The sequence below is a fragment of the Oncorhynchus keta genome, chromosome 35, assembly GCF_023373465.1.
Source record: "Oncorhynchus keta strain PuntledgeMale-10-30-2019 chromosome 35, Oket_V2, whole genome shotgun sequence".
Lineage (NCBI taxonomy): Eukaryota > Metazoa > Chordata > Actinopteri > Salmoniformes > Salmonidae > Oncorhynchus > Oncorhynchus keta.
In genome coordinates, this window is record NC_068455.1 from 53,845,469 (window position 1) to 54,133,826 (window position 288,358).

The following is a 288,358-nucleotide window of genomic DNA, read 5'->3' on the forward strand; positions in this document are numbered from 1 at the left end:
CAGACCTCAGTACCTTTGTACACGTGTCTAATCATTTCAAAAAGACCTCAAAACACACACAAACAAAACCAATAAGAAAAGGGAGAAACCATGAATACGTCATTCACATTTCATATAGTCTGCCCATGCACACTGCTTCAATTAAAGCTTTGCTGAAATAAACAGAATACAGATCTCCACAATCATTGCAGCAATACCTCCACAACTGAGCAGTGGAGAGCTGGAACCCAACACTGACCATAATTATGTATTGCAGTTCGGCGCCAAACATTTTTGAACATTGTTCAACACAACCACACACACACAACGACCATGATGGCCTTCCAGTAAGTCCAACATTATTGTTTAGTTTTGAGTTTCTGTTGTCATCCACAGGGCTCTGATGAAAACCCACGAGAAACAGAAAACGTGCGTGTGTGTGTGTGTGTGTGGTGTTTTTGTGTGCGTGTTTGTGTTTCTGTGTGTGCGTTACTGTGTGTTCCAAGATCCTTTTCTCTCTCTCTTTCTCTCTGGGCAATGAGATGGAGTAACGTTAGCTAGCTGTTAGCTCACCCCAGACCACACTGTCTGTCACTTGGCCTGTGAGACTGCCTGCTGGGATGTGCTTTTTCCAGACATTGCTAAATACTTACGTTATCTGTTTCCACAGAGTTGAGGCCTGGTAACCCAAGAATGTGGCCCAGTGCTACAGTACATTGTTTTTGAGGGCAAGAAGGGGCTGGAGAACAGGAATTCAGCTGTAGACCATGGTTAATTGATAGTGTGTGTGTTGGTGTACGCACAAGTGCGTACGTGCACTGTGTTCTGTGACACATAGACATGTCACCACAATTGTCCTCACAATAACGGAAACATGGATACATGTGTCCCTTTTTAATCCTGAAGATCTCACACAGTGACAACAAAGTGTCCACAGACAGTAGAGCTGTAAAAGTCATCCCAATTTGATTTAAACACTTCACACTCAAAACAAGCAACACGGTTCAAAGCTTGCTCTGGCTTTCCTTATTGACTTTTGGAACTATTTACAGTTGTTTGTTTCTACTACATTCCCTTGTATCCACCAATTTAGCGACCTCAGTTAATTTCCATGCATGACAAATTCCCCATTAGAAACTAAGTAGCATACCATATTCCATTCCATTCCATTCCTCCCCCTCATAAACCTAAAATCACTCCTGCTGTTACTGAATCCCTCCAGCTTGTCTGTCTGTCAACCCTGGTTCCAGTTGCAATTAGAGGGGAAACATTTACCGGTGCACAATTACCAACGACTTGAAACTGCTAACAACAACTCAAATTGAATTGTCACCGCCGCGTTCGGAAAATAAATCAATGAGTGTGGCTTGATTTGTGTGATGGATTGATCGCTTGGTGATCAAACTGTTGCAGAGAGACTGTGTGTGGCTGTTGTAGGTTGTGGTGGGGTCGTGACCTCTATTCAGAAGGCTGTACGTTGAAGGGTGCTACATAGTCCACTGAATGGGACAGAGACCATATAAAGAAGACAGGACACACTAGGAGGATGATATAGGCCAGTACATGATGCATAGGCTTATTCTACAACTGTCAGATGTAGGTGGCCTAAAAGTGAGAAACGTTTGAATTGCTAGGGACCTCATGATATGATATCACGATACTTAGGTGCCGATAAGATACGCATTCTGATTCAAACGATTCAATACTGTGATTTTACTGTGATTCCATTGTCCAAACATATTGGTGCTGGTACAGCCAACTAGGGCAAAGATAATATACAGATATTGTCAAAACGATACAAAAATAATACCCCAACATGTTACTGTATCGATTCTTTCCCCCATCACTATGTCTAACCTACAAAGCCTAGGACGCGGTATTATGTGTCTTTCTGTTTGGTGTGCCCCGGGGGGGGAGTGATGCGTCCCCACAAGAATGTGGTTCTCTTCCTCTCGCAGCACTCTCTCCGATTTCCCCACGGGTCGCCTTATTTCACTCACACGGTCAAGGAGAAGCCGTTGGAGGAATCTGGAAAACACCAGCAGGGAATGAGAAGAATTTCTGCTTTTCATTTTTTCCTTTCTTTTCTTTTTTCATCCTTTCTCTTTTGGAAGGGGCTGCAATCACTGGGCTCTCAAGTTCTTTTTTTTCTGAAAGGTGACCAACAATAACAACATCTCATAAACAATGGGGTTTGTTGATTGGGGTTGACAGGGAGGGTGAGTGTTATTGGCCTTGGCAGTGGGGTTTTGTTGGCAGCAGGCACAGCTGAAAATTGTAGACATACTGTAGGCTACATTTTAGTGTGGACTGGACTGCCTATAACTTAGAAATGTATGGAGGTAATCAAATCCCATACGTTTTCTAGACTCCCTTCCTTTCTCTCTCATTTCATTTCTAAAATATTCTGCAGGGAGTTTCATCCCTCCTGGATTCGAATTGGAAAGTTACGGTCAGTGAAACGTCACAAGTTCGCATAGGCCATGATGCTTTTGTGCATGAGATCTGAAATATTTCCCACCGATCTCATTCTCACACAACTTTCAGTCATGAAGCAACATTGGCCCATTCTACAAAATGGGCCTTCTACTCTGGCATGGTGGAGTGTGTGGGAGTTTGATGTGGGCCGAGGTTTGAGATCTGCAGGTGTTCAAGTGTGGGCGCATTCCTGTTGCCGTAGTTACAGTGCTTTCTTCGCACTGCACTTTTGTCTAGTTTGTGCTTGGCCCAAGTTTCACTTCATCATTCGTTTTTTTTGTTAGTTCTTAAGCCAGTGCCTCTGTCCCTAAGACATAGTGCAGGTGACGTGACCATGTATCAATACAAATGTATTGAAAATTATAAACTGGGTGATTTGAGCACTGAATGCTGATTGGCTGACAGCCATGGTATATCAGACCATATATGACAAAAAAATGTATTTTCACTGCTCTAATGGTAGCCAGTTTATAAAAGCAATAAGGTACCTCAGAGGATTGTGGTATATTGCCAATATACCACGGCTAAGGGCTGTATCCAGGAACTTCGTGTTACGTCATGCATAAGAACATCTGTGGTATATAAGTCATATACCACACCTCCTCATACCTTATTGCTTCAATATGCCCCGAAGAATAAAACACATATTGGTTTTCTTTGAAAGCAATACACCTAGGTAGATTATAGGCCTACAGAGCACATAAGACAACCTATGTCACTGTCTGAGCAAAGAGGGACACCTTGTGGACATTATTTGTATCACATTCAATGCACTCCAAGACAAGTGGACCATTGGTCCATCCCACCCAGTCACACAGGCACACATGTAGCATTCACTCACACAAACACACCGCAACTGGGATTCAGCATCTTCAATGGGCAGTCTTCATCAGCATCAGTGTCTTCTTTTCCCATAGCTATTTATCTGTTATTTTACCAGGTAAGATGACTGAGAACACATTCTCATTTGCAGCAACAACCTGGGGAATAGTTACATGGGAGAGGAGGGGGATGAATGAGCCAATTGTTAACTGGGGATTATTAGGTGACCGTGATGGTTTGAGAGCCTGATTGGGAATTTAGCCAGGACACCGGGGTTAACACCCCTACTCTTACGATAAGTGCCATGGGATCTTTAATGACCTCAGAGAGTCAGGACATCTGTTTAACATCCCATCCGAAAGACGACACCCTACACAGGGCAGTGTCCCCAATCACTGGGATTTTTTTTCAGACCAGAGGAAAGAGTGCCTACTGGCCCTCCAACACCACTTCCAGCAGCATCTGGTCTCCCATCCAAGAACTGACCAGGACCAACCCTGCTTAGTTTCAGAAGCAAGCCAGCAGTGGTGTGCAGGGTGGTATGCTGCTGGCATAAGCATACCTGCTGGTATATGAGTAATTATATAGCAAACCAACCTGCAACAGGACAGTAGACCCTATTCAACCATGTGTGGAGCCAGTGGGTAAGAAGTGTGGTCAAGTCCAACACTTAAAAACGCTCCAGTGTATTAGTCCTAATAGGGTTAGCTGGGACAGAAGCCTGCACACCGAGGGGTCTCCAGGAACAGGGTTGGTGACCAACATGCCGTGACAAGTCAGGAAAGTCTGATACCTACTAATCCTAGTATAGGCAGGCTTAATATACTTAATAGCACAGATAGTCTCTTGTTATTGTTGTGTTGGCCATTAGACCACATAAATGCAGTGTTGATCTGGGCCTGGACTCAGAGGCCAGGGTCTTGGTCCATTGGAAATCCATCTGAAACACAAATAAACCTGCAGCCCATAGAAACTTGTTGTGTAGATCTGGAAGTATTGGATAGGTGTAAGCAATATGCTGCTAGCTCTATCTTGACCTCTAATAGACTAGGTGGGATTAAGGAAATGCTGTGTTGTGGTCTGTTGTTTTTTAAAATTGGTATGTGTACACACTGTTAGTTTTTTTTGCTAGACAAGCTTACTGGAGCTCTGATTTTGACTCTTCAAGACACTGTTATCTCTGAAATAACAGTTACAGGTAGCTAGGTATAAGTGCAGGTAAATGTAACATAAAATCACTTTGCCCTGTTAAACACCCTAAATATGCATCACCCATCTAGCTAGCTCGCGTTAGCTAAACAATCACCAGCTGATTGTTTTGTGAATAGAACTCGTATGCATCGCATACAGATTCGTTTTTTCTATGTATGTATGTATGTATGTATGTATGTATGTATGTATGTATGTATGTATGTATGTATGTGTCCGTCCGTCCGTCTGTACCTACCCATTCCTGATGATCCATTGATCTTACCCAGGAACTAGAAAACTGGAACATTTCTGATTTTCTTAGTTCCGACTAGCATGTGAACTCAGCAGATGTCTTGATGGCTGTGTCGCAAGCTACATGCAAAAAAAACTTAAACAAATCGTTAGGATCAATAAGTGTAGAGCATACACCCATGTCCATATTTGGTATTGCGTTGGCAGCCATATTGGATTTTATATCCGGTTATGTCCCTGAATGGCATTTCTGTAGGGATTTTGGATAATAGCCAAAAATAAGATTTGTGGTAAACACAGGCTTAGGATATCTTGTATGTTTTGTTCTATGAGATACACTTCATCAGCTAACATCACCTTTTGTGAATTTTGAAAAATGTATGTAATAACAAAAAACGCATAAATCACATAAAGGCTTCATAATTCATAAAGATCATGTTAACTGACTGCTATTATCTCATAGAACAACATTTATAAGATCTCCCAAGCCTGTGTTAACCTCATACTTTGTATTCAGGGTTTATTCCAAAAGCCTATTCTTTCCCCATTCATTTTTCCCAAATGAATGGCTGAATGAGCCAGTGTTAAACTATTTCTGGGTTTTAGGACTACAAGCTGGCCAGCTCTATAGTCCCCCATGTCATAATACCCATAAAGCTTAGTGGTCAAACACACCATACATTTTGCACATAGTGAATTTTACAAACACTTCAAATTAAGAATGTGTTTAGTTTGGTGTAAGCTTACCTTTGCTTGACATTTTGTAATTCTCTCTTGGAGAAGGTGAGTTATATCAATATATTCGCCACAATTTACTCTCAAAATTCGAAAAACAGAGAAGACCTCAGCAAGACTACAGATTCCTGCAGGCTGCTCCTGCACGTCATCACTAGCAGATTGATCAGAGACCTGTGCCCAATCCATGATCAATCAATCAGATGTATTTATAAAGCCCGTCTTACATAAGCTGATGTCTCAAAGTGCTGTACAGAAACCCAGCCAAAAACACCAAACAGCAAGCAAGGCAGGTGAAGAAACACAGTGACTAGGAAAAACACCCTAGAAAGGCAAGAACCTAGGAAGAAGCCGAGAGAGGAACCAGACTATGAGGGGTGGCCAGTGCTCTTCTGGCTGTGCCGGGTGGAGATTATAACAGAACATGGCCAAGATGTTCATAGATGAACAGCAGGGTCAAATAATAATAATCACAGTGGTTGTTGAGGGTGCAACAGGTCAGAACCTCAGGAGTAAATGGCAGCTGGCTTTTCATAGCCGATCACTCAGAGTAACTCTACCACTCCTGCTGTCTCTAGAGAGTTGAAAACAGCAGGTCTGGGACAGGTAGCACGCCCGGTGAACAGATCAGGGTTCCCTAGCCGCAGGCAGAACAGTTGAAACTGGAGCAGCAGCACGGTCAGGTGGACTGGGGACAGCAAGGAGTCGTCAGGCCAGGTAGTCCTGAGGCATGGTCCTAGGGTTCAGGTCCTCTGAGAGAGAGAAAAAAAGAAAGAAAGTTAGATAGAGCATACTTAAATTCACACAAGACACCAAATAAGACAGGAGAAATACTCCAGACATAACAGACTGACCCTAGCCCCCCGACACATAATCTACTGCAGCATAAATACTGGCGGCTGAGACAGGAAGGGACGGGAGACACAGTGGCCCTGTCCGACATTACCCCCGGACAGGGCCAAACAGGCAGGATATAACCCCACCCACTTTGCCAAAGCACAGCCCCCACACCACTAGAGGTATATCTTCAACCGCCAACTTACCATCCTGAGACAAGGCCCGAGTATAGCCCACAAAGATCTCCACCACGGCACAACCCAAGGGGAGGCACAAACCCGGACAGGAATATCACGTCAGTGACTCAACCCACTCAAGTGATGCTGTATGGAAATAAATTGATTAGTGTTTAACTTCATCTGTCTTAACTAGCCACTGACTACACTTTAACGAGCTAGTTAACAGAGCAGTAGATCAATAATTATTTTGTATTACTTAGCGTAGATAATTGTTTGTACAGTATGCCGATTTTGTTGTCTCTTTCAGACCTTATGGCATTTTTGAAGGATCAGCATAAGAGCATTACAAGTTGAGAAGGCCACTACAGGTCTGGCGATGTGGAGAAGTGCATATATAGCGAGGGGCAACTTAGCAGTTTGGTCAGGGCCCCCCCAAAAAAGTTTATCCTGTGTTGGTGAGTGTAGCTATTAAGTTAAGTTTGAGCATCTTAACAATACAATGTGTTCTATACAGCTGTCAACATTCTACAAGGAAATAACCACTTAATCAATTATATAATCTAATGAGTGATAACTCAGTTCTAGAATTGAAAAATAAATATATTGACATTCGGAATTGACTTTGTTTAGACATCCAGCCAGTATTGTAGTCACATGACCAAAGACAAATCTTCAAAGGCACACAGTATTTATTTATTCGTAGTGGTACATGCATTCACACAATATTTATTTATAGGATCCTTCCCACTATATGATTGATATGTTAAGTGATAAAATCCCAAGTTATCAATGAAAAATGTATGGAAAAACTGCACTTGTCTTCATGTGAAAATGTGTTTATTAAACATTTCACAGCTGTTATGTCATCAATAAAATCAAACTTTATTTATACAGCACATTTCTTACAACTAATGCATTTCAAGGTGTTCAAAGTCATGCATTGAAAGGTATGTGTCACTTAACATCCTCCCTGTTGGCAGGTCTCTATAGGTGTCCAGGAGATTCTCTCTACATGCAAATACCTCTGCGGAGCTCATAAGTGTAGCCATGCAGCCTATTTTGGCGGTTCAAAATATCGGCCGCAAGGATGTGGAATGTGAGTGGAGGAAGCCAGCCGTGCCAAAGGCACAGTCAACTTAGTGTATTTATACTTCTGACCCACTGGAATTGTGATACAGTGAATTTGCAAGTGAAATAATCTTTCTGTAAACAATTGTTGGAAAAATGACTTGTGTCATGCACAAAGTAGATGTCCTAACTGATTTGCCAAAACTATAGTTTGTTAACAAGTCATTTGTGGAGCGGTTGAAAAACAAGTTTTAATGACTCCAACCTAAGTGTACATAAACTTCCGACTTCAACTGTATTTTTGCTTCCCTCCAGGCCTGAGGGCACACACTTTCTTGTAGGCTGAGATTGAAGATATGGCAAATAGGATTGGCAATATTGTCCGATATTATCCTAAATAATTTTCCATCCAAGTTGTCAGACTCGATGGCTTCTCATTGTTGACTGACATCAATAATTTATTCACTTCTTCCACACTCACTTTACGGAATTCAAAATTACAATACTGGTTTTTCATAATTTGATCAGTTACACTTGGTTGTGTAGTGTCCGCATTTTATGCTGGCATGTCATGCCTAAATTTGCTAATCCTGCCAATGAACAAAATCATTAAAGTAGTTGGCAATATCAGTCGGTTTTGAAATGAAAAATGGAGCCGAGTTTGCTTTTTTGCCCAAAATGTCATTTAAGGTGATCCAAAGCTTTTTAATAAAAAGGTTTATGTCATTTATCTTTGCTTCATAGTGTAGTTCCATCTTCTTCTTTTTATTCAGTTTAATCACATGATTTCTCAATTTGCAGTATGTTTGCCATTTGGTTGTGCAGCCAGACTTATTTGCCATTCCTTTTGCCTCATCCCTTTCAACCAAACAATTTTTCAATTTCTCATCAATCCACAGGGATTGAACTGTTTTACAGTCATTTTCATTGTAAATAAGAGTTTGTTCTTAACTGACTTGCCTAGTTAAATAAAGGTTAAATCAAAATAAATAAATACAAATGAAGGGAGGAGGTCAGAGACGTGACAGTGTGGTGCCAGGACAACAACCTCTCCCTCAACGTGATCAAGACAAAGGAGATGATTGTGGACTACAGGAAAAGGAGGACCGAGCATGCCCCCATTCTCATCGACAGGGTTGTAGTGGAGCAGGTTGAGAGCTTCAAGTTCCTTGGTGTCCACACACCTTTCTATATAACCTCCCACATGTGACAGTGCCTGTCAAATCAAAAACCAAGTCATGAGGTTGAAGAAATTGTCCATAGAGCTCAGAGACAGGATTGCGTCAAGTCACAGATCTGGGGAAGGGTATCAAAACATTTCTGCAGCATTGAAGGTCCCCAAGACCACAGTGACCTCCATTCTTAGATGTAAGACGTTTGGAACCACCAACAACTAGCCGCCAAACTGAGCAATCAGGGGAGAAGGACCATGGTCAGGGAGGTGACCAAGAACCCGATGGTCACTCTGACAGAGCTCTAGAGTTCCTCTGTGGAGATGGGAGAACGTTCCAGAAGGACAACCATCTCTGCAGCACTCCACCAATCAGTGGCCATATGGACATATGGAATCCACTCTTCAGTAACAGGCACATGACAGCCCACTTGGAGTTTGCCAAAAGGCACCTAAAAACTCTCAGACCATGAGAAACAAGATTCTCTGGTCTGATGAAACCAATATTGAAATCTTTGGCCTGAATGCCAAGCATGGCAATTAGTACTGTTCAAGGCCATGTTTAAAAACACATGCAACCTTCCCTCCCTACTTTTTAGTTATCACAGATTTAAGAGTTTTTTAAATTGTATTTTTTATTTCACCTTTATTTAACCAGGTAGGCCAGTTGAGAACAAGTTCTCATTTACAACTGCGACCTGGCCAAGATAAAGCAAAGCAGAGCGACAAACCTGGACAAGATAAAGCAAAGCAGTGTGACAAAAACACAGAGTTACACATAAACAGACGTACAATCAATAACACAAAAGAAAATAAAAATAGAAAAATATATGTACAGTGTGTGCAAATGTAGGGAGGTCGGCAATAAATAGACCCTAGAGGCGAAAATAATTACAATTTAGCATTAGTCCCGTAGTGATAGATGTGCAGATGATGATGTGCAAGTAGAGATACTGGGGAACAAAAGGGTAAGTAATAATATGGGGATGAGGTAGTTGGGTGTGCTATTTACAGATTGGCTGTGTACGGTGATCGGTAAGCTGCTCTGACAGCTGATGCTTAAAGTTAGAGAGGGAGATGTAAGACTCCAGCTTCAGAGATTTTTGCAATTTGTTCCAGTCATTGACAGCAGAGAACTGGAAGGAAAGGCGGCCAAAGTAAGTGTTGGCTTTGGGGATGACCAGTGCAATATACCTGCTGGAATGCGTGCTATGGGTGGGTGTTGCTATAGTGACCAGTGAGCTGAGCTAAGGCAGGGCTTTACTTAGCAAAGACTTATAGATGACCTGGAGCCAGTGGGTTTGGCGACGAATATGTAGTGAGGGCCAGCAAGCAAGAGCATACAGGTCGCAGTGGTGGGTAGTATATGGGGCTTTGGTGATAAAACGGATGGCACTGTGATAGACTACATCCAGTTTGCTGAGTAGAGTAGAGAGTAGCCGAAGTCAAGGATCGGTAGGATAGTCAGTTTTATGAGGGTATGTTTGGTCAGAACCGTCCAGAGTTCTAGTTGGGCGGGAGGGTGCGGGCAGCAATCGGTTGAAGAGCATGCACTTAGTTTTTCTATCATTTAAAAGCATTTGGAGGCTATGGAAAGAGTGTTGTATGGCGTTGAAGCTCGTTTGGAGGTTTGTTAGCACAGTGTCCAAAGAAGGGCCAGATGTATACAGAATTGTGTCGTCTGCGTAGAGGTGGATCAGAGAATCACCAGCAGCAAGAGCGACATCATTGATATATACAGAGAAAAGAGTCGGCCCGAGAATTGAACCCTGTGACACCTCCATAGACTGCCAGAGGTCCGGACAACAGGCCCTCTGATTTGACACACTGATCTCTATCTGAGAAGTAGTTGGTGAACCAGGCGAGGCAGTCATTTGAGAAGCCAAGGCTATTGAGTCTGCCGATAAGAATGCGGTGATTGACAGAGTCTAAAGCCTTGGCCAAGTCGATGAAGACGGCTGCACAATACTGTCCTTTATCGATTTATTAAGAGACTGCCCCTTTTTTCAGTTTTTGACTAAAATGACTTACGCAAGGATATGCATATTCTTGATACCATTTGAAAGGAAACACTTTGAGGTTTGTGGAAATATTAAACGAATGTAGGAGAATATTATACACATGGTAAAAACATGCGTTTTGTTGTATTTTGTACCATCTTTTAAATGCAAGCGAAAGGCTGTAATGTATTATGCCGGCCCAGGTGCAATGTAGATTTTGGCCGCTAGATGGCAGCAGTGTATGTGCACAGTTTTAGGCTGATAGGAGTCTGGTCTGGTCACAACATTTTAAACAGAAATGCTATGGTTCATTGCAGGCTTATATGCCCTGTGGTTATATGGATGTATACAATATACTGATTTTGTGGGTATTTTGTTAGCAATGAGTCTTGTGGATGCATTACACATTCAAGTTCATGCAGCTGTGTGAGGATGATGGGGCTGCTCAGTGGTGCTGTGCAGTTGGACTCCTCTGATCATTCATTAGTGAAGTCACAGCCACGTTGCTTGGTTGTATTGCCCTGTGCAGCAGAACCAATTGTAGCCATATTTTTTACACCTTATGTCATTGGTCATTGTATTAAGCCTAAACCTGCTGTCTACTATTTAATTTCATTTCCTCCTTTTCAGAACCACACAAACTCTTCGTTAACACAATTGTCAAGCCACACCCTGTGCTGTGCCATTACTGTTCAGCGTCATTAAACAACCTAAACTGGAATCCTGCCGCTCTGTCATCTGTGCTCTTGCAAGCACCTGGGAGAGAACACATAGTGCTAAGAAAAACCTAACCCCGAAGAACATACAGTCCACCATGTCTTCGACTACATCCAGGTAGGTACATTTACATTTACATTTAAGTCATTTAGCAGACGCTCTTATCCAGAGCGACTTACAAATTGGTGCATACACCTTATGACAACCAGTGGAACAGCCACTTGCATCTAAATCTTGTTGGGGGGAGAAGGGGGGGGAGAAGGATTACTTACCCTTACTTACCCTATCCTAGGTATTCCTTGAAGAGGTGGGGTTTCAGGTGTCTCCGGAAGGTGGTGATTGACTCCGCTGTCCTGGCGTCGTGAGGGAGTTTGTTCCACCATTGGGGGCCAGAGCAGCGAACAGTTTTGACTGGGCTGAGCGGGAACTGTACTTCCTCAGTGGTAGGGAGGCGAGCAGGCCAGAGGTGGATGAACGCAGTGCCCTTGTTTGGGTGTAGGGCCTGATCAGAGCCTGGAGGTACTGAGGTGCCGTTCCCCTCACAGCTCCGTAGGCGAGCACCATGGTCTTGTAGCGGATGCGAGCTTCAACTGGAAGCCAGTGGAGAGAGCGGAGGAGCGGGGTGACGTGAGAGAACTTGGGAAGGTTGAACACCAGACGGGCTGCGGCGTTCTGGATGAGTTGTAGGGGTTTAATGGCACAGGCAGGGAGCCCAGCCAACAGCGAGTTGCAGTAATCAAGACGGGAGATGACAAGTGCACTGTTAATGTGTATGGCTCCAGTGGTCATGACCCCACCCCGGAGTTTCTCTCACAACTCTTCTCTCTATCTTTTCCAGGGACCATCCCTTACCTCACTTTTCAACCACACCGACATAAACAATTAGACATGTAATCCTTTCTTTTCTGTCTGCTATTAACATTATTGCATGTCTAATCAAACATTTAAATGAAATCATTCAATAACTGTATTTTTACATACCTGATAATCTTTTAACCCGTGTGTTTGCTTGTTTACGTCTGTCTCCTACCGTTTTCCCTTTTCTCTGCTCCTGTTCTCCAGGACCTCGGGGTTCTGCCCAACACCCAGACATGGATCCACCTGATGTCCATTACCAACCACCTTCCAAATTTTCATTACATCAGTTACTGTTGTTGTCATGTTGTCATTATCTGCTAAGAAAGAGCAAGAAAACTATCATACTGGGCACATAATGTGAGACGCACAGACTAACTAACAACACTAGCACTGCAAACACTCAGAACAAAAAGGGCAGCAGCGCCTGGACTTTGCAGTTTCCCTCTTCGAGTCCACCTTCCAAGACTGACCGCCTCATGAAAACAAGTGACAGGCAGAACCTTCCATCCACACAATACCCACCTCCTCTCTATTCTACACACCAGAATTCAATATTTCAGTCTGATTGCCATGTGAGTGCACAAAAAAATCGGAAAGTAAATTGACACACGTGTACTAAAAAAATATAAACGTTTATGTATTTAAATCTAAAATACTGCCAGATAAGTTTTCACAGCTGTTTCATTAGGTGTTCATTATTGTAAATTGTAATGTATCCCTTGATGCTATTTGTTAGTTCAACATTGTTGTATTATAAGTCATACAATAGATATATATTTAACCACAAGGGTGTACTAATGAGCTATGAGTTTTTAAAAATCATAATAGAGGACTAATATTATTTCAGTGTCGATAAGGGAAATCCTGTTTAAAATGAAAACATACCAGCCAGACAACCCGGTGTATGAATCAAATGTATTTGCATATGAATAGAGTGGAAATTGGCTGACTTTGTGATCTGTTAGGTAAGTAACAATGTGGGGGAGGAGGCATTGAAATTGTAGTATATTTTTTGTTACCCTGATGCCTGTTTATTCATTAAACGCAAGAAGATGGTAAACAACATTAATCGCAATGGTAAGCCTATGCAAATGAACTCAAATGAGCTGCCAACTAGTTTAGTTTACATACTGTATAGATAGCTAGCTAAGTTAATTACATTTGACCAGCTACCTAACTTCATATCAGCTAGCTTATCTTGATATATTTAACACTGTAAAATACATGTGTAGGTAGCTAGCTAACAGCCATGGAGGAGGGTGAAAGGATAGCAGGCCCAGCTGTCAAAGTGAGAGAGTAGGCTATTCTGGCTAGAGCAGGTTCTTTGTGTAGTTCCAGTCCTTAGAAGTGAGAACAGAGAACATCCTATTCAGTGCTGTCTAATTTGAGTTTAATGAAGTCTGTTTCTTGTGAGGTTTTCTGTCCTCAGATACAGAGAGCTGTGAAAGCCTGTCTACAGATGAAGAGGTCCCAATGAAGAGCAGTGGTTCTCAGTCCTGGTCCTCAAAGGGGTGCACATTTTTGTATTTGCCTTTAGCATCTGATTCAAATGATCAAGTCATCATCAAGCTTCAAGCGGTATTTATGTATTCATTTGTGACGCTATCCTTGATATGATCCTCCTGTTGTCACATGCCACACATGCACATGTATCAATCTACCCAATGTTATCATGATTTGTTATAAGGTCGCTGCTCTGGCCCCCCAATGGTGGAACAAACTCCCTCACGACGCCAGGACAGCGGAGTCAATCACCACCTTCCGGAGACACCTGAAACCCCACCTCTTTAAGGAATACCTAGGATAGGATAAAGTAATCCTTCTCACCCCCCTTAAAAGATTTAGATGCACTATTGTAAAGTGGCTGTTCCACTGGATGTCATAAGGTGAATGCACCAATTTGTAAGTCGCTCTGGATAAGAGCGTCTGCTAAATGACTTAAATGTAAATGTAAAATAAGGGATATGATACTTTAGTAATTCACAATGATCTGGTAATGTAAAAGTCTAATGAAATGATCTTCTATTGTTTGTCCTCACGTGTTTGTTTTTCAGCATAAAGTACTCTGTAGCCACTTAGTGTGGACACCAGGTGAGACTACACACACACACACACAGATTCCTGTTGAACACAGTCTCTTTAACTACCTTGTTTTATCTCCTTCACTTCATCCCTCTCACCCTTCTCCCTATATCCTCTAGGTTGTATCAGCTGTGTTGGTAAACCCCTCCCGTATCTGAACTGGCAGATACAGAGGGCACAGCATGATCATAGGTGAGAGGTCACTTGGTCGGTTCAACAGGAAGTATTACTAAAGAGATGCTAAGTAGTCCCAGAGTTAAGGATCCAAGGTCAGTTTTGCATTTCACCTCCTGATGATTGATGGCTGACCGTATTAGAATTTTAAAAAACTAATCTTAATCATGCTCTCTCTCTCTATCCATCTGTCTCTCGTCTGCAGGTATGATTTGATGTGAGAGAGGAAGCCAGTCCCGTCATCGCCTCCGCACCCGCTCTTAAGATAACCTTTGGGCCAAATGGGAGCCCAAGTCTGTTTAGGAGACACCGCTCGAGACACGATGTAATTGTGATGAACTGAGAGAATATTAGGGAAGCACTGTAATTCATTAATCATATGTTGTCTTCTCTGCTCCTCTTACCTCTTTCCCTTTCTGTCTTCTACACCTCTCTCCCCACGTCCTCTTTCTTCCTCTTAAAAAAAAAAATAATGCACTCCATATGTGCATTGAAGTACAGATTGAACTTGTATTTCTAATAAGATATTACATGTATAATATTTATAATGCATGTATTATGTATTTATGACATCTGGATCATGAACTTCTTTCAATAAAGCGTTCCACGTTCTCCACTGGTTGAAATGAAGTATCTCATTGAAATACTATACCTACTGTATCCTGTGTCCTCAGATGAATGCAGATGAAGGGAGTTAGATATGCATAGGAAGTGTAATGTACTGTTTTTTTGTCTGTGTATATGAATTACAAATCAGCCTTTACTTAAATAATGTTTCTTGTCTATTGCATAGTTACAATGTGTCATCATTGATGTCCCAGGGGGAGGAGTGGTAAACACTGTATAATTGTAATACATACACACAGACACAGCATCATTCAAAGAATGGAGTTTGATACACCTGCTATTGGATATGACTGAAAAATAAATTCTCACAGATTCATACCTGAACCACACCTTTATTTGCCAAGGAAGAGTACATGATCAGTGTATATATTCAATGTACATGCTTCAATGTGTGTTGGGGGGGGTCTCATGTGTGGTAATAACTACATGTATATAGGACTTGCATCCTTGGCACAATAAAGTTATTATATTCTACTATCCATAGGCTTCATTAATGCCATTCAGACTTGAAGTCGATAACAACAACTATGATAGCTAAGGTTCATAGATACAGTTGAAGTCGGAAGTTTACATACACTTAGCTAGGAGTCATTAAAACTCATTTTTCAACCACTCCACAAATTTCCTGATAAACTATAGTTTTGGAAAGTCGGTTAGGACATCTACTTTGTGAATGACACAAGTCATTTTTCCAACAATTGTTTACAGACCGATTATTTCACTGTATCACAATTCCAGTGGGTCAGAAGTTTACATACACTAAGTTGACTGTGCCTTTAAACAGCTTGGAAATTTTCAGAAAATGATGTCATGGCTTTAGAAGCTTCTGATACGCTAATTGACATCATTTGAGTCAATTGGGGGTGTACAAGTGGATGTATTTCAAGGCCTACTAAAGAAATCAGCCAAGTCCTCAGGAAAATAATTGTAGACCTCCACAAGACTGGTTCATACTTCGGAGCAATTTCCAAATGCCTGAGGTTACCACATTCATCTGTACAAACAATAGTACGCAAGTATAAACACCATGGGACCACGCAGCCATCATGCCGCTCAGGAAGGAGAGATGAACTCCCAGAGATGAACTTACTTTGGTGCGAAAAGTGCAAATCAATCCCAGAATCCCAGTTTCAAACTTTGCATTGGGGTAGTGGAAGCTGTTGGCAAGGTGATTTGAGCTATCCGATTGGCCAGCAGCAGTAGGCACACTTGATTTAGCTCTCCGGTTTGCCCCTTCAGTTGAAATGGTTTTGCCAAACCCAGCGCACTCGGCAGCTGAATCAAGTGCACCTTCTGGCAACGGCGCAAGAGCAAGGCGAATAAATATATTTTTTTTGCGCAAGGCTTTATTGTTAACTTTGCTACACAAATGTTTGGCGAAAGACTAGGAATGCCTTGAAGATCGACCAGACGATCGCAGTCGACTGGTTGGTGACCACGGTTTTACAGTAACAAGGATTTATAGAAGAAATGCCATAGCATCAGTCATTACATACTGGAATCAAATACAAATTCATTCTAAATATACATACAGAAAATATATTGACACAGAACATTTGATAGAAAAATGTACTAAAAAAAAATGAGCAACAACGAAAAATCTGACGTAATGAACAGAGCAGGTCCTTATCCGCTGCCTTGGTTTGGCATAGCCAAGTAGTCAAGTGATTCATACACCTGGACTTGACACTGAGAGATTGAGGGTGGGAGAGAGAAAGAGAGGGAGAATCAGCAATGCACATAGAATACCATAGACTTCAGAAACTCTCATCTCTATAATGGGAGATCACCATACCTATGGCCTGAAGAACTTCACCAAATCAAGACAGGAATATTTACCTGTGAGTACGGTGGACTCTTAGAAAAAAGGGTTTCAAAAGGGTTCTTTGGCTGTATCCATAGGGTTTTACATGGAACTCAAAAAGGGTTCCCCTATGGGGACAGCCAAAGGAACCTTTTAGATCCTACATAGCAACTATTTTCTAAGAGTGTGTGGGTGTATCATAGCAGTAGGTGGTGTGGTGTATACTGAGTATGAGATTCGCCCATTGGGTGAAAACCTCTGGAGGAGATGAAGCTCTGGTCGGCTGTCTCTCCGAGCTCCTCCATCTTCTGCTCCTCCATCTTCAGCTCCTCATCCTCATGGTGGGGGTCCGTGTGGATCACCCTGGCTGGTCCCTCTGAGGCACCACCAAAAAAAACAGGATGTGAACTCACCGTCTTCCATGATAACAGGGTGAAACACCCCAGAATATACTGTATCTCTGATCTGTTGCGAAATGGGCTCAAAACGAATGTGGTTAACAAAACTACTGACTGTTGCAAGTTAACTTTTAAATCGCTTCTAAGAGAAGAGGTTGCCCAATGGGTGCTCTCTGGAAATTAAAATGTACTCTACGTCCTCAGATGGAAGTTCTATTCTATGAAAGTACACATTTTTAAAGGTTATTTGACAAGCTACCAATTCTTTCACAATCACATGAGTGTACTATGTCTTATGTATGTAAAGATGTAAAATAAGTATAATATTGGAATGGGTGTCTGACCTTGGTGTCTTTTCCGCACCCTGTTCAGGCAGATGAGGGCGGTGAGGAACAGTAGAGGAAGAAGAGGAACAATGGTAGACAGCGGCGGAGGCAGCTCTGACGATGACACTTTTATATCTGTGCAGAGAGACATTGTTAAAAAAAAAACATTGCAATATGTTAAGTCCCCTATACGGGCGGTTCTGGGCCGGTTCCACTTACATTTTGTTGTATAAAGCGCTCTGTGAACGTTGCAGAGTCCCGTGCCTTATAGCCAGAAAGCACCATCTGTCTGCTCTCCGCTTCCACTCTCTGTGTCAGGTTTCAAACCCCAAATTTCCATAGCCTATCCAGAAAATGAATCGATTTGCTCTTCCTTCGAACGACGGAGTATGTGGACACCCCTTCAAATTAGTGAATTCACCTATTTCTACCACACCCGTTACTAACAGGTGCATAAAATTGAGCACGCAGCCATGCAGTCTCCATATACAAACATTTGCAGTAGAATGGACTTACTGAAGAGCTCAGTGACTTTCAACAAGGCACCGTCACAGCACGCCACCTTTCCAACAAGTAATTTCATCAAATATCTGCCTTGCTTGAGCTGCCCCAATCAAAGTGTTGTTATTGTGAAGTGGAAGTGTCTAGGAGCAACAACGTCTCAGCCGCGAAATGGTAGGCCACACAAGCTCACAGAACGGGACTGCCGAGTGCTGAACGTGGGTGAAGCGTAAAAATTGCCTGTCCTCAGTTGCAACACTCACTACCAGTTCCAAACTGCCTCTGGAAGCAACATCAGCACAATAACTATTCGTCGGGAGCTTCACGAAATGGCTTTCCATGGCTGAGCAGCCGCACACAAACCTAAGATCACCATGCGCAATGCCAAGCATCAACTGGAGTGGTGTAAAGCTCCCCGCCATTGGACTCTGGAGCTGCATCTGTGACAACTCCACCAATCCTATTTATGATATAATTTACAAATATTATACATTTTTATCGAAAAATAATGTTTTATCAATTGGTATATTTGAGTTTAACGACAATATTTGTTGTATTATTTGTTCTGTCTTTTCTGGTGGATTAAACTGAAATTGTAACCAACTTTCTATGGGTCGTTTTAAAAATAGCAATATTTTGGAGAGGATTTCATTTTTTAAATAACCGAAAGTGAGAGGTTTTAATCTGAATAAAGGGAAAAGGGTCATTCTCGAACATGGGGTGAGACATTCTTACTAATTTGCTAGAGAACCATTTCGGATTTAAGTGTAACATTTGTTTGACTGACGCCTTTAGTCTAATGCGTTCATATTTAATTTCTGCCCTCTGAATTCATTATATAAATAGGCTCTTGTCTGGCTTGCCATTCCAAATAGATTGGAAGATTTTTTACTCAAATCATTTATAAAACAGGTCGCTAGGTGTAGGCAAGACTGTAAGCAAATGGGTAAACTGGGCTATGACTAAATAGACAGGTATTTTCCTTTCCGTGGTAGCAAAAATATTATATCTTTTCAGATGATTTTTAAAATGTATATTGGGATATGTATACAGAGTATGTCCAATAAATAGAAATGCAGTTAGTGGACAACCTTGTTTTATTCCTCTTGACAGTTTAAAACTGTGAGAAGTAGCCATTATTTACTATTTTACACCTAGGGTTACTATACATAACTTTAACCCATTGTATAAGAGATTCTCAAATTTAAATATTCTAGGCATTTCTATATAAGCTCCAGTCAAACTTTATCAAAAGCCTCTTCAAAGTCAGCTATGAATACCAGGCCTGGTTTACCAGATTCGTCTTGGTGTTATATTGTTTCCAGTGCTTGTCTTATATTATCTCTAATCAATCGTTCATGTAAAAAACCTGTCTGATTAGGATGAACAATATCTTTTTAATTCTATGCACAATGCATTTTGCTAGAATTTTTGCATCGCAACACTGATTTTTAAATGGACTGGATTGTCATTGTAAATAAGAATTTGTTCTTAACTGACGTGCCTAGTTCTATAAAAGGTTAAATAAAATAGATGTATATTTACCACTTGGATCCCGTTTCAGTAATAATGAAGTCAGGCCTTCTTGGTGAGTGTCTGATAATCTACCATTTATATAGGAGTGGTTAAAACATGCTAATAACGGTCCTCTGAGTATATCAACAAAAGTTTGGTATACCATCCAGCCCTGGAGTTTTCCCAGACTTAAAGGCTTTAATTGCATCAATAAGCTCCTCCTCTGTAATGTGGCCTTCACATGAGTCTTCCTGCTCTACCTTCTTAACAACAAGAAATGTCCTACAGGCCCTAGTTTTGTTGCACCTGGACTACTGTTCAGTCGTGTGTTCAGGTGCCACAAAGACGGAGTTAGGAAAATGTCAATTGGCTCCGAACAGGGCAGCACGGCAGGCCCTTAAGAGTACACAGGGAGCTAACAGTAATGATATGTAAGTCAATCTCTCATGGCTAAAAGTGAAGGAGAGATTGACTTTGTCATGTTGTTTTTGTAAGAAGTGTTGACAAGCTGAATGCACGAGCTGCCGTTTAAACTACTAGCACACAGCTCGGACACCCATGCAAGACATGCCATCACAGGTCTCTTCACAATCCCCAAGTCCAGAACAGACAATGGGAGGTGCACAGTTAATACATAGAGGCATTACTACATGGAACTCTATTCCACATCAGGTAATTGATGCAAGCAGTAGAAAGAGACCTTCATGGAACAGACACACAAAAGGTACAGACACACGCATAAACGCTAGCACACACACGTACATTGGCAGCAGCTAATCGGGATCCCTAATAAATACAAATACAAACTGTGGGAAGCATTGGAGTCAATATGGGTCAGCATCCCTGTGGAATTCCTTCAACACCTTGTACAGTCCATGCCCCAATGAATTGAGGCTGTTCTGACGGGGGTGCAACTCAATATTAGGAAAGTGTTCTTAATGTTGTTTTACACTCAGTGTATATCACATTGCAAATAGTATCCCCATACATACTGCTGTTTAGGAGTTTGACTGTAGGGGGGGGTTCTTATATCTATTCAGCTTACACTGCCTGTGGGGAGAAGCTGAAACACTGAGTGAAGTACATGGGAGGGGTCTGACATTTTCTTGGCCTGTCTCATGATTGTTTGTTCAAAGACATTCTGCAGTGACAGGTGCTACCTCCGGGTAAACACTTGGTTACCTGTTCAGGAGTCTATTATGGCTTGGGGGTAAAGACTGACTGAAGCGTTTTTGTTTTTGTAAGTCGCTCTGGATAAGAGCGTCTGCTAAATGACTTAAATGTAAATGTAAATGTCCTTGACTTGGCATTCCGGTACCACTTGCCATGTGGTAGCAGAGAGAATAGTCTATGACTGGGGTGGCTGGGGTCTTTGACAATTTTCAGGGCCTTCCTCTGACACCGCCTAGTGTAGAGTTCCTGGATGGCAGGCAGCTTTGCCCCAGTGATATACTGGGCCTTACGCATTACCCTCTGAAGTGTCTTGCGGTCGGAGGCCGAGCAATTTGCCGTACCAGACAGTGATGCCACCGGTCATGCAGCTGTAGAACCTTTTGAGGATCTCAGGACCCATGCCAAATCTAGTTTCCTGGGGGGGGATAGGCTTTGTCGTGCCCTCTTCATGACTGTCTTGGTGTGTTTGGACCATTCTAGTTTGTTGTTGATGTGGACACCAAGGAATTTGAAGATATCCACTCTATGCTAATATACCAGATGCATAGTCTACATAGTTGAACAGTATTTAGTTGTATTTGATTGTTACTCTAAATATAAAAATCGAGAATCTGAAGAAGACTTGTTTGTCCTGTCTACATGCCATTATCATAAATAATGGCCGTGTTCGAGAGGATCAAAACTGCAATGTATCATGGGTAAATTGTGACTGATTGACTGATCTACAAATAATGATAAGTAAAAAATGATCATGAGGGTGATTTGTACATCAGTCATTTTCAGGCTATAGAACACAGCCAGCGACTATTAAAGGGTCAATACCAAATCGACCCCTAGCTCTTTATGCATTTGTGGAGATCTGAGAGTATACTCTTTGAAAGTGATGCAGCATTTTCCAGGAAAAATCCTTGCCGTTTTTGGAACTTTTTGATGAGCCTTCAATGGGCAAAAACATAGCACAATCATCTTCAGCTCAACAACCTCATAAAAGGCCATTGGCAGAAGTAAATATTATGTTATACACAGTACTGGTACTGTATAGCTTAATGTCTGCTTTTCCCCCAAATTTGATGATATAATCTTCAAGCCCATTTCACATCGTATTGTATGTGTAGCAATTGTATAGTGAACAATCTAACTAACCTATCACTGGGAAAGATGGATCTATTTCAATATTCCATATCGTACCCATTGATCATTATACTTATTGGCAAACAGGTGACACATTTCTAGACCAGTGTTTCCCAAACCTATCTCGAGAACCCCCAGCCAGTCCACTTCTTCAATGTAGTCCAGAACTAGCACAGCTAATACAAAAGGTCACCTAATCATCAACCTTATTTGAATCCGCAGTGCTACTTCTGAATACATCAAATAAGTGGGATGGCTGGTTACTCAAGGAGAGGTTTGGGGAACACTAGACAGTTGTGCAAAGAATTCACACACAGACCATGCAAGTGCTTCCCTGTTATGGTCACACTGCCCTCTTGTGTTCACACTGTGCTAGGCATGCACAATGTAAAATTGAATTGGCACATACCACATGTCCTAAATTATGTTAGTATAATGCAAAGTAATTGTAATTGAGAATCAAATTCTCTTCGCAAATAATGCCTCACTAGATTCATGATTGAGAGGGCGAGATAAGCAAACTCCTCCCATTCATTTAAGGGGTTACCTGGTGGAAAATGGGGGAGAGTCATGCTTTTCCAATTTCAGTCCAGGGGAAGCTTTAGTATTTTTTTTAAATCTAGTCCAGGGGAGGAGCAAAGTCATATTTCTAAGATAGTTGCTGGCATGGTCTAAATACAACTTGCATTAGACATTGCAATGGGTATTCCAACCCTGAGCCCCAGCCTGCTCTGCTCTTGCTGATCAAAAACCTTTGTGTGTGCTGCCTAACCAATGGCTGTGCAGGCCTATGATGGCAGTTCAGGTAAGGCCTAGTCCAAAAAATGCACTATCTTGTGGAATGACTAGCATGTAGCCTATGTTCAGTTTGAGACGAAGAGCATGACGATGAGAAAGAGGACCAGAGGTCAACTTTGATAGTGTGCTACTACTATGATTGATTTTATGAAAAACAATTTGTTTCTTGCCCATGATGTATTTATCAAAGTTATTGACAGGGTTGGGGAGTAGTGGATTACATGTAATCCATTACATGTAAAGGATTACAAAAAACGGTAACTGTAATCCTTTAGGTTACCAGCAAAAATACTGTAATCAGACTACAGCTACTTTTGAAAAGCGAGATGATTACTTCTAAATTAAGAAAGGATGTTTGCGATAAAAAAATATGACCCTTCTTTGTTTTCACAATGACATTCAAATCAACATTTAAAAAAGGTGCAACAATTTTTTTTTAAGTATTCACCCCCTTTGTTAAGGCAAGCCTAATTTAAGTCAGAGACCACTATGATGACACATCAAATGTATTTGATGGGATTGCGGGAAAAGAGCAGGAATAGGCTTTTGTAGGCTACTGTCCAAGCTGTCTTCCATTGGTGCGAATACTGTTGGCATCCAAAGATTATCCGTATTGAATAAACGCTTGGAGGTAAGGACGACAGCAGTGGTGTAGTCTACAGCGATACGAATATCACATTAAGATCTACGTAGCGCATTGATGTGAATCCCACTGCTGCTCTCTCATTTAGCTATTTGCGCCTTGTAAATTGTGGTTGTTGTGGATGGCTGTTCACAAATCTAAATGTGTAATTGTACCTAACAATGGTTGTATTCAATACATTTAAGCTGCCTATCGATCAATGTTTTTGAAACCAGTGGACAGCCAATGAAAAATGCGCTCTTGCAACAGCCGCATAGTGGGGATCCCAGCCTAGGGAATAAAAGTGGGGCTTTTATTGCTCAATCTAATTCATGCTGATATATAAAAAAAATCCATAGGCCTAATGGACACATGCTCAAACTCACATACTTTTTATAGACTTAAAATGGCCAATATGTAGTTGCTGCATCCATTTTTGGATTTATAATTTTTTATTTTTTATTATTATTATTTATTTTTTAGTTGAACTAAACTCATGAGGCATTGCTAAGTTGAAGAATATAATTTATCAATGCCTCATGAGTTTAGTTCAACTGACCCACTCCATCAGAACCCAAAGATAAGCTTGTTTTACTCCAATGTTTGTAAACATTGTAAATGTAAACAAACACTGTATAGCCTCATAACATGGTTATAACAATAATTTTGCATCAACAGCACTGTCTATTAATCTGAGAGTGGTTACATTTCTCCCTCCCTCATCCCTCAGCTTTTTACCAAAACAGAGGCGGGGCGGCCGTTTGGTTATTGTTTCATCTGTGGATTTGCCCTTTAGACAGCTGCATATGATCAAGATACCAAAGTGTCACCAACAGTGACAATAGGCCTATAGTAAATACAGCATATGGCATTAATTTTTCACATGTAAATAGCACTTTTCAGTAGTACTCAAAGCATGCCATTCCAATAGCGCAGAATTTATTTTTCAACTCTAATCAATGAGCCCAATCAGTCCTCCATGACAACAAAATCATAAACAACAGAGTAGGGCTGGCTCATCAATCCTCCGTTTTGGGGTTATGCTCAGGTCAAACAATTTGGCTGATCTATACTTCCATATTTCCAAGTCCTATTCTTGAAGATCAAGGGGTATAACATTTATTGGCATGACTGGAATTCTGATAGACTGTGGTTTTTAATGTAAATATATAACTTATAACTTAATTGTATTAGTATATGTAGTAGAAGGTGATGGGTTAGAAGAAGCCTACAAAACCAACCCATAAAGTAAAATTGAACATCCATGTATGGCCAGCTATGTAAACTTTAACATTGATTTATCCTGCAATAGATGTCGTTCAATTGGTAACATACATTTTTGTCTTCTTCTAATGCCTCTTAAAGGGAAAGTAATTTAAAAGTAACTGAACGTAATCAGATTACGTTACTGAGTTTGGGTAATCCAAATTTGGACAGATAATTAGTAAGTGTAACAGATTACATTTAGAAAGTAACCTACCCAACCCTGGATATTGTGGTGCTGAAACTTGAAGCAGCAGCTGCAGCACAACCAATCGGAAATGGACAGCTCATGGTGCTAAAAGCAGGCAAATTCGAGTAGGCATAATTAATTTAAACCATATTCATTTTGATTAGACTTTACTAACAGCAAGAGGGCTTTGTGTTGGAGCCTATTTCTTATTTTTTAAGAAATAAGAGGTACCTGTTTGACAGAGGAAATTAGTCTATAAGCTGCTATGTCCATAGATTTGTCCGTTAATTCCTCCACCCACCATGCACTCTTTAAATAGCCTACCTCTGTGTCAGTGAAGGGTTGTTACGTTAAAACCAAGTCTCAAATTGATGTATTGAAAAAAGTGACAATCGCACAGGCTTACCCCTTGTTAGCTTGATTCACAATGCTTTATGCTACAAACAAACTGTAAAATACCCAGGAAATATGTTATTCCGATGCATATGGGAATATCATTGTTTAATACCTTTGACATTCAAAGGCTGAGCTACAACCTTCTATAGCCGAGGAGAGAAATCTTGATTTTTCTTGAGAAGTAATCTAATTCTGTCACTACCAATTGATTAAGCTATTCACTTTCTGTTTCGTCGCAAACAAGACACACTGATTTGGCACTGGAGAAATATGATAGACTGAACACATAGAACTATCTCTCTGTCCATTCTTAGCCTGTCATTTTGGTAATGTGTGGGGTATTAAAATAGATTCTGCTAATGTAGAATTGCATGGAATGTTTATAAAAGGCTATTATTTCTCAGATCTGCAGCACTTGGAGCTATCAAAAATACAGCGTTCCCATGTGATGCTTAGTTTGGGCAAACGGTTGACATGTTCTCTATCCACTTTGTTTTAATGATTATTTTGGGTATAGGGGAGGGTCACTTATTTTTTTCATTAAGTCTGATTTTCTCCATGTAACTCTTATTATAAAGAACATTCACTCTCTAACTTCTCTGGGACTGGCCTGGACCTTGAATGACTGTTTTGAAACATGCTGAGACTGTAATCGGATTGTAAGGTTCTTAAGCGTGCTCTCTCTCTTCCCATCTCTCTCTCTCTCTCTCTCTCTCTCTCTCTCTCTCTCTCTCTCTCTCTCTCTCTCTCTCTCTCTCTCTCTCTCTCCCTCTCTCTCTCCATCTCCCTCTCTCTCACTCTCTCTCACTCTCTCTATCCAGCGGGCATTAGGAGCTTATCTCTGGATTAGGGTCCAGAGGGGAGGAGGAGATAGTTTGGGAGTCAGGAGACACAGGTGGTGGGGGGAGGGAGAGATGGGTTGAGGGAGAGTTGAGAGCAGAGGGAGAGGGGGAGAGAGAGCAGAGAAGGGAGGAAGGGAATGGGGGATGGGGGATAGAGGGAGGAAGAGCAGTGAGGGGTAGAGGTAGAGCAGAGAGGAGGAAAGAATAGAGGGGGGAATTACAGGGAGAGGGAGAAGGGAGCCTTTCCACCACATTATACTGTTCTGTCCCCACTGTATGAGTATACATTTAGATTTTCCTCATTATCATCATGAAATGATAAGGTTCACTGTATTACATTCATGGTACGAGGTTCATTTGATCAAATGCATAGTGGGTCAAGGTTCCCAAGCCTCGTCTTCATCCTCGGTCTACATTCGGCAGAGGGAGAAGTCCATTCACGAAATACCTCTCGTGTGGAGCCACACACCCCTCAATTACCTCCTATCATGGGAGCTCTCCTACGGCGTTGTCTGGAACATCCCTTGGCCTGTCTCATAAAATGAAATACAAAGTAAACATTAACGTGTATACACATACACACGCAACCATGCGGGCACTCACTCACGCAAGCATGCACGCAGGCACAAATGGGCACACACACACACGGCCCTCCTCCGTCTGCGTCCCCTTGTCTGCCTCTGAGTATGCTTCAGAAGACGTCACAATGCGTCTGCATAGCGAAACCTCTGCGTACTAGCCAGGCCAATGACGGTTTAAACATTCCAATGGGTGTTATTGAGGAGGCAGGTAGCCAAGTGGTTTGAGCGTTGGACTGTTAACCGAAAGGTTGCAAGAGCTAATCCCCAAGCTGACAAGTTAAAAATCTGTTAGTCTGCCCCTGAACAGCAGTTAACCCACTGTTCCTAGGCTGTCATTGCAATTAAGAATTTGTTCTTAATAAGGATCGGCGTTCCGAGTCATGCAGTGCCTTATGTCAAGATCGCAGATTTTAGAGAAACAACAAATGTCGGTACATGTAAGTGTCTGATATTGGCTTAAATTCTTGTTAATATAACTGCACTGTACAATTTACAGGAGCTATTACTGCGAAAAAATGCTATTGCTATTGCCATGCTATTGTTTGAGGAGAGCTCCTAAGAACAAAACACTTTTTTCATCGCGATAGATTTGATAAATTCACCTCTGAAGGTGAGCTGTGTACTTACATTCTGAAATCTTGCTCTGATTTATCATCCAAAGGGTCCCAGAGATAACATGAAGTGTCGTTTTGTTAGATAAAATCCTTCTTCATACCCTAAAAAGGTGCACGATCGATTTTGCACTTCCACTCATTCAATTTGCAAAGAAAGGAATCTGTGAAAATCTCACCCTAACCGTTGTTTCAACGAGTCGAATCACATTCGTATGTATTCCTCAGAGATCCTAGAAGGTAACAAAACTTCTCTATATCATTAGGGGTGTAGTATATCCCATAGGACACCATATTTGTTCAGAGAGCGACGCCTTCATGGCACGCCAATGACTCAGGCGGTCATCACTTGAACGACTGTATCTTTGTCAAATAAGCACCCATCTGGGTCAAACAAAGCGAGCTAGATAGCCAATGAGCTGGGCTTTACGGGAGTATCCGGAAACCATGTATTTGTTGTAAAATGTAGCTACTAACCTTGTACGACAGCATGCCTTTTCATTTTGGACAAAAATGATAAGGATATTCAGTTATGAAGTTATGAAAACTGGTTGTTTGCAAATGTTGAACTTATAATATGGCTACTAATACTTGGAAAGCTAAATTAAAGTTCAAGTATACTGATTTGACGATATTCTTGCAGAAAAATGTAATATGAATGCAAACGTCTCCTTCACGATTTGCCCAAATGTACTTGGGGTCTTCACACTAAAAGTCTCAAAGTTCACTCATAATTCAAGTTATCCATCTGAGACTTTGCACATACACTGTTGCTGTCATGTGGACACCATCGGAATTACAACCAGAGTGATGGCTAGAACTATGACTTTTCTCTTGCATTTCAAAGATTGTGGGAGAAGAAAAACTTTTTTTTTTTTTTGTATTTTCTTCCACCATATCTATTGTGTTATTTTCTCCTACATTCAATTCACATTTCCACAAACTTCAAAGTGTTTCCTTTCAAATGGTACCAAGAATATACATATCCTTCCTTCAGGGCCTGCCTGAGCTACAGGCAGTTAGATTTGGGTATGTCATTTAGGTGAAAATTGAAAATGAATTAACTGACTTGCCGACTATTGCACTATTGCCGACTAGTATGACTATTGCAGGCCACAAGGGGAAGACAATAAAAAGTAGCATACAGGTGCATACAGGTGCATTAACTAAACAAAAGATATAATCAAATAGGCTAGCCATTTATTAGTGGATGCTCAAAGGCTTTATCTCTTTACCTTGCCTCCCAGGACTGACCAGTTTGTGCATCTCCCTGTCCAAATACAGAATCTGATTCATTCAATGTTTATGCAGTGTCTTTGTGTATAAACTATATATATAAATAAATAAATATATATATATATATATATATAGTGTAGGCATGTGTGCATATGGCCGTAGTTTGTACACAAAGACACTGCATAAATAAATAAATAAATATATATATATCGTGGCCCTGGCCACGAGCATGTTTACATTGTATAGGTCAAAGTCCTCATGCCTCCCTGCAGCATGCCCCAGGCACGTTCACGCAGATGAGCAGGGACCCCGGGCATCTTTATTTTGGTGTTTTTCAGAGTCAGTAGAAAGGCCTCTTTAGTGTCCTAAGTTTTCATAACTGTCACCTTAATTGCCTACCGTCTGTAAGCTGTTAGTGTCTTAACGACTGTTCCACAGGTGGATGTTCATTAATTGTTTATGGTTATAATTGAACAAGCTTGGGAAACAGTGTTTAAACCCTTCACAATGAAGATCTGTGAAGTTATTTGGATTTTTACTAAATATCTTTGAAAGATCCGGGTCTTTTTTTGCTGAGTGTACTTTTGGTCATGAAGTGTATCTGTAGTGGAGTTGTAGTAGTACTACAGTAGCAGCAGTAGTACATTTTTACAGCACTCAGAACCATGCTTTGATTTTTGCTTTATGATAATAGGACAAAAAAAGGTACAGTACCCTGTAAATATCTGTACTGCAATGTGTCTTTGATTGAATTGAGTCTTACTACTGGAGTGGAATGTATGGCAGCGGTGTGGTGGCTATTGCCTGTTACAGTGTCTGTACCCTCTCCCTCTTCACTTCAGACTACACAACTTGTAACAGGCAATAGCCACCACACCCCTGCCATACATTCCATGATATACTGTCTCACACTGTCCTCTATTGTGCGTCACTGACTGTTTCGGATGAGGCTTTGCATCAAGATATCAGCTATATTCTGTGTTTGGACTGATAGTGGCAGACCAATGTTCTTATCGATAATGGCTGATGGCTGTTCTGAAAGTACACACACAAACACATCTCTGGTCAGATAACCACAGAGGAAAACAAACAAAAGAGAAGCCACTTTCATTCATCCCAGCCTTCCAGCTGCTCACCATTATCTATCTTGAACTTTGACCTGCACAATGTAAACATGCTCGTCAACAACACTGGTTTGCATGCGTGAGGTGGGGTGAGACAAAGAGGATCGAAACATTCTGTGTCTTTCTGAACCAAACAGAAGAACAGCACAGTTCAACACCAACAGAGCCTATAGGTCGCTTTCTGACTGAGTAGGGGTGTACACTTTGTCAACCAATTAATCAAAGAATCTATCGCTTTGATCTTCTAGCAGATAGAAAACAACACAGTAGTTGTCACACAGACCAGAAGAGTAGCTATTTTTATTGTTTGTGCATTCATTCCTGTGACTTGTTGACGACAGTCTGTCTGGTGACACAGTGAAGGGACTGTGAGTGATGTAATCCAACTCACTTCCTTGATCTTACTGTTCTGTGATGTGACGTAATCAACAGTGCCACTGTCTGCAACCGCATGAAGAGAAACAACACGTGACATAACAGAACAACTTTGTCCTCCTTTATCACACTAGCCAGTCCTCAAAAGGCCATTTACGGCCAGACTACATTTACAAGTCCAAGATAACACAACCATCATGACATCATTAATACATCTGGGTTCTATTTTTAAAAAGTGTGAGCTGTAACCTAGATGTGAAAAGCCCTCCATTCCAAACCAAGGAATACCATAATCATTGGGGAATGTAAAATACTTTTAGCGTGTGGCGGCGAACAGCTTATCGAAACAGTCTTGCTTCATAATGACGTCGATAGTTGATGGCTGTGACAGGCCAAAGAGGTTGTATATAATGACTGAGTAAGAGGTTTCGTTATTTGGGACATGGCTGCGGTATGCTAGAGTCTCAGGGGTGAGGGGTGCAGGTTCACACAGCTATCCGAGGACATGGCTGTCTTTCCATCAGATGGCCATCCTCGAAAGGACATAAATGTTGTGCAAATGCATATCATTTGTGCTTAGTTTAGGTTTAAATTTCGGTTAAAGGTTAGCGTTAGGGTTAGGATGTTTGAAATCGCATGTGTTTAGAAAGTGCCACATTGCCTGAGGCAAGGGCGATAACAGTACTGTGTGAAAAGGAGAGGGTATACCATGAACAATCGGCTGAAACATTAGAATGTGTGAGCAGCATTGATTATCTATCTGTTCTAGTAACTACAGCAAGTCCCTAAGGTGTCAATGACAAACATGTCAACCTTGTCCTAGCTAATGGCCCGAAGTGCTATCGTTGACTCAATGCACCTGATGACCTCAGTCATCATCATGCAGAAAGACCTCAATGAACTATAAGGCGACAGCCCCCGACTGGCCTAGAATGGATTTACCCAGATCTGGCAAGGAAGCATCCAAATGGCGACTCGTGGGGATGGACGGATCGCTCTGGATCATTCTTATAAGAGGGGCACATGATGAGGGACGATGGATGGAGCGCAGAGGTACCCCGTTCCAGCACACACAGTGGGATTGCCTACTTTTCTACTTGTGTCAGTGAGGACATGTAAAGACAAATAGAGCAATGAATTCCTTTCAAGGCAGGGCCGAATTACCGAACGGGAACGCAAGACATGTGCCCAGGGGCCACGGCCTGATTTTTTGGCCCCCCAGACAGCATACAGTTGAAGTCGGACGTTTACATACACCTTAGCCAAATACAGTTAACCTCAGTTATTCACAATTCCTGACACTTAATCCTAGTAAACATTCCATGTCTTAGGACAGTTAGGAATGTGAAATATCAGAATAATAGTCAAAAAATGATTTAGTTCAGCTTTTATTTCTTTCATCACATTCCTAGTGGGTCAGAAGTTTACATACACTTGATTAGTATTTGGTAGCATTGCCTTTAAATTGTTTAACTTGGGGCAAACTTTTCGGGTAGCCTTCCACAAGTTTTCCACAATAAATTGGTTGAATATTGGCCCATTCCTCCTGACAGAGCTGGTGTAACTGAGTCAGGTTTGTTGGCCTCCTTGCTCTCACAAGCTTTTTCAGTTCTGCCCACAAATGTTCTATAGTTGAGGTCAGGGCTTTGTGATGGCCCCTCCAATACATTGACTTTGTTGTCCTTAAGCCATTTTCCCACAACTTTGGAAGAATGCTTGGGGTCATTGTTCATTTGGAAGACCCATTTGCGACCAAGCTTTAACTTCCTGACTGATGTCTTGAGATGTTGCTTAAATATATCAACATAATTGTCCTTCCTCATGATGCCATCTATTTTGTGAAGTGCACCAGTCCCTACTGCAGCAAAGCACCCTCACAACATGATGCTGCCACCCCCCGCGCTTCATGGTTGGGATGGTGTTCTTTGGCTTGCAAGCCTCCCTATTCTTCCTCCAAACTTAGTGATGGTCATCATGGCCAAACAGTTATATTTTTGTTTCATCAGACTACAGGACATTTCTCCAAAAGTACGATCTTTGTCCCCATGTGCAGTTGCAAACCATAGTCTGGCTTTTTTATGGCAGTTTTTGAGCAGTGGCTACTTCCTTGCTGAGCAGCCTTTCAGGTTATGTCGATATAGGACTCATTTTACTGTGGATATAATGTGATTTATTTGGATTTTCCCATGATGTCAAGCAAAGATGCCCTGAGTTTGAAGGTAGGCCTTGAAATACATCCACAGGTACACCTCCATTTGACTCAAATCATGTCAATCAGAAGCTTCTAAAGCCATGACATTTTTCTGGAATTTTCCAAGCTATTTAAAGGCACAATCAACTTAGTGTCTGTAAACATCTGACCTACTGGAATTGTGATACAGTGAATAATAAGTGAAATAATCAGACTGTAAACAATTGTAGGGAAAAATTACTCGTGTCATGCAAAAAGTAGATGTCCTAACCGACGTGCCAAAACTATAGTTTGTTAAGAAGAAATGTGTGGAATGGTTGAAACGAGTTTTAATGACTCCATGTCATATGTAAAATTCTGACTTAAGCTGTATGATAGCAACATTTGTAAAATTACAGGAAATTAGATTTAAAACTGCAAAATGTTCTTTCAGTGTAATTCGTCTGTGTGTAGCTGGTGAGATGAGTCAGGCGCAGGACAGCAGATATGAGGAATGAAAGCAATTTTTCTCAATAATATAACAATACAAGGCCACAAATACGGACCGCAATACAAAAAACAATTACACACAAACAAACATGGGGGAACAGAGGGTTAAATAATGAACAAGTAATTGGGGAATAGAAACCAGGTGTGTAAGACAAAGACAAAACAAATGGAAAATGAAAAGTGGTTCGGCGATGGCTAGAATGCCGGTGACGTCCGAACAAGGAGAGGGACCGACTTCGGCGGAAGTCGTGACATTCAGCCTCATAGTAAAATGTGAACAAAAGCACAAGATGAGCTATAAAACAGCAAAAATAATTCCCTGCCCATGGCAAAAAGTGTAGAATTGCATGAAATTAGCTTTAGAACTGCAACATTTTCTCTCAGCCACATGGCAAAATGTGTTGAAATGCAGGAAGTTAGCAACAAAAGGAATTTTCCCAAAAGATACAATAATTCCTAAACAAATATATACTAAAATACTACCCCAAATTGCGGTAGTCCGGCCCTGTATCAAACATGTCAGAAGAAGTACAACTACTCTAGCGAGGGGCTTGGGACTGTTGTGAATGCATACACTAAACAGGTGCATGCATGGAGATATCAAGCAAATGTATTTAAATTGGGCCTGGTGAACTGCATTGTACTGAAACAGAGTTTGCACTTAACTGATTTGCGCTCATCAGGAGTCCACTGGATTTATAAATGCAGTGCAGTTGTAACAACTGTTACATTTCATGTTGTATAATTACACAAAATCTGAATAGTTCCCTACCTGATATTTCTGTACATTCCTTTAGTTGTCAACAGTACCCTTTTTAATGCTGCACACTTCCTTCTCTTCCTGTATTCCCCTTCATAAACATCCCCTGCCCCTCTTACTTCTTCCCTGTCTACTGTATGTGGAAGAGGGACGTTACTGTAAAATTGTCCCATGAAAATCATAAATATTCCTATGTGTAAAATCACAGATATTTTGTTTATATGGTTACTTAGTACATTTTGTCAGAATGGTCTCCCACTAATATAGTGTGATATTTATGCATTTCAGTAATTCATGCAGTGGTGGAGAAAGTACACAATTGTCATACTTGAGTAACAGTAAAGATACCTCAATAGAAAATGACTCAAGTAAAAGTGAAAGTCACCCAGTAAAATACTACTTGAGAAAAAGTCTAAAACTCTTTGGGTTTAAATAGACTTAAGTATCAAAAATAAATGTAATAGCTAAAATATAGTCAAAAGTAAAAGTATAAATAATGTACAATTCCTTATATTAAGCAAACCAGACGGCACAGTTTGTTTTTTTTCATTTATGGATAGCCATGGGCACACTCGAACACTCAGACATCATTTATAAACAAAGTATGTGTGTTTAAAGAGTCCTCCAGATCCGAGGCAGTCAGGATGACCAGGGAAAAGTGTGTGAATTGGACCATTTTCCTGTCCTGCTAAGCATTCAAAATGTAACATGTGCTTGAGTGTCAGGGAAAATATCGGGAGTAAAAAGGCAGTTATTTTCTTTAGGAATGTAGTGAAGTTAAAGTAGTCAAGATACCTCAAAACACTACGTAAGTAGTAATTTACAGAATTTTTACTTAAGTACTTTACATCACTGCATTTCTGAACTTTTTATCTGTGGATTTTCTTATACTGTACATGCTAGCTAGCTAGTTACTGTGCACGTTGTCATTGGGCTAGCATTGTTATTCATGTCCCCTTTTGTTGTTAATTTGTACTTATAGATGGGTTGGTGTATAAGGGCAGCGCAACATTTAATTCATGGATGTTGTTCATTTCTTTATCAGAAAAGAAATCATCATCAGACCAACCTTGATCCTCTGGTCATCTGTTCACCAATCAAAACACAACACAGAGGCAATCTACATCTGTCACATACTTGGATTTTCTACCCTCCTGTGTATTTGAGAGTATGTGTTATGTATCCTTTCAAATCAAATCAAATTTGTCACGTACCAAATACAACAGACCTTACCGTGAAATGCTAAACCAACAATTCAGTTAAGCAAATATTTACTAAATAAACAAAAGTAATAATAAGTAACAATAAAATAACACCAAGGAGGCTATATACAGGAGGTACCGGTACAGAGTGAATGTGCGGGGGTACAGGTTAAATCGAGGTAATTGAGGTAATATGTACAGTACATTTAGGTAGGGGTAGCCCCCCTCCCTTCTCAGTCTCCAGTATTTATGCTGCAGTAGTTTATGTGTCGGGGGGCTTGGGTCAGTCTGTTATATCTGGAGTACTTCTCCTGTCTTATCCGGTGTCCTGTGTGAATTTAAGTATGCTCTCTCTAATTCTCTCTTTCTTTCTCTCTCTCGGAGGACCTGAGCCCTAGGACCGTGCCTCAGGACTACCTGGCATGATAACTCCTTGTTGTCCCCAGTCCACCTGGCCGTGCTGTTGCTCCAGTTTCAACTGTTCTGCCTGCTGCTATGGAACCCTGACCTGTTCACCGGACGTGCTACCTGTCCCAGACCTGCTGTTTTCAACTCTCTAGAGACAGCAGGAGCGGTAGAGATACTCTTAATGATCGGCTATGAAAAGCCAACTGACATTTACTCCTGAGGTGCCGACTTGCTGCACCCTCGACAACTACTGTGAATATTATTTTTGAACATGCTGGTCATTTCTGAACATTTGAATATCTTGGCCATGTTCTGTTATAATCTACACCTGGCACAGCCAGGACAGGACTGACCACCCCTCATAGCCTGGTTCCTCTCTAGGTTTCTTCCTCGGTTTTGGCCTTTCTAGGGAGTTTTTCCTAGCCACCATGCTTCTACACCTGCATTGCTTGCTGTTTGGGGTTTTAAGCTGGGTTTCTGTACAGCACTTTGAGATATCAGCTGATGTAAGAAGAGCTATATAAATGAATTTGATTTGATTTGATGATTTGATTTAAAGTGACTATGCATACATAATAAACCGCGAGTAGCAGTAGCGTAAAACAAAATGGGTGGATGTCATTGCAAATAGTCTGTGTAGCCATTTGATTAGTTGGTCAGCAGTCTTATGGCTTGGGGGTAGAAGCTGTTAAGAATCATCTTGGACCTAGGCTTGGCACTCTGGAACCGCTTGCCGTGTGGTAGCAAAGAGAACAGTCCATGACTAGGGTGGCAATTTTTATGGCCTTCCTTTGACAACGCCTGGTATAGAAGTCCTGGATGTCAGGAAGCTTGGCCCAGTGATGTATTGGGCCATACCGCACTAACCTCTGTAGCGCCATAAGGTCGGAGGCTAAGCAGTTGCCATACCAGGCGGTGATGCAACAAGTCAGGATGCGCTCTGGTGCAGCTGTATCATTTTTTGAGAATTAGAGGACCCATCACCAAATTTTTTCAGTCTCCTGAGGGGGAATTGGCATTGTTCTGTCCTCTTCACGAGTGTCTTGGTGTGTTTGGACCAAGATAGTTTGTTGGTGAAGTGGACACCAAGAACTTTGAAGCTCTCAACCTGCTCCACTACAGCGCCGTCGATGAGAATGGGGGCGTGCACGGCCCTACTTTTCCTGTAGTCCACGATCATCTCCTTTGTTTTGATCACGTTGAGGGAGAGGTTGTCAGGTTGTCTCATCACTGTCAGGGATCAGGCCTACCACCTTTGTGTCGTCGGAAAACGTAATGATATCGTCAAGTAATTGAAAATACCTCAGCAAGATGTAACTTGCATACATTTTGTTTTTGCAGAAAATACATGCAATTACTACATTCAAAACAATCTTTTCTGTGTTTGCATTTTTCATAATGCCCTGAGGTAAAGTTTTAAAATACAGGCTGCGTGTCAGGTAAGTGATGTGTTACGCAAGTCCATGTGCAACAATAACATATGAAGTGTATAGGACTAGTTATATACTGTACATCAGGGGTTAGGCTATATCAGTGTTACACTCCATGGTTTATGGACACCTACTCAAAATCAAATCAAATGTATTTGTCACATACACATGTTTAGCAGATAATGTGTTAATGTTAATGTGAGTGTAGCGAAATGCTTGTGCTTCTAGTTCCGACAATGCAGTAATAACCAACGAGTAATCTAACCTAACAATTCCAAAACTACTACCTTATACACACAAGTGTAAAGGGATAAAGAATATGTACATAAAGATATATGAATGAGTGATGGTACAGAACGGCATCGTCAAGATGCAGTAGATGGTATCGAGTACAGTATATACATATGAGATGAGTAATGTAGGGTATGTAAAAAAAGTGGCAAAGTTTAAAGTGGCTAGTGATACATGTATTACATAAAGATGCAGTAGATGATAGAGTACAGTATATGCATATACATATGAGATGATTAATGCATTGTATGTAAACATATTAAGTAGCATTGTTTAAAGTGGCTAGTGATATATTTTACATCAATTTCCATCAATTCCCATTATTAAAGTGGCTGGAGTTGAGTCAGTGTGTTGGCAGCAGCCACTCAATGTTAGTGGTGGCTGTTTAACAGTCTGATGGCCTTGAGATAGAAGCTGTTTTTCAGTCTCTCGGTACCAGCTTTGATGCACCTGTACTGACCTCACCTTCTGGATGATAGCGGGGTGAACAGGCAGTGGCTCGGGTGGTTGTTGTCCTTGATGATCTTTATGGCCTTCCTGTGACATCCGGTGGTGTAGGTGTCCTGGAGGGCAGGTCGTTTTCCCCCTCTGGAGAGCCTTACGGTTGTGGGCGGAGCAGTTGCCATACCAGGCGGTGATACAGCCCGACAGGATGCTCTCGATTGTGCATCTGTAGAAGTTTGTGAGTGCTTTTGGTGACAAGCCAAATTTCTTTCCGGACAGGAGGGAGACTCCGGCAGCTCCGGACAGGAGGGAGTCTCCGGCAGCGCCGGACAGGAGGAAGGCTCTGGCAGTGCAGGACAGGCGGGGGCACCTGTAGAAAGGAGACGGAGAGACAGCCTGATGCGGGGGGGGCTACCACCGGAGGGCTGGTGCATGGAGGTGGCATCGGATAGACCGGACCGTGAAGGCGCACTGGAGCTCTTGAGCACCTAGCCTGCCCAACCTTGCCTGGTTGAATGCTCCCCGTAGCCAGGCCAGTGCGGCGAGGTGGAATAGCCTGCACTGGGCTGTGTTGGCGAACCGGGGACACCATGCGTAAGGCTGGTGCCATGTACACTGGCCCGAGGAGACGCACTGGAGACCAGATGCGCTGAGCCGGCTTCATGGCACCTGGCTCGATGCCCACTCTAACCCAGCCGATACGAGGTGCTGCAATGTACCGCACTGGGCTATGCACGCGCACCAGGGACACCGTGCACTCCACCGCATAACACGGTGCTTGCCCGGTCCCTGTCGCTCTCCGGTAAGCACGGGAAGTTGGCACAGGTCTCCTACCTGACTTCGCCACACTCCCCGTGTGCCTCCCCCCAATCCATTTTTGGGGCTGCCTCTCGGGCTTCCAACCGCGCCGCCGTGCTGCCTCCTCATACCACCACCTCTCGGCTTTCGCTGCCTCCAGCTCAGCCTTGGAGCGGCGATATTCCCCAGCTTGTGCCCAGGGTCCCTTGCTGTCCAAAATCTCCTCCCATGTCCAGGAGTCTTGCGATTCCGGCCGCTGCTGCCCATTCCCATGCTGCTTGGTCCTTTCTTGGTGGGTGGTTCTGTAACGGCTGTCGTTGGAAGAAGGTGAGGACCAAAGCGCAGCGTGGTAAGTGTTCATCTTATTTAATGAAAAAACTGAACACTGAATAACAAACAACAAAGAAACAACCGAAACAGTTCTGTCTGGTGCAGACACACTAAGACTGAAAATAACCACCCACAAAACACAATGGAAAACAGGCTACCTAAATATGGTTCCCAATCAGGGACAACGATTGACAGCTGCCTCTGATTGAGAACCATACCATGCCAAACACAGAAATAGAAAATCATAGACAAACTAACATAGACAACCCACCCAACTCACGCCTTGACCATACTAAAACAAAAGACAAAACAAAGGATCTAAGGTCAGAACGTGACAGCCTACATAGAATTATATTTATTGTTAACAAAGGCAGAGAGAAATGTCAACATGTTAACAGCAAAAGATGACAGAGAGCAAGGAACAGGGGGGATAAGTAATACAAGAGTTGAAAATGGTCACGCACACACACACACACACACACACACACACACACACACACACACACACACACACACACACACACACACACACACACACACACACACACACACACACACACACACACACACACACACACACACACACACACACACACACACACACACACACACACACACACACACACAGGTAAACAACCAGAACCACTACACCCACAGCAGTCAGGACAGCAGCACAACATATGGATGTGTTGGGAGGCAGGATCTTTTCTCCAGAGACCCTTCAAGGGGACGCTGGAATTGGTCGACTGTAGACATCAGGACGAGAAGCTCGGGTCTACCATTGGTCACTTAAGAGCGGCAGTCGCTTTGAGTACTGTGGAATAATTAGTGTCACTTAAGTGTGTCACACAAACAAGTGCATGGATACAAGCTACCTGCAGCTTGCCTGCCGGTGCCAACGCTTACTGTAAGTAGGCTAAGACATATGATGTCATATATAAACACAGCTATGGTGACATAATGGCAACTATGGCGCTTTATTGAGGGTGACACATTTGATTAATGGCCTTCACAGAACATTCATTAAAATCCCCTACATAATAAAGTGAGTGTTGTAGAAATCAGAGTCATTGCCACAGACATTACAATATATTAGGAACAATACCATGACCGTCCAGTGTGGTAATAAATCGAATCAGATTTGATTTGTCACATACACATGGTTAGCAGATGTTAATGCGAGCATAGCGAAATGCTTGTGCTTCTAGTTCCGACCATGCAGTAATATCTAACAAGTAATCGAACCTAACAATTTCACAACAACTACATTATACACACACAAGTGTAAAGGAATTAATAAGAATATGTACATAAAAATATATGAATGAGCGATGGCCGAATGGCATAGGCAAGATGCAGTAGATGGTATAGAGCACAGTAGAAACATATGAGATGAGTAATGTTGGGTATGTAAACATTATATAAAGTGGCATTGTTTAAAGTGGCTAGAGATGAGTCAGTATGTTGGCAGCAGCCACTCACTGTTAGTGATGGCTGTTTAACAGTCTGATGGCCTTGAGATAGAAGCTGTTATTCAGTCTCTCGGTCCCCGCTTTGATGCACCTGTACTGACATCGCCTTCTGGATGATAGTGGGATGAACAGGAAGTGGCTCGGGTGATTGTTGTCCTTGATGATCTTTTTGTCCTTCCTGTAACATCGGGTGGTGTAGGTGTCCTGGAGGGCAGGTAGTTTGCCCCCGGTGATGCGTTGTGCAGACCTCACCACCCTCCGGAGAGCCTTAATCTTGTGGGCGGAGCAGTTGCAATAGCAGGCGGTGATACAGCCCGACAGGATGCTCTCGATTGTGCATCTGTAAAGGTTTGTGAGTGTTTTTGGTGAAAAGCCAAATTTCTTCAGCCTCCTGAGGTTGAAGAGGCGCTGCTGCGCCTTCTTCACCACACTGTCTGTGTGGGTGGACCATTTCAGTTTGTCCGTGATGTATAAGCCAAGGATCTTAAAACTTTCCACCTTCTCCACTACTGTCCCGTCGATGTGGATAGGGGGCTGCTCCCTCTGCTGTTTCCTGAAGTCCACTATCATCTCCTTTGTTTTGTTGACGTTGAGTGTGAGGTTATTTTCCTGACACCACACTCCGAGGGCCCTCACCTCCTCCCTGTAGGCCGTCTCATCGTTGTTGGTAATCAAGCCTACCACTGTAGTGTCGTCTGCAAACTTGACGATTGAGTTGGAGGCGTGCATGGCCACGCAGTCGTGGGTGAACAGGGAGTACAGGAGAGGGCTCAGAACGCACCCTTGTGGGGCCCCAGTGTTGAGGATCAGCGGGGTGGAAATGTTGTTACCTACCCTCACCACCTGGTGGCGACCCGTCAGGAAGTCCAAGTCCAGGCGAGGTCGAGACCCAGGGTCTCGAGCTTAATGACGAGTTTGGAGGGCACTATGGTGTTAAATGCTGAGCTGTAGTCGATGAACAGCATTCTTACATAGGTATTCCTCTTGTCCAGATGGGTTAGGGCAGTGTGCAGTGTGCTTGCAATTTTGTCGTCTGTGGACCTGTTGGGGCCGTAAGCAAATTGGAGTGGGTCTAGGGTGTCAGGTAGGGTGAAGGTGAACTTGTCTCTCAAAGCACTTCATGATGACGGAAGTGAGTGCTACGGGGCAATAGTCATTTAGCACAGATACCTTAGCTTTCTTGGGAACAGGAACAATGGTGGACCTCTTGAAGCATGTGGGAACCCGCAGACTGGGATAAGGATTGATTGAATGTGTCTGTAAACACACCACCAGCATGCTGGAACCGGCTGGGGATGCCATCTGGGCCGGCAGCCTTGCGAGGGTTAACACGTTTAAATGTTTTACTCACGTTGGCTGCAGTGAAGGAGAGCACGCAGATTTTGGTAGTGGGCCGTGTCAGTGGCACTGTATTTCCTCAAAGCGAGCAAAGAAGTTGTTTAGTTTGTCTGGGAGCAAGACATCGTGGTCCGCGATGGGGTTGGTTTTCCTTTTGTAGTCCGTGATTGACTGTAGACCCTGCCACATACCTCTCGTGTCTGAGCCGTTGAATTGCGACTCTACTTTGTTTCTATACTGACGCTTAGCTTGTTTGATTGCCTTGCGGAGGGCATATATTCGGTCATGTTTCTGGTCACCTTGCCTTGATTAAAAGCAGTATTTCGCGCTTTCAGTTTTGTGCGAATGCTGCCATCAATCCCCAGTTTCTGGTTGGGGAATGTTTTAATAGACGCTGTGGGTACAACATCACCGATGCACTTGCTAATAAACTTGCTCACTGAATCAGCGTATTCATCATTGTTATTGTCTGACGCTATGAGGAACAATTCCCAATCCACATGATCGAAGCAATCTTGAAGCGGGGAATCCGATTTCGTCGGACCAGCGTTGAACAGACCTGAGCACGGGCGCTTCCTGTTTTAGTTTCTGTCTATAGGCTGGGAGCAACAAAATTGAGTCATGGTCAGATTTTCCGAAAGGCGGGGGAGGGCTTTATATGCGTCGTGGAAGTTAGAATAACAATGATCTGGGACACGCATTCGATATGCTGATAAAATTTAGGGAGCCTTGTTTTCAGATTAGCCTTGTTAAAATCCCCAGCTACAATAAATGCAGCCTCAGGATATGTGGTTTCCAATTTACAGTCAAATGAAGTTATTTCAGGGCTGTTGATGTGTCTGCTTGGGGGTGGGGGGATATACACAGCTGTGATTATAATCAAAGAGAATTATCTTGGTAGATAATGCGGTCGGCATTTGATTTTAAGGAATTCTAGGTCAGGTGAACAAAAGGACTTGAGTTCCTGTATGTTGTTATGATCACACCACGTCTCGTTAATCATAAGGCATACACCCCCGCCCTTCTTCTTACCAGAGAGATGTTTGTTTCTGTCAGTGCGATGCGTGAAGAAACCAGGTGGCTGTACCAAGTCTGATGACGTATCCCGAGTGAGCCATGTTTCCGTGAAACAAAGAACGTTACAATCTCTGATGTCTCTCTGGAAGGCAACCCATGCTCAGATTTCGTCTACCTTGTTGTCAAGAGACTGGACATTGCCGAGTAGTATGCTCGGTAGCGGTGGGCGATGTGCCCATCTACAGAGCCTGACCAGAAGACCGCTACTTCTGTCCCTTCTGCGGCGCCGTTGTTTTGGGTCGCCGGCTGGGATCTGAGCCATTGTCCTGGGTGGTGGACCAAACAGGGGATCCGCTTCGGGAAAGTTGTTTTCCTGGTCGTAATGTTGGTGAGTTGATTTTGCTCTTATATCCAATAGTTCCTCCCGACTGTATGTAATAAAACCTAATATTTACTGGGGTAACAATGTAAGAAATAACACATAAAAAACTAAATACTGCCTAGTTTCCTAGGAACGCGAAGCGAGGCAGCCATCTCTGTGGCGCCGGAAGTTAAGATGTTTTTCTATCCTAATTGAATTAACTAACTAACAAATAATGCTAAGGAATGACCTTCCAAGAACAGGTTGTTTACACGTCAAGCAGTTCAGCTGACGATAAAGTTTGCGTGGGGAATGACACGTTTTTATGAAATGAAAGAGCGAGAGAGAGAGAAAGAAAGCAAGCGAACAAGCTAGCGAGAGAGAGGAACAAGAACATGCAGTGATGTGAGGGTGTGGAAGTGAAACATTGAGTGAGATGTCATGGCTCTGAGACACATTAGCTGTTGCCAATTTGGCACTATGCCAAAAGAGATAATATTGGGCCTCCAGAGCAGGATGATAAGTAAGGGATAAACACCTTCCTTCTGTACATTAGTCCCTTTGTGGGTTGCAATAGACACGACCCAGTTGTTTGTTTGATATTTATGGACGCAACCCTGTCGTTCTTCTTTTATGTTCCAATGCCATGCTCAGTGGCAAAGTTCTTATTCCTTGCTTGCTGCTGGCTAGCCAACTAAACTCAGCAAAAAAAGAAACGTCCTCTCACTGACAACTGTGTTAATTTTCAGCAAACTTAACATGTGTAAATATTTGTATAAACATAACAAGATTCAAGAACTGAGACATAAGCTGAACAAGTTCCACAGACATGTGACTAACAGAAATGGAATAATGTGTCCCAGAACAAAGGGGGGTCAAAATCAAAAGTAACAGTCAGTATCTGGTGTGGCCACCAGCTGCATTAAGTATTGCAGCGCATCTCCTCCTCATGAACTGCACCAGAGATGTTACCCCACTCTTCCACCAAGGCACCTGCAAGATCCCAGACATGTCTGGGGGGAACGGCCCTAGCCCTCACCCTCCGATCCAACAGGTTCCAGACGCTCTCAAGGGGATTGAGATCCGGGTTCTTCGCTGGCCATGGCAGAACACTGACATTCCTGTCTTTCAGGAAATCACGCACAGAACGAGTAGTATGGCTGGTGGCATTGTCATGCTGGAGGGTCATATCAGGATGAGCAGGAAGGGTACCACATGAGGGAGGAGGATGTCTTCCCTGTAACGCACAGCGTTGAGATTGCCTGCAATGACAACAAGCTCAGTCCGATGATGCTGTGACACACCGCTCCAGACCATGACGGACCCTCCACCTCCAAATCGATCCCGCTTCAGAGTACAGGTCTCGGTGTAATGCTCATTCCTGCGACGATAAACGCGAATCTGACCATCACCCAGGTGTTGTTACACGTGGCCTGCCACTGCGAGGACGATCAGCTGTCCGTCCTGTCTCCCTGTAGTGCTGTTTTAGGCGTCTCACAGATACGGACATTGCAATTTATTGCCACATCTGCAGTCCTCATGCCTCCTTGCAGTATGCCTAAGACACTTTCACGCAGATGAGTAGGGACCCTGGGCATCTTTCTTTTGATGTTTTTCAGAGTCATTAGAAAGGCCTCTTTAGTGTCTTACATTTTCATAACTGTGACCTGCCGTCTGTAAGATTGTCTACCGTCTGTAAGCTGTTAGTGTCTTATCGACCGTTCCACAGGTGCATGTTCATTAATTTGCTCATCCATGCAGAAAAGCCACAACTTCCTTGTCGATTACCCTCAGTGACCCCTGGTAGAGTCAATATCTACTGGGTTGTGTTGCTGGAGCCACACCATCCTAGTAAGGGTGGTAGTAATTCAGTATTTCATTGGCGTTGAATGGGTTTCCTCTTGATGTGTTTCAGACCCTGAGTCTGACAATGACAACAACACCCTCACACATTTACATTTTACATTTTAAGTCATTTAGCAGACGCTCTTATCCAGAGCGACTTACAAATTGGTGCATTCACCTTATGACATCCAGTAGAACAGTCACTTTACAATAGTGCATCTAAATCTTAAAGGGGGGGTGAGAAGGATTACTTATCCTATCCTAGGTATTCCTTAAAGAGGTGGGGTTTCATGTGTCTCCGGAAGGTGGTGATTGACTCCGCTGTCCTGGCGTCGTGAGGGAGTTTGTTCCACCATTGGGGGGCCAGAGCAGCGAACAGTTTTGACTGGGCTGAGCGGGAACTGTACTTCCTCAGTGGTAGGGAGGCGAGCAGGCCAGAGGTGGATGAACGGAGTGCCCTTGTTTGGGTGTAGGGCCTGATCAGAGCCTGGAGGTACTGAGGTGCCGTTCCCCTCACAGCTCCGTAGGCAAGCACCATGGTCTTGTAGCGGATGCGAGTTTCAACTGGAAGCCAGTGGAGAGAGCGGAGGAGCGGGGTGACGTGAGAGAACTTGGGAAGGTTGAACACCAGACGGGCTGCGGCGTTCTGGATGAGTTGTAGGGGTTTAATGGCACAGGCAGGGAGCCCAGCCAACAGCGAGTTGCAGTAATCCAGACGGGAGATGACAAGTGCCTGGATTAGGACCTGCGCCGCTTCCTGTGTGAGGCAGGGTCGTACTCTGCAGATGTTGTAGAGCATGAACCTACAGGAACGGGCCACCGCCTTGATGTTAGTTGAGAACGACAGGGTGTTGTCCAGGATCACGCCAAGGTTCTTAGCGCTCTGGGAGGAGGACACAATGGAGTTGTCAACCGTGATGGCGAGATCATGGAACGGGCAGTCCTTCCCCGGGAGGAAGAGTAGCTCCGTCTTGCCGAGGTTCAGCTTGAGGTGGTGATCCGTCATCCACACTGATATGTCTGCCAGACATGCAGAGATGCGATTCGCCACCTGGTCATCAGAAGGGGGAAAGGAGAAGATTAATTGTGTGTCGTCTGCATAGCAATGATAGGAGAGACCATGTGAGGTTATGACAGAGCCAAGTGACTTGGTGTATAGCGAGAATAGGAGAGGGCCTAGAACAGAGCCCTGGGGGACACCAGTGGTGAGAGCGCGTGGTGAGGAGACAGATTCTCGCCACGCCACCTGGTAGGAGCGACCTGTCAGGTAGGACGCAATCCAAGCGTGGGCCGCGCCGGAGATGCCCAACTCGGAGAGGGTGGAGAGGAGGATCTGATGGTTCACAGTATCGAAGGCAGCCGATAGGTCTAGAAGGATGAGAGCAGAGGAGAGAGAGTTAGCTGTAGCAGTGCGGAGCGCCTCCGTGATACAGAGAAGAGCAGTCTCAGTTGAATGACTAGTCTTGAAACCTGACTGATTTGGATCAAGAAGATCATTCAGAGAGAGATAGCGGGAGAGCTGGCCAAGGACGGCACGTTCAAGAGTTTTGGAGAGAAAAGAAAGAAGGGATACTGGTCTGTAGTTGTTGACATCGGAGGGATCGAGTGTAGGTTTTTTCAGAAGGGGTGCAACTCTCGCTCTCTTGAAGACGGAAGGGACGTAGCCAGCGGTCAGGGATGAGTTGATGAGCGAGGTGAGGTAAGGGAGAAGGTCTCCGGAAATGGTCTGGAGAAGAGAGGAGGGGATAGGGTCAAGCGGGCAGGTTGTTGCGCGGCCGGCCGTCACAAGACGTGAGATTTCATCTGGAGAGAGAGGGGAGAAAGAGGTCAGAGCACAGGGTAGGGCAGTGTGAGCAGAACCAGCGGTGCCGTTTGACTTAGCAAACGAGGATCGGATGTCGTCGACCTTCTTTTCAAAATGGTTGACGAAGTCATCTGCAGAGAGGGAGGAGGGGGGAGGTAGGATTCCGGAGGGTTAGAGGCAGATGGGTTAGGGTTAGAGGCAGATGCTTGGAATTTAGAGTGGTAGAAAGTGGCTTTAGCAGCAGAGACAGAGGAGGAAAATGTAGAGAGGAGGGAGTGAAAGGATGCCAGGTCCGCAGGGAGGCGAGTTTTCCTCCATTTCCGCTCGGCTGCCCGGAGCCCTGTTCTGTGAGCTCGCAATGAGTCGTCGAGCCACGGGGCGGGAGGGGAGGACCGAGCCGGCCTGGAGGATAGGGGACATAGAGAGTCAAAGGATGCAGAAAGGGAGGAGAGGAGGGTTGAGGAGGCAGAATCAGGAGATAGGTTGGAGAAGGTTTGAGCAGAGGGAAGAGATGATAGGATGGAAGAGGAGAGAGTAGCGGGGGAGAGAGAGCGAAGGTTGGGACGGCGCGATACCATCCGAGTAGGGGCAGTGTGGGAGGTGTTGGATGAGAGCGAGAGGGAAAAGGATACAAGGTAGTGGTCGGAGACTTGGAGGAGTTGCAATGAGGTTAGTGGAAGAACAGCATCTAGTAAAGATGAGGTCGAGCGTATTGCCTGCCTTGTGAGTAGGGGGGGAAGGTGAGAGGGTGAGGTCAAAAGAGGAGAGGAGTGGAAAGAAGGAGGCAGAGAGGAATGAGTCAAAGGTAGACGTTGGGAGGTTAAAGTCGCCCAGCACTGTGAGAGGTGAGCCGTCCTCAGGAAAGGAGCTTATCAAGGTATCAAGCTCATTGATGAACTCTCCGAGGGAACCTGGAGGGCGATAAATGATAAGGATGTTAAGCTTGAAAGGGCTGGTAACTGTGACAGCATGGAATTCAAAGGAGGCGATAGACAGATGGGTAAGGGGAGAAAGAGAGAATGACCACTTGGGAGAGATGAGGATCCCGGTGCCACCACCCCACTGACCAGAAGCTCTCGGGGTGTGCGAGAACACGTGGGCGGACGAAGAGAGAGCAGTAGGAGTAGCAGTGTTGTCTGTGGTGATCCATGTTTCCGTCAGTGCCAAGAAGTCGAGGGACTGGAGGGAGGCATAGGCTGAGATGAACTCTGCCTTGTTGGCCGCAGATCGGCAGTTCCAGAGGCTACCGGAGACCTGGAACTCCACGTGGGTCGTGCGCGCTGGGACCACCAGATTAGGGTGGCCGCGGCCACGCGGTGTGGAGCGTTTGTATGGTCTGTGCAGAGAGGAGAGAACAGGGATAGACAGACACATAGTTGACAGGCTACAGAAGAGGCTACGCTAATGCAAAGGAGATTGGAATGACAAGTGGACTACACGTCTCGAATGTTCAGAAAGTTAAGCTTACGTAGCAAGAATCTTATTGACTAAAATGATTAAAATGATACAGTACTGCTGAAGTAGGCTAGCTGGCAGTGGCTGCGTTGTTGACACTACACTAATCAAGTCGTTCCGTTGAGTGTAATAGTTTCTGCAGTGCTGCTATTCGGGGGCTAGTTGGCTAGCTAGCAGTGTTGTTTACGTTACGTTGCGTTAAAAGAACGACAATAGCTGGCTAGCTAACCTAGAAAATCGCTCTAGACTACACAATTATCTTTGATACAAAGACGGCTATGTAGCTAGCTGTGTAGCTAGCTACGATCAAACAAATCAAACCGTTGTACTGTAATGAAATGAAATGAAAATGTGATACTACCTGTGAATGCGACCGGGTTGTTGAGTCCTATTCGGTAGACGTTGGCTAGCTGTCGGCTAGCTGTTGGCTAGCTGTCGGCCAGCTGTTGGCTAGCTGTTGGCTAGCTGTTGGCTAGCTAGCAGAGTCTCCTACGTTAAGGACGACAAATAGCTGGCTAGCTAACCTCGGTAAATTAAGATAATCACTCTAAGACTACACACTCTAAACTACACAATTATCTTGGATACGAAGACAGCAAAGACAGCTATGTAGCTAGCTAACACTACACTAATCAAGTCGTTCAGTTGAGTGTAATAGTTACTACAGTGCTGCTAATCGGTGGGCGTTTGCTAGCTGGCTAGCTGGCTAGCTGGCTAGCTGCTGGGCAAATAGCAGTGAAGACTACGTTAGGACGACGAAATACGATAATTATGCAATTATCTTTGATACAAAGACGGCTATGTAGCTAGCTAAGAAGAAATTGCTAAGATTAGACAAATCAACCGTTGTACTATAATGAAATGTAATGAAATGTAATGAAAAAGTTATACTACCTGCGGAGCGAAGTGCCGATGCGACCGCTCGCTCCAACCCGGAAGTAAGACTTAAGACCCTTGGTATCTCTAAGATAATGAAGCAGATGAAGTGTGCCACAGAATGGATGCAACACCCCAAGCATGAAACAATGATCAGCAAAGAGAGGGGAGGTGTGTGTTCGGGGAAGGTGTTACATATCTTACACCTGCCAGCTGCCTAATCCTCCATTTCCTTAGGCATTAATCATGCAAACACATGGATTTTTTATCGTGACACAGCATCAGTGAAATTCAAACCAAGAATCTTCTGTTCTCTATCCATGGAATTAGTCAGTCCACTGCACCGTGAGGATGCAGGTGTTTTTATGAATACAAAGTTGTTCATCTTTGTTTATTCAGACACCATTTCACAGGAAACAATCAGTCATTAAGATCACACATTCAACAAGATTGAGTTTTTTTTATTTTGAGAACGGAATGTACAGTATATGCTTTTAAATAACATTATTAGAACGTTCTCTAAATGTTACTAAAGTTTTCTTGTGGTTTTTATGGGAAGTTTTCTTAACCTTCTTGAAACAATTTGAGAACATGACTTTAAATAGAATCATGAGGAAACCTATAGGAAATATTATGCTGAAGTAATGAAATTCCAACAGAGTAATGTTGAGAAATCCCGCTATGCCCTCAGACAACCCATCCAACAGGCAAAGCGTCAATACAGGACTAAGAATGAATCCCACTACACCGGCTCTGATGCTCATCGAATGTGGCAGGGCTTGAAAACTATTACAGACTACAAAGGGAAACCCATCTGCAAGCTGCCAAGGGACACGAGCCTACCAGATGAGCTAAATACCTGTTATGCTCGCTTCGAGGCAAGCAACACTGAAGCATGCATAAGAGCACCAGCTGTTCCAGACGACTGTGTGATCACGCTCTCCATAGCCGATGTGAACAAGACCTTTAAACAAGTCAACATTCCCAAGACGGATTAACAGGACTTGTGCTCAGAGCATGGCCGGCCCAACTAGCAAGTGTCTTCACTGACATTTTCAACCTCTCCCTGACCGAGTATGTAATACCTACATGTTTCAAGCAGACCACCATAGTCCCTGTGCCCAAGAAAGCGAAGGTAAGGAAAGGCTGGTCATGGCTCACATCAACAACATCATCCTAGAAACCCTAGACCCACTCCAATTCGCATACCGCCCAACAGATCCGCAATATCAATCGCACTCCACACTGCCCTTTCCCATTTGGACAAAAAGAACACCTATGTGAGAATGCTGTTCATTGACTACAGCTCAGCATTCAACACCATAGTGCCTTCAAATATCATCACTAAGCTAAGGACCCTGGGACTAAACACCTCCCTCTGCAACGGGATCCTGGACTTCCTGACAGGCCACCCCCAGGTGGTAAGGGTATGCAACAACACATCTGCCACGCTGATCCTCAACACTGAGGCCCCTTGGGTGCGTGCTTAGTCCCCTCCTGTACTCCCTGTTCACCCATGATTGCATGGCCAAGCACGACTCCAACACCATCATTAAGTTTGCTGATGACACAACAGTGTCACCAACAACGATGAGACAGCTTATAGGGAGAAGGTCAGAGACCTGGCAGCGTGGTTTCAGGACAACAACCTCTCCCTCAATGTGAGCAAGACAAAGGAGCTGATCGTGGACTATAGGAAAAGGAGGGCCAAACAGGCCCCCATTAATATCGAAGGGGCTGAAGTGGAGCGGGTTGAGAGTTTCAAGTTCCTTGGTGTCCACATCACTAACAAACGATCCATGGTCCAAACACACCAAGACAGTCGTGAAGAGGGCACAACAACATTGTTTCACCTTCAGTAGACTGTAAAGATTTGGCATTGGTCCCCAAATAATCAAAAAGTTATATAGCTGCACAATCGAGAGCATCCTGATCGGTTGCATCACCACCTGGTATGGCAACTGCTCGGCATCCGACCATAAGGCGCTAAAGAGGGTAGTGCATATGGCCCAGTACATCACTGGGGCCATTCTTCCTGCCATCCAGGACTTATATACTAGGCGTATCAGAAGAAGGCCCAAAGAATTTTCAAAGACTCTAATCACCCAAGTCATAGACTGTTCTCTCTGCTACCGTTCCTTAACAGCCTCTACCCCCAAGTCATAAGACTGCTGAACAATTAATGAAATGGCCACCCGGACTATTTACATTGACCCCCCACACACACACTTTGTTTTTACACTGCTGCTACTCGCTGTTTATTATCTATGCATAGTTACTTTACCCCTACCTACATATACAAATATTACCTCATCTAACCTGTACCCCCTCACATTGACTCAGTACCGGTACCCCCTGCATATTGTATATTATTGTTATTTCATTGTGTTACTTTTACATTTTTTAAAAATGACTTTAGTTTATTTAGTTAAATATTTTCTTAACTTTTGGTTGTCCGCATTTCATGGTAAGGTACACCTGTTGTATTCGGAGTGTAACCGATGTGAAATGGCTAGCTAGTTAGCGGTGTGCTCGCTAATAGCATTTCAATTGGTGACTTCACTCACACTGAGACCTTGAAGTAGTTGTTCCCCTTGCTCTGCAAGGGCCGTGGCTTTTGTGGAGCGATGGGTAACGATGCTTTGAGGGTTGCTGTTGTCAATGTGTGCAGAGAGTCCCTGGTTCGAGCCCAGGTAGGGGAAGCTATACTGTTACAGGAGTATGTGACAAATACAAATAGATTTGATTTGTTTCAGAGTACTTCTATTCTGTTTTAAACACTTTCTGTGTATCATAACACTTACATTGGGGTTTCCATTCAAACATCATCCAAACACCAGATCTCCGCTTTTGGTGCACTACTTTTCATGGTTTCACTACACAATCATGGTGTTTTGAGTCTTTATATATGTACAGTGAAGCCATGATTGGCTGAGATAATTGATGGGCTGGACATGCCTAGAGATGAGTTTGGATTGGTCTGCCATGTACTGTAGTACGCTTCTGTCTTTAACATGAGCTGCTCAGTATGTGTAGATAATCCATTTCACGGTAAGGTCTACTACACCTGTTTGTATTCGGCGCATGTGACAATAAAATTTGATTGTTTCTTAAGACAAATTTGAGAACATAAATGTAAATGGAACCATGAGGAAACCTGTACATTATGCTGAAGTACTGAAATTCCCACAGATGAATGTTGTTTCTTAACATTCTCTAAACTATTTGAGATTGTTGGAGAACATTCCTAGAACATTGCCAAAATGTAATTGAAATGTAACCCTGTTCTAACTTTTCGGAAATGTTCTGTTAAAGTAATAATGTTTTTTGTAAAGTTCCTTAAATGTGATGAGAAGGTTCCGAAGCCTAGCAACTATCCTGCATCATTCCCTGAAAATTGTGGGAAAGTTATACGCAAAATAAATAACCATAGGACAACCCCTCTCTCACAAAGTTCTAAGAAACATTGGGTTCTCAGAACGTTATGTGCTGGCCGGGTAGAGTGAACAGTATACTATGGCTTGGGTGGCTGAAGTCTTTGAAAAATGTATCTTGCCAGTGGTGGAAAAAGTACCCAATTGTCGTATTTGAGTAAAAGTAAAGATACTTTAATAGAAAATGACTCAAGTAAAAGTGAGTCACCCAGTAAAATCTTACTTGAATAAAAGTTCAAAAGTATTTGGTTTTAAATATATCAAAAGCGTATCAAACGTAAATGTTACTGCTAAAATATATGTAAGCATCAAAAGTAAATGATTAAATCATTTCAAATTCCTTATATTAAGCAAACCAGATGGCACCGCTTCTTGTTTTTAATTTTTATTTACGGATAGCTAGGGGCGTGCTCCAACACAATTTTAAGGAGTCCGCCAGATCAGAGGCAGTAGGGATGACCAGGGATGTTCTCTTGATAAGTGTGTGAGTTAGACCATTTTCCTGTCCTGCCAAGCATTCAAAATGTAATGAGTACTTTTGGGTGTCAGGGAAAATGTTTGAAGTAAAAAGTACATAATTTTCTTTAAGAATGTAGTGAAGTAAAAGTAGTCAAAAATATAAATTGTAAAGTAAAGTACAGATATCCCCAAAAACTACTTATGTAAAAATACTTGAAACTCCTACTTCAGTACTTTACATCCATGGCTCTTCCTCTGAAACCGCCTGATATAGAGGTCCTGGATGACAGGGAGCTCGGCCCCAGTGATGTATGGGGAAGTCCGCACCACCCTCTGTAGTGCTTTGAGGTGGGGGAGAAGAGGCTCTGCCGTGCCCTCTTCAGGACAATGAATTTAGGCCATGTTTTATTATATAATTTAACAAAAAACAAAAAAAAAAACAATGAGAATGAGATTCGCAACACAATTACTTTTGATTTGTTAAAAAAATAAGAAAGTATAAGCACAACTAGGCCTAGTTTTAACTTCAAGGCAATTAAGTTGCACCTCTAAATTAGTGTTCAGGATGCCAAGTTTTACAAATACCACCAAAAGCAGTGGATTAATTTGTCACTTTGGATATTGGCTTATTTCCAGTGGTGGAAAAAGTACTCAATTGTCATACTTGTGTAAAAGTAAAGATACCTTAATAGAAAATGACTCAAGTAAAAGTGAAAGTCACCCAGTAAAATACTACTTGGGTAAAAATCTAAAAGTATTGATTTTAAATATAAGAAGTTTCAAAAGTAAAAGTATAAACCATTTAAAAATTATCATAGTAAGCAAAACAGACTGCACTATTTTTTTTTTTTTTTTGTCGGATAGCCAGGGAGCACACTCCAACACACAACAAAGCATTTGTGTCTAGTGAGTCCGCCACATCATGACCGGGGATGTTCTCTTGATACATGCGTGAATTGGACCATTTTCCTGTCAAAATGTAACGAGTACTTTTGGGTGTCAGGGAGAATGTATGGAGTAAATAGTACATGATTTGCTTTAGGATTGTAGTGAAGTAAAAGTAAAAGTTGTAAAAAATATAAATAGTAAAGTACAGATATCCCCCAAAACTACTTAAATAGTACATCAAAATGTTTTTACTTAAGCACTTTACACCACAGCTTATAAACTCACATTTTGAGAGACGTACTATTTGCCATTCTGATGCAATCGTGAGTGGATGAATAAATCCTACTGGTTGTAGGATGGTAGAGGTTCGCCTTGTTGCCTGGAGACTGATGGGGCGGAAGCTTTCGGTATGAAACTGTCCCTATATGCACGACATGTTGGATCAAAAGGAGCCATTGCTCAGAGGGGGAGGGCTTTCGCGTCAGAGCCGTAATGTCGTCAGATTCATGTAATGTCGAAATATCGGCATTGAAAACAGCGCTGTCGCGGTTGCGGTTTGGCGTCCATGATAAGTGATGCTACTGCAGAGGATTCCGGAGCGCGAGCTCGGAACGCAGCGGGAGAGAAGTAACCACTCCCCCTCTTCTGCTCTTTACTTCAAGTAACGGCAGGTAAGGAAACAATATCTTAATAATAATGTTTACTAAAAAGCGCAATATATTTCAAGTTTACGTTACATGGTGAGAATTCGTGGCGCATGTATTTTTTTTTTTAAACGTCTCAGGTCCGGGTTAGGTCAGTCAGCCGCTCCTCCTCTGTCGTTTCACAACAGTTTTTTTTTTTTGTCGGAATGTTGTACTGTTACTTTGCAGTGTTTTGATGGGACTAATCAGTTCCAATGTTGGCCCCTTCCCCACTCCAAATTCCAGAAATGGTATGGATTACTAATGTTGTCATATCGTTTAACTTTAGGGAAGTGACTTGAGTACAATGGCGTTAAATGGGAAACCGCGTTCTGTAATTCCACCATCATAGCAGCAGTCAACGGTCATCTGCCCACACGCCTACTGTTAGCGAGAACTGCGTCAAGTTTACAGTGACAATGTCATTCAAATACAATTCTAAATACTACCGTTACTCCAATCAGTTCCCTAAGCAGTAGATCAATCATCTATAGGCGTTTATTACTGGATGTGGAAAGCTAACTAGCTACCTTCGCTAACGTTACTGTAGCTACGTTAAGTATCCTAGGTTAGTTCCGTTAACTAGCTAGCTAGCGGTCGCCATTTGAGCGAATGGACGGCCACTGGCTGTCAAACATTGGATAAGTTAACATTTGCTCCTTACCAGGAAACGTGTTACCGTAATTTTCTGCTAGCTACAAACTTTGTGGTTATCTAATGCTAGGGGAATTTTGAACGTTTGCTATAGCCCTGGCTAGTCGAATGTGTATGGTGCGTCTAGCTAGGGTTGGCTAGCTTTGTTAGTGTCTAATGAAATGGCTACCTCGTAAGAAAAGTCCTATATCGCTAGCTAGTTTTATGATTATCAGCTGACTTACTATCCCCCATTGGTTAATGTGAACATTGGCTAGCTAGCTATCATGTAGAAGAATCCATGGCTACCGTTAGTTAGCTAGCCAGGCACCTTTTAGTGTCAAGGAAGTTTGCTGAAGCCAGTCAGCCAGAAACTGTCTCCTGTCATTTGTTCGCTAGCTAGATTGACATCAACAAACCATAGGATAACAGTGACGTAGAATCTATAGTGCATGCCCAACGTTAGATCGGCTGTGCTGTTCAGAGCAAGATGTTTTATTTTTTACATTTTATTATTATGAACAAAAAAACATATACAAACAAGAGTACATAAACCTAACAGACAGGGGTATTACATATCAAGATGCATTTTAAATGTTAAATTGTTTTTACATTTACTGATCATTTCAAAGTAGAATTTTAAATTTGATCTTAAATAATGTGAAGGAGGGTTTGTTCTCCTCCCACTTTGTTTTTAGGAAAATCCTCAACATTTTCACTTGGAGTATTGTTATATTCTCCCAAAAGAAGAATATCACCTTTAGGGGCAGCTCTAAAACGATTTGAAACTCATCAGGAGTGAATGTAACATTGTGTGTTCTCATGAATTCTGGATAATCATACTTGTCCATCATTCAATTTAAAAAAAAAAAAATACATATATTTTTTGTAACCTTTTTAACTAGGCATGGGTTAACTGCCTGTTCAGGGGCAGAATGACAGATTTGTACCTTGTCAGCTCGGGGTTTTGAACTTGCAACATTCTGGTTACTAGTCCAACGCTCTAACCGCTAGGCTACCCTGCCACCCCTTTAACCCAGATAATGCTGTTGTCAAACCAGTTCTGGAGAAACAAAGACTTGTTTTTGTATTTTATGTTTTTATTTTTCCAGAAAGTATATCAATGTGGCGGAAAATTACGTTTTGTACATGAGGTTTCAAGTTAGAAGTACTTGTTTATGAAAGTTAGCAAGCTTAATAGGGATCTTACCCACATCAAAGTTGCATTTGAGTGAGAGTTGTACCACCAATTTGTTGGAATATTAAATTAAAAAAATATTCCAAATGTAAAATGTATTTCTTAAATAGTTTTGTATCCATTTGATCTGAAAAATGATATTAAGAGGTTTTAAAATCCAGAGCATTCAACCCTCTCTCATTTTGGGTACTACATATTACTGCTTTTCTTAAATCATTTGTTTTTTTCCCTCCAAATGAAGTTAAATAATGTAGTTTCAACCATTTTAGTTACTGACAGAGGAACATCCAAGGCAAGGGAGGTATAAACTAATCTGGACTGACCTTCAGATTTTGACAGAAGTACATGTCCAGATTAAGAAATATCTCTTAATAACGAGGAGTTAAATTTCTTTCCAATTGTCTCTACAATAGGAGAGAAATTTCAGTTGGCCCTTTCTATCTGACATTTGCTAACTTTAATACCAAGATATGTGATCAAATCTTTTACAGGGATATTACATACTGAGTTTAAGTCACATCTTTTCAACGCAAATAATTCACGTCCTAATATTCAGAGATAAATCCGGTACATGTGAGAAGGCATTAATACACTCAATAACTTTATGATCTTTAAAAAAAAATTGTCGTCAGTCAATTTTGAACATTTTATCTTGTATCTGAATACCCCTAAAACTATCCTTATTGATATGAAGTGCGATAACTTGTGTGACCAATAAGAAAGGAGAAATTGGGCGTCCTTGTTTAATTCCGCGTCTAATGTCAAATCTCTGAAGTTCCATGGGATAATTTAACAGCGCTGTTACAATTCTTGTAAAGTGTCTTAATTACAATTTGAAAATATTGACTAAAATCAAAGTTTCAAAAAGAAAATGTTAAACTGTATCAAAAGCCTTGTAAGTCTACCAATAAAATAAAGCTATCTTCCATAATGTGCTCATTGTTGTCTATTAAGTCCAATACTAGTCAAAATATTATTACATATACAGTGCTGTGAAAAAGTATTTGCCCCCTTCGTGATTTCATATTTTTAGCAAATTTTTCACACAATGATTCAGATCAAACACATTTTAATATTACACCAAGATAACCCAAGTAAACACAAAATGCAGTTTAAGTGATCATTTTATTTATTAAGGGAAAAAAGCTATCCGAACCTTCATGGCCCTATGTGACAAAGTAATTGCACCCCCTGTTAAATTGTGAATTTACTGTGGTTAATCACATTTTTTGGAAAGCTGAGTTGAATTTCACCAGCCACGCCCAGGCCTGATTACTGCCAGACCTGTTGAATCAAGACATCACTTTTATTTAACCAGGTAAGCTAGTTGAGAACAACTGCGACATGGTCAAGATAAAACAAAGCAGTGCGACACAAACAATCACATTTATTTGTCACATACACATAATTAGCAGATGTTAATGCGAGTGTTGCGAAATGCTTGTGCTTCTAGTTCCGACCATGCAGTAATATCTAACAAGTTATATAACCTAAAATTTTCACAACTACCTTATACACACAAGTGTAAAGGAATGAATAAGAACATGTACATAAAAATATATGAATAAGTGATGCCCGAACGGCATAGGCAAGATGCAGTAGATGGTATAGAGTACAGTATATACAGTGGGAAGAACAAGTATTTGATACACTGCCGATTTTCCTACTTACAAAGCATGTAGAGGTCTGTCATTTTTATCAAAGGTACACTTCAACTGTGAGAGACGGAATCTAAAACAAAATCCAGAAAATCACATTGTATGATTAAGTAATTAAATTAGCATTTTATTTTCATGACATAAGTATTTGATCACCTACCAACCAGTAAGAATTCCGGCTCTTACAGACCTGTTAGTTTTTCTTTAAATTCGAGATAGGGGGCGCTCTATTAATTTTTGGATAAAAAACGTTCCCGTTTTAAACAAGATATTTTGTCACGAAAAGATGCTCGACTATGCATGTAATTGACAGCTTTGGAAAGAAAAAAACTCTGACGTTTCCAAAACTGCAGAGATATTATCTGTGAGTGCCCCAGAACTAATGCTACAGGCGAAACCAAGATGAAATTTCATACAGGAAATAGTCCAGATTTTGAATGCCCTTGTGTTCCAATGTCTCCTTATATGGCTATGAATGCGCCAGGAATGAGCCTGCACTTTGTCGTTTCCCCAAGGTGTCTGCAGCATTGTGACGTATTTGTAGGCATATCATTGGAAGATTGACCATAAGAGACTACATTTACCAGGTGTCTGCCCAGTGTCCTCCATCAAAATTAATGCGTAATCCAGGTCCATACGCGTTCCATTTTCTTCAGAGGAGAAAGTCAACTGCCACGAATGATTTATCATCGATAGATATGTGAAAAACACCTTGAGGATTGATTCTAAACGTTTGCCATGTTTTTGTCGATATTATGGCGTTAATTTGGAAAACAGTTTGCATTGTAATGACTTAATTTGTTTTTTTTCTTACCCAAACTTGATGAACAAAACGGAGCGATTTGTCCTACACAAATAATCTTTTTGGAAAAACTGAACATTTGCTATCTGAGAGTCTCCTCATTAAAAACATCTGAAGTTCTTCAAAGGTAAATTATTTTATTTGAATGCTTTTCTTGTTTTTGTGAAAATGTTGCATGCTGAATGCTAGGCTTAAGAAGCCCCCCTGTTCTCCACTCATTACCTGTATTAACTGCACCTGTTTGAACTCGTTACCTGTATAAAAGACACCTGTCCACACACTCAATCAAACAGACTCCAACCTCTCCACAAAGGCCAAGACCAGAGGGCTGTGTAAGGACATTAGGGATAAAATTGTAGACCTGCGCAAGGCTGGGATGGGCTACAGGACAATAGGCAAGCAGCTTGGTGAGAAGGCAACAACTGTAGGTGTAATTATTAGAAAGTGGAAGAAGTTAAAGATGACGGTCAATCACCCTCGGTCTGGGGCCCCATGCAAGATCTCACCTCGTGGGGCATCAATGATCATGAGGAAGGTGAGGGATCAGCCCAGAACGACACCTGAAGAGAGCTGGGACCACAGTCTCAAAGATAACCATTAGTAACACACTATGCCGTCATGGATTAAAATCCTGCAGCGCACTTAAGGTCCCCCTGCTCAAGCGAGCGCATGTCCAGGCCCGTCTGAAGTTTGCCAATGACCATCTGGATGATCCAGAGGAGGAATGGGAGAAGGTCATGTGGTCTGATGAGACAAAAATAGAGCTTTTTGGTCTAAACTCCACTCGCTGTGTTTGGAGGAAGAAGGATGAGTACAACCCCAAGTACACCATCCCAACCGTGAAGCATGGAAGTGGAAACATCATTCTTTGGGGATGCTTTTCTGCAAAGGGGACAGGACTACTGCACCGTATTGAGGGGAGGATGGATGGGGCTATGTATCGCGAGATCTTGGCCTTCCCTCAGTAAGAGCATTGAAGATGGGTCGTGGCTGGGTCTTCCAGCATGACAACGACCTGAAACACACAGCCAGGGCAACTAAGGAGTGGCTCCGGAAGATGCATGTCAAGGTCCTGGAGTGGCCCAGCCAGTCTCCAGACCTGAACCCAATAGAACATCTTTGGAGGGTGCTGAAAGTCCGTATTGCCCAGCGACAGCCCCGAAACGTGAAGGATCTGGAGAAGGTCTGCATAGAGGAGTAGGCCAAAATCCCTGATGCAGTGTGTGCAAACCTGGTCAAGAACTTCAGGAAACGTATGATCTCTGTAATTGCAAACAAAGGTTTCTGTACCAAATATTAAGTTCTGCTTTTCTGATGTATCAAATACTTATGTCATGCAATAAAATGCAAATTAAATACTTAATCATACAATGTGATTTTCTGGATTTTTGTTTTAGATTCCGTCTCTCACAGTTGAAGTGTACCTATGATAAAAATGACAGACCTCTACATGCTTTGTAAGTAGGAAACGCTGCCGATTTTGCAGGTTATCAAATACTTGTTCTCCCCACTACATATGAGATGAGTAATGTAGGGTATGAAAACATTATATAAAGTGGCTCGTGATAAATTGATTACATCAATTTTTCCGTTATTAAAGTGGCTAGAGTTGAGTCAGTATGTTGGCAGCAGCCACTCAAGGTTAATGATGGCTGTTTAACAGTCTGATGGCCTTGAGATAGAAGCTGTTTTTCATTCTCTTGGTCCCCGCTTTGATGCACCTGTACTGACCTCGCCTTCTGGATGATAGTGGGGTGAACAGGCAGTGGCTTGGGTGGTTGTTATCCTTGATCTTTTTGTCTTTCCTGTGACATCAGGTGGTTTTGGGTGTCATGGAGGGCAGGTAGTTTGCACCCGGTGATGCGCTCTCAATTGTGCATCTGTAAAAGTTTGAGTGTTTTTGGTGAAAAGCTGAATTTCTTCAGCCTCCTGAGGTTGAAGAGGCGCTACTGCCCCTTCTTCACCACGCTGTCTGTGTGGGTGGACCATTTCAGTTTGTCCGTGATGTGTACGCCGAGGAACTTAACTTTCCACCCTTTCCACTACTGTCCCGTCAATGTAGATGGGGGGGCTGCTCCCTCTGCCGTTTCCTGACGTCCACGATCATCTCCTTTTGTTTTGTTGACATTGAGTGAGGTTATTTTCCTTCTCCAGACATAGATTATTAAACTCAGGATTAACAATATTGGATCTATTAGGAGGGGCATATCTGTCAATCATCACATTAGGTGGAGATTTTAATTAATTATCTAAGATAATTTAGATATCCTGAAATACACGACTCTTAATCTCTTGAAATAATATCCTGTTTTGTTTGTTGGATGGATAAATATCCCCTAATAAAAACATTAGTAGAACCGCAATGTCCACTATTGTGGCAAATCCTGATTGTGGCAAGCTTTACATAGATGGGTCCGACCACCATTAATCAAATAATAACTGTCTTAGAAATTAGGGTTATTTTAGATTATGACACTTAGCTATAGTTAGCTAGCTAACAATAGCTACTGAAACTGATTATGTCGTTTTGCTATGTTTTTGGGGAAGAACATTGTTTGCATCCATGAGCTAGCGAGGTTTAATTTGTATTTTTATGACCAGCGCTGTAGGTGCGCGTGACAGCTTTACCAGCATCATAGCATACGTATCAATGAATCCTTGTGACATATGAAATACGAGTGATAGTGTAATAATAACGTTAAAATTTTTTTTTGAACGTGTTAAATTGTGACGTGCGGTCATATTCAGGTCCTGATTGGTCAACAAGCTTATTTGACATGTCAAATTGTGTTATTTTATACGTCAAAGACCCAAACGACGTTCCATAGAAATCCTGGTTGAGAATGAGACGACTGAACAACAAAACAGCACAGCAAGTGAAAGAAACAGGTTTTGATGATGTTTTACTGGTAATGGGGGCGTACGTAAATGACAACAAAATAACTTTTTGGTGTGTGTTAGAGGTCGACCGATTAATTAGGGCCGATTTCAAGTTTTCATAACAATCGGAAATCGGTATTTATGGACACGGATTTTGCCGATTTTAAAATGTATTTTTATTATTATTTTTTTTTACTCCTTTTATTTAACTAGGCAAGTCAGTTAAGAACAAATTCTTATTTTCAATGACGGCCTAGGAACAGTGGGTTAACTGCCTCCTTCAGGGGCAGAACGACAGATTTTCACATTGTCAGCTCGGGGGAGCCAATCTTACAACCTTACAGTTAACTAGTCCAACGCAATAACGACCTGCCTCTTGTTGCACTCCACAAGGAGACTGCCTGTTACGCGAATGCAGTAACCCAAGGTAAGTTGCTAGCTAGTCTTATCTTATAAAAAAACAATCAATCATAATCACTAGTTAACTACACATGGTTGATGATATTACTAGATATTATCTAGCGTGTCCTGTGTTGCGTATAATCTGACTGAGCAGTGGTAGGCAGAAGCAGGTGTGTAAACATTCATTCAAACAGCACTTTTGTGCGTTTTGCCTGCAGCTCTTCGTTGTGCGTCAAGCATTGCACTGTTTATGACTTCAAGCCTATCAACTCCTGAGATGAGGCTGGTGTAACCGAAGTGAAATGGCTGGCAAGTTAGCGCGAGCTAATAGCGTTTCAAACGTCACTCACTCTGAGCCTGTGGTTGTTTCCCTTGCTCTGCATGGGTAACGTTGCTTCGAGGGTGGCTGTTGTCATTGTGTTTCTGGTTCGAGCCCAGGGAGGACCGGGGAGAGGGACAGAAGCTATACTGTTACACTGGAAATACTAAAGTGCCTATAAAGAACATCCAATAGTCAAAGGTTAATGAAATACAAATGGTATATAGGGAAATAGTCCTATAATAACAACAACCTAAAACTTCTTACCTGGGAATATTGAAGATTCATTTTAAAAGGAACCAGCAGCTTTCATATGTTATGAGCAAGGAACTTAAACGTTAGCTTTCTTACATGGCACATATTGCACTTTTACTTTCTTCTCCAACTTTGTTTTTGCATTATTTAAACCATTATTTATTCGAGGCTAAATTGATTTTTATTATGTATTAAAATAAGTTAAAATAAGTGTTCATTCAGTATTGTTGTAATTGTCATTATTACAAATAAATCGGCCGATTTAATCGGTATCGTGTTTTTGGTCCTCCAATAATTGTTAACAGCCACCCTCGAAGCAGCGTTACCCATGCAGAGCAAGGGGAACAACCACTCCAAGTCTCAGAGCGAGTGACGTTTGAAACTCTATTAGCACGCACCCCGCTAACTAGCTAGCCAGTTCACATCGGTTACACCAGCCTAATCTCTGGAGTTGATAGGCTTGAAGTCATAAACTGCTCAATGCTTGAAGCACAGCGAAGAGCTGCTGGCAAAACGCACGAAAGTGCTGTTTGAATGAATGCTTACGAGCCTGCTGGTACCTACCACCGCTCAGTCAGACTGCTCTATCAAATCATAGACTTAATTATAACATAACACACATACGAGCCTTAGGTAATTAATATGGTTGAATCTGGAAACTATCATCTCAAACAGATGTTTATTCTTTCAGTGAAATACGGAACCGTTCTGTATTTTATCTAACGGATGGCATCCCTAAGTCTAAATATTCCTGTTACATTGCACAACCTATAATGTTATTTAATAATTACGTCAAATTTGGGCAAATTAGGCGGCCCAAACTGTTGCATATACACTGACTCTGCGTGCAATGAACGCAAGAGAAGTGACACAATTTCACCTGGTTAATATTGCCTGCTAACCTGCTTAATATGCAGATTTAAAAATATGTGTATTGATTGAGAAAAAAGGGGGAGGCTTTGCTGCAGGAGGGACTGGTGCACTTCACAAAATAGATGGCATCAGGAGGAAGGAAAATTGTGGATATATTGAAGCAACATCTCAAGACATCAGTCAGGAAGTTAAAGCTTGGTCGCAAATGGGCCTTCCAAATAGACAATGACCCCAAGCATACTTCCAAAGTTGTGTCAAAATGCCTTAATAAGGACAGCAAAGTCAAGGTATTGGAGTGGCCATCACAAAGCCCTGACCTCAATCCTATAGAACATTTGTGGGCAGAACTGAAAAAGCGTGTGCGAGCAAGGAGGCCGACAAACCTGACTCAGTTACACCAGCTCTGTCAGGAGGAATTGGCCAAAATTCACCCGACTTATTTTTGGAAGCTTGTGGAAGGCTACCCAAAAACGTTTGACCCAAGTTAAACAATTTAAAGGCAATACACTCAATTTGTATTTGGTAGCATGTAAACTTCTGACCCACTGGGAATGTGATGAAAGAAATAAAATCTGAAATAAATAATTCTTTCTACTTATTATTCTGACATTTCACATTCTTAAAATAAAGTGGATCCTAACTTACCTAAGACAGGGAATTTTTACTAGGATTAAATGTCAGGAATTGTGAAACTGAGTTTAAATGTACTTGGCTAAGGTGTATGTACATTTCCGACTTCAACTGTACATTCATTCAGACAGGCTACTTTAGGAATCTTTCTGGACTCAATGTGTTTAAATATGAATCAAATGCTCCTGTCATGATTTAATATTGTAAAAGGCCTATTTTCAGTACCTTAGGCTACATTATTTCTCACATTACAGCATCCTTGCTTTGAAGAATGATCGAATGACCGCAGCAGCAGGTCTTGACATTATACAATATAAAAGTGGGAGAAAACCCATCGGACTTCGTTTGAATGGTTTTGTGCGTCGAAATAGGATCTGCTTAAAATAATGTAATGCAGAAAAGCCAACGACAAGGTAGGCATATCTTAATTTAGACTCTGTTAATGTTGTCATTACAAAAATGACAAATCTTCTCCAACATGGCGTTTGTTCATTATTATTCAAGGTATTAAGTAAATATTTAAGTTATTCAAATAGGTTTTTATTAAGAATCATATCCATGTAAACAAGTGTACAAACAGAATTGTGATCTCCCTTTTTATGAACCCCCGTGTACATTGGCCTGGCCAATTACCGTAACCTCAAATTTCGTGTAACCGGTTGGTCAGCCGGAAGCTGGAGCTAGTGGAACGCATTGTAAAGGGTGTCTGAACTTCTTGATTGGGACTTGTTTTATATTTGGTTCATTTAATAAATGCTAGCTGCCATGACTGGATTCAAACGCAAGTTGATTTATTTGTGTGTTTGTGTGTGTTCGCAGCTGGGAAGACTTGGGAAAAATTTGGAGTTAACATATTGTCCCATGTACATTGTGTAATTTACTGATGGTTTCTATCTAGCCCCATAGGGCATTATGATCAGGTTGAGTGCAGTTGCACAAATGAATGATTTCTTGTGTGCTGTTGTCATGTGGGCAGGAAGGAAACCAAACCCACCCTTAATTTACGTTGTGATGACGTCTTGACCATAAGTCTCAACTCAGTTAAGGACTGACTTTATGACCAAAATGATCTGTTTTACACTGTAGTCAATTTTTACAGTATAATAAATGTTGCAGACTCATATTGATGCCACAGACTATTTTCTAAATGACAAGTTTGTTTTTAGGAGCAGTTGCTCTTTTAAAAACCATCTGTGGGGACAGACTGCCTGTAGATATGCACTTGGGCAGGGTGGGAGATGAGGCCTGTAGTAACCAATAATTGAAGGTCAACAAGCCATTTTATTTTGAAGTATGTTGTGAGCAACTGCTTTGTGTTCTTTGTAAGTCTTAGGGCCTATATCATAGTTTAACAGAACACACCTTGTGAAACATTTAAATGCAACCCAGAGAAGTGACACAAGTCTGTTTCCTCTTTCAGGTTGTGCCGGTGGAGTAAGCCGCAGCCCAACATGATCCCCTCCGATTGATGCGCAAACACGTCAAGTGTTTTGCCAAGCAGCTGATCGCTTTCATCAGTTAAAGCCATGCCTGACGAGTAAATATCCCTACTTGCTCAAGGCAATAAAACATTAAAAAAACAGCCCCCTACATGTCTCTGCAAGTAGACTCCCTCTTGTTCGTCCTGCTGGAGTAAATCCCCCCTTCCAGATAGGCTCTACTGCCCTCTCTCCTCACCGCCCCACTACTGCCTCTCCACATCCACCTGTCACAATGCCGCTCCACCTCAGAATGGTCAACACCTAAAGATTCCCATGCGTCCAGTGAGCGACGGTCCTGCTCCTGTAAGCTTCTCACGCCCCCACCCCCCAGTTGGCCCCCTGCCCACCTCTGAGATGTCCCTGCTCCACTCGCTGGGCCCAGTGCAGAGCTGGCTGGGCCAGGAGCTGGAGAAGTGCGGGATTGATGCCATGATCTACACCCGCTACGTCCTCAGCCTGCTCCTGCACGACAGTTACGACCTGCAGGATCAGGTGGGTTTCCAGCAGTAACAATGTCTTGTTAAACATGATGGTCTCTAGTTCCCCCACTTGGTTAAAGCAATATAAGTTCTAGTGATCATAACATTTGGAAAATAAGGGAAAAGGGCTACCTAGTCAGTTGCACTACTGAATCCATTCAACCAAAATGTCTTCCACATTTAACCCAACCCCTCTGAATCGGAGATGATAACAAGGAAAGCCACCCCTATTCCACATTTTTGTTACAAATCAAATCAAATTTATTTATATAGCCCTTTGTACATCAGCTGATATCTCAAAGTGCTGTACAGAAACCCAGCCTAAAACCCCAAACAGCAAACAATGCAGGTGTAAAAGCACGGTGGCTAGGAAAACCTCCCTAGAAAGGCCAAAACCTAGGAAGAAACCTAGAGAGGAACCGGGCTATGTGGGGTGGCCAGTCCTCCTCTGGCTGTGCCGGGTAGAGATTATAACAGAACATGACCAAGATGTTCAAATGTTCATAAATGACCAGCATGGTTGAATAATAATAAGGCAGAACAGTTGAAACTGGAGCAGCAGCACAGTCAGGTGGACTGGGGACAGCAAGGAGCCATCATGTCAGGTAGTCCTGGGGCACGGTCCTAGGGCTCAGGTCCTCCGAGAGAGAGAAAGAGAGAATTAGAGAGAGCATATGTGGGGTGGCCAGTCCTCTTCTGGCTGTGCCGGGTGGAGATTATAACAGAACGTGGCCAAGATGTTCAAATGTTCATAAATGACCAGCATGGTTGAATAATAGTAAGGCAGAACAGTTGAAACTGGAGCAGCAGCATGGCCAGGTGGACTGGGGACAGCAAGGAGTCATCATGTCAGGTAGTCCTGGGACATGGTCCTAGGGCCCAGGCCAGTTGAAACTGGAGCAGCAGCATGGCCAGGTGGACTGGGGACAGCAAGGAGTCATCATGTCAGGTAGTCCTGGGGCATGGTCCTAGGGCTCAGGTCCTCCGAGAGAGAGAGAGAAAGAAAGAGAGAAGGAGAGAATTGGAGAATGCACACTTAGATTCACACAGGACACCGAATAGGACAGGAGAAGTACTCCAGATATAACAAACTGACCCTAGCCCCCCGACACAAACTACTGCAGCATAAATACTGGAGGCTGAATTCAGCCTGAATTCAACATGGATTAAATATAATTATTTATTTTGCCCAACTACACACAGTACACCATAATGACAAAGTGAAAACATGTTTTTAGAAATGTATTAAATAGATACACCTATATATACAAACGTTTGGAGACCCTTTCAAATGAGTGGATTTGGCTATTTCTGCCATACCTGTTGCTGACAGGTGTATAAATTAAGCACACAGCCATTGCAATCTCCATAGACAAACATTGGCAGTAGAATGGCCTTTACTGAAGAGCTCAGTGACTTTCAACGTGGAACTGTCATAGGATGCCAACAATGGCTCAGCCGCAAAGTGGTATGCCACACAAGCTGCGAATGGGACCGCCGAGTGTTGACGCGTTTGTCCTCGGATGCAACACTGCCTCTGGAAGCAACGTCAGCACAACAACTGTTTGTCGGGAGCTCAATGAAATGGCTTTCCATGGCTGAGTAGCCGCACACAAGCCTAAGATCACCATACCCAATGCCAAGCGTCGGCTGGAGTGGTGTAAAGCTCGCTGCCATTGGACTCTGGAGCAGTGGAAACGCATTCTCTGGAGTGATTAATCACGCGTCATCATCTGGCAGTCTGATGGACGAATCTGGGTTTGGTAGATGCCAGGAGAGCGCTACCTACCCGACTGCATGGTGCCAACTGTAAAGATTGGTGGAGGAGGAATAATGGTCTGGGGCTGTTTCTCATGGCTCTTTAGTTCCAGTGACGGGAAATCTTAACACTACAGCATCAATTACATTCTAGACGGTTCTGTGCTTGCAACAGTTTAAGGAAGGCCCTTTCCTGTTTCAGCATGAAAATTCCCCCGTGCACAAAGCAAGGTCCATACAGAAATGGTTTGTCAAGATCTGTGTGGAAGAACGAATGACCTGCACAGAGCTGTGACTTCAACCCCGTCGAACACCTTTGGGATGAATTGGAATGCCAACTGCGAGCCAGGCCTAATCTCAAACAGTTGGTAATGTTGTGTATCTAATTTATACCCCTGGGTCAATACTCTGTAGAAGCACCTTTTGACAGCGATTACAGCTATGAGTCTTTCTGGATAATTCCTATAAGCGATTTGCACATTTGGATTGTACAACATGAGCACTTTATTTTATTCTTCAAGCTCTGTCAAGTTGTTTGTTGATCATTGCTAGACAGCCCATTCAAATCTTGACATAGATTTTCAAGCCGATTTCAGAAAAAACTGTAACTAGACCACTCCGGAACATTAACTATTTTGGTAAGAAACTCCAGTGTAGATTTGGCCATGTTTTAGGTTATTGTCCTGCTGAAAGGTTCATTTGCTCCCAGTGTCTGTTTAGAAAGCAGACTGAACCATGTTTTCCTCTAGGATTTGTGCAAAACTCCCTAGTCCTTGCCGATGACAAGCATACCCAAAAAATGATGCAGCCACCATCATGCTTGAAAATATGAAGTGGTTTGATTTGCCCCAAACATAAGACTTTTGATTTAGGACATAAAGTAAATTTCTTTGCCACATTTTTTGCGATTTTACTTTAGTGCCTTATTGCAAACAGGGTGCATATTCTGTACAGGCTTCCTTAGTTTTACTTTGTCATTTAGGCTTATATTGCGAAGTAACTACAATGTTTATCCATCCTCAGTTCTCATATCACAGGCATTAAACTCTTAACTGTTTTAAAATCACTATTGGCCTCATAGTGAAATCCCAGATCGGTTTCCTTTCTCTCCGGAAACTAGACAATTTCAATTACTTTCACTGGTAAAGAGGACAAACTGAGAAGTGAAATTACAGTGAACTCTCATTATTAGATCTTCAATATTCAAATATGATGGAAGGATTGGCGTTTGAATTTGGTCAAGTTTGTGTGTAAAAACTATTGTTATCCATCGACAATAATAAGCCACCAGGTATAGACAACCTAGATAGGCAAACTATTGAGAATGGTAGCAGACTGTATTGTCAACCCTATTTGCCGTGTCTTTAACAAAAGCCTAAAGGACTGTGTGTATCCACAGGCATGGAAGGAAGCTATAGTAATAGCTATAGCTACCTAAAAATAGTAGAACACTCTTTGCTGGCTCTAACAGCCGCCCAACCTGTTTGCTGCCTGTTCTCAGTAAACTGATGGAGAAAATTGTTTTGAACAAATACAATGCTATTTTTCTAATAAGTTAACTACTGACTTTCAACGTGTACTGCAGTGACTCTGATGACGGATTGGCCAAAAGCTGTATTTTTAGATTTCAGTGCAGCCTTTGATGTTATTGAAAAAAAACTCACTTGATATGGCTTTACATCACCTGCCATCACATGGTTGGAGATTTAATTATCCAGTAGAACTGAGTATTCTTCAATGGGAGCTTCTCTAACATCGGATACAGTGCATTTGGAAAGTATTCAGACCCCTTTTTCTACGTTATGTTACAGCCTTATTCTAAAATTGATGAGGGGGAAAAACTATTTGATCAATCTACACACAATACCCCATAATGATCTAGGGAAGGGTACCAAAAAATGTCTGCAGCATTGAAGGTCCCCAAGAACACAGTGGCCTCCATCATTCTTAAATGTAAGACGTTTGTAACCACTAAGACTCTTCCTAGAGCTGGCTGCCCGGCCAAACTGAGCAATCGGGGGAGAAGAGCCTTGGTCAGGGAGGTGACCAAGAACCCAATGGTCATTCTGACAGAGTTTGTCTCTGAGATGGCAGAACCTTCCAAAAAGACAACCATCTCTGCAGCACTCCACCAATCTTGCCTTTTTACAGTAGAGTGGCCAGACGGAAGCCACTCCTCAGTAAAAGGCACATGACAGCCCGCTTGGAATTTGCCAAAAGACACCTAAAGGACTCTCAGAACATGAGAGACAAGATTCTCTGGTCTGATGCAACCAAGATTGAACTCTTTGGCCTAAATGCCAAGCATCACGTCTGGAGGAAACCTGGTACCATCCATATGGTGAAGCGTGGTTACAGCATCATGCTGTGGGGATGTTTTTCAGTGGCAGGGACTGGATAACAACCCTAACTAAGCACACAGCCAAGAACACACAGGAGTGACTTCGGGACAAGTCTCTGAATGTCCTTGAGTGGTCCAGCCGGAGCCTGGACTTGAACCCGATCTAACAACTTTGGAGAGACTTGAAAATAGCTGTGCAGCAACGCTCCCCATCCAACCTGACACAGCTTGAGAGGATCTGCAGAGAAGAATGGGAGAAACTCACAAATACAGGTGTGCCAAGCTTGTGGCGTCAGACCCTAGGAGACTCGAGGCTGTAATCGCTGCCAAAGGTACTTCAACAAAGTCCTGAGTAAAGGGTCTGAATACTTATTTCAATTTTTTAAATTTGTAATAAATTGTCAATGTCAACCTGTTTTTGCTTTGTCATTATGGGGTATTGTGTGTAGATTGAGGGTGGAAAATACTATTTAATCCATTTTAGAATAAGACTAACTTAACAAAATGTGGAAAAAGTCAAGTTAATCTTCTCTGTTTTTATGAATGATTTGTCACTTTTCTTAGAAGAAGCTAAAATGACAATGTGTAGTGTGCAATCATCAGCATACATCAGCACCTACAGCCAGTGAGCGCACAGACTCTTGGCAAGGAGTTAATGTCAGAATGGGTAATAAACTGTTCTGAAATACAAAAACAATTGTATTTGGTTCAAAGCATTCTCTTAGCCCTAAACCGTTGAAGTTGTTCTCCTAGCATTGGATAGTCAGTTATCATGGTCAAGTCATATTGACAAATTTGTTGTGAAGATTGGGAGAGGTAGCCTATGTCTTATTTTTTTCATGTGGTTTTGACACAGATCAACTGTACCATATTGATGTCTGGTAATAATTAAACTGTTAAGAACAAATTTATTTACAATGACTCCCTACCAAGAGGCAATAGGATGCCTGAGGGGAGGGGGGCTGGGATTAAGAATGCAGGACAAAACACACATCATGACAAGAGACAACACTACATAAAGAGAGACCAAAGACACACAGCACAGTAGCATCACATGACAACAACACGGTAATGACACATGGTAGCTGCACAAACATGGTACAAATATTGTTAGGTACAGACAATGGCACAAACGGCAAAAAAGTATAGACAACAATGCATCACGCGAAACAGCCACAACTGTCAGAAAGTGTCCATGTTTGAGTCTTTGAATGAAGATAACTCAAACTGGACCGTTATCTTCATCTTCATTCAAAGACTCAAACATGGACAGTTTTTTTGTTTTTGCAGCTCGTTCTACTCGCTTGCTGCGGTGAACTGAAAAGAGGAGTGACTCAGATGGGTGTGCTTTGGGGACCTTTAACACAATGTGACTGGCAGAACGGGTGTTGTATGTGGAGGATGGGGGCTGCAATAGATATCTCAGATAGGGGGGAGTGAGGAATAAGAGGGTTTTTATAAATGAACATCAACCAGTGGGTCTTGTGACAGGTATACAGAGTAGTATAGAGTGCAGTGATGTGTCCTATAAGGAGCATTGGTGGCAAATCTGATGGCCGAATGTTTAAAGAACATCTAGCCCCTTGAGAGCACCCTTACCTGCCGATCTATAAATTACGTCTCTGTAGTCTAGCGTGGGTAGACTGGTCATCTGAATCAGGGTTAGTTTGGCAGCTGGGGTGAAAGAGGAGTGATTTACTACAGAGGAGACCAAGTCTATATTTAACTTTTAGCCTGCAGCTTTGATATGCGCTGAGAGAAGGACAGTGTACCGTCTCGCCATACTCCTGAGTCCTTGTATGAGGTGACTACCTCAAGCTCTAAACCATGCCTGGGCAAAGGCCGGCCCGGGGACCATATGCGGCCCGTGACCTGATTCAAAGTGGCCCGCGGAATCATGCTCAGATAAAATAATTTGCGATAAAGTTTAGAAAAACAAACATATTTGTTATTCAAATTAAAAGCTCAATGAATACCCACCATTGTGTAATGATGTAACGCCCACCGCTTGCGGGACATTTATTTTTGAATGCACGCATAAATAACAACGGCACGAGGACAGACAGTGACTGAGACTGACACACACGTCACAGTTACAAATAGTAGCTAGTTTTTCAAAGATGTGGAAAGTAGACAACGAATGTAGGGTGTTCCAGTAAGAGTGGACATCAAAATATTTCTGTGTTGAGGTATCAGGGAAAGCTGTGTGCAAGGAGGGCATTGCTGTCTTGAAAGACTACAACTTGTCCCGACACTTCAAACGAAGCATCGAGGTCGACCAATTAATCGGCATGGCCGATTTTCACAATCGGTATTTTTGGATGCCGATTATGGTCGATTACATTGCACTCCACGAGGAGACTGCGTGCCAGGTTGCTACAACTTTGGAAGTATGCTTGGGGTCATTATCTATTTGGAAGACCCATTTGCGACCAAGCTTTAACTTCCTGACTGATGTCTTGAGATTTTTATTCAATATATCCATGTAATTTTCCTCCCTCGTGATGGCATCTATTTTGTGAAGTGCATTAGTCCCTCCTGCAGCAAAGCCCCCCCACAACATGATGCTGCCACCCCAGTGCTTCATGATTGGGATGGTGTTCTTCGGCTTGCAAGCTTCCCCCTTTTCCCCCCAAACTTAATGATGGTCATTATGGCCAAACAATTACATTTTTGTTTCATCAGATCAGAGAACATTTCTCCAAAAAGTATGATCTTTGTCCCCATGTGCAGTTGCAAACCATATTCTGGCTTTCTTATGGTGGTTTTGAAGCAGTAGCTTCTTCCTTGCTGAGTGGCCTTTCAGGTTATGTCGATATAGGACTCGTTTTTACTGTGGATATAGATACTTTTGTACCTGTTTCCTCCAGCGTCTTCACAAGGTCCTTTGCTGCTGTTCTGGGATTGATTTGCACTTTTCGCACCAAAGTACATTCATCTCTGGGAGACACAACGCGTCTCCTTCCTGAGCGGTATGATGGCTGCGTGGTCCCATGTTGTTTATACTTGCGTACTATTGTTTGTACAGATGAACATGGTACCTTCAGGCTTTTGGAAATTGCTCCCAACGATGAACCAGACTTGTGGAGGTCTACAATTTGTTTTCTGAGGTCTTGGCTGATTTATTTAGATGTTTTTTCCCCATGATGTCAAGCAAAGAGGCACTGAGTTTGAAGGTCGGCCTTGAAATACATCCACAGGTAAACCTCCAATTGACTTAAATGATGTAAATTAGCCTATCGGAAGCTTCTAACGCCATGACAATTTTCTGGAATTTTCCAAGCTGTTTAACTTGTTATGGCTGAGATCCCGTTACCGGGAGTGATATAACAACAACCAGTGGTAGTACAGGGCGCCATATTCAAAAGAACAGAAATCTCATAATTAAAATTCCTCAAACATACCGTATCTTTTTCAAGGTAGTCTTGTTGTTAATCCCACCACAGTGTCCGATTTCAAATAGGATTTACGGGGGAAAGCACCACAAACTATTATACTAGCTCACCAACAACTCACTAAAATACACAGCCAATTTTACCAGCCAAAGAGAGAGAAAAAGCACATAGATAAAATGAATCACTAACATTTGATAACCTTTGATAATCTTCATCAGATGACACTCATAGGACTTCATGTTACACAATACATGCATGTTTTGTTTGATAAAATTCATATTTATATCAGAAAATCTGACTTTACATTGGAGCATTCCATTCACTAGTTCCAAAAACATCCAGTGATTTTGCATAGCCACATCATTCAACAGAAATACAAGTTATACACGTCAGATTTCAAAAACTTTGCAGAAAAAAAACCTCAGAACAATAGAAGAATTAGCCTCCATGTTGGAGTCAACAGAACCCAGAAAATACATGATAAATGTTTACTTTGATGAACTTCACCAGAATGCAGTCCTAGGAATCCCAGGTCCACAATAAATGCTTGATTTGTTCAATAATGTCCGTTATTTATGTTCAATTAGCTACTTTGGTTAGCGCGTTTGGTAAACAATTCCAAAGTCAAAGCGTGTCCACTATAACGTGACAATGTCCAAAAGTTCTGTAACAGTCAGTAGAAACATGTCAAACGATGTACTGAATCAATATTTAGAATGTTATTTACATACATCTTGAATAACGTTCCAACCGGAGAATTAGAATGACTTCAAAAGACCGGTGGAACGTAGGTCCTTCCCTTGTGAATGCGCATAGTGAAAGCATGGTCAACTCATGGCAGTGGTGACTATTTCCTGTCTCATTCGAGCCTCCCTTCACATTAGTCATCAGACAGAGGTAGGAAGTGAAAACTCATCCATATTTCAATGAGAGCTAGGTTGAAAATCTGCCACCCCCAGAAAAAATCCAAACAGGAAGTGTAATTTCTCAGGTTTTTGCCTGCAATATGAGTTCTGTTATACTCACAGACATAATTCAAACAGTTTTAGAAACTTCAGAGTGTTTTCTATCCAATGCTAATAATAATATGCATATATTAGCAACTGAGACTGAGGAGCTGGCCATTTACAATGGGCACCTTTTCATCCAAGCTACTCAATATGGCCCCTGCAGCCATAAAAAGTTAAAGGCACAGTCAACTTAGTGCATGTGAACTTCTGACCCACTGGAATTTTGATACATTGAACTATAGTGTCTGTAAACAATTGTTGGAAAAGTTACTTGTCATTCACAAAATATGTCCTAACCGACTTGCCAAAACTATAGTCTTAACAAGAAATTTGTGGAGTGGTTGAAAAGCGAGTTTCAATGACTCCGACTTAAGTGTATGTAAACATCCGACTTCAACTGTATATTTTTTAAAAACCTGCATATTTAGTTAAAAGAAATTCATGTTAACAGGTAATTTTAAGTAGGGAAATTGTGTTACTTCTCTTGCGAGTCAGGTTATATGCAGCAGTTTGGGCCACCTGGCTCGTTGCGAACTGTGTGAAGACCATTTCTTTCTAATTAAGGCTGTAATTAATTTGCCAGAATTGTACATATTTATGACATAACATTGAAGGTTGTGCAATGTAACAGCAATATTTAGACTTAGGGATGGATGCCACTCGTTCGATTAAAATATGGAACGGTTCCGTATTTTACTGAAAAAATAAACATTTTGTTTTTGAAATTATATTTTCCGGATTTGACCATATTAATGACCTACGGCTTGTATTTGTATGTTTTGTTATATCATAATTAAGTCTATTTGATAGAGCAGTCTGAGCGGTGGTAGGCGGCAGCAGGCTCGTAAGCGGTCATTCAAACATCACTGTCCTGCGTTTGCCAGCAGCTCTGAGAAATGCTTGAAGCACAGCGCTATTTATGACTTCAAGCCTATCAACTCCCAAGATTAGGCTGGCAATACTAAAGTGCCCATAAGAACATCCAATATTCAAAGGTTTATGAAATACAAATGGTATAGAGAGAAATAGTCCTATAATTCCTATAACTAAAACTTCTTAACTGGGAATATTGAAGATCTGTGTTAAAAGTGAAAATGCTGCCCCCTATCCCAAAAAGGTTAAGTTAAAATAAGTGTTCATTCAGTATTGTTGTAATATAAATAAATAAATAAATAAATAAATTTGGCCTATTTATTCGGTATCTGCTTTTTTTGGTCCTACAATAATCTGTATCGGCGTTGAAAAATCATAATCAGTCGACCTCTAATGCAGAGAAATATAGGAATATGTCTTCTGAGCAGAGGGCAAGTGCATCGAACGAGTTGCTTTCTCAGTTGCAGAAGCAGCAAGGACTTTTCACAAAACTGCATTCAGCAAACGATGTAATTGCGTGAGCTAGCTATGTACTATCCCACAAAATTGTAAAACATAAGCCATTCACTGAGAGCGAATTCATTAGATAATGTTTAATTGACTCTGCAGCAATATTTTGCCACGACAAGAAAGAGCTGTTTTGAAAATGTTTCCCTGTCAAGAATAATAGTGACACAGCGCGTTGAGGACAACGAGGGGATATGGAACAACAGTTGAAAGACAAGGTAAAGGATTTCACCTATTTCTCCTTGGCCCTGGATGAGAGCAGTGATGGATGTGACACTGCGCATTTGTTGATATTCTTACAAGGCGTAATCCCAGACTTTGAAATTACAGAGGAGCTTGCTTCAGTGCAGTCAATGAAGAGCACAACCACAGGGAAAGATTTATTGGAGGAGGTTAATAAGTGTGTGGCAAAGCTGGGACTGAGTTTTGAAAAGTTATCCAGTGTGACCACTGATGGGTGCCCAAACTTGACAGGAAAATACTTTGGCTTTTTGAAAAGGATACAAGATCAAGTAGCTGAGCTGAACCCAGATCAGACTATTATTTTCCTGCATTGCATTATTCATCAGGTGCTCTGTAAATGTGTCCTGAAAATGAGCCATGTTGTGGATACAGCCAATAAAATGGTAAACCTCATAAGAGCGAAATCTTTAAACCACAGACAGTTTGTCTCATTGTTGGAAGAGACAGTCGGGTCATGCAGATCTCCCTTACCACACAAACGTGAGATGGCTGAGTTTGGGGAAGGTGCTTAAAAGGGTGTGGGACCTGAAGTCGGAGATTGCTGAGTTTTTGCAAATGAAAGTAAAATGTGGATTTCCCTCAACTGCGAGAAAGAATGGTTGGATGATTTTGCCTTTACCGTGGACATCATGGCCCTCCATGAATGAACTGGATTCCAAACTACAAGGGAAGGGACTTTTGCACATCAGATGTACAGCCTTGTAAAAGCCTTCAAGGGAAAATTACTCCCCCTGACCCGCCAAGTAGCAGCCAACAATCTCACCCACCTTCCACTACTAGGCTGTTCCCTATCAGATGACCAGTGGGAGAAGTATACATCGCTGCTGTATGCTTTGAACAGGGAGTGTTCTCATCGTTTTGAGGATTTCAAAGTGTTGGAAAATGACATGCTGTTTGTTTCCTCTCCTTTCACCTTCAATGTGGATAACGCTCCCACTGACCTGCAATTTAAGCTTATCGATCTTCAGTCTGATGCAGTGATTGGAAAACAATGTCACTGAGGTTCTATGCATCTCTCGATGAACAAAACTTTCCAAAGATTAGGAGTCATGCTCAGAAGATGTTTGTACTGTTTGGGTCAACCCATGTATGTGAACAGACATTTTCAGTGATGAAATATAACAAGTCAAGACAAATATTCTCTTACTGACTCTCAGCAATCCTGCGCATAGCGATGTCAGAAACTATACCTGACTTCACTGCTCTAGTCAATGCCCATCAGAGACTTCACTCCTCACACTGATTGAGTAGTTTAAATGTAATGTTGAGCTCACTCTTTCCTATGTTTTTGTGCATACCCGTTAACAAGAGTTCTGTCCATGGTGCTGAATGCAGTGTACTTTTCCCTCCGTGTAGTTCATTGCATGTTTAATAATGAAAATACCTACCAAAAGGAGAACATGGATATGGTTTATTTCTGTGGATGTTAAAGTAAAATAAATTGCATATCTGGATGTGATTTACAGTAGATATCTGTCAACAGTCATTCACATGATGTATAATCCTGTAATATGATTCTGGACCGCGATGGCAAAAATATATTCTAATGTGGCCCTCCATGGAAAATAATTGCCCAGGCCTGCTCTAAACCCTTGGCGGTAGTAATGACACCAGTGGGGAGAGGGGCATTCTTCTTACCAAACCACATGACCTTTGTTTTGGAGGTGTTCAGAACAAGGTTAAAAGTAGAGGGCTTGTTGTAGAGATATTTAACACAAAGTATAAGACTATCATCTGCATATAAATGGATGAGAGAGCTTCCTACTGCCTGAGCTATGTTGTTGATGTAAATTGAGAACAGCGTGGGGCCTAGGATCGAGCCTTGGTGTACTCCCTTGGTGACAGGCAGTGGCAGAGACAGCAGATGTTCTGACTTTATACACTGCACTCTTTGAGAGAGGTAGTTAGCACACCAGTCCAAAGACCCCTCCGACACCATTACTCCTTAGCCAGCTCACAAGAATGGAATGGTCTACCGTATCAAAAGCTTTGGCCAAGTCAATAAAAATAGCATCACAACATTGCTTAGAATCAAGGGCAATGGTGACATCATTGAGGACCTTTTAAGATTGCAGTGACACATCCATAACCTGAGCGGAAAACCAGATTGCATACCAGAGAGAATACTATAGACATCAAGAAAGCCAGTAAGCTGATTATTGACAAGTTTTTCCAACACTTTTGATAAACAGGGCAAAATAGAAATATGCCTATAACAGTTCGGATCAGCTTGATCTCCCCCTTTTTTAAATAAAGAATGCACTGTGGCTGCCTTCCCAGAAAGGAAAGACCAGTTAAAAAGGTCTGAAAGGCTTGGCAATGGTAGGGGCAGCAACCTTAAAGAAAGGGTCTAAACCATCTGACCCAGATGTTTTTTGGGGGTCAATTTTCAGGAGCTCTTTTAGTACCTCTGACTCAGTGACCGCCTGCAGGGAGAAACTTTGTAGCACGGCAGGGGAAAAAAGAGGGGATGGTCACAATGGAACGGGTTGGAGATGAGGAAATGTTGGACGGGCAAGGAGGCATGGCTGAGTCAAATAGGAATCATGACATAATGAAGTGGTGATTAAAGAGCTCAGCCATGTTCTTGTCAGTAACAACCACATCATGGAACATGGGCAGCTGTGAGGAAGAGGGTTTATTCTCCAGGTCTTTAACCGTTTTCCAGAGTATCTTGAGGTTTGACCCACAGAGAGGGAGAACTGCTCCTTAAAGTAACCAACTTTGGCCTTCTGGATAACCTGAGTGCACTTATTTTTCTTTTGCCTGAATGAGAGCCAGTCAGCCTGAGTGTGTGTGCCAAGCCTTTCGCCAAATGCAGATCTTGAGGTGGAGTAACTCCGCAAGATCACCTGTTTTTAATTCTAATTTTCTTTATGGGTGCGTGTTTGTTACCACTGAAAATATTTAAAAAAGGTCCAAGCGTCTTCGACAGAGGGCATCAAGCTGATTCTATACCAATTTACAAGGCTTGCTCGTTTTTTTTTTTAGCAAGCATCTATGACAAATCAGGACAAGTCGTTTCACTGAGCAGCCATTACAGGCTGTAAAACAGTGATCACTAAGGTCATTACAGAAAACACCAGACTGAAACCGATCAGGATTATTTGTGAGGATAACATTGAGGTGAGTAGTCTTTTCTGGGTGTTTGGATTCATATCTTTTGGAAATGGTAATCTGAGAAAGATTTAGGGAGTCCCATTGCTTTAGGACTTGGTCAGGTGATTTAAGCATGTCCCAGTTTAGGTCACCTAGCAGGACAAATTCAGACTTAGTGTATGGGGCCAGGAGAGGGCTTAGGGCAGGTAGGGTACAGGCCGGTGCTGATGGAAGACTATAGCACCCACCAACAGACAACAAAGAGCTATTGGAAAGTTTTTTTTTAATGCTTAAAACCAGCAAATCAAATTGTTTGGGGACAGACTAGGTGGAAACAACTGAGCACTGAAGGTGATCCTTGGTAAAGATTGCCACTCCCCCACCTTTGGAAGAGCTGTCTTGCCAAAACCAAAAGGTATAACCAGAAAGGTTAACATTAGTATTCAAAACACTCTTCCTTAACCACGTCTCAGTAATGACAAACACATCTGGATTGTAGCTGTGAACCCACACTTTCAATTGATCCATTTTATAGGTAATAAGCTTCTAGTGTTAACGTGCAGAAAACCCAGGCTTTTAAGAGAGCAGCAATCAGTGAAGCAGAGAGCACAAGTCAGAATTGGGGCTAGCAACAGTAGATGGGCCATATTCATATATACTGTACATATGAATTGTATATATGAAGTGTGTAAATAGTATTTTTGTCTCTTGGCGTCTGTCCAATATATCTCTTTTTTAACAATTTAATCCAGTACGTTCTGTACTTTCATGTATTTTAAATTTTATGTGGAGCCCAGGAAGAGTGGCTGCTGTATGTGCAGTAGCTAATGGGGATCCTACTAAACTAAACATACACATAGCCAATGAAGAAGAGGGTTCTGTTTCGTATTCATTATGAGTCAGGTGATTGTAAGTGAACCTATTGATTTAAAGCAGTCTTGTATTTCTTACATTTACAATGTTCTAAAACTTGCATTTCCTTTTCCTATTTAGACGAGCTGTCCCTTTAAATGACTGATGTGGAGGAATTGTGTGTGCAGGAAAATGACATCTTGGGCTGGGAGAAGGGAACTGGGAAGAAATGGGGCAAGAGTAAGAAGAAAGGAGGAGGGACAGACCAAAGTCTGGAGGAGATAAAGAAGCAAGCCGCTGTGCAATGTCTGCGTTCAGCATCTGATGAAGTAAGTGCCGTTCACTCCAGTGTCGCCACATCTCTTCACCCCATGTTTTTGTATGCATAGTCTACTCACAGCATTGCTCATGCACTCCTGAGAAATTGAAATGATATATTTCACTTTGACTCTTTGAAGCTTGAATATTCAGGAGCAGTTGCATATAATGATAATTAGAACAGCAGTTCTGTGGTTATTTTGGCACACACCAACTTGTAAGCTACAAAGCTGAATATGTTGAGTCATTGAAGAATGGCAGAAGCATGTACAGTGCCTTCAGAAAGTATTCATACCCCTTGACTTATTCCACTTTTTGTTATGTCGTGCCGTTTTCTCAGGAGTGGCTTCCATCTGGCCACTCTCCCATAAAGCCCAGATTGGTGAAGTGCTATAAACTGTCCTTCTGGCAGGTTCTACCATCTCGGCCAACAAACTCTAGTTCTGTCAGAGTGGTCATTGGGTTCTTGGTCACTTCCCTGACCAAGGTCCTTCTCGGCTGGTCGCTCAGTTTGGTTGGATGGCCAGCTCTGGGTAGTTTCAATTTCCAAATGCTTGAGACCACTGTACCCTTGGAACCTTCCAACACTCTAGAAATTGTTTTATAAGTCCGGGCTCTGGCTGGGCCACTCAAGGACATTCAGAGACTTGTCCCGAAGCTACTCCTGCTTTGTCTTGGCTGTGTGCTTAGGGTTGTTCTTTTGAAAGGTGAACCTACACCCCAGTCTGAGGTCCTGAGTGCTCTGGACCAGGTTTTCATCAAGGATATCTGTACGTTGCTCTGTTAATCTTTCCCTCTCCTGACTAGCCTCCCAGTCCCTGCCGCTGAAAAACATCCCCACCGCGTGATGGTGCCAGGTTTCTTCTAGATGTTCTGCTTGGCATTCAGGCCAAAGAGTTGAATCTTGGTTTCATCAGACCAGAGAATCTTGTTTCATGATCTGAGAGTATTTTTAGGTGCCTTTTTGGCAAACTCACAGCAGACTGTTGTCTTTTTTTACTGAGGAGTAGCTTCCGTCTGGCTACCATAAAGGCCTGATTGGTGGAGTGCTGCAGAGATGGTTGTCCTTCTGGAAGGTTCTGCATCTCCACAGAGGAACTCTGGAGCTCCTTCAGAGTGACTATCGGTTCCAAACGTCTTCCATTTAAGAATGATGGAGGCCACTGTGTTCTTCGGGATCTTCAATACTGCAGAAATGTTTTGGTACCCTTCCCCAGATCTGTGCCTCGACAATCCTGTCTCAGAGCTCTACAGACAATTCCTTCGACCTCATGGCTTGGTTTTTGCTCTGACATACCTGTCTATATAAGGTCCCACAGTTGACAGTGCGTGTGCCATTCCAAATCATGTCCAATCAATTGAATTTACCACAAGTACAACTTGATTGGAGTCCAGAAACATCTCAAGGATGATCAATGGAAACAACATTGTGGTATTATGTGTAGATTGAGGATTTAAAAAAAATCAATTTTATAATAAGACTGACCAGCCTTATTTTGTGATTGCTCTCCAGGATTTTCACAGCCAGTGTGATGTAATGAGTGTTTACTGGCAATGTTGGATTGAGGTCAGCAAAGTGAAGAACTGTGAACCAGTGAAAGACTCCCATATGCACTTACACTGTTACACTCAGTATTGAGATAATGTTATGGGTGACGTTGCACAGGTGTCAATGCATGTAAGAGAGTGCACAGTTTAATAAACCTGCATTATATTCTGTCTGTGCCCTTTTTCCAAGCAAAATCCCCCCCAAAAATGTCTGACATTTTCCTTAGCGGTTGGTTGGCAGTAGTATAGTATCAAAAGCAGCCCGTAGTAGAGCGAGCTTGTGAGGGACGGGATAGAGCTGGAGGGCGTATAGGGGGAAGGGTCTGCAAGGTAGAGGAGAAGGGTCTGCAAGGTAGAGGAGGAGTGTGCTGCTCTCTGGGGACTGGACTCTGCAGTCTTTTTTAAACCAGCACATGCTGCACAGGATTTCAGCACAGAGAGCAGAGTGTGTGCGTGTTGCCTGTCAGCTGACCGGCATTAACACAATGATGCAAGAGGAAACACAGGACCAGGGGAGAAACGTTGCTTTTTTTTTTTATTGGGCATCATGGTAAGGAATGTCTCTTTCTGTCAGAAAGAGTGCGAGAGAGAGTGTGTAAATGTAAAACATTTTTGACTAATCCGGCCCTCAATATTTAGCAGTCCTCACCGAATGCAGTTGCTTTTATGATGGTGTCTATTGCCTACTGGTCTGTTGAGGCATTTTGACATGGCTTTCTTTTTATAGACCTAATCGTTTGCAGGACTTTTTTATTACATTTTTTTTACAGCAAAACAGATCACTTCATCTTTGTTCAGTGAATCAATAGGTATAAATAAGTTAGAAGTAGGTGTCAGAACTTTGTCTAATGCCTAATATTTTGTAAGTGTTTTGATGGAAAGACAGGTGGTTGTTTGGGCTATGCTTAGTCATTCTCTCGCAATATTTTTCCCTCTTAGCTAAATTTAACCAGTGTTTTACACAAGTACATAGAGTAGCCATCCAAATAGAAAAAGTAGCCGGCCAGGTACCGGCAGCCCCGAGTTGGATTTTTTTTTTGTTGCAGGTGCTCTATTCTGGTGGCCTCTGGTACATTATAAATGCCTTGATTCCATCTGAAATACCCAGCAAAATAATTGAATCCTTTGTTGAGTTTACCTCCGACTGGAAAAATGTGTTATGATATTGTGTAGAAAGATATAACTACAGTGCCTTGTGAAAGTATTCACCCCCCTTGATATTTTTCCTATTTTGTTTTCTTACAACCTGGAATTAAAAAGGATTGTTGGTGTTCGTATCATTTGATTTACACAACATGCCTTTCACTTTGAAGATCAAAATAGTTTTAATTGTGAAATAAGACAACAACTGAACTTGAATGTGGATAACTATTCACCCCCCAAGTCAATACTTTGTATTGACCCCTTTTTCAGCAATTACAGCTGCAAGTCTCTTGGTATGTCTCTCTAAGCTTGGCACAACTATCCACTGGGATTTTTGCCAATTCTTCAAGGCAAAACTGCTCCAGCGCCATCAAGTTGGATGGGTTCTGCTGGTGTACAGCAATCTTTAAGTCATACCACAGATTCTCAATTGGATTTAGGTCTGGGCTTTGACTAGGCCATTCCAAGATATTTAAATGTTTCTCCTTAAACCACTCGAGTGTTGCTTTAGCAGTATGCTTAGGGTCATGCTGTAAGGTGAACCTCCGTCCCAGTCTCAAATCTCTGGAAGACTGAAACGGGTTTCCCTCAAGAATTTCCCTGTATTTAGCGCCATCCATCATTCCTTCAATTCTGACCAGTTTCCCACTCCCTGCTGATGAAAACAGTCACAGCATGATGCTTGCACCACCATGCTTCACTGTGGGGATGATGTTCTCGGGGTGATGCAAGGTGTTGGGTTTGCGTCAGACATAGCATTTTCCTTGATGGCCAAAAAGCTCAATTTTAGTCTCATTTGTGTACCTTCTTCCATATGTTTGGGGAGTCTCCCACACACCTTTTGGCGAACACAAAGTATTTGCTAATTTTTTTCTGTTAAGCAATGGCTTTTATTGGCCACTCTTCCATAAAGCCCAGCTCTGTGGAATGTACAGCTTAAAGTGGTCCTATGGACAGATACTCCAAAAACTTCAGGGTTATCTTTGGTCTCTTTGTTGCCTCTGATTAATGCCCTCCTTGCCTGGTCTGTGAATTCTGGAAGGTGGCCGGCCCTCTTGGCAGGTTTGTTGTGGTGCCAAATTCTTTCAATTTTTTAAATAATGGATTTAAATGGTGCTCTATGGGATGTTCAAAGGTTTGGATATTTTGTTGTAATTCTCCACAAATTTGTGACTTGTTTGGAGAGCTCCTTGGTCTTCATGGTGTTGCAGACTTGGGGCCTTTCAGAACGTGTGTGTGTGTGGTGGGGCAAAAAAAGTATTTAGTCAGCCACCAATTGTGCAGGTTCTCACACTTAAAGATGAGAGGCCTGTAATTTTCATCATAGGTTCCATTTCCTAATAATTGCTCCCACAGTTGATCTCTTCAAACCAAGCTGCTTACCTATCCCAGCCTGGTGCAGGTCTACAATTTTGTTTCTGGTGTCCTTTGACAGCTCTTTGGTCTTGGCCATAGTGGAGTTTGGAGTGTGACTGTTTGAGGTTGTGGACAGGTGTCTTTTATACTGATAACAAGTTCAAACAGGTGCCATTAATACAGGTAACGAGTGGAGGACAGAGGAGCCTCTTAAAGAAGTTACAGGTCTGTGAGAGCCAGAAATCTTGCTTGTAGGTGACCAAATACTTATTTTCCACCATAATTTGCAAATAAATTCATAAAAAATCCTACAATGTGATTTTCTGGATTTATTTTCCTCATTTTGTCTGTCATAGTTGAAGTGTACTTATGATGAAAATTACAGGCCTCTCATCTTTAAGTGGGAGAACTTGCACAATTGGTGGCTGACTAAATACTTCTTTGCCCCACTGTATACAACTTTAAATGACTAAAAATGTATGAATTCACTGTGATGTTAGTTTTGGATATTGTCTAGGCCGATATGATCAGGACTATTTTCTAAGTAAGAGAACATTATACTTTAAACTAAAACATATGTGTTACTCGTAAGAAGTAATGATGCATATTGCTCAATTTAATTTGTGACCTGTCTTTTAACTGTGTTAAATTAAATAATTTGAAACCATAGTAAAACAGAAACTGTTGTACAACTAAATATCAAGGAATCAACAGTGCGTCCCAGGTGGCGCAGTGGTCGAGGGCACTGCATCGCAGTGTCTTGTCAGAGATGATATTCTCTGTCTCCCAGCCTTTCATGTCAATTTGACCAATTTATACATTTGAGTTTTGGATTGAAACAAAAATTGTTCCCAAATGCTGAGTGACCACCCGCCAACTTGTCTGGTGAAATATACATTGTGGCTAATGTTCAGCAGGTGTTTAATTTCCCACCCTGTAGACCATGTTTGAGGTCTGGGGAAAATCTGCAAAATTGTGATTAAAAATGTTTTGTTACCCTTTAATACAAGCGCACACCTAGCAATAGGCTGTTTAACCAAAAATATTGTATTTTATGCTTTTTGAAGCTGGTATACAAAACTGAAAATAAGATGCAAAAACAAAATTTAAGAATGGTAAGCATAGAAATAAAACTGATCTACCGCTTCTTATAGACTTGCTTTCAATGAGTGACAGATCTGTAACTCACATTTCTATCTGAATTTGATCAGATCACCCAAAAAGTTACATATTGCAGCTTTAATTGAAAAGGTTTTTGGGAAAGCCTTCCCATCGACCATAAGACTTTTCATTAGCATCATCGCTAACAGCTTCACAAAGTGGCAGACTTGAGTACTGCACACAGAGGTTGCAAGAAATACGAATCACTAACGCATTTTGTTCATGTTGTATGATAAACTTGTGCAAATTAATACATTTAGTTGATTCCCTATTAAAGTTAATGCACTTTTGAATATTGTTGAATTCCGTTTATGCCTGGTTTCTGTGAGGGCCCTAATTATAAAATGAGTCTCTCCACTACCTATTGTTCCTGCAGTGATGAGTTACCAGCTTCATAATTTATCAGCAGATAATTGCCAAAAAGCCAAGGCCTATCCGTAGCCTATGCAATTTAGGAAGACAAATGAAGGATCCCCCCCCCACCGATGCGATTCGGTAGGCTACACTCAGACTGACGAATATGAGTCACTCACTTTAGCGTCACTGTCTGGCAAGCCCCAACATTTTAGGAAAGGAAATCCTTTGGTTTACGTATCACGTGGACTTATACCATGGACATATAACCACGTTGTATGATATAGGAATGGCAAAGGGATATAGGAGAACGACCTTATTCAGTCAGTTTGACACCTTTTTATAAACTAGTCAACACTTGCTGTTCAGTTGTCAAATCAACAAACAATAAATTGCCTACTTGGCACCACGACTCCGCGTGGCTGGCTATTTGAAAGAAAATTAATAAAATGTTAGAACAATAATTTGGCGCATCATGCTTTCTCTCCTTCCGCGTAAAGAAATTAGACTGCATCCAGATATCTGTACAAAATGACGAGATGCTCATGTCTCCGCTTTAAAAATGGGAGTTGTTGTCCCAAAGCGGGAGGCGACATGCTTAGATCCAAAATAAGCTCATAGAAACGCATTGCATATTTTGGCGAGAGTGAAACCTCTCGCTTTGTCTCTGCTGCGTTTCCCAGTCATCGCTCGCTTTGTGACTGACAGGCGCCTATCCTATCAATAGATCGCTAGAATATTCAAATCGTTCATTCTAGTTGGAGAGGGCTCGACAAACCTATCGAATTAACTTTTAAATGGGGCGGCAGGGTAGCCTAGTGGTTAGAGCATTGGACTAGTAACCGAACGGTTGCAAGTTCAAACCCCGAGCTGACAAGGTACAAAATCTGTCGTTCTGCCCCTATGCAGTTAACCCACTGTTCCTAGGCTGTCATTGAAAATAAGAATTTATTTAACTGACTTGCCTAGTTAAATAAAGGTAAAGAAAAAAAACAAAACAAAAAGTAGTCTAGTTAAAACTTGTTGGGGCCGTGGTTCCGAGGTGGGAACATAAATCAGCTGAAATTTCAAGTGCGCCACGTATAGTTTTTGATAAAACTCAAACTTTCATTAAAATGCACATACAATGTACTGAATTAAAGCTACACTCGTTGTGAATCTAGTTACCGAGTCAGATTTGTAAAATGCTTTTCGGCGAAAGCATGAGAAGCTAGTATCTAATAGCACGTATCCCCCAAATACTGCACCGTCACCTAACGACAGATTTTGCGATAGCCGGGGGCTACTCAAAACGCAGAAATAAAATATAAAACATTCATTACCTTTGACGAGCTTCTTTCTTGGCACTCCTAGATGTCCCATAAACATCATTTTGGGTCTTTTTTCGATTAAATCGGTCCATATATAGCCTAGATATCGATCTATGAACACTGTGTGAACAATGGAAAAAAAAAATAGCGTTTTAGAACGTAACGTCATTTTTTTAAATTAAAAAAGTCGACTATAAACTTTCACAAAACACTTCGAAATACTTTTGTAATGCAACTGTAGGTATTAGTACACATTAATAAGTGATACAATTGATCACGAGGCGATGTCAATTCTATAGGTGTCCTTCTTGAAATAATGTCCGGAGAAATCTCAACCAAAACATCCGGTCGGAGACCAGAAATAAAAAAAATCTCAAACAAATTTAGAACAACAAAAGGTAAAATAATCTTCAGTTCACATTTGAGACCACATTTGTTCCCTTGATTCGGTTTGACCAAGAAACAAAGCCTAGGCAAATGACAAGACTCTAGACATCGTGTGGAAGCTGTAGGTACTGCAACCTCTGCCTCTTTTAATCCGGTTCACCTATAACAATTCCTGGAAGTCGCGCATGGATATTTTTTTCCATTTTCAGTGATCAGATTTTCCTGCACTTTTCGATGAAACGCACGTTCTGTTATAGTCACAGCTGTGATTTAACCAGTTTTAGAAACGTGTTTTCTATCCACACATACTAATCATATGCATATACTATATTCCTGGCATGAATAGCAGGGCGCTGAAATGTTGCGCGATTTTTAACAAAAAGCTGCGAAAAGCTGCTTGAATTCTCAACTTCCCTAAGAGATTTTAATCTGAAAAATGTAGCCGGTTGAAAATCTGTGTGTAACCGTGATTAGCCGTCAGCCGCCGCTAATGGAAACACTGATTTAACACGGTCATGGTAGAGCATGCCCGTGCCAACAGTCAGCTGGTTAGACTTCTGTCAGCCCTATGTTAATACCCTCTAGTCAGTGTTACAATGGGGGTCAAAGTTTGCCTTTTGAAAAAAGCATATGTTCAAACCCCTAAGTGTTATTGATGGATACATCCCATCACTTTATGAATGGTCTGATGCAAATGTTTTATTAATATTCATTCTCTTCAATTGATTATTTGCTAGATGTTACATATTCTCCCTAATTATTTCCCCACAGAACTCTGGAATTGAGAGCCTGGTCGAGGAGCTTTGCTCCAAACTCAAGGACATCCAAAACAAACAGAAAGGTTTGTATCTTGGGTTTATACAATTGTATGCCCTGGTAAATATAAAAACACTTCAATGATGACACTTCTTATCATATTGCTTATAATTCTTCACAGAAGAAAAACCGCTCAACAAATCTTATGGATCTCAGTCTCCTGAACAAGTTGAGTCCTCTTCCTCAAAGGACCAGGTGGAAATGTATGTTTTTTTTTTATTTTTGTTTTTTTACCCATAACCACAATAATACTGTCCTGAGTAGCTGGCAGAACTAGTTGATTCAGTTTTATGCCCATTAAACATGTGCTCATTAATTAGATTTCTTAATTGACAACATTTTCTCTTGTTGTTGCAGGTATTATGAAGCCTTTCCTCCTTTGTCAGAGGGATCTGTTTGTCTCCAAGAGATCATGACGGTGTGGAACAAAGCTAAAGCCAGCGCTTACTCTGGCTCATCATCCTCTGCAGTCCCGCAGACCAGCACTGACACCTCCTCCCCAAAAGATTGCAACAGCGATGGTGAAGCTGCTAATGAGAGAACCCCTGAGGCATGCAGCACTACCACTAACCCAACCAGCGAGAGAGCCCAACAGCGACGCAGCAAGAAGGAGAAAGAGAACCGATACCATGGTGGCGCAACAGCGGAGGACCGAGCTGCCGTTCACAGCAAGAGGCAGGCGAGGCACAGGTCAGAGTGCAAGTATCGGCCTCGCTCCTGGTCCTCTGGCTCTAGCGAGGCTGGCTCGAGCTCCAGCGGGAACCCAGGCGATTCCAAAATCTCCAGCAGGAAAGCAGTCAGAATCAGGCACAAGTCCAAGGAGGCGGGCAGCAGGAGTAAGCGGGGGCGCAACAGAGGACAAGTGAAACTGGCTCTGCAGGCCATTGACAAAGAGGGGCGCAGGAACGCTGGAGGTGGCAGCAGCAGCACCACCACTGGAGGCTCTGCAAGGCAAACACAGCTCTACAAAAAGGGGAACAGGCCGCTGAAGGAGATTCGAAAATATCCAGGTTGGGGGGACGCAAAGGAGTCCGGAGCTGAGGCCAGCAACAAAAAGGAGTACATGGAAGAGCCCCTGTGGTACACAGAGCCCATCACAGAGTATTTTGTACCTTTCAGTAGCAGAAAGAGCAAACTGGAAACAAAGTACCGGAGTAAGGTGGACTCTCCAGACGACTCGACTATGTCCGCTAACTTTGAAAGGCTGTCTGAGAGAATGCAAGGCATCTACATTGCCAACGCAAGCTTCCAGAGGGCGTATCTGGCAGCGGGAACCTTTGTGGATGGGCACTTTGTTGAGGTGCCAGGCGACTCAAATGAGGAGGCTAACGACCTCAATGGGACCTCAAGCTTCCCTCCGCCTGAGGATAGTAGAGATTTAGATGATGACCATCTGTCTGAATTCACTCACTTCTATGAAGTCGATATTTATCAATCCATATTGGATCCTAGTGCCTCAGACTCAGTACAAGAGAGTCGGATCTTGAGCATGATTCGACAGAAGAGCGAAGAACAAAGAGACTTTGAGACAGAATGTTGTTTAGTGTTAGATGGCCTTGAGCTGCAAGGGGAAAGTGCAATAAGGGTGGACTGTCAGGAAACTTTGGCAGCTGATGGGTTCTTCATGCAGGATTTGGAAAACATGGCTCAGATCTGGGGATGTTGTTCATCCTCTAGCTCTGAAGATCAAGATGGAGAAAGCTTTGTAGGGGACTCACCCGTTCAGCTCTCCCCCGCTTTGGACGGTGTTACATTCACCATCAGTACTCTGCCTGGAAACCTGGAGGAGCCTCATCTCCCAGAAGCCACAAGCGAAGCTTCTGGTCTGAACAACTCCTGCTTCTCTCTTTTTGAGCTCCAGTACGATAGCCCCACTCTTTCTTTTCCCTGCGATTCACTCACCGTTGGTCAAGAAAACAACACAGATTCAAGTAGCTGTCTAGAACCACATTGTAACAAGCAGTCTCGTTTGCTAATTTGGACCAAAAATAGTGCCTTCGATGAAACTGAACATTGTTCAAACCTTTCAACCCGAACCTGCAGTCCATGGTCACATTCGGAAGAGACTCGTTCAGACAATGAGCAAATAAATGTTCATACAGAGGAGTCCGCTCTAATTGGCAATGAAGAGATTAATTGTATAATCCTCCCCATCTCTGGTACATACCTAGAGGAAGAAATCCTGGACTTTTTACAAGAAGACACCGGTCGTCAGTGCGATGAGGCCAATGTTGGCACAGTGTCCAATCCGACCTTCGCAAAGAAATCTAAATTGGAGTCCATTTGTGGGATAGCGTTAGAACAGTATGATGCTGACATGTTTTCGCATGACACAAACCAACAGTGTGACAACTACAGCTCAGGGATAATAAAGGACATTTGGACAGCTATCGGAGATGGAGATCCTGAACTATCACTAGGAGAAGAGAAGCCAGGCGAAGGCTTGTTCTCCAAAGAGTCGAGCAGCTACCACTGCGGTTGTCTTGACGTGCAGGTAAAGGAAGTTGGTCCCATCCAGGGGCCTCTGAAGAAGGCAGTGCAGCACTCTGAGTACCACCTGTGGGAAGGCAAGAATGAAGAGCAGGCCCTCCTGGCCAAAAACAAACTCTCGAAGATTAATGCTTCCGGGGATTACATGACGCCGTCCAAGCCCTGGGACGTGAACCCTGAGAAAGACAACACATCGTTCATCCTGGGAGGAGTGTACGGAGAGCTGAAGACGTTCAGTGGTGATCAGGACTGGGCTGTGGTGCCGCCTGGCGACGCGAGAGGCAGCCTGCTACAGTGTGCCGCTGCTGCCGCCTCTGCCTCAGACGTGGTCACCATTGCTGGTACAGACGTGTTCATGAATACGGGCAGCTGCTTTGCCCCTGGCCATAAGCCCTTCTGGAGGCCCCTGGTCTCCTTCGGGCAGAGCGACCAGGCTACTAAAGGAGGTGGGGAAGGTTTGAATAAGGGATTTTCTTTAATCTTCCATGAAGATTTACTCGGATCCTGTGCAGGCTTCCAAGGCGAGGAGCCAGGACTCGACAACCCGTTTGCGTCCTTCGATCTGAACAATCAGTTCTCTCAAGTCCTCCACGTAGAATGCTCCTTCGAGCCTGAGGACATGGCTTCGTTCAGCCCGGGGTTCAAGCCCAAGTCTATATTGTGCTCTGACTCTGAGAACGACGCTTTCCACCCACGGCTATACGGCATCAACCAGACCACCCAGTACAGGGCCATCCGCATCTCCCCCAGGACTCACTTCCGACCCATATCCGCCTCAGAGCTGTCGCCCGGTGGAGGGAGTGAGTCAGAGGCTGATTCTGAGAAAGAAGAGAAGAGTGTTCCATTCCTGGCCCTGCCAGATGTCTTCGATGACCCTCAGGCAGACCTCAAACCGCTAGAGGAGGACGCAGAAAACGAGGGCCCCTGCTACGGGAAGTCAGAACTGGAATCTGGTAAGTTCCTGCCCAGATTGAAGAAGTCTGGCATGGAGAAGAGTGCCCAGACCTCACTGGATTCTCAGGAGGGCTCTAGCACCCTTCTGCCAATCGCTGAGCAAGAGATTTGCTTAGACTGCGAAATGGCAGCCGCAGCAGGAGCAGCAACATTGATGGCAAGTGGACGGATGGACGTCCCAGTCAATCAGATTCAGAAGGAAGAATCTTGCAGAGAAAAGGAAGCCTGCAAATGTGCAGCGGCTGGTCAGTGTCCCACATATGGGAAAACCTATGACTTCATTGAAGATTTGCATGAGGTAAGAATCTTATAAGAATGTCTAGGTGGGTTGGATCAGAAGAGACTTAAATTTTTTACAATGAAACAGTTTCCCCTGCGTTAGACTAATACCTTGCCTTTCTTCTTTTTAGTTCCCTCTATTAAATATTAGTGGACAGGGAGGAACTGGCAGCCAGCAAGATGAGTGCTGGTGGCAGAACACACTCTGTTCCCCCCTTTTCCCCGGATCTCAGTGTACAGGTATGATCAATCAGAGTTAGGGTAAATATATATTGGGCCTATGGCTGGGATTACTTCATTTTTATTGCTTTAAATTTGGAAGATTTAGATTTTTTTCCGTTTGTGCTGACAGATGCAAATGGGTCATGAATTGGTCATTTTATATGCAACCACTTAGTTTAAACTGAATTACAAATATTAAAATGTGTATTTTAGTTGCAAGTCATCAGCATTCACAGCCAGCATATTCATTCCTATAGGTGTCAGCTGTTCAGAGTGCTTTAGAATAGACATACCTGTCAGCCAGGCCAACACCAGCGCTCTCTACCCCCCCAGTGACACAATCTTGAAACATGTTCCAGTTAACACATTTTAATCCAGTGATCAAATACAAAATGTTTCTGTTTTGCTTTTGCTGAGGCTAAATTAACAAATACCCTGTGCACAAGCTCACTGTACTGAAGGCCATCTTTCTCACCCAATGTCTTTATTCCTGCAGGGAGCAGCAACATCTGATAACTAGCTCTGTGGAGTGTAAGCCTATTGTCGAGAGGATATAACCTCTTCTCGTTTGACTGCACCTCTACTAGCAGATATAGGGGAGACCTCAGGACCGGGAAACCAAAGGCTTCTGGACAGAGGAACCCCTCACCACATCCCAACCCTGCTGATTTTCATTTACTAACTTGAATCGTATGTAATCAACAACCACAACAAAAGAGTGAAAATATGAAAACGAAAAAAAAAAAAAAAATGTTCTACATGTCTTTGTGATGCAATATCTGAATACATGCATACATAGATTTGCTTTAGTTGATTTTTCCAGACATTAATAATCTTCATTAGTCACAGTTAGATATAAGGGACTCTTGTTTTTCCTTCCATCGGTTTTTCCAGCTTTCTTTTTGCTTTTAAACTAGGATACTGGTAGTTGTGGTGTCCAAATGGTTGTGCCTGTCCTACTAGTCTCATTCCTTCCTTACTAGTGTAACTGCTACAATTTCCATGAATTGACTGTGATGTCGCTCTTCATAACGTATGAAAGCACCGCGATAGCATCCTCTTTTTCTTTCTCCACCCCTATCATTCAGAAAGTGAAGGAAGAATGTGCCGATATTTGAGTTGTGCAATAATAGTTTATTTTGGTAGCATGGGTGCCTTTCTGAATGTGGAAAGAAAGAATGTGTGCATTTTTCCTCTGAAAAATCTGTATCAAAGATCCCCCCCAGAAGTGTGCAAAGTTGCTCTAAATTAGTATGATTTAGAAGGGTGGTTGTCAGTTTTTCAGAACCTTAGTAGTAGACGTAGGTAGTATGGTTTGAGTCAAAAAAAAAAGTACAAAACTTAAAAAAAAAAGAAATATTTCAAAACTGATGTTCAATGCAACAAGAAAAAAAGCACGTTTGAGTTCAATTTGGGGAGTAATGGCTCTTTGCAAAAATATTTAATTACAGTCATCCTCTACAGAGGCACCGAACTAGTAAGAACTAGTAAGTTTTTATTTTAAGAACTAGTAAGTTTTTATTTTAAGAACTAGTAAGTTATTTTAACTAGTAAGTTAACTGGCCTGTAATAACAATTCAAGTAAATAGTTACAGTATTTGATTTAATTATTGTTATCAGGCGGCAACAAATTCAGACTGTATTACAAGAATATAGTATCACTATGCTCATTGGACTGTAAGGTCTACAGCAGAAGCAGGATATTAAAGGCAATAAATAAAAAATGTATGCTGACACTACTTAACTGAAAAGTGTAATATAAAACAGAGGAAAAGGTGATCAACCAAAAATTACATCATTCCACCGAAGTACGAAAATATTACATTTTTATTTAGAGGGGTGTTTTACTTTCATTTTTGGTATACAGTAGCCAGTATACAAAAATGTCTCACTTTTTTATGTGTGCGTACGTGTGTGTCTGCATTGAACACGTACAGACATTGGTTCAAAATGACATTGTGTGCTCGATCTTTACCAAGAGAAATGCAAAATATATTTGTGCCCCAAACCCTCTTAAGTGCAAGTGCACAAACAAAGTTTAATTTGAGGCCCTAAGATGTTGGATTGATTGTTTTTGTGGCCTGTGCATTGACTATTAAATCACATCTTAAGACTAAATGCGTTGTGCATATCTTTATATCCCTGCAGGGGGTTATTTCAGGTTTTTGTTTCCTTCCCTTTCAAAATATTAGTCCATATACCATTTTTGGGGGGGCAAGAACTGGGTGAATATTTTCGCCCTCAGAAGACTTAGGAATTGAAGCACAGGCAACAAATGTTTGTTACCATGCCCCCATGTACTCTTGTGATGCATTCGTTGCGCAGTCCAAAATATGTCTGCCAACAACATGTGCACAAACGGGTTTAAATGCACTGTCACAAGGCACAGTGTGAGCACTGTCATTGATCCTAGGTTTTTACTATTCATAGACCTCTTAATGGACAGTGGTATCTTGAGTTGGTTTGGTAAAGTCAATAGCAAACTGTTTCAATTTGCCAGGGCCTCAGTGCCTGCCCCATACAATAAAGTATGTTCTTCACTTGTGTTAAACCGATCGAAACGTGAATGAAAGACTGCTCAGAAAATTTCTGGCTGCTTTCAATTCTTTATTTTATTTAGACAGTTGTCAGTCACTCAGGAATACTTAAATACTAAAACATGTGTTTTTAAAGTAGGTGGAAAACAAGTATGTGGCAGTGCATCAGTACTTTCATTAAAGCATTAATTTAGTACTGAAACTTTATTCGAGCAAAAAATTGACAGGTGTTTATTAATCCCAAGATTTGTACAGTTAATTGTACAGCACTTAGTTTTAGAGCTAACTTTTGAAGCTGGCCGAGCAATTTGAGATTGCATAAGTAATGTGAGGATGACCTTTTCATGGCCCTCGGTCATATGCAATATCTTGGCGCATGTAAACTTAAACATTTAAGCGTATGTGGAGGAAATTCACTTAATTTAGCATGAACAGTTATTTTTGAGTGGGGGAGAGTGAAAAAAATAAAGACTCAACCGTTATGGAGTGTCTTTCAAATAAAAGCAGCATGCCAACATCACACCATCTCTTTAAGTTGAATAAATAAAACAGGTTTTAATTATATAAAAGTACAGGGGAGGTTAAAGAAGTGATAATAAAAATAGAAAAGTGTGGATATGAGACAGTCACAAAGCACTTAAATAGATGCATTTCCTTCAAACTCCCATGTATTTTCCTTTTTATGATCTTCCATGGTAAGGTATTGTTTATATATTGAGAAGAAAAAAGATTGGCGAGAAAATGCATCAAGTGAGAGTATGCATTTGAAACTACATTGAAAAGGTTTAACAAATTGAGTTTTGATTGTACTGTGGTCTGAAGAACAGCATATCCAGCACTGAAAACCAGTTTTCCTTGTCTCTTCATTTCCACTAGATGACACCCTCCCATCCCAGCTCATCCCATACCTTACTCCCTCATCCTTCTCCCAACTGTGTCAAGTGGTTGTATTGTTTTAATTTCATGTACACCCCGAGTAAATTATTTTTTTTCATTGGAGTTTTTTTTAACATCTAATAAAGGTATAAACCAAATCACCTCAGGTTCTGTTCAGGTCTTATTTGCACCATGTTCACTGTACTTAAGGATGCCTTGCCATTAGTTCAGTGTTATTAATGGGCATAATAGTTGTAGAGAATATCAATATAGAGAATTTGATATCTTGAGAAAGTGTATATTTACACTGAAGGCAGTATTCTGCAGAAATTAGTCTCCTTCCTGGCTCCACATTGAAACCAGAGGGCAGATACGATCTGCTACATACAGATACAATAGTCCTAATAAATGGTACAGCCTTGTCATCTGTCTATGGTCAAATATATTGCAACTACTTTTATTTGCTCTTGAATTGCTGGACTGAAATATACCCCTTTATACATTGTTTGGTCATAGGAAAGTGAGTGACTTTAAATTCTGCATATGTGGAGACAGTGAAAATAATCGAAAACCCCACATTGCATTACGTCCAATACAGAATAGCAGCTAAGTGTCACAATATAAATTCACAGAACACCATCTGTTTTCATTGTCATCTGGCGTCCTAGTATAACATTCTAACAAGGACTCAATTTACCATAATGTTCAACTTACCATAAGGTTCCTGGACAAGTTGACCACTTTTGAGAAACTTGTCCTGTTAGTGATGGTGACATTGGATGGAGACAATGAGACGATTATTCACGCCTTGGCGGCTGACAGGTGAAGTCATCGACGCAGTCGTTTTCTTGGCTCGATTACATTGCGCTCAATTCGGTAAGTTTATTTTAAAATGGCTGCGGAAGCACCGAGACAGGTATGTTATTACAAAGACCGGATAAACTTACCTAGTGTCTTTTCATAGAATATAAACCAATCCAGATTGTGTAGTTATTTGATGTTCTGTTGTAACGTTTGAGCAACACTATCGGCTTTAATAATGGAAAACGGAAGCGTATTGAACTGACGCAGCGTATCTGAGACGTTGGCAATCGCGTGAACGAGTCGTTTGCCAAGTTGACATGATTGGCATTTGTGGCACTTTTTAAGCCACCAAAATGACACATTCGTACGGCTCGTACTTTTACCTATCACGGCTGAACGATACGTGTGTGTGTGTGTGTGTGTGTGTGTGTCAGTCAGTCAGTCAATGAGTCCTAAAAGCGTACTTAACAGACACTTTCCTCTGTAAACAAACATCAAGCTATGCTTAGAGCGGAGGTGAGGTTGAGTAAGTTGCAGCAACGTATCATCATGGTCCGATCGAGGAGCCGACAACAACCTGCCCCGTCGACAGCCCACCTGTAGAATCAACATGGCACATTCCACGGAGGGGACCAACAACCGGAGAGGAAGTGGTAGGTAGACTGTCGTTTTTGGCATTTTGATTTAGGCTAGTAGTGTGCTGGAGCAACAGGTGGGGTGATATGCAAATCAGTAGCCTATTTATTCATAATGACATAATTGTCTATGGCACAATGCACTGTCAATGAAAGTGCAGTTGCAAATGATTAGAAATTCATAGTGATTGCCACTCAATGGTGATGTATTGAACTTAATACATTGTGGTTGGAAGAACCTAATTGTGTTTTCCTCTAGTGACAGTCTAACTCAACAGTAGTGGTGCATGGTTAAAATCACTGAGGAAGCCAAGCCAGTAAAGAATCCATACTACAACGGATGTTCTGATAATTGGGTTGTTGGCTCTATAACCCATTCGTTCATAGGCCGTGACAACAAAAATAAGTCACACAATGGCGGAATAAATTTAACTACACATGTTTGTTTCATCACAACTGGAGACCAACATCTGTCCGGTGAACTCCACAAAGAACATATTTCATGTAACAAAGAGTTATATGACCTGCAACATGGTCAAGCAAGTTAATGTTTTCAACTGTTTATTAACAATAACCACAGAGTTATCACAAGTCAGCACACAAAGACAACAGGAGTACTGCACTTTCAGCACCATTTCAACTTAAACATTTTAAACATCATCAAATCAAGTCTACACTTAGTTTATTACACTGAAAACAAACTTAAAAATACTGAAAACAATTTAGCCCAATCAATGTTGCTAAATATCATGTCGCTGTACATGGTACTGATTTCTGTGTGTGTGCGCGCGCATGCGTGCAGAGGTGATTTTTAAAATATTTTTTTACTTTCCCGACTTGTAGACTAGTTGAATGCTAATGCCATCCTCTTTTGTGTTGGCCAACTGTCTGTGGCTCTGTCATACTGTACGTTTTTAGTCTTCGCTGTCGTAAGCTAGCAAGCATTTTAGCTCGGTAGCCTAACTTCATCGCATGGGCAACAATGAACCAGCTAAGTTAGCTAGCTAGTTAATGTGAGCCTAAAAGGGCTCGGCTATGTATTGAACTTCAATCGTCTCAGGCCAATGGCACAACATTCATTAATGGTTAGATCAGAACTGGTGTCATAATCATTGGCCTGTACAGAGAATTAAGTCAAAACCAAGAGCTAAATCCCCATCTCCATCCATGGCTTAGGAAAGGCCTGATTTAGTATGCTAGCTACTGCAGGATATCAACACAAGCAGACGAGAAACAAAAATGACATTTTGCTTAAAATGTGATTTGATTGGTGTGAAGCCAAATCCAAACTAGCCACCCCTTGGGGGGTGTTTTGCTGAACCAGGACAACCCAAAGTTAAGCTCCGTTCACTGATTGGCAATTTCTTTATAATTGTTTTATCAAGGGAGGCCAAATGCTTGCTGACATCAATCAATCAAATGCCATGGCAGCAGCATGTCATACTATTTTAGTCCAGACAGCATATGATACATAGGCTACACATGTTGCGACAGAGGGGCGCTGTTTCCCTCACTCTGATTATTTATCCACTGAGATTCAGCCACTGGCGAATTTAATGAAAATATAAAAACACAGAGACAGAAGATACATTATTTTATATATACAGTACCAGTCAAAAGTTTGGACACACTTACTCCCAGGATTTTTTATTTTATTTGTACTAGTTTCTACATTGTAGAATAATAGTGAATAATAGTGAAGACATCAGAACTATGAAATAACACATGGAATCATGTAGAAACCCAAGAAAGTAGCCACACTTTGCCTTGAAGACAGCTTTACACACTTTTGGTATTCTCTTAACCAGCTTTGAGGAAGTCACCTGGAATGCATTTCAATTAACAGGTGTGCCTTGTTAAAAGTTCATTTGTGGAATTTATTTACATCTAAATGTGTTTGAGCCAATCAGTTCTGTTGTGAGAAGGTAGGGGTGGTATACAGAAAATGGCCCGATTTGGCAAAGGACCAAGTCCAAATTATGGCAAGAACAGCTCAAATAAGCAAAAAGACACGACAGTCCATCTTTACTTTAAGACATGAAGGTCAGTCACTATGGAACATTTCAAGAACTTTGAAAGTTTCTTCAAGTGCAGTCTCAAAAACCATCAAGCACTATGATGAAACTGGCTCTCGTGAGGAAAGAAGACCCAGAGTTACCTCTGCTGCAGAGGATACGTTCATTAGTTACCAGCCTCAGAAATTGCAGCCCAAATAAATGCTTCCCAGAGTTCAAGTAACAGACACATCTCATCTCAGAGGAGACTGTGTGAATCAGGCCTTCATGGTTGAATTGCTGCAAAGAAACCACTACTTAAGGTCACCAATAAGAAGAGACTTGCTTGGGCCAAGAAACACGAGTAATGGACATTAGACCGGGGGAAATCTGTCTTTCTAGTCTCTATTCATTACATCTCCAGCAATAATGAGAACAATGCAATTTTGCACTAGGTATGTGTGTTCAGGGTGTGTTGAGTGGTGTGATGCAGGATTCACACTTGTCAAAGTGAGCAGGCCTAGACTCATTCAGCTCCACTCAGTCTTCAGTCTGTGTCCAGCATTGTCACCTTCAGTTCAGTCGCGTTGGCTGTATTTATGCGTACACGGAATCCCTTTTACGTTGGTACGTTTTATTACACCATTTTGTTCTCTCTCTTTCTCTCTAGTAGAGGTGCTTAATATATCACCGAGAGGAAGTGTAACATCTAGTCTTTATTATCTTAAGCATTGTTGTTTGTGTAGCCTAGTCGCTGATAGTGTTCTTGTATATGCCATGTGGAATGTGTCCATGCCTTCGCGCGACACCAAACCAAACACAGAAAACAGACTAGGCTTTTACTACTTTCAGTAACTATGGCAATCATTCACATACCGGCCAGGAGTAGAAATTGGCATACGCATGACATCTTAACAAAAATACTACTGTGAGGAGATGAAGACAAAATGCAGTGTCATTTCAGCTTCTAACCAAATACAGATTACGCTTAACATGTTATTTTAATTCCTATAAAAATGATTTACCGACTGTGTGAATTCCAGGCTGGGAGACGAACCATTATCATGATAAGTGATAACATCCCTTGCCATGACAACATTGATTCATTTTCTTTCTGCCAGGTGTGAGGTTTAGATATTAAATGAAGCATGTGCTTCATTAGCTCAGACAGACAGGTTGTCACTATCTCACTCTGCTTTCTTCTGTCTCTCCCCGTTCCTTGTTTCCAGCCTGTCTTGGGGCCAAGTCCAACTGAGACTCACATGACAAACTCTTGATCAGGTTAAAGCTGACCGGGGCTTTAGGTCAGTTTAGTCAGTGGGAAACTGCTATTATTAAGGAATTTTATTTAGTTCTCAATCATATGTACAGCTAGTAGCCTATTGTTTTAGCCAGATAATCTTTATTTTCTCATACTATGTTTTACCCTTTTTCTTTTAGCACTTGGTGACAAGTATTGTGCCAGGGGCAGTATATCTATTTCCCCCCTCCACGCACACACACACCCGGCGGCAGCATAGTGTCTCTTCCAGTTCTGCTCAGGAGACGTTAAACTTGTGGGAACTGAGATCTTTCGTCACAGTTTCCTTCAGATCCACACAATGACACTGACGGTACTCTGCCGCTTTACACTGTACTTTTAGTTTTACTGCAGTAGAAAATAGGTTTTTAGAAGCTTGTTAATCCAATACATTTTTTTTAAAGCACTTTCAAAGCAATTTCTCCCAATTAATGTAATTTCCCTCCCCTCATCTTCTAATTCCGATTCCCCTGAATTATGAAATGGGGGGGGGAGTGTCTGACACCTCTCTCCTGGACCTCAACAGTAAGACCCCTTGTAGACTGGACTCCGATGTACAGTCTTCGCTTATTTATTGCAGTCCAGGCAGGAACACAGTACAGGAGGTCCGTTCAGATTTCAGGCTGCTTTTGGGTTTCAGTTTCAGCCTGGTTACTGTCCGGATCCTCTTTCACTTCCCTGTATGTTTCTGCTCCATTGTTACTGCTATTTGATGGCCTGGCCAATGGGGAGGTGGGTTCTGAGTCAGTGATTTGTCAGCAGAGAACCTAATCTCTGTCCTAGACCTACTTTTCCTCAGTAGTTAGGTTACGGAGCATGACTTTCTTGCTCTGCTGACCTGTCAAATCAAAGTTGGTTCAATTAATTAAACTGTATGCTAATGTTGTTTGAAAAAACGTCACGCCGAAGGACAATATGAACATTTTTAAATGTTTTTTTGCGAAAACATTTGTACCTGGCCATTTAGAGGCCACCCAGACAACCATCACTCTACTATATGACATTATCACTAGTAGGAGACTCTCGTCCCTATAACAGCTATGTTTCAATTAATTCCTTGTTCGTTCCAGATGCTGCTGGAGGAACCATAATGAAGAATGGCATGGTCAGCATAGACCCCATTTCCACAGCACAACTAAGCCCAGACCTCCACAACCACCATGAGCACAACAAGCCCCCCCTCACCCAGCACTCCCTGCCCATTTATAAGGCCTCTGCCGAGCACTACGGCAGCCCCCAGTGGGGCCATGATGACCAGGACTGCAACAGCCTGGCCTCCCAGGACTCTGGCATCCCCACCCTGGAGATCAACCACCCTGAGCACATCCACGCCCACCCACACCCAGGAGAGAGTGGCTTTACCCTGGGGTCGAACCACCACGACCAGGGCCCCGCTACTCTCTCTCTGGACCAGTCTGGAGACAGCGCTGGCCTCTGCAAGTCCTCCACCTTCCCCCGCAGCAACTACGACTTGGTGCGCCTCTTCAGCCCCGCCCCCAGGTCCAGCGCTGGTGTGGGAGTCATTGCGATGGGGATGAGTGGCGTGGGAGGCAGAGCCCTGAACCGCAGCGACGACATCTCGGTGTGCAGCGTGTCGAGTCTGAGCACGGAGCTCTCTGCCACGCTGTCGGCGTCGAACGAGGACATCCTGGACTTCATGGTCACCTCCGACTCCAGCGCCATCGTCACCATGGAGACTGACAATGGCGGGAGCGCCCACTTCTCAGACGTGGCGCTGTCGTTATCGCCAGGCGGTGATATCGGCGGGGGTCTGCGGAGTCCGCGGCGGAGACACATGGGTCCGGGGGCAGAGGATGAGGGCAAGCCCAAGATGCTGGGGCCACTGGCTAGCTTCTTCAACCGGTAAGATTAAATCTGTCTACACAGTGAAGGTTATCACTATGTGATCTTGACAGTGTGTGTAAACCAATTTTCAATGCAAATCCCCCATTGACATAGTGCACTGTTTTTATAAGAAATTTGAGTTACACATGGCAGATATACGTAAGATTCAGTGCTTACAGTAAACACATGCCCCATATTTTCTGTACAGCTATACCACATTATTGAAAAACATTGCTCAAACTTGCTGTCCTAACTTCAAAAAGATCACTCACACCTCTCGACACACGCAGAGTCGGGTTCCGTCAACTTGCCTGCCCTGTGTACAGTATAGTCTAGGCCAGGGGTGTTTCACATGTAGCTACCTGGCTAGCCTATATCCCCAGTATCCTTATTGGTACCCTTGCACAATCTCGGTAATCAAACAGTCACCAGTTATGTTTGAGTGGGTGTAGTTGCTCGTGTGTGCAGTCTATCTGTCCACAAACACTCACCAGGGCTTGGATGAACAAAGTGTGCAGACCTGACAACATGCACGCATTTTGCGTACCAACTACGCAATTCTCTGTCCAGGTAGTAGATTCGACTTAAAACTACGCAGAAATAAATAAGGCCTGATTTTTATTTTGAATGTGTATATTTTTACAACATTTTAATAAAAAATAAATCCACTGAGTAAATCTAACATCCCGACTCTCGAGCTGCAGCAACACACAGACATGTACGGAGTTTGTGTCAACGGACATGGCGATTAATACATCATTATTCGACGTAGATACCCGGTGTCTGCCCCTCCGGTTTGTTGTGATGCTGAGTTTCCCCGACTGTCTGCTGTATGTAAACACATGGACAAATGCCTTTTCCACTCCCAAGTGTTGTGGAAAGTTAAATGCCAATTGTTTCAAGATAACGTTAGCCAACATAAGATGGACATTCAGTGGGCTCTAAAGTGCCAGCATTTCACTCGCGTTTGCTTTTGAAAGAAATTAAATGCTAATACGAAAAATAACTGGTCGCATTTTAATTCTGCGTCCCATTAGTTGTATTTTCCACGTAACATTACGAGGATCACGCAACTTGATAGACTGTAGCAGTAATTATGATCCACGTTACACAAAGCATATATATATATATATATATATATATATATCTCAATCAAATCAAAAATAAATATAAACATCTTGGCATTAAACGTAGTCGGGGGTTTAGAAGACTGCGTGATGAAGAATGAATAAGTGTCCAGTGTTGGCTATAGAGGCACTGCTTCTAAAATGTCTTTGCACTAGATTTCAGATGATCAATTTTGAAAATCTGAAATGATGTATGCGCTGCAAAGAAATACAATAGGCACCTTTTACATAGACTGAAACACCGGACTCTTCTAGTGAACAGCGTTCAAATTCCCTTTGTGGTAGCCTACTTAAGCTTTATTTGTCTTTGTTTTAGTGTTGATTAGGAACCGTGTCAATAAACCAATACTTGTGAGCTGGCCCAAGTGATTTGCCCTGTTTGAGAGGTGACAAGCGTTCCTTTACTATAGAGACTTGGGGGGCATTTGCTAAGAAAAAGGTTATAGATAATTATCTCCAATTATCTCTGTGCTAATTCCACAAAACATTTATTTGATATGTTCTGGACTTATCAGTACGACTATTTTATTTGTTTTGTAAATACCTTTTTAGAGGATTGAACTGAACCAGGTGTGATTCATAATGGTTGTCCAAGCACATGTGCTCATGAAGAAAAGTAAGCATATAATAGGTCCTATGCAATAAGAATATTAGCAGGCAATTTTGCAAACCATTGTTATTGCAGCTAGTCAGTAAAGCTATGTCAGATGATGAGTGAGGAGACTGCAGGAAACAGACAGCAGCAGTAACCCCGAACCCCCAAAAAAGCAGACTACACGTGCGTCAAAGTTCCATTCCTCAATAAAGTATTCCAACCTTTTATAGTCTTGATTTGGTACAATTCTATAATTGTGAACAGACTCAAACAGTGCGGGGGGGGCCCCACTTCGGCACGTGCTATGCACACAAGTTGAAGCTCCAATTTGCCTCGTGCGTCTGGTACTCTAAAATGTTGGACAGGGTTGGACGGTCTGAGTGTGTATGTTTTGGCTTCGTGTATTTCGGGAGCTTAGATGGGAAATTATACACTGCTCTAAAAAATAAAGGGAACACTAAAATAACATCCTAGATCTGAATGAATGAACATTTCTTATTAACTCCTTTTTTCTTTACATAGTTGAATGTGCTAACAGCAAAATCACACAAAAATGATCAATGGAAATCAAATTTATCAACCCATGGAGGTCTGGATTTGGAGTCACACTCAAAATTAAAGTGGAAAACCACACTACAGGCTTCTCCAACTTTGATGTAATGTCCTTAAAACAAGTCTAAATGAGGCTCAGTAGTGTGTGTGGCCTCCACGTGCCTGTATGACCTCCCTACAGCGCCTGGGCATGCTCCTGATGAGGTGGTGGATGGTCTCCTGAGGGATCTCCTCCCAGACCTGGACTAAAGCGTCCGCCAACTCCTGGACAGTCTGTGGTGCAACGTGGCGTTGGTGGATGGAGCGAGACATGATGTCCCAGATGTGCTCAATTGGATTCAGGCCTGGGGAACGGGCGGGCCAGTCCATAGCATCAATGCCTTCCTCTTGCAGGAACTGCTGACACACTCCAGCCACATGAGGTCTTGCATTAGGAGGAACCCAGGGCCAACATATGGTCTCACAAGGGGTCTGAGGATCTCATCTCGCTACCTAATGGCAGTCAGGCTACTTCTGGCGAGCACATGGAGGGCTGTGCGGCCCCACAAAGAAATGCCACACCATGACTGACCCACCTCCAAACCGGTCATGCTGGAGGATGTTGCAGGCAGAAGAACGTTTCCACGGTGTCTCCAGACTCTGTCACGTCTGTCACATGTGCTCAGTGTGAACCTGCTTTCATCTGTGAAGAGCACAGGGCGCCAGTGGCGAATTTGCCAATCTTGGTGTTCTCTTGTAAATACCAAATGTCCTGCACTGTGTTGGGCTGTAAGCACAACCCCCACCTGTGGACGTCGGGACCTCATACCACCCTCATGGAGTCTGTTTCTGACCGTTTGAGCAGACACATGCACATTTGTGGCCTGCTGGAGATAATTTTGCAGGGCTCTGGCAGTGCTCCTCCTGCTCCTCCTTGCACAAAGGCGGAGGTAGCGGTCTCTCTGCTGGGTTGTTGCCCTCCTGCGGCCTACTCCACGTCTCCTGATGTACTGGCCTGTTTCCTGGTAGCGCCTCCATGCTCTGGACACTACGCTGACAGACACAGCAAACCTTCTTGCCACAGCTCGCATTGACGTGTCATCCTGGATGAGTTGCACTACCTGAGCCATTTGTGTGGGATGTAGACTCCGTCTCATGCTACCACTAGAGTGAAAGCACCGCCAGCATTCAAAAGTGAACAAAACATCAGCCAGGAAGCATAGGAGGTCACCACCTGCAGAACCACTCCTTTATTGGGGGTGTCTTGGTAAATGCCTATAATTTCCACCTGTTGTCTATTCCATTTGCACAACAGCATGTGACATTTATTGTCAATCAGTGTTGCTTCCTAAGTGGACAGTTTGATTTCACAGAAGTGTGATTGACTTGGAGTTATATTGTATTGTTTAAGTGTTCCCTTTATTTTTTTGAGCAGTGTAGTTTCCTCTGTAGTAAAACTCAAACCTTCTCACACCTCATCCTGTGATAACATCTTTTGACACAGAGACACACAAAAAGTGCATATACACACCAGGGTTTCTGAGATTTTAATTAGATATTTGAGGAATGTACTGGTTATCCATATGCATTTGGGTGCGTAACCCATTAGGGCGTCCGCCCACGCAGCCAGCACCATCAATTAACAAGGGTTATTGGCCAAATGAGCCACATTTACAGGTCTTTAACAGCCTATAGTGAAATACACTATTCCTGTTTCGATTAGGGTTGAATATTTTGCTGGTGTCTTACAAATGTTCCATCCCGAGATTAAATCACTTTTCTGCCGGGTAACACGGTATTTCTCGCCAAATTTGGAAGTGTCATTCAAAGCATTATAAAGCATAGAAATAGGCCTATGTCTGGATACTAAATGAGCCTGATGAGCCATCCATTTAATACGTTTCATGAGCCCTTTATGAAAGACATTTGAATGATTCCAAGCCCAAATGATTGTGCCGCTATCCAGTACATATACACTACAAAAGTATGTGGACAACTGCTCATCAAACATCTCATTCCAAAATCATGGTCATTAATATGGAGTAGGCTACCTCCCCTTTGCTGTTATAACAGCCTGCACTCTTCTGGCAAGGCTTTCCACTAGATGTTAGAACATTGCTGCGGGGACTTCCATTCAGCCTCGAGCATTAGTGCGGTCCGGCACTGATGTTGGGCGTTTAGGCCTGGCTTGCAGTCGGTGTTCCAATTCATCCCAAAAGTGTTTGATGGGGTTGAGGTCAGGGCTCTGTGCAGGCCAGTCAAGTTCTTCCACACCGATCTCGACAAACCATCTCTAGCAGGGCAGATATTTGACGAACTGACTTGTTGTAAAGGTTGCATCCTATGACAGTACCATGTTGACAATCACTGAGTTCTTCAGTATTGCATGGCTGTGTGCTTGATTTTATAGACCTTTCAGCAACTGGTGTAGTTGAAAAAGCTAAATTCACTACCTTGAATGGTTGTCCACATACTATTGGCCATGTAGTGTATGATATCGGCTACAGCACATTACAGTAGGTAAAACAGAAAAGCCTGTTGATGTAGCTCGCTATATGCTCTCTTGGGTAAATGAATTCAACAAGCTTCAGTAGGCTAATCTTTTTGAGTGTGGACCGTGTTACTGTATTGTGCATAATTCCAGTCCATATAATACATCGTTCAAACCCATAAAACCGGGCGATATACTGTATTTTACGATATACCGGTATTTATGCGCGGACTGGTTTGGATTTTTACTTTACCTTCTAAACCGGTATTTAAATGTTCGGTTTGTTAAATGTAATAACTCCATTTTTATAGTTTACTTCACTACTTCAGTCTGCTTTCTCTCCCTCTCTCTCTCTCTCCATGCCCCTTTCCACACATTCCTAGCCCCATCCCATGTCAATCAGTCAAGGAGCGCATTTGTTGTTCCTTGACCAAGAGACACTTGCATTCAGTCTGCATGGTCAATGCAGCACATGCAACAACGTTGTTTTCACTTCTTAGTATAAATCCACTAGTGGTCTATAATTATACTATTAGTTTGTGTCTCTTACATCTGCCAACAGCTAGTTTGTCTTTTCTCAGCAAGTTTGGCCTAAATCTTGCTCTCCTTTTAATGCTAATCACTAGTTAGCTAACTAGCTAATGAATGTACTGAGTCAGAGAGAACGTTATTAGCTATATAGTGTGATAATACCAGTGGTGGTGTAGACCTAAATCAGCATGTTTGTGCAACAGTATCTTCTAAATCAAAGAGGAATGCGCTAAGCAAAAATGTTAGCTATGTGAAATAGCTAAGAGAAAATTACATGTAGCCAAAGATTATAGAGCCCCCTAGGAAACACTGACCAACACTTTGGTTCCTACCCTGTCACAATAACTCCTCCCTGGCGTTTTCATTTGTTGTCATGTCAAACAACACTATTCAAAATGGCCGCTATTATATTCTAACTAAAGAATTTGAATAATCATTATATTTCCATGATTCCAACAGTTCACCAAAATGTTTTACTCTAAATCGCAAGTCAAATCACAATTGTAACATTTGGTGAAAAATAAAGCCTTGATTGTTTGCCCATAACGTGCCGCTCTACGTGGCAGTCTGGAAATGATCGCAAATGAGAAATGTACCAATTCAACCAAAAAGTATTTAACAATCAGAATTGAGAAAGACCCATTAAAATTACTTAATGTTTGTGTTGCCACCCTAGGGTCACGCACTACTCATACACACCTGGCGCCGACAGAGATCCATCAAATGTATTTATAAAGCCCTTTTTACATCAGCCTATGTCAACGTGCTATACAGAAACCCAGCCTAAAACCCAAACGGCAAGCGATGCAGATGTAGAAGCATGGTGACTAGGAAAAACTCCCTAGAAAGCCAGAACCCTAGAGAGGAACCAGGCTATGAGGGGTGGCCAGTCCTCTTCTGGTTGTGCCGGGTGGAAATTATAACAGTACATGGCCAAGATGTTCAAACGTTCACAGATGACCAGCAGTGTCAAATAATAATAATCACAGTGGTTGTAGAGGGGGCAACAGGTCAGCACCTCAGGAGTAAATGCCAGTTGGCTTTTCATTGTGGATCATTCAGAGTTCGAAACAGCAGGTGCGGTAGAGAGTCGAGAACAGCAGGTACGGGACGGGACACGGTAGCACATCCGGTGAACAGCTCAGGGTTCCATAGCCGCAGGCAGAACAGTTGAAACTGGAGAAGATTGTTTCTTGGGACCTAGAACTAGCATCTCTGTTTTGTCCGAGTTTAAAATTAAAACATTTGCCACCATCCACTTCCTTATGTTTTCCAGGGAGGGCAATTTTGTGGCTTCACCATGTTTCATCGAAATGTACAGCTGTGTATCGTCCGCGTAGCAGTGAAAGTTAACATTATATTTTGATTTAGTATATAGTGAAAACAATAGAGGTCCCGAAAACGGAACATTGAGGAACACCGGAACTTACAGTTGATTTGTCAGAGGACAAACCATCCACAGAGACAAACTGATATTTTTCTGAGAGATAAGATCTAAACCAGGCCAGAACTTGTCCATGTAGTCCAATTTGGGTTTCCAATCTCTCCAAAAGAATGCGGTGATCGATGGTATCAAAGCAGCACTATGGTCTAGGAGCACGAAGGACAGATGCAGTGCCTTGATCTGACACAATTTAAAAGGTAATTTACCACCGTCACGAGTGAGGTCTCGGTGCTATGATAGGGTCTAAAACCAGACTGAAACATTTTGTATACGTTGTTTGACTTCAGGAAGGCAGTGAGTTGCTTTTTCAATTTATTTGAGAGGAATGGGAGATTTGATATATCTATTTTTTTTTAAAATTTAAACTCTCTGTCAAGGTTTGGCTTTATCAAGAGGCTTTACTTTTTTAGTGAGTTTGGTACACATCAGGAGGATAAGGAGGCATTTATTATGCTCAACATAGGAGGGCCAAGCACAGGAAGCAGCTCTTTCAGTAGTTTAGTTTAGTTGGAATAGGGTACAGTATGCAGCTTGGAGGTTTAGAGGCCATTACTATTTTCATCAATGTGTCGAGATATAGTATAAATAAATGGTTGCCTCGCTTTGAGTCCTTAGGAAAGTATGCCGTGTATTTTTTTGAATGTATTATTTCTTACATGCATTTCACTACACTCGCATTAACATCTGCTAACCATGTGTATGTGACCAATAAAATGTTGATTTGAAGCTAATTTAGTACTTTTATGATCCAAAAACATAAAATACTGTCAAATAACATCATACCATCACAAAACATTTTTTTTTATACTGTGATATGATTTTTTTGGCCATATTGCCCAGCCCTAACATGCGGCCTACAAAGTTACGAGTATAGCCGAGCGAATTTGATATTCATTTTGAAATATAACAAGGCCTATTGTATCATTAGTAGGCTGACGCATCCCCTAATGTTTTTTTAGCCTGCCTCCTTTCTCTGTTGTTGCTTCATTCCTTCCTCGCTTTCAACAGTTAACTCATTTAAGTTTCGTTGTCCTTAGCTTCATCATTCTAATGACATCCTTGAATGATATAGGACTAGAATTAGATGCTGAAGGCTTTCACTTCTCTTCACGAAGATCGAATGCTTTTGGGTCTGCATAAATAACTTCATTAGCCTACCGCAATCACACGTTTGCTCCTCTTTCAAACTACCCGTGAGTTATCAGCAAACAAGAGCTTGCGTCCCCCTTTGAATAGTGTATCGGTATAAGAAATGCTAAAAACAAATAACGTCCAGCAAGCTTTTGTAGTATAGCTTGTCTTACATGGGACTCCAAGAGCTAAGGAGCATTTTTAAGGAGGCCAGCGGAGCACAGGTGTGTGCGTATTGCGCAAGAGACAGAGGCTGTAAGTTAGACGCCTATTATGCATAACCAATCATTAATTGGCTAAGTATAAGTCTAATACTGCATTTAATTTATTATCTGAAAGGGGTAGGGTAGGACATCTATCTCATGAATTTTAAAAGTAAGTATTGAGACACCTTCACTTTTTCCACATTTTGTTACATCACAGCCTTATTCTAAAATGGATTAAATATTTTTTTTCTCATCAATCTACACACAATACCCACATGACAAAGCGTTTTTCAACATTTTTGCAAATGTATTACAAATGTAACCTTGTTAAATAAAAACCTTATTTAATTAAGTATTCAGACCCATTGCTATGAGACTCGAAATTGAGCTCTGGTGCATGCGGTTTCCATTAATCATCCTTGATGTTTTTACAGCTTGGAGTCCACCTGTGGTAAATTCAATTGATTGGACATGATTTTGTAAGGCACACATCTGTCTATATTAGGTCTCACAGTTGTCAGAGCAAAAACCAAGCCATGAGGTCGAAGGAATTTTCCTTAGCGCTCCGAGACAGGATTGATCTGGGGAAGGGTACCACTTGTTTTTTTTGCAGCATTGAAGGTCCCCAAGCGCTCTTCTCCGTAGTGGTAGATAATGTCTCCCATTTAAGCTTTTTCTCTGCTGTTCTTACCTGTTGTTCCAAGATTTTCGTCAGGTGGTTGTTGATTTGTTTCCCACTCTCTCTTTTCAACAGCTTTGGGCCACTTCACACTCGGTCTGTGCCCTTTGATCTTTTCCTCTTTTAGAGGTCTCTGTGGTTGGGTGAGTTCAACCACCGGCATTTCTGTGCTTGTGTTATCCTCCTCCGTTACAGGGGTGCTGATGCTCTGCGAACTTTGGTTTGCGTCCCGTCACTGTGCTTCATTCGACTGATTCGACTGGCTGCTTTGTAAGAAGTACTGGTCAATGCGAGGTCCCTGTCTCTGCTCTCCCAAGCACCTTTTCCTCCCTTGATGGATCCTTAACCCCCTTGCCGATGTTACTCTCTCCCAACCACAGCTGCACACCTGAAGTGTATGTCCTGCTGCTGTTATGGTTGTCTCATGTGCTGTGTTTCTACTCGTAGTCGTTTCCGTTCCTGGGTCCGTAGCCGTGTGATCAGTCGTTGAGCCATCTTGCGCCCCAGCTGTCGCAGGCTCTAGGGGTATGTTCCTTTGTTGACTTTCAGTAGCTCTTAGCGGGTGTCTCCAACATACTGAAGCAGTGTCAGACTGCCAACATGGGTAGCTAGCCCATGACAGCCCCCGTGGGGGTCTATTCCCTCTGGTCAGCTGTCTCTCCACGCTGTCACACAGACTTTCCCAGTTATCTCTGACACCTGTGGTCACTTCTGTCCTTCAAACTTAACATTTGGTGACCTAAGATGGCTGAATTTTCCCTGCCACCACCCTCCTCCGTTCCTCGCTCTGCCTGGTGAGTCCCAGGTTCCACGGACTCGATGGGATTCAATCTTTTCAAACACACTACCGGTCAAAAGTTTTAGAACCCTGACTCATTCAAGGGTTTTTCTTTATTCTGACTATTTTCTACATTGTAGAATAATAGTGAAGACATCAAAACTATGAAATAACACATGGAATCATGTAGTAACTGAAAAAAAGTGTTAAACAAATAAAAATATATTTTATATTTCAGATTCTTCAAATAGCCACCCTTTGCCTTGATGACAGCTTTGCACACTCTTAGTATTCTCTCAACCAGCTTCACCTTGAATGCTTTTCCAACAGTCTTGAACGAGTTCCCACATTTGCTGATCACTTTGTTGGCTGCTTTTCCTTCACTCTGCGGCCTGACTCATCCCAAACCATTTCAATTTAACACTTTTTTTGTTGTTGCTTACAACATGATTGAACTCAAATGTTTTGACCTATTTGACCATGTCCAATGTCACCAACCTGATTAAAGTGTCCTTCCTGTTCCATTCATAGGAATGCTCACAGCGAGGGTATGTCTGCGTGATGAATGCTGCCTTGCTGGGCTTCTCTATGGTGCATGTTCGGCTACAAAGTTGACATCTCTCGAACAACTGCAGCAGGCAACCCTCAAACAATATACTTCCTCATCTTATGAGGTGGTGTTGACTGGAATGGCCTGTGAAAGGGTGATATAATAGACAGCCAAGTGGTAAATTGCATTTTGTTATAAAGAAAGGGCAAAGCTTTTTTGATAATGCTCTGCACAACCACATTGACTCTACTACTTGTATGTGCTTGGTTTGGTAATTAACCTACTAGTTTATCAAACTGGGTGTTTTTTAATGCAACTTCTCATCACACACATTACTGTTGATGAAGCCATTTGTGTCATCAGGGCAGTAACTCTGAATCTAATTTTAGGTTGTCACTAGTTACCAAGGCATCAACCTGCCTATTTCTGCAATGTATCTACCTAAAATGTGATTTTTAAACCTAACTGGTAACTTAACCTAACCCTAACCTTAAATTAAGACCAAAAAACACATTTTTGTGTTCATGAATGTACAAGATGTACCAGACTTTGTGGATGTGGTAACTAGTGGAAACCCCTTATTCTATGCTCTACAGATATAGACTAACTTTAGCTCCAGATTGGATTAGATTGGCTTGCGAGCATTATCAAATGATAGTTCATTAACCAACATTATCTAGACCAGTGGTCACCAACCTTTTTCCAAATCAAAATCACTTTTGCAGTCATGAATCAAGCTTGAGACCTACCGTTTAGATTTTTCTTTTTAAACATGAGCTCTAAAAAAAATTAACATTGCCCTAATAAAAACAGTTCGGTTGGAATTAGGTTTGTGCAGTAAGCCTATTGGCTATAGAGCCAATCTTAGACCATATCATTTTTCCAAACTCAAAATTTGATAACAAAATAGATCAGCTGGTGTAGCACTTGTGAGGCACAGTTTTTACTGGACGAATAGTACCTGCATCTGATGGTCATGGTGGTTTCAAGACCAGTGTGGTCAAATCGTGACATCAGTGATCTTCAGCTCGGAGCTCTAGAAAGATGATAGTTTCCAACATTGATTTCTGAGTTTGATGACCGGTCAACATAAAAATGTTCCCCGTCGGACCACATTTCCCCCAGAGTTCCTAGTTGTCTTGAATGCACTGAAGTCAGAAGTTTGAGATATCCGAGTTCCCAGTTGTTTTGAACCCGGCATTAGTCTCAGTGTAGGGTCTTAGTCTCACTTTTTCATCCGGTGAGACTGACCAGAGAGAGGGGACAGTCTTCCACCTGATTGCGAAACTTGAGTCGCACCTCATCCGCCTCGTGCACAAATTCATGTTGTTCCTATGACCAGAGGTGTTTGAAATATTAAAATAGACCTGATGAGCTGTTAATAATAATAAAAACGCATGGCTATCGATACACTTTGCTACTCGTTCATTGCAGCTGCAGCGCGAGTGGAAGTAGAGAGAAGCCCTTCCATGTTTTTTTTTAAATAGTTGAATAAAAACAATGTTAAACCGTGCTGAATAAGACTTGAACTCACTCATAAAAACAGCTCTTTGCTGTATTCTTTGACAGTTTCTCTCTGGTCATGGTTTTATAGAAGTTATTAAATATCACGTAGGCTAGTATCAAACTTTTGCTGTGGCCGGGATTGTGGAAGCTATAGGCACGGTGATTGGCACAATACGATTGACCAGCGCAGCAGGCGCACTCAATTGAGCCACAGATCTCCAGGTCCGTCCTGGTAGGCGGAGTTTGTATTTTCAGACAAATTAAATGGTTCGAAATGGGAACATTTTCCCTATCTGGTGTGCAGGGCTTCTAAATAAATTGCACCTACCGCCAACAACGCAACATTAATTTAAAAAACTATATCCCATAATGGACCATTATTATTTTTTTTTTTAAATAGCACACACAATATCTCATAATGATAAAGTGAAAATGTTTTTCGAAATGTTTGCGAGTGTATTAAATACAGAAATCTCATTTACATTAAGTATACACACAGAGTGAATATTTTATCTCTAAGAGATAAAGGTCTGCAAAGGCAGACCTGAATAGTACAATGTCTGCCCATTTTATTGTTTTTTGTAATTCTTCATGCTCTGTCAAGTTGATTGTTTATCATTGCTAGACAACCATTTTCATGTCTTGCCATAGATTTTCAAGTCGATTTCAGTCAAAAGTGTAACTAGGCCACTCGGGTACATTCAACGTCATCTTGGGAAGATACTCCAGTATAGATTTGGCCTTGTGTTTTAGGTCGTTGTCCTGCTGAAAGGTGAATTTGTCATTTGGAAAGCAGACTGAACCAGGATTTCCTCTAGGATTTTTTTCCTGTGCATGTAGCTGTATTCAGTCAATTTTTATCATAAAAAATTCCCTAGTCCTTGCCGATGACAAGCATACCCATAACATGCAGCCACCACAATGCTTGAACATGTGAAGAGTGGTACTCCGGGTTGTGTTGGATTTGCCCCAAACACTTTTTATTTAGGACGTAAAGCTACTTTCTTTGACACATCTTTTACAGTGTTACTTTAGTGCCTTTTTGCAAACAGGATGCATGTTTTGGAATATTTTTATTCTGTACGGACTTCCTTCTTGTCACTCTGTCATTTAGTATTGTGGACTATCTACAATGTTGTTGATCCATCCTCTGTTTTCTCATATCACAACCATTAAACTCTTAACTGTTTTAAAATCACCAATAGCCCCATGGTGAAATCCCTGAGCAAGTTTCCTTCCGTTCCGGCAACTGAGTTAGAAAGGATGCCTGTATCTTTGTAGTGCCTGGGTGTATTGATACACCATCCAAAGCCTAATTAATAACTTCACCATGCTCAAAGGGATATTCCGCATCGGTGCCCTTCTTTGTGAGGCATTGGAAAAACTTCCCTGGTCTTTGTGGTTGAATCTGTGATTGAAATTCACTACTCAATTTAGGGACCTTACGATTACAATGTGTGGGGTACAGAGATTGGGTAGTTATGAAGAAAATCATGTTAACCACTATTATTGAACACAGAATTTTATTTGATAAGCACACTTTTTTAAATATATATCCTGATCGTATTTAGGCTTGCCATAACAAAGGGTTTGAATACTTATTGAGTCAAGACATTTCAGCTTTTAATTTATTTTTAATCTACACACAAAATTCCACTGAAATGATGGTGTATTGTGTAGTTAAGTGACACAAAATCTCAATGTTAATGAATTTTAAAATGTGTGTTACAGTAAAGGGGTGTGAATACTTTCTGAAGGCACTATAATGTTAGCTAAACGGTTAGCATCACCATTTGCCAGTTAGCACAACATGGCTAGCCTGTAGCTGATTAGCTTGCCTCGCTAGCATTATCAAATGGTAATGTTACATAACCAGCAGTATCTCAACGATACACAATACACACGCATGATCTACGACCTAAGTACATTTTAATGAGGTAGCCGCGCTAACGTTAGCTATCCTACCTCACTTTATCAAAAGACTGACTATGATGTCAATCGCCACATTCTTATAGGCAGACTCAACAACCTTGGTTTCTCAAATGATTGCCTCACCTAGTTCACCAACTACTTCTCAGACAGACTTCAGTGTGTCAAATCGGAGGGCCTGTTGTCTGGACCTCTGGCAGTCTATGGGGGTGACACAAGGTTCAATTCTCTGGCAGACTCTTTTCTCTGTATACATCAATGATGTCGCTCTTGCTGCTGGTGACTCTGATCCACCTCTACGCAGACGACACCATTCTGTATACATCTGGCCCTTCATTGGACACTGTGTTAACAACTTTTCAGATGAGCTTCAATGCCATACATATGTCTACAGCAGGCACAAGCCAAACCTCGCTTAACTTCTTATGGTATAGGGGACGCGTGCGTCCCACTTGGCCAAAAACCAGGGAAAATGCAGCGCGGCAAATTCAAATAAATTGATATAAAAATCTAACTTTCATAAAATCACACATGTAAGATACTAAATTAAAGCTACACTCGTTGTGAATCCAGCCAACATGTCAGATTTTAAAAAGCTTTTCGGCAAAAGCATAAGAAGCTATTATCTGATGATAGCACAACTGTAAACAAAGAGGGTAGAATATTTCAACCCTGCAGGCGCTACACGAAACGCAGAAATAAAATATAAAACATGCCTTACATTTGATGAGCTTCTTTTGTTGGCACTCCCAATATGTCCCATAAACATCACAATTGGTCCTTTTTGTTCGATTAATTCCATCCATATATATCCAATATGTCAATTTATTTGACGCGTTTGATCCAGAAACAAACAGCTTTTAAAATGCGCAACGTCACCACAAAATATTTCAAATGTTGCCTATAAACTTTGCCAAAATATTTCAAACTACTTTTGTAATACAACTTTAGGTATTTTTAAACGTTAATAATCGATCAAATTGAAGACAGGTCTTTCTGTTTTCAATAGAGGACGAGAGTCTTGGCCAACTCTCAACAGCGTTACCCTTTTCCAGGATGACCCTATTTCTTCATTGCACAAATGAATAACCTCAAACAAATTCCAAAGACTTATGACATCCAGTGGAAGCGGTAGGAACTGAAAATAAGTTCCTAAGAAATATCGTTTGCCAATGAGAAATCCAGTGAACAGACAGAGACCTGAGAAAAATCAAATCTGAACGGTTAGTCCTCGGGGTTTTGCCTGCTACATAAGTTCTGTTACACTCACAGACATGATTCAAACAGTTCCAGAAACTTCAGTGTTTTCTATCCTAATATGCATATATTTTATATTCTTGGCATGAGTAGCACAAAGTTGAAATTGGGCACGCTATTTATCCAAAAGTGAAAATGCTGCCCCCTATACCTCCAGTTGTGGCCTGGAGTATTTTATATATCGGCATACGATCTGTTCTATGTGCACATCAAAAAGGTTGAATATTCTTGGTGTGTCTGAGGCTTTAGGCCTATTTTAAAATAGTGAATACATGTATGGACTATGGCCATTGACAGAATTACCATAACCCACTCTGAAGTTTATGAAGCTGTTTTCAAAAGTTCAACAAAGAGTTTTAACGGCTGGTTTTACATCCCTCTCGATCACAGCTGAGCTATTTTAGTGCAGGTGGTTGGTTATTTTCACCTTTGCGTACACAAATTCCCCTACTTGCACTGCCACTTGTTTTCCTCAACTCTGAGTTGCCTTCCTATCACGACTATCACTACTTTCTAACTAGCTTGCCAAACCAGTGTTTGATCAGCGCACTGTGGTGACAACCGCATGCGCTCTGTGTCAAGGTTTATTCAAGTTTACACACGTGTTGTAGGCACTGGGGCCAACAACTTTTCTCTGCTGCTCCCTCCAATCAATTACTCTGCTCTCTCGCTCTCTCTCGTGTGTGTGTGTGTGTGTGTGTGTGGTTACACATCCTCTTTCTGCACTTAACACTCTCACTTTCTCTGTCTACACACATACATTCTCTCTCTTTTCCCTCCCATTTTCTCAGTCAAACTCCTTCATTCATACGCGGTGTTGGTAGTAGAGTGGGCTGTGGTTAGGATCTCTGAATAACACAGGGTTACGTCTCAGCTGTGGGTGTCTCTATCCCTTAAAAAATATAAGCTTTTCTCTTTTATCCTACTGATTACAACTATGGACTTCAGGCTTGACTGAATGAGAGGCTCTACTTCATACTAAGGAGTTTCTCTCTCTGGGATTCTGAGAGCGAACAGACTGCTCTTGCTGAGGATCTGAAGAATTTCTCTCTCTGGACAGCGGAGAAATTGTTGTGGTTTTGCACTGGCACACAGACAGGATGGCTGCCCCTTCACTGTCCTCTTCATTGACAGGTCTGTGAGTACGAGAGGGCTATTCTGACCTCCTTCAGTGTGTAGTATACACTGGCTTTAGAAAAACCAAACCATCACTTCGAAGTTATCTAGGGGCTATACTTCTGTTTTCTATCCATTTTGTTTTCCTAGGCTGGATACGAGTCCATTTCTGCTAGGATTCCACTCCTTGTGTGATATGCTAAACATGACACTGGGAGTGTTGTGTGTGTGTGTGTGTGTGTGTGTGTGTGTGTGTGTGTGGCATATGACGAGGAATACAAGGACTGGAATGTTAGCCTGGGTACTAGTCTGTTGTTTCCCGCTTGACACAAAAAGAACACTCTGCCATGTGACGGGTTATGAGGCCTGGAGGGTTTTCCGTTTAGGCAAAGTGTGTGCTTGTGTGTACCAGGTGTCATTATGACACACAGCCTGGAAAGGGGAACAAGTACTTGAAGTTCTGAATATTCTCTTACTGCTCTATCTGTTGTGACGGTCATGTGTTTTGTTGTGTTTAAAGCAGCTCTGGTACACACTTTGGGGATTTGTCTGCTTTTAAAAACTTTTCTGAAAATGTTTACATTATTCACTGCTTAGGGCCTACATTATTCACGTGTGAATACTGAGTACAGAAAATCTTGTAGAATCTACCCCTCCACATCAGACTATTTATTGTAATGTTTTCTAAAGCAAATGATTACAACCAACCAAGTGTGAATCCGTAGTTTCCTTGTGGTAAGCTAATAGGAAAAAGGAAAAATAGGCCTAGGTTATATTCAAAACCTTGCGTTTTAGCTAATAGGAAAGATTAGCAAACTTAGCTAACTTTGCTCTGTGACGGTTTCAGTCAGTGCCCAGCTGTGCCCCCTGCACCCCTGAACTTCCCCATTCAAGTTCCTTTATCACAGCGGACGTTACTGCTGTTGAAGACTGTGTTTATAGTGCTTAGTTCTCTTCAGTTATTGATTAATTTTCCCTTTAGGTAGGTAGATAAGTCATTGAGAACAAATGTTATTTTACAATAACGACCTGTCCACAGCTCTTCAAGCTACTTTCTAATCTAGATTCAGCATTGCAGGCAATGTTTCTGTTTTTGCATTATTTTTGTAAAAATAAAAAAGCATGTGCCTGTCCGGTTGTATATTGTAATATTTATTTTTGACCCAACAATATTCTTCTCTGACAAATCGTTACTTAACAGCGTCATAGCAATGTCTGCGGGGCCTGGTGTTGCGTAAGTAAATGTAATATTTACATGCCAGACCTCCGCTACTGATACAGTGCTATAGTGCACTACCTCCAGCGGGATGAAGGGAGAGCCTGGTGGGAGACGGGGACCGAGGTTCAAGAGGGATCGGAGAGGAGTGGTACACAGAGTACGTTTGCATTGACTTGCACCATACGTTGTCAACGTCTCATGAAAAACTGCTTCCTAAAATTCAAGTTGTGTTGTCATTTTTCACTCCCATCGTCAAAATCACTTTTGAAGAACGCAGGTCATTGCTCGTTCACTGCATTGCAATGTTTCAATTGAAATATTTCCATATTTGCCAAATTGACAGGAGGGCCTTCTCAAGTTTGGCTTCTTGTCAGAACCATAACATCGTGGACTTTGCCTCAGAGCCTGAGATTGCTAATTAGAAACACAGCTGCAGCCATAAACACACATACTAACATGATTCATGTCCTGGCCCGGGCACTAGGCTTTTTATTGTCCCTGTGTTTTGAGAACCAGCAGGCATACTGCTCTTTGTTTGATGTGAGAGACTCACCACCAAACAAGTTTTTCCATTTACACAGCCCCTAGTGCACATTACTGTTAGGCGACACATCTTTCATGTTTACCTTCCTGACATTTTAAAGGTAGACGGCGATATGACACAGATGCCGAAATGAAACAGCAGAGTCGGTCAAGTTCTGCAACAACTAAAAGTGTTGATGTGCGGTTCTCAACTCCTCTGCTGTTCTGGTGCGAACCCGTTGCACGTGCACCGATGCAAGACTTTGCTCTCACACAGTATCTTGCTCGTCTCAGTATCTTCGGTGCTGCTCGTGGCAACGTCCTTTTGCCGAGTCTTGCTTTTAATGAAGGGTGGAAAGGTTGGAAGAGTCACGAAGGATTAACTCTTGCGAGCGAAAGTACAGAGGGTTGTGTAATTATTTTCCTCTGGGAAATGGGACATGGCTACGTAGCTCTGAAACCACCATCTGCGGGGAACACTCAGCCCTAACGCCCACCTCCCCACAGTTCCCAGCCGACCCGTCTCCGTTACGGGTCCTCTATTCATTTGAATGTGTTGACGATTTTAATAGTATGCATACCAATGGTCCAATATTCTCGATCCCTGCTGTGCGTACACTTTTGGTGGTTTGATAGACTCAACACGAAACGTTTCTCGTTTAGGCCCAAGACCATTGGCGCCAATATGTCATATAAGGCAAAATCGGATTTAAGGAAGATTTTGTGCGTACTGGTTATACATTTGCCCCTCGCCGGTCTTTCTCTAGATATGCATGTTTTATTAATCTTTTTTTTTTTTTTTACTCTGTTTATTGAGTTTTACACACACACACACACACACACACACACACACACACACACACACACACACACACACACACACACACACACACACACACACACACAAGACAAAGCAATATAAATAATATACTCAACTAGAAAAAAAAATACAAATAAAAATACAAATAAAAAAAATAGCTTTAAAGATACCATACTTTAGACAAGTTAAACATACCAGGCAGAAGGCTACAGAGGTTAAAGGGCAATCTATAGTACAGGGACAGAGCAAACACCTCACCATTGTTCCTATAAACAGTCAAGGGATAAGGGTGGAGAAATGCAACCACTCACAGAGAGTCATGGCCACAGACCGACCATCCACTGGACATTTTTTTTTTTTACAATGCTTTAAAATAAAAAAATAAAATGATTATTCATGTAGGCGTGAACAAAGTGTAAAAAAAACAGGGAAAAACAAGCTCACACTTCAGTCTCTGCCTGGGCAAGATGAACAAGGCATCTGCGGATCACAATCAATAAGCACATGGACCTTAATGCCCCCCCCAGCAAAAACACAGAGAGAGGCTCCTCCAACCCTTAAGTCACAGACTTATTTTAGTATGAATTGGAATGCCATCAGAGGATAGACTGTTTAAAGTAAGACCGGAATGGAGCCCAAGCCTCATCAAACAGTTTGGGGTTCCCACGTGAATTGAATTTGATTTTTTTCTAGTTTCAGAGAGCACAACACATCCCTCACCCAATATTTATAAGATGGGGGGAGCTGCCATCTTCCAGTTCTGTAGTATTATCCGTCTAGCGAAAAGTTGTATAAGCAACAGTGTCTTGATAGGTGGTACCCATGGGCAGTACTCCAAAAAGGGCTGTAAGGGGAGACTGATCTATAACAGTGTCATATATATATATCAGAGAAACATTTAAATATTAATTCCCAGAAACCTGAGAGTTTATGACAGCCCCAAAACATATGCAACAGTGTGGCTGGTTCCACTTTACATCTGACACAGGTAGGATCAAAATCAGAGAATATTTACATTTACATTTAAGTCATTTAGCAGACGCTCTTATCCAGAGCGACTTACATTCTTCCAAGTTTGGCCCCCGACCAGTGGATACGGTGAACCACCTTGAATCGAATGAGGCTGTGTCTAGTGCTAAAAGAGGACGAGTGCACCCTGTGCAGCACAGATTCCCAGGCGTCTTCCCCAAGTTCCTCCCCCAAATCCTTTTCCCATCGAGTCTTTAAAGTCACCAAAGAAGGGTTCTGTAAGTCATGAATGATTGCATATACATCTGAAATTGCGCCCCTAGGAAGCTTGTTCAGCTCCAAGATGCTCTCTATAGCTGTATTCGCAGGCCTATTGGGAAATCCAGGTGTGTTAGCCCTGACAAAGTTTCTAGTCTGGAGATTGCGGAAAAAGTGGGATTGGGGGAGATTGAACTTTTCCTGCAGCTGAGAAGAAGAGGCAAATGTATCATCAAAGAATAATTGGGCTAGCGAGGAGAGGCCTAGTTAGTGCCAAATGCCAAAAGCCCCATCATTCAAAGATGGAGGAAATAAAATGTTCTGATTGATTGGGCCTGATAGAGAAAAGCCTCGGAGGTTAAAGGCTAAAGGGAACTGATTACAAATTTTAAGAGACTGCTTTACAATTGGGTTGACACACCTTTTGCCTAGGGACACTGGGAGAGACGAGCACAGCACAGAGGAAAGTGCTGCAGGTTTACACGATTCAGACTCCATCTGGACCCAGAGTGGTCTAGGGCCAGTAGGATCAGTCTGCAGCCAGTACAGAACGGCTCTGAAATTTGCAGCCCAGTAGTATGTCTGAAAATTTGGTAGAGCTAAACCCCCAATGACCTAGGCTTCTGTAAATGTTTTCTACCAATCCGTGGTACCTTGCCATCCCAAATAAAATGCATGAATGTTTGATCCAGTGAGATCAAAAAAGATTTTGGAATAAAAATGGGTAAACATTGAAATAAATATAAAAATTTGGGCAACACATTCATTTTAATGACATTAATCCTTCCGATAAGAGAAAGGGGTAGCGAATTCCAAAAAGTAAAAGATTGTTTCAATCTGTCTGCTAGAGCAACAGAGTTTTCCTGAAACAAATTTAAATATTTCCTTGTCACTTTTACTCCCAAGTAAGTGAATTGATCCCGGACAATCCTAAACTGAGAACTTGTAAAAGAGCACTTTAAAGCAGCCTTGTTTACTGGAAAAAGCTCACTCTTGCCTAGATTCAGCTTGTACCCTGAGATTGATCCAAACTTTTTAAGAACAGATAGGGCACGTGGCAATGAGGTATCGGGGTTGGAGATAAACAAAAGGAGGTCGTCAGCATATAGCGAGACTTTCTGTTCCCAGCCCACCCTGATTATGCCTTGAATGGCATCATTAGAGCGTAGTGCAATGGCGAGAGGCTCGATTGCCAAAGCAAACAACAAGGGGGAGAGTGGGCAACCCTGTCTGGATCCGCGGTGCAAGGGAAAATAGTCAGAGTACAAGTTATTAGTCTGTACCGAAAGCCATGGGGGAAAAATAAAGAATATTTATCCACGCAATGAATTTGGGGCCAAAGCCAAATCTATAAAGGGCAGCTGTTAATCCCATCCCAAGGTAATCCCACTCAACGCGGTCAAACGCTTTTCCGGCATCAAGTGAGACCACCACCTCCGGGTCCTCCGACGCTGGGGAGTACAGTATATTCATAAGACGCCTAATATTGAAAAATAAATGCCTATTTCTCACAAAGCCAGTCTGGTCAGAGTGTATTACTTGGTGCAGCAAGCCTTTCATACGGATGGCTAAAAGCTTAGCTAGGATTTTGTAATCACAGTTTAAAAGCGAGATTGGGCGATAGGATCCACATTCCAGGGGGTCTTTTGTTTTTCTTTAGTAGTAATGAAATTGAAGCCTGATAAAGACTAGGCGGTAGCTTTGAAGTATTGAGGCACTTTGCAAATAGTCGAGACGATAAGAATGGGCAAAGCAGACCAGAAAACGTCCTGTAAAATTTGGTTGGAAAACCGTCCGGACCCGGTGATTTACCACTTTTCATTGCGGACACTGCTGTTGCAATCTCCTCAAGCGTAAATTCTTCTTCTAGATAGTCATGGGATTCTGTATCAATTGAAGGCATATTCAAGCCATTAAAGAAGGAGTCAATCAGAAAGGGGTCTTGAGGGGATTCAGAGGTGTATAGCGCAGAGTAAAATTGTTTAAATTGATCATTGATCTCTTTATGTATAACTGTGGTGGCACCAGACGGGGTCCTTATTTGTGGGATTAAATGTGAGGCCTCAGATTTACGGATCTGATGCGCAAGGAGTTTACTGGCCTTGTCGCCTTGTTCATAGACTTTGTATCGAGCTCGCAAGAGTAACTGTTCAGCCTGCCTGGTAGAAAGCTCATCAAATTCAGATTGGAGTAATTGGCGCTCTTTATGCAGATCGGAGGGAGGATCCGTAGCATACTTCTCATCCAGTGTGGCTATGGACTCGCTCAGGTCCCGAAGTCACTGGGAGCGAACTCTGTTTTGGTTGGCTGTATAAGAAATAATTTGGCCACGTAGGTATGCTTTGAGAGACTCCCATATGGTAGAGCAGGACATACCTGGTGTTGAATTAGTTTCTAGGAATAAGGTGATTTCAGAAGAGATGAAATTGACAAACTCCTTATCTGAGAGTAAAATGGGGTTGAGACGCCATTGATAACACATAGGAGGTCGCTGGGGAAACTCTCGTTCAAGCACTAATGGTGAATGGTCAGAGATAACAATACTCTCGTAAGTACACTGCTGAAGGTTAGGCAGAAGGTTTTTGTCCAAAATGAAGTAATCAATCCGGGAGTATGTTTGATGAACATGAGAATAAAAGGAATATTGTCTATCTGTAGGATGTAGGAAACGCCAGGCCTCAAACATAGCATATTTCTGAAGAAAGGATTGAATAAGTAGGGCACATTTAGATGGGCCTGTATTTGTTTGTGAGGACTTGTCAAGAACTGAGGACATTTTACAGTTGAAATCCCCCCCTAAAATCAACAAATGAGAATCTAAATTGGGAATAGTAGACAGAAAGGAAGAAATGAAACTTGTGTCATCCCAATTGGGAGCATAAACACTAGCCAAAACAAGAGGGGTAGAAAACAGTTCACTGGTTACTATGACGTATCGTCTCTTAGGATCAGCAATAACCTCAGAAGCTACAAAGGGAGTAGCTTTATCAACCAGAATAGCAGCACCTCTTGATTTACTATGAAAGTTCGAGTGGAACACTTGACCAACCCAGTCCTTACGCATCCTAAAATGCTCACCAGTCCTCAAGTGAGTCTCTTGTAGAAATGCAATATTTGCATTCAAACCCTTTAAGTGTGTCAACACCCTCTTACGCTTCACCAGGTTGTTAACCCCTTTGGTATTCCAAGAAATGTACTTGATCGTATTATTTCGGCGCCTCTGGGCATTCCCGTTATTCAACCCTGTCATTAGAGCATAGAATGGAAAAGCAATGAGCGCCCAAAACCCCCAGAATAACTTCTCAGAGTAATGATGTACGGTGGTAAATGTTTGGAAAAATTACAGAGAAAAAAAACTGATAAAAAAACTAAAAAGACAGAATGACAACATTAGAACTGAACAATTCAACCTGCCCCCTCCCCCCATCCCAGACAATACCTCCCCAAACGAGGTACAAGCCTAAATAGAACATGTTCTCTTCGCACAGTATGTCTGTGAGAGTGCGGTCTTAAACCTAAACCCACAGTCCCGCTCTTTAAAGTCGCGTTTTGTTAGTGGATCAAGCAGCAAAAAGAAAGATTTGTATGTATTTTTTCAAATAAAAAAAAGGTGGATCCCTTGTGCAAACGGAATGACAAAAGCACCACTTGTAGATGTAATAGTATTCCCAGTCTTATAACAGGCATTGAGAGGGAAAATAAATCAAATGTATAAAGACTCTCAGCCAAAAATCTAATTTGAAGTAAGACAATCAAAAATAATAGTAATTATAATGGTAGTCTAGTTGAAGCTGAGACAGCTTACAACCAATACCAAAAAACTACGTGTGCGCAACGTTGAACGTTTGCTGGGCATAAATGACGCTCAAAACTTTTAAAATTAAAGTGAGGCCCCAAAAACCGTGTAGCCTCGGGAGACATTTACTGTTAACTGGGTCAATGCAAACGGATGCAGTAAACAAAATATTTTGAGTCACCGAGACAATGTGTAAACAAACTAAATAGGTGAGCGAGATAAGGCACGCACACTAGACGATCAAAACATTAGATCACCTCAAATAAGCCTGAATAGTTTCACCAACTATACAAGACTAGCCTGTTATGTCTAAGCATAATTGTACCACAAGTGGGTTACTTGCTATCCACAGTACACATAAACTTTAAGAATACCACGGGAGTAAACGGAAAACACGTCAGTCGCACATCGACCATTTTATTCATCTTTAAAGGTTAGCAAAGGTGCAGTCTGAACCTCTGGAACTTGTTTTTGATTATGTAACGCATTTGTCAACCCGTTGTAAGCCATTGAAAGGATTAATCTAAGGTCAAGTACCAGAGGCTAGGCTTATATATTCGGCTCAAGTTACTACATCCTTTTGTAGGCTGCAATGATGGGTCTATTAGATGCAGGTTACACAGTGTCCATAACATGCCATGTCACCACAGCATCCAATAGTGCAACTGGGTGGGCTCACTGGACCCAGAATGGTCATCAGAAAAGGTCAGGCAGATCACAGATAACGATCATGGGACCTTTACTGGGACTACCGGAGTTTGACCTATTTCTCGAAGGCGAAGAATGTTCAGATTCAGGCACTGCCCTGAAGCTTCTATATAGCCTGGTTACCTCACTAGACTGTGAGGTCGGACAATGGCGACTGGCAACTGCAGTGGTCGATCTGTTTGCCCAGGCTAGCTTTTATAGACACACTTTCAGATATTTCCCCTTTCTCATTGTAGATTGTTTCTGAGATTTAGCCTAATAGTTTTGAGTTATAGTTTTGAGACTCAAAATGACTGGTGCCAATGGTAATCTCTGTCTTTGCCTCTTTTCCTCTCAGTTTTTCCTCACATCATCCACTTCAATGCTTCTCCCCCCTCCTGCCTTCTGAGAAATAGCAGGCCCCTCTGCCACTTATTTTACTTCCCATGAAGGAGATCTGAGTGTCATTGTCGGTTACTTTGAACTGGCTTTCAGGCTTTGAGTTCTGTTTGTCTCGTGCAGTATCTCGACAGGGTACTTTGAAGCAGAGCCCGTAGAAGCCCAGACTAACAACTCATTGGCTTGTTTCTGGTCTTTGTCTTTTTGGTCCAAGCAACCATTAGGCAGGCACAAGTGTACACACCCTTAGACACTTGGATAGCCTGTAAAAGTAGGGACACGTTTTTCAATGGGAAGATGCAAGCCTCGGTCCTGTATCTCAGTCAATCTTACTATCCTGTGTTTTTGAAGGCATTCGAGATGGGTTCCATGGTGGGGTGAGGTGGGTCAAGGGATATGGGTCATAATGGGTCATGTCAAACAGCAGTCCCTCTCTGACCACTGACTTGTATCCTCCAGAGTCTCTCTGTTGAGATTCTGGTGTAACTCACTCTGTGGTTTTAATTCAATAGTACGTACACAACAGTTGCCAGCTGTGTGTGTGTTTGTTGCTCCGCGTGAGTGCCAGGGAGCAGGTATTAGGGAGCTGTTGGTCAGTAGGCAGGCAGTATACTGTTTTTCACAGTGTGGTCAATGGGTTTCCAAAAAGGCATATGCTTTGTGTTAAAATGTACTGTAAGGTGGCCTAATGTTATTTTCCCACAGTCAAGATGCTTCATTACTGTATAGGTAGTGGATTTAGGATTCTGTAATCCAGTGAGATTGTTACATTTACCCTTTGCGGTGGCCATTTATGCTCATAGCAACTTTCCAAATATTCACACATTTTTCCCTTTTTTAAAAGGAATTGTGTCAACAACAAAAAGTCATGAGATAAGCCAATATCCTGTGCCGTGGTGTCTTATCCTGAATTGCTTTGCACTCTGTAAATCCATTGATTCGAAAGGTTCAGCTTCCGTAACCAATAGTAACCTTATGGATTGCGTAGCACTTAGGCTAGTAGTAAAAAAGACACGCTTACTCCACTGGAAAGCAGGAAATGAGCTGGCTAGCGTCATTAAATGTATCTGCCCGTTACGTCACTTCTCGTAACGTTGAGGAAGTTGGCTCGTTTATCAGATGTTTTATTCATGCTTTTTCACTCTCTTTTCAAGTTTTTAATTGAAACCGTCCATTGTCTCTTTGTGAATCCTGCACCATAGCCTGTCTTGATGGAGAAATTATGCAGTATCCCTATCTGAAAGAGATGGCCATGTTCATTATTATGTCCATTTGCATTCTGTTCTAAACCTCATCCGCCCAAGCTAAACATACTGTTCTGACTGTCCCTGTGTTAGCCTACATTGTCTAGTTGGTACTACAAACGGTTGTCCAATGGAACATGTGAAAACGTTTCCTCTATTGAATAAGACACGTTTTCAGTAAACGGTTAACCAGTAATGTTGATCCCTGTTTCACGTCCAGAGATGAAATCACATTTTATTTGTATCACGTGCTGAGTTTACTTCTTCCCAATTGGTCGATACAGCTGTGATTCAGACACAGACACGGTTTCCCCCGTTGTAGTATCCATACCCCGCCTTGGGTGGAGTCTCCTCCTTATCTCTAAACATTGCATCATTATTGCTGGGCAGGGAGCTGAATGGGCCTTAAAACGGTTCCTCCCCTTATCAGTACCGCCACATGCGATCGTGTTCCCTGCACTCAGCTCCTCCCAAGCTTCATTATGGCTCCACCCCTCATGTCTCTTTTGGAACTAATGTTCCTATACTTCTGAGTATAGCAATGTTCAAAGTTTACCCCCGGAGTCCAACACTGTGAAATGCTTACTTTTACAAGCCCTTAATAACCAACAATGGAGTTAAGAAAAGATGTACTAAATACACTAAAGTTTTTTAAAAATGTAATAACACAATAAAGATCAAAATAACCGAGTCAATGGCGGTACAGTTTGCTTTAAAGCTGAACTCAATGGTGAAACTGCCACGTCCATTGGGATATTACAACAGCAAATAAGTTACTGCAAACAACAAACACGATACGCACGATAGAACAGCAGAATATACTAGAGGGTATCATTTTATATAATATCATTCTTTGTAACCATGCTGCTTGACGCACCTCACCTCTGGTTAGTCTACAAAATAAAAACGATAACAAAAGTGCTGGAACGGACAGAGGCGCTGCTTCCCCTAATGCAGGTTCCGTCTTTAATGCCAAACCCATTGATTATTAGATTCTTCGCTGTGCTCTTTCTGGCCTACTTTATGTCAAGGTGGTATTTTAAATTGAAGTGTAGCCCAGTGCTCTGTCCCTGGCCTGGACTGCTCCACTTTTCACATTGTTGGGTCTTTAACTGCCAACTGGCTTCTGGTGTGGCTTTGTGTTTAAATCTGTGAATTCCGCTTGTGCACTTATCTCATGGACACACGCCAGCCAGCCTTTGTATTGTCGCTGTTCTCCGCCTCGGGTAACTTAGTGGAGGGAGCCAGTGTGTGTTCAGCTTTGGCTCTGGATTTTAATGTCTTCATTTACATGTTCTCACTCTATCTTTCTCTGTCCCTCACTATTCTCTCTCTCTCTCCCTCTGTCTTCCCTCTCTTGCTCCCTCGCTCTCTCAGGAGTCTGTTTGTCAAGAAAGTGAAGGACACTCGGCCAGTGGAGCAGAAAGACCCAGGCTGGAAGCTGTTTGGGAAAGTCCTCCCTAGAGAGTGCTCAGTGAAACACCCCCAGAAAATACAGAAGGTACGCACGAGCACACACACACACACACACACACAGATAGAGAAAACAGACCACACTGCTTGACATTAACGCTTGTCCTCTAGTCCGGGACAAGTAAAAAGAATTGGCGGACCAGAAATATATACAGTGGGGCAAAAAAGTATTTAGTCAGCCACCAATTGTGCAAGTTCTCCCACTTAAAAAGATGAGAGATATAGGTACACTTAGACTATGATAGACAAAATGAGAAAAAAAAAATCTGAAAATCACATTGTAGGATTTTTTATTAATTTATTTGCAAATTATGGTGGAAAATAAGTATTTGGTCACCTACAAACAAGCAAGATTTCTGTCTCTCACAGACCTGTAACTTCTTCTTTAAGAGGCTCCTCTGTCCTCCACTTGTTACCTGTATTAATGGCACCTGTTTGAACTTGTTATCAGTATAAATGACACCTTTCCACAACCTCAAACAGTCACACTCCAAACTCCACTATGGCCAAGACCAAAGAGCTGTCAAAGGACACCAGAAACAAAATTGTAGACCTGCACCAGGCTGGGAAGACTGAATCTGCAATAGGTAAGCAGCTTGGTTTGAAGAAATCAACTGTGGGAACAATTATTAGGAAATGGAAGACATACAAGACCACTGATAATCTCCCTCGATCTGGGGCTCCACGCAAGATCTCACCCCGTGGGGTCAAAATGATCACAAGAACGGTGAGCAAAAATCCCAGAACCACACCGGGGGGACATAGTGAATGACCTGCAGAGAGCTGGGACCAAAGTAACAAAGCCTACCATCAGTAACACACTACGCCGCTGAGTTGCATCCAAAGAACACCATACCTACTGTGAAGCATGGGGGTGGACACATCATGCTTTGGGGCTGTTTTTCTGTAAAGGGACCAGGATGACTGATCCGTGTAAAGGAAAGAATGAATGGGGCCATGTATTGTGAGATTTTGAGTGAAAACCTCCTCCCATCAGCAAGCGCATTGAAGATGAAACGTGGCTGGGTCTTTCAGCATGACAATGATCCCAAACACACCGCCCGGGCAACGAAGGAGTGGCTTTGTAAGAAGCATTTCAAGGTCCCGGAGTGGCCTAGCCAGTCTCCAGATCTCAACCCCATAGAAAATCTTTGTGGAGGGAGTTGAAAGTCTGTGTTTCCCATCAACAGCCCCAAAACATCACTGCTCTAGAGGAGATCTGCATGGAGGAATGGGCCAAAATACCAGCAACAGTGTGTGAAAACCTTGTGAAGACTTACAGAAAACGTTTGACCTCTGTCATTGCCAACAAAGGGTATATAATAAAGTATTGAGATAAACTTTTGTTATTGACCAAATACTTATTTTCCACCATAATTTGCAAATAAATTCATTAAATATCCGACTTTTTTTCTTTCTCATTTTGTCTGTCATAGTTGAAGTGTACTTATGATGAAAATTACAGGCATCTCATCTTTTTAAGTGGGAGAACTTGCACAATTGGTGACTGACGAAATACTTGTACAGATTGTTGGTGTGTTTCACGCTTCAAAGCACTGTGGGGTGAATGATGAAAAGAAACCACATGCTGCTTTTTTTTGGTTCTATTCATGCGAGGGTGATAGAGGACTCTGAAATATGACTTGTAATATTACAGTAGTAGCCAGTCTCTTGACCTAATGTCAAAGGTTGTATATCTCTCACTCACTCACTCACTCACTCACTCACTCACTCACTCACTCACTCACTCACTCACTCACTCACTCACTCACTATAATCTCTCCTTTGCTTCTTCTAGGGTTGAATACTGTATTTGTACGTGTGTCTGTGTGGGGGTGGTTGATGTTTTAAGCATGAAAAATAGATTTTTGTGGTATGATACTGAGTCTGAATATTTGAAATGTATGTGGTCAGCTTTTTTTTTTTTAAGCCACATTTTATGAACCGTTTCATACAGTTGAGCGTTGAATTTGTCCTCTGGTGTGACATGACAATTATTATTCTTAAGATGTGTCATTTTTTCATCAAAATGATGTGTCATCATTCTTTGTCATTCCTGTCTCACAATAATGTGTTACCTTGTGGAAATTAAGTACAATTAGGCATTATTTTCCTTGATAATGGTGCAAAGTGTCTGTTCTCTCATTTTTGAATAATATTTACGTTTAATTTTGACAAACCTTTTCTAAATCTGCAAACCTACTAGTGGGGCATGTGGAGATCACTTACCACATGTTCCATTATGATTTTTATGTTTTCTCATGGTGAAAAACATGTAATTCTCACATTTCAATTGTCACACCATAGGATGAAATAATGAAGTAGTCAGTTAAAAATAGATGGCAAATAGGAAAGAAAAAGTGTAATATAAAATCAAAATATGTTATATTTGAGTTCTTCAAAGTAGCCACCCTTTGCCTTGATGGCAGCTTTGCACACTCTTGGTCTTCTCTCAACCAGCTTCATGAGGAATGCTATTCCAACAGTCTTGAAGGAGTTCCCACGTATGCTGAGCACTTGTTGGCTGCTTTTTCCTTCACTCTGCGGTCCAACTCATCCCAAACCATCTCAATTGGGTTGAGGTTGGGTGATTGTGGAGGCCAGGTCATCTGATGCAGCATTCATCACTCTCCTTGGTCAAATAGCCCTTACACATCCTGGAGGTGTGTTGGGTCATTGTCCTGTTGAAACACAAATGATAGTCCCACTAAGCGCAAACCAGATGGGATGGCGTATTGCTGCAGAATGCTGTTGTAGCCATGCTGGTTAAGTGTGCCTTAAATTCTAAATAAATCAGACAGTGTCACCAGAATAGCCCCCCCCCCCACTATCACACCTCCATCCCCATGCTTCACAGTGGAAACCACACATGCGGAGGTCATCCGTTCACCTACTCTGCGTCTCACAAAGACCTGGTGGTTGAAACCTAAAATCTAAAATCCGGACTCACCAGACCAAAGGACATATTTCCACCTGTCTAATGTCCATTGCTCGTGTTTTTTGGTCCAAGCAAGTCTTCTTATTGGTGTCCTTTTTGTAGTGGTTTCTTTGCAGCAATTTGACCATGAAGGCCTGAATCAGGCAGTCTCCACTGAACAGTTGATGTTGAGATGTGTCTGTTACTTGAACTCTCAAATTAACTTATCCTCTGCAGCAGAGGTAACCTGGTCCTTGTGAGAGCCAGTTTCATCATAGCAGTATTTGCGACTGCGCTTGAAGAAATTTTCAAACTTCTTGAAATTTTCCGGATTGACATGTCCTAAAGTAATGATGGACTGTTGTTTCTCTTTGCTTATTTGAGCTGTTCTTTCCATAATATTGACTTAGCCCTATTTGTAAAAGACCATCTTCTGTATTTCACCCCTACCTTCTCACACACAACACAACTGATTGGCTCAAACACATTAAGAAGGAAAGAAAATTCCACAAATGATCTTTTAACAAGGCACACCTGTTAATTGAAATGCATTCCAGATGACTTCCTCATGAAGCTGGTTGAGAGAATGCCAAGAATGTGAAAAACGGGCATCAAGGCCAAGGATGGCTACTTTGAAGAATCTCAAAAAATATTGTTTAACACTTTTTTTGTTACTACATGACTCCATAGTTTTGATGTCTTCACTGTTATTCTACAATGTAGAAAATAGTGAGTAGGTGTGTCCAAACTTTAGACTGGTACTGTATATTCAAAAATGTTGGGTCACTTAGAATTTTCCTTGTTTTTTAAAAAGAAAAGCACTTCTTTTGGCCATTAAAATAACATCAAATTGATTAGAAATACAGTGTAGATATTAATGTTGTAAATGACTGTTGTAGCTTGAAACGGCTGATTTGCAATGGAATATCTACATAGGCGTACAGAGGCACATTATCAGCAACCATCACTCCTGTGTTCCAATGGCACATTGTGTTAGCTAATCCAAGTTTATAATTTTAAAAGGCTATTGATCATTAGAAATCCCTTTTGCAATTATGTTAGCACAGCTAAAAACTGTTGTGCTCATTAAAGAAGCAATACAACTGTCCTTTAGACTAGTTGAGTATCTGGAGCATCGGCATTTGTGGGTTCGATTACAGGCTCAAAATGGCCAGAAACAAAGCACTTTCTTCTGAAATTCATCAAATCAAGTCAAATGTATTTATATAGCCGTTCTTACATCAGCTGATATCTCAAAGTTCTGTACAAAAACCCAGCCTAAACCCCCAAACAGCAAGCAATGCAGGTGTAGAAGCACGGTGGCTAGGAAAAACTCCCTAGAAAGGCCAGAACCTAGGAAGAAACCTAGGGAGGAAACAGGCTATGAGGGGTGGCCAGTCCTCTTCTGGCTGTGCCGGTTGGAGATTATAACAGAACATGGCCAAGATGATCAAATGTTCATAAATGACCAGCAGGGTCAAATAATCACAGTAGTTGTCGAGGGTGCAGCAAGTCAGCACCTCAGGTGTAAATGTTAGTTGACTTTCCATAGCCGATCATTGAGTATCTCTACCGCTCCTGCTGTCTCTAGAGAGTTGAAAACAGCAGATCTGGGACAGGTAGCACGTCCGGTGAACAGGTCAGGGTTCCATAGCCGCAGGCAGAACAGTTCAAACTGGAGCAGCATTACGGCCAGGTGGACTGGGGACAGCAAGGAGTCATCATGCCAGGTAGTCCTGAGGCATGGTCCTAGGGCTCAGGTCCTCTGAGAGAGAGAAAGAAAGAGAGAATTAGAGAGAGCATACTTAAATTCACACAGGACACCGGATAAGACAGGAGAAGTACTCCAGATATAACAGACTGACCCTAGCCCCCCGACACAAACTACTGCAGCATAAATACTGGAGGCTGAGACGGGAGGGGTCTGGAGACACTGTGGCCCCATTTGATGATACCCCCGGACAGGGCCAAGCATGCAGGATATAACCCCATCCACTTTGTCAAAGCACAGCCCCCACACCACCTAGAGATCTCGTACAATGCTGTGTACTACTCCCTTCACAGAACAGTGCAAACTCGCTCTAACCAGAATAGAAAGAGGAGTGGGAGGCCACAGTGCACAACTGAGCAAAAGGACAAGTACATACGAGTGTCTAATTTGAGAAACAGAAACTTCTAGGGTTGACTGTTTGCCTTCTGGAACAAAGCTTTACTATTAGCTGGTGGGTCTGAGTTGACCCAGTTTTGAAATTGTATCACTTTCCTGCTTTAAGTTTTATCATAATTTGCCATCATTGTATCCAACTCCTGTGATAGTGTCAACTATGAGGTGACATCATTACCTGGGGTCCTCCAATTTAAAGAGGCCAAAGAGTCACTTGACTACAACTATAGGCCACTATCCACCATTCGATCCCTTCAGTGGGTGTGGACAGAAACTGGAGTCCTCCTGCTAGCCAGGTGAGCTCTGTATATCTACCCCAGACAGCCTCTCCCCCGTTAACCCAATCTAGCCTTAGGCATTCTCATCTCCTGCGATGGTAACCTTATCCCTGGTGCCTGGTCTCAGATGGCTATATTTTCAGCACCTGCCTGGAAGCCATTGTCTCGCCATGGCAAGCCCTGCCTAGTGTCAGGGGGTGGGCCGAATGTCCCATGGATGAGGACTAATGAGTTTCTGTTTTATTCGTCTACTGCTCTATTTATTCTGCTTTATTGCACTGTCACACTATAGGCTGTAATTCAACTGTCGAACTCTACTTTTCTAATTATCAGCTTTCCCGGTGTTGTAAGTCAGGATATTTCTCTTGGTAATATGTCTGAGGGGCGGTGAAGCCTACGTGATCATTTTCATCCCCCAGAAACACACTGGTTGCCTACAGGAAATGTTATTTATTCACAACCAGGAGTGGTTGATTTCAATTTAAATACGCATGAACATTCTTGGTTAATTCAGACTAATATAGTTCACACTGTAAACAATATTCCCAGTGGGAGTGTTCTGTATTGTCCTGGATTTCCTGTATGTTTCATAGCCCTCCTTGTCCCACCGGTATCTAGCTGTCAATCACCTGGGAGTCAGCCAATCCCTGTTCCCTCTTTATCCCTGGGGCGCCCTCCTCTGAGGCTAGACAGAGTTGCTGGACACAGGAGAACTGGCTATAATTTGAGAGGGAGAGAGCGAGGAGGAATGAAATAGAGAGGGGGAGAAGAGCGGAGGAAAAAAAAGCTCCACACAGCACATGACCCAAGGCATCTCTGTTAGAGCGCAGAGAAGATGGATTGTTATAGCAGAGAGGAGGATTGGATGAGAAATGGATCCTGTATCAATTAATCTGGGATTAATTAGAGTGCCTGGCTGGGCACAGGAGATTTAGTGTGCTCCTTTTCAGCGAGCGACGGTGAACAATAGAGCACGGCAGTGCTGATTTGCCGATACACACGCACACACTGAAAAGAGATCGGATCCTCTGTGTTCTGCACTGACGCGTGGCCTCTCAGTGTAGCGTCATTGTGCGTGCTGGGAAGGAAAGAAGCAAGGAGGGAGGGGAGTGAGAGAGAGCAGGATCATGCTGCCGCTGATGCATCAGCTCCAGCTCGGGGTGTGTCCCATCGGCGGGCCCGCTGTCCCCCTGACCTCTTCGTCCTCGTCCTCTGTGTGGGCTGTAGCCGGGCCAACGGGAGCAGCCCTGACGGTTTGTGAAGTTTAGCCCCCCCCCGGGTTGGTCTGGGTGTCTTTACGGAACTGCAGCGCTCATGGTGAGTGAGTGTGTGTGTGTGTGTGTGTGTGTGTCAGCTCGAGGATGAGGGGGCGAGCGCAGCAGTCTACCGTCTCTTTCCCCGTCTGACAGTAGGAGAAATTATGGAGTAGAAAGACAAGGAATGAAGGAGTGTGCAAGAGACTTCATCTCTCTTAGGTGAAGAAGTATGTGTGTCGTTTCTTTTTAAAGCTTCTGCTGACCGATCTTCCTGTGAAATGCAACAGCGTTGTCTTTTTCTGCAAACTCATGTTTCCCCTGTAGAAGTGTGGTGTTTTGTCTATTCGCCCTCTCTGTGGTCCGTGGGAAGGCATGACACGTGGAAAGTGCTGAAATATTCAGCTCAGTGCAGCTCAGGAATGCCATGCCTGGGAGACGGCGTGGTCTCTGCGTTCCCTGCTAAGAAGTGTGTCAAGGGGTTTCCTTGTTATTTGTCTCTCCCAACTGAAGAGAAATAAAGCAGATTCATTTCAGAGGAAGGATGGGCGTGTTTCTTTTAGTCAGTGTTTGGTGACTCTGCAGTAGCTTTATGATGTTCATAGCTCTCAATTGTAGCTCTCTAACACAATTCTGCATGCAGCTCTGTGGGTTGTAGACAGTGATTGCTGGTCAAAATATTGTCCGCCCTTTTGTCAGTCTATTACATCACTAACACAAAGGGTCTTTTGTTGTTTTTCTCTCTCGACTCTGTTTATAAAGAGGGAAGACTGTCATTTCACGATCTCCTCTTTTATACAGTAGCTGTAGCTCACCGATCGGTGTGTTTAGGTTGTGATTTGATAGTATTATTGTCTTGCTGGTAGGCTGTTTACTGTCAGTGTGTTGACTGTCACTGTTTTGGCTCAGACTGGTCCTGTCTACCTCCTGGGTGTCGGTCTGGAGTGATGTTCTGCTCCTTTGGGAGAGGCTGAGTGCTCTTTTCGGTTTTCACAAATGGCAAACAGCCCACAGACAGAGACCACTCTGACACACACACACCTTCTGAGTCTCTCTAACCTCTCTCTCTTCATGGGAGTAGGAAGGAGAATGTAGAGTGCTCAATCCTGACCCAGTGCAGTAAATGGCCTGCATGTGCGCTCGACCTAGGGGATGTTGAACTCAATGAAAAGTGTTCTTTTTCATGGTTGCACAAAAACCGTTCATTTGTATTCCTCTGTCCTGTGTGGTAGTAGACTATTACAGTATAACTTTATTGATCTCCTTTTTTTGCTAGATAACGTTAGCTAGCACTAGTTGGTTGTACCTGCTTTTTCTCTAACATGTTTTCAGCACTTCCATGATTTATCAAAACTCATTTTACATTGTCTCTCTGCAGTAATATGAGCAATATGTTTGGAACATCAAATTGCAATAAAACTGCAGTATCGAATCACAATGCCTATAGAATCATGAGAATAGCAATACATATCGTATCGGAACCTATGTCTTTTGATAGTATCGTATCGTGAGGGCCCTATCAATTTCCAGCCCTTGTAACCACTAGACCCTGTACTGTCTGTTTTGATTATTGCTAGTGATGCACCAATATGACATTTTTGGCCGATACCGATATTCGAAAAAATACAATACCAATAACCGATATTAAAAAATTGCGGCCTTTTAGGCCTTTTTGAGTTGTTGCTGAAATGTTCTTACTCTTTCAAATGACTGCTCGACTTATTGACTGCTCGCTCCACACAGCAGACATTGTGGGATAGGTTAGGGATACTGTGTTCACATGTAAGCGCAACATTTTACGTGGTGTAATTATGGCCTGTACCTACGTTTATGTAGATATGCACGTCAGCTTTGACATCGGTTTTGCACATTAAACTAGACATCGATGCCGATGTTGGCATTTTTAGCTAATATCGTCCGATTCCGATATGTTCACCGGTATATCGTGCATCCCTACTTGTTGCTTAGTTTCTCCTTTTCTAAATGCCATCACTCAGAACACTGAGTCCTTGTCGTGTCTGAATCCTGGCTCAGGAAGGCCACCAAAAATTCTGAGATTTCCATACCCAACTATAACATTTTCCGTCAAGATAGAACTGCCAAAGGGGGAGGAGTTAGCCTGCAAAGTAATGTCATACTTTCCAGGTCCATACCCAAACAATTCGACCTACTAATTTTAAAAATTACTCTCTCCAGAAATAAGTCTCTCACTGTTGCCGCCTGCTACCGACCCCCCCTCAGCTCCCAGCTGTGCCCTGGACACCATTTGTGAATTGATCGCCCCACATCTAGCTTCAGAGTTTGTTCATTTAGGTGACCTAAACTGGGATATGCTTAACACCCCGGCAGTCCTACAATCTAAGCTAGATGCCCTCAATCTCACACAAATCATCAAGGAACCCACCAGGTACAACCCTAAATATGTAAACCAGGGCACCCTCATAGACGTCATCCTGACCAACTGGCCCTCCAAATACACCTCCACTGCCTTCAACCAGGATCTCAGCGATCACTGCCTCATTGCCTGTATCCGCTACGGATCCGCAGTCAAACTACCACCCCTCATCACTGTCAAACGCTCCCTAAAACACTTCTGTGAGCAGGCCTTTCTAATCGACCTGGCCCGGGTATCCTGGAAGGATATTGACCTCATCCCGTCAGTTGAGGATGCCTGGTCATTCTTTAAAAGTAACTTCCTCACCATTTTAGATAAGCATGCTCCGTTCAAAAAAATGCAGAACTAAGAACAGATATAGCCCTTGGTTCACTCCAGACCTGACTGCCCTCGACCAGCACAAAAACATCCTGTGGCGGACTGCAATAGCATTGAATAGTCCCCGCGATATGCAACTGTTCAGGGAAGTCAGGAACCAATACACGCAGTCAGTCAGGAAAGCAAAGGCCAGCTTCTTCAGGCAGAAATTTGCATCCTGTAGCTCTAACTCCAAAAAGTTCTGGGACACTGTGAAGTCCATGGAGAACAAGAGCACCTTCTCCCAGCTGCCCACTGCACTGAGGCAAGGTAACACGGTCACCACCGATAAATCCATGATTATCGAAAACCTCAACAAGCATTTCTCAGCGGCTGGCCATTCCTTCCTCCTGACTACTCCAACCTCTGCCAACAGCTCTGACCCCCCCCGCAGCTACTCGCCCAAGCCTCTCCAGGTTCTCCTTTACCCAAATCCAGATAGCAGATGTTCTGAAAGAGCTGCAAAACCTGGACCCATACAAATCAGCTGGGCTTGACAATCTGGACCCTCTATTTCTGAAACTATCCGCCGCCATTGTCGCAACCCCTATTACCAGCCTGTTCAACCTCTCTTTCATATCGTCTGAGATCCCCAAGGATTGGAAAGCTGCCGCAGTCATCCCCCTCTTCAAAGGGGGAGACACCCTGGACCCAAACTGTTACAGACCTATATCCATCCTGCCCTGCCTATCTAAGGTCTTTGAAAGCCAAGTCAACAAACGGGTCACTGACCATCTCGAATCCCACCGTACCTTCTCCGCTGTGCAATCTGGTTTCCGAGCCGGTCACGGGTGCACCTCAGTCACGGGTGCACCTCATTGCACGCTCAAGGTATTAAGCGATATCATAACCGCCATCGATAAAAGACAGTACTGTGCAGCAGTCTTCATCGACCTTGCCAAGGCTTTCGACTCTGTCAATCACCATATTCTCATCGGCAGACTCAGTAGCCTCGTTTTTTCTGATGACTGCCTTGCCTGGTTCACCAACTACTTTGCAGACAGAGTTCAGTGTGTCAAATCGGAGGGCATGCTGTCCGGTCCTCTGGCAGTCTCTATGGGGGTGCCACAGGGTTCAATTCTCGGGCCGACTCTTATATATATATATAAGGACTCTTTTTCTCTGTCTATATCAATGATGTTGCTATTGCTGCGGGTGATTCCCTGATCCACCTCTACGCAGACGACACCATTCTGTATACTTCCGGCCCGTCCTTGGACACTGTGCTATATAACCTCCAAACGAGCTTCAATGCCATACAACACTCCTTCCGTGGCCTCCAAATGCTCTTAAACGCTAGTAAAACCAAATACATGCTTTTCAACCTTTCGCAGCCTGCACCCGCATGCCCGACTAGCATCAACACCCTGGATGGTTCCGACCTAGAATATGTGGACATCTATAAGTACCTAGGTGTCTGGCTAAACTGTAAACTCTCCTTCCAGACTCGTATCAAATCCAATCCAATCTAAAATCAAATCTAGAGTCTGCTTTCTATTCCGCAACAAAGCCTCCTTCACTCACGCCGCCAAACTTACCCTAGTAAAACTGACTATCCTACCGATCCTCGACTTCGGCGATGTCATCTACAAAATAGCTTCCAACACTCTACTCAGCAAACTTGATGCAGTTTATCACAGTGCCATGTGTTTTGTTACTAAAGCACCTTATACCACCCACCACTGCGACCTGTATGCTCTAGTCGGCTGGCCCTCGCTACATATTCGTCGCCAGACCCACTGGCTCAAGGTCATCTACAAGTCCATGCAAGGTAAAGCTCCGCCTTATCTCAGTTCACTGGTCACTGATCATCCCTAAAGCCAACACCTCATTTGGCCGCCTTTCGTTCCAGTTCTCTGCTGCCTGTGACTTGAACGAATTGCAAAAATCGCTGAAGTTGGAGACTTTTATCTCCCTCACCAACTTCAAACATCTGCTATCTGAGCAGCTCACCGATCGTTGCAGCTGTACATAGTCTATCGGTAAATAGCCCACCCAATCTTACCTACCTCATCCCCATACTGTTTTTATTTATTTACTTTTCTGCTCTTTTGTATACCAATATCTCTACCTGTACATGACCATCTGATCATTGATCACTCCAGTGTTAATCTGCAAAATTGTAATTATTCGCCTACCTCCTCATGCCTTTTGCAAACAATGTATATAGACTCTCTTTTTTCCCTATTGTGTTATTGACTTGTTAATTGTTTACTCCATGTGTAACCCTGTGTTGTCTGTTCCCACTGCTATGCTTCATCTTGGCCAGGTCGTAGTTGCAAATGAGAACTTGTTCTCAACTAGCCTACCTGGTTAAATAAAGGTGAAATAAAAAAAATAAAAAAATTGGAACCAGGCAGAATGGCCAGGCATGCAAACAGACACAGAGAGCCACTTACATCATCAGGAAATGAGAAAAAGTTAATGAAACCATAGATCTGAAACCTTGGCGTCATGATGCATGTTCCCTGGAGACAGGTATCCCTGGGATACCGTTGCCAACTGAGCCTCTAAAAGTGCTAAAAGTGCTAAAGCCAGTCTCCCTGGATTTCATGATTACTGTTATGACATCCTAGCTGTAGGGGTGAAATTCTTTAAAAAATATATTTTACCTTTATTTAACTAGGCAAGTCAGTTATTAAGAACAAATTCTTATTTACAATGATGGCCTACCCCGGCCAAACCCAGACTACACTGGGCCAATAGTGCGCCGCTCTTCGGGACTCCCAATCACAACAGGATGTGATCTCCCCTCTTTCTTTCACTCACTCACTCACTCACTCACTCACTCACTCACTCACTCACTCACTCACTCACACGGCTTGAATTTCATTTCACCTTGCTAGTGGCACCTGCAATGCCGCTGAAGAGGTGTCAGATTTCAACCACCCTTCTTCCGCTCCCCTCCTCCCATTCTCTCAGTAGTGCAGGCTCACGGCTTCTCCCCCATCCCCTGGCTAGCAGGCAAGGCTTCCTCCCTAGTTGCCGACAGAACTCAGGGAGAGATTTGGGACTCCCTTTTCTCAGTGGTACCCCCCCCTTTCTGTGTCCTTTCAATCAGTCACCACTGTGTAGTACCAACTGCCTCTTCTGAGCAGCCCTGTGCTCTGAGCAGCCCTGTGCTCTGAGCAGCCCTGTGCCTTAAACCAAAACCTAATATTAATGGGAACCTGGGTGAACAAATAACACAACAATGAGATACTTATTTTATCAACAAAGTTACTCAACACCCAATGCCCCTGTGTGAAAAAACTATTTGCCCCCTTACACTCAATAGCTGGTTGTGGCACCTTCAGCTGCAATGACTGCAACCAAATGCTTCCTGTAGTTGTTGATCAGTCTCTCACGTCGCTGTTGAGGAATCTTGGTCCACTCTTACATGCAGAGCTGCTTTTTTAGCGACATTTGTGGGTTTTCAAGTATGAACCGCTCATTTCAAGTCCTGCCACATCTCAATTGGGATTAGGTCTGGACTTTGACTACGTCATTCCAAAACTTTCAATTTTGTTGCTTTTTAGGCATTTTTATGTAGACTTGATGTTGTGTTTTGGATCATTGTGTTGCTGCACCTCAGCTTCAGCTCACAGATAGAAGGCATGACGTTAGAATTCTCAGAGCAGAATTCATGGCAAGTCGTCCAGGTCCTGAGACATCAACGCATCCCCAAACCATCACACGACCACCATCAAGCTTGTCCATTGGAACAGTGTAAGGTTTTTACTGGGACCCATGTTGTTCATTTGGTTGCTGTCATTGCAGCTAAAGTTGGCACAACCGGTTATTGAGTGTACGGGGGCAATTGCTTTCTCACATCTGGGAATTGGGTGTTTCTTAACTTTGTTAATTAAATAAAATAAGTATGTTTCGGGGGTTATTTGTGAACTCAGGTTCTCTTTGTCTAATAATTCGATTTTGGTTGAACATCTGATAACATTCGGTATCACAAATATGCAAAAATAAAGAAAATCAGAAAGTGGGCAAATAGTTTTTTGCGGCACTGTATCTCTGAATCACCAGCTCAACTCCTGTCTAGCATACACCACATGGACTTGGGTGTGCCAGGATTTTCTGTCACTCAATTGTGTATCTTTCCTCATCCATCCACCAATCCATCTCACTTATTGCCATCCATTGCGCACTCCTTTTCTCTTTTATTTCTACCGCTCTCTGTGTCACCACCTCTCTCTCTATATATATATATATATATATATATAGCTGTCTATATATGTCTCTGTAGGACACTGTACTCCGAGAACTCCACCTCCCAATTTCTCACCAGTGCAGTGGCCCTCCTTTGTCAGTAGTGATAAGGGGAACTAAATCAGATGGCTCTGGCCCTCATTCACGCCTGGCATCCTCCTTTAAGACCACTAAGATTAGGCTACCCCACTTTGCACATTACCCAGTGTTGGGTGGGACACTCTGAAGAAGGGCCCTTTACAATGAGACTTCAAACATTTGGAATCTGTTACTCCCCAAACAGATGAATACTAGAATTGTTTTTTAATTATTCATTAACAATTCATAGACTTGTAGCTGGCCTGAGTGTGACGAGGCGTATAGCCAACAACATAATGAATGCCTGACCAACATCCTAAACAAGCACACAACACCTTTTAGTACAGATGAAGTGTCCCTTCTCAATATGGCAAACATACTGGTTATGATAAACCAACTCCGTGGCCTTGTAGTTAGTGTCTGTCCAGAGGTTGGGAGTCATACCAAAGAGTCATACCAAAGACTGTAAAAATGGGACCCGATGTATCTCTACTTGGCACTCAGCATTAAGGAGATAGATTGTGGGTAAGGCCCTGTGATAGACTAGCGTCCAGGGGGTGTACTTGTACATCAAGCTGCCTCACGCTACAGAAACAGGATGACTGGGCTAATCAATGTTATGTCTATAAGCACCAACACAGAGCTAACCGGATCATGTTGACTCAGGCTGCAGTCTTTTGTGCTATATGGCCACACACACACCAGAGTTTCCATTAGTCATGCTACGACAACAGGCTATCATTAAATGTGAAGACTGTAATATTATCAAATCAATTATCTGTGTAATTAACTAGGAAGTCGGGGCACCACGGAAAAAGGTTGTTTATAGTTGCAATTTCCCGAATTTTACTCTTCAGACATTTTCTTATCGATTAGTCTAATATTAATGGATTATTACCTCCTCAGTCATTCCTGAATGTTGCAAACCATTGGATATTTGAAGGTTTTATGTCTTACCTTTCTTCGAAGTAGCCCAGCCAAAATCTAACCAAACGTGCAGGCAATTATTTTACGAAGACCTCCATATGCCATTGAAGCCAGTAGCCTTTTTCAAATCAACTTTCTCATTGTACAGTAGCCAAATGCACAATCTCCTAGTCATATTAGCGACCCATGCTAGTTGTTGCATATTTAGAGCTCCCGTCTTTCTCAATTTCTAACAGATATTTGAATCTGTCACAAATTGTGTTTTGCCGCTAATTGCATTATTAACAAACATTTGTGCGTAGGCTACTGCCTCGTGTGCATTGCTGCGCTTATAATGTGAAGACTTAAGTGTATCAATATTGTATGCTAAATGTTCTGATCTGTTGCATGAGCTTCATTGCTTACCAAAAAAAATGGGATTTAGCCTAGGCTTACTGGTTGAATGAATTTGGGATCTATTGACCCACAACTGTCCCAGAGTCTGTTTGGAATAGGCTAATACTTTCTCGCACAGAAAGACATGCTGACCAATAGAATAGGTCAGCTTTTCTCCTATGGGGGATAGTAGATTGACATTTTGCTGTTCTTTACTCGTCTGGTTGGCTGAGGAAAAGTCAATGTGGGCAGTTACTCTAACATAGGCGGCACATGGGTTTCAAGTTTAGGGAAGCTAATTTTCACCATAGAAATGCACCTGTATAATAAAGCATTCCATCCTTGTATTTGCAGACTTATGTAACATAGCCTTCTATTTCTAAAGTCATTTATTAGATAGTCATAATTTAGGCAAAAAAAATAAAACACTGTTTGCAAAAAAGTGTTAAGTGCAGTGTGTAGTGGCTTAGAGTAGGCTATAGGCCTACGGTTCTTCTCCTTTGCACAGGAAAATGTTGGCATTTTAAACACACTTCCTTCAATTCTACTGCACTTTATATGACTGGAGACATTAGCAGAATTTTTTTTAATACGACAAAAATGACAAGGTAGCCTACTCTGCTGACACTGACAAACAGACCAATAAAAAACGACGTCTGATCAGGCCTGGGATTTGGGGATTTATGGGGCAGGGCCATTTTGCCTTCAAGAGGTGCCTAATCTTGCTAGTCAAATTGATTTGAAAACAGAAAAACGCTAGCTGTTGTGTTAACGTGTTAAGAAAAACATAAGTGTATGTAAATACATAATTAATTAGCCTACATGTCAAAGTGTAGGTGATACCAATGCTGACAGGAGGGAGGTGCCAGAGTATGTAGCAGGCTAAACTCATTGTTCATCGGAATTCAATAAGAATGGAGCACGCCGTTGTATCCGTGTTGCATTTTCTGTTAAGATGAGTTGCCATAAGCGAAATGTGATTTGTGTCATTCTGTGAACCGTGGGTGGACGCCCTAATCATGTTACACAACCAATGCATATGGGTCCGGTCAATTTCTTAAATGTCTGGTATATTCGAAATATTTCCCGAAGGAAAACCATGTCCGTGTTTAAATGCTCCCATGGCTGGAGGTCTAATGGTCAGGATGTCTCGCGCCCCACTCTGAGCTGCGCAGGAGGCGTGACGGGGACACACTCGTTAGATAGGTGCCGCTAAGGGCCAAAGGGCTGTAGTCACGCTTCTAGCAGGGGGGTGTGGAAGAAAAATAAGTGTGTGTGTGTGAATGGACCGAGAGACAAAATAGGGGTCTTTAGAGGAAAGTGAATGTCAGACAGCTAGCTTTTTTCCTTCACCAGACTTTACTCTGCTCTATATTGGTTTTAAGAATATGCTTCTAGTTTTGAGTTGGTTCTGAGGCCCTCAGGTCTCAGACGTGTCATTTTACCATACCACGGCTCTGCATACCAATCCCATTGAGGTTGAGCTTGATTATGACTTATAACATGTAATATGAAACAACTGAAAAACTACTGAGCCATTAGATTTCAATTAGACTTTCCTGTTTGTTCAATCGGGTGAATAAACCCAAGCGTCTGATTTTATATTTCATTGTACCTTTTGAATATTTGTGGGTTTTTTGTGAGCGCGGATGCGGTTTTTGTCTAAAGGACTATGAAACTAAAAAGTGGCAGATACGATCTTGGCAAATAAAACCAGTTTCTCTCATGACACATGATATTCCACTGTACATGTGTGTTAAGTATGTGCGTGTGTGTGTTTTGTCTGTCCTAGGAATATGAAACTAACAGTAGCAGAGATGGACCTGGCCACAGTCCCCCGTCTCCCAGACAGAGTGTGAGGAAGAATCTGGACTTTGAACCCCTCTCCACCACAGCACTTATACTGGAGGACCGCCCTGCGTATGTACCACACACTGGAGGACCACCCTGTGTCCGTACCTCACACCTACACACACACACCCACGTGTATGCACAGAAACACACTTATACACTGGAGGACTGTGCTGCGTAAGTACCACACACACACACACCAAGAACAGAGCAGCTTATCACTGAGGCAGGAAGGAGTTAGCGGCGTTTCTTCTGAGTCATGGATCCAAATGGCTTTTCCCTTTTGTTGTACTGAGTACATATGGGATTGACTGTCTAGCCATGATCAATATGAGGACCAGCCCAGCTCTCTCCCTGGTCTCTGCCGTGCTGCCCTCAGGGTGGGTGTCTTGGATGGGTCGCTCTCATTCCTTTTTCTCATACACACAGTATACAAAACCATTGCCCTTTCCATGAAATACACTGACCAGGTGAGTCCAGGTCCCTTATTGATGTAATTTGTTAAATCCACTTCTATCAGTGTAGATGAGGAGGAGACGGGTTAAAGTAGTATTTTTAAGCATTAAGACAATTGAGACATGGATTGTGTATGTATGCCATTTAGAGGGTGAAAGGGCAAGACAAAATATTTAAGTGCCTTTTGAACGGGGTATGGTAGTAGGTGCAAGGTGCACCGGTTTGTGTCAAGAACTGCATTGCTGCTGGGTTTTTCACGTTCAACAGTTTCCTATGTGTTCGGAGGTTTTTAAACCACCCGATGGTTTAAATCAGTCAATATAAGCGACAACTATAATCAGACGGCAAGAGATATGAATCAGAGAGTGGGATGCCGCCTGACTCACTAGTTGGTCAGAAGGTTCAAATCAACGTTTCATATCGTGGTGTTTGATGTACTGTAGATCGAATTGCAACCAAGACATGTTCTTCCCTACTATGGGTCATATTAGCAAGTTATCCCAGGGTAAAAACACTTAAAAACTAAAAAATCTGTTCCATACCTTTGGCGAAGGGAAAGGATGTCAGACGATCTTCTAGTTTGTTACAGCACAATGAAAAATGTCATTACCGCCCACTCAGATATTACGATATGATAGGTTGATTTGAACCTGACCAATTCGTCTGATTCACATCGCTTGATTTCTGGTGATTGTTCTCGATTAAATCGACTGATTTGGTTCTATATGGGGTGATTAAACAACTAATTGACCTACATGCATTCTATTATTTTAATTCCATTCTCCAGAGAGAAATCAGACCAAGCCCAAACTGTGCAATGTAGTAGGGAGTTGGAGTTTCCAACAGGCCAATTTTCTACATAGTTTAGTGCAGAAAATGTGGTAAATAACTACAACGACTATAATCTATTACACGCCTACTTGTCTGGAGAAGGAGAGAAGAGACAAAAGAATGCACGATCTAGAGAATATAGAGCAGCTTGTGAAAGTATTCACCCCCCTTGGCATTTTTCATATTTTGTTGCCTTACAACCTGGAATTAAAATAGATTTTTAGGGGGGGGTTGTATCATTTGATTTACACAACATGCCTACCATTTTGAAGGTGCAAAACTTGTTTTATTGTGAAACAAACAGGAAATGAGACAAAAAAACAGAACTTGAGTGTGCATAACTATTACCCCCCCACCACCACCAAAGTCAATACTTTGTAGAGCCACCTTTTGCAGCAATTACAGCTACTAGTCTCCTGGGGTATGTCTCTATTAGCTTGGCAAATCTAGGCACTAGGATCCTTGCCACTTCTTCAAGGCAAAACTGCTCCAGCTCCTTCAAGTGTGATGGATTCTGCTAGTGCACAGCATTATATAAGTCATACCACAGATTATCAATTGGATTGAGGTCTGGGCTTAGACTAGGCCATTCCAAGACATTTAAATGTTTCCTCTTAAACCACTCGAGTGTTGCTTTAGCAGTATGCTTAGGGTCATTGTCCTGCTGGAAGGTGAACCTCTGTCCCAGTCTCTGGATAGACTGAAACAGGTTTCCCTCACGAATTTCCCTGTATTTAGCACCATCAATCATTCCTTAAATTCTGACCAGTTTGCAAGTCCCTACCGATGAAAAACATCCCCACAGCATGATGTTGCCACCACCATGCTTCACCATAGGGGTGGTGCCAAGTTTCCTCCAGACATAATGTACAAAATCAGCAGGGGATCAAATGCTTTTCCCCCCCCTCACTGTAGGGGGTTTAGGGATGGAAGAACAAAAACCATATAGTGACTATCAAGTGTTTTACAGAAAATATTCCGTTCACAATTCAAAACAGTTATAGCCACCCTGTCAGACTCATCAAACTCTGATACTTATATTATGGTCAGCTCTTGCAAGATCCCCTGATCCACTGTTAATGACAGTACAGCATCCTTCTTCAGGATTAGCTTCCTGGCAAGACCCATAGAATGTTCTTCTCAATTGATAAAGTAACTGTGTTCGAAATGTGGTGCCGCCTGTCCGTCCGGAATAAAAAGCAGCCACTGTTCTTGGATGTCTTCATTCTTCTGAAAATAGTGTAACGTTAAATTTACACTATGACATCCAGTACCCTGCACAGTGTGCTTTTTCCGGTATGCTGGTAAGTAGCTTGCTTGCTTTAAGTCACAAGACGGATGAAAAGGGGTTAGTTACCACCCATGTAACTAACTGTTTGTAAGCAAAGCCCTGTGATGCGTACATGTGGTGACAGTTTTAAGGTGTTACCTCTGCTTGACTTGAGTACCGGCACCTAAAATATTCTACTGCTTGAACTCCTGTTCCTCTTTATAGAGTATTAGGTCAACAGTATTGTGAAGCTCCTGCACCTAAATATTAACCGTGCCAGCACCCAAAATGAGTACCGGTACCTATTTCAGTCCGAGTAAAGCACTGGGCGTTACATATTTTAATTAGTTACAATTACATGACGTTACATAATGACAGAAGTGACGGAAGTAATGCCTGTCTCCTGAATCCAAGCGTTTGACATTGGGGGAGGGGACCAGTAACTTTATGATCAACTTTGTCAATTTACCAGCTACAGTCATTTCTAATACTTGGGTCAATCTACTGTGAATTGGTTTAATCTAAATATCATCCAATTTGATGAAAAACATGATTTTCACTCTCCGGATCCGTTTTAAGAACATTTTTCGGAACTTAAATTGTAAACCGAGATTATTTTGTAATAATCAAATGAAAACCAAACTGACCTCAAGAAGCACGAGTCGCTCAGCACTATTCCTTTACATACCCCCCCCCCTCTCTCTCAAACTGCAGTGCAGCAGGACCATGTAGAGAGAACCTATTAGCAGCGCTCTGGCTCTGACTCTCTCACACTCACACATATACCAGCCTAGCCCATATGTTTTCCTAACTTATATGAGAGGTGGGCTAGGTACAGTTGATAGGAGAGAGAGGCTACTGAAAGTTTAATGCCCCTCTCTTTCTTTACGCCTCAGTAAAGAAGGTGTTTGTGGCTGTAATCCTGTAGAATATTTAGAGGTGCAAGTGTAAGGTGGTGCCTGTGCCAAAATGGTGGTAGAAGTATGTTGTCTCTCTCTTCCTTTCCACCCCCCTCACTCATTTTCATTGCCTTTCTTCTCCTCTAATACCCCACCATGACTAATGTGAGGGACCATGTTCAAACCTCACACTCACTCACCCACATTCACTCTCTGGGATGTGTTGTGTTGCAGTAACCTGCCAGCCAAGCCTGCAGAGGAGGCACAGAAACACAGACAACAATATGAGGAGATGGTGGCCCAGGCGAAGAAGAGAGGTGTGTAATTTATATGTATTCATCTGGATCATATCTGACCATTTAAAAAAAAAAAATTAAAAAAAAAGATATTCCCTCACCCTCATTGCTCTTAAAAATCCTTCTTTCTGTCTTGACCACTCATAGTCAAAATAAATGGAATGCGTTTCTAACTTTCCATCTTTTTAGTTTACACAGGCAGCCAATTCTGATATTTTGCCCAATTACTGGTAAAATTAGCTGATCTGATTTGTGGAAAATAATCAGAATTGGGCTGCCTGTGTAAACGCAGCCTTAAATACTATTATAATAGCTACTGTCCATTGTGAAAACTGACTAGATGGGTTCCCACTATACTGTTTTCAACCATGACATCCTTACATATCAGCGTTCTTAGAAGGATACTATGGTATATAATGGTGACATACGGTGCATTCGGAACGTATTCAGACCACTTGACTTTTTCCACATTTTGTTACGTTACAGCTTTATTCTAAAAAGGATGAAACCATTTTTTCCCTCATCAATCTACACACAATACCCTATAATGATGAAGCAAAAACTGGGCCACTCAACGACATTGAGACTTGTCCACTCCTGCGTTGTCTTGGCTGTGTGCTTAGGGTCATTGTCCTGTTGGAAGGTAAACCTTCTCCCCAGTCTGAGGTCCTGAGCACTCTTGAGCATGTTTTCATCAAGGATCTCTCTGACTAGTCTCCCAGTCCCTGCCGCTGAAAAACATCCCCACGGCATGATGTTGCCACCACCATGCTTCACCATAGGGGTGGTGCCAAGTTTCCTCCAGACATAACGCTTGGCATTCAGGCCAAAGAGTTCAATTTTGGTTTCATCAGACCAGATAATCTTTTTTCTCATTGTCAGAGTCCTTTAGGCTCCTTCGGCAAACTTCAAGCGGGCTGTCATGTGCTTTTTACTGAGGAGTGGCTTCCGTCTGGCCACTCTACCATAAAGGCCTGATTGGTGGAGTGCTGAAGAGATGGTTGTCCTTCTGAAAAGTTCTCCATTTCCACAGAGGAGCTCTGGAGCTCTGTCCGAGTGACCATCGGGTTCTTAGTCACCTCCCTGACCAAGGTCCTTCTCACCCGATTGCTCAGTTTTTTGCCAGGCGTGTAGCTCTAGGAAGAGTCTTGGTGGTTCCAAACTTCTTCCATTTAAAAAATGGAGGCCACTGTGTTCTTGGGGACCTTCAATGCTGCAGAAATGTTTTGGTACCTTTCCCAGAAAATTAAAAAAATATATTTTTTGGCTTTGTTATTAAGGGGTATTGTGTGTAGATTGATGAGGGGGGGGGGGTCATTTTAGAATAAGGCTGTAATGTAACAAAATGTGGAAAAAAGGAAGGGGTCTGAATACTTTCCGAATGCACTGTAATTCTTACAGTTTAAGTCGGAAGTTTACATAGGTCATTAAAACTCGTTTTTCAACCACTTCACAAATGTTTATAGAGAGATTATTTAACTTATTATTCAATGTATCACAATTCCAGTGGGTCAGAAGTTTACATACAGTAAGTTCACTGTGCCTTTAAACAGCTTGGAAAATTCCAGAAAATTATGTCATGGCTTTAGAAGCTTCTGATAGGCTAATTGACATAATTTGAGTCAATTGGGGGTGTATCTGTGGATGTATTTCAAGGCCTACCTTCAAACTCAGTGCCTCTTTGCTTGACATCATGGGAAAATCAAAAGAAAGCAGCCAAGACCTCAGAAAACAAATTGTAGACCTCCACAAGCCTGGTTCATCCTTTGGAGCAATTTCCAAACACCTGAAGTTACCACGTTCATCTGTACAAACAATAGTATGCAAGTATTAACACCATGGGACCACGCAGCTGTCATACCGCTCAGGAAGGAGACGCGTACTGTCTCCTAGAGATGAACGTACTTTGGTGCGAAAAGTGCAAATCAATCCCAGAACAACAGCAAAGGACCTTGAGAAGTTGCTGGAAGAAACCGGTACAAAAGTATCTATATCCGCAGTAAAACGAGTCCTATATTGACATAACCTGAAAGGCCTCTCAGCAAGGAAGAAGCCACTGCTCAAAAACCGCCGTAAAAAATGCCAGACTACGGTTTGCAACTGCACATGGGGACAAAGATCATACTTTTGGAGAAATATCCTCTGGTCTGATGAAACTAAAATAGAACTGTTTGGGCATGACCATCATTGTGTTTTGAGGAAAAAGGGGGAGGCTTGCAAGCCGAAGAACACCATCCCAACCGTGAATCACGGGGGTGGCAGCATCATGTTTTGGGGGTGCTTTGCTGCAGGAGAGACTGGTGCACTTCACAAAATAGATGGCATCATGAGGGAGGAAAATTATGTGGATATATTGAAGCAACATCTCAAGACCTCAGTCAGGCAGTTAAAGCTTGGTCGCAAATGGGTCTTCCAAATGGACAATGACCCCAAGCATACTTCCAAAGTTGTGGCAAAATGATGTATGTAAACTTCCGACTTCAACTGTATATGGTAATATCATAATTTGAATGTATAGTATAAAGCTGATGTACTTATCCAATGTGACTTACTGTCTTGCGTGCAATATATTATTATTTTTTACATATGGATGATCCCGGGAATCAGACCAATTATCCTGGCGTTGCATGCACCATGTTGTACCAATTGAGCTACAGAGGACCACATATTTCTATTATATGGTTGTCCAACACTCTCTCTTCCCTCCCTCTGTAGAGCTCAAGGAGGCCCAGAAGAGGAGGAAGCAACTGGAGGACAGGTGCAAGCTGGAGGAGAGCATCGGCAACGCCGCCCAGACCTGGAACCAGGAGATTCTGCCCAACTGGAGTGCCATGTGTACGTCTCGGCGGGTCAGGGAGCTCTGGTGGCAGGGCGTGCCCCCAAGTGTCAGGGGCAAGGTCTGGAGCCTGGCGGTGGGCAACGAGCTCAACATCACCCACGGTAAGACACACCTCTCACTGTAGGCCTAAATAAGAATTTGTTCTTAACTGACTTGCCTAGTTAAATAAAGGAAAAAAACTGTAATAATAATACCGGAGGTCTTCTTTTCAGTGTGAGTCATTGGAAAAACCACCCCCTCCGGTGGCCCATTTTGGTTGTGGCAAGCCAAACCTAATGGGATCATGTGTCAGTGTGTCAGGGGTCTTAAAAATGTACAATTTGTCTTTGGTATTCAATTACAATGCCAAAGATAGATTGAAGAGTGAAGGTACACGGCTGAATGCTCTCCTGATACGAGAACGAACTGCATCCCAATGAGGTCACTGACTCAGCTGGACGTGCACCTCACACTCTCACACTCTCACACTCTCACACTCTCACACTCTCACACTCTCACACACACACACACACACACACACACACACACACACACACACACACACACACACACACACACAAATTTGTGGCCTTCACTTTCACTGGGATCTTCATATTAATACCTCCACACAGACTTGCTGTGTGTGTGTGTGCACTCTTTCTCACACATTTTCACTACTGAGGTGAAAGCCCTGAGGGACTTGCAGATAAGACCAGTCTTGAGCTGAGCTGGCATCCTAATCAACCTATTTCTCTCCCTCTCATGCCTACTCACATTTTTCAGTTTTCTTTTATTTATTCTTGGGCGGGCTGTCAAAGCGTTATTTATGTCCAAACAGTGTTTTTGTAATGAATTTTTGGGATGGAAAAACAATTTTTGTGTAAACCTAAATGACTAAAACCTGATTTTAAAAGTATGTATAAAACATATATCGATATTTAGATATATATATTTAATTTTTATAAGATGTTCTTTGAGAACTAACAATTTACCAAAATAAAAGGAATTTAGCCGTATTGATTTTGCTGTTTGTTTGTGCAAAAAAAACACATCATTAGCCATGCATGGCAAAATGCATAGAATTGCAGGAAATTAACTTTAAAAATGCAAACATTTCCCTACACCGCCAAGATGGAGGGGCACTAAAATGTTTTCTCAAATTCAGCCCAGCGCTGAAACCAAGGGCTATTGATCTACATGTATACCTCAACAGAATATGAATGCGTTCATCTATTGCTCTGGCAAATAATCAGAGGTGTACTACAGATTCAGACACTCTCAGAGGACAGTGGAAGTTGATAGGAAAGCTTATTTATTGTGTACAAACCGGCAAGTTACGACTCGTTGGCCTTCCCGCCAGAGTTCTACAGAAAGAAAGAAAAATCATGAGGATTTCATGAGGAAGTGTCCATCTGACTTTCTCGCCGCTGTTCCACAGTCTCGATCTATCCATGGCCGTGTGGGCGATGCATGGCTGGTGCTAGTTAGGGTTCATAATGCAGAGACTATATCGGTCTGTGAAGTCTCCTGTTCTTCCATAAAGAGCCAATTACAACTTTGCTAACGTCATCACAAGGTGATTCAGGGTTGTGAATGAGGCCTGGTCTGTGTCCAAAATGGACTTGGTCTATTATGTAGAAATATCTCATTACACAGATTCAATTACACCTCACTAGAGGGCAACGTCAGGTCTAAGAGAAGGTCAGTAGATAAGCACAGCGCCATTGAGACACTGCATAGGTCTTTGATAATGGAGAGAAGACCTTGAGAATGTATTCAGGCTTGATGTGCTGCAAAAGAAGGCTTTTGATAGGATTACTGTCATTGGCGTAGTCCCCGTCTGTGATTTACTCCAATGGTAATTGGCTCAAGGGCAGGTTTTATTTTGTGTGTGTGTGTGCGAACGTCTGTGTCTGTGTATGTATGTGTAATAAAGTTGTGATGTATTCTATTTGTCCACAGAGCTGTTTAACATCTGTCTGGCCAGGGCAAGGGAGAAGTGGAAATCTATGCCTACTGCACCACCCACTGAACCAGAGACTGAAGGTAGTGATTGATTTGATTTATTGGGAGTACAAGGTAGAGAGAGGAAAAATATACTACTTTCATTTCTTTATCCCCTTTTTCTAAAGTGCTATTGGAAAAGTTTGACCTGTCTTACAAATGGTGGAGGATTTCAATCGGACTCACATTGATTATAAAAATAACCTACAGAAGGTTACAGAACTTGAGAGTTGGCTAAAAGAAACGTGTGATTGTTGAATCATTCAGTGTGTTTCTAACACGTTCTTCTATCCTTCCTGCCTGTCTCTGTCTGTGTGTCTGTCTGTCTCTGTCTGTCTCTGTCTGCGTGTCTGTCTGTCTGTGCGCATCGGTAGATGCAAGTTCGTCCCTGGCGGACAGAGAGGCCAGTCTGGAGCTGATTAAACTGGACATCTCCAGAACCTTCCCACACCTCTGTATCTTCCAACAGGTCAGTGGCAGAACAACCACCACAACGGTTTATTTAATAATAATATATGAACTCTATAGATGAGCACTTTATTCAGTAGATTAAATTAAATTAATTAGTGTGCATGTGTTGTCGGTATGCGTGTGTGCGTATGTGTAGTGTAAGTGAATGTGTGTGGGTTTTGTGGGAGTGTGTGTATATAGTGTGTGTATATATAGTATTGTGAGTGTGCATAGAGTCAGTGCAGATAATCTGGGTAACCATTAATTAACTATTTAGCTCGGGGGTAGAAGCTGTCTTTAAGCCTGTTGGTCAGAGAGCTGATGCTCATTGTACTGTTTGCCAGACGAAAGCAGATTGAACAGTATGGGTTGGGTGGCTGGAGTCTTTGGTCATTTTTCGTCCCTTTCTCTGACACCACCTGATATAGAGGTCCTAGATGGCGGGGAGCTCGGCTCCAGTGATGTACTGGGCCGTCCGCATCACTCTCTTGTAGTGCTTTGCGGTCATTGGTGGTGGCCTGCTCGCCTCCCTACCACTGAGGAAGTATAGTTCCCGCTCAGCCCAGTCAAAACTGTTCGCTGCTCTGGCCCCCCAATGGTGGAACAAACTCCCTCACGACGCCAGGACAGCGGAGTCAATCACCACCTTCCGGAGACACCTCTTTAAGGAATACCTAGGATAGGATAAAGTAATCCTTCTCACCCCCCTTAAAAGATTTAGATGCACTATTGTAAAGTGGCTGTTCCACTGGATGTCATAAGGTGAATGCACCCAATTTGATTTGTAAGTCGCTCTGGATAAGAGCGTCTGCTAAATGACTTAAATGTAAATGTGCATTTGCCATACCAAGCGATGACGCAGCCAGTCAAGCTGCCCACAAATGGTGCAGCTGACAAATCTTCTCAGCCACCTGAGGGGGAGGAGACACTGTCGTGCGCTCTTTACGACTGTGTGGGTGTGTGTGGACCATGTTAATTCCTTAGTGACGTGGACGCAGAGGAACTTCAAGCTTTCGACCCGCTCCACTACAGCCCCGTCGATGTGGATCGGGGCATGCTCTGCCCTCTTTATCCTGTCTTACTGGCGTTGAGAGGGAGGTTGTTGCCATGGAACCACACTGCCATATCTCTGACCAACTCCGTGTAGGTTTTCTCATCGAAGTTGGTGAATAGACCTACCACCGTTGTCGTCAGAACTTGTTGGAGTCGTGCATGGCCACTCTGTCGTGGGTGAACAGGGAGTACAGGAGGGGACTAAGCACACACCCTTGAGGGGCCCCTGTGTTGATGGTCAGTGTAGCAGAGGTGTTGTTGCCTACCCTCACTACCTTGGGTCGTCCAGTCAGGCGAGTCCATGATCCAGTTAGAGAGGGAGGTGTTCAGTCCCAGGGTCCCCAGCTTAGTGATGAGTTTAGAGGGGACTATGGCGTTGAACGCTGAGCTGTAGTCTATGAACAGCATTCTCAGTTATTTCCCCTCTTGTCCAGGTGGGAGAGCACGGTATGAAGTGCAATTGAAATGGCATCATATGTGGATCTGTTGGGGCTCTATGTGAATTGGGATGAGTCGAGGGTGTCTGGGATGATGGTGTTGATGTGTGTCATGACCAGCCTTTCAAAGCACTTCATAATTACAGACGTGGGTGATACAAGGTGATAGTCATTTAGACAAGTTAACTTGGAGCTCTTGGGAACAGGGATGATGGTGGTCTGCTTGAAATATGTTGGGATTACAAACTGAGACAAGGCGAGATTGAAAATGTCCGAGAAGACACCCTAGTATTCCTTCTGTTGTTTTCAATGGTAATTAGCAGATAGTCTAAAGGAATTTAAGGTGTTAAAATTCCTCCTGTGTTTGGACAGGGAGGGCCATACTACGACATGCTGCACAGCATCCTGGGAGCATACACCTGCTATAGGCCAGACGTTGGCTATGTAAGTACACACACACGCACTTTATGAATTCCTGATTGTGCCTTTGTGTGTATGCGAAGTGTCTCAGTATTTAATGCCTTTTCGTCAGAAGCACAAGGGCCCCCACACAATAAGGGGTTAATCAGAAACCATTCCTTCTATCTCAGTCTTATTGTGTAAGGTCGTAGAAAAGCACTATCTTAGGCTATGAACAAAGTGTCAGTGAGTCATACGTTAGCCTAGGGGTTTGTCCCAAATGGTACCTTATTCCCTATATAGTGCAATACTTTTAACTAGAGCCCTATGCGCCCTGGTTAAAGGTAGTGCACTATATAGGGAAGGGGTTGTTATTTGGGGGACAGCCTCGCTCTGCTCAACGGAACAGCCAGTATATGTAGAGTCTGAGAGACCAGCAGCAGGCCTCCATCGCGCCAACAAGATTAGTCCAACCTTTCTGTGAAATTTGCCCACCACACCTGGCCCTTTCTCTCTGTGTGTATGTTTATGTGCTCACATCTGTGTATTCCACTGCCGCACTGACCTAACTGTTTCGATCTCGTTTGGTTGAATTATCTCGTTTGGTTGAATTCGTCATCATGCTCCTGGGAACCTTCCACACATTAGAACTATCAGATTACTAAACCCACTTTTCAGCTCGTTTGTTATTGCCTTTTGAGTCTAATGAAACGAGTTGACAGTATGTGGTCAATGCCTCTTAAGTCAGTATACCCTACTCTAGACATGTTTACTGTGGCTGCACCACACCCATGCTGAGAAACGGCACACAGTGTGTTTACAGAGAAATGTATCTTGACGTCTGGATGAGTATTATATAATGCAAGATCAATGAGTTAGCCTCTGTCCTAAGTATTCTGAAATAACCTTGAAATGGACATGGTCTAATTGACTCAACAACCAAAAACGTACAGATGTTTAGTTTTCTTATTGAACCAGAAAATCAACAGTTATTTCTGGTTCTTTCTGAAAGTTAGCTGGCTAACTCACTGATCCTGCTTTGTACTATACAGCCCTGGACTGACTCCTTATGTCAGGCCTTAGGATAGATTGAAGGCCTCTGGATAGATGGAGAGTTCGGGTTAAGTGTTAGATAATCTCCTTTTCCCCTTCTCATTATGACTAGTCCTCGTAGTAAGGCTCCTAACACCAGTCATGAACACCACCACTAACACTTAACATAAAATGTCACCAACACACTACCATAACCGTAAACATCACTAACACACTATCTTGTGTGTTCATTTTTGAGTACACAGTCCTGAGATACAGTATATCAACATAGCTACAGCAATGTAGCACGATGAACATATACATAACATAGTCACTAACACCTGTTCCTCCCTGGGGGTTCAGGTGCAGGGCATGTCGTTCATCGCGGCGGTGCTGATCCTCAACCTGGACACGCCGGATGCCTTCATAGCTTTCGCCAACCTGCTGAACAAGCCCTGTCAGATGGCCTTCTTCAGAGTGGACCACAGCCTTGTGAGTACAGTTTTGTTAGACACACACACACACACACACACACACACACACACACACACACACACACACACACACACACACACACACACACACACACACACACACACACACACACACACACACACACACACACAGAGAGGCAGGCACACACACACACACGCAGTTAGTTGAATTTGGTGTTTGTGCTGGACTGGAACAAAAGCCTGCACACTTTGTTAGCACTGATTTGTACAATACACCACTGCAACCATAGCACTTTAGCACCCTGTTGGCAACGGTAGCGACGTTATTACATTTGTCTGAGTCATAGCTCCTAGAGCCGGGCTATGTGGTCTATCTGACTGTTGTTTGTTCTTGTTTCTACCTCCTCAGATGTTGAAGTACTTTGCAGCATTTGAAGTGTTCTTTGAAGAAAACCTACCAAAGCTGTTTGTACATTTCAAGGAAAACAACTTGACCCCCGATATTTATTTAATTGACTGGTAAGTCAGACCCCCATCTCTTTCTCCCTCTCCTTTTCTCTCTTAGTCCTTTTGGCTCATGTAAAATATGTGTACAATCTGTATTTTTGTGCCACGTAAATGAAATATCACCCACCATTTACGAATGTGAAAAAAGATATTGATTAAAAGATTGGCACGTTTTGTAGGTACTTTTTTTTTCTCTGTGTAATATTTGCCCTTTAGAATGTGTTATTGTGGAGGAGACCGGACGTGTGAGTGGCTTTACTGGTGGTCTCTTCTCCCACCCCGTGCTCTCACCACTCAGCTGCCAGTTTTCACATTAGTTGCTTATACACAGATTAAGAGATGTGGAGGTGGAAGTCCAGAGAGAAGCACTGCACATAAAGCTATTGTACCATGTCAATAAATCCCATACAAACCAAAAGCGCCCCAGGAAAATGCATTTAATCCGTAGATAGTTTTGAGAATTTTCTGATTTACAGAGCCTTATCTGTTCAAATGCCATTGTCCTTATCTGCATTCTCTTTCTCACTCTCTTCTTGCTCATTGTTATATTTTTGGGCATTGGACTGTGTGTGGTTTTGTGAAAATAACGGCAGGCCTCTGTCTGTACGATACCTTTTGTACCTCAATGCTTCAATATGGAAAGGTGTAACCAAATAAGGTATCTTTCTATCTATCTATAGGATCTTCACCCTGTACAGTAAGTCGCTGCCGTTGGACCTGGCGTGTCGGGTGTGGGACGTGTTCTGTCGCGACGGTGACGAGTTCCTGTTCCGGGTGGCCCTGGGCATCCTGCGCCTATACGAAGACGTGTTGACCCGCATGGACTTCATCCACAACGCCCAGTTCCTCACCCGCCTTCCTGACCACATCTCCCCCGACCAGCTCTTCTCACACATCCACGCCGTCCACATGACAAGCAAGAACAGGAAATGGGGGCAGGTGAGGTTTTTTTTTTATTTTAGGAGGGGATGTGGTAAGAAGCCTTCTGAGGCAGCTGACTTCAAAATAGTATCTTGAAAATAGACGTTCTTTCAGGTGCGACGCAACAGAGTTAGGAAGGTGGGGGAAGAGACACTTATGTCAGCTCTAGGTTTGTGCTTTGTTGGTTAGCACCACTGCCCATGTCCAGTATTCTAAAGAATGAGGCTTGATGGAATTTCCTGGAAGCCCTTTCCTATGTGATTTGAATAGATGAGGTCACGCCATGCTTCTTCCTTTTGAGTATGGTATGAACTCCATGCCCCTTGCTTAACATGACTGATATTTCCTTGTTTCTCCTTTTGGCGTCCTCAGGTTCTTCAGGCCTTGCAGGAGCGGAACAGTCCAGTCCTAAAGCGCTGAGTCCAGTTAATTAGGAGCAAAACGACACAGACACTAGCTCATTCTCCGATCCAGTACTCCACCTGACCATATGAAACACTAGACGAGCCCAGGCCAGGCTGTGTGTGAGAGCTGCCCTCTGGGCTCCAGATAGACATGCCCTCCCTGGCATGGACCTACCCAGGCTCGGCGTGTTCACGGATGGGGAAAACCAGCCACTGTGTTCCCCCTGGACCTGGTTCATGGAGCAGAGACACTGGAGGTCTGGAAAAGACTGGGGTAAGGGGGTACGAGGATTTATTATGATCCCCCCTCAACACATGTTGTGTACCCCTTCCCCAAATCGAACCGGGCAGACGAAGGATGCTCTCGAATGTACTGTACACTCCCAAATGTCTACAGCACGGATGTTCCTCTTTTTCCTCTTGATCTCTCCTCCCTCTTTCTCTCACTTTTTCACTCCCTGTGTCTCTCCTCTTTCTCACGTTCTCCTCTCTTTCTACCTCTACTCCCAGCCTCTGTTGCCATTGGTCATTCCTGCAAATCAGCTGCGATTTTTACTGTTAGCCTTTGTTAGTTTTTTTTTGTTTGGTTTGAATGTGGTTTCAATGTGTTTTTAATTTGTTTGCCGTTTATTCGTTTGTTTTTATTTGTTTCCCTACCATTCTATGACGTAAAGACTCCCAAGGAGAAGCCGTGGGTGTTTGTGATTTGGGGACAACTGTTCATCGTCTTGAAAAGAGGGGGTAGTGAATTGATTTTATTCTTCTGAAGATTCATCAGAAATACAACAAATAGCCTATTTCTTTTGGTATGTAGTATTGTTTGAGGCACCACAATGTTACGGTTCACTTTTTAAAGAAACATTTGACCAAACCTCTTCAAAGAGGAAATAAGCTACTTGGAAAAATAAATGAAGTGATATTTAATGATGTCCTACACATACACTAAAGTGGTTTTAAACTGGAACAGCTAAGGTGGATTATGAGAATCTTCTGTGTCGTTGTGTGTGACACACACACCATATTTGGTTGCATTTTTTTTCTGTTATTTTCTTTTTTGCACATTTCATTTGTCATCAATGAGTTATTCTGTTTATCTTAATATATGTAACAGTTTGATTTTGAAGCTGCTTCACCGAATGTGTTTTGCAATGTGTGCAATCGAAGACTCCGGAAATGAAAAGAGATTGCTGAGGATCTTCTGTGTCCCAACTATTGAAAATGCTGGTATCCCTATTTGGCCTCAGTATGCCCTTCCTCTATTGGAGGTCTTACTCCTTGGTGAGGAGCAGAGTGGCTCGGGTCTATTGCACGCTGTATGTTCCCTGTTCCCGTAATGCCTTTCGTCATGTAGCTGAAAGACCTGAGTCATGTTAGGAGCTCTGATTTACCCCGTTTCAAACTAACAGAACACACCAGCCTTGGTTTCAAGGTGTGAACTCAATGGGAGAGAGTTGTTCAACAAGATGCTTTGGTGTGGTGTTCAGTTCACAGCTCCTACTACTGCTTACATGTCTGCCGCCGCCACCACCACCACCTGCCAAAAAGATAACTCCTCTGTAGATGATTCTGAATGTATTGGAGGCTAGGTCCAAATGCAGGTACTGTACAGAACGCTCCGTACTCTAGAGCCCCCAAGCATTTGGGGATCACTCCTCACCCCCCTGTGCACGTAGACATTCAGATCACTGTACGAGGACGGATGCACTCCATTCCCCCCGCTCCCTTTTTGCGGTGAACACTGCAGTACTGCAATAAAAAATAACAATCATTCTTGTCACCTCGTGCAGTTTCACCCCTGTCGTTTCACACTGTCGTTTAGACAATTTATCCCATGTTTTTACGATTTTTATTTTGTCTTGAGTATTTACTGTTATCGGTGTCCCTCACGCGTGACCAACGAGGATCCTTGTATGTGTGTTTGTTGTGTGTATGTGCTTTTGAAGAGCTTCCGGCAACTCCGATAGCATGTGAACACGCCTTATATCACAGAAGTGCAACCTGGTAAGTATAAATGGCCCCCGTTTTAAATTATTGAATACATTTTTAAAACATTTTTGTAGTAAGTCTGCTTTTTATGCTTTGTTTTGATTTGTCAGTTTGACTATGTCCTCTTGGTTTTATGTGTGACATGTCCAACGGACCCTTTTCTGTTGTATTCTGTTGAGTTGGACTTGGGTGGCAGGGTAGCAAGGTCAACTGGAGCTGTATATAACTACTGTTTTATTAAATAAATGATCTATTCATACCGGTTAACTTGACTGACCCATGTTAACTTTTATCTCTACTACTTGTGTGTGTGTGTTGTCATTGTTTTTCCATAGTTGCAGAGCAAGTGATCGCCAGGAAACCGCTTCATAGCCAAAGGTGGTGTAGAGCAGGGGTATTCAACTCTAACCCAACGAGATCCGGAGCATGCTGTTTTTCTGTTTTATCTGATAATTAATTGCACCCACCCCACCGGGTGTTCCAGGTCTAAAATCGGTCCCCGTGATTAGAGGGGAACATTTTTTTTTAAATGCAGTGGAACTGGTTTATTCATTTTTATAAAACAGCCATACATGAACAAAAGACAGACACACACACATTTCAACTAACATCAATGACATCATACCTGCTCAAACCCACATGTTCCCACCACAACCATTACATATCACATATGTCTCGACCACACTCCTCCTTCATCCCTTGGAACTTTCCAGTGCGTGTAGCGCTCTGCCATATGGCCTCAAATTGCACTGTTCTATTTTTCTCCGTAGCACACACCTTTTCAATATTTAAATAATAGTACATTTGATTCATCTACTCTCGTAGTGATGGAGAATCATTTGATTTCCAGTTTTTAAGTAGATACTTTTCTTCCTCAATGATTTTGAAAAAAAATATTGGTCCACCCCATTGGGTATCCCACAGCACCCTCATATGCCATGTCTTGAAATATGCACATAGACGGATTAATGGCGCCAGAGCAGAAGGCAGACTGATAGTTAATAGACTGATAGCCCCCAACTGATAGTTTTTTCATTTAATTTTTTATCTGCATTGTTTAACTTGTTTTTTTACTCATTTTGTACATAATGTTGCCGCTACTGTCTCTTATGACCGAAAATAACTTCTAGACATCAGGACTACAATTACTCACCACGGACTAGCAGAATCCTTTTTCTTCTTTCAAGACTCTGACGAGCCCAAGGCGGAGGATATACGGCTCCCCCGGGAACAGGCCCCTACCCCAGGGATCTGCGTGAAGAGGAGGTGGAGAAAGAGAGACCAGAGAGCGGGCTGCCTTCTGAGAATTTGGAGGCTATCGAATAAACCCCCACTTCCCTCAATTCTACTAGCAAACATGCAATCTTTGGACAATAAAATCGACGAGTTACGGGGAAGATTTAAACTACAAACAGGACATTAAAAACTGTAACATCTTATGCTTCAGGGAGTCGTGGCTGAACGACGACAATATCAACATACAGCTGACTGGTTATACGATGTACCGGCAGGATAGAACAGCGGCGTCTGGTAAGACCAGGGGTGGGGGACTGTCTATTTGAGCTGGTGCACAATATTTAAGGAAGTCTCGAGCTATTTGCTTACCTGAGGTTGAGTGTCATGATAAGCTGTAGACTACCTACCGAGAGAGTTCTCATCGGTATCCTTCGTAGCTGTTTACATACCACCTCAGTCAGCGGTTGGCACTAAGATAGTGTTGAATGAGCTGTATTCCGCCATAAGCAAACAAGAACCCGTTACCCAGAGGTGGCGCTCTTATTAGCCGGGGACTTTTATGCAGGGAAACTTAAATCAGTTTCACCAAATTTCTATCAGCATGTTAAATGTGCAACCAGAGGGAAAAGAACTCTGGACCACCTATCCTCCACACACAGAGATGCATACAAAGCTCTCCCTCTTCCTCCATTTGGCAAATCTTACAAGCAAAAAATTAAAGCAGGAAGCACCACTGACTAGATCAATAAAAAAGTGGTCAGATGAAGCAGATGCTAAGCTACAGGACTGTTTTGCTAGCACAGACTGGAATATGTTTCCGGGACTCCACCACTGGCATTGAGGAGTATACCACATCTGTCATTGGCTTCATCAATAAGTGCATCGATGACTTCGTTCCCACAGTGACCGTACATACATACCCCAACCAGAAGCCATGGATTACAGGCAGCATCGACACTGAGCTAAAGGCTAGAGCTGCCGCTTTCAAGGAGCGGGACTCTAACCCGGAAGCTTCTAAGAAGTCCCGCTATGCCCTCCGACGAACCAATACAGGATTAAGATCGAGTCGTACTACACCGGCTCTGATGCTCGTCAGATGTGTCAGGGCTTTCAAAACCATTACGGACTACAAAGGGAAGCACAGCCAAGAGCTGCCCAGTGACATGAGCCTACCAGATGAGAGAAACTACTTTTATGCTCGCTTTGAGGCAAATAACACTGAAACATGCATGAGAGCACCAGCTGTACTGGATGAATGTGTGATCACGCTCTCCGCAGCCGATGTGAGTAGGACCTTTAGACAGGTCAACATTCACAAGGCCGCAGGGCCAGATGGATTACCAGTCTACTGCGAGCATGCGCTGACAAACTAGCAAGTGTCTTCACTGACATTTTTAACCTCTCCCTGTCCAAGTCTGTAATACCAACATGTTTTAAGCAGACCACCATAGTGCCTGTGCCCAAGAACCTGCCTAAATGACTGCTGACCCGTAGCACTCACGTCTATAGCCATGAAGTGCTTTGAAAGGCTGGCTCACATCAACACCATTATCCCAGAAACCCTAGACCCACTCCAATGTGCATACCGCTCCAACAGATCCACAGATGATGCAATCTTTATTGCACTCCACACCGCCCTTTCCCACCTGGACAAACGGAACACCTATGTGAGAATGCTATTCATTGACTACAGCTCAGCGTTCAACACCATAGTGCCCTCAAAGCTCATCGCTAAGCTAAGGACCCTGGGACTAAACACCTCCCTCTGCAACTGGATCCTGGACTTCCTGACGGGCCGCCCCCAGGTGGTAAGCGTAGGTAACAACACATCCGCCAAGCTGATCCTCAACACAGGGGCCCCTCAGGGGTGTGTGCTCAGCCCTCTCCTGTACTCCCTGTTCACTCATGACTGCATGGCCAGGCACGACTCCAACACCATCATTAAATTTGCCGATGACACAATGGCGGTAGGCCTAATCAACAACAACGAGACAGCCTATAGGGGGAGGAGGTCAGAGACCTGACCATGTGCTGCCAGGACAGCAACCTCTCCCTCAATGTGATCAAGACAAAGGTGATTGTGGACTACAGGAAAAAGAGGACATCCACGCCCCCATTCTCATCGATGGGGCTGCAGTGGAGCAAGTTGAGAGCTTCAAGTTTCTTGGTGTCCACATCACCAACAAACTAACATGGTCCAAGCACACCAAGACAGTCGTGAAGCGGGCACAACAAAACGTATTCCCCCTCAGGAAACTGAAAAGATTCGTCATGGGTCCTCAGATTCTCAAAAGGTTCTACAGCTGCACCATCAAGAGCATCCTGACTGGTTGCATCACTGCCTGGTATGGCAACTGCTCGGCCTCCGACCGCAAGGCACTACAGAGGGTAGTGCGAACGGCCCAGTACATCACTGGTGCCAAGCATCCTGCCATCCAGGACCTCTATACCAGGTGTTGTCAGAGGAAGGCCCTAAAAACTGTCAAAGACTCCAGCCACCCCAGTCATAGACTGTTCTCTCTGCTACCGCACAGCAAGCGGTCCTGGAGTGCCAAGTCTTGGTCTAAGACTCTTCTAACAGCTTCTATCCCCCAAGCCCCATAAGACTCCTGAACATCTAGTCAAATGGCTACCCAGACTATTTGCATTGCCCCCCCCACCCCCTCCACACCACTGCCACTCTCTGTTGTCATCGATGTATAGTCACTTTAATAATTCTACCTACATGTACATACTACCTCAACTAACCGGTGCTCTGTATATTGACCGGTGCTCTGTACATTTATCTTGTATCCTTATTTTTTTTAAACTGCACTGTTTGTTAGGGGTTCGTAAGTAAGCATTTCACTATAAGACCTGTTGGTCTACACCTGGCGCATGTGTCACGTTCGTCATAACGAGGAGACCAAGGCACAGCGGGATGAGAATACATTCCTCTTTATTAAACGAAGAATACTTAAACAAATTAACAAAACAATAAAACGAACGCGAAGCTATAAACACTAGTGCTGACACAGGCAACTATACAAAGACAATAACCCACAGATAAACCAAGGAATATGGATACCTAAATATGGTTCCCAATCAGAGACAATAAATAAACAGCTGCCTCTGATTGAGAACCAATCTAGGCAACCATAGACATATATAAACCCCTAGACTAGATAAACCCCTAGACATACAAAAAAAACTAGACAATACAAAAACGCATATACCACCCTTGTCACACCCTGACCTAACCAAAATAATAAAGAAAACTAAGGTCAGGGCGTGACAGCATGTGACTAATACAATTTGATTTGATTGACAATGTAAGTTTACCTTTAATCAAACTTCTGACAGCCAACTTTCTAACTCTGACCATTGCTTTTATGACTTTATTCCGCTCCCAGAAGCCATGAATTATTGATTTATTTTACACTTAAGACCTGACTCTGCTTGTTGTGCTGTAGAATTTGTGAATTTTGTCTCTTATAAATTCTATACAAGAGTTTATACTGGATTAAGAGTAATTTCCCTTGGTCTTGTTCCTAGATCAGTTTTTTTTTTCTAACAGAGAGCCTATTTAATTGACAATCTGCGAGGCTTTGTATATCTTACCTATCATGTGAGTCAAATAGGATTCCCTCAATATTGCTCTGATGTCCAAAAGCTTTTTTTTTTTTCGTTTTGGGAAATTGTTGCATTATGAGCTGACGTGAAAGATTCCATGTTGACTTATAGTATGTCATCTTTTTATACAGATGGAAATGTTCCTGATGAATGCTGTTTCCAGTATTACCAAAGAAGAATCCCCAAACGATTAATTGTGGCATATGAAATGACCAGATCGGACTGCACTCATAAGGGGGTCATGTATGTAGCCTAAAATAAGTTTCCTTGTCATACATATTTTACACACACACACACACACTACACCTGCAGTAGTGATATTTATTTTGATATTGTCTCTTTTCCCGGTTGATCACAAACAAAAGCCATTTGTGCCAACCCAGATGAGCCTTTGATTGACAGGATCATGAAGGCCATCGATAAGAGAGTAGATTCAAGAAACCACTTCACTTGAAGAAGGCTGAAATCTGAACATTTATAAACTCCGGCTCCTACTTCATTGTCAGCTCTGCTTAGAATAACTGTTTTACTTTGACATGTAGTGACAAAAAGTTTTAAATTATATGCTAGCAATCATGATAATCACTTAGATGTATGACACATGTAATGAACATGAAATACGTTGTATAACTCAACAAAAGGGATTAACAAGAAAAACTTTTAAAAGCCTTAATTCGAGGCAGAAAATAGTTGCCGCTCTTAACAAAAAAAGTCAGATGAATTTCTTGTTCTTTAGTCCATTGTTCAGGATGAGTACAGGTGACTGACATTTTGACATCAAGCTGACATCTTCCTCAAGGCAACCTGACAATTGCACTTATATTGATAGCCTAGTGGCCTTCTGAGACACAACATGGTAAAAATGCAAATATCATGATTCAAGGTAAATACATTGCAATTTAGCACACAATAAGAAGACAAATCAGGTGCCTAGTTGATAAAAAAAATACACTGCTCAAAAAAATAAAGGGAACACTTTAACAACACAATGTAACTCCCAGTCAATCACACTTATGTGAAATCAAACTGTCCACTTAGGAAGCAACACTGATTGACAATAAATGTCACATGCTGTTGTGCAAATGGAATAGACAACAGGTGGAAATTATAGGCAATTAGCAAGACACCCCCAATAAAGGAGTGGTTCTGCAGGTGGTGACTACAGACCACTTCTCAGTTCCTATGCTTCCTGGTTGATGTTTTGGTCACTTTTGAATGCTGGCGGTGGTAGCATGGTAACACTAGTGGTAGCATGAGACGGAGTCTACAACCCACACAAGTGGTTCAGGTAGTGCAGCTCATCCAGGATGGCAGATCAATGCGAGCTGTGGCAAGAAGGTTTGCTGTGTCTGTCAGCGTAGTCTCCAGAGCATGGAGGAGCTACCAGGAGACAGGCCAGTACATCAGGAGACGTGGAGGAGGGCAACAACCCAGCAGCAGGACCGCTACCTCCGCTTTTGTGCAAGGAGGAGCAGGAGGAGCACTGCCAGAGCCCTGCAAATTGACCTCCAGCAGGCCACAAATGTGCATGTGTCTGCTCAAACGGTCAGAAACAGACTCCATGGGGGTGGTATGAGGGCCCGACGTCCACAGGTGGGGGTTGTGCAACACCGTGCAGGACGTTTGGCATTTACTAGAGAACACCAAGATTGGCAAATTCGCCACTGGCACCCTGTGCTCTTCACAGATGAAAACGTGTTCCCACTGAGCACATGTGACAGTCTGGAGACGCCGTGGAGAACGTTCTGCTGCCTGCAACATCCTCCAGCATGACTGGTTTGGCGGTGGGTCAGTCATGGTGTGGGGTGGCATTTCTTTGGGGGGCCGCACAGCCCTCCATGTGCTCGACAGAGGTAGCCTGACTGCCATTAGGTACCTGGTAAGGATCATCAGTCCCCTTGTGAGACCATATGCTAGTGCGGATGGCCCTGGGTTCCTCCTAATGCAAGACAATGCTAGACCTCATGTGGCTGGAGTGTGTCAGCAGTTCCTGCAAGAGGAAGGCATTGATGCTATGGACTGGCCCGCCCGTTCCCCAGACCTGAATCCAATTGAGCACATCTGGGACATCATGTCTCGCTCCATCCACCAACGCCACGTTGCACCACAGACTGTCCAGGAGTTGGCGGATGCTTTAGTCCAGGTCTGGGAGGAGATCCCTCAGGAGACCATCCACCACCTCATCAGGAGCATGCCCAGGCGTTGTAGGGAGGTCATAAAGGCACGTGGAGGCCACACACACTACTGAGCTTCATTTTGACTTGTTTTAAGGACATTACATCAAAGTTGGATCAGCATGTAGTGTGGTTTTCACTTTAATTTTGAGTGTGACTCCAAATCCAGACCTCCATGGGTTGATAAATTTGATTTCCATTGATAATTTTTGTGTGATTTTGTTGTCAGCACATTCAACTATGTAAAGAAAAAGGTATTTAATAAGAATATTTCATTCATTCAGATCTAAAATGTGTTATTTTAGTGTTCACTTTATTTTTTTGAGCAGTGTATATATATATATATATATTTCCCCTTTTTTTAACCAGGTAGGCTAGTTGAGAGCAAGTTCTCATTTGCAACTGCGACCTAGCCAAGATAAAGCAAAGCAGTTCGACACACAACAACAGAGTTACACATGGAATAAACAAACACACAATCACTAATACAGTACAAAAATCTATATACAGCATGTGCAAATGAGGTAGGATAAGAGAAGTAAGGCAATAAATAGACTATGGTGGCAAATTAATTACAATATAGCAATTAAACACTGGAATGGTAGGACGTGCAGAAGATGTTGTGCAAGTTGAGATACTGGGGTGCAAAGGAGCAAGATAAATGAATACAGTAGGTGGGTGAGGTAGATTGGATGGGCTATTTACAGATGAGCTATGTACAGGTGCAGTGATCTGAGAGCTGGTGCTTAAAGCTAGTGAGGGAGGTAAGAGTCTCCAGCTTCAGAGATTTTTGCAGTTCGTTCCAGTCATTGGCAGCAGAGAACTGGAAGGATAGGTGGCCAAAGGAAGAATTGGCTTTGGGGGTGACCAGTGAGATATACTTGCTGGAGCGTGTGCTACGGGTGGGTGTTGCTATGGTGACCAGTGAGCTGAGATAAGGCGGGCCTTTACCTAGCAGAGACTTGTAGATAACCCGGAGCCAGTGGGTTTGTCGACGAGTATGAAGCGAGGGCCAGCCAACGAAAGCAGACAGTTCTCAGTGGTGGGTAGTATATGGGGCTTTGGTGACAAAACGGGTGGCACTGTGATAGACTGCATCCAATTTGTTGAGTAGAGTGTTGGAGGCTATTTTGTAAATGACATCTTCAAGGATCGGTAGGATGGTCAGTTTTACGAGGGTATGTTGGTAGAGTGATGGATGCTTTGTTTGTGAAATAGGAAGCCGGTTCTAGATTCGGAGATGTTTAATGTGAGTCTGGAAGGAGAGTTTACTGTCTAACCAGACACCTAGGTATTTGCAGTTGTCCACATATTCTAAGTCAGAACCGTCCAGAGTAGTGATGCTGGACGGCTGGGCAGTCATTTGAGAAACCAAGGCTGTTCAGTTTGCCAATAAGAATGTTGTAATTGACAGAGTCGAAAGCCTTAACCAGGTCGATGAATACGGCTGCACAGTAATGTCTCTTATCGATGGCGGTTATGATATTGTTTAGGACCTTGAGCGTGCTCTGAAACCAGATTGCATAGTGGAAAGGTACGGTGAGATTCGAAATCATTGGTAATCTGTTTTGTTATCTTGGCTTTCAAAGACCTTAGAAAGGCAGGGTAGAATCGATATAGGTCTGTAGCAGTTTGGGTCTAGAGTGTCTCCCCCTTTTGAAGAGGGGGATGACCGTGGCAGCTTTCCAACCTGGGAATCTCAGACGATATGAAAGAGAGGTTGAACAGGCTAGTAATAGGTGTTGCAATAATTTCAGCAGATAATTTTAGAAAGAGGGGGTCCAGATTGTCTAGCCTGGCTGTTTTGTAGGGGTCCAGATATTGCAGCTCTTTCAGAACATCAGCTATTTGGATGAAGGAGAAGTGGGGAAGGTTTGGGCGAGTTATGTGGGGAGCGCAGGGCTGTTGACTGGGGTAGGGGTAGCCAGGTGGAAAGCACGGCCAGCCATAGACAAATGCTTTTTGAAATTCTCAATTATTGTGGATTTATCAGTAGTGACAGTGTTTACTAGCCTCAGTGCAGTGGGCAGCTGGGAGGAGGTGTTCTTATTCTCCATGGACTTTAGTGTCCCAGAACTTTTTTGAGTTTGTACTACAGGATGCAAATTTCTGTTTGAAAAAGCTAGCCTTAGCTTTCCTAACTGCCAGTGTATATTGGTTCCTAACATCCCTGAAAAGTTACATATCACGGTGGCTATTCTATGCTAATGCAGAACGCCAGGATGTTTTTGTGCTGGTCAAGGATAGACCGGTCTGGAGTGAACCAAGGGCTATATCTATTCCTAGTTCTACATTTTTTAAATGGAGCATGCTTATTTAAGATGGTGAGGAAGGTACTTTTAAAGAATAACCAGCCATCCTCTACTGACGGGATAAGGTCAATGTCATTCCAGGATACCCCGGCCAGGCTGATTAGAAAGACCTGTTCGCTGAAGTGTTTTAGGGAGCGTTGGACAGTGGTGAGGGGTTGTCGTTTGACCGCAGGTCCATTACGGATGCAGGCAATGAGGCTGAGATCTTTGTTGAAAACAGCAGAGTTGTATTTGGAGGGCGGGTTAGTTAGGATGATATCTATGGGGGTGCCCGTGTTTACGGATTTGGTGTTGTACCTGGTAGGCGAATTGATCATTTGTGTGAGATTGAGGGCATCAAGCTTAGATTGTAGGATGGCCGGGGTGTTAAGCATGTCCCAGTTTAGGTCACCTAGCAGCACGAGCTCAGAAGATAGATGTGGAGCAATCAATTCACATATGGTGTCCAGGGCACAGCTGGGGGCAGAGGGTGGTCTATAGCAAGCGGCAACGGTGAGAGACGGTGAGGTGCATTTTTAGAAGTAGAAACTTGAATTGTTTTGGTAAAGACCTGGATAATAAGACAGAACTCTGCAGTAGATTGCAACACTGCCCCCTTTGGCAGTTCTATCTTGGCGGAAAATGTTAGAGATGGAAATTTCAGGGTTTTTGGTGGTTTTCTTAAGCCAGGATTCAGACATGGCTAAGACATCTGGGTTGGCAGTGAATAAAGCAAACTTAAGGAGTAGTCTTCTAATGTTAACATGCATGAAACCAAGGCTTTTACGGTTACAGAAGTCAACAAATAAGAGCACCTGGGGAGTAGGAGTGGAGCTAGGCACTGCAGGACCTGGATTAGCCTCTACATCACCAGAGGAACAGAGGAGAAGTAGGATAAGGGTACGGCTAAAGGCTATAGGAACTGGCCGTCTAGCACGTTTGGAACAGAGCAAAGGGAGCAGGTTTCTGGGCACGATAGCATAGATTCAAGGCATAATGTACAGACAAAGGCATGGTAGGAGGAGAGGACATTGGAGGTAAACCTAGGCATTGAGTAATGAAGAGAGAGATATAGTCTCTAGAGACGTTTAAACCAGGTGATGTCATCGCATATGTGGGAGGTGGAACAACATGGTTGGTTAAGACATATTGAGCAGGGCTAGAGGCTCTACAGTGAAATGAGAGAGTAATCACTAACCAGGACAGTAATGGACAAGGCGTATTGATATTTGGGAGAGGCATGCATCGCCAAGTGATCATATGGATCCAGTGAGTGGTTCGGCTGGCTGGGGACACAGCGATTCAGACAGTTAGCAGGCCGGGGCTAGCAGTTAGCAGGCCGGCGCTAGCAAGCTAGCATAAGGGCCTTAGAGGGACGTTGTGATGGGGGAAAGTCTGTTTTTGCCTCCTCGTGCGGTGACGTTGATAGACCAGTCGTAAAATTAGTAGGGTTCCAAGTAGCAGAGGGGTCCAAGTCCAATTGGCAAAATGGGTATAGTGGTCCAAGAAACTGGCTGATGGATCAGCTAACAGTCCAATTAGCAGATTGGGCCTTCAGGGGATGTCGCGCCTGAGGGGCCTGTTGGAATCCTCGGGCAGATTATGTCGGTATTCCAGTCGTGAAGGATCGGCGGGGTTCCATGCCCCATACCGGCAAAAGAAGGGGACCGGATATGGAGTGGGCATCAGGAGTAGCCCAGGAGCCCTAGCTGGGTCTAGCATTGGCTAGCTCCAGGCAAGTTGGTGCTTGTACTGGGACGGAAACGTTAGCCAGGAGTAGTCAACCCGGGTTGCGGTTAGCTAGATGCCATGATCCAGATGAAAAGGTTCAGAGTTTGAGGTTGGAATCTGGGGATATGGAGAGAAAAATAGGTCAGGTATGCTCTGGTTTGAAATGTGTTGTACGAACTGACGAGAGCTTTCTGAGCTAAAGGTTAGCTGACTGATAGCTGGCTTCAGTTGATTTATTCCAGTTTGGAGGTAAATAGAAATACTTTAGGGGGAAAAAAACAAAATCCACACCACATTGGGTGAGGCGGGTTGCAGGAGATTATTTTGAAGTTGAGGTTTAAGGATAAATATTAAAAAGAATGTGAAGGAAAAGAGATAAAAATATATATACATGGGACAAGACAAAGACTGACTGCTACGCCATCTTGGAAATCTTATGTGTATGCCATGTTCAATAGGCCATGTTAAAGTAAAGTACATACATAGGGGATATGTAAGTGTCTGAAAGGATGGCACAGAGATTTTTAAAAATCAAGGCAACTCAATTATAAAAGCCCTTACCTTGAACTACACATTATTTTTATTTTTTACATTGTGTCCCACTAGGCTATAAATAGGAGCTAAGTGCAGTTTTTCTTGGTAAGCCCTTGGATTTTCAAAATTTAACTCTATACATTGTATCACTTTTCTTTAAGCTTTGACTTTTTCTTCTCTCACAAACATTTAGCATGTATGAACAATACTGAGACAACAGGCTCTTGATCAATCTTACCATTTTGTATGGCTTGTTTTTTTACACAGCGTGTTGGGTGTCATTTTAGTTTCTTGTTATATCCATCATATTATGTAACCTCATATCTATGAAATCATGTAATGTTTATTTAGGTCAAACCACACATTTAGTGAAGCCCACATTTGTGGGCACAGGGCTGGCAATGGCATAGCCATATAAGCTGGTTTCTATTCTTATTAACTCAACTAGATCTTCGATCATCAGTGTCATTTTAGCTATAGAGTCAGAGAGACTAAAGGATGGGTCTGTCTTTACTGGCCACAGGGACCCTGATAATATCTCAGGTCAAAAAAAGTCTACCTGATCTATCCTAAAAAGTCTTGGTATTACAGTTTTATTCACTTTGTCACTTTGTTGCAATTTTCACCACTGTTTGTGCTGCGTCATTATTTGCCTGTTTGTGGCCCGCCTGCTAGCTTGCACAATTCTTGTTGTTCTCCTTCGACACCTCAACAACGAGCTGTTTTCCCCTACAGGACTGCCACTGACTGGATGTTTTTCTATTTGTCGCACCATTCTCGGTAAATCCTACTGTTGTGTGTGAAAATCTCAGAAGGCTGTCCATTTCTGAGATAGGTCACTGGTTAAGTCCATTCTAATGTTCAATCGAACAGTAACTCGATGCCTGTCTGCCTGCCTTACTCACTGTCTGTAGGAGCTAACCATTTTTGTGAACAGGGTGGTGTATCTAATTAACTGGCCAAAGAGTGTATAGTTTGATAACTGCCACAATAAAACCTACAGTGCCTTGCGAAAGTATTCGGCCCCCTTGAACTTTGCGACCTTTTGCCACATTTCAGGCTTCAAACATAAAGATATAAAACTGTATTTTTTTTGTGAAGAATCAACAACAAGTGGGACACAATCATGAAGTGGAATGACATTTATTGGATATTTCAAACTTTTTTAACAAATCAAAAACTGAAAAATTGGGCGTGCAAAATTATTCAGCCCCCTTAAGTTAATACTTTGTAGCACCACCTTTTGCTGCGATTACAGCTGTAAGTCGCTTGGGGTATGTCTCTATCAGTTTTGCACATCGAGAGACTGACATTTTTTCCCATTCCTCCTTGCAAAACAGCTCGAGCTCAGTGAGGTTGGATGGAGAGCATTTGTGAACAGCAGTTTTCAGTTCTTTGCACAGATTCTCGATTGGATTCAGGTCTGGACTTTGACTTGGCCATTCTAACACCTGGATATGTTTATTTTTTAACCATTCCATCGTAGATTTTGCTTTATGTTTTGGATCATTGTCTTGTTGGAAGACAAATCTCCATCCCAGTCTCAGGTCTTTGCAGACTCCAAGTTTTCTTCCAGAATGGTCCTGTATTTGGCTCCATCCATCTTCCCATCAGTTTTAACCATCTTCCCTGTCCCTGCTGAAGAAAAGCAGGCCCAAACCATGATGCTGCCACCACCATGTTTGACAGTGGGGATGGTGTGTTCAGGGTGATGAGCTGTGTTGCTTTTATACCAAACATAACATTTTGCATTGTTGCCAAAAAGTTCAATGTTGGTTTCATCTGACCAGAGCACCTTCTTCCACATGTTTGGTGTGTCTCCCAGGTGGATTGTGGCAAACTTGAAATGACACTTTTTATGGATATCTTTAAGAAATGGCTTTCTTCTTGCCACTCTTCCATAAAGGCCAGATTTGTGCAATATACGATATATAATATATATGTTGTCCTATGGACAGAGTCTCCCACCTCAGCTGTAGATCTCTGCAGTTCATCCAGAGTGATCATGGGCCTCTTGGCTGCATCTCTGATCAGTCTTCTCCTTGTATGAGCTGAAAGTTTAGAGGGACGGCCAGGTCTTGGTAGATTTGCAGTGGTCTGATACTCCTTCCATTTCAATATTATCGCTTGCACAGTGCTCCTTGGGATGTTTAAAGCTTGGGAAATCTTTTTGTATGCAAATCCGGCTTTAAACTTCTTCACAACAGTATCTCGGACCTGCCTGGTGTGGTCCTTGTTCTTCATGATGCTCTCTGCGCTTTTAACGGACCTCTGAGACTATCACAGTGCAGGTGCATTTATACGGAGACTTGATTACACACAGGTGGATTGTATTTATCATCATTAGTCATTTAGGTCAACATTGAATCATTCAGAGATCCTCACTGAACTTCTGGAGAGAGTTTGCTGCACTGAAAGTAAAGGGGCTGAATATTTTGCACGCCCATTTTTTCAGTTTTTGATTTGTTAAAAAAGTTTGAAATATCCAATAAATGTCTTTCCACTTCATGATTGTGTCCCACTTGTTGTTGATTCTTCACAAAAAAAATACAGTTTTGTATCTTTATTTTGAACCCTGAAATGTGGCAAAAGGTCGCAAAGTTCAAGGGGGCCGAATAATTTCGCAAGGCACTGTATGTCTGATGATTTTTTTCTACGAACAGTATGCACTGTATAAGGACACTGAAATTGTAAGACACAGTTTTTTTTCAACATGCTTCAAACTTTACATTGGATACAAACATACAATTGGTTTACAGTAAACTTGAAAAAATGTGTCCTTTTTCAAGTTTTTTTTAATTACATTTATAGCAGTCAATACAAACTGAAAACCATTGGCATATAAAATATTAATGGATAAGAGCAACAAAATACACACAATAAGAGTACAAGTATTTAAATTGATAATGTCCTGCTGTCCTAAAGGAACTCATGGGATTGGTGACCTAATGTACCGTTCAGTTCTAGACTTAGTCTCTGTGAATTGGGCAGGGGGTAGCTAGTCTGAATTAAGATTTTAGTAGGTGAAGTCAGTGCAGAGTTGTGTCCGTCTTGAAGCCGTGTTAGGGACAGGGTCTTAAGTGCCTCAGTATAACTGAAGTATCCTCCTAAGATGGTGTGGTAGATTTCCTGTGAATGTCCCTGATAGGACCTTGCACTTGTCAGGGTTCAGTGTCGTGCTGTGGTGTGGTGTGCTGATGTTTGTTGTTGTGCAAGTGTGGACCAGATTTAGTTCTTCGACATATTTCCACCAGGTGTCAACATCCCGAGAGCATCCAGAAGACTTCCTTGAGCCACGCCCCCATCAGCTCCTGCCAGTCTGAGAAGCTGTCTTGGTTGAGTTCATACTGGTACATAGCTAAATACGATATGGAAAATGGTATTTGCCCTCTATTAGTCCTTCTATCAACACTTCAAAAATATCAGTTTTGAGTAGTATGTCATATATTTTTTGCTATTGGATTAAGTGTTAGGCTCACCGTTTAGTACTTTTAACTATCATTATCTGATGTATTGGTGACTAAGTGAAATGTTGTCATTGTATTTCGCATAAATTTTGTATGAATGACTCAGGGGTTAAAGATGTGTTCAACTGCTCAATGCTCAATCAAAGGTCCTGAACATAAGACAGAGGGCATTACAAGTGTTATCAGTTTAGACTTTGGTACTAAGTTTTAGAAAATACACCACTTACACCTGAAATGTGCCAAAGTGATATTTGGCAAACCGTAATCTGACATTTTTATGGCGGTTTTGGAGCAGTGGCTTCTTCATTACTGAGCGGCCTTTCAGGATGTGTCGATATAGGACTAGTTTTACTGTGGATATAGATACTTTTGTACCTGTTTCCTCCAGCATCTTCACAAGGTCCGTTGCTGTTGTTCTGGGATTGATTTGCACTTTTCGCACCAAAGTACATTCATCTCTAGGAGACAGAACGCGTCTCCTTCCTGAGTGGTATGACGGCTGCGTGGTCCCATGGTGTTTATACTTGTATACTATTGTTTGTACAGATGAACGTGGTACGTTCAGGCGTTTGGAAATTGCTCCCAAGGATGAACCAGACTTGTGGAGGTCTACAATTTGTTTTCTGAGGTCTTGGCTGATTTCTTTTGATTTTCCCATGATGTCAAACAAAGAGGCACTGAGTTTAAAGGTAGGCCTTGAATTACATCCACAGGTACACCTCCAATTGACTCAAAAGATGCCAATTAGCTTTTCAGAAACTTCTAACGCCATGACATAATTTTCTGGAATTTTCCAAGCTGTTTAAAGGCACAGTGAACTTAGTGTATGTAAACATCTGACCCACTGGAATTGTGATAAGCAAAATAATCTGTCTGTAAACAATTGTTGGAAATATTACTTGTCATGCACAAAGTAGATGTCCTAACCGACTTGCCAAAACTATAGTTTGTTTACGAGACATTTGAAAAAGTGGTTGAAAAACAAGTTTTAATGACTCCAACATAAGTGTATGTAAACTTCGACTTCCACTGTAGCTGTTACCCAAACAAGCCATTCTACACCTACCTACACTATTGATAACATGGACTAAACTAAATGTTTGCCCTTGTTTTCGTGCTAGAATAACTAAGTTACCTAATCATTACTGGAAGAATGTCTAAATGGACATTTTATCAGGTGTCTCTCTCTGTTTCGGTCTCCTGCAGGGATTGTCTGTGCTGCATGTGTGCCAAGAATGAGCAGGGAAGAATAGCTAAATTAATCTCCGATGTTGTAGTCTACACATCTCCAACCTGCAACTTCCTGGAGGTTATGTAAGCTTCATTGATGTGCATAATTTACTCACCACACACTTTGTTTTACAGCACCTTTACAGGAGTTTTGTTTTCCACATTCTTCCTTTTGTGAACGTTTGACTTAACATAACTGTTTCTTCATGCTCTCCAATGTGGTCCTATGCACAGCACAACTCTGAAGACGACGGGTCAGAAGATTTGTATGGACCCCACACAACCCTAAGCCAAAAGAACTTTGAAGGGATTGCAGTTATCGTCAGACTCCACTTGAATAAACATAATTTCAATGCATCCTCCTGAATGATGTTATGCTGAAAAAGTTGTACTTTATGACACAGTATTTCCACAGCAGACAGTTGTAAGTAAATGGTGCTGCTTATCAAAGAGCTAAATGTGTCAGCCTTTTGACATTTCATATCTGATAGATGTTTGATAAGTAATGACTCATTCTTTCCACCCTGGAAATGTATATATATTTATATATATATTTTTGGTATGATTTCTGCTAACTGGGCGAAATCAAAAATGTTACATTTTGATGACAGCTTAAAGTGATTGCAAATAAACTGCTCAGTGCGCTCTCTACCACCAATCTTGAGTATCGCTGTTCCCTTCATGACAACTATAATATAACCTGGTGTTGTAAATACAACTAAAATGCAAAGAAAGTAAGACTACTTATTATAATACATATCATTTTCCTCTGTGGACAGTTAGTGATTTGATTGACCTTTGCAGAATGCTCACTCATAGGGTGAATAGTTTCCTTTACAATGTCGCCATCTACTGAAGATCAGAGGATAGTTGATTCTCTTATAAGAAAAAGCTGGTAGTTTACCATAGTTTTTGGAATAGCTTACATAAGTCTTTAAGTTATTTTATTTAACCAGGCAAGTCGGTTAAGAACAAATTCTTATTTGCAATGATGGCTTACACTGGCCAAACCAATTCCTATGGGACACCCAATCATGGCTGGTTGTGATAAAGCCTGGAATCAAACCAGAGTGTCTGTAGTGACGCCTCTAGCAGGAAGATACAATGCCTTAGACCGCTGCGCTACTCTGGAGCCGGAGGAATCAGTGGCCCAACTTCGGTTTTAGAGGAGGGGGGCATAACCTGGCAGTGGGCCTGGGGGTCCTCAGAATTGTTGTGGGCATCTAAATATCATTTCCTGAAGTTCTACTAGGGCTGTCTCAGGCAACAACAACAAAATCTTGTTGACCAAGAGTATCAATTGGTCAATTTTTAAACATGTATTTTTCCAAGATCAACTAGGTTATATGTACTGACCTAGTCTGATGCTTTAAGCACGCCGTTTGATTAAATAAGACAAATGACTCAAGAGATCAAGAGCCTTCTGCCATTAAGCTCCTGAAGTTGCCTGTAATAGCCTACACCAGCGGTCAGCAACCTTCTCCATTTGGAGTGCCAATTTACATTTACGTCATTTAGCAGCCGCTCTTATCCAGAGCGACTTACAAATTGGTGCATTCACCTTATGACATCCAATTTAGCTTACAATTTCTACCAATCTGCCCTAGTTATGATTTTCATATGCACATTTGTGGAAGTTTAATTTATAGTCTCAAAATCAATTGTCTGTGGTTGTTCTTATAGTCAAATTACACAAATCTAATAGTAACTTTTGCCATCTAAAAATAGCCTACATAAAGCCAACACAAACATTGCAGCCTGCAGGTCAAAAATATCCTTTAAAATCACATTGGTCACGTGAACTTCACACTAGCAACGTTGTATAAAATATTCTGGGCCCTCAGTTTCCCACACCAGTGAGCTCAGGACAGACACAGCTGTAGGCTATTTGTGCAAGGGATACGAATTAATCAGTTATTTTATTATGTTTCCACTGGATCAGAGCATTACATTTTTCACTTTCATGCTGAGTGGTTATCAAAAAGAGAGCTGGAACTATTGTTCAAATACTATATATTGAGGAACTATCATTCTGAATTGAGTCTAAAAACAGTTTTACTTGCTGTTTGAGGTGAAGAAATATTACATTGAGAAGCTCCACAGCTCATTCATTAGTGGTGGAGAGTCAAAGCAATCAGACATCCCCAACTGGGCACATTTATAGAACTAAATTTGTGTGCCAGCCAAGTAGACTAGTCTTACTTATACGCACAATCAGGTGCGCATCCTTACTCAAAATTGACAGGAGCATTTCAAACAAAAGACAAATCAATTAATTAAAACTCATGAATGCAATAAAAAAATACGTTTCTCACAAGTGTAGCATGTGTTTTGCAAAACTCAACCTATGTCCAAGCCGACAATGAGAACAGTAAATGACTAATACAATTTTGAATGCATCAAACAAACTCTGGTGTAACGTGTACGCTGGGAGTCGGGAAGCAAGTACAGGACTGCAAATTAAATCAATAAAACAAGACAAGCGGACAGACATGAAACAGTCAACAACACCTGAGGAAAGAACCAAAGGGAGTGACAGATATAGGGGGAGGTAAGAACCTGTCGAGCCAGCTGAGGCATGGAAGCCTGACAAGCCAGCTGAGGCTTGAGAACCTGTCGAGCCAGCTGATGCATCCCCGGTTGCTTTGGCAGCCGCTCTCGGACCCCGACGTCACCAGTAAAAATAAATCCCTGTTGCTTCCCCTTGGTGAGGCATTCTGTAACATGTACACTGGAAGTCAGGAAGCAAGTACAGTGCCAAGAACCACAAAACACATACATGATACAGAAACTGAGTCAATAACACCTGTGGAAATAACCAAAGGGAGTGACAGATATAAGGGAGGTAATCATGAAGGTGATGGAGTCCAGGTGAGTGTCATGAGGCGCAGGTGCGCGTAACGATGGTGGCAGGTGTGCGTAATGATGAGACAACTGGCGACAACGAGCACCAGAGAGGAGGAGCGGAAGTAGACATCACAATTGGAGATTAGAAATGATAGGAATTACAGACAAATGTAGGCTACTACTGGTGATATAAGTAATGGGGAATTGATAGACACAGCAAAAAATACACACAATAAATGGAAACAATGAATACCCACGAAATGGCGGGAGAGAATGCATTCTGGAGAGAAAAGTGCCTTGTGCATCTGAGCCACAATCCCCATATTGTTGAGGATTTCCCCATATTCCAGTATCAACATTTCCAAGCAAACAAAAACAGGGAAAAGGGAGAATCTGTAGACATGCTGATAAAAGAAGACACTGACGGAATTCAGCCCGCCTTCACAAGATCATAACATGCATATATGTTCCCTTTTGTGTTTTACATGATATTCAGTTTCACTGGCATAATAGTATGCTCTATGGATGGTCTTAAACTGCAGTAATTTAATAACTGCAGTAATTTAATTACATTTTTTTCAGTAATCTGAGATTATATGAACATGACTGGGTATTCAAACATGTACATTTACAGTGCATTCGGAAATAATTCAGACCCCTTGACTTTTTCCACATTTTGTTACGTTACAGTCTTATTCTAAAATGTATTACATTTCTTTTTTTCCTCATCAATCTACACACAATACCCAATAATGACAAAGCAAACATTGATTTTTTTATGTATAAGAACAATAACAACAACAAAAATATTAGACCCTTTTCTATGACACTCAAAATTGAGCTCAGGTGTGTCCTGTTTAGGGTTGCACATTTTGGGGAATATTCAGTCGGAAACTTTCTGTGGGAATTAACAGGAATATATGATAATTAAAGGGAATTAACAGAAATACATGCAAATTAATATTAATACCATTTAAATGTAGATGTTTTTTGCATTGGATATATTTACCATATCATATGGAGACAGAAACATAAACATTTGACCTTATCATAAGTAGACATAATTGCTAATGATTAAATCCTTCCAATAGAAATTTTAATGAACTAAACAATTTAGTTACGACTTGAATTTGAATTAAATTAGTTGACTCTTCACATGGGATGATTTCACTGAACAACAAAATAAAGGGAATATTGAATGATCCCCAATGATCTATCGCATCTCCCAAAAACATTTTCAACATATACCTGTAAAATGATAGTCTAGAAACTAAAGCTTTGGTTGTCTTCCTCTCAGGCTTCCGTGTCTTCTCCCTGGACCCTCTCAGTGTCCACCTCTTGAACATCAGATTCTGAGGCCTCATCTTCACTGTCACTTTCCAGCCTTGTTGAGAATGGCTCATTGTCAGACTCAAAAAGCCACCAATGGATGGATGGCCACCAATTTTTCAACCCGTATATTCGTTAGCCTGTTGCGTGCTTTGGTGTGTGTGTTCCAAAACAAGGACCAGTTGTGCTCTGAGGCAACTGATGTTGGTGGGATTTGGAGGATGATGGAGGCCACAAAGGAAAGAGCCTCAGATCCACAACGTCCCTTCGAGCAGGTGGCTGATGAGATATGTTGGTACAACTGCCATATTGCATCTCCATCCCAGAGCCCTTGCTTGGTAGTGTACTTTGCCAGACTGCCAAGAACCTTGCCCTCATCCAGGCCAAGGTGGTGAGACACGGTAGTGATGACACCATAGACCTTGTTGATCTCTGCACCAGACAGGATGCTCTTGCCAGCATACTTTGGGTCCAACATGTACGCTGCGGCGTGTATGGGCTTCAGGCAGAAGTTTTCAAGCTTTTTGATGTATTTCAAAACCGCAGTTTCCTCTGTTTGGAGCAACAGTGAAGTGGGCAGGGCAGTACGGATTCCTTCTCTTACACCTGCAAGCAGAGTCTGAACATCAGACAGGATGGCATTGTCTCAATCCGTGCAATGGCTACTGCTATAGGTTTCAGGAGTTTCAGGCTGCTTTACCACTGTCTCCCAAAATACATCATCCAGGAGGATCCTCATGATGGGGCTGTCCATATTGGCAGACTGTGATATGGCTATTTCTTGGAGAGACTCCTTCCCCTCCAGGAGATTGTCAAATATGATGACAACACCACCCCAACGGGTGTTGCTGGGCAGCTTCAATGTGGTGCTCTTATTCTTCTCCACACATCAGATAGTGCCCATGGCATTTTCCCGTAAATATTTTTTTGTTGTAAAAAAAGCAAATACAATTGCATGTACAGATAAATAGTTAAGTAGTTAGATTAAACAACTCCTTTATAAGATACATGTTTTAAAATGAAACATGTATGGAAACAGGTATATTAACACTCCTTAGTTAGCAGAAACACATGGTAGCAGAAACTAACTAGCAGAAATTGTTAACAAGTTACAAATGATTTAAACACACTTTGCTGTAGGCTACAATTTACTCGTTAACAAAACATCATGTATGTCTTATACAAATATATTCACCCCACCCAGTATTGTATTAAAAACTTACCAGAAAGCATGTAGTCCTTGGCTTCTGAGCCAAGTGTAGTAGTGTGGGCTCAATAGCATCTCATTAGTTTACAAGATCTTGAGAATCAGCTGTACACATGATGGAAGAGTGCACTGCACATGTGATGGAAGAGTGCACTGTGCATGCAGAGGGTTGCAATTCCATTGAATTGGGGATAGTTTAACCAAAATATGCCACAAGACCTAGAATTGCCTTATGTGTATCCCTCAAAAAAAGGTTCACTGTTATAAGCTAACTTTTTTGATGAATTTAAGCAAAGCATCCAAAATTCCCGGGCTTAACTTCCCACGGGGCGGCAGGGTAGCCTAGTATATGCCATTTAGCAGACGCTTTTATCCAAAGCGACTTACAGTCATGTGTGCATACATTCTACGTATGGGTGGTCCCGGGAATCGAACCCACTACCCTGGCATTACAAGCGCCATGCTCTACCAACTGAGCTACAGAAGGACCACAAGTGGTTAGAGTGTTGGACTAGTAACCGGAAGGTTGCAAGTTCAAACCCCTGAGCTGACAAGGTACAAATCTGTCTTTCTGCCCCTGAACAGGCAGTTAGCCCACTGTTCCTAGGCCGTCAATGAAAATAAGAATTTGTTCTTAACTGACTTGCCTAGTAAAAAAAATGGAAGATTTCTGGAAAAATACTGGAAAGTTTCTGATCCTTTGCAACCCTAGTCCTGTTTCCATTGAACATCCTTGAGATGTTTCTACAACTTGATTGAAGTCCACCTGTGGTAAATTAAATTGATTGGAGATTATTTGGAAAAACACATGTTTTTGGAGCATTCCAAATAATCTCCAATCAATTAAATTTTTGAGGGATACAAGAACATATTCTTAAATGGAAAAAGATTGGAACTACCGACTCTTGCTAGAGCTGGCCGCTTGGACCAAACTGAGCAATCGGGGGAGAAGGACCTTGGTCAGGGAGGTGACCAAGAACCCGATGGTCACTCTGATAGAGCTCCATAGCTCCTCTGTTGAGATGGGAAAACCTTCCAGAAGGACGACAATCTCTGCAGCACTCCACCAATCAGGCCTTTATGGTAGAGTGGCCAGATGTAAACCACTCCCCAGTAAAAGGCAAATGACACCCCGCTTGGAGTTTGCCAGAAGGAACCTAAAGGACTCTCAGACCATGAGAAACAAGATTCTCTGGTCTGAAGAAACCAAGATTGAACTCTTTGGCCTGAATGCCAAGCGTCACATCTGGAGGAAACCTGGCACCAGCTTTACGGTGAAGCATAGTTGTGGTAGCATCATGCTGTGTGGATGTTTTTCAGTGGCAGGGATTGGGAGACTAGTCAGGGTTGAAGGAAAGATGAACAGAGCAAAGTACAGAAAGATCCTTGCTGAAAACCTGCTCAGGACATCAAACTGGGGCTAAGGTTCATCTTCCAACAGGACAACGGCCCTAAGCACACAGCCAAGACAATGCAGGAGTGGCTTTGGGACACGTCTCTGAATGTCCTTGAGTGGCCCAGCCAGAGTCCGGACTTGAACCCAAACAAACATCTCTTGAGACCTGAAAATAGCTGTGCAGCGATGCTTCCCATCCAACCTGACAGAGCTTGAGAGGATCTACAGAGAAGAATGGGAGAAACTCCCCAAATACAGGTGTGCCAAGCTTGTAGCATCATACCCAAGAAGACTCGAGGCTGTAATTGCTGCCAAATGTGCTTCAACAAAGTGCTAAGTAAATAGGATATTTCCATTTGTTTTTAATACAATTGCAAAAATGTATTAAAACCTGTTTTTGCCTTGTCATTATGGGTAATTGTGTGAAGATTGATGAGGGGGAAAAATTATTTAATCAATTTTAGAATAAGGCTGTAACGTAACAAAATGGGGAAAAGGTCAAGGGGTCTGAACACTTTCCGAATGCACTCTATACATTATATGATCCCATAATAGAATCAAAGGTTGAATAATTGAAATGACCATCATTCCCAGATCCCAGACTGTAGACCTACCCATCAACTCAAGTTGGAACTTTGTATCCATTCACTGATTGTTATAATATACTGAAAAGTTCACCTGAGCTCCTTACACTGGTCTTCCTTGGCTGTCTGACACAGATGGGACACCTGTCACCATCTGATCTTGCTAAGACTTGATGAGCATAGTATTGTATACTGACTGTGCACCATGGCAGTGTAGTCTGTAGAACTATTTATACCATGTAAGTGTGAAAAATATAAAATTATCGAGGAAAACTGACAGATCAATAACGTTACATTACTATACTGACTCTAATAAAAACTCACATTGTGCTGTCAACAAACGTCCGAATATCAGTCTTCAATCATTTGGCAGCTGATTTCATCGTTTGATTCATGTCTAGCATTATTGAGGCAAAAATAATAGCTAAAGTTAGTGAGCTAGCTAGCTGACGTTAGCCAACTTTTGGCTAGCTCTAATGGTACATCAACTGATGAAAACTAGCCAAGTGAATTTACTTCTGTTGAAATGGGACAAAAAGGCTACAAAACATTTCCATACACACAACAGCTGTTAAGATACAGCTAGCTACCTGACAGATAGAGAGACTAAAGATGAACTGGCTGTGGTAGCACTGGAAATAAAAGTTTTTTTGTGTAGTCAAACAGCAGTTAACCTTGCCAGCTACATCAGTCAAATAAAGAGTAGATTGTTTCTGTTCAGCTTGCTTTTACAACTCAGAGAAAAAGCTCACCATGCACAGAGACAGCAGCACTGTACCTTTCAGACTTCACACAGCCTGTCCGCGCGCTCTGTCGTGTCCAAGTGGTCCTAAATTCAGCCATCTGAAACCGCCAAACAGCCTACCTGAGGGCTCTGAGGCGTCCGCATGGTCCTAAAGCACACCGGTGCCGCTTTTAGTATCACAGTGCATTAATAAAACTGGGGGGACAAAAATTCAATTTTAGAATGTGGGGGTGGGGGTCATGCCCCCCCGTTCCCAATGAAAGTTCCGCCCCTGGATGCAATGGTGTCTTTCACTAATTAGGTAACTGAAAGCATTTCATATTCAGAATCATTGAGCTTCACTAATCACACTGTACATATCAAAGCTGAGGTTGTAGCCTATTATGGTCTTTTGAGAAATAATAGAATAAGGACATGTAGAATAAAATGAACATTTATTATAAATGTGAAAACATAACTCATATATGTATTTATGCATTTATGAACATGCAAGTAATTTTGCATGACAACTATTCCCCTATCACAACAATTGTGTTTGATCACATTCTTTCATTCCTGTGTGTGTCAGTGTGTGTGTGCGCTTATTTGTTAGCGTGTCTTCCCGTGTATCCTCTCCTCTCCCTCACTGCGCTGTATGTTTGGTGTGCTCCAGTTTCTCCTTCACCCCGGAACACTTCAGTAAGAGCTCTGCGTACCTCTCCTCTAGGCCGTCTGAGGCATGCACCTTCTCCTCAAAGTCCCTCAGAAGGGTATCGTTGCCCAGCAGGCCAGGTTGTCCATGCGGAGGCCGTCCCTGGCCTACTTGGTCTTGGTCAGCACGTCCTGGCCACCACCGCCTCCACGTCGGCCTGGTTCTCCATCTGCACAAACTGGAGCTTTTCCTTCACGTGGGCCAGTACCTGGACAGTGCTGGTGATCTTCTTGCACAGTTTGAGGAACTCCTCGTTGCGCTCCTCTATCTTCTTGTTCTTGTATGCCTGGTTCTCGATCTTCATCTGCTCGAAGTCGATGAGGTGCAGGTCCTCGACAAACTCCTCCTTGCAATCCACCTTCTCCTGGCTCTGCTGCCGCAGCTCCTCGGCCTGCTGCTTGTCCGCCTCCAAGTCACGCCGGTGCTACCACTTCAGGTCCTCCATGATGGCTATTTACTTCTGGTAGCGCTGCTCCTGGTCAGACACGGCCTTCTCCTACTTAGGATGTGCGTCGTAACCCGTCTTCTTGCGGACATACTCTACCCGCTTGATCCGGAGCTGACCTCTGACCTGGCTCTGTTTCTCCTTCTCCACCTGCAGCTCTATGAAGAAGTTCATGTAGTCTTCGTAGTCGATGCTGGGGCCTTACTCTTCTTCAACCTGAACAGGACTGCGGGCACTCCCTCTCGTGGGTCCCTGGGTCTCGTTTGGCCAGTCAATTTTCATCATCGTCGTTATCGTCGACATTTTTGAGTGTAAAACTCCACTCGCGGGAGAGAGGCTTCATCTCCGGGCCCTTTCCCTCTTCAAATGTCTAGCTCGTGGGTAGGTTTGCTTATGTGGATGACTCATCTCCAGCGCCTGGCTCAAATGCAGCTGAGTTCCCTCCCTCTGTCTCAGTGTAACTGATGTGAAATGGCTCGCTAGTTAGCGGTGCGCGCTAGTAACGTGTCAATCGGTGACATTTAATTGGTGCCCTGCAAGGGCAGCGGCTTTTGTGTGGTGATAGGTAACGATGCTTTGCGAGTGACTGTTGTCGATGTGTGCAGAGGCTCCCTGGTTCAAGCCCAGGTTGGGGCGAGGAGAGCAATGGAAGCAACATCAGTTGAGGTGAAATCTGTTTCCTGTTCAGGTGAGGCTTTATCAGACTCCACTAACCTGCCCTCCTCATCTGCAGGGGTATCAGCTTTATTCTTACTGTCATCAACATTAGGGGATTTTACCTCCTCCAAGGGCTCTACAGCTTGTGTCTTCTAGAGTTGTTCATTGTTCCTCAGCTCTGTGTTTTCAGGGCTATATGATTGGAACAAGGGTCATTGTCTTGTTGCTCTGCCTCCGCATCCATGGGAATATTCGGGTATTCCTGACAAAAAAAAGCTAGAAAATCACATAAGTATGTCAATGAAGTCAATGAACTGAGCATGTAAGCCAATCACAGGCGTTTGCGCCATGCGTATCAATATTAATGAGACGCAGTTGTGAGACTTCAGTACGCATGCCCTCCCCGCGCGACACTGCTGCTTCCAACAACAAGCAAGAAGCCAGCAACATGGCCGACCTAGGAAAGAAGTACTGCGTAAACTGCCTTGCAGACGTTACGAATCTGAGACTTCGCTGTACTGACTGCCCAGATATCGAACTGTGTCCGGAATGCTTCTCCGCGGGTGCAGAAATCGGTAATCATCGGCGATGGCACGGTTATCAGCAAGTCGACGGCGGGCGCTTCACACTCTGGGGTCCCGAAGCGGAGGGAGGATGGACTAGCAGGGAAGAGCAGTCGCTACTCGATGCGATCGAGCAATATGGCTTTGGAAACTGGGTATTTCAATTTATAGCCTACTTGTCTCATAGCTAGCTAGCTAGAATACAAACACAGGCATAACATGTTATAGGTTAAATGTGAATTAGTAAACTGAGACTGTGTTATTTTTCATGAGTATCTCCGAATACATTGGACAATACATTGGACAACTTCAGACTGACAGCCATGTCCTGTCGAGAGTTGGCAATATCGATGCAACTCTGCAAGCCTTGAAATCCACCTTGTTTTTGCCCTGATTACAACTAGCTAGCTAAATTGTTATAGTGCATATGTATGTGCAAACCCGCACATTGCAAACCCGCACTGCATTATGAAAACGTTTAGTTTAATGTAGGCTAGTCATCTATTAAAAGGTTGCATGTATCGCCTATCAACGGATTTCAACACACGTATGGTAATAGTGTATAGCAATGCACGCAGTGTCTGTCTGTCTAGATGCTTGCAGTGATGTATTCCTATATGTGTAACTATCTGCATTTTATGAGGGAGAAAAAAAAGCATCCCCCCCAAGTAACACTCTGCCCTGTGTGTGTGTTGTCTTTCAGGAGGACATGGCCACTCACGTGGGGGCGTCTCGGACCCCCCAGGAAGTCATGGACCACTACGTCAGAATGTACATTCACGGCAACCTGGGCAAGGCCTGCGTCCCCGAAAGTATCCCCAACCGGGTAACGGACCACACCTGCCCCAGCGGTGCCCCCCTGTCCCCCAGCCTCACCACCCCCCTGCCCCCGCTGGACGTGACCCTGGGCGAGCAGCAACAGCTGGGCTATATGCCCCTTCGCGACGACTACGAAATCGAGTATGACCAGGAGGCAGAGAAGCTCATCAGCGGCCTGTCGGTCAACTACGACGATGAAGACGTGGAGATTGAAATGAAGCGGGCGCACGTGGACATGTACGTGCGCAAGCTGCGGGAGCGTCAGCGCCGCAAGAATGTGGCCCGCGACTACAACCTGGTACCCGTCTTCCTTGGGCGAGATAAGAAGGACAAGGAGAAGCCAGGCACGCTGGGAGTTGTAGGTGGCGGGGGTAGTGTTGGCGCCGTCGGAGTGGGAGGAGGAGTAGTGGGGACCCTTCTGATGCTGACCAATCCCATTGTGACGCCGGGAGCTGCAGCCGTTCCTACAGTGCCAAAGCGTAAGATCACCAAGGAGGAGAAGGAGCAGCGGGTCAAGTTACGGGGGATGTGCCAGTTCATGGCTCTGCGGGAGTTTGAGGACTTCTTTGACAACATGCACAAGGAGCGCGTGCTGCGCGTCAAGGTACGAGAGCTGCAACGATACCGCCGCAACGGCATCGCACGACTGGACGAGTCGGCCGAGTACGAGTCGGCAAGGCACAAACGGGAGAAACGCAAGGAGAACAAGAGTGTGGCTACCTCCAAAACAGGCCGAGGCGGCGGGCTCTGCACTGGGGGAGGAGGGGGAGGGCTTGGAGGAGGGGCGGGAGGTGGAGGAGTGAGCGGTGGCGCCATCAAAGAGGAGGGCAAGGAAGGCGAGTTTGCGGCCATTGAGAACCTGTCCGGCTTTGAACTGCTGTCGGACCGGGAGAAGGTGCTGTGTAACACGCTCAACCTCAGCCCCACGCGCTACCTGACCGTCAAGACCATCATCATCAAGGACCACCTTCAGAAGCGCCAGGGCATCACCTCCAAGAGCCGCCTGCCAGGCTACCTGGACAAGGTGCTCAAGAAACGCATCCTCAGCTTCCTCACAGAGAGTGGCTGGATATCCCGAGACATGACCTAACAGTCCATCGGGTTTGTAGGAACTGGACCTGGGCAGTGTCCTAACAATGTGTGTATGGAGTTTGTGGGGACTGAGGATTACAGAAGGGTCATGACTCTGTTTTGCACTCGTAAGCTCCACATAGACCAAACTATTGGGTTTTACCACCTTTTGTCTTGTTTTGTCCAACGTCATCGACCACAGGACTGTTTGTGAATATGTACATTGCAAAGAATAAGGATTTCCACTTTCTTAAAAAAAAAATAAAGTTTGGATACCATTTACAGGGGAGGGATGAACAGATATATATTTTTGCATTTGAATCCATATGAATGATAATGTATTCGTATGGGTAGATGATACAGGGTCTTTGTATTGAAACTCCAGTGAAGGATCGCCTAATGCTGCTGGGCAAACCAGACAACACTGTCTTCAAAGCTGTTCTCAAAGTATAAATTGTTAAGTATAGTTTGCCTCCAGCTTCTTTGTAGCCTGGTCCCAAATGAGTTGGCGCTGTCTAGCCAACTCCTATGGTCATTGACCAGACAACACCAACAGATCTGGGACCAGGCTAGCTTCCTTTAGGTCAGGATGTAGTTTTGGAGAGCACAAGTTAGTGCCTATTCAAACAGCAATACAGTCACACTGTGCTGGAACGCAGGGGGTATATATCATCTTATTCTTCCCATGAAGAGATGAAGGCCGGCAAAGCATACAGGAGTCAGTATTTGGCAGCTAACGCTCTCGTAGAGTACTGCAGTAAATCCCCGTTTTGACTCTTGTCAAAACTTTGTGGCGGTCTAACTTAGGATGGCAGGCTCAGAATTTGGCACTATGAGAGGAATAGCCTAACTTCTCAACTATTCTGTTCCATCCCCTGCACGATTTCTGATTCTAGTAGGCTGTTCACTAAGATAAGAAAAATATCAACTTTTAAATGTTTATATATGGGCATTAACCAATGACATGCGTACAATCCTTAAGCACAAATCAAAAAACTCTTGTTTGCCAAATGAGCATATAGGCTATCACTAGGTTTTTTTACTACCCTGTTGCATCACAGGTTAAGTTTCCCAGTTTGGATGTTATGGTGTAAGACTGTATGATGGCCTGTCAGACTTTTTCTTTTTACCTCTTAATGAATATGTGGTGCATGATTATTGTCTTCTTATCACCGGTTGCTTGCTGTTTTTGTTTGCCAGTGTGTCACTTATTCAAAGGGAGTAAAGTCATATTTAAATGGTTTGAAGACCTGCTAGATTTGCTCCATCTAATTTCCTGGTTCATTTTTTTATTTATTTTTTACAGTCACAGCATTCATATAGGCTACTGTACACATCACATGGCCTTGCAAGTACAATATCAAAGGGCAGGAATAATCTGGTAGAGTAAAGGGACGACTGCATCAGAAAAGCTTGGTTGCTGTTAGACATTGATGTTTTCCATTGACATCAAATGTTTGTTCCCAGCACAGGTACTTTGAAGTGTCCACTGGCACCTTATCTTTCTGACGTCCAGTTAGCCTGTTATAACATGGACAAGGTGAACTACTGCAGGGATATAGATGTGGTTTGGGTGTAGAGAAAGTGTTGAGTATCGAGTTTGACGCTGGGAAGGAGATGTAATGATCGCAGACCAGCGGAGGCTGGTCGGAGGAGCCTGTCCTCCTATAGCTCGTCCCACCAGGCTCCTCTGTCACACGTACAGGCCTTGGTGTTATCCCCACCATAGTATATTTTATCATACCACAGAAGTAATAAAAGCTATATTTTTTATTTATCCTTCCTCATAAGCTTGAAAGTATCCAGACACTGACAAGGCCCCTGGGTTCTCGCATCGCCTACCTGAAGATTTCTATTTGTCACAAAAACTGTCACGGTTTACAATCAAAGACTAGATTAACTCCTTATCTGGTTTAAAGAGAAAACAACTGTTTTTGAACCATAACGGCATCATCTATGATTTCTTTTCACTTTCCTCTGCGGTGTCGAGGGCTTTTGTGCGTGTCGATCAGAGAGGTGGCAGGAGAGCGCCATTTAAATGTAAATGGCATTTTGAATGGGCATCGGTTGACGGGGAGAGTTGGAATACAAAAGTGGGGTTGAGGCTGGGAGAGCGAGGGGTGGGCGTAAGAAGTAGTGGAGTGTTCAAGCTCGATCTGTCAAAGCATAGATTTAGTTTTGTGCTGCTTCTTGTTCTATTTTCCTCCCTCCGCCTCTCCCTGTCCATGTACTGACTCTTGGATCTCGGTGCTTTTTACTGATAGGGATTTTGCCATAAAACGAAAGCCCCATTCCTCACTGCTGTTTCTGCTGCAGGGAGCCAGTTGCCCTGTGTTCAGAGGTGGAGCTGGCTGGTCAGCCCAGTGTTATATTTATTCGAGAACATTAATCATTTCTTATTGGACAAGGCCAGGTAGTCCCTCCCTGTTTCACCCTATTGTCTTCCATTTGGTGCCTACTGAATGAGACCCAGGCTATGGTAAGAAGTCATGAGAGGTCAGAGTTCAGTCTAGGCGAGAACCTCTAAAGTTGACAGTGCCTATTATCAGTCTCATTTAATTTCCTGTCAAAGCTAGTAGCTAACTACTTCAACCATTGTCATTATAAAAAGTTAAAAGACATTAATACACACAGCCTGCTTCCCATAGCCTTGTTTAATAATCAGGGTGTGCCATTTCTGTGCCAAACCATTTTACCTATGGCACAGATTTCATGACCGAGGGAAACGCAGTTAAGCTAAAGCTTCCCATCAGTAGATGGCATTCTCAATTGTTTCAGCCTCTTTTGTTATTTATGTTCTAAAGATAACATATTTTATAGGTGGTTGAAATTACACTTGTTCTATGAAACATTACCATTTTATGAGCATACGGGAGTGTTTTGCCTGTTTTTGCATGTGAAGCCAAGTGTTTTAAATGATGTAAGTAGTACATTTTGGTTAAATGGCTCGATTAAAAATGATTTTCACTTGAATTGTTTCTAAACATCAAGACTGAGGGTGGGGAGAAAGGTTTTATTTTATTTCTGTGGAATTTTTGCAAAAACATTTTACCAAATGTACATGATTTTTTGTAAGAATTTGAAAATGAACACATTAATACTGACCTGTGAAATGTACAGTATTTTATTTCAGTTACTTTTTATAACAAATCTTCAATATGCGAGTGAGAACCATTCTAAGCCTTTTGCGTGTGTTGTCGTAGCATGATGTTAAACTGTTCATGTGTATCAGTAGTATGCTTAGGAAGTCAAAGCATTTGACAATTCAGTGGTTGAAAATGTTGAGGGGGAATTTTTGATGGCCCATTCTTTGTGGTTGCACAGGACAGGTTTTGTATTAAAAGTGCAAATACTTTATACTTCTATGGCTTCCTTGGTTAACTTTTACAGCACCGGGTGTTGAGTATGTGGTAATATCGCTGATAGTTTGAGTTCTACATTTATGAAGCCTTCTACCTACAGGGTAATAGTCAAATCGAAAGCAATAAAATCAGGGGACTTGACACAAAGTAAATCTGTTTATTTAAATGCTGCTGTGGCACTCACTCAACAGGACAACTATAATGTTCAGTTCAAATAGTTATTGGATAAACTCAAATCGGTATTATGCCATCTATCCTAGACCATCAAGTCAACATCTGCCAAAGCAGTGATGTACAGTGAAGTCCGGAATGATTACGTCAGAGGTTCAACATCATGTTGCTTATCTCAGGTGAATCTGTAATCAATTTGACCAGAGCATTTCTGTCTCATTTTGACAACCAGTCAGTGTCCTACTGTATTATTGTAGCTAAACAATAATCAATTTGTCTAGACATCATTTCTGACAATTAAGTATACAGTACATGTAAAAGTGTTCCTGGAAGCAATACTAAAACAGCAATATACAGGTTTAAGTTGTGCCAAAGACAATCTTACAGGAAAAATTTCATTTTAAATTAAATTGTATGAGAGTTATGATAGTGATGACAGTTGTCTATAATCAATGAGATCCATTACATTCTCCCATCCATAACACAATTACAATGACTGGACAAAGAGATGAATGGAATCTGACCCCGATGACAAATACGACAGAAATAACTTGCATGAAACTGGTTCTGTGCTCTACATGCCATTACATGCGTTACTTCTGTTAAAACATATTTGCTCCCGGCATATACATGGGCTCTGTCCCAATTATCTACCCTTCTCCCAAAGTATAAACTTGCACACTCCCAGTCATGGATTTAAAGACAGTGTAAACTCCCTCCAACCAATGCTTATACCAATCCAATGCTTTTCAATTCATGACGGGGAGTGAGCAAGTGCACACTTCCGGAGAAGGGTGGAGAGTCGATATGCACAGTCAAAACAGGCTGTGTGATGATGTCGTCCATGGTAACGAAATCAGTTCGAGTTGGATTCCTGCCTCTGAGGCAACGTTAGGTGGTTGGGGAGGGGGCTCTGACCAGCCTGCTGTACCCAAGGCGATCCGTCGCCCAGGCAACAACAACAACATCACAGTCACACTGAATCTCTTTTTATTTTTAAGGGGCTTTGGCCACGCCTACCAGTGCCGGCCGGAGGGTGCGCCCATGGAGCTTGTAGCCCACCTTGGTTACTATGGCGACCGTGCCAGGCTCTTTACCCTCCACGGGGGCGTGAAATAGAGCCTCATGCTCATAGGGGTCAAACTTCTGCCCTCCGTCAGGGTTGAGCTTGAACAGGCCGTGCTTGGCGAAGACCTTCTGGATCTGCGTCTCTGTCATCACCAGGCCATCGTACAGGTTCTTCAGGTGGGGGTTCTTCTGAGAGGTCACCTCCTCCTTGGGCACACTGTCCGTCGCCTTCTCCAAGATGTCTGCCACCTCCAGCAGGTCTTTGCAGAAGCCTTGGATTCCTGATAGGTGTGGGAAGAGAAGAGAGATCCATTCTGTATTCTGAAAACATAGACTGAACACCACAACATCATGCAATATACCTACATATTAACTTCATACTGTGTTCCTTGCTGTCAATGAACCAAAGTTAAAATACCACCTATAAGTATATCTGTCTGCTGTGTCCAATGCACTGGTGAGACAAATAAATATGCAAACATTAACTCACCATATTTCTTTGCGTCTTCCACCATCTTCTGACTCCTCGTCCTGAGGTTCTCCATGTCTGCCAGAGAGCGCGTGTACTTGTCCTGTAGACCGAGACAACCACACTAATTCTGAGACCATACAGAGACCCCATGAGCAGATATTTTTCTCAAAGCTCTTCTGACTTAACAATTCAGCCAGGATGACATCACAGCAACAGTGTAAATATGAGTCTATGTATACCTTCCAATGTCCATACTAGTATACCACTAAGAATGTAATCAGGCTTCATTCTAGGTAGTATTTTGTTTTTATTTTATTATTTAACTAGGCAAGTCAGTCAAGAACTAATTCTTATTTACAATGACAGCCTACCCAGGCCAAACCCTAACCCAGATGACGCTGCGCCCATTGTGCACCAACCTATGGGACCCCAATCACAGCCTGTTGTGATACAGCCGGGAATCGAACCAGGGTCTGTAGTGACACTTCTAACACTGAGATGCAGTGCCTTAAGCGCTGTACCACTCGGGAGCTAGCGTGGATGTTGGAACCGAGTCTATGTAATGGCTGGTGTAGTGACCCAGGAGTAGGGTGAAGATTCCCCTCCTAGACACTGATCTTGGGCCAGTGTTGCGTTTCCCCCTAATGCTTAAGGTTGGATTGGGGAAGGGGAAGCTTATCCTAGATCTGTACCTAGGGAAACTTCACCCTGGAGCCAGACTCACCGTGACCTCCTTAAGCTGCTCCTCCAGGTGACCCTTCTCCTCAACCAAGGCCTTTTCTGCAGGGCTCTGCTCAGCCTTCTGGTCCTCCTCCGCCCCCTGGCCACTCTTCTGATGAGCTGCTGTGCATAGGAGTCGCGGGGATGCCCTAACAGAACAGAGAGAAATGGGTTAGATACACAACAGAACTTCAGTGGTTTACGCAGTGGTCAGTTTAGTTCATTGGTATTCTTGTAAATTAATGTAAGTGTGTAGTAATGGTTGCAACTACTTTATGTATATGCGTCATCGGGCAAATCGTTAATTGGTGGCACATGCCTTAAATGTTTCCTCCCCTTGGCGTTTTAGTAGGTAAGCCATCTGACTTGGCAGCATTGTGACTAGCTGAGCATAATGTTAAACCTGCTAACGTTAGTTCATGAAATCAAGGTTGTTTAACTGGCTAACGTTAGCTAGCCAGCTACGTTAGTAGATTGAGTTAGCTATGCTAGTGAATTTTTTTAAGGGTTTCATAGGATTCAACTATTTATGTTCAACATTTCATTTAGTTTGTTTTCCTATAAGAAATGTGCTCCCATTATGAAAGCAGCATATGACAGGTTGCAAAGTTATTTAGCTAGCAGGCGCCATGGGTGATAGCAAATGGCACAAGCTAGCTAATTACTTTACAAACGACAACGTTAAAATTATCTGAACACACATCTTATAAAGCACACTCAATGTATTTACCTTAGTAATGAAGGCGATGCCGCAACATAGTAACTCTGTCTTACAGCTCGTACACACCAGCTCGCCATTTTCAGTGATAACACCAGCTGAAGGAGCCGAGTAGCCTCAACGGCAAGACGAGCCAATCACAAATCAGAAAGAGCCGAAATTAGTAGTCGCGTCCAATCAACGGTGGTATATGGAATGACGTTTTCCTGTAGTTTGGTTGAGGTGAAGTTTAAGGTCGAACACTTTGCACGTGACCAAGGACAGAATTAGTTTGTTTTGTAAACTGAAGGTTGTCCCTATTTTGTAACTTTTGGCAGCGATGTAATCAAAACCAAACCCATCCCTGTCATTACAATGTTGTCTGGATAGGGCAATGATGATGATTACTGTCGTGATGCTGATGAGGATCAGTAAGTTGGCCTGGGGCTATAATCACATATGCATATGAACATTGCTTTTAATTCCTAATAAAAATATAACACCACCAAGCGTTCCTCTTGAATTAAAATTTGGATGGCAAGTCTGTCCCTTTAAAAATGTTTTATCCCCAAGGAGCCGTGAGAGTTTACATTAAACACAATGTGACAAAGTATTTGCCCCCTTTCTCTATTTTTGCATATCTTTTTTGATAGTGAATGTTATCAGATCTTCAAACAACATCTAATATTACATAAAGGGAACCTGAGTTTACAAATATTTATTTAACAAAGTTATGCAACATCCAATTGCCCTGTTTGAAAAAGTAATTTCCCCCTTACACTCAATAACTGGTTGTGCCACCTTTAGCTGCAATGACTGCCACCAAACGCTTCCTGTAGCTGTTTAATCAGTCTCAGAACTGCTTTAACTCAACAATATCTGTCAGTTTTCAAGCATTAACTGCTCGTTGTAAATCTTAATTGGGATTAGGTCTGGACTTTGACTAGGCCATTCCAAATATTGAAACATGTAGGTTTTTAGCCATTTTCATGTAGACTTGTATTGTGTGTTTTGGATCATTGTCTTGCTGCATGACCCAGCTGCACTTCAGCTTCAGCTCACATACGGATGGGCCTGACATTATCCTGAAGAATTCTCTGATACAGAGCACAATTCATGGTTCCTTCTATTAAGGCAAGTTGTCCAGGTCCTGAGGCAGCAAAGCATCCCCAAACCATCACACTACCACCACCATGCTTGAACGTTGGTATGAGATTCTCACTGTGGAATGCAGCGTTTGGTTTTAGCCAGACATAATGGAGCCCATCTTGTTCAAAAAGTTTGCTCAAGTTTGACAAAAAAAAGCACCTGGTAGCACCTGGATGATCATCAAGACTCTAGGAAGAATTTTCTATGGACAGATGAGTCAAAAGTAGAACTTTCTTTGACGACAAGGGTCCCATTATGCAAAAATAGAGAAATTCGGAAAGGGGTGAAATACATTTTAACGGTACTGCATGTCTCGTTACAGTTAACAAACCATGGAGACTTGCCATTACACATTTTATACAACTAGTCTGAAACTCCTCCAGGCAATGTTCATCTTAACTGACAAACTTCAAAGACCTTCCTTTGCTTCACAGGAGCAGCTCAGAATAAAAAAAAACAACAACAGAAGAACGGTTGCACAAAAATCAGAGTCATTTTATGGCAATGAGAAGTGGCCTTCAGAGTGCGTCTGACTGTCAAGATGGGGCATTGTATTGTACATCAGAAGTCAGCATTTAAAAAAAATCTTTATTTAACTAGGCAAGTCAGTTAAGAACAAATTCTTATTTTCAATGACAGCCTAGGAACAGTGGGCTAACTGCCTGTTCAGGGGCAGAACAACAGATTTGTACCTTGTCAGCTCAGGGGTTTGAACTTGCAACCTTCCGGTTACTAGTCCAATGCTCTAACCACTAGGCTACCCTGCCGCATTTGGGTGCTCTGGATGATAGACAAGTTTCCCACAGTTGGAGGGCTGTTCAAGTGGATTTTTCCCAGTCATATGTATAAATTCCCACTTCCCACTTGGTTACAAACACAGCATTATTGCAGTTTGTTGCCTTGTATTCCCATTTTATAACTGCCCCTAGTGGGTCAAACAGGCATGATGACTTTTATCCCACAGCTCGATAGGGATGGACCTGAAAGAAGAAGAAACATCACATGTTTTGTGCCACATTTGAGGGAACAAATCAGCCTCAGATCATGCACAGTAGTCTTTCTATATACCCTTTTTATTTATTTCTCTCTCTCTCCCTCCATTTTATTTCTCTCTCTCTCTGATCTCTCTCACTCTCTTTTGGGGTTATATCTGAAGCAGCGGAGCCAATTGATTTCCAGCATTCCTCGGTGTGCCACCTGTGCAGATATTTTGATGTGTATGATAACCACCAAATTATTCATTTGCAGAAAGTGAAGCAGACAGAATCGGCGAGCGGCGGTGTGTGTCCCTTTACGGATTCCTAATTTCTTGACACAGGCCCTGTGAGATGGAGCATGACTCTGTGTTGTCGTTTGTACAAACTATGGCATAAGGGAACGATGAGCGGATAAAAGGCAATCCGTAATTTCGACTCAGACATTAATGAGTGAGCTAATACGGACAGGGTCAATATAATTATTTGTTCAGCACTTTTGAAATGTACAGCGACAAAATTCTGAAAATGGGCCGTTCTTACAGTATTCTCCCTGTACACCAAGTCAGAACCGTAGAATAAATAAAAGGGACATATAAGCAGACAATGAGATCTCTTACAATATTCGATGATGATATTTCTCGAAAACAGGCTATAGGCTACATATGCACCACCAAGTCAGAAAAGTTGGTTAAGTTATGAGGGGAAAAGAGACCAAATTATTAGGGTGAGGCACATGGGCAAATAACAGCATACACTTAGTATTACTTTCTTATCTACAGTATACATATCTCCCTGGCATATTATATAATGTATGCAGCAGCATAGAATACATTTTTGGACTCACCTTGTTGTGCTCACTTTAATAGGGAAAGGGGGATACCTAGTGAGTTGTACAACTGAATGCATCTTCCACATTTAACCCAACCCCTCTGGATCAGAGAGGTGTGGGTGGCTGCCATAGTCAACATCCACAGCACCCATTGAGTTAACTGCCTTGCTAAGGGGCAGAATGACAGATTTTTACCTTGTCAGCTCAGGGATTCAAGCCTGCTACCTTTCGGTTACTGGCCCAGTGCTCTAACCACAAGGCTACCTTGCCAGTCGGTGGAGTTCCTAGTTGTCTTGAACTCACTGAAGTCTGAGATTTCCCAGTTCCGAGTTTCCAGTTGTTTTGAACGCTGCAGAAGTCATGCTGGATTGACAGCATGGCCAATGTATTCAACCTTTTCTGGCCCATGGTGTTGCATGTGAATGTTTATCCTTTAAAGCTTGGAAAAGAGATCCTTAAACCCAGACTTGGACCACCTTCACTGAATAGCAGGCTAGAGGATTGCTTTTCAATGGTTGCAGTTAGCCACTGATTCTTTCCAAACCCCGCATTATTGAATTTGCAATTCCCAACTTGTTGTGTCCAATGGCCGATGAGCACCGATACGTTTTTAGCTATAATTTCTCTTCATATGACAAGGATTAAAAAGGATTTGCCAGTAGATTGTCGACTTGATTCTTGATGATGACTGCTTGTCTAGCTTGCTAAGTAAGATTTTGAAAGTATGATGTTGACATGATCATTCCAATCAAAGCGTCGGTAGATATAGTGCCCCACCTGCCCTAAATGACGGGTGTAACGATGTTCGTCTGAGGAAGAAGGAGTAGACCAAAGCGCAGCGTGGTATGTGTTCATATTTCCTTTAATTAACTGAACACTAAATACAAAAGAACAAGAGAATAAATGAAAACCGAAACAGTCCCGTATGGTGCAAACACTGAAACGGAAACAACTACCCACAACCCATAGTGGGAAAACAGGCTGCCTAAATATGGTTCTCAATCAGAGACAACGATTGACAGCTGCCTCTGATTGGGAACCATACCAGGCCAAACACCTAGAAATATAACACACAGAACCAAAACATAGAATGCCCACCCCAACTCACGCCCTGACCAAACTAAAATAGAGACATAAAAAAGGAACTAAGGTCAGGACGTGACAACGGGTCGCCACTGAACCCAGCGAACATGCCCTCATTGGCTTGAAGTGGGCCTGTCATGCCAAATAGTGTCCCCCTGCCAAAAAGTGTCCACCTCCCTACGTCACAATGGGATTCGATGAGTTCCAGCTTTCGTTGATGGGGCTGTTCCTAGAACTTGCAAAATTCTGACCGGCCTAAGTAATGATGCTATGCTGGGTTGCTCTGCTCTATTTTACCTCTTGGCGGTCGCAGAGAACGCAGGCAGTTCTAGTTCTTTTTCACCTCATAAGCACTCGCTCAGTCCACACAAACATTTTACATCAGAATCGCTCCCCAGGGATGGTGTTTTTGACTGTGACTACCAGCTGACTACCTACTGCTTCAGATGACTGAAAAGACTGGAAAGAGAACACTTTCTTTATTATATATTTGTCTTTATATAAGAAAATGTTGTTAAATAGGAATACATTATATAAGCTATTTTTTTTACATTGCTAGCTACTGTACTTATTTACTTTAGCGTGTTTTATTTAGCTTAATGCGGGCTAAAATATTGGCCCCATGTAAGCTGCCAACATTGGGCTAATATGCCTTTGCTCATCGGCTCCATGTTGGCCCCCAAGGCATTTGCCCAGTGTGGGCAGCCCATATGTATTAGGTATCCTTCACTCTGCCTGAAATGACTCCATCTTTTCCCAGTAAACATGTGGGCTAATGCGGGCAAAAATATTGGCCCCATGTAGGCTGCCCACATCCATCCCTGTGACCATGATTCTGCCACCCACGTTCGATTCTACCAAAAAAGATGGTTCAGCTTACATGCTGACTTCCTGACAATTGCTTCAGTAACCATTCTGGCTTCCTGATTTAGTTTTTTTTTTACTTGTATGTTCTTTATAAGTATGTGTAGGCCTATTGAATTTAATATTTTGTATGCTCATGGATTTCAGTTTGTATTGACTGAATGTGATACATTGTAAATAAAGACAACAAAGTTGGTACTAATCATACATATATTTTTACAAGAGAAACTGTCTCATGTCACATGCACATATTTGTCTTTTAAAAGTCTTCATCATTGGCAGTGTATAAGACTTTTTTTGAAATGGGCATCACACAACAGACCACTTAAACTGGAGTGGACTCGCGGAAGCTTGGACTTGCGGAAGCTTGGACTCGCGGAAGCTTGGACTCGCGGAAACTTGCTACATAGGACCATTCCAGATCCTGAGTTTCATCAACCTGGTCACCTATCATCTCCTTCTTCCCAGGTCTGAGGGTCTTCACATCCTTTCATTTCTCCCATCTCATCCACATTGCCTTGCATGTGGATATGGTCATGGATATGGTCACTTCCTGTTTCTGAGCAGCAACTAAGGAGAATAGCTGAAGAGACGCATTCTTTGCAAGGTGATCCATAATCTGGAAAATGACTGGCAAAAAAGCTCTTGTAAGCAGTACTTCTCACTAAGTGCAGAGCTGTCGGTGGTCGATGGTGTGCTGTTGAAGAACAGAATGGTGGTCTAATAGGCTGCTAAACAGCTTCTACCCTCAAGCCATGACTCCTGAACATCTAGTCAAATGAACACCATTTGACTATTTGCAGTGCCTCCCACCCCCTCTTTACACCACTGCTACTCTCTGTCATCTATGTATAGTGACTTTAATAACTCTCCATACATGTACATACTACCTCAAATAACCGGTGCCCCCGCACATTGACCCTGTATTGGTATCTCCCTGTATATAGTCTTGCTATTGTCATTTCACTGCTGCTTTAATTACTTGTTACTTTTAACTCTTATTCTTATCTGAATTTTTTAAAATTGCATTGTTGGTTATGGGCTCGTAAGTAAGCATCTGTAAGGTCTACCTACACCTGTTGTATTCGCCGCATGTGACTAATAAAATTTGATACCTACTTCAATGCGTCAGGAGGCCATAGTCCTTTATTGGACAAATATAAATTCTGACATTGAGCAAATGGTGGGAAATTGTGACACATCCCATATTTCATTATAGACAGTCCAAGGTACCCATGGTTATGGGAGAGGTACCCACCACAGCCTGGGAGAAGGTTGGAAATGACTTGATTCACTGCAATGTTAAGAACTATTTGACTATCGACTAGTCAGATTACCCTGAAATTGCTCTCTTGTACAGCACAATAGCTGTCATTTTGCACTTGAAATATTTTTTTTTGCTACGCGTGGGATTCCTCTAGTGGTGGTTTCTGATAATGCACCTCAGTTTGCTTGCAGTGAGTTCAAGATGTTTGCAGAGCATTAGGAGTTCCGATATATAACCTCTAGTCTGCCATATCCTAAAAGTAGTGGAAAGGCTGAAAAGGGTGTTCAAATCGTGAAGACGCTTAATAAAATGCAGCAGGCGGTGCTCAATACTTGGCTTTATTGTCTTACAGAGCAGCGCCCTTGGAATGTGGGCGGTCACCTGCGTCTTAATGGGAAGCAAGTTGCGTTCTAGGTTGCCTAGTTTCTTCCTGAATGATCCATTGGCTGTGAAGGACAAGGCCCTGCAGCTGAAGGCAAGACAAACTCTACTATAACAAAACTGCTAGAGTGTTACGGTTGGCAGCTCAGGATGGGATAGAAAGGCTACTGTTATTGGAGGATGTTTCGCCTCGGTCATATACAGTCAGGACAGAAGATGGGACTGTGTATCGGTGGAATAGACAAAGCCTTTTGAGAACACAGGAGATGTTTGAGGACGCTCAGGACACACAGGAAAATAAACGAGTAGGAATGTAAGTAGGGATGTGACAGAAGGTACTGGGAGTAGGACAGCTGCTTCGGACACAGTGCCTTAGACCCCGCGCAGGTCTGAGAGGACAAGCAAGCCTCCAGAAAGTTTGAATATTCATTGGTGATTTTTAATGGACCAAAGACTGACTCATTGAGTTGTTGGTTTGTTTTGATATGTTCACTATATTGACTATTTTGAAACGGATGAATTGGTATTTGTGAATTGACAATGCTTGTTTATGAAATGTGTACGTTTTTATAAAAACTGATTGTGTGTACAAAAAAAAATGTATTGATGTGGTTCTGAGTGATGGTTTACGACACCTGTGGTATGTGTGGCAAGGGCGGAATAACACTAAAACTCGTTAACTATGATTGATGGTTGTCTTTGATCGCTGTAATTAACAAAGTAATACGAATTTATTCAACATTGAATAGTGTGGCGATTTCAAGGTAAAAAGTGCTTGTTTCCCAATCGGCTGAGGATGGGGTCTTAATTTCAATCACTGAATTAAATATTATTATTGATTTGTTTTACCATTATTTAACAAGGCAAGTCAGTTAAGAACAAATTCTTAATTTCAATGACTGCCTATGAACAGTGGGTTAACTGCCTTGTTTAGGGGCAGAATGACAGACTTTCACTTTGTCAACTCAAGGATTTGATCTTGCAACCTTTCGGTTACTAGTACCAACACTCTAACCACTAGGCTACATAATGATATGCATATGAACCGAATATGGTTGTCAACAACAGCCAGTGTTATTATCTATATTATTTTAACCAGTAGCCTAATCTGACTGTTACGTCAATGTAACTGATCGGCAATTGTGATAGAGCTTTGGTAACTTCCAATTTAGTTAACTAAACATGGCCTAATGCAGGGGCACCACGTTGGTTTTAGAAGTTGGGGGGGTATTAACTTGTCCCCACCCAGAATTTTTTTCGCCATCTAAAGTATTTCCTGCATTTTTACATAATCCAATATGACGTCTTTGAACAAAAAATTCTGCAAAAATGCCCAGTCATCAAGCTTGGTAATTAAGATCATCATTTAAATGTTTAAGTGGTTAATAAGAATGAACTAGATCAAAGGTAATTCAATAGTAAATAGTGTGTTGCACCTTTAGCCAATAGCCTAACACATTAACAACTTGAAGTACAAATACTTTTGATTGTCTTCAAGACATCCTCTATATCAAATTTCCGCCTGCACGCCCCGATCCCCACCAGTCTAGTCAATAACTCAACTCTCTCCCAACCCTATTTTTTTCCCAGGTCCCACCTTTATTTTTTTTAATTCCAAAGTGAAAGCTTTGGGAAAAAAAGAAAAAAAAACACAAAAAATACCACATACAATTCCAATGTACTTTAACACACAAACAGCAAATACTCCATATAATTAATCTCATAGGCCTAATAGTTTTGTAGAGTTTATTTTACTTGCACATAATATAGCTGGGTCGCCCTGTCCTGTCCCTAGGGGTCCACCACTTTGCAGCGCCCTAAACCAACAGTGACAACCCACAGGACGGCAGACCCCAAGGGCCAGGACTGAGCAGCCTAGCAGCTAGGCATGGCCTAAATAGTTATCTCCCCTGACTTGGCAAGTTTTCAATACTGACTCCCTTTGTTGTACTGTTTTCCATATAAGGCATCCAGACTTTATGAAAGTTGCCTAGTATACCGTTTAATTTTGTAATAAATCATATTTAGTGATACTTAACTTGACATTGTGGGAGGGTAACCAAATATACAATTAATTGACTGCATTTCTTACCCACTGTAAATGTTTGGTTATACATTTTCTTCAGATAAGTCTCCAGTATCAACTTTACCAAGCAAAAAAAACAAAAAAAACAGGGAGAACGGAGAATCTGAAGACATGCTGGGATAAAAGTACATACAGTGGGGCAAAAAAGTATTTAGTCAGCCACCAATTGTACAAGTTCTCCCACTTAAAAAGATGAGAGAGGCCTGTAATTTTCATCATAGGTACACTTCAACTATGACAGACAAAATGAGAAAGAAAAATCCAGAAAATCACATTGTAGGATTTTTAATGAATTAATTTGCAAATTATGGTGGAAAATAAGTATTTGGTCAATAACAAAAGTTTATCTCAATACTTTGTTATATACCCTTTGTTGGCAATGACAGAGGTCAAACGTTTTCTGTAAGTCTTCACAAGGTTTTCACACACTGTTGCTGGTATTTTGGCCCATTCCTCCATGCAGATCTGTGTTTGGGATTATTGCCATGCTGAAAGACCCAGCCATGTTTCATCTTCAATGCCCTTGCTGATGGAAGGAGGTTTTCACTCAAAATCTCACGATACATGGCCCCATTCATTCTTTCCTTTACACGGATCAGTCGTCCTGGTCCTTTTGCAGAAAAACAGCCCCAAATGATGTTTCCACCCCCATGCTTCACAGTAAGTATGGTGTTCTTTGTCCTCCAAACACGACGAGTTTGAGTTTTTACCAAAAAGTTCTATTTTGGTTTCATCTGACCATATGACATTCTCCCAATCTTCTTCTGGATCATCCAAATGCTCTCTAGCTAACTTCAGACAGGCCTGGACATGTACTGGCTTAAGCAGGGGGACACGTCTGGCACTGCAGGATTTGAGTCCCTGGCGGCGTAGTGTGTTACTGATGGTAGGCTTTGTTACTTTGGTCCCAGCTCTCTGCAGGTCATTCACTAGGTCCTCCCGTGTGGTTCTGGGATTTTTGCTCACCGTTCTTGTGATCATTTTGACCCCACGGGGTGAGATCTTGCGTGGAGCCCCAGATCGAGGGAGATTATCAGTGGTCTTGTATGTCTTCCATTTCCTAACAATTGCTCCCACAGTTGATTTCTTCAAACCAAGCTGCTTAGCTATTGCAGATTCAGTCTTCCCAGCCTGGTGCAGGTCTACCATTTTGTTTCTGGTGTCCTTTGACAGCTCTTTGGTCATTCACCATCTGATCCTCCTAAAATAATGCATGACAAAGAACTACCTTGGTGTACATTTATACATTACATTATCCAATAATATAATCAGCGGATCAACAATTAAGCTTAAAATGCTGTCCTGTAGCTCCTGTAGGTCTAGCCATCAATTCAAGATTGAACTTTGTATCATTCACTGATATTGTTAACATCTTGCAGAATTCAACTGAGCTCCGTAGATTGGTCTTCCCTGGTTGTCTGACTCTGCTGGGACCCCTGTCATAATCTGATCCTGCTAAGACATGATGAGCATAGTGTTGTGTACTGACTGTGCTCTAGAGGGCTGCCTGCGGGACTTGCGGGTCCCGACAGAGATCATTGCAGCAGGGTCTGTATTTTTCATTCTGCGTGAGGGAGTGGGCAGTCAGACAGATCGCTTTGGGATGAAAACATGTTTGTTGTTCCACAGACTATTTGGAAACGGTCCTCTTTCTGCTTTGTATGCGTTAGCCTACCTATTGTATTCGAATAACATATTTTTTGTGTTACTCACTACTTCAACTTCAGTAGCCAATGTCTCCTAGTTGGGCGTGAGAGTTCAAGTACGCCTATGGTCTCATTTGCCTACATGGCCGGAGAATCACGTGGCAGTTAACTTTCAGAATGCACTGTAAGTTTTCTGACCCCTTGAATTTTCCCACATTTTGTTACGTTACAGCCTTATTCTAAAATTGATTAAATAAAATAACAATTCTCATCAAGCTACACACAATATCCCATAATGACAAAGTGAAAACAGGTTGTATTTTTTTTGTTGCAAATTTATTAAATATTAAAAAACAGAAATAAATATTCACATAATTAGTTGATTGGGAGTCCACCTGTTGTAAATTCAATTGATTGGACATGATTTGGAAAGGCACACACCTGTCTATATAAGGTCCCACAGTTGACAGCGCATGTCAGAGCAAAAACCATGCCAAGAGATTGAAGGAATTGTCCATAGAGCACTCTGACAGAGCTCCAGAGTTCCTCTGTGGAGATGGGGGAAACTTCCAAAAGGACATCAATCTCTGCAGCACTCCACCAATCAGGCCTTTATGGTGGAGTGGCCAGATTTAAGACACTCCTCAGTAAAAGGCACATGACAGCCCGCTTGGAGTTTGCTAAAAGGCGCCTAAAGGACTCTCAGACCATGAGAAACAAGATTCTCTGGCCTGATGAAACCAAGATTGATCTCTTTGGCCTGAATGCCAAGTGTCACGTCTGGAGGAAACCTGGTACCATCCCTTCGGTGAAGCATGTTGGTGGCAGCATCATGCTGTGGGGCTTTTTTTAAATGGCCAGGAACTGGGAGATCAGTCAAGATAGAGGGAAAGATGAGCGGAGCAAAGTAGAGAGAGATCCTTGATGAAAACCTGCTCCCGAGCGCTCAGGCCCTCAGACTGGTGCGAAGGTTCACCTTTCAACAGGACACCAACCCTAAGCACACAGCCAAGATAACACAAGAGTGGCTTCGGGACAAGTCTCTGAATGCCCTTGAGTGGCCCAGCCCAGACTTGAACCCGATTGATTGAACATCTCTGGAGAGACCTGAAAATAGCTGTGCAGCAACACTCCTCATCCAACCTGACAGAGCATGAGAGGATTTGCAGAGAAGAATGAGAAACTCTCCAAATACAGGTGTGCCAAGCTTGTAGTGTCATACCCAAGAAGACTCAAACGTGCTTCAACAAATACTAATGGTCTAAATACTTATGTAAATGTGATATTTCCGTTTTTATCTTTTATTTAAAAAAATACTAAATAACTGGTTTGATTTGTCATTATGGGGTATTGTGTGTAGATTGATGAGGACGAAAGCAATTCAATCAATTTTTGAATAAGGCTGTAACGTAACAAAATGTGGAAAGAGTCAAGTTTTTTTTAAACTTTCCGAATGCACTGTACTTCCTAACAGGCTATAGTTTACTACATTGCCTAGAAATAAATATTGATCACCTATATTTCTCCGTCTGAAAATCTTCCCACTCCTAAAAGGTAGGCTATAAAGGGAATGTGCAAGTCTCTCCAACTCTGCTTTCTTCAAACTACATTAAGCATATTGGCTGATATAGCCCAGTAATACAGATAGCCTATTATAAGGGCCATGAGAGAATCTCTGGTAATTCAACCTATTTCGTAAGTTATTTTTGTGCATTTTAGTTTGTTAAGAACTGCAACACTGCTGGGTTTTTCATGCTCAACAGTTTTCCGTGTGTATCAAGAATAGTCCACCACCCAAAAGACACTCAGCCAACTTGGCACAACTGTGGCAAGCATTGGAGTCAAAATAGACCAGCATCCTTGTTGAACGCTTTCAACACTGGGTGGAGTGCGGGCCTCAGATTTTACATAGTCAGGCAGTTACAGATGGATTATTAGCAATTAAAGCTGGTGCGGGTGAACAAACGGCTGTTGGGCTGATGTGAGATTGGTGTAGGCCATCCTGTTGTTGTGGGTTAGCCCATGCTGGGCTAGTGTAGGCTAGCCTTTGTTGGGCTAATGTGGGATTGTTGTGGGCTAGCCTGTGTTGGGCTTGTTGTGGGTTAGCCAATGCTGGGCTAGTGTAGGCTAGCCTTTGTTGGGCTGATGTGGGATTGTTGTGGGCTAGCCTGTGTTGGTGTTGTGGGCTAGCCCATGTTGGGGTGGTGTGGGTTAGCCAATTCAAATAAAATAAAATCACATTTTATTTGTCACATACACATGGTTAGCAGATGTTAGTGCGAGTGTAGCGAAATGCTTGTGCTTCTAGTTCCGACAATGCAGTAATAACCAACAAGTAATCTAGCTAACAATTCCAAAACTACTACCTTACAAGTGTAAGGTGATAAAGAATATGTACATAAAGATATATGAATGAGTGATGGTACAGAGCGGCATAGGCAAGATACAGTAGATGGTATTGAGTGCAGTATATACATATGAGATGAGTATGTAAACAAAGTGGCATAGTTAAAGTGGCTAGTGATACATGTATTACATAAGGATGCAGTAGATGATATAGAGTACAGTATATACGTATACATATGAGATGAATAATGTAGGGTATGTAAACATTATATTAGGTAGCATTGTTTAAAGTGGCTAGTGATATATTTTACATAATTTCCCATCAATTCCCATTATTAAAGTGGCTGGAGTTGAGTCAGTGTGTTGGCAGCAGCCACTCAATGTTCGTGGTGGCTGTTTAACAGTCTGATGGCCTTGAGATAGAAGCTGTTTTTCAGTCTCTCGGTCCCAGCTTTGATGCACCTGTACTGACCTCGCCTTCTGGATGATAGCGGGGTGAACAGGCAGTGACTCGGGTGGTTGTTGTCCTTGATGATCTTTATGGCCTTCCTGTGACCTTCTGGGGTTGCACAGATGTAGGATTGCAACCTGGTCTCAGAGCATTTAGTATTATTCTGTATGTAAATCTGTGACACTCCATTTAGTATATGTTATGTTTGGTATGGTTACATAAGACAGATGGTTACTTAAAGATGCACTATGCAGAAATCGTTCCTCCATTTCCTGGTTGCTAATATTCTATTAGTTTGCCTAATTTCAGTTTATGTGACAAAACAAGCAAGTATAGTGTAGACAATCATTGTACCATCTAAACTGCTGTGGAATATCTTTTCCATCACCAAAAATACAGCATTTTAGCTGGTGTATAAAACCGAATGTAAAAGATGCAAAAACGAACACGAGAAGCATAGAAATAGTGAACAGATCGACTCCTTCTTAAACTTTCTTTCAATGAGAATGACAGATCTGTAACTCTTCTATGTAAATTTGGTCTGGTTGCCCAAAAAGTTACATATTGCAGCTTTAAAGCAAAAACAAAAGGATGGTGGTTGGTCAGCCGTATAACGTGAACATCTAGCAACCCGAAGGTTGCAAGAAATACATTTCCTTAAAGACTACTTTAGCATTTTAGCTAATGAGCAACTTTCCAACTACTTACTACTTTTTATCTACTTTGCAACTACTTAGCTAACCGTTCACCTGCCCTAACCTGTCACGCCCTGACCTTAGTATTCTTTGTTTTCTTTATTATTTTGGTTAGGTCAGGGTGTGAAATGGGTGACATATGTGTTTTGTACTGTCTAGAGGTTTTGTATGTTTATGGAGTTGTTTACTATCTAGGTGTTTTGTATGTCTACGGTTGCCTAGATTGGTTCTCAATCAAAGGCAGCTGTTTATTGTTGTCTCTGATTGGGAACCATATTTAGGCAGCCATATGCTTTGGGTAATTTGTGGGTAATTGTCTATGTAGTAGTTGCTTGTGTCGGCACTTTTTATTTTATTTTACCTTTATTTAACTAGGCAAGTCAGTTAAGAACAAATTCTTACTTTCAATGACAGCCTAGGAACAGTGGGTTAACTGCCTGTTCAGGGGCAGAACGACTGATTTGTACCTTGTCAGCTCAGGGATTTGAACTTGCAACCTTTCGGTTACTCGTCCAACACTCTAACCACTAGGCTACCCTATATTATAGCGTGTTCAAGTGTTCTTCGTTAAATAAATAAGAGGAATGTATTCATCTCACGCTGCGCTTTGGTCTCCTCCGTACAACGAACGTGACATAACCTTAACCCTTTTAGCTAACCTTAGTCTTAACCCTTTAACCTAACTCCTAAACTTAACCTTAAACCCTAACCTCTATCCTAGCCTCCATTAGCGAGCTAGCTAACGTTAGCCACTTAGCTAGAATTCGTAACATATATGTTTGCAAATTCGTAACATATTTTTAACATATAATGAGATCAGGTTGGGGATTGCTGTGGGCTAGTCTGTGTTGGCCTGGTGTAGACTTTATGTAGGCTTGGTGTGGGCTAGCCCGTCCCCACCTTGCCCATCTAATACCCACATGGAGATAATGGGGTCATGTTTGCTGGGTAAGGGTTTGTGTAGAGCTGTTGGGTTTATATATCAGTCTATGGATTGAGAGCAGCACTTATTTTCAGTATCAGTTCATTAGAATTAGACGAGAAAGATGCAAACTGGCATGCAGTGATCTGGTATTTTGCATAACTATATATTAGTAATGAGTTAAAGGAGAATTCCAAATGCATTGACCAAGATCATTACTTGTTTTTTTTTATTGCCTGAGAAGGTTATATGAATCATCACTAACCAGAGAAACCTTAGTGGCTCATATAATTCAGGATCCAGTTCTGCACTTTCTCTGTACTGGGGTCAAATAGAAAGATCATCTTTCTCTGTAAAAGAGATTTAGGTTCCTCTCATTAAAATGTCTTCACCAATGTACTTTTGTGTTTGTGTGCTCTTTGAACACCAACATGATCTGAGCAGGAAGGTTTAGCAGGGGGGACACCCACCCACATTCTTGTCACAAAGATAAAATAGGAAGACAAAATGATCATCCCGTCGTATCTTTTCATGCCTGTGGTAAAAATGTAATTCTACTATATTTTAACAAGCCTAACGCAATGTTATATCTAAGCGCTGGCAGAAGAGCTATAGGTTCCGGGGTGTGTCAGAAATATGTTTGTTGTATTCACAACCACAATTATTGCTGCTGGCGTTGGCGCGAAATGGACGGGTTTTGATGAATTAACAAGTTGCGGGTGTCTCGAAGCTTGGACCCTCACCGGCCAATCAGAAAGTGCTTCATGGCTAAATATGTTTTGGCTTCAAGTTGTGTATTTATGGTCTTTTATGTATTGCCTTGGAATCAACTCCAATCCAAATTTAGTCTAATATAAAGCTCATTATGGCTGAGCATGGACATGCCCAACATTGTCAATAAGCAAGATTAAATTCGTTATTGATAAGGCCTAAAAAGAGAATGAATAATTAGAATAAAATGTTAAACAAAATGAAACAACAATGTGTTTTGAATAGGCAATGTCTAAATACAGTTAGAGGCACCATAATTGCTTTCCGTGGGCATATAATATTAAAACAACGCAGACTATGGAGGGTTTTACGCACATCCAAACTTTTCACAGTAGCAATCTGTTCGTTTTTTTCAACAACAATGAATACATACATGTAAAATGTAATAATATCATAAAATCAGTATAAAAAAACCACGACAGACTGCTGTTGAACCAGCCTTCATTATAGTAGGGTAGCCTATGGAGCGCTTGGGTTTTACACAAGTAAATTGCCGACCCTGGCGTTAGGGCTGGAAAAGGCCAGTGTGCCATTTTTTACATGTGGATATTGAAGACTAATGTGTGTTTGACTCTACTGCCACCAGCCGAAAATAGACCCCCGCCATCTGAAACAAATGGGGGCTTATTGAAACATTTATGCAGGATCAAAGACTGTTATTAAGATCAGCACAGAATCATTTTAACTGATGCAATATATTACATTGTGTGACAGGGTAGGAACCCTAGTTTTGGCCCGTATTTCCATAGGGGACCCTAACTGGTGGGTGAATCCTTTAACACCTGCTCACCCTTTAACACCTGCTCAGATGTCCTTCAAGATCATGTGCAGTTTGTGCTGTGTTTTTTGTCTATTTCTAAGGGCAACCATTTTGTGACCATGCTGTTTTGAAGACCTAATGTAATGTATGCCATTTAGCAGGCGCTTTTATCCAAAGCAACTTTGTGTGCGTACATTTAAAAAAAAAATTGTATTTTATTTTTATTTTTTACATATGGGTGGTCCCGGGAATTGAACTCACTATCCCACTATCAGTGACCTCATCCCTGCTTGTCTGTCTGTGTTTTACATCCTCTGATACCTCCCTGACTTCATTAGCCATTACTCCATTTCCAGACAACTCTCCAAAGTTGATGTGGGTAGACAGTTTGTTTTTCTTCCACTCTGGTGCTTTTCTAGGTTAAGGGCCTAGTCCTCATGAATAGTCATCGTGACTGTACCACCGCGGGGGGCCTGCGGACACTCTTTGCTGCTGCTCCTATGCTGTTAGTGATGGTGACAGAAGAGATGCACCGAAATAGAAGACTGATGTCATGCAGAGGGAGGGGGAAAGAGTGAGAGAGGAGGAGAGAGAGGCAGTTACAGAGAGGAGAGAGGTGTAGAGCAGCCTGAAATGGAGGGTAAAGAGAGAGCGGGTTTGTTAAGTTAACTCTTCATCGAGATCTTAAGGAATTCTAATGCAAACAGAAAGATGCAAGACAAGTTTCATATTGGTCTCGTTGTTTATTAGCAATTAACAGGAATATTTCATAACCCCTCGTTCTCTTGTATTGAGACTAACAAGGCTGTCACAACACTGCGGAGCAGCTGTCACTTGTCTTTATACATGTCAAATCGCTACTGTTGCTTGGTGTGAGTCCTCTGTTTGTTACAAAAAAACACATTTCTGTTGTGATTGACAGACAACTCCACACACTCTATCATGAATGGTCAATAGAGGGCACTGAAGCATAGTCTACCTGCCTGGCCTGGTCCCACAGAACGATAAAATGTACAGGCTATAGTTCTACTGTAGTCCAGCATAGAAACACCCAAACCTCTTGTCAAGGGCCCAGAATGAGAGAATGTATTTTATACATTAGGAAGACAGTGCATATTTCTGTCAAGTCTGGATGAATGTTCATGACAGACAGAAAGACATTCATCCATCTCTACTTTTATTGACTGAATTCTTTGCCACATAAAGCGAAAGACAAAAAGAGAGCTGTTCCTTTGAGAGAGGCCGTGGCGACCCATCATTCAGGGCAGGTGGGGCTTGCCTGTTTTACATGTTATTTTGGCATTAATATGTGTCACATATCAGTTTGCAAACAATGTAAAAATATATATATATCATTGAGTTAATAAAGTCGCATACAAACATGGTCTCATTTTTGTTTTTTTGAGTAAGGCAGTTCCATAATGCAGGTGTTTTCAGCCTAGCTCAGTGCTTTCTGTGGTGGTGCGACAAGCCAGCAGAAAATACGGAGCGTTGCGCCATGATTGGCTCAGTGTTCTGTCACTACGTCACCGCCAAGTCACTACGTCACCGCCAAGTCTCCGCCGAGGGTAGAGCTTGAAAATTCTAGCCCCTTGGGTGCTGCCATAGAGTTACATTAGAAGTGCCCATCCAAGAAGGTCCTTGGCCACAGATAAAAGGATGTCAAATCACGTTATATGTACAGTAGCTTTGATTGGACTGATCATGTCAACAACATACTTTAAAAATCTTAGCTAGCAGTCATCCTGAATCAAGTCGACAATCTACTGGCAAATCATTTTTAATCCTTGTCATATGAAGATAAATAATGAAGAGAAATTGTAGATAAAACGTATCCGTGCTCATCGGCCATTGGACATAAACATGACACAACAAGTTGGAAATCGCAAATTCAATAATGAGTGGTTTGGAAGGAATCAGTGACAGTGGCTAACTGCAAGCATTGCAAAGCAATCATTAGCCTGCTATTCAGTGGAGTGGCTGTGTGGTCCCAAATCTGGGATTAAGGGGCTCATTTCCAAGTTTAAAATGCCGCACTCAAAACAACTGTTAACTCAGATCTGCGAAAACTTGACTTTGTTGAGTTCAAGACGACTCGGAAGTCGGGAATAAACGAGCTCCGACTGGGAAAACAAGTTTTGAACGGTCATCCAACTGTAAATTGTAAATCCGGCCTCTTTCTCGAGTTACGACTTGAAGATCAATGACGTCATCATGATTTGGCCTTGTTATTTTCCTGAGTTCCCAGTTGTTTTGAAAGTACCAAAAATCCAAAGAATGCCAGACTTTGATGACAAGATTTGCCCACGAAGGACTGCGGTGCCACCTTCCTGTTCAAGTGAGCATAACAAATAAAATAAAATCCAATCAAATGTATTTATATAGCCCTTCGTACATCAGCTGATATCTCAAAGTGCTGTACAGAAACCCAGCCTAAAACCCCAAACAGCAAGCAATGCAGCAACAAGGCCTCCCAGGTGGCGCAGTGGTCTAGGGCACTGCATTGCAGCGCTAGCTGTGCCACCAGAGACACTGGTGGCAGTGCACGCTAACCAAGGTCACCAGGTACACGGTGTTTCCTCCGACACATTGGTGCGGCTGGCTTCCGTGTTGGATATGCGCTGTGTTAAGAAGCAGTGCGGCTTGGTTGGGCTGTGTTTAGGAGGACGGATGACTTTCAACCTTCATCTCTCCCGAGCCCGTACGGGAGTTGTAGCGATGAGACAAGATATTAACTACTAATAATTGGATACTATGAAATTGGGGAGAAAAAGGGGGTAAATTTTTTTATTTATTTTTATTTTTAAGTGAGCACAACAAGGTGTATTGTATACTTCTGCATAAACTGTAATATACCAGGGACTGTTGCTAAGAAAGGAATACCAAGTGTGTGTTATGTAGTAAGATGTTAGTAGCCCATGTGCCTCACCCTAATAATTTGGTATATTGACCGCTCTTAATTTCATCTACTGTTCTGACTTGGTGGTACACATGTAGCCTATGACCTGTTTTAGAGAAATGTAATAATCGAATATTGTAAGAGCTTTCATTGTCTGCTTATATCCCCCCTTTATTTATCCTACGGTTCTGACTTGGTGTACAGGGAGAACACTGTAAGAACGGCCCATGTTCTGAATTCTGTTGCTGTATATTTCAAAAGTGCCAAACAAACAGTTTACTACGTTCGTCCTAGCTCGCTCAATAATGTCTTAATCGAAATTACGGATTGCCTCGTATCCGCTTGTCATCCCCTTATGCCATAGTTTGTACATCTCAATTGACATTAGAAACCACATTTGCAAGTCAGCCTTTTCAGCTTTGTTTTTTAAAGGCTGAATGAACTGTTTCACTGCCAGACAAGGCTCTGCTGACAGCCTGACTGCTGTTGGGACAGATTGATGCTTGATGTAGGCCCTAAAAGTTTGTTGGCACCGTTGGTCACCGTTATAGTGCAATTCATGTGTTGTTTAGTGTTTTTTTGTGTTGCAGTTTTGCTGGCATGCATCCCAGTTTATTTATTTTTTGCCCCACCAAGATTTACATGGTAAAAACACCACTGGAGAGAGGCATCTGTCCTCACTGCTATCTTCAGAGCTCATCAATGTGTGTCTGCATGTGCGTGTGAGCTGGGCATATTGTCCCACTGCAGTGTATGTTTGTAAGGGAAAGATGCCTTTTCCGTCTCCATTTGGGACCGTAAGAGTTTTGTTTTGCTTTCCGAGCTGCGGCACCATTAAATGTTAATCCGTCTCTGAAACTCCCCGGTGGTGTGGATAAAGATGGATTCCCTCTCATTAAATCCTTCATAAGTGTTATATTATTTGGCTTTCATTCACATTTTGGGCCTCTCGGGCTCTCATAGACACAGAACATTTTCACCTTGTGCATTGTGTTTACTGCAAAGTGCATTAATCAGTTTTAGACTTTCTCAAAGTACCACATTTCCCCCCTATCAACCTCAACCACAAGCACATCATCCCAATCATTTAGTCTCTGAGCAATGCACTTGATCTCGTTGGTAAGAAAACTTCCTTGGCATTTTTTCCCCACAGGAGTTTTGGCTCTTATCAGGCGACCTACATCTAACCTTGTGTGTGGGATAACTTTGCGGCTTAATTCACTGGTAAATGTGTAAATGTGTCAGTGTGATCGCGTCATTTCCTCCAGTCTCCCTAGGCACAGAGAAAAGCATGAAATCCACCCTCCCTCTCTCCAATCCCCCCTCCCTTGATTATGATTAAGATGTTGTTTGCCTAGCTGGGTGTTAACAGATCTGTCACAATTAGTGGCGTTAGAGAATGATGGTGTTCCTACTTCCCCTTGTCGTGGACCAACGGCACAGAACACCAGGGGTGTGATAGTGGGAGTGTCCTATAGCGAACAGGAGGTTGGTAGTATCCTTAGGGAAGAGCTAGATTGAGTGGGAGTTCTGGATGGGAAGGTGTGGAAAATATCCCACTTGAGAATAGATGCATAGGAGTTGACCATCCCTACTCCAGCTATAACTCTCTAAATTTCCTTTGCGTTATTACTATTGTCACGCCCTGAATTTAGAGAGCCCTTGTTTCTCTATGGTGTAGTTCAGGGGTGTCAAAGTCAAATGGACGGAGGGCCAAATAAAAAATTTAGCTACAAGCCGAGGGCCGGACTGTTCGAATGTTCATTGAACATTTTTTAAATGACGCATATAGTCTAGTGAACCTAATTGAACCTACTGAAAACCTAACAAATATATTCCAATATGATCAGATAAATAAAGCAATATTTTCTTATGGCTCTGTCAGTAATCTTTAATTTTCAACAGACACAAAAGACAAATTTCCTTTATATAAAAATCCCCATAACATGAACATTAAATGAAAGAAACCGGTATTCAAGGCACCATCAGTAGCCTATATTTTCTATTTTAGCAAAAGTGGGCTAAATTTACTTCAAAGAAAAAAACAATAATAGCAATTTTCTATCATCCACTCAACTGAAATATTTTTAAAATATAATTGGATTGAAATACAATAAAATAAAGTGCAAAAATCTATTAATCAAAAACAACACTTTGTTTAAGGAGAAGTAACATGCAGTGAAAACAAATATTAAACTTTAACTTTTAAACTTGAACTGAGTAAAAACTCTAAATATGTGATTGCACAGTAATGTTCACTTGTTTGAGGTTGAGGGTGATACTTGGTGGTGTCCCATCTTTTCCACAAGTTCATCAATGTTCGGGGTAAGGCTCTGAGCTGAGGAAATCCTCAGAATTGAGTGGAGGTGTTCAGCAGTAAGTCGACTTCTGTGTGATGTTTTGTTCAAGTTCATCAAAGAAAACAGTTGTTCACACAGGTATGTGCTGCCAAACATAGACAACGTTTGAGCAGCCTGGATGCGCAGCTGGGGCATTGTGTCGGGGGAGGAAACGGGCGAACTCCGCAGCACCCACTGCCGCATATTTTGCCCTCAGTGCATCATTGCATTGGAGGTCAATCAACTCCATTTGGAGGTTTGGTGGTGAGCTTTCCACGTCAACAGCAAATGGGTTACCGAGCAGTTCCAACCTGCTTTTTGTGCTTCAAAGTCAGCAAATCGGCGTCGAAAGTCAGCGGCAAGCATACCTATTTTATCAGCCAACTGTGCGCTCGGGAACGCACTGGTAGAGAGCTTCTCTTTCATGGTCTGGCAGCTGGGAAAGTGGCTCAAATTTTCTTTCCGCATCTGCGTCTCCCACAGAGTCAGTTTGGTTTTAAATGCCTTCACTGTACTGTACATATCAGAGATGACACGATCCCGACCCTGCAGCTGCAAGTTCATTGCATTCAGATGACTCGTAATGTCACACAGAAAAGCCATTTCACACAGAAACATTTCGTCTCGGAGTTGTGTTGTGTCTTTCCTTTGCTGTCCAAGAACAGACAAATCTCCTCACGAAGCTCGAAACATCTTTGAAGCACCTTTCCCTGGCTTAGCCATCGCACCTCTGTGTGATAAGGCAAATCACCATGCTCCGTTTCTAACTCCGTCAGAAATGCCTTGAACTGGCGGTGATTCAAACCTTTGGCTCTGATAAAGTTAACTGTGCGCGTGATGATGCTCATTACATGCTCCATTTTCAAGGCTTTACCGCACAACGCTTCCTGGTGTATGATACAATGATAAGCTGTCAGCTCACCTGTCGCGTTTTCCTCTTGCATCTTTTCCCGTATCTTCGCCACCAGTCCGCTCCTGTGTCCACACATCGCAGGTGCTCCGTCGGTTGTCAAACCCACGAGTTTTTCCCAAGGCAGCTCCATCTCATTTACACATCTTGACACCTCTTCATACAAATCATGCCCCGTAGTTGTGCCATGCATAGGACGTAAAGCCAAAAACTCCTCTGTCACGCTTAGGCTGGAGTCCACTCCGCGGATGAAAATTGACAACTGGGCAATGTCAGAAATGTCGGTGCTCTCATCCACAGCCAAGGAATATGCAATGAAATCTTTTCCCTTTTTCACAAGCTGCTCTTTTAGATTGATGGACAACTGGTCTACTCTCTCGGCAATGGTGTTTCTGCTCAGACTCACATTTAAAAAGAGTTGCCTTTTTTCTGGGCAAACTTCGTCACAAACTTTAATCATGCAGTTTTTGATGAAATCCCCCTCCGTAAATGGCCGGGCTGATTTAGCGATCTCTTCTGCCAAAATAAAACTGGCCTTGACAGCAGCCTGGCCTTGTGATTTGGCTTTTTTGAACAGAGCCTGTCGAGATTTGAGGCCTCGTTTTAATTCCTCTGACTTTTGTAGCCTTTGTTCCATGTCCATATTCTTGTTTTTGTCCGCGTGTTTCGTTTCATAATGTCGTCTCAGATTATACTCTTTCAGTACCGCCACACTTTCTCCACACAGAAGACACACAGGTTTTCCAGCTACCTCCGTGAACAAATACTCCGACTCCCACCTTGTTTGAAACCCCGGTTCTCAGTGTCCACCTTCCGTTTTGCCATTTTTGATGGGTATCTGAAAGTTAATTTTACTGTGATGCTGACAACTGCTGTGCCAATAAATATTGAAATGAAGCAGCCTACTGCTCGGTGCGTCACCGTTGCATTGTGGGAAATGTAGTATTGGTGCGTGTAAAAGATCTGCGGGCTGCCGGCTTGCTGCGGTCTGCGGGCCGGTTCTAATAATAAATCAAGATCATCCCAGGGGCCGTAAAAAACCTTCTCGCGGGCCGGATGTGGCCCGCGGGCCTTGACTCTGACATATGTGGTGTAGTTGGTCAGGGCATGACTCGGGGGTATTCTAGTTTAAAATGTCTATGCTGTTTTCTAGTTTATATTTTATATGTTGGTGTATTGTATGATTCCCAATTAGAGGCAGCTGGTAATTGTTGTCTCTAATTGGGGATCATATTTAAGTAGCTATTTTTCACACCTGTGTTTGTGGGATATTGTTTTGTGTTTGTGCATGTGCACCACATAGTCACGTTTAGTTGTTCGTTTATTGATATATTTTGTTTTGTTTAAGTTTCTCTTTGAATTAAATACGTGGAACTCAACATCCGCTGCACCTTGGTCCTGTTCTTACGACAGCTGTGACAACTACACATACGGTGTTTGCATTCCATTGCTCTAGATCAGTGGTTCCTAAACTTTTTATAGTCCTGTACCCCTTCAAACATTCAACCTCCAGCTGCGTACCCCCTCTAGCACCAGGGCCAGCGCACTCTTAAATGTTGTTTTTTTGCCATCATTGTAAGCCTGCCACACACACTATACAATACATTTATTAAATATAAGAATGAGTGTACATTTGTCACAACTCAGCTCGTGGGAAGTGACAAAGAGCTCTTATAGGACCAGGGCACAAATAATAATATAATAATAATCAATAATTGTACTCTTTATTTAACCATCTTACATATACAACCTTAATTGTTCATTGAAAATTGTGAATAACTCACCACAGGTTAATGAGAAGGGTGTGCTTGAAAGAATGCACATAAATCTGAAAAGTTGGGTTGTATTGGAGAGAGTCTCAGTCTTAAATCATTTTCCACACACAGTTTGTGTCTGTGTTTAGTTTTCATGCTAGTGAGGGCTGAGAATCCACTCTCACATAGGTACGTGGTTGCAAAGGGCATCAGTGTCTTAACAGCGCGATTTGCCAAGGCAGATACTCTGAGCGCAGCCTAATCCAGAAATCTGTCAGTGCCTTCTGATTAAATTTTCACAGAACCGCTTGTTGCAATTTCGATGAGGCTCTCTTGTTCAGATATCAGTAAGTGGACTGGAGGCAGGGCATGAAAGAGATAACGAATCCAGTTGTTTGTGTCATCCGTTTCGGGAAAGTACCGGCGTAATTGCGCACCCAACTCACTCAGGTGCTTCGCTATATCACATTTGACATTGTCTGTAAGCTTGAGTTCATTTGCACACCCAAAAAAACATACAATAATAGAAAGACCTGTGTGTTGTCCTTGTTAATGCAGACAGAGAAGAGCTCCAACTTCTTTTAATCATAGCCTCAATTTTGTTCCACACATTGAATATAGTTGCGGAGAGTCCCTGTAATCCTAGATTCAGATCATTCAGGCAAGAAAAAACATCACCCAGATAGGCCAGTCGTGTGAGAAACTCATCATCATGCAAGCGGTCAGACAAGTGAAAATTACAGTAAAGAAAACTTTAAGCTTGTCTTTCACTTAAAAAAAAACGTGTCAATACTTTGCCCCTTAATAACCAGCGCACTTCTGTAAGTTGTAAAAGTGTTACATGGTCATTGTCCATATCATTGCAAAGTGCCGAAAATACACGACAGTTCAGGGGCCTTGCTTTAACAAGGTTAATAATTTTCACTGTAGTGTCCAAAACGTCTTTCAAGCTGTCAGGCATTCCCTTGGCAGCAAGAGCCTCTCGGTGGATGCTGCAGTGTACCCAAGTGGGGTCGAGAGCATCTGCTTGCACGCACCTTACCACTCCACTATGTCTCCCTGCCATGGTTTTTGTGCCAACAGTACAGATGCCAACGTGAGCATTAGATACGGCTACATACGGACCGTTAGTGGAATTCCCACGAGAGAGTAACGGTTAATGTGATTGGATGTTTATTTGACTAGGCTACCTGTATTTGACATTGTGCTGTTATTTCGCTGAACACTAGAAGGTTGAATTTTATTTTTGCTATAGCTCAGTTGGAAAATATAAATGGACTGTTTGAAAATGTGAAAAATGTATGTATATATATATATATATATATATATATTACATTTAAAATGTGCATCATATTTTTATTTGGCATACCCCCGACGGCACTATGCGTACCCCAGTTTGGAAATACCTACTCTAGATGATGCCCATACAGTGCTGAGACATTGTGAATGATCCATGTACTGAATGGTGTGGAAGGCCCTCTCCTTTTCAAACATGGTTAGGAGACGTATCCATCAAATTGTGTAGTGTGGGTTTTCTTAGCTCCTGAGAAGGTTAATTGACATGCTATTGTAACTGACTGTTAGATAATGCTGTTGAATATATTCACATTCTTAGTTGCAGTTAAATGGTTGCTTTGTGTGAAGCAGAAGCTACTAATGCTTTCCAGTCAGTGCCTTTACAGCTACAGGGAACATGCCAAAAGTAGCTCAAGGGCCTTAGGTGCACTTTTTCTTTATTCACTGTATGCTGCCTTGTCTCTCAGGTCTTTTGTATGCCCAGGGTGAGCATAGCACTTACCAAGGTCCTTCACTCATGTGCACCTATTATGGTATGTGTGTGTGTGTGCGTGTGTGCGTGTGTGCGTGTGTGCGTGTGTGTGTGTGTGTGTGTGTGTGTGTGTGTGTGTGTGTGTGTGAAGTAGGAGATAGTTTGATGTGTGTCAGAAAGAGTGTGTTTGTGGTGTGTGTGACTGTTCGCATACCCAAGTTGTCACATCCTGAACTGTTTCACCTGCCTTTGTGCTTGTCTCCACCCACCTCCAGGTGTCGCCCATCTTCCCCATTATCCCCAGTGTATTTATACCTGTGTTCTCTGTTTGTCTGTTGCCAGTTCATTTTGGACTCTGATCTGGATTCCTGACCTATGCCTGTTGTTTTGTCTGCCCCCTAATACACTTTTGTTACTTGGACACTGTCTGCATCTGGGTCTTTCCTAAAACTTGATACCAAGTACTTTATATCCACATCCAGCACATCTACATTATATCCACAGACGACACTAAGCAGACACCCTGCGTCTTAATTCCTATGACTGGGTCTATGGGTGGTTGTGTGTGTGTGTGTGTGTGTGTGTGTGTGTGTGTGTGTGTGTGTGTGTGTGTGTGTGTGTGTGTGTGTGTGTGTGTGTGTGTGTGTGTGTGTGTGTGTGGTGTGGGGTGGGGTGGGGTGGGGGGTAGTTATCAGACTAGTGGTGTTTAATCTCAGACGACAGAGCGTGACAGTGGCGGCGTGGAGCCCCAATGAGGGAGACCGGGGGAGAACGACCCACCACTTAATGGACGGTTACGGTCCTCACAGGGATACACACACACACGCACGCACACACACAGACTACTCGCCACACAGAACGAGTGTGTGCTGCTTAATGGAAGATTGAGGCCCTTGATGAGACACCCGCCGCACGGCGTAGATGAGATCCAGTGAGCGTCGGGAAAGGGGGGTGATTGGTTTTAGACTAGCCTACTGAGGTAATTACTCCTCAGGTTACACGGGGTCAATCGCTGTCAGCCTCACTACTTCACTGGAACATCCCATTAAAATGTGTTTGAAATACTATTAGCACCCAATAAGGGTGTATGGGTCATGCTAGGGAATGGGAATGTATGGCTATGTTATCACTGAAGTATTATATGGTGACATTCCAGGGTTGAAGATCTTGTCCTCCTCCGTAGGTCAGTTGGTATAGCATGGCACTTGCAAAAGAAGGATAGTGGATTCAATTCCTGGGACCATCCAAACGTAAAAATGTATGCACGCATGACTGTAAGTCACTTTGGATAAAAGCATCTGCTAATGTCATTATAATATTATTATTGTTATTATATTTTAATTTTACATGATGTGATATTGGCCGTGTATGCGCTGACTTCAATGTAAATTTGGTTTCTTGGTTTTAGTATTGAACAGGCCATCAATGAAATACATACATTATACAGTTAAGTATCATACACACATAGGATCAGAAGAAACACAGATGTAGGATCTTAATTCGATATAGTTTGCTACAGCAGGAAAATAATCCTGCAGCAACAGGAAATATGAATTATTACACTCTGTGGATTATAATTAATGGACATTTAATTGGTAGGCGGCGTTGATACACAAAATCAAGTCTGACATATCTAAGTGGAAATGACCGATTTAAACATCAAATACAATACAAGTTTTAAATGACCTAACACTCAGAAAGCTTGCATCCAAACTGTTTGACATGGCAATGAGAAGGGAGTTGGCAAAATCTCAAACAGACTAGCAACCCAGACCAGCATTCCAATCTATACTATTTATGCTGTATTCAATTGGGTAATTGTGTCAAGCTAAATAAAAATCATTGTCATACAGACACCAATGGTGATAGTCAGTGACACTGTAGTATGTGCTCACACTCCAAGTTCAATAGCATAACCTTTTGGTGAAGTAAACTCTGTAAATATTTCAACACGCCATGGGATGGTTGACTGTGACGATGTAGTGTGTGAGTCTATTGTCAGTGATGAGAGTTAGGGGTGAATGCCGAGGTCTTGTATCACATTAACACACACCGCTGCCAACATGAAACCCTAGGCCCGTGTACAACAAGCATCTCAGAGTAGGACTGCTGATCTAGGATCAGGTCCCACCTGTCCATGCAATCTTATTCCGTATGATCTGAAAGGTAAAACTGATTCTAAATCAGCACTCCTACTCCGAGGTGCTTTATGAATACAGGTCCTGGCCCATCTCTCCACTGAGAAAAGCACCAAGCTAACGTGACGCTACATGCTGCGTTAAATGGGAGCACTTGCTCCATGAACTGTCTTGGTAAGCTGGATGTTATTTTGATTCATGTGAAAGAGGTAGGTAAAGGCCTATTCAGGCACTCTGGGAGTTCAATGAAGTGTTTATGAATAAAAACAACAACATATATTTCAGCATTAAAATCTTCACCAGGCAGGCAGCAGTAAGCAGCATACTTTTTATTTTATTTTCACTTATTAGAACGATAACGACAGCCCTATTGCAAAACCCAATGCATGCATCCCAGAATTTGTATTCATACCAGCCCAGTTGGTATTTTCCTCCCCCTGCTGCTCTTGTATGCAGCGAATTATAGCAGTATCAAATATTTACATTTTAGCCCCAGTTTAGGAGCAGCAATTTGAGGCAAGGATGCTGACAACAGAGGTCAACAGAGATATACACACACACACTCCCCACTGGGCGCATACTGGTCGAATCAACGTTGTTTCCACGTCATTTCAATGAAATTACATTGAACCAAAGTGGAATTTATGTTCCATTTACATCTGTGCCCAGTTGGTCATCATCATCTGTAATCTCCCACTGTGCTCCCAATGCCGTGTGTGTTGTGTGTGTGGTATTCTCTTGCATGAGAAAAACAAACAGAGACGTGGGAGAGGGAAAGATAAGGGGTAGATGGGAAGTTAAAGGGCTAGGCAGGGACAAATATAGGTCAAACAAAATCTGAAAAGAACACTAAAGAGAGAATGCATGACAAAAATAGAGAAAGACCCATTGATAACACAAAAAATGGATACGAGGACTTCGGGTGTAAGGACTCCTCTCACACCCCTCCTCCTGTCCCCTCCTCTCCTCCATCCCTCCCTCTGCAGTAGGTCCAACACCATCAAATATTCAAACTCCTCCAGCTCCTCGTAGACGTCTTGCGACACCTAAAACGGCTGATCCATGAACGGTAAAATAGCCTGTGGTTCGCCATTTATTCTAAACCAACAAAAATAAACTAGCCCACAGACAAATTGGAGGACAAGGGCTACCTGGCAGTCATCAATATTTTATAGAGATGACCTTTTCCATATCTACATGTACAGGGACTCTACAGTGTTGTTAGTTGTGGGTTTACAGTATTTTAACCAAGGGTTAAGTACAGTGCTTTATAACTGGATCTATGTGGAACAAAGGAGGTTGGTGGCATCTTAATTGGGGAGGATGGGCTTGTGGTAATGGCTGGAGCGGAATGGTGGACATTATTATACTAGCGACCAGGTGCTTACCAGGTGCTTACCAAAGAGGAAGAGGTGAAGCGAGAGGTTTTACTCAGTTCAAAATCTGTCCACGAAAATAAGCCCACGAAGTGAGGAATTTTTATATGGAGGTCAATGAGAGAGTGTCAAATTTGGTCAACAAAAAATGTAATTGCTAATTTGCTATGTTAGGTTTATTTGATCTAATAGAAGTGTCATACTGGTTATGTTGCTACAAGCGCGCTAATATAAGTGGACGCATGTGTCATTTTGGCAACTTTGAAAAAAACGGCTTTATATCGGAGTTGTGCCTGTTGCCACTGAGATAGATAGAGGAATCATCATGGATATAACGCATTTTTAGCATGGACGTTGCCATTGAGGGCTTCCACCATTTTAAAGTAGTCACCTGGGTGGGGATTCCAATTAGTTGGGATGCAAAGTTAGCCAGTGAAGAAGAAGAAAAGGTACTATTCTAAAATGGAGAAAACCTCAATAGCGCTGCCCATGCTAGCCCAGACGCTACAATAGAACATGTTTGGCATTACTCAGGTGCATCATTCTGAACCCTGCAGATAGAAATGTGATGTACAGTTTGTACTCCCAAAAGCATATTCTACATGTTCTTCACACAATAGCCAAGCAATGTTACAGAAACCTCCAGATAGAAATAGCTGTTTATTCACCCTGCTGTCCTTTTTTTGTTCTTATGCAAATGTTAAATATGCATTTATATCATTGTGTCAGCTTGTCATGAGGTACTCTTCCTCAGATGAGCAATACCTTGAGGCTCATTTAATATTAGACTTTGCACACCAGCAGTTATTGACAAATAGACACACACCCCCGCCTCTCGTCTTACCAGACGTAGTTGCTCTGTCCTGCCGATGCATGGAAAACCCAACCAGCTCTATTATCCAGGTCATCGTTCAGCCACGACTCGGTGAAAGATAAGGTATTACGGTTTTAATGTCCTGTTGGTAGCATAGTCTCGACCATAGATCATCGAGTTTGTTATCCAGTGATTTCACTTTGGCCAATAGAACCGATGGTAGTGGCCCTTTACTGCCTTGCTTCTGAATACTCACAAAGACCCGCAACCTTCTCCCTCTGTACGTCCATCTTTTCTTCACGCGAATGACGGGGATTTGGGCCTGGTTTCTGGAAAGCAGTATATCCTTTGGGTTGGAGTCATTAAAGAAAAAATCTTTGTCCAGTTCGAGGTGAGTATTTGCTGTTCTGATGTCCAGAAGCTCTTTTCGGTCATAAGAGACACCAGCAGCAACTTTATGTACAAACTAAGTTACAAACAATGCGAAAAAACAAACAAAATAGCACAGTTGGTTAGGAGCCCATAAAACAGCAGCCATCCCCTCCGGAGCCATTATCTGAAAAGGGGTTAGGGGTTAGGGTTAAGCTTAAGTTTAGGTGCTTAGGAGTTAGGTTAAAGGGTTAGATACTACTGCACTGTTGGAGCTAGGAGCACAAGCATTTCGGATCACCCGCAATAACATCTGCTAAATATGTGTATGTGACTGTAACAGTATACTTTTTAAACCGTCCCCTCGCCCATACCCGGGCGCGAACCAGGGACCTTCTGCAAACATTGACAACAGTCACCCTCGAAGAATCGTTACCCATCGCTCCACAAAAGCCGCGGCCCTTGCAGAGCAAGGGGAACTACTACTTCAAGGTCTCAGAGCAAGTGACGTAACCGATTGAAACGCTATTTAGCGCGCACCGCTAACTAAGCTAGCCGTTTCACATCCGTTACCCTCACCCCCCTTTTGACCTTCCTCCTTTTTTTCGCAGCAACCAGTAATCCAGGTCACGGCACCAATGTAACAGTATACTTTTTAAACCGTCCCCTCGCCCATACCCGGGCGCGAACCAGGGACCTTCTGCACACATCGACAACAGTCACCCTCGAAGCATCGTTACCCATCGCTCCACAAAAGCCGCGGCCCTTGCAGAGCAAAGGGAACTACTACTTCAAGGTCTCAGAGCAAGTGACGTAACCGATTGAAACGCTATTTAGCGCGCACCGCTAACTAAGCTAGCCGTTTCACATCCGTTACATGACCAATAACATTTGATTTGACTTAACTTTAGGAGAAGGGTTAGCTAAACGGATTAAGGTTAGGGTTAGGGGAAGGGTTAGCTAACATGCTAAGTAGTTGGAAAGTAGCTATAAAAAAAAGTAGTACGTAGTTGAAAAGTTGATCATTAGCTAAAATGCTGAAGTTCTCCTTGATGAGATTCAAACTTGCAACCTTTGGGATGCTAGCCGTTCATGTTACATGCCCACCAAACCAACCTACTTTAGTTTTGCCTTAAGTAACCATACAGAATAGAACATAGGCCCACAGTACCATACTAATTTGAGTGTCCCGGATTGATGTTTACTATATTACATTTAGTCTATGAGTCCAGACAGGACAACTTGGAAACCCCTGGGACACTATAAACACCCATCCATTGTCAGAGGATAGCAAAAGAACAATAATAAAGCATGGCTGCTATTCAATGGATTGTTGCTCTCCAACATAACCGGCGCAGGCAGATCAGTCTGTTGGTGTAGACTATATGATGTGCATATTATCACGGAGCCCGTTGCAGACTCACAGTGAAGGGGGTATCCTTCCCCGGGATACTCGGATTTTTAAAACAAACAATGTGTGTGCAGTAGAGTAGGGTCAGTTACTGTATAAAAGGAAAGTGAGACTGATATATGTTGGTGCTTTGTGTTAAAGCACTGTGGAGGTAAGAAGACGCTGGGGGTTCAAATCTTGAAATGAATGAATTATGGTGTTATGTATTTTCGTTCATAAAAACTATTCTGCGAAATGTATAGGCCTAGTTTACGTTTGACATTAAATGTGGGCTATTAGTCGATTTTGCTTCTGACGCAAGTGGCATCGATTTCAGCACCTGGGAATTGGACAGCTAGCCCAACATGATCGCGTGAAAAACCGAACACGGCCCCAACGACGCTCTTGGCTGTGGCATTTACAGTTTCATTCTACATGCTTGTTTGGAAAACACGGAATAAGTTGGAAACATCGTAATGTTTAAGTTACATAGCAGCTGGGAAAGAGGACCAGACCCAACTGCTATCACACCAATGGGATAGCCACCCATTAAGCAGAACGGAACTTCAATATTTTTTTAATGGTAAACGGCCTGAGTGAACTGTCGTATTTTATCCACCATCTTCGAGGATAGTAGGCCTATATCATCTCGTGGGAAGTGATCAAGTCAAATAGTTTAGTCTCGTAGAAACAGCAATGTTTTTGCAGTACGAGATACGTCACCAGGTGGCGCCCATGCTATGTGCACGGCGCGCGTCCTCTAGCTGGCACACATTGACGACCACGTTGTTACCAGTGTCTGCCCTCGCTCCAATTCCACTCCCTCTCTCCCAGCTTCCCTCCCTCCATCCCTCTCTCTCCGCTGACAGTATAGCTATCTATCTTCCACTCACATCGCAGTCTCTGTCAGTATCCGCGGTATGAGCGCTATAGGCCTAATGGCGCGAAGCATGGCATCTCTGCGTCCGAAAGGAATCGTTTCAGCGCACCTGTGCTTGGCCGTGGTTATCGCCTGGATGTCATTGATGAGACCCATGCTATGTGACAGCGGCGTTTTACTCCGGAGCGACGGGGATCGTCTGCTTGACAGCCGCGGCGCTGTAGGCATAGACGGGGTTGACGGAGTGTTCGGACCGGGCTTGGGTGATAATGATGGGGACGCGGGCGACGTGGAATCCCCGCGCTTCAGGAGAGCACTATCCCAAGAGAAAGTGTCCCTGCTCAGCAGCTCGTTCGTGCTCAAAGGGGATGCTACTCACAACCAGGCGATGGTGCACTGGACTGGAGAGAACAGCAGCGTAAGTACCGGTCCCGTCCCGGTTCCACTTAGTCGCGATATCTCGGGTTCCCTGCTTGTAGCCTACACAACCCAGCAGTCACCAATGCACCCCATTCCAGCGGACACAAGTTATTCTCAATGCAGAAGCTATACATGCGTAAATTATTTTCCGTCATAACATTGCGCATGGCATTGAATCAATGTAGAAAAAAAATATTATTCGAGTGCGCATCTAAAAGCATAGCCATATGGTATATGTTTACAACAGCTTATTTTCCTATTGTGTGTCCTGCTCCGACTGGTGAGAGAGAGGGCATGATTAGGTGCGGAGAAATGCCCCTGTCTTTTGTTTGGCTGCACATTATCATGACAGCCTGTTTGAACGGCGCGCACACTGGAGGCTGGTTTTTCTGTCCCACTCGGTGTCACTAGATTAGTGTTGTTGCCTGACATTGTCATATATGATACGAAAGTGTGTAAATAATATGTATTAGTAGCCTGTCAACCTCGAATGTTTCAGTGTATTCACGGCATTTGTCCCAGCAATGAATGGCGCATAATTGGAGGTGTATAACCTAGTTTCATTGACATGTGATGAATTGACATCTGTGACAGTATATTTTGAGCTTCGCAAGGCCGAGGTCAAGTCAGAGCAGGCCAATGTAAACAACATAAGAGTGGGCTTTGTGACTGGGTAGCCTATTGTCAGCTGTCCGGGACCTCACAGTGTCTACCGGAGACATCACTTCAATACCATGCTATTGTCAAGACAAAAATGGCCCACTCCTGCAAACACAATCAAGACGGCTCTAGAACATGCCTTGAAATAGACGTCTACTCGGTAGCAGTTATTTTAAAGCCGCAAACAGCAACATGCTAGGCCTATGAGATTGAAATCACATTTTGACTTGGCATTGAATTTGATTGATATCTATAAAAACAAATGAGTGTTTGTAGGTTAGAACACACATTTTGTCTTAAAAAAGGGCGATTTGTATTCCCGAAGAACTTCTCTACTTCAATATGCACTGATTCAATACTGAGCCAAGTTTGAATCTGTCAGTCAGTCAAACGTACACTGACGGCCTAGGAGGACATGTTTGAGTTATCCTAAATTAACTTGGCAATGTCCTACTTTGAAAGGTCGACTGTAAGGAGGTCTCCCCTTATATAACGCAGGCTAATAAAATAAGACAAATGCTGCCATTCAATATCACCAGGTCTGACATTTACGCTCCCAGCACAGATTGATAGGTATAAAAAATGAATTTCAAACCCTCTACCCCCCTCTATTTGAGAACATTTGGATGGATGGATGGATTCGGGGGAAACTCTGAATTTGTGTGTGTAAAGGGCTATTGGGGGCATCAATGATTTGGAATCCCTGAAGAATACAGCCACTTCTGAATCTATGCTTTCTTAAGGGGGAAATGATGGAGCAATCATGGACATGCTCCGAGCCAATATAATATAGAAGAGTCCAAGGTGGGTGTTCTTTGTTGGTGTAGTAACCCATTTAAAAACCCACTCTACCTGCCTCTATGTCTTTAAAGTTATTATTATTTGGCTTGATGAAAGCACTTATGCCCTCTCCTTTGTGTCTTCTCTGTGCTGTTATTACAATCGCACGTGCTGTGCCCGGCTCACTCACTTATGACAATGATAAGAAGAGGGCTGTTATTTCTCCGAGAAGCCTTGATTGATCAAGTGCCACTCAGAGGAGAAAATCTCTCTCTCTCTCTCTCTCTCTCTCTCTCTCTCTCTCTCTCTCTCTCTCTCTCTCTCTCTCTCTCTCTCTCTCTCTCTCTCTCTCTCTCTCTCTCTCTCTCTCTCTCTCTCTCTCTCTCTCTCTCTCTCTCTCTCCTCTCTCTCTCTCTCTCTCTCTCTCTCTCTCTCTCTCTCTCTTTCTCTCTTTCTCTCTTTCTCTCTTTCTCTCTTTCTCTCTCTCTCTCTCTCTTTCTCTCTTTCTCTCTCCCTCTCTGTGCATCCGCTGTCGCTGTTGGAGATCGATGATGCCTGTGTTTGATAGGGAGGTGGTGGGAGGAGGATGTCCTGTTTAGAGAGAAAGAGAGTGGTGGGCGTCTTTCACTGATGGTGGAACATCATTTGAACAGAGAGAAATGGAAAAGGGCGGATTCGGGAGGTTGAACAAGATGGAAATGTAGAGCAAGACAGAGTGAGGCAGGGAAGGAAGGGAGAGGGGAGGTTTAGAGGGGAGGTTGAGAGAGCGCTGTCTTCTATGAATTGGTTGCTAGAGATGCTGCTGGCACATGTGCATTTTATTCACACACGCACGCACGCACACACACACACACGCACACACGCACAATGGATGGGAAGTATTTGAGATTCTTATTTGAATTACTTCTGTGTATTTTGTCATTTGAATTACACTGGGCTGAACTACACTCCAATGTATTTTGTGTTATCCAAATACTATAATGAGTATTTTCCAAATACAAAATACTTTTCTATAAAACAAAATTAAGTGGTTCACATTTTGTGTCCCCCCCCCTTTCACCCAGCAGAAGTGTGATAGCACTATGGTGTGATAAAAATGTCTACTAAATCAACTAAATATAAATGTAAATGTAAAAATGAACAAATACAAAGCATGCTGAGTATTATTCTAATGAGCTCCACCCCAAAACAATACACAGTGTGCTGTGCAGTTCATTTTGTTGTGTTCATTTTTACATATACATAAGCATTTTGGTCATTTAGCAGACATGCTCACCCAGAGTGACTTGCTTAACTAAGGTAGTTAAACAACAACCTATCACAGTCATAGCAAGTAAAGAAAAATGTGTAACCGTCACTGAGAATGTTGTTGCTGTTAGGGCCGGCTACTAATTACATTTTGTATTTTAATACACAAAACACATGTTATTTAATGAAATACATGACAAAATACAAGTATTTTGTTGTTTATTTTTGATACATTTTGATACATATGATTTTGTATCTGCATTTTGTAATTGTATTTTGTCATTTTTGCCCATCTTAGCACACACACACGCCCACACCCATAGGATTCGGTACATCTTTGTCACGTTCTGACCTTTATTTTGTTTGTTTTGTCTTTATTTAGTATGGTCAGGGCGTGAGTTGGGGTGGGCAGTCTATGTTTGTGTTTCTATGTTCTTTCTATTTCTGTGTTTGGCCTGATATGGTTCTCAATCAGAGGCAGCTGTTTATCGTTGTCCCTGATTGAGAACCATATTTAGGTAGCCTGGGTGTCACTGTTCGTTGGTGGGTGTTTGTTTTCGTGTCTGTCACCACACGGGACTGTTTCGGTTTGGTTTTCGTTCATGTTCACATTTATTGTTTTGTATTTCTTAGTGTTCAGTTTATGTTTTATAATAAACGATATGGACACTTACCCCGGTGCGTTTTGGTCCGATCCCTGCTACACCTCCTCTTCAGACGAAGAGGAGGAAATCTGCCGTTACAATCTTTCCTTGCCTCTCAAGTTCATTAACACCGCTCTGAGTGGTGAGTATAAGTCTCTTTCAGGATATGAAATTAGCTATGTACATAATGCATAGCCCAGCCAGCCAGTCTGGTTTGATACAGTCTATATGGCCTTCAGAGGTGGCTGTGGCCAGACAAAGGATACAGACGGTTGTCATTGTCAATAAATGTATCCCAAGATGCATCATGCCTGTTGTGTATCTGGAGGTCAGACTCTATGGGACTGCACAATTAGAATTTGACCTTTTAATTGTGTGTATACAAAGGCACATTGCCCTTTACCCCTATTATTACACATTTATTACACAACTAGACAAACATTGCCAGTGTACTGAAGTGTTGCCATAATGGTAATGTAGACATGAACTTTTCTTCATAATGATGCTCAAGACACACACACACGGACGTGCACGCACGCACACACACAAACGCGCGCACCCCCCCACACACACACACGCACACGCACGCACCCACAAACACACGCATGCACACACGCCCATGCATGCACACACATTTTCCTTGTCATTAAGTTAAGGAGACCGGGTTTCAGTCACTCGGTTGAACCAACAAGACTCTGTTCAGCAGGGAGTCCAGGTCGACATGTGGTGTAATGAAGGCATGGTCATGTTTGGACCGCACACAGTCCGACCGGAGCCGGAGGAACACTCCCTTACATGTCCCCAAGAACGGTAATTCATTCCAGTACCCCTTGTTGTCAGTTCCGGGAGACACTCTAGGAACGGTCGGGCACCAAGCCCCATAACTTGATACCAGCATTCCGAACAGAGAGTTTGCTTCCACTGTTGAAAGAGCCTTCTTTGTGCTTCCCTATGCACTCTCTCACTCTCGCTCTCTCTCTCTCTCTTTCTCTCTCTCTACCCTTTCTTCTGGGCTTTGTTGACTAGCTCCAGGGCTCTGAGAAGTCGGCTTCTCTCTATTTCTGTACTCATCTTTCGATGGCGTTGAGCTCAGCATTTTAGCAAGCGTTCTGTAGTATCCAGGGCCTCTACTCTGTGAAGGAGATAGACATGAGTGGGAGTGAAAGGGGTAGAGAGAGAGAGAGGGAGAGCGAGAAAGAGATTGGATGATGGATGATTGGAAAGTGAGAGTTTTAGAAAGGGAATGAGAGAGAGAGAGAGAGAGAGAGAGAGAGAGAGATCGAGAGATCAATCATAAGCACACACTCTCCGATATTTTGGTCCTCCCTGAAGAGTGAGTTTTTGACCCAGGTAAACACACACGCGCCCATGTAAACGCACACACCCCTGTGTGCTTCTTGTTTTTTTTCCCAATGACTGCACACCTTTGCACTGTTGTGTTAAAAGAGTGTGTGTGTGTGTGGAAGGTAATAGTGATGGTGATGATGAAAAGTTTCATGATGATGAAGAAAGACCACAAGGAGGCACACCGGAGGAGGCTCATGGGAGGAGAAAAAGGAGGACAGGCTCATTGTAATGGCTGCAATTGAATTAATGGAACGGTATCAAACGCATCAAACATACTGAAACCACGTTTGACTCTGTTCCATTCCAGCCATTCCAATGAGCCCATTTATCCTATTTCTCCTCCCATGAGCCTCCTCTGGTGTGCCTCCTTGTGGTCTTTCTTCATCACCTTGATACTTTTTATCGCCATCATCATCATCACCATCAAACATAATCTTCCTCTTCTTCTTATCGTTGTTTCTGTTGGAAGGCCTATAGGGACGGGTGTTTCCTAGTGTTGTTTACCACGGTGTCTGTGCTTATGACCCCGTGTCCCACTAAAGGACATTAAAGGAGACATAAGATGACATCACCTCCTTACCCCTTCACCCCTGTCCTCACCCCTAATAACCCCCCTTGTTACCACGCCGATGCTATCCTGCCGAGCTGCCAGATGCTGGCGGGAGATTGCAGGGATCATTTCAGCCAATCATGTCAGGGGTTTATCCCCTGCAGCAAACATGTAATATAAACATGATGTTTTGTGCATTTAGATTGAGAATTGAAAAGCACGTTTTATGAGAAGGTGCTTGATTGCAAATTTGCATACATAACATATTTTTTCTCCCTCCTACTACCACTTCCTGGATCTGGTCGTAAGCTGAGGTGCTGACTTAATGCAAAAGACATTTGTTCACGCTTCGCATACTAAACAGACAGTTAATTTGGTTCCACTAGTCTTCGGTTGGAAATTGTTTGTACATGTGAAGTGAGTCCTCCAAATCGTTTTTGTCATCTCTCTCGATCCATCCTCTGCGCACTTTTCTCCAACCAGGCTAAGTCAATGCTAGGTCTGGAAGTTTAGGGCTGATCTAGTGTGTGTGTGTGTGTGTGTGTGCATGTACAGTTGACATTAATCATGGGTCCCCCAGGAGACTTGGAGACAAGGTCTTTGCCAGGGAGATCAGAATGACTGGTTCTGCCACCAAAGATGTCTACTGGCCCGTGGCTTAGAGTGCCTCCCTCCCAATGTTTCTGTCACTGATTTTCTCACAATGACAGGGCAGCATAAGCCAATGGCTGCAATGTTTTATAACATTGATTTAGACTTAATGCATGTATTAACTAGTAACTACTTATTTTTTATTTTTTATACCTTGAACTAGGCAAGTCAGTGAAGAACAAATTCTTCTTTTCAATGACGGCCTAGGAACAGTGGGTTAACTGCCTGTTCAGGGGCAGAACGACAGATTTGTACCTTGTCAGCTCGGTTACTAGTCCAACGCTCTAACCACTAGGCTACCCTGCCACCCCTTACTTACTTACTGTTAAATTGAATGCTATCACCTATCGCTTGATCTGAATGATGCACCTTACAAAGTCTGATGCAAAGTTATTGTCTCATTACTGTGGGTTGGTTCGCAATTTTGCTTGGTACACTTTTTTGCTTGGTACACTATTTGAGTTGGTACACTATTTGGCACAGACCATCTATACATAACACCCAAGGCTACTTTACTTTAGCAGGGTGAGGCTTCCAGGTCAACCCCATGGGGAACCACCCAGGCAGGCTAGGCTAGGCTAGGCTAGGCTAGGCAGGATGCTGCGCTAACATTAGAGAAGAGAGCTAATTAGGTCGTGTTTTTAGATGTGTTCTCCTTCCAGATCGTTCTGATCGGGCTGGCAGCAGCAGCGGGCTGATAAGATAAGGGAGAGTCCTGGGGTGATGTGGTTGTTATCCAGGTTCTGTTGCTACTGATGAGGTGGATAAATTCCACTCTTTCGTGATTTCTTTCTTTCTCTCGCTCTCTCTGTCTCCTTCCTGTTATTCCCTTCCATCCTGGGCTCTGCCCTATCATTCTAGCTCAGGGCAGTACCCCTCTTTCTCTCTCTCGCTCTCTCGCTCTCTCTCGCTCTCTCTCCCTTTTTCCTTCCTTTTTCTCTCTCTATTTGGCAGTCTCACAAATGAACACATCCCCGTCTTGGGGAGCTGAAAACTATTCAGACTTAAATAAACTATTCTAGGGATGTGTGTGTGTCCCGGCAACGGGGAAAAACAACCACTTGGCAGGCCTTGGCCCTATGGACACTTACGCTTTCCTCCTCCTCCATACTTCCTGCCTTCTTTGATTGACGTTCTTTACAGCGAGTGCTCGCGTCCTAGACGTGGTTAGTTTCTTCCTGGATATGGGGACTTGTTCTACTTCCTACTCATCAAGTTGTTGTTTGTGTTGCCTCTCTTGGAAACTGGAAAGCGAAAGTTCCCAGGGTTGCCTTGGCAACAGGGCTGGAATTCTGTAAGGGTCTTCCAGTGGATGTGAGATGTTCATGAGAAGCGCTCAGAGTGCGCTCGTACCTCTTGCCGCTTTCTAGACGTGCATATTTCCTTCTGACTCCAGCTAATAATACAGCCGCAAGAACTACACTCTTTCACCAATGGAAAAGACCTTCGGATTTGGAGCGTGTGTGTGTGTGTGTGTGTGTGTGTGTGTGTGTGTGTGTGTGTGTGTGTGTGTGTGTGTGTGTGCGTGCCACATGCGTGTGTATTTGTCGCTCTGTACGTGCATGCATGTGGATGTGTGTGGATGCCCTACTGCTGCTTTAGTACAGTAGTGAGAAATCTAATATGAGGGGAAGGGATATGTAGCGGCACAGTGAGGTAGATCCCTTAGTGGCTCAGCGGGGTTCCCTCCCTCTCATCTGCTCATCACTAACACCACAGATTGGAGATTGGATTCTGGCCAGGGACTCTATACTCTACCTGTCTGTCTCACCAGGTGCTACTGCATAGTTTTTCTCACTCTTTCTCACTCTTGCACTTCACCAGATCGTTTGTCAGTATTGAAGTCTCCATTTGACATAGGCCTATCTTCTCGCTTGTTATTGGTTTGTTTCAGTATTATACAGAAACCATTTCTACTGTTAGGCCTATCATCTCCTTCCTTTTTCATTGGACTTGTCAGTCTCAATTGGTGGAACAGTCTGAGTTATCCAAATATTCTGTGCCCTGCCCTTGGGCCTAATGGGTTCTATTGGCAGCAGTCGAAACCAGGACCAGGAGCCCAGCCCAGACCCTAACTCGGGGAAAAACTACAAAAAAAAAAGTGGTTAAAACGCGGTTCTGTCTCCCACGTTCTCCTACGGTGATGTACGTGCCCAGCTGCCTTGCCAAACCAGCACTCACACACCCAGATGGAAAATATGCATGAGTTGACCGACGGCCGTTTGCCAGCAATAATTTCCCCCCCCCCCCGGAAAAGGTGAACCATTTGTGACTCACATTGATAGCAATTAGCGCACCCATGTACCGGAGGAAGGGGAGGCTGGAGAGAGAAGAATGAAAAGAAAATGAGAAAGAGACGTAAGTGGGCTCTTTAAAAAATAAGTTGTTTAAATTAATTAATTCATCTCAACTTCACGTTACTTGGGCGGTGTGACAAACACGCTTGTCAAAAATAGATCCCTGTTTTTTTTTTACATGAAAAAGAAAACAGCCTGACGCTATGATCTCACAACACAACAATGCCTCCACATTCTTTGGCGGGCGTCCATAGTGTTAGTTATTACGTTCATTTCTCTCCCCTCTTCCCGCTAACTGTTGCCTGCGTGATTAGATGAAGACATGGGAGACGACAAGAAAAATGGAGAGCGGCGACAAATTGAATTATTGTTTTGAACGCTGGCTTGTCAAAACATCGGCTGTAGCTAAATCCAGACGTTCTGCACAGCATCCAAGGAAATCCATGCCATGCTTTTAGTTATAACCAGACTGTCACTGTGAAATATTATATAGCCTACCATAAGGTGTTCCATGATAGGTTTCCATTATAGGGTTTTGCAGTGCATACATTGAAGTGTAAAATAATATCGTGACCTTTACATCAGCAGCACCTATAGATTCCAATATGCATCGTTTAGGATTTTCAGCGATCCCTATTTGCACTGCTCTGTCTAGCCTAGCAGTCATGAGGTCGAAATAACCCACATCTACATATAGCACCTCTTTTAAACTCTCCAATATCACTACATGACAGTCAGCAGCTTGTTATCTCTAAAATCCCCATCCATCCTGTCCAGGTTGTTTATGATCCTATGGTCCATCCATTTCCCAGGTGTCCTGTCCGCGACGGCCCAGGGGTGAGGAGAGAGTGATTTGATCCCTGAAACTCCTCTGGACTGTTTGCTATTGCAATTGAAACTTTGTTTTTCCAAGGGAGCGCGGGACGGGAGAGGAGGTGAGGGAGAGAAGTGGGTCTCTCCTCGGAATAATGCCGGGGGTCAACAGAGAGGCAGTGCATCACACAGTTAATGGGATTCTCCACGTTCAATGCAAAGCTGTCAGCATCAGGGGAGAGACAAGCAAAAACACACACAGGAATACACAAATGTACACACTCGCAGGAATGTACTGTCTAGGCTAGCACGCATTCGCACACAGACACACACAGTCTTGTAAAGCTAACCTTGTGGGGACACAATTCAGTCCCATTAAGTTGTATTTTCCCTAACCCCTAACCCTAAACCTAACCCTAACCTGTACTCTTGCACTTACCCTAACCCAAAAACCTAACCTTAACCCAGAGACCTAACCTTAACCCTAACCCTAAACATTAACCTAGATCCTAACCCTAAACCTAACCCTAGTTCCTAACCCTAACCCTTAATGTAATTCTAACCTTTACCCTAATCCCTCCTAGAAATAGCATTTGACCTCGTGGGAACTAACAAAATATCCAATTTGTCCAATTTTTGTTTGTTTATTATTCTTGTGGCGATTCAAACACACCCTCCTCTCCCTGTCCATCTCTCCCTACCTTCCCCGGTGTCTATTTGGGCAGGCTGTTTGTATGCAAATGCGTTGTCCGGCGAGCGTTGGCTGCGATGGGAAAACCCAATTGATTGTCACAGTGTGCTGGGACGGAGGTAAACCACGCTAGGAGAGGCAGGCCTTGAGGAGTGTTTGCTCGTTTTTCTATTTGTCTGTATTCAAGCAGGTCCAACTGGTTTTCCTTTGTGTACTCTCCCTTTCTTCATGATCATTTCTCTTCCCGCACGACATCGCCAAGCCGACAGATGTAACCAACAAAGACTTTCGACGGTGGTTTCAGTCAAGGAAGCAAAAAGCTGCTTTTGAGTGATGTCCATTTCATTTGCCTGATCTGGGAACATGGTGGAACCGTGGTTACTCTTTCTTTGCTCATCTTACGTCTAAGGCCTCTGTCATACATGGGAGTACAAGCGCTCTGGTAAATACACGCTGACACTAGATTATCCAAACTGTATCCATCCAGTCATGGAACGTAACACCTTGGCCCTCTGTGACAGTTCTATAAAGAGACAGAGAGAGAGAGCGTGTGTGTGTGTGTAAGTGTGTGCGCGTGTCAGTGTGTGTTTTTCCCATTCCAGTGGCCCATGGAAAGAGGACATTCCATCTGGTGTGTTACAGGCCTGTAAAAGCATTCCCCCTTTTCCTTATAAACCTCATCCCCCATCTGCCACACACACACATACACAAGGCACACACATACGCGCACACACGTGCACACGCGCGCACACACACACACACTCCGCTGCTCTGGTCTGTATGTGAAGATTGCCATTGTATAAATTTGAGTGTAGTGTGTACTTTTATGCGACGGTTTGATAGCAACGGTTTATATGTTTGAGTGTGGGGCTGCGACAGTAAGGTTTTATAGTACTTTGAGTGAGCGTGTGTGAATACGAGTTTGTGTGTCATGTGTAGGTGTATTGCCTGTGTATTGCCTCTCCCCCCTCCCCCCTGTCACAGACCCCAAATAAATCCCCTTTACTGGACCCGGTCTTCAACATGGCCGCCAACACGGTTGCCTAGGAGAATCCCCAGAAGCCCCCACATTCTGCAGCCAGCTGTTCTCCCTCTACCCGACTGCCTTGTGTTCTGTTTTGGCCACACTGGGGGGGGCTTCTTGTGTCTCCTCCAAACCCGTCACAATGGCCATCCGAGTTCCTACGACCTCACTCTCATTAACACTCCTTACAGAGTAGTTGCTACAAAGCGGGGGAAGGGGAAGAAACAAGGGGAAGGGGAAGTAACATCCGTTTGAATGGCGGGTGGATGGTGGAGGAGAGAGGATGCCCACTGCATCTTTAGAGAGGGGAGGCACGGGATGTGTGAGTGTGGAGAGAATGGAGAAAGTCCACTCTCGGGCACATTTGGGCCAACTTTGGCACACACTGAATGGGAGAGGGAAATCACACATACCAGTTAAAGCATGGACTGAGTTCGTTATGTCACTCGTCATGGTGATTGAACGCAGAGTCTCTTCACGTTTCTCTATTCACTTAACTATGGCATGTTTGTCTTGGTCGGACATTCTATTAGACGGCATCTTAATCAAACATTTGGCTGCACTATCACCAAAGAATTGGTACCACAGATGCAGTGGGTGCAGTTTTATCAATTGTAACTAATCATAGCTGATTCCTGATGATGCAGACAGAGAGGATCCGTTTACGGAAAGGCCATTAGCTATATATGAATGGGGAGAGATATCTCCACAGATATCTTCACACATACAGAGGGATTATATCTGCCTGTTTCTCCCCTCTGTTTCTCTCCCCCCTCTGGAATCTCAGGATATCTCTACAGTCTTGTATCTAGTATCTCCCTCCCTCCTTTCAATCTTTTTTTTCTCTCTCTCTCTCTGGGAGTCTTTCGATATCTTACCCCCTCCCCATCCCCCTCTCTCTCTCTGTTTCTCTTTTTTCCCTCTCTGGGAAGCCATGGGTATCCCATCGGTCTCGTCTCATTTTACGCCCCGTCATCAAAACCCGAACTGTAGCATATCTGGGGCAGAGCTTCGCCTTCGGGGAGCAGGAAGACCCTCGTCTGAACTCCCACAAGGCTCTGTTCCCGGTGACCCCTGACCCTGCCTTGTTAGAAGAAAATCCTCCATAAAAAAAAAAAAACTTAAACACCATTTATATGGCAGCACCACTTGGGGGGGAAATGGGGGAAGAAAAATTAACTAAGCACTATGTGGTTCTTTATTATATTATCTGATTGTCTTCCGTCAGTGTGAGATGTTGATTGGCTCCAATTAGTGTTCCAGCATCTGCACAAGGTGTCTCACGTTGCTTTATCCATTATTGTCATGACGATTACTTATCTGTCTGGCAGACGGTCTTATCCGAAGATGGGGTGGAGGGAGGGGCTGTGGCTTCCAATGGTAGATGAGTGTGTGTGGGGGGAGGGGTAACCTCTCCTGGAAAATATATCTATTTCAAATGCCTGGGGAGGAGGAGAGGAAAAGGGGGATATTGCAAGGCGATTGCTGCGCTACACTGTACTGTTGTCAGCATCTATGAGAATGGACAGTCAAAATGAGCTTCCTCTTACAATGGGCAAGTATATAACAAGTGAAATTGGTTAGGGAAGCCATACTTTACTATTAGAAAATCTCATATTCACTATTTTCCTCCAGCTCCCCGACTATATTCTTCCGCACTCTCGGCCCATTGTGTGAAATACTTCCTCTGTCGGCTTTTCCAATCGAGACACAATTTGCTGGATGAGATAGACCCCTGTGTCTGGCCAAATCATCCCAGCGCGGTGGTGGAAGAAATTGAATTTTCCTATGAATATGTGATTGGCTGGGATGTGGTCTCAGTATTCACGGAGTTGTGCTAATCCACGGCGGGGAACATAAACACAGCCGTGACGGTATGGCGCTAACACCGGCCAGCAGCTGCCGTCACACACACCCCAGGATGAAATGCACGCACACAAACACACACACACACACACACACACACACATTGTACATGCATACACACGAGACGGGAGGCAGCAGCTGTGTTTGTCTGTGTGTGTCTGTTTGTGTATGCCTGTCATTGTGTTAGCGTCGCGTGTGTGCGCACATGTGTGTGTAAGTGCACACGAGTGAGTGAGTGAGTGTGTGTGTGTGCTATTTATGCTAGACTTATGATTAATATAGTCGTTTGGGACTCTTGTTCAGACATGCTTGTGCTCTCTGTCCACTCATAGACCACTTGTGATCCCACAGTAATTCAATCCCATACCCAGCTAGCCCATTTGGTTCCTTGGAAGTTGTGGGAATGTATGTTTTTGGTTTCATGTTCGTTGTGGGCATGAAGCCGTACGTTTCCTGACCGGTAAAACAATGTTTTTAAACATTCTGAGAACAGAAGTGAACATTTAGCCTGTTTTGGGAGCTTTTATTTTTAGGTTGCAGGGAGATTTTGAGAACGTTTTACTCTGGTTCCTTGAGTTTTCCTCTGAGGTTTTATGAACCTTTTGCTGCAGTGGGCTAAATCAGTGTCACACCGAGTGTTTCTTGGTAGTCTTAAAAAAAAAATCTACTTTGAAAAAAAAGAAGGCACATGTACCATTGTCAGATACAGAGTTGAAATGTATTACATTTTGAGTTTTCATCCCAATATTACACTTTATATACATCACAGAAGACTGAAATATAACTCAACCGTTTGACATAGAAACACCAGAGTTTGTGCATTTAAAAAAAAAAACATATGTTTATTAATTATGAAAAACATTCCACCCATGAGACGGGCTAACGCACAGAGAACGAAAACTCTATGTTATTTTAAGGTTTTTGAATAACGTCCTTAAAACGTTCACTGAATGTTCCAATAAGACTTTTAATAACAGTGCCAGCTTATTTTGGGGTCACCCTTTTTGAACTCCCAAGTACAGATAGAACCCATGGAAATTCCTTTAAATGGAACCATGAGGAAACCTGTAGGAAATGTTACGCTGAAGTACGGAAATTCAACAGAAGAACAATGTTTCTTAAACGTCTTGGAACAATTTGAGAACATGACTTTAAATAGAAGCACGAGGAAATTTGTAGTAAACATTATAGTGAAATTCTAAAATTCCCACAGAAGAATGTTGTTTCTTCACATTCTCGGAAACAATTTGAGAGCATGACTTGAAAATAGAACCATGAGGAAACCTGTAGGAAACGTTATGCTGAAGTAGAGGAGAGTGGGGTAAATGGAGACATTTTTTACATTCAGCATCACTCCATTATGGAAAATACAGCATTCTATCCAACAAAGATATCTACATATATTTCAAGATATTGTGTATCCCTGGAAATAATCAGAATTCATTTAAGCATTACAATTTTGAAAACATAACTACACATTTCTGTAGTGAATGAAATATTACCATTATCTTAAAAAAATGTTTAACCAGGTTTGCATCCAACATTTTTATGTGACTAAAGTACATTGGATTAAAAAAAAAAATCATTACAGGCCTGATAGAAACAGCAACTTTGTCGGTAAACTTTCCAAATGTTGAGAAAAACTAAATATTTTTTGTGTCTGTAAAACGTTTTGTGCGATAAATTGTGGTGGAAATGCTTTTATGCGCAAGTATTGATAAGATTAAAATCATGTTGAAGTAAACTTTGAGTCACACAATGATATGTTGTGTAAGTTGTGGGAAGGTTATATGCAAAATAACCATCGGACAGCCAGGCTCTCACCCAGCTCTAAGAAACATATTGTTTTCTATCTGGGTAGTGTCTGCTTGGCTAATGCCTATCATATATTTATCTTTATGCTAAGTACCTCTTGAGTTTGCTCCTATGGCGGCATTGGCGTCTCCACCGAGCACTTCAAACCACTTCCTTTGTAGCACCTATGCTGCTGCAGAAAAATGATATAATTCTCTGATTTATTTTAGGGAAGCAGTAATGAGTGTACTGCAAGGCGAGCTAATGCCTCTGGGCTTGTCTCCCATGTCAGGCAATGCTACGGAGTATGAGTCTCTCTCTCTCTCTCTCGCCTGCTGCCATATCCTCCACTACACACACACACACACACACACACACACACACACACACACACACACACACACACACACACACACACACACACACACACACACACACACACACACACACACACACACACACACACACACACACACACACACACACACACACACACACACACAGTCACTGTGGAATAACACCTGTGAGTCAAACTCAATGGATCTCCCCCCCAGCACCAGCTCAGCTTTGTTCATAACTGAGTGGGTTTGTTATTTACAACCATATTTCTCTCTCACTCTCACTCTCTCACTCTTTGTCTCTTTCCAGCGCTTCACAGCACTTTACAGCTTCTGTCCCTCAAGTCAAAACGGAGCCTTCAGGAGTTAGCTCTATTCTCCGTCCACCCGAGTGACCTTTAAAACTTCTCTCGTAACAATGGAGAGGCATTCACTGTTTGCCAGACTGTATGCCACTCAACAGGGCAGTTCTGATAGCCCTGTAATACCACTTGACTTCAGCGATTGTAATAAGGAGCATCAGCTGTCATCAGCCACGCCTTTCCACATGACATTCATGTGCTGCACATGAATAACCGGATCCGTTTCCTTGTAGCAGATCTGTGTAATTTGATAAAACTGTGGATATTAGAACCTTCCTGTCACTCTATATACCGAAGGGCAATGAATCTCCTCACTAGGCTGGAATCATGTCTGTTGACTAGAATTTATTCCATGTGACCCCTCTGTAAGTTTTCCTATATCAGGTATCTGAATCAAACCCGGGTTCAAAACCTTTAGCTGTGTGTGATTGAGCTCACCCGGCGCAGTGGAACCAATTGGAGTAGTCACAAAAGGGCAAACTCAAGCTAATTCAAGCACACACTCTTGAACCTAGGTCTGGTCAGAATGGTGTAGGCCCGCTGTTGCGTGTGTTAAGTCTGACCATGCGTAAGATTGCAAAAAGTCCTTTTGACGTAGTCAAAAGTTTTACAATCCCCCTCCGACTGAGACAAACCACGAGGAGTCCTTGGAAGAAAGTGAACTCCGATCCCGACCAAACCCAACGACTGAAAAATATACTCAAATCATAATCCAACGATTTGAGACATTATGAGGAAAAACTCGGAAAAGCCGGATGACACCATATTTGATGGGCCTCTCAAGTGTAACTAACCACACGCCCTCTGAACTGGTTCCCCTTTCTCTCCCATCGCACCACAGATCTTACCCTCTCTCCCTCCTTTCCTCCCTCTATCCCTCCTCCCATCCTGACTTCCATTGTGTCCGCCCAGAGCCCCTATACCTACCCAGACAATAAAATGTAACCTGGCACGTCTGAGAGCCAAATGCTTGGGGTAGAGAAAAGATTGCACCGATGCCCACACACACAAGAAAAGAAGGGGGGTAAATCTGATAATGGCTTCCTCTGCAGAATATAGGCTTCTTCCTGGGAGCATTGTGGCACAGCACCCTATTCATCTACCAGGCTTAGGCCCTGTCCTGTAATTACATATTCTTCATGAGGTTATATCAGTGGGGCCTGGGTATATGAGAATGCTGGTCAACAGACATAGGTGTGGGATGTTTAGAAACAAGCTCAAAAGGTGGGTTTTTGTACCCCCCAGACCAGATAGGAGACATGAGGGAGCAGAGGAATGGAGCAAGAGAGAGGGCTTCCTTGTTGTTTGTCACAGAGATAAGAGTGGAAGAGGCCATCAGAGGAGTGTACAGTATCATTGAACCAACAGCTGTTGTTTGGCCAGTTTCTCACCCCACATTACATTGTTGCTGAATCCTGGCACAGAGGACTGAAATGTCCATGCCTTTCTTCTCAGTCTTCTCATGATCCCCTTGGCTGAATGAAATAACATTACCTATGAAATGTGATCACTTCCTGATACGGTGGCTGTTTCTATATGGCACCCTATTCCGTAATGCATTACTTTTGACCAGGGCCCATAAGGCTAGCGAATAGGGTGCTATTTGGAACAGTCCCTATGATCTATGAGAAGTGCAGACTGGCAACTAATTATTTTCGCAAAGATCTCCCAATGCACGAGTTAGTAAACTCAAGTTAGGATTTGGCCATATGTATGTAGGTCTGATGCTTGTATGAGTTTTTAGTTTCTATCTATTCCGAAGAGTGTAATTAAAATGGCAACACTTCGTAATCGCTGTTGCCTGCGGTTATGGCAAATGTCTTCATTTGCCTTGGTGGTTGCATTGTCTACAGAAAGGTGAACTAAGGTTCTTTCACCCTCAGCTGGTTACGGCCTCCTGTCACACTAGCCCAAGGGGCTGGATATCTGACTCCCCATTCACAGTGATCCACTCCCACGTCTCCTTGTGTTGGTGTGTGTATGTTCGAGAGAAAAAATATAAAAAATGCATGCACTCACTACTGTAAGTTGCTCTGGATAAGAGTGGCTGCTAAATGACCACATTGCAACCTTTCGGTTACTAGTCCAACGCTCTAACCACTAGGCTACAATATATAAATGTGTGTGTGTGTGTGAACATTTTGAGGAGCTCAGTCAATCGGCCTGAGAGAGGAAAACACAAAGACTTTCTTTCTTTAGTTCCTGAATGGAGGAATTCTCTGAAGCTCTTTCAAATGGTTGTGGCAGCTCCCACAATCTCCTCTGTCTGTTCTTTTCCCCCACACAGATATGAACGCAAGCACGAACACACACACACACACACACACACACACACACACACACACACACACACACACACACACACACACACACACACACACACACACACACACACACACACACACACACACACATTTGTTTTTACTATCCTTGTGGGGACCAAATAATTGATTCCCATTCAAAATCCTACTTTCACTAACCCTAAACCGAACCCTTAACCTTAACCTTAAATCAAATGTAAAAGAATGTTGGCCACATGCGCCAAATATGACTGGTGTGTGGACTTGACCCTGAAATGCTTGCTTACGAGCCCTTTGCAAAAATGCAGAGCTTAAAGATTAAATCAAAGAGTAACACGATTCAAATAAAATACACAAGAATGGAGCTGTACATAGGGAGTAGCAGTACCAGGTCAATGTGCAGAAGTATGAGGTGTTGGAGGTAGATGCGTCATCAGGATGGATCAGGAGAAGAGTGAAGTGAAGAACAAAACAGCAGCAGCGAATGATGAGTGTAGAATGTGTGTGTGTGTGTGTGTGCGAGCGCGCGTGTGCGTGTAATGTGTGTGTGTGTGTGTTGTGTCGGTCTGCGCGTTGTGTGTTATGTGTGTGTGCGTATGTGTAGGGTATGTGAATGTGCGTGGGAGTGACTGCGTTTGTGGTTTGTATATATAGTCCAGTGCAGGGGTAGGCAACCCTGTTCCTGGAGTGCCACAGGTCCTGCAGGATTTTGGTCCAACTAGGCACCACACCTGACCAACTAAGCTAATTGATCAGTTCAGTGATTGCCTAAATTCAACACACCTGGTTTACCAGGTCAATAGAATCGAGGGACCAGGGTTTTAACTTTAACCCCAAACCCCTTTAAAGCTAAACCTCACCCTAGTTTTTTAGTTTAGTTTATTAACTCTACCATTTAAAAAAAAATGAGTAAAATCATGGAGGATAACACACAATAAAGTCTGGGACATATTTCCATTGTGGTCCTCTTGAGACAAGATGGCTAGACAAGATCGAACACAGTTAAACACAGTGTGGCAGTGAAATAGTGAAACCAAAACATAGAAGAAGAACATCTATCTCGTCATTGCAGTTACATCATAGGGGTTATTCATACGGGCACAGAAGACATTAAACATGTTTTTTTACTTTATGTTTAAAGCTGCCCAGAGAGGACTTTGTTTTTATAGGCAGAGGCAACTCATTCCATTCTGAGGCGCCAGTATACAAGAAAGTACTGTACCTTTCCCAGCATTACTCCTGTCCCTGTATAAGCACACATATGTAAGCAACACCTGCTGCTATGATTGTGTGCATCCCTAACACAACAGGAAAGTAATAACTTAGATATCTGGGCGCAGGATTATAAATACTCCTGTAAACCAAACCTAGTCTGGAACACCCTAGCCTCAACAGGCAGCCAGTTTAGTTCCTGAAAGCAGCTCCTGCCTATGTGTGCCTAGACTCACCTTCAATAGTACCCTGATCAGATTATTCTGGGCTATCTGGGGCTTCCCCTTCGTAAGTTTAGATAAGCCCCCAAACCAGGAAGTACTAGCGTAGGCAAAGTGGCATTGAATGAGGGCAGTGGCTAGCACTTTCATGAAGTCCTTATCAAGCAGCTTGGACTTTCTAGCCAAAATACTTCCCTAGCACTTCATTGGCCATGTTCACACCTCCCGAGCTTCCATCAAAGATACATCCCAGGTAGATAACAGAGGTTTAAGTAGTCAGCACCTCACCCCCTAACTCCACTCTGATTTCAGAGGACCTACCCTAACTCCTAAGCCTAACCCCAATTGTAACCCTATCCCTAAACCTAACCCCTAAGCCTAAAATAGCCTTTTTTACTTGTGGGGACCAGCGAAATGTCCCCACTTTTGCCTTGTTTAACTATCCTTTTGAGGACTTCTGGTCCCCAAAAGGATAGTAAAACCAAAAACACACACACACACACACGACACACACATTAGGTCACATGAGCTCTGTGAGATTTCAAATCAACAGCGATCACGGCAACGGGATGTCAACTGATCGAATTCTGCTCATCCTCCAAGTCTCAGTTCCATTCGCGCAATTCCATGGTATCAGAATTACACTTTGACTCAGATTTTTCACTTTAAAATGTATGCCAAAAAACAAACATTGATTTCAAAGTTTAACAAACCATGCATCTCCACGCACAAGGACAACTTTGACCATATTTAAACAGAAAATGTCACAAAAACACATTTACTGGAAGAACTGTGCAAATGCAAAGTTTGGTAACAGAATTACGGTAAAATCTTTTGTGACAACATTTTCCAAAAACTGTTAGATATCTGTTCCAAATGAAGATGTCTGCACAAAGAATGGGGTGTCTGCTATGACATGACACCTTGTGTTTGAAAAATGTATTTTGTGTATTTTGATCATTGAACTACAGTAGGTGAAGTGGATTTACATCCAGTAACTGAATTACGGTAAATGAATTACATCATGGGTACCTGATCTGTACTATACAGAAATGCATAATTATGGATATGAATACCATTATCTTCATGGTGATGTATCCTGAATAGGTTCACAAAGTTAGAAATGATTATCTTATTTAGCATATATATATATATTTTTTAATAAGCTCTGCCCCCAAACACCACCACATTTGGTTGGTCCGAACCAGACCAAATTTGTACCAATCATAGACGTCTATATTTCACATCACAGTACAGCACAGTAGAGCAGAGCACAGCAGAGTAGAGCACAGCAGAGTAGAGCACAGCAGAGGAACAGTACAGTCAAATCAAATCAAGCTTTATTTATATAGCACATTTCAGACATGAATGGAACGCAATGCGCTTTACAGGAACAAACATAAATAAAAACAGAAATATTTATTACACAACAATCATAAGAGGATAAAAAACGAACTAATAATAATAATAATAAAAACAACTGAAAGACTAAGCACCCTAAGGAAAAGCAAAAAATAAAAAGCTGTGTTTTAAGATCTCTTTTAAATATGTTAAAAGTTCAGTTTTGGCCCCCTTTAGGTGCTCGGGCAGACTGTTCCAGAGGCATAGTAACTAAACCTATCCTTGCCTCTTGGTCCTAGGCTTTTGGATAGTTAAAAGGTCAGTGCCAGAGGACCTGAGGTACCTACTGGGTACATAACTCAAAAGCATGTCTGATATGCATTGGGGTGCAAAACCGTGGATTGATTTAATAAACCAACGGAATAATCTAAAACTCACAGGCAGCCAGTACAGAGACCTTTAAACCTGATGTAATGTGTGCTCTTCATCTGGTCTGTGTCAGTACCCGCGCTGCAGAATTCTGTGTGTTTTGCAGTTGACCAATGGCTTTTTTTGGGTAGACTAGACAGCAGAGCATTACAGTAGTCAAGCGTGCTTTTAATAAAAGTACGGATGAGCCTCTCTGTAACAGTCCGAGATAGAAACGTCCGTACCTTGGCAGTGTTCCTCGGGTGGTAAAAAGATATTTTGGTCACATTCCCGATTCGAAATTGAGTTCAGAATCCAAAATGACACCTACGTTTTTTACCTGGTGTGTGATTTAAAATGTGCTGCCAGATTCTCTTTCTGTACTTTGGCTCCAATAATAAGTACCACGGTCTTGTCTTGATTTAGCTGGAGGAAGTTGTGAGTCATCCAAGTAGTTAAAAACTAATACAGTCGAATAATGTATCTGTTGAACTAAAATCTTCCGGTTGTGGTAAAGTTGTGGATCGTCTGTGTAGCAGTGAAAATCAATGCCTTGCTTTATGATAATGCTGCAATGGGTAACAAATATAACCTGAATAGTACCGGACCCAGAACCGAACCTTGTGGAATGCCACATGTGCAGTGGCGTGTAATCATGGATGCCAAGGGAAGTCAAGAATCTTTAAAAAAAATACCAACAAAAAAACAATTTATTTTGTCTCTCTGTGTTTCATACATTTCCTTTAATTCGCAAGAGGCTGAATGTATTACACCGGAGAAAGCATTTGAGCGAATGAAACAGCGCCCCCTCTGTCTCAGTATGTTTAGCCCTTCTATCTGATGCTGTCTGGTCAAAAATAGTATGACATTGTTGTCGTTCGTAGCATTGAATGCAAGGGAAGCCAGCGAGTATTTGGCCTCCCTTGATGAAAAAAAAGTATAAAATAATAGCCAGTCAGCATTGAGGTAAACTGAGTGAGCTCATCTGTGAATGGTCCTGGCACACCAAAAAAAAGTGTCAAGGGAACCCAGTTTAGATCTGGCTTCACACCAATCACTTCACATGCCAAATGTCATTGACAGAAAAAAACTAGATCTCTTGTTGCATCTCGTGTTGTTGTCCTCTGGTGGCTAGCTAGCTGGATAAAATCGTTCATTTCCTAACTTAGCCATGGATGGAGATAATGATTTGGACTTGTGGTTTTGCTTAATTCTCCGTACTGGTAACACTATCTACCAAGAGAGTTCTCATCTATATTATTAGTAGCCATCTGTTTACCACCACAGACCGATGCTGGCACCAAGACCACACTCAAACAACTCAATAAGGCCATAAGCAAACAAGAAAATTCTCATCCAGAAGTGGTGCTCCTTGTGGACGGCTAATTTTCAACCGCAGTCCCTGGGCAGGTTATTAAAAACAATTACAATATAGACAATAGCAACATAGAACAAGCAAGACATAGCAACATAGAACAAGCAAGACATAGCAACATAGGACAAGCAAGACATAGCATACAGACAGAGCAACATAGGACAAGCAAGATGTAGCATACAGACAGAGCAACATAGAACAAAAAGCTGCAAGACAAAATTCATAAAAGCAACAAAGTGTTTCCACACCTCACAAGCTACAGACAACAGACAACATGGATTGGGACCATGTTCACAAATCTGATTGACCTTTAGCCATGTCTTCAAGCATTTTGTGAAAGTGTGATATGTGGTGCAGTTATGTGTGTCTGATGGCAGTGTATTCCAGACATGGGAAGCTCTCACAGAGAATGCAGATTTACTAAAGGTGCTTTTCCTTAGGGGAACTATACAGTCACCTCTCATGGCAGACCTTGTAGATCTGCTGCGATATGTCTGGGTTTTCTGTTTAACAAAAATATTGAGTGGAGGGGGAGCCAGGCCATTAAGGATCTTGAATACAAGACATGCGTCGGTGTATTGCACAAGATTTTCCCAACTCAAGAAATACCGTTTATGCTTGCTTCGAGGCAAGCAACAGTAAAGCATGCACAAGAGCACCAGCTGTTCTGGATGACTGTGTGATAACGCTCCCAGTAGCCGATGTGTGCAAGACCTTTAAACAGGTCAACATTCACAAAGTAGGGCCAGACGGATTACCAGGACGTGTACTCAATGTATGCGGACCAACTGGCAAGTGTCTTCACTGACATTTTCAACCTCTCCATGACCGATTCTGTAATACCTACATGTTTCAAGCAGACCACCATAGTCCCTGTTCCCAAAAAAACTAAGGTAACCTGCCTAAATGATTACCGCCCCGTAGCACTCACGTCGGTAGCCATGAAGTGCTTTGAAAGGCTGGTCATGGCTCACATTAACAACATACTCCCTGATACCCTAGACCCACTCCAATTCGCATACCGCCCCAACAGATCCACAGATGACGAAGTCTCAATCGCACTTCACACTGCCCTTTCCCACCTGGACAAAAGGAACACCTATGTGAGAATGCTGTTCATTGACTACAACTCAGCGTTCAACACCATAGTGCCCACAAAGCTCATCACTAAGCTAAGGTCTCTGGGACTAAACACCTTCCCCCGCAACTGGATCCTGGACTTTCTGACAGGCCTCGCCTAGGTTGTAAGGGTAGGCAACAACACGTCTGCCACGCTGATCCTCAAAAGTGGGGCCCCTCAGGGGAGTGTACTTAGTCCCCCCCTGTACTCCCTGTTCACCCACGACGGCGTGGCCAAACATGACTCCAACACCATCATTAAGTTTGCTGACCACACGATAGTGGTAGGCCTGATCACCGACAAAGATGAGAGCCTATAAGGTGGAGGTCAGAGACCTGGCTGTGTGGTGCCAGGACAACAACTTCTCCCTCAATGTGAGCAAGACAAAGGAGCTGATCGTGGATTACTGGAAAAGGTGGGCCGAACAGGACCCCATGAACATCGACAAGGTTGTAGTGGAGCGGGTCGAGAGTTTCTTGGTGTCCACATCAACAACAAACTAGAATGGTCCAAAAACACCATGATAGTCGTGAAGAGGACACGACACAGCTTTTCCTCCTCAGGAAACTAAAAAGATTTGGCATGGGTCCTGAGATCCTCAAAAGGTTCTACAGCTGCAACATTGAGAGCATCCTGACCGGTTGCATCACTGCCTGGTACGGCAATTGCTCGGCCTCTGACCCTAAGGCACTTCAGAGGGTAGTGTGTACGGCCCAGTACATCACTGGAGCAAAGCTGCCTGCCATCCCGGACCTCTACACCAGGCGGTGTCAGAGGAAGGCCCTGAAAATTGTCAAAGACCCCAGCCACCCCAGTCATAGACTATTCTCTCTGCTACCACATGGCAAGCGGTACCGGAGTGCCAAGTCTAGGACAAAAAAGCGTCTCAACAGTTTTTACCTCCAACCAATAAGACTCCTGAACAGGTAACCAAATGGTTACCCGGACTATTTGCATTGTGTTCCCCCCCAACCCCTCTTTTACGCTGCTGCTGCTCTCTGTTCATCATATATGCATAGTCACTTTAACCATACCCACATGTACATACTACCTCAATATGCCTGACTAACCGGTGTCTTTATATAGCCTTGCTACTATTATTTTCAAATGTCTTTTTACTGTTGTTTTATTTCTTTACTTACCAACACACACACACACACACGCATACACCTTTTTTCCCCGCACTATTGGTTAGAGCCTGTAAGTAAGCATTTCACTGTAAGGTCTACATCTGTTGTTTTCTGCGCACGTGACAAATAAACTTTTATTTGATTTGATTTTCCTCCTTCAGAGACTGAATAGATTTGGCATGGGTCCCCAGATCCTCAAAAAGTTATACAGCTGCACCATCGAGAGCATCCTGACCGGTTGCATCACCGCCTGGTATGGAAACTGCTCGGCATCTGACCATAAGGCACTACAGAGGGTAGTGTATATGGCCGAGTACATTCCTGGGGCCAAGGTTCCTGCCATCCAGGACCTATATGTAATAGGCGGTGTCAGTGGAAAGCCCAGAAAATTTACTCCAGTCTCCAGTCACCCGAGTCATAGACTGTTTTCTCTGACATGTGGGCTGACGATTTTAGAAAAATAGGCACGGTGGGCTTTTGGTTTATCTCCCTCTAAAAACAGAAATAAATCATTCTATATCTCACCCCATATTCAAGAATGGCTTTTTTTCCTTTATTCAGATTACAATCGCTCACTTTCGGTTATTTGAAACGAAATCATCTCCGAAATATCGTTATTATTTTAAAAAGCAATAGAAAGTCGGTTGGAATTTCAGTTAAAAAAAATAAACTTGTCTGCCAGCCCTGCATTAAAGGCCAAAAATTGGTTCAAGAAAATTGTGATCAATAAAAATATTTACCAGTTTCATTTAAGGACCAAAACAGTTACAGCCGAAGAGATTGCAAAAAAGTTGGGAAGAGATTTTCGATGTAGCAATTCCATGGCACATGGTTTATGAATTGACACGCAATTTAAAGTTTATTGTAACCTACTATATTATAAGTCCACACCAGTTTCTTCCAGGGTTAGAACTGTAACCACCAAAGGACTTGAAAATGAGCCGGAACTGAGAGGATCACCGAAACTAAAGGTATTTTTGTTTCAGTGCATTTTCTTTAAAAACATGTATATAGCCTATCAAATGTGTAGGTATACTTTGTAATAACATCGATAATTGTGTACTAAAAACGTGAATGTGCTTTTGCAGAGCGTACAACCATGCCGACACCCATCCGTGGAGGTCAGTGGACAAAGGGCTGGACAATAGGCTGCACTGAAAAAACACATGGTTCCCAAGAAAGCGGTTAGTTTTGCTCGATTCTTAAAATGTGTTTCTATACGCAGCATTGTGTGTTGGAGTCACTTTTAATTCTTAATTGATTTACCGTTTCTATCATAGGCCACTGTAATCAATATGGGGCTCAGGGCGGAACCATTCTGTTCATCTGACGAAGGTGCACATGGATCAGATTCAAACTTTGAAGAGCGAGATCGAGTCATTGAAGGCAGACCAGCAGGAAGAGCAACATTCTCTGAGGGCAGAGATACGGGCGACAGCTGATGCATTGGTCCAGAGCCGGGCAGTATTTGGCGGAGAGTCAGGCGAAGAATGGCGCGTTGAAGAGGGCGAGGAACGAGATGGAGTCACAATCCGTGCCAGGCGCACCTGTGAGCTCTGGAACTCCACCTCTGACAGGCAGTCACGTACGTGGCAGGTTCAATCGCTTTATTGTTGAATTATTTAAGGCTCCTTTCTCTTCTCTGTGCTGGATTTCTTTTAAGATGAACGTAGGCGAATGAAGGCAACAAGTTGCTTCTTACTGGAACACCCTAAGTCATCCACTTGTTATAATAGGATTTGAAGCAATAGCCTACCTGTGTGTGGTCAACTATTTCAGCACTGTTTCGCGCTGCTCTGAGACAAGCATGGGGACTAGTCTTGATATAAATCAATGAGATTTTTTATTTTCACTGAATCTCCGTTTGGGTATTGGTTAGACTACAATTAGGGCGTGGAAAAGTTAGGATGATGTTTTGCTGTCAGTCAATGATTCCCAACCAAATGTGAAGAGCTTGAGCAATTTTGACAAAAACTATGAATATGCATGTATGCGTTACTCTAAGAGTTGTGCACAATCTCACATTCAATGTATATCTGCAGATTTTGTGAGTTTTTGTGTGGCTTTACCATGTTTACTATGTACTGTAGGCTATGTGTACTTGTTAGACTGCACAGTAGCCTAATAAACATCTTCATTTTGAAATCTTTTTTTTTTACCATGGTAGATGCTGTGTTTTTGGTTGATGGCCAATATTAAAAACTGTCATATGCATTTGTGCATTCAATCACTTTATTGTTTAATTATTTAAGGCTCCTTCTCTTCTCTGTGCTGGAGTTATTTTAAGAATGAAGTAGGCTAATGAAGGCAACAAATTGTTGCTTACTGGAACACCTAAAGTCATCCACTTGTTATAATCGGATTTGAAGCAATAGCCTACCCGCGTGTGGTCAACTATTTCAGCACAGTTTCATGCTGTTCTGAGACAAACATAGGGACTGGTCTTGATAAATCAATGAGATTTTTTATTTTCACTGAATTTCTGTTTAGGTGACTTGCAGCCACCTAGTAGCCTACTCCCGACCGGCCACGTTGTACAGCGTCAACCTTTGAAAGCCAGTCTCCGCTTCCCCCGCACGTTAACAAAAGTTTTTCTCTCTTTCTTATTCTCCTATTCTCTTCTCGCTAAATAAAAGTGAGTGTAGTTGCCCACATACTTCCCACCTTTCCCTCAGCTATACATCCATGGCTCTTCCTATAGCATCTGACTCCATCTAATCCTTGTTCAGTGTTATGAATCAGGCGCTGTCTGTCAGATGTATAATTTTTAGTTTTTCTTGACATAGAAACAGCATTATATCAATCAAATGAATTAAGCTACATTTCTTAAAATCAATCCCATATACTATGTTCTTACAAAAAAAAGTTTTAAATTCTCTGGCACAGCCAAAATTAAAAACAGTCAAATGCTTCTCAAAGATGCCCTCTGGTGGTCAAACTAGCACTAATTAGCATTAATGGCAACAATGACTGACACGTAAGTAATGTGCCATAGAATTCTGTGGGAGCCTGCAAGCTGTGCTGCGGTACGATGCAATTTTTAAACGAAGAACCACAGTACACAGAAATCAGAAACATGGACAACCACATAATTTAGCTTACATTGGATTAGACTAAATCGTTTTTGGTATCTTTTTGTTGTCACTGTATTAGACAAAGCATAGTTGATGAGATGTTGTTGAAATGTGGAAGTTGAAATGGTGCTGGAATAGTGGAGGCAGTGCCTGTTGATTTCGTGACTTGCGGTAACTCTCCGTAAATAGTAGTTTAGTAGTCTGAAAAAGTCAAACATGAACTTGCTTGACCATGCTGTAGGTCATGTAACTGTTTGTTACATACAATGTGTTTTGTGGACTTCACCAGACAGATGTTTCTCTCCGGCTGTACGGCATCAAAAGGTGAACATTTTGAAAGGGGGTAGTGACTTTCTTTACCTACTGTATATGCCAAGTTGCTCTCTCAGAATATCATAATGGACCTGCAACTTTGACTTCCTCCATTTCCACTCTGCCATTCTGCAATTAGACTTTAATTGATTCGTTTCCTCACTCATCCAATGGGGGCTCTCTGTTTGGATGTGACTTTTTCCAACCTCACATGAGCTATGGCATCATTGGTTGCCCTTCATTTGCTATTAAAGTTATCAACTAAATCGTCACGAGGAAAGCAGAATACGTGATGGTTTGTTGTTCGTACACTCAATAAAATCTGTCGCAACTTCAGAGGTATGATAGTGTTTCTTAATAATGTGTTCAGTGTTACCTGAGCTATGGGCAACAAGGTATTAAAAAGGGAATGATCAGATAAAGCAGCATCATCAATAGAGGATATGTCAATAGAAAGCCCCTTGGTAATAACCAGGTCCAGAGTATTGCTGCAGTCACATGTTGGATAAAGTACATAGAGCTCAAAAGATTCATAAATTCAATAGCAATCAACTTTGCACTCAGTAATGAGGCCATCCACAAGAACGGTTTTACTAGTGATTGCTCTAACATTTGAAAGTGCCATATTCAATGAGTGTGGGCCACTCTGCCACTTGGGCATCTGCCTAGAGGTAACCAAATTATTAACGTTACAACCACATTTTCTGACAGTCTCCAATCTATCAGAATGGTAGGATGTGACAGTTTGTATAACGTCTCTAGAAGGTGGAGTTAAAGGAACATCAATTAGGTTACTCACAATAACCATAGTGCCATTTCCACGGAAGTTGATATGCTTTCCAAGTCCTCTGTTGATTATTCTGACAGGGAGGACCTCAGCACTACCAGAGCCTGTCTTCAGTCTATAAAATCAAATTTATTTTCAAATCAAATGTATTTATATAGCCCTTCGTACATCAGCTGATATCTCAAAGCTGTACAGAAACCCAGACTAAAACCCCAAACAGCAAGCAATGCAGGTGTTGATGCTCGTTGGCTAGGAAAAACTCCCTAGAAAGGCCAAAACCTAGGAAGAAACCTAGAGAGGAACCAAGCTATGAGGGGTGGCCAGTCCTCTTCTGGCTGTGCCGGGTGGAGATTATAACAGAACATGGCCAAGATGTTCAAATGTTCATAAATGACCAGCGTGGTCAGATAATAGGTCTGGGACAGGTAGCACGTCCGGTGAACAGGTCAGGATTCCATAGCCGCAGGCAGAACAGTTGAAACTGGAGCAGCAGCACGGCCGGTTGGACTTGGGACAGCAAGGAGTCATCATGCCAGGCAGTCCTGAGGCATGGTCCTAGGGCTCAAGTCCTCCGAGAGAGAGAAAGAAAGAGAGAAAGAGAGAATTAGAGAGAGCATACTTAAATTCACACAGGACACCGGATAAGACAGGAGAGGTACTCCAGATATAACAAATTGACCCTAGCCCCCCGACACATAAACTACTGCAGCATAAATACTGGAGGCCGAGACAGGAGGGGTCAGGAGACACTGTGGCCCCATCCAATGACAGGGCCAAACAGGCAGGATATAACCCCACCCACTTTGCCAAAGCACAGCCCCCACACCACTAGAGGTATATCTTCAACCACCAACTTACCATCCTGAGACAAGGCCGAGTATAGCCCACAAAGATCTCCGCCACGGCACAACCCAAGGGGGGGCGCCAACCCAGGCAGGAAGATCTCAACCCACTCAAGTGACGCACCACTCCTAGGGACGGCATGAAAGAGCACCAGTAAACCAGTGACTTGTAATAGGGTTAGAGGCAGAGAATCCCAGTGGAAAGAGGGGAACCGGCCAGGCAGAGACACCAAGGGCGGTTAGTTGCTCCAGAGCCTTTCTGTTCACCTTCACACTCCTGGGCCAGACTACACTCAATCATATGACCCACTCAAGAGATGATTCTTCAGTAAAGACTTAAAGGTTGAGACGTAGTTTGCATCTATCACATGGGTAGGCAGACCATGCCATAAAAATGGAGCTCTATAGGAGAAAGCCCTGCCACCAGCTGTTTGTTTAGAAATTCTAGGGACAATTAGGAGGCCTGCGTCTTGTGACCGTAGCGTACGTGTAGGTATGTACGGCAGGACCAAATCAGAGAGATAGGTAGGAGCAAGCCCATGTAATGCTTTGTAGGTTAGCAGTAAAAGCTTGAAATCAGCCCTTGCTTGACAGGAAGCCAGTATTCAGCACTAACTGAAGTTTATTTAGTGCTTTATCCAGGTAGCCGGAAAGTAGAGCATTGCAGTAGTCTAACCTAGAAGTAACAAAAGCATGGATTAATTTTTCTGCATCATTCTTGGACACAAAGTGTCTGATTTTTGCAATGTTACGTAGATGGAAAAAAGCTGTCCTTGAAACAGTCTTGATATGTTCGTCAAAAGAGAGATCAGGGTCCAGAGTAACGCCGAGGTCCTTCACAGTTTTATTTGAGACGACTGTACAACCATTAAGATTTCTTCATTAAGATTTCAAAGATCTCTTTGTTTCTTGGGACCTAGAACAAGCATCTCTGTTTTGTCCGAGTTTAAAAGTAGAAAGTTTGCAGCCATCCATCCACTTCCTCATGCCTGAAACACAGGTTTCTAAGCAAGGGCAATTTTAAAACAGTTTGCGATGGAAGGGTAAATCAGAGACATTCCTGTCACTGCAAAGTTTCTCCAGGCACTTGTTTAGGGCAACGAGTCGGCTGGCATGTTCCGAACCCCTTCGATAGCACGAATGGTGGCCAGAGAAAATTATTCTCTTCCCTGTGCTAGCGAGGGTGTTTAAAAAAAAAAAAGGTTTGTAGTTCTCCCTCAGATCCCCTAAAACGAAGATTGTTAAATTCTATGTGAGTGACGTTGGTGTCAATATTGGAGTAGTTGGCCAGAACCGTGGAATGGGACTGCCTTGGACAGGAGGGATGGAGGCTTCGAGCCAGGCTAGCCTGACTCTTCGCACATGCAATAGCGGATGGTGTCGGAAACCCCAGGATGGTGGAAAATGGACCGAGACCCTTCTGTCTTAAGTCAGTGACCTGCTGAACTGTGATGGCTGTGGGGGAGGGTGCCACTGGTATACTCCCAGGATCCCTACTGACTCCCAGGGCTGGTAGGTCCGTCTAAAGTGGGCCAAAGCTGTTTGATAGCTGGATCGGATCTTCTTGGATAGATGAAGTGTGGCCAGAATCCCTACCCGATTTCCTATGCCTTGTGAGTGTCTAGTCTCCCATGGGCCGCTGAGTTGATCTTAAAATCTGTCTGTTGGATTGGGATAGATCAACGCTGCACGGCACATCGACAGCTTTGCTATAGGATGCATTTATAACCGAGATTCAGTTTGCCTGGGCTACAGCAAGGTCAGTGTGCTTAGAAAGCAGGCTATCCTTTTCTCCCAGCCGAGTGAGCAGCCGGAGGATCTCTTCCCTAAGCTGCTTGATGGTGGTGCATTTAGGGCAGACAAATCCCTGTACATTTTTCAGTTCCACTTTATCATCATCTAGTGATTGTGTGGAAATCATCTTACACCTAAAGCATTTGTGCCCAGCTGTGGATAAAAACACATGTGATATAGCACTGCCAGCGTTGGCCTGCTCCGTTTTCATGACGGCTAGCAGCTTACTGTTACTTCACAGGATTCCAGAACACAAACTTGCGGTCCCAGACGTAAAGGCAAATATGACAGATGTTTTGGTAATTCCGCTTCCGATTTGGTAACAGAATTTCAAGTTTTAACAATTCAACTTATTCATAAATACACATGACATGAGTTAAAACACTAACTAATTGGTAGGACTACCTTTACTTCTGTGAACTTTCACTATCCTCGCTCCACATGAGGGAGAGCAATTAGAAAATATGTTAAAGATACAGTATGTGGGTTTTTGGTAACAGAATTACAAGGCACATACGGAAGGCAAATTATTTCTCCAAAACTAAATGTAAGTGTTGCTATTAGTTGGCAGGGGTCTTTACTTCAGCATTATTGTGTTTTGATGTATTTCTAATATCTTTTAAGACATTTTATTTTATGTTTGACCAGAAATCAAGTACTTTTCTTTTTCCAAATGTTTAGGATGGGAAAAAGGTTCAACTAATTATACATGCCTTAATATAGATTGGTATCTTTCATTTGACACCCATTTTGACATGCTCCTATGAACTTCACATGTTGGTGCTCATGGGTCCTTTTACATGGAAATGCCCACTCTGTTCTTAACTCGCCCCTCCTTATCCTTCTATGGGCTCCACTGCTCAACCACTCAGGGCTCTGGGTTAGTGGAGGAGATGTTTTCCCAGATAGCAGATCCTCTATGGAGCCTTATACTGTTGTGACCACCGAGTGACTGCAGGCTCTCCAGTGGAGTGATCCTCTCTGAAGCTCTCTTTGTGTGGCTGTCTGAGGGGTTGGAATGGGTGGGATTCAGGCTGAAAATGAAAGTGCAAGCTGCAGGCTAGTAGATGGGGAGGGAGGCTCCAGAATGTACTCCCTTTGAAGACAGTCTGACCCTGGAAGTGGAGATGTGAAGGCCAGTGAGAGGTTCTATGGTGATGTATAGGGTTCTGAAGGGCTGGGTGGAATACAGACCAGACATCGGGCCTTTAGTGTAAGGTGCCGTCTTTCACATGGGACGTTAAAACGGGTGTCCTGACTCTCTGTGGTCACTAAAGATCCCATGGCACTTATAGTAAGAGTAGGGGTGTTAACCCCGGTGTCCTGGCTAAATTCCCAAGCTGTCCCTCATACCTTCACAGTCACCTAATCATCACCAGCTTACAATTGGCTCATTCATCCCCCTCCTCTCCCCTGTAACTATTCCCCAGGTCGTTGCTGTAAATGAGAATGTGTTCTCAGTCAATTTACCTGCTAATATAACGGTAAAAAAATTTAAAATAAAAATAGGGTCTTTAGTAATGACCCACTAGAACTCTGTTGATTTACAGGGGACTGGGTCAGCTGAACTCATTTTTCCTATGACCATTTTAGTGAATTTGGCCTAATTTGAGGAAAAAAATAACATAAAATAAACATGGACAGATGTTTTATGGATGGAACATTTCTAACTATTACTCTCTTTCTCTGTGTGTATGTATTGGTTGATGTGGGGTAAGGATGTTAGGAACAATATATGATTAATCACAGTAATTGTTTGTCAAAATAATAATTGCTTGACTAAAATGTAATTTTTTTAATGACAATCCTGGTTATAGGTTAAAATCCTTTGTAAGAACTGGTTACATTATTACGTGTATTATTTTTTCATTGTGGAAATAAATTAAGATATGCACAATTTATACAGTATATACAATACTAGTCAAAAGTCTAGACACCTACTCATTCAGTTCTCTTCTTTCTTTATTTTTACTTCATTTTTATTAGATGCATGAAAATGGTCCATTCTAAATCAAAACTAATTTCACACATATATTATTTAGTACATGTAAAGACAAGATTAAATCAAGAATAGTCTGATGGGTGAAACTGATATTTGCTTCCTGTCTTCGATATGTAGTAGGTACTTTATTTAAGTCAAATGAATCAGTACCTGATTATTGGATCATGCAGGGATCAACTTACAGTGGTTGCTCCACTAAACGTTTGGTGATTATGCTGCGGGACTTAGAGGTCATTTGTGGTTACGGTACCCTGCATCTCCACTTCATTGCTCCAGACCAGCGCAAGGGGGAGTTAGAGCACTGATTATGCTTTTGGGTCTTACTGTGTCTCTAACTGATAATGAATGGGCGACATAAACCTAAATAGAAACGGATAATTGTGCACAACTTCAGTATCACTTACTAAAACTGTTGTTACACTGAGGTTTTTATTATTTGATTTTGTTAGGATTATGTTGCTCTTACTGTAGTACTGTAGGCCACTCCCGACATGGTTATGTTGTACAGTGTCTGAGTGCCACAATGGTCTAAGACACTGCATAGCAGTGCAAGCTGTGTTGCTACAGATGCTGGTTCAATACCTGTGCTCTCCTTGACTGGGAGACCCATGAGATGACTGTAGGTTTTTGGTTTCTCTCCCTCTAAAAACATAATATAATGCTAAAAAACTAATTAGTAACAATGTCTCACCCCATGTTCAAGAATGGCCTTTTTCTCGCTCGTTTTACGTTATTTGAAAACAAAAACATCTCCAAAATTGTTATTTTTTAAACAAAGCGATTATTATTAATAATTTAGAAATATATAAAAGCCCCTTGGATATTCTCACAGATATATAATTAACCCTGTTATTAGCAGGACAATATGTATTGGTCATATGGCGCCCAATGGGATTGCCTTGCAGTTCTCCAGCTGTATCCACTGAAAGCGCGAGAGGTTCAAGGCACGAGGGCAGGGGGTACAGGATGGGCTGCAGAGCCAAGCACAGAAGACAGACCTAGCCCATGGGGAAGGGAGGAGGAGGAGGAGGGGCATTGCACTAAGCAACACTCTGGGGGGGGGGGCATTGCACTAATAATGGCTCTGACTAATTACCGCTGTTCTTTGTGCCAGTCTGCATGTTGAAACTAAAACTATGTAACTAATAATGGCATCTTTATGCTTTCGTTAATAAAATAATGATAAAAATACTCTTTCAAAATGCCAATGTTTATTTAGTTATGGATCCATAAGGAATTACTATGGGAATAAATATCATTGAATTACAGAAATATTGGAACAAAGTTGTAGGGTTGGGGGAGAATTCTATCGTCCAATGTATTTCTTAGTTAGGTTGGCTGTATCTCAACCGGCCATGATTGGTTGCAATTTCAATTTAATTCACCAGAAAAGACAAAAGAAATAAAACAACAAAAAGTATTAATATTATTATTATTATGTATCACATCCAACCGTGATTGGGAGTCCTGTAGGGCGGATCATAATTGGCCCAGCGGTTCTCTCCCTCTAACAACAGAAATACATGTCTTGGCCTTTACAAATATTATTTTGGCCTTTATTCAGATTACAATCGCTCACTTTATTTAAAATAAAAATAAAAATAAAAACTCCAAAATATTGTTATATATTATCAAGTTGATGGCACAGTCATATAGTCCGGCACCTACATAAATCTGAGTGACTCATTCATTCATGGCTTTGGATCAAAATAAATAAGTACCAACATTGTTTCTGATAGTCTTTAATGGAGCATTAAAATATCTGGCAACATTGGCCCTAATTGACCCGCATTGGCTAAGAAGCAGTGGCTCCAAGCAGGTGCCCAGCCATGACCCCGTCCCGTCCTTTCCCCCAAACGGGCCCAGATCAGCCAGTGATAGGGCTGTGGGGTCAGACTGAGGTTATTAAGGGAGATGTTTGGAGTCACAGAGTGGGGGAGGGGCATGGAACAGTGGATTACTGGCTTAATGTTTTGACCGCAGACCGCAGCTGCCACCTCCAACAATGCATACGCACGCACGCACGCACGCACGCACGCACGCACGCACACACACACACACGTATCCCATCAGAAGGGATAGCAGGCAGGCGGCCCCTGTAAATTAAAAGTACAAAGCTTCTTTGTGGATGTTGACAACAGGTTTCTCTTTAAAGGGCCTACCTGTCCTATAACACCTGTAATTACTCTCTGTAACCCCAGGGTCAATACCGTGGGTGATTAGAGCCAGGCTGAGCTGTGATGATAGTACCTGGGGAGAGACCCTGAGGTATGGAATGCTGTTGCTATGTTCCCACAACGTTCTATCAACTGTTAATAGATATGTTGCCTCGGCAAACGGGTTTGCGCTAATGCTAAGGGAATACCACAGGAACTTCTGAAGCTGAAAGTATGCTGAAGTGGTTTTAGAGGAGTTGCGACCAGGGGATTGCCTGTTCATATGGTACATTGTGTGACTATAATAATTTATATAATATAATGTATGCCTTTTAGCAGACGGTTTTATCCAAAGTTACTTCCAGTTATGCATGTACACATTTTACGTACAGGTAGTCCCGGGAACTCGAATGCACTATCCTGGCATTGTAGAAATGGGAACACACAATAACAAGAAGTCATTTTACACTGCCGAGAGCACCCACAGAGCTCACTGTGTGTGATGAAAAACATAGCATTCTATTCTAAATGTTCACGGTCTCTATTTCTGGAGGTGTTAAGCCAAAATAATAGGTGGGTAAGAGAGCTTTTCCTGTTTCTTCCTAAGGCTGCTGGGTAATGCAATCCTTATGCACAGAGCAGTTTCTCTCAGGAACTCCATTGTCTCCCCCTGTTTAACTTCCAACCTCGAGAGACTATCGGTTCGCCTATTCAGTGTGGAGCTACCAACCACTTACAGACGCCTTTAGATCCTAATGATCGTGTTACTGTAACACTGTGTGACTTTGAGGTAGGAGGTAGGGGGTGTCAAACTCCCACAAGTCATAGACATGTGGTGTTCTTGTATAAAACCAAGATAAAAGGAACCCGATCACTTTCGTCATAGAACAACGCTTGCTTATTTAAAGCCGTATCACCATGGAAACGGATGAAGATACCTATCTATAGGTATTCTAGTGCAATGTTGGGAGGAATTCACCGAACGACTCTGCTAAGGAGGAGGAGGAGTAACTTGGACTCTTGAGTGCGAGTGGCACTAGCCGTCATGGTTGGTTTCGACCGGGAATTGTGGGGAATGCCTCGAGTCAGGCACGAGTGTTGAATTGAACCGGGGGACATTTGCATTATGAGCATGCATGTCCTCAGTGTGTATGTGTGAGTGAATGAACGTCACTCCATGCATCTAAATTGAGAAATGGTTCAGTCGTTCACTGTGTCTGCGCAAAGGGGAAACCTGGGAATATGAATATATATCACCAGTAAACTGTGACAATTGTAGAATGAGAGAAGGATAGAAATGTCGAGTAGGAATTAAACACTGCTCTTGTACAATACCCAGCTACACTTATTGATGTAGGTATTTGTGTCTAGACAGCCCTGTCAATGTGGAATAGACAAAAATATGAATATGGTAATATAAATTAAACTATGCATCCACCTGTCCGGCTGGATGACAAACACCACGTTGTATATTTCACAATAGAAACGGCTTGTCATGGAGACCTTGTCAGGCACTGTCAAAGTAAATGAAGCAGGAACAGCAAACTAAAATGGAAGAGGGACACTTTCTTGTACCAGGGATAAAGATATATGCATTACCATACATACATGTTGAACGTGTGGACAGAGGTTAAAACACAATGCTTACTCTAAAGGAGTTCCCACTTCTCACTGGCGTATGGCTATTTAAGGCTTAGCAATAAACTTAAGGACTGTCACCCAGAGCTTAATTAAGCCCTTACCCTGCACGGCAGCCCGGGGCTTAGGTGTATCGTAGCTAATTAACACATGGTAATTAATTTGGAAGCCTAAGGAAGCCTCTCTAAGAGAGGCTAGACTCACTGAGTGTGTTAACTTGGAACAGATGGTTCAAGAGGATGGTCTATGGCTAGAAGATATTCTGACCCCAGAGCAGTGAAAGTAGGTTTCAAGTTCATCCAGGCTTCAGATTCAGTCCCATTAGAGAAACTCTCTTAACATAACCTGTGCTCCATCTGAGACTGGGATTTTAACTAGACTTTGAATTGTTGATCTAGGCAGTTCAGCTGAGTATCTGAGGCGATTACAATCATTGTCCAAGATTGTTCAGAAAGGGAGCAGGGTGAAGAGAAGGTGAATGTAACAGTTTCTCAATAAATTTGAGTCTCGGAGCTGTTTATCATGTTCATATTTGAGGCATTCTTATAATAGTTGGAGAAAACTGTCTCTACTTTCCTCAACTGTCCCTAGGACAAGAGTGCAGTGTGAACAACGGAAGTCTAAAGAGGTTTAGGAGGAACTCACAGCCAAGGGGGGAGATCACAGGGATGTTATCCGTGCTTGGTGTGTGTTCAGGTGCCAGTGGCTTTGTGCTCAAAGATTAGCCATGTCTGTGCGTTTACGTGTTTGTGTGTGTGTGTGTGTGTGATAGGTTCTCACTGCAGTGAACTGGTGTGTGTTTCAGGGGGTAAGAGAATTAGGAAGGTAAGAAGGTAATCCAATTGGAATTGGAAGTGAAGGTGCATGATTCACCTGCAAACTCATTCCTAAGAAAACAGAAAACCCCAAGGCACCAAGGTTTAGTTCATTGCATAGTATTGTGTTCCTGTCGCAGACCATACAGTATCTCTCTCCCTCACCTTCTCTCTCCTATTATCTTTCTCTTTCTCTGTCCCTTTCTCTATATCTCCCTCTCTCTTTGATCAGGGATTTACACAGATGCACACACACAAACGCACGCACACAATGCATGGTGTCTGTGGTGGACAGATATGGCTGCAGTACAGATTAGTCCAGTGGATGTCATCCTTGACAGGCCACTTTGAAAGGGGGTCAGCCTGAAACAATGGGACCAGACGCTCCACCACTGATAACCACCACGTATTGCTAGCACGCTAAAAATCTCTAACAGACAGCACCTCACAGAGATGCTGTGATGTTTATGCACCCCACTGATAGCCACCATCGCTAACAAGCTAACAGATGAAAACAGACAATGCCTCACAGGGATCCTATGATGTTTCCTGTCTCTTTTGGTCATGGCTACCTTCATGTAGGTTTCTGTCATGTTTGGTGAAAGCACCTCGAGTTTTTTATTTGAATTTGTATTTTTATGTGTACTTTTAAGCCCTTTTTCTCACCAATTTCGTGACATCCAATTGGTAGTTACAGGCTTGTCCCATCTCTGCAACTCACGTACGGACACGGGAGAGGCGAAGGTTGAGAGTCACGCGTCCTCCGAAACACGACTGCCGCACTACTTCTTGACACACTGCCCGCTTAACCCGGAAGCCAGCCGCATCAATGTGTCAGAGGAAACACCATACAGCTGGCAACTGAAGCGTGCATGCGCTCGGCCGCCACAAGGAGTCGCTAGAGCGCGATGGGACAAGGACATCCTAGCCAGCCAAACCCTCCTCTAACCCAAACGACACTGGGCCAATTGTGCGCTGCCTCATGGGTCTCCTGGTTGCGGGTGGCTGCGACACAGCCCGGGATCAAACCCAGATCTGTAGTGAAGCCTCGAGCACTGCGATGCAGTGCCTTAGACCGCTGTGCCACTCGGGAGGCCAAGCAGCTAGAAGTTAAGCGACTTGATCATGGGACGAAAAACCTTGATTTTAGGATGAATCAGGTGGTGCTCGCCAAATTGAGTGATTGAATAATTCTTATAAGTCCTATACATGTATTGGTTCATAGAGTGTGTAAGCAATATTATCACAGTCCTCAAGACCGCAGTAGAAACTAATGTAAAAAAACGGAATTCTTCAAGGGAAGCTGTGTGGTGGCACCGGTCCAGTCCTGCTGTATAGGAAGAAGAGAATCAAAGAGTGGAGGTAGTGGAGCTACTAGCTAGCTACTACAGTGCTGTGTGATCTTGCTAGGACCCAGCTAGCGCTAACTGCCTTTGTTGCTGCCCTTTGTTGCTGCCCTGGGAAAAGGTATCTGTGTGTAATAATATATTTACCCATCCCTTTTGAAGTTCAGGTTTTTATCCCACAAGCGATGTAGAGAAAATGCCATCAAAGTAAGAGTCTCGGTCTGCTTTCGTGTGTGTGTGATGTAGGGAAAGGGTCATTTTCCGGCAGCCCTCTCTGCGGTTCTCAGACAATGGCAGTAGGAAAGCTAGGAAACAGAGGGATCAAAGTAAACAGATATATTCAGCTGTCCCGTTTATTGCCTGTACCCCCTCTAGTCTTAAAAAAAACAGATGTATGTGCTTGCAACGCACTCCTGGATTACTGTGGCGACTCCAAACCGACACATTCCAACAGGCGGCCATGGGAGGGTGGGTTCTGAGGAGTCTTAAACCCCAAAACAGGTTGGGCATGTGGTAGTGGATGCTCGGAGAGGGTTTTGGACAGAGCAGCTGTCCTGTCTTTCTCAGAATACTTCACCTGTATCCAACCCTTAGCCCTTACTTCCTGGTGCCTGGCTGACTATTGACGATAGACACAGATCCGTGCATGCAAATATGAGTAGCCTACGCGAGCACACATTCCTGGTGAAATAGGTTTTGCATGTGGTTGGTAACAGAAGAAGGAAGCTGTATTATGTGACAGTGTGTGTGTGTATGTGTGTGTGAGCATTTGTGTTAGACAGAGAGGAAAAGAGAGAGAGAGGGGGAAAGTGAAAATCAGAGAGAGACACAGACAGAGAGACAGAGAGAGCGCAACATCATCAGCATGCCTCCACATATTACATGTGTTAATACAATTGTAACTCTTCATATTACAGTAGACATGTTCATATCATATAAACCCACTGTCCTCAGAGGTTCAGATATGAACATGATAAGATCGGGTCCATCCATCTGGGACCAGGGCTAAAGAGTTGACTGGACTGCAAGGCATGTACTGTATGTCTGAGCATTCGGAAAGTATTCACAACCCTTCCCTTTTTCCACATTTTGTTACGTTACAGCTTTTTTCTAAAATTGATAAAATACTTTTCCAACTCAATCTACACATAATACCCCATAATGACAAAGCAAAAACAAGTTTCAGAAAACTTTAGCAAATGTATAAAAAAAAACAGAAATATCTTATTTACATAAGTATTCAGACCCTTTGCTAAAAGACCAAAAATTTAGCTCAGCTGCATCCTGTTTCCATTGATTGTCCTTGAACTTGATTGGAGTCCACCTTCGGTAATTCAATTGATTGGACATGATTTGGAAAGGCACCTGTCTATATATAGACTGTTCTCTCGGCTACCACACGGCAAGCGGTACCGGAGCACCAAGTAGGTCCAAGAGGCTTCTAAACAGCTTCTACCCCCAAGCCATAAGACTTCTGAACATCTAGTCAAATGGCTACCCAGACTATTCACCCCCCCACCCCCCACACACACACCACTCTCTGTTGTCATCGATGCATAGTCACTTTAATGAACTCTACCTACATGTACATACTACTCCAACTAACCGGTGCCCCTGAAAACTGACTCTGTACCGGCACCCCCCTGTATATATTGTTATTTTTTACTGCTCCTCTCTAATTACTTGTTACTTTTATCTCTTAATCTTATCCATATTTTTTATAACTGCACTGTCGGTTCGGGGCTCGTAAGTAAGTATTCACTGTATTCAGGGCATGTGACTAATACAATATGATTTGATTCGATTTGACTGTGCATGTCAGAGCAAAAACTATGAGGTCGAAGCAATTGTCCATCAAATCAAATCAAATGTATTTATAAAGCCCTTCTTACATCAGCTGATATATCAAAGTGCTGTACAGAAACCTAGCCTAAAACCCCAAACAGCAAGCAATGCAGGTGTAGAAGCACGGTGGCTAGGAAAAACTCCCTAGAAAGGCCAAAACCTAGGAAGAAACCTAGAGAGGAACCAGGCTATGAGGGGTTCCCAGTCCTCTTTTGGCTGTGCCGGGTGGAGATAAAAACAGAACATGGCCAAGATGTTCAAATGTGCATAAATGACCAGCATGGTCAAACAATAGTAATCACACTGAACAGGTCAGGGTTGCATAGCCGCAGGCAGAACAGTTGAAACTGGAGCAGCAGCACGGCCAGGTGGACTGGGGACAACAAGGAGTCATCATGCCAGGTAGTCCCGAGGCATGATCCTAGGGCTCAGGTCCTCCGAGAGAGAGAAAGAAAGAAAGAAAGAGAGAATTAGAGAGAGCATACTTAAATTCACACAGGACACCGAATAAGGCTGGAGAAATACTCCAGATATAACAGACTGACCCTAACCCCCCGTCACATAAACTACTGCAGCATAAATACTGTAGGCTGAGACAGGAGGGTTCAAGAGACACTGTGGCCCCATCCGATGATACCCCCAGACAGTGCCAAACAGGCAGGATATAACCCCACCCACTTTGCCAAAGCACAGCCCCCACACCACTAGAGGGATATCTTCAACCACCAACTTACCATCCTGAGGCCGAGTATAGCCCACAAAGATCTCCGCCACAGCACAACTCAAGGGGGGGCGCCAACCCAGACAGGAAGACCACATCATTGACTCAACCTACTCAAGTGACACACCCCTCCTAGGGACAGCATGGAAGAGCACCAGTAAGCCAGTGACTCAGCCCTTGTAATAGGGTTAGAGGCAGAGAATCCCAGTGGAGAGAGGGGAACCGGCCAGGCAGAGACAGCAAGGGCAGTTCATTGCTCCAGTGCCTTTCCGTTCACCTTCACACTCCTGGGCCAGACTACACTCAATCATAGGACCTACTGAAGAGATGAGTCTTCAATAAATACTGAAAGGTTGAGACCGAGTCTTTGTCTATCACATGGGTAGGCAGACCATTCCATAAAAATAGACTTGTCAGGATCGAGGTAAAGATGAACGGAGAAAAGTAAAGGGAGATACTTGATTAAATCCTGCTCCAGTGGTCAGGGCCTCAGACTGTGGCTAAGGTTCACATTCCGACAGGACAACGACCCTAAGCACACAGCCAAGACAACACAGCAGTGGCTTTGGGACAAGTCTCTGTGTCCTTGAGAGGTCCAGCCAGAGCCAGGACTTGAACCCGATCAAACATCTCTGGAGAGATCTGTAAGTAGCTGTGCAGCGATGCTTCCCATCCAACCTGACAGAGAAACTCCCCAAATATGTGTGCCAAGCTTGTAGCGTCATACCCAAGAAGACTCTAGGCTGTAATTGCTGCCAAAGGTGCTTCAACAAAGTACTGAGTAAACGTTTTGAATACTAATGTCATATTTCAGTCAAACATTTTGAAAAACCTGGTTTTGCTCTGTCATTATGGTATTGTGTGTAGATTAATGTGGTGGAAAACTATTTGATCCATTTTAGAATAAGACAAATGTAATAAAATGTGGAAAAAGTCAAGGGGCATGAATACTTTCAGAATGCACTGTACATGAATGTGAGTGTGTTTGTCTGTCTGGTATGATGTGTGTGCGTCTGACATGACGTGTGTGTGCGCATATGTTTGATGTCATGTGTCAGATGTTTGATTGACAGCTAATCACGTGGGGTTTGGGAGATGCTGCGTCTGGACTGAGCTGTCCGTCAATAAGGCCTCATTTTCATGTTTTAATGAACATGGTTGGTGTCTGAGAAATGAGCCTATAGCTTCTCTCCCATTGGTCTGCCTGACCAGCAGAGCATGGGGAGGTTCCGTTAGCGTGCTTCTGACATTTATTTAAAGGTTGGTTTGTGTGTGTGCATGTACGACTGTCATACCCTCTAATTATGTGTGTGAGATAGCTGCAGTGTGTGTGTGTGTGTGTGTGTGTGTTCTTTGATCCGGGTCTTTCAGCATGTATAACGTAGCCAGGTCACCCGTGATACAAGTCAGTATTCGACGTCCCATCCATGTCTGAGGACGTCGGGAGATGAAGTGAAAACCGGCCACTAGGGGCAACAGTTACCACTGTTCCCTTTTAGTAGGTTTTCGTTTTGTCAGGGTGTTGTGGACGGGGATGGCATCTGCTTCTGATTCCAAAGGTTGCCTGTTTGAATCCAGCGATAAAAAGTTGTTTTTTGTTTTAAGCCTATCCCAAACCTTAACCTTTACCATTCAGAGTTAATGCCTAACCTTCAAAATGTGAAGTCAATGCCTAAACTTAACCCTGACCTAAAAAAAATGCAGCGTTAATGCCTAACCTTAACCTTAAACACTTTGAAATTTGACGTTTGGAACAACTTCAAAATGGGACATTTGAGAAACATGGATGAACGTCTAAATTCTGACGTGAGACTGTGAGAGCAGGTAGGTATTACGAGCAGCGTCCCACACCTTGATTTCACCTTGTTGGAAACATGCCGTTGACAGATCCATCCATCTCCCTTTGAGAGTGTGTTAAAAGTGCCGCTGCGCATCAAAACTGCAGACACAGATGCTTATAGCCATTCACGGACACACACACAAGCACACAAACACGTGCACGAAGGCATGCATGCACGCACACACCCTGACTTGGCGCATACTGTACAGCAGCCACAGACTTATTTATTACCCTAATCACTGCCTTTCTACATGGGCTACAACAAAGACTAAAATAGTCATGCTGGGGCCATAGAAAAAGAAGGAGGCTGTAAAAGCAGACATGAAACTCAATAGACTCCCCCCTTCCTTTCCCCATCTCCTCAGACTGCGTCTTCACATTTGAATCAATATGAGTCTAGAATCATAGCGCCACTGCTCCGCAGCGCAAACATATGAGGGGGCATAAGAGTTAGAGGAGCGACAGGGAACGCGCACACACACACTATTTAAAGCTCCAGTCAAATGGCACCCAATGGACCTCTACTAGAACCTTTCTTTAATCTCTCTTTCTCTATAAGGAGTTATTACCCAGAGCAATGGGGCCCCTGTCACCTCTCACCCCCGAAGCCTGGTGTTACGCTGTCTACGGTCCTCAGGGAAACACAGGCTAATGGTTCCCACGGGAGGTGTCTCACGTGCTGTGTGGACCATCACTCATGAATAATTAATTTGGTGGGTGCTTGTATTTGTCCCATTTCACACATGTACAAGTTTGTACTAATACATGTGTGAATTGGGGATGTGTTCTTTGCATATCACAAGTCTCCCTGAGGCACCCTCAAAGCAGGAAAAGGGACTGAGCTGAACCCAAGGAAAGAAACAATAAGTATTTAAAAACACCCAAGCTAGACTAGCCTACTTTAACAGCTAACTAACCAAAAATACAGTGGGTGGTCTGCCCAGTTCTAACTAGTGTATTTAACAAAGTCTACCTACGGGTAGTGTATGCCCATGGGCGACTTGTCTTGGTTTCCACTTTTCCCACAAGCAAACAAACACCATAACCAAAAACAATACTCACAGGTGATGACAAAGTGCTATGGAGGTGCTCAAACAAAAGAGAGGTTAATACACAAAGAGAGAGTGAAACACAGATATCTACAGACATGGCATTTACAGAGAGATTGAGCTCCAGAGCAAACAACTGACAGGGTTTTTAAACCAAGGGAAAGGAACTGTGATTGGGTAGGAAACAGGAGGAGGTGTGTCTTCTGATTGATGATTGTTGACTGATTGGGGAGTGATGATTTTCACCTGTGAGGGGAGAAGGAGAGAAAAGAAACACACACACACACAGGATACACACACGATACATGTATTTGTAACATCTACATTATCGGCTCGGGGCTTCGAACTAGCAACTTTTCAGTTACTGGTTCAAATCGCAAGGCTACCTGCCGGAGTGTGTATGTGTGTGTGTTGGCATAGAGGCTGAGTAATTGAGAATGACCCCCTAGGTCAGAGCTGTGTTCACCTGTCAGTAAGTTAAGCGACAGTGTGTATCACCCACATATGCTTTCTTACCCTCAAACTCACACATAAATTCTCAAATACACACCCAGCTCACGAACAATACTACATATACAACGGGCATGGCATGCATATCATCGGGCGGAATACATGTGAAATGTCAGTTCCACCGAGAACATACTGTAAAACTGCCTTAAAGAATAATTAGAGGGGGAAAAAATGTTCCATGTAAAACTACCTTTGAAATGCTGCCTTGATACAGCCAAGACAGGAGACAATCCGATGATTTATTCAGTGAGAGTAGCTAGGTTTCCATCCAATTGGCAACAGATTTTCAACAGATTTTCATGCGAATATTCTCAAATCTGCATAAAGAAAATATGCTAATGTCCCCACCAGTGGTGTGTTTCCACCAAACTGACTTGAAAGCAGATAAAAATCAGTGCACGATGACCTAATTGCACACAAAATGTACTTGTAAGTTAAAGTACTGAATAAAAATATAATGTTCAAAGTGTTTCCAATGCATTTTCAACTCTACTGATAGTTAAACAGCAAATGTGCCCACTCTGGTCTTGGCACGTGCGCAGTCGGGTAAAGTACTTACAGTTGAAGTCAAAAGTCTACATACACTTAGGTTGGAGTCATTAAAACTCGATTTTCAACCACTACACACATTTCTTGTTAACAAACTATAGTTTTGGCAAGTCGGTTAGGACATCTACTTCGTGCATGACGCAAGTCATTTTTACAATAATTGTTTACAGACAGATTATTCCACTTATAATTCACTGTATCACAATTCCAGTGGGTCAGAAGTTAACATACACTAAGTTGAGTGTGCCTTTAAACAGCTTGGAAAAGTACAGAAAATGATGTCATGGCTTTAGAAGCTTCTGATAGGCTAATTTACATCATTGGAGTCAATTGGAGGTGTACCTGTGGATGTATTTCAAGGCCTACCTTCAAACTCAGTGCCTCTTTGATTGACATCATGGGAACATCAAAAGTAATCAGCCAAGACCTCAGGAAAAAAATTGTAGACCTCCACAAGTCTGGTTCATCATTCGGAGCAATTTCCAAACGCCTGAAATTACAACGTTCATCTGTACAGAAAATAGTATGCAAGTATAAACACCATGGGACCACGCAGCCGTCATACCGCTCAGGAAGGAGATGTGTTCTGTCTCCTAGAGATGAACGTACTTTGGTGCAAAAAGTGCAAATCAATCCCAGCACAACAGCAAAGGACCTTGTGAAGATGCTGGAGGAAACAGGTACAAAAGTATCTATATCCACAGTAAAAAGTGTCCTATATCGACATAGTCTGAAAGGCATCTCAGCAAGGAAGAAGCCACTGTTCCAAAACCGCCATAAAACGCCAGACTACAGTTTGCAACTGCACATGGGGACAAAGATCATACTTTTTGGAGAAATTTCCTCTGGTCTGATGAAACAAAAATACAACTGTTTGGCCATAATGACCATAGTTATGTTTTGAGGAAAAAGGCTGAGGCTTGCAAGCCGAAGATCACCATCTCAGCCGTGAAGCACGGGGGTGGCAGCATCATGTTGTGGGGGTGCTTTGCTGCAGGAGGGTCTGGTGCGCTTCACAAAATAGATGGCATCATGAAGAAGGAAAATGATGTGGATATATTGAAGGAACATCTCAAGACATCAGTCAGGAAGGTAAAGCTTGGTTGCAAATGGGTCTTCCAAATTAACAAAGATCCCAAGCATACTTCCAAAGTTGTGGCAAAGTGGCGTAAGGGAAACAACGTCAAGGTATTGGAGTGGCCATCACAAAGCCCTGAACTCAATCCCATAGTAAATTTGTGGGCAGAACTGAAAAAGCGTGTGCGAGCAAGGAGGCCTACAAACCTGACTCAGTTATACCAGCTCTGTCAGGAGGAACGGGCCAGAATTCACCCAACTTATTGTGGGAAGCTTGTGGAAGCGCTTAATAATTAAATAATTTAAAGGCAATGCTACTAAATACTAATTGAGTGAATGTAAACTTCTGACCCACTGGGAATGTGATGGAATAAATCATTCTCTCTACTATTATTGTGTCATTTCACATTCTTAAAATAAAGTGGTGATCCTAACTGACCTAAAACAGGGAAGTTTTACTAGGACTAAATTTCAGAAATGGTGAAAAACTGAGTTTAAATGTATTTGGCTAAGGTGTATGTAAACTTCAGAATTCAACTGTAAGTGAAAATACTTTAAAGTACTACTTATGTTGTTTTTTTGGGAATCTGTACTTTACTTTACTATTTATATTTTGGACAACATTTCCTTCACTACATTACTAAAGAAAATGATGTGCTTTTTACTCCATACATTTTCCATGACACCCAAAAGTACTCATTACATTTTGAATGCTTAGCAGGACAGGAAAACATGTTCCAATTCACAAACTTTCCAAGAGAACATCCTTGATCACCACTACTGCCTCTGATCTGGCGGATTTACTAAACACAAAAGCATATTTTAGAAATGATGTCTGAGTGTTGGAGTGTGCCCCTGGCTTTCCATACATTTTAAAAACAAGAACATGGTGCCATCTACTTTGCTTAATATAAGGAATTTGAAATCGTTTATACTTTTACTTTTTATACTTAAGTATATTTAGAACCAAATAATTGTAGAGGTTTACTCAAGTAACTTTAAATTAAGGTGTATATATACTTTTACTCAAGTGTAACAATCGGGTACTTTTCCCACCACCTGCACATGCGCTCTAGCCAACAGCATGCAGAAACAGTGAGGGTAGATTCGTCTATATGATGAGATTATTATGGGAAATGGAGCGAGAACCTATTTATTTGTCCAACGGCATTCAAGCATCGATCATCATGTCACCAGAATAGGACCCTTGACATTTATTGGAAAGCAGCATCAAGCTCATTCCGTGCCCTTTCACCACCCTATGAAGTTCATCATAACTTATTTCATCTGTAGCCTAATAAACTGAATGGTTTCCCGAGTCTTACTAGGAGGACCACACACCATGTCATCGCGTGACTCCATGTTCACTTCGATACGATGGTTATTATATTAATATTTGCACATGAAGGCGTTTCCAACCCCCCCATTTCTCGCATAATACATTTTACAAACACAAGCAGATCCCAGCATGTCGAACAAACAAATGATCCGTCGGCATTTATGAAATTGTAGCGAAACTTAATGTTTCCATCACAGCAGGGTTTTTTTTATACAGTATGACTTGACATGCATAAAAACTGTGGATAGAGAAGTTCATTTTTATTTATTTACTCGGATTGATCTATTTCTCTCTCTCTTTCCGACCTCGGTCTCTGCCAGGTCTAATGTGATCAGGGTCGTATTGAAACGAGAGCAAATGGAATCACTCATGGGCCTTAACGAGACCATCACTCAGAGGAGACTAAAGCTGTGTTCGAATACTCTTACTAATAGCACTAACTGTACCGATTTTGACATGAATTGAGTATATAGGATGCTTATTGGTCATAGTATGGATATAGTTAGTATGCCAAAAATTCCCAGATGTCGTACTAAATTCGATATCGGGTAAAATATGAAGTTTACACACAGAGGACCCTATTTCAGTACGTTAGGGCCCATAATGCAATTCTCCAGGAAATGGGCTTGGCTTCACATCAATGTGGTGGGTCCCTAGCAGGATGGTTGAGCTAACGTAGGCTAATGCGATTAGCTTGAGGTTGTAAGTAACAAGAACATTTCCCAGGATACAAATTCATTGCTTTAACTAATTATGACAAATGTTATGAAAATGTTGAGCAATGTAATAAAGGCAGGTCGGGACAGAGGGGCAGCTCGGGACAGAGGGGCAGCTCGGGACAGAGGGGCAGCTCGGGACTGAGGTAGCTCAGGACTGAGGGGTAGCTCAGGACTGAGGGGTAGCTCAGGCCTGAGGGGTAGCTTAGGACTGAGAGGTAACTCAGGCTGGTTGACGGCTCTGGCAGCTCCTGGCTGACTGACGGCTCTGGCGGCTCCTGGCTGACTGACGGCTCTGGCGGCTCCTGGCTGACAGACGGCTCTGGCGGCTCCTGGCTGACTGGCGGCTCTGGCGGATCCTGGCTGACTGGCGGCTCTGGAGGATCCTGGCGGCTCTGGTGGCTCCACGCTGACTAGCGGCTCTGGCGGCTCAAGACAGACGGGAGACTCTGGCGGCTCATGACAGACGGGAGACTCTGGCGGCTCATGACAGGCGGGAGACTCTGGCGGCTCATGACAGGCGGGAGACTCTGGCGGCTCATGACAGGCGGGAGACTCTGGCGGCTCATGACAGGCGGGAGACTCTGGCGGCTCCGGGCAGGCGGGAGACTCTGGCGGCTCCGGACAGGCGGGAGACTCTGGCGGCCCGGACAGGCGGGAGACTCTGGCGGCTCCGGACAGGCGGGAGACTCTGGCGGCTCCGGACAGGCGGGAGACTCTAGCGGCTCCGGACAGGCGGGGGAGACTCGGCTCCGGACAGGCTCCGGACTGGCGGGAGACTCTAGCGGCTCCGGACAGGCGGGAGACTCTAGCGGCCCGGACAGGCGGGAGACTCTAGCGGCTCCGGACAGGCGGGAGACTCTAGCGGCTCCGGACAGGCGGGAGACTCTCCGGCGGCGCCGGACAGGCGGGAGACTCTCCCGGACAGGCGGCGCCGGGCACTCTGGCGGCGGGGAGACTCTGGCGGCGCCCGGGCAGGCGGGAGACTCTGGCGGCGCCGGGCAGGCGGGAGACTCAGGCGGGAGCGGCGCCGGGCAGGCGGGAGACTCTGGCGGCCCGGACAGGCGGGAGCGGCGCCGGGCAGGCGGGAGACTCCGGACAGGCGGGAGACTCTGGCGGCGGCGCCGGGCAGCAGGCGGGAGACTCTAGCGGCGCCGGGCAGCGGGAGACTCTCCGGACAGGCGGCGCCGGGCAGGCGGGAGACTCTAGCGGCGCCGGGCAGGCGGGAGACTCTGGCGGCTCCGGACAGGCGAGACTCTGGCGGGCAGGCGGGAGACTCGGACAGGCGGCGCCGGGCAGGCGGGAGACTCTAGCGGCGCCGGACAGGCGGGAGACTCTCCGGACAGGCGGCGCCGGACAGGCGGGAGACTCTAGCGGCGCCGGACAGGCGGGAGACTCTAGCGGCGCCGGACAGGCGGGAGACTCTGGCGGCGCCGGACAGGCGGGAGACTCTAGCGGCGCCGGACAGGCGGGAGACTCTGGCGGCTCCGGCTGGCGCCGGACAGGCGGGAGACTCTAGCGGCGCCGGACAGGCGGGAGACTCTCCGGACAGCGGGGCGCCGGACAGGCGGGAGACTCGGACAGGCGGGAGCGGCGCCGGACAGGCGGGGAGACTCTAGCGGCGCCGGACAGGCGGGAGACTCTAGCGGCGCCGGACAGGCGGGAGACTCTGGCGGCGCCGGACAGGCGGGAGACTCTGGCGGTGCCGGACAGGCGGGAGACTCCGGCTGCGCTGGAGAGGAGGAAGGCTCTAGCAACGCTGGACGGGCGGGACGCACTATAGGCCTGATGCGTGGTGCCAGCACTGGTGGTACTGGGCCGAGGACACGCACCTCAGGGCGAGTGCGAGGGCTGCCACCAGAGGGCTGGTGCGTGTAGGTGGCACTGGATAGACTGGACCGTGCAGGTGCACTGGAGCTCTTGAGCACCGAGCCTGCCCAACCTTACCTGGCTCGATGCCCACTCTTGCCCGGCCGATAAGAGGAGCTGGTATGTACCGCACCGGGCTATGCACCCGCACTGGAGACACCGTGCGCTCCACAGCATAACACGGTGCCTGCCCGGTCTCTCTCGCTCTCCGTTAAGCACAGGAAGTTGGCGCAGGTCTCCTACCTGGCTTCGCCATACTCCCTGTGTGCCTCCTCCCAAGAAATGTTTTGGGCTGACTCTCGGGCTTCCTACCATGCCGCCGTGCTCGCTTCGCCAACCTCATTCTCCTGTAACCTTCCTCGCACTGCTCCATCGAATCCCAGGCGGTCTCCGGCACTCTCCCTGGGTCGACCGCCCACCTGTCTATCTCTTCCCAAGTTGTGTAGTCCAGATTCTGCTCCCATGTCCCGAAATCCTGACATCGCTGCCTCTCCTGCTCCTCGTAATGCCGCCTCTCTGCTTTCGCGGCCTCCAGCTCTGCTATGGGACGGCGATATTCCCCTGGCTCTGCCCAGGGTCCCTTTCCGTCCAACTCGTCCTCCCAAGTCCATGAGTCTTGTGATGCTGGCTGCTTCTCACGCCGCCTGGTCCTGTTGTGGTGGGTGGTTCTGTAACGGTTTTCTTCCTGGGAAGGAGAGGCGGACCAAAACGCAGCGTGGTTAGGGTTAAACATCTTTAATCAGGACGAATACCGGGAAAACACTACAAATATACAAAACAATAAATGTGAAAACCGAAACAGTCCTGTGTGGTGAAACAAACACAGACACGGAAACAACCACCCACAAAACCCAACACAAAACAGGCTACCTAAATATGGTTCCCAATCAGAGACAATGACTAACACCTGCCTCTGATTGAGAACCATATCAGGCCAAACACAGAAACAGACAAACTAGACACACAACATAGAATGCCCACTCAGATCACACCCTGACCAAACAAAACATAGAAACATACAAAACAAACTATGGTCAGGGTGTGACATACACGTTATGTTGGCTGACAATTTGTGAGCTAGGCTATCCTTATGAACCACATAGCATATTATTACAGCAGTATGTACTGGTATGTTAGCTAGCTACTTAACGTTAGTTGGCTACTTATACATCAAACTTGTCAGTATACTAACTATAGGCTATGTAACTAAGTATCTAATGTTTATTGACTTGATTATTCTTGTCATTCTTAGCTTAGCTAAATGGTATAGTTGTGCTTCTCAATGGACATCCGGGTGCTTTCGTCAATTCGCTCTGACTATCTACACCCATTTCAGAGCCAGCAGCACAGTTACAGTCACCATTGCTCTGGATAACATGAAAACTGCCTAACCACCTCTGCTACGGCGAGTAAAATGGTCAGAGTGGTCTCATTTGTGCCCGGAAGTAGCTAGCAAACCAGCCAACGTTAGCTTGGGTGCTTGACTGCTGTTGTAAGGTCAGAACGCTCAAATCAACCCTACTCCTCTGCCCAAGCGTCCAGTGTGCGCTCTGAGAGCAAAACGCTCTGGACTTACAAACAGACAATCGGACAACGCTCTGAGTTTACCAGCGCACTCTGGCACTCCAGATTGAATTTAAGAACATACCCAAAGTCGTAAAATGTCTAACTAGTCATTTGTTATGCTAACTAGCTAAAAGGAGGTTGCATAGCAACAGCATCAACTTCTTGTAGACAGGGTGAAGAGCTGGTACGCTCAACTGAAAGAATTACCGTTCGTTTACAGTATACTAAAATGAACTAATAGTATGTATGTGGTATATACTCATTAAGTATGTAGTATATAATATGTTAGTATGGGTATTCGAAAACACAGCTTATCTTTGATTGAGGCTGGCCGCCAACATTATACTTGGGCTGATAGTACAGCAACAAGTACTACATTTTTTTGGTGTTAGACTTAGTTAAAACATTTTTTTGTGGCACTTTGATATTGACCTGGGTTGGTCAATATCCCTGACAGCAGAGAGACAACTACCCCTGGGTACTGGAACTTGCCCATGAACCATCAAGCTTGAGAGAAATTGGATAGAAGTTTGCTTCCCCTTGCTTTTGAGCCACATCCCTCTATGTCCTGCCACATTACCACATGAAAGCACAGTGTTGGTGCTTGTCTAATTGGAAGTCAGTGCACGAAAACGATATTGATATTGTAATGTGTGTAAATGCAGTGGGCTTAATGTACTGCATATAGTCTCAGTGCAAATGAGAGATGAGCCTTGGACGCCCGGAGAGGCTGAGTGACAAGGACGTCACACACATTAAGACATAACAACAGAGCACAGAGTGATGATTGACGTTTGTGGGTGAATAAATCATGTCTGTATTCATCTGTGGGCGTATTGGTGCCACAACAGTGGATGAATGAAAATCGTACATTTGTGTTTACGTCTGCCTAAGAATGTGAAGTAAATGCCAAAATAAAAAAATTTGGATTTGTCCAGATATCCCACTGCTTGGTTATTAATAAACTAGTAATAAGTTATTAACTTAGCATGTCAGTTTTTCTTTTCTTTTCAAAGTTCTCAAACCCATGTTAAAAGCATCTCAGCTACGCTTTTCCGGCTTCACCCAGTAACTATTGGAACCGTGGCCCATTCTGACTTCATTCCCATTCCCTGTGTGTGTCCCATCCTCATTACTGGTCGCCCAGGCCTTGATCCCAGATTCCCCTAGGAACATTACAGAGGGTTTGGGAGGGGAAGGCCCAGACCGCTGTGGGGTCATTGTGTCCCATCGATTTGCCCTATTAAGCCCATTCAGCATTCACAGCCCAGCGCGTTAAAACCCTCCCAAAACAGACACCAGGCGAACGAGACAGGACCGGCCATTGTGCTTTGTTTTGGCTTTTTTATTTTTGGACCATGGATACAGGGAGGGAGATTGGCGGGAGGGAGGATGGAGGGGGAGGGAGGGAGGAGTGGAACTTTGGACAATAACAATAACATCACAAACACACAGGGTGGGATGGAGGGAGTAGGGAGAAGAAAGGAGGGGAGTAAACAGTGAGGAAAGAGTGAGATAGGGAGTAAGGGAGCGAGAAAAGAAGAGGTAGGGATAGAGAGACTCGGAATGAGGGAGAGGGAGGGAGGGGGGATAAAAACAGAGAGAGATTAGTGGTGATGCCATGCTTTATGGTGCCCCCAGGTGAACACATAGACTATTCTTGAGGGGGAGAAAACCAGTCAATACATCTCAATACGCCTCAGCAGCACAGTTTGATTGTTGGAGACGTCGACTGTGACAGAGACAAATATTTCCCCCAACACCCCTCCTCGTTCAAACCCCTTACCCCCTGCCAGCCAATCGCAATTACTTTGGTAAAAGCCTCCAGTGTGTGCCAACCAACATTTCCCTCTCACACCTGCAACAACACCCCCCCCCCCACCCCCCTCCCATCCCCAAACAAATCCCTGCCCCACTGCACCCATCAGACGGGAATAATAACAAGGAGATCATTAATTTGCCCCAAACAAGGCTACGGGTGGGGGGCTTTATTGCACGCCGTTGTGTCCGTGGAGTAATTAATTAACGAACTAGGCTAACACCGTTTCTTAATTAGCACCACATGAAAGGAGATGGGGGGGATGTTGTGGCTCTGGCCACGGGTAAAAAATTAGGATAGGGAACCAAGGAGACTAGAAGACCAGTTAGCCAATGGTTTACTAGAGCTTCTGGAAGATACGGGGGAGATATGAAGGGGGAAGGGGGCTAATGGCCGGAGGCTGCAGCTCAACCAGTTTAACCTCATCAAACCAGATACAGTAGTACCTTATAGTCTCTTATACAGTAACATCGGTAGGCGCCATCCTGCAAGTCAGCATAAATCTACGCTGTACCCTATAGTGCTGCACTGATGCACCTTCCAAGGGAATCCTTGCACCCATGAAGAGAAACATACATGTACATACTGTAGGCCTAACAAGATACAGCTTCTCCTTGAAGCTCGGTCAGTAACAGATGCCTCCATCTCCCACAATTCTTTAAAGTGAGACTGTGTTGAAAGTGCATATGTTGAAAAAGTGTATTATGCTATGACTGGAATCCCTGGTTTTTGTTTTAATCTAGAATGCGTTCATAGAAAGAAAAGACATGTTTTCCTCGGTTTATTAGGTTGATATCGGTATTAGACTGCATGCTATAACCCATTTCTAGATGTCAATGGCTGGCGGGCAGCAGCAGTAATCTGTGCTTTGCTAAAGCCGTGCACTCCGGTTTCCCTTTCCCTGTTGTAAAATCCTATCTGTGCCCTCAATGTGTGTCAGAGGTCTACTGGCAGGAGTACGGGGGGCATCGCAGTAATGTATTCGCATCATTTAATCAGATTCATTGAAAATCTGCGCGTGTGTGTGTGTTGCCTCGCAGTCCTATCGGCACATACAGAGAGGAAGTAAGGTTTGTTCAGACCATATAAATAGATAGAAAGATGTGCCGTCTCTCCACTTGCTCTTTACTTCAGAGACCCACGTATTGTGGAAACGCTGAAAAGAGCTTTGATTCAGTTCATGAATTCCTTCATCATAAGATACATCAAGATAGAGCCAGGTGTAGTTCCAAGACGAGCCAGTAGTAATCCATGTCTATCTGTCTGTCTAACCCCGCAGGGCGACACCCCCACACTGGCCTCCGAGTTGTCGTCCTTTAAACCATTCCTCTCCTTTTCCCCTGTCTTCTAACCCTCATCTGTTCCATCAAACAGAGGCTCGGAAAGATAGAAAACTGATCCCGCTCAAGTGTGTGCGTGTGTTTAACTTTTTTTTTTTTTATAGCTCCTAGTCTTCTTTATTAATTATGTATATATATATGACTCTCATGCAAGTCTTATCTATATGAAGTCAATTAATAATGGAACGGCATTGTAATTACATAGAACTTTATCACAGATCTTTCCATCGCTCCCCTCTCTCTCTCTCTCTCTCCGTCTATCTATGCCTCCATCTCTCATTTACTCTCCATCTCCGTCTGTCCCGATCTCTATCTCTTTGTCTCTGTCCTTAAGTTGAATCCAATCCGTTCTCTTCACTGTCACCTTCTATATTTTGTCCTTCTGTGTGCAAGCCATTATTAGACAAAGAAAGGCATTGTACAGCTATATGGTACATTCTTCTACAAGTATTTATTTGTCTGACTGGTCACTTGAAGTGTCTCACTTTCAGGAAAATGACTCAGAACAGCCACATCCCCAGAGTGTAAGGGAATGTTTTATTGTCGTGTCATATGGCACGAGGCAGCCAGCCAGCTAGCCTACCAACCAGCCAGCCAGCCAGACAGCATACAGTACCGACTCACGCTGTCGTGCTCCGTGCACGTAGCCGCCTATAAAACAGTGGCACCGGTGGTTATGTTAGCAGTCTTCTCCGGTTGTCTCTTTGAAGTAAACCACCGGTTAATCATTGACATGAAACAAACATCATCAACAACAACAGACACCATTATCTCTGGTCTGTTCTTTTGTGAGACGCATAGGAAAACATGCCCCCCTGGTTCCTTTTTCATAATACAACAGAAACGTACAAGGATGTGGAGGGCTTTGATGGATCGCAGCACCAATCGGTAGTCTCTGATTAAACCCAAATGCAAATTTGGCAGTGCAAGGTGTTTGTTGACTTTGTTCATTTGAAAATTATGTTCACAAGCTCTTCTCTCTCTCTCTCTCTCTCTCTGAACTCTTATTTCATCAAGTAGAAACAGCACCCAGAGGGAGATGTGCTTTGTTGATGCTCTGTACAGACGGTAGTTATTAACTGATCGGTGAGGGTTAGTTTCTGTTTGGAGAGACTCAGTGAGGGTTGTCATATGGAAGTGGTGTGGCAGAGGGTGACAGAGAGACGGGGTTGATGGGTACTGTGGGAGGAGAGGGGGCAGGCCCTCAACCAGCAGGCTCAGGCGAACGCTTCTTAAAATAGCTCTGTGTGCTGACAGGACAATGATGGGGCTGTGTGTGTGTGTGTGTGTGTGTGTGTGTGTGTGTGTGTGTGTGTGTGTGTGTGTGTGTGTGTGTGTGTGTGTGTGTGTGTGTGTGTGTGTGTGTGTGTGTGTGTGTGTGTGTGTGTGTGGTGCATGTGTGGTGTGTGTGTGCCTGTGAAATCTTAATAACAGCAGCTCTACCAGCCCTACCCTATCATTAGCAATCTCCACAGTCACAAGGTCTTGCAAAATAACAACAGCAGAAAGAGGGGGGGGAGAGAGAGAGAGAGAGAGAGAGAGAGAGAGAGAGAGAGAGAGAGAGAGAGAGAGAGAGAAGAGAGAAAGAGGAGAGAGAGAGAGAGAGAGAGAGAGAGAGAGAGAGAGAGAGAGAGAGAGAGAGAGAGAGAGAGAGAAAGAAAGAGGGGGGAGAGAGGGAGAGAGAGGGGGAGAGAGACAGAGAGCGAGAGAGAGAGAAAGAGGGGGGAGAGAGAGAGAGAGAGAGAGAGAGAGAGGAAGGAAGACTTGAGAAAATTCACAATTATTGATACAGAGAAGCTGAGACAGAAAGAGAGGGCAATCATTTTCAGACACAACTGTTCAGGCGATCAAAATGTGCGCACACACACCGGCACGTACACACACACCTGTCTGCGTCTCCTATCTCTCACACCTTAGCAGGAAGGTGCCTGGGTCGATATACAAAACTCCTCTGCCCATGTGTGAGCTGCTGCGGTGCATATCGAGCACTCCATGATAGATTTTCTAACCTGTGCTACACAGAGAGAGAAGAGGAAGGGAGGAGCGAGAGGGAGGACAGGGGAAAAAGAGGAGAAGGAATAGAGGAGACAGAGAGAACGGGGGGGGGGGAGAAACGTGAGTAATAGAAGGACAGAAAGAGACAGAAGGAGATATAGAAAGCTATAATATATAATAATATATGCCATTTAGCAGACGCTTTTATCCAAAGCTACTTACAGTCATGTGTGCATACATTCTACGTATGGGTGGTCCCGGGAATCAAACCCACTACCCTGGCGTTACAAGCGCCATGCTCTACCAACTGAGCTACAGAAGGACCGCTGAGGTCAGAAAGAGAGAAATGCAGGGGGGTAAAGTTGTGTAAAGCCTGAACATGCCCAGTTAATTCTAGGCCAAACGGATGACGGCCAAGCCAAACCTGGACCCTTTCCCAGAATGCTTTTTGCCAGTGATAAAA

At 43.0% G+C, this 288,358-nt stretch overlaps 5 protein-coding genes, 3 long non-coding RNA genes and 1 pseudogene across 17 annotated transcripts in view; 6 read left to right on the plus strand and 3 right to left on the minus strand.

Moving 5' to 3' along the window:
- The first annotated feature begins 53,785 nt into the window (after positions 1–53,785).
- Positions 53,786–95,631, plus strand: LOC118368626 (uncharacterized protein KIAA0232-like). 3 transcript variants are annotated; one of them, XM_035752891.2, is made up of 8 exons: positions 53,786–54,019; positions 65,102–65,654; positions 79,908–80,048; positions 88,068–88,137; positions 88,234–88,315; positions 88,470–91,854; positions 91,967–92,075; positions 92,554–95,631. In XM_035752891.2, exons 2-8 carry the CDS (start codon positions 65,436–65,438, stop codon positions 92,568–92,570), a joined length of 4,023 nt encoding a protein of 1,340 aa, XP_035608784.1. In that variant the 5' UTR covers positions 53,786–54,019; positions 65,102–65,435; the 3' UTR covers positions 92,571–95,631. The 3 variants fall into 3 exon arrangements, with proteins under 3 accessions (XP_035608784.1, XP_035608785.1, XP_052351690.1); XM_035752892.2 differs by lacking the exon at positions 53,786–54,019 and adding an exon at positions 54,122–54,282; XM_052495730.1 differs by lacking the exon at positions 53,786–54,019 and adding an exon at positions 64,076–64,094.
- Positions 95,632–96,265: 634 nt separating this feature from the next.
- Positions 96,266–162,591, plus strand: LOC118368628 (TBC1 domain family member 14-like). 4 transcript variants are annotated; one of them, XM_052495751.1, is made up of 14 exons: positions 96,266–96,346; positions 96,774–96,927; positions 101,274–102,066; positions 129,211–129,334; positions 146,043–146,170; positions 149,792–149,874; positions 152,569–152,793; positions 154,634–154,717; positions 155,050–155,144; positions 156,988–157,059; positions 158,410–158,538; positions 158,911–159,020; positions 159,689–159,947; positions 160,302–162,591. In XM_052495751.1, exons 2-14 carry the CDS (start codon positions 96,885–96,887, stop codon positions 160,347–160,349), a joined length of 2,193 nt encoding a protein of 730 aa, XP_052351711.1. In that variant the 5' UTR covers positions 96,266–96,346; positions 96,774–96,884; the 3' UTR covers positions 160,350–162,591. The 4 variants fall into 4 exon arrangements, with proteins under 4 accessions (XP_052351711.1, XP_052351710.1, XP_052351709.1 ...); XM_052495750.1 differs by having other exon boundaries at positions 96,326–96,386; XM_052495749.1 differs by lacking the exon at positions 96,266–96,346 and having other exon boundaries at positions 96,394–96,927.
- Positions 111,861–113,448, minus strand: LOC118368629 (uncharacterized). The gene is made up of 3 exons (XR_004822395.2): positions 113,341–113,448; positions 113,073–113,147; positions 111,861–112,255 (listed from the first exon to the last, which is right to left on the minus strand). It is a non-coding gene; the product is annotated as an uncharacterized LOC118368629 (long non-coding RNA).
- A 13,903-nt stretch (positions 162,592–176,494) lies between the features above and the next one.
- On the plus strand, positions 176,495–179,200 carry LOC118369293 (uncharacterized). The gene is made up of 3 exons (XR_004822546.2): positions 176,495–178,053; positions 178,571–178,678; positions 178,829–179,200. It is a non-coding gene; the product is annotated as an uncharacterized LOC118369293 (long non-coding RNA).
- A 7,971-nt stretch (positions 179,201–187,171) lies between these two features.
- Positions 187,172–188,012, minus strand: LOC118369139 (coiled-coil domain-containing protein 96-like; annotated as a pseudogene).
- Positions 188,013–188,647: 635 nt separating this feature from the next.
- LOC118368630 (transcriptional adapter 2-beta-like) lies at positions 188,648–194,305 on the plus strand. The gene is made up of 2 exons (XM_035752894.2): positions 188,648–189,213; positions 189,762–194,305. The coding sequence occupies exons 1-2, from the start codon at positions 188,860–188,862 to the stop codon at positions 190,965–190,967; spliced, it is 1,560 nt and encodes a 519-aa protein (XP_035608787.2). The 5' UTR covers positions 188,648–188,859; the 3' UTR covers positions 190,968–194,305.
- A 142-nt stretch (positions 194,306–194,447) lies between these two features.
- Positions 194,448–197,638, minus strand: LOC118368631 (grpE protein homolog 1, mitochondrial-like). Its single transcript, XM_035752895.2, has 4 exons — positions 197,472–197,638; positions 196,746–196,890; positions 196,040–196,121; positions 194,448–195,830 (listed from the first exon to the last, which is right to left on the minus strand). Exons 1-4 carry the CDS (start codon positions 197,537–197,539, stop codon positions 195,478–195,480), a joined length of 648 nt encoding a protein of 215 aa, XP_035608788.1. The 5' UTR covers positions 197,540–197,638; the 3' UTR covers positions 194,448–195,477.
- A 32,525-nt stretch (positions 197,639–230,163) lies between these two features.
- Positions 230,164–288,358, plus strand: part of LOC118369140 (VPS10 domain-containing receptor SorCS2-like) — a 324,788-nt gene continuing 266,593 nt past the window's right edge. For 3 of the 5 annotated variants that reach the window (XM_052495734.1, XM_052495736.1, XM_052495735.1), the window contains exon 1: positions 230,168–230,720. In XM_052495734.1, the coding sequence (XP_052351694.1) occupies positions 230,343–230,720 (378 nt within the window). In that variant the 5' untranslated portion in view covers positions 230,168–230,342. Of the gene's footprint in view, positions 230,721–288,358 lie in introns of all 5 variants that reach the window. The other 2 variants (XM_052495733.1, XM_052495737.1) reach the window with 2 other exon arrangements.
- Positions 247,054–257,108, plus strand: LOC127915559 (uncharacterized). The gene is made up of 3 exons (XR_008091340.1): positions 247,054–255,865; positions 255,983–256,078; positions 256,175–257,108. It is a non-coding gene; the product is annotated as an uncharacterized LOC127915559 (long non-coding RNA).

Bases quoted from the DNA above. Each gene is read 5' to 3' on its own strand.
- LOC118368626 (XM_035752891.2), top strand. From the start codon at position 65,436: ATGCGTCCAGTGAGCGACGGTCCTGCTCCTGTAAGCTTCTCACGCCCC. The intron at 80,049-88,067 runs GTAAGTGCCGTT...ATTTCCCCACAG, and splicing joins TGCGTTCAGCATCTGATGAA to AACTCTGGAATTGAGAGCCT. The intron at 91,855-91,966 runs GTAAGAATCTTA...TCTTCTTTTTAG, and splicing joins TCATTGAAGATTTGCATGAG to TTCCCTCTATTAAATATTAG.
- LOC118368630 (XM_035752894.2), top strand. From the start codon at position 188,860: ATGAGACGCAGTTGTGAGACTTCAGTACGCATGCCCTCCCCGCGCGAC. The intron at 189,214-189,761 runs GTATTTCAATTT...GTTGTCTTTCAG, and splicing joins AATATGGCTTTGGAAACTGG to GAGGACATGGCCACTCACGT.
- LOC118368631 (XM_035752895.2), bottom strand. From the start codon at position 197,539: ATGGCGAGCTGGTGTGTACGAGCTGTAAGACAGAGTTACTATGTTGCG. The intron at 196,891-197,471 runs GTAAATACATTG...CTGTTCTGTTAG, and splicing joins GCATCGCCTTCATTACTAAG to GGCATCCCCGCGACTCCTAT. The intron at 196,122-196,745 runs GTGAGTCTGGCT...CTCGGTCTACAG, and splicing joins AGCAGCTTAAGGAGGTCACG to GACAAGTACACGCGCTCTCT.
- LOC118368628 (XM_052495751.1), top strand. From the start codon at position 96,885: ATGGCACATTCCACGGAGGGGACCAACAACCGGAGAGGAAGTG. The intron at 129,335-146,042 runs GTACGCACGAGC...TGTCTGTCCTAG, and splicing joins ACCCCCAGAAAATACAGAAG to GAATATGAAACTAACAGTAG. The intron at 157,060-158,409 runs GTAAGTACACAC...CTGGGGGTTCAG, and splicing joins ATAGGCCAGACGTTGGCTAT to GTGCAGGGCATGTCGTTCAT.